Source organism: Strix aluco, chromosome 31 (assembly GCF_031877795.1).
Source record: "Strix aluco isolate bStrAlu1 chromosome 31, bStrAlu1.hap1, whole genome shotgun sequence".
In the NCBI taxonomy this organism is placed as follows: domain Eukaryota; kingdom Metazoa; phylum Chordata; class Aves; order Strigiformes; family Strigidae; genus Strix; species Strix aluco.
The window spans coordinates 382,036-670,393 of NC_133961.1; the positions used below are offsets into that span (position 1 = coordinate 382,036).

At 43.5% G+C, this 288,358-nt stretch overlaps 5 protein-coding genes across 9 annotated transcripts; 3 read left to right on the plus strand and 2 right to left on the minus strand.

Annotated features, from left to right (window-relative positions):
• Positions 1-3,739: 3,739 nt before the first annotated feature.
• On the plus strand, positions 3,740-60,069 carry CD44 (CD44 molecule (IN blood group)). Its single transcript, XM_074809785.1, has 9 exons — positions 3,740-3,907; positions 26,067-26,232; positions 29,903-30,039; positions 31,127-31,198; positions 31,885-32,124; positions 33,412-33,507; positions 54,063-54,185; positions 55,624-55,702; positions 59,145-60,069. The coding sequence occupies exons 1-9, from the start codon at positions 3,841-3,843 to the stop codon at positions 59,359-59,361; spliced, it is 1,197 nt and encodes a 398-aa protein (XP_074665886.1). The 5' UTR covers positions 3,740-3,840; the 3' UTR covers positions 59,362-60,069.
• Positions 40,085-46,356, plus strand: LOC141916912 (uncharacterized). The gene is made up of 4 exons (XM_074809822.1): positions 40,085-40,265; positions 42,327-42,506; positions 44,265-44,426; positions 45,745-46,356. The coding sequence occupies exons 1-4, from the start codon at positions 40,085-40,087 to the stop codon at positions 45,975-45,977; spliced, it is 756 nt and encodes a 251-aa protein (XP_074665923.1). The 3' UTR covers positions 45,978-46,356.
• Positions 60,070-68,446: 8,377 nt separating the features above from the next.
• On the minus strand, positions 68,447-175,340 carry SLC1A2 (solute carrier family 1 member 2). 4 transcript variants are annotated; one of them, XM_074809777.1, is made up of 11 exons: positions 175,206-175,340; positions 107,202-107,341; positions 104,458-104,610; positions 103,572-103,822; positions 100,174-100,342; positions 97,110-97,236; positions 94,062-94,295; positions 90,253-90,447; positions 87,400-87,534; positions 81,124-81,355; positions 68,447-77,635 (listed from the first exon to the last, which is right to left on the minus strand). In XM_074809777.1, exons 2-11 carry the CDS (start codon positions 107,329-107,331, stop codon positions 77,561-77,563), a joined length of 1,701 nt encoding a protein of 566 aa, XP_074665878.1. In that variant the 5' UTR covers positions 107,332-107,341; positions 175,206-175,340; the 3' UTR covers positions 68,447-77,560. The 4 variants fall into 4 exon arrangements, with proteins under 4 accessions (XP_074665878.1, XP_074665877.1, XP_074665876.1 ...); XM_074809776.1 differs by lacking the exon at positions 175,206-175,340 and adding an exon at positions 175,037-175,072; XM_074809775.1 differs by lacking the exon at positions 175,206-175,340 and adding an exon at positions 174,602-174,617.
• A 2,575-nt stretch (positions 175,341-177,915) lies between these two features.
• Positions 177,916-236,635, minus strand: PAMR1 (peptidase domain containing associated with muscle regeneration 1). 2 transcript variants are annotated; one of them, XM_074809811.1, is made up of 12 exons: positions 236,460-236,635; positions 224,760-224,936; positions 223,871-223,999; positions 217,566-217,680; positions 212,206-212,423; positions 208,046-208,153; positions 189,554-189,724; positions 186,697-186,909; positions 184,844-184,910; positions 182,461-182,693; positions 180,210-180,505; positions 177,916-178,962 (listed from the first exon to the last, which is right to left on the minus strand). In XM_074809811.1, the coding sequence occupies exons 1-12, from the start codon at positions 236,530-236,532 to the stop codon at positions 178,426-178,428; spliced, it is 2,337 nt and encodes a 778-aa protein (XP_074665912.1). In that variant the 5' UTR covers positions 236,533-236,635; the 3' UTR covers positions 177,916-178,425. The 2 variants fall into 2 exon arrangements, with proteins under 2 accessions (XP_074665912.1, XP_074665913.1); XM_074809812.1 differs by lacking the exon at positions 189,554-189,724.
• A 34,984-nt stretch (positions 236,636-271,619) lies between these two features.
• Positions 271,620-273,254, plus strand: FJX1 (four-jointed box kinase 1). Its single transcript, XM_074809791.1, has one exon. It carries the CDS (start codon positions 271,692-271,694, stop codon positions 272,967-272,969), a length of 1,278 nt encoding a protein of 425 aa, XP_074665892.1. The 5' UTR covers positions 271,620-271,691; the 3' UTR covers positions 272,970-273,254.
• The last annotated feature ends 15,104 nt before the right edge of the window (positions 273,255-288,358 follow it).

Consider the following 288,358-nt stretch of genomic DNA (forward strand, 5'->3'; position numbering starts at 1 on the left):
CAGTCTAGGGACACAGGAGGAAACCTTATTAAAAATACCTTATCTTACTGAGATTACAGTTAAATGGGTATAAAATCCTCCCTCCTCCCCCAACACTGACTTGCAGCCAGGCTCACAGACCGGCTGTAGTCTATGTAGAACGTACGCTGCCATGGCCAGAATTACCTAATGAGATTTGTGGGTTTTATGTTCACCAAAACTATGTTCTTCCACTCCCCATAACAAGCTTGAAATTACCACCAAAGTATATTCAGAAAAGGATTTTTTTAAATTAAAATAAAAAGGCATTTCTGCCGATAATAGAAAAAAAAGTTTTTCAAATTAGAAGCTTCCTTTTTTGAAGTTCCTGTTTTTTAGAATACAAACGCCAGCTATTTTGACAGAAACAAAATTCCATTCTTCCCCCTTTCAATTGTTCCCATTTAAGAGTGAAACTGATCTCCACTGGTGTCATTTTTTTCATCGTAACTTCAGGTACATTCACTTTTTGGTCTGTCCATATAATAAAACCCAAATAAATATACGTTATAGGAAGAGGCTTCCCCACTGAATTCAGTGAAATTTTGGCCGTTGACTGCAGCTAGGCCAGAATTTCATCCTCTACAGGGATTCCCACAAAGACATCTCTTTATATCGCTGTAAGTCCTGTGTGTTCCTTTTCTAGGGCTCCAATACATGTATTCCCTAATAGGATTTTTATCAAAATTAATTGCTGCTGGCAACAGTTCATGTATGTGATAAAATAATTAATTAATCATTTTGGTGTTCTTGTACTAAATTATACCATCATAGATTCAGTGTCTGCTGTGTCAAAGGCTTCACAGAAAATGCTAGGCTTTAACCTTTCCAGTTGTATAGTTTCATTGCCTTTTGAAAACTTAATTCATTTGGTACTATTTACTATTTTACACATTTTAAGTGTCAGCAAATTAGCTGCTTGTTGCCAAGGGAGTAAGCAAATTCCAAAAGCTCAAAGTTTAGCTGTATGTGATTTATTATCAATAATGTCACAGGAACAGATCCATGATGGGAATAAACTCAATTTACAATGATGCTCTGCTGCATTTCCTCAGCTGAAGGTTTGATTTAGGATTTTTTTGTTCCTGTATACTAAGATTACCCCAAGCTAAAGGAGAAGTTATGTATTTCTCACAAAGAAAACCCTATAAACCAAAAAAACTTTTCCCAGATCTATACATCTCCTTTGACTAAATTTTCTGGGTAACATCAGGCCCTGCACCCAGGCTAAATCTGGACTGCTATCTACCTCAGGCCAAAATATTTTAGGGAAAAAATTCCATGTTTGGGTAGGAAAGAAGGACATATTTTTGTGTCAGCTTTGCTATTTATTTGTTAATGGCATCTCTTTGAAGCACTCAGTGCATTGGAATGCAAGTGTGTGTCCTAGGCTGGCATCTGAGCAGGCGGATGGCATATGAACTGGACAAACTTATGTGTTGTATGCATATAGTTCATTAACTATTTCTGTGGTTTATCACATGAAATGACGTACTGTGATTCATTATTTTTCTTATATACAACTATCTTTTCCTTCTGCAACTGGGTACTAGCACATCCATGCACCTGGTCTAATCACACCTAATCTTAGCCCAATTTTATAGGGCAACAAGCAGGAGACTTCCCGAAGTGCAATACCATCTACCCCCACCAAACACACGCAGAAGTGCTGAGAAGTCTAAGATGCATATCAAATAATATTCAGTATTGAGAAAACCACCTGTTCATAACCTGCTGTTAGAAGGGCTAGAATTAGAAACTTCAGGCCATGAAGAGACTAGGAAATTCCACTCCTGGTAAAATAAGACTTTTGTGCCTGTAACAGTTGCCCACATCACTGAAATGAACATTAGTCTCCATTTACCTGTGCCAAAGAAAACTTACTTTCATTTTTTCATTCCATATAATTGTGAATACAGGAATTTAACAGAGAGATATTTATGTTCATCAGAAAAATAAGACTCAAAGATACTTAAATTTTAATGAAATATTCCATTATTTTGTTTCATCCATAGGGGTGAATTTTAAAAGTCATTTAGCAATTGAAGAAAAAGATATGCATTAACTGTGCACCAGCATTTTAAATCCCACTAAACTTCATTCATATATTTCAGTGCCAAAATATCTATAGCTATAAACATACAGGAATTCACAGAATTATTCCTTTTCCACTACTATAAACAGGAAGGTGTATAGGAGATTGTTTTTTCCTTGCTTTTAAAGCCATTTGTTTAAAAAGAAAAAGTAGTGTATTCACTAAATAAAAGGTGTTTTATCTGTAACTTCAAAGTTGTTAGCTTGTTAATAAAAAGATCCCCTGTGTTTAAAGAAAGATTTTCACTTTAACCTCGTCCCATCAGATATTCTAGACCTGTAGGAAAAGCCTGTTGGAACCTGTTGCTAAAAATTTGTCTGATTAAGGAAAGGATAGCCAGCCATCTCTAAGTCAAAAGTCAAAGAGAAGGCAAAGTCCTGAAAACCTCTTTGTGTAACGTTCTTGTGCTTGTGGCTGGAAAGACCTGTCTGTATTTTTCCACTGTTTGTGTTAACAGAGATTAAAAATTAATGAGAAAATTCTTTCAAGTGGGAGGATCGACAAAACGGTAATCTGATATAGAACTATTCATTTCAAATTTGCTGAGTGAAACTGAAATTGGGGCATTACTGGCTGTCAGTCATTGCCACATGTTGGTTGGTAAAGGTGAGATGTCCTGGCTTTGGTGATCCCTGACCAACCCCTCATTCCGCTGCACACAAACCACTGTCGCAATTCTGCAGCTCTGAAGAGCTGCCAGTGCACGGGGGCATCCTGAGAAATTGCTAAGGCACACGACAGACATGCCTTTCACTTACCTACAGAGGCTTTGAGCTTTTGACCAGGGATTTCATGTGGCATTTAGAGTCACCCCAAACCCCACGCTGCAATGAACATATGTCCCTCAGGAACTGAGACCTCGTGTGAATGTCAAAGACCGTCATACGTTCTCATCACGTTTTTCTGCTTTGTGAATTGGGAATAGGAGGAATAATTCATTCCATACCTCATACCATCCATGCAATAAAATATCAGCCTTAGTCCTCAGTATCACTGCTGGCGCTGGCATCAGTGACCACTTTTGTTGGAGCAGCCTGTACAGGGAAGCCGAGGGTGGAATGGGCTGTGGGAGACTGAACTGCCTCGACTTACCTTCTGCATGAGGTTATTCTCCAGGGACGAACAGAAACGTTTTAGAAAGGTTCATGGCAAAGCAGGCATTGTGCTTACTCTAAATTGAACTGCAAAAAGAGAAATTGGTGAGATGGGGCAAAATAAGCAAAATATTTTTGGGAAACATGCAGGAAGTTGTAGATGCTTTGCTGGGGTTCAGAAATTTTAGTGCTTTATGTTCACCTGGTTTGCAATAATGAGGAGATTTTAAAAAGCAGGAGGGGAAGCTTATAACAAACAGTGCCTTTCTGAGCTAACTCAAGAGAGATTACACAAATTTTCCTGCAAGCGCAATAAGTATAACTTTTGACTGTACTTGTGTAAGAGGAGCTTTAGTGCCTCTTTAAAACTCAAGGGTGGCTGCTTAGTCAGTACTAACTCCCCTCCCACTCCCATTTCTTCCACTGCTGGGTAACTTTTGTTGCAATATGGGTGTGACTTCTGATGGAGCTCCCCCTCCCAGTTATGTCATTACTTCAGTTCCTTTGAATCAGAATATAAAGTGCAGCAAACTTCAGACTCATTGACTGCAGGCTTAACAAGCGTCTGGGCTTTTCTTCTTTCCGTAGCTTGCAAGGATCTCTGTTTTTTTGCAAAACAGTTCCAAGAAAACAATGGCCAACTTCTCCTTATGGGCAACTTTTGGATTATGTTTGCTGAAGCTTTGTCTAACAGAAACACGTAAGTTTTTTATGAATGAAAACACCGTTGCTAATAAGTTTATGCTTTAGACAGGAAGAGCTCTTCTGTTAGATAGCTAACAGCTTTCTTGTGTCTATTTTTATACAAAGTTTTATCATTTTTAAGAGTTATCAGAGATGCTTTAGAACTGTAACCTCAGCTGTGCTGATCTGTACAATCACGGGAAGCTGTGTATTGCTTGTAAAGGACAACTCCAGATGTATAAAAAGTGAACTGTAGAACATTAAAGTGAAGTTTAAACTCAGAACAGAAGTGTGTTAGGGAAAGCAGAATAGCTCTGGTAAAGCTCAGTTCGACAATGTGACTGCTGTTACATACTTCGTTGCTCTCCCAGTTCCGTTTCAGACAGTAAAGAAAAGAGGGGGGTTGGGGGGATGGGGTTGGACACCCCCCACCCCTCTCCACCCCCCCAGCATACAACAACTGCATTCTTGAGTTTACATGGTCTGAACTAACAGCTAATACATACTGTGTTTGGACACAGCCTTGCTGAACAAAAGCAAAACTGCAGTGATGTGACTGAAATTTGGAGAGCTTTTATGCCAAGCGTGCTTGTTTCTGACTTCCTGAGGTTTCTTTGGGGTTGACTCATGAAATTTAGAACAAAGGGGGTTTGAAGTGACCACAAAATTCAGTTATCAATTAACTTTCTGTAGCTTGGTTATGTGCTTCCAATATTTGTATTTAAAAATTAAATGTTAATATAGAAGAAAAAATAAAAATTGTCTGTCCAAAATGACAAAATGCTTTTGAAATGTCACATGGTGAAGGCTCAACCGTGTTTAAGGGAAATGGCCATGCTTTTAACAGACTCTCACTGTGACAGCAGCTGCCTCCAGGCATTTTGTGATTAGGGACAGCAATTATGTTTCTACATTATTCTTCTCCTCATCGGTTCCAGGAGTGTAACAAAATACATTTTTCATGGCCATTGTCACCCAAGGGCTCTGTGTGAGCGTATAGTAAATATATATCTCGTTTGTGTGAGCAGCAGTGGATACTTCTGTAATGGTTGCAGCGCTGCCAGTCTGTGAATGGGTGTGTCGGAGTGAACAGTTCCCAGTGCATCTGTGATCGATGAAGCGCCCTCATTACTTTTCCTTCTAAAATTGTCCGTTGTGTCAAAATGCTCTTGCTAAAATCAGGTATATGGATAAAGCCCTTAGAGAAAGGGCAGGGGTACTGTAGGTAAACATATGCCTGAGATGTGTTTAAAACCTTGGCTTGGTCCAAGTCTGTGTGCTATAGAAGTATTATAATTATTTGGTTACCGCCTGCTCAACTGATTTCTCCTTTTATGAGCTGCCAGGAACATTCTAAAGAAGCAGGGTCTGCACTGACTCTGGGAGTAATGCATTTTTACAGTGAGACATAGCAGAAAGCCCCATCATCTAGTCTTCAGCATAGTTACAAAAAAAGTATGTCAAACTTCATATATGCCCCACAGGGAAGTTTCTTTAATGGTTTAGCAAGGCATTAGACTACAGCTACAATATATTTTAGTTGGTATGGGGTACATTCCAGCATGACTTGGTAGTCGACAATGACTTCAAAACACTAGTTGGTGGTGGTTTTATTTTCTTCTTTAAAACCAGTGACATTGCTGTGTATCATAGAGTAGTGGCCATTGTTTTTGGGAAGCATCTTGCTTGAAGACAAAATTCAGATCTGCTTCCAAACTGGAATTTTGATTCTTTTAGTACAGAATTTTGCAGAATTAGAAAGGACCTGGGGTTATTGTTAACGTGGTTGCTAAAGATGAGGTAGAGAGAGCAGTTGAAAGACTTATGCATCCTGAGTTCTGTGCTGTTGTGACCACATTGTCACTGACATGTGACCAAGGTGTACGCATGGTGTTCATGTTGGTTTTCTTGTCTAAGAAGTCTGGATCCAGGAGGACGTAGATGCTGACATCTTGGTTAACAATGATTCTGGGGGAGATTTTCCCCTGTGAGCATTATGTATTTGTAAAAATATTTCTCTCAAAGTTTTCCTTGATTAACACAATGCGAATCCTACAATTTTGACCCCCAAACTAGAAGAAGCTGGAATAGAAGTAGTAGTAAAGATGAAATGAGGGAGCTTAGCTATTAGCCCTGGAGAGGTTGCCAGAGTCTCAGTACAAGGTAAGGCTCCGAGACAGGGCTACTATAGCTATCAGTCAGTGAGAAAGGAAGGGACCTGCCTGCCTCTTGGCTTGTATATCCATCATGTAAATTTGTAAATAAAGCAGTTTGAAGAAGGTCTTTGTGCTAGTTTATTTTCACTTAGTCCTTACACTGTGTGTCTTGGCTATTTTCCCAAAGCTGCAAAGTAACTAGACTTTATTAAAGTTCACTTGAACTTCCATCATCGTTTAATGGAAAGGTTATATACCTGCCCTTGAAATACTCTTACACACAGAGCCAACAAACCATGGCAGAGGATTGTCTTGCAATCTTTGGAGAAATGTTTGTTGATTCTTTAGTTACTGGTGTTCACCACAATGCAGAACCTTAAAAACAGGAAGTCAGAGAAAGGTTTAATGAGGAAAGATAGCATCATACAACTGAGGAAGAATTTTTTTAACTAAATGCTTTTAAAACCACTGGTAGCTCTAGCCAAGGTTAAATGAAATGTTCCCCCCCATACCTGGTGTGTCTTTCTTTCCAGAACAGTTCCCATGACTTTTATAGGCCAGGACTTGAAGACAGTATTAATATCGCAGTTATTCATATAGCAACTAAACGTGCATGAGGTTCTACTGTAGCAAGGATATGCCAGCAGGATGAGAAGTCCTGAGATGCTGATAGATGGGTATAAACAGCAGAGAGAACCACGAGCTCATTACTGCTAAAATACTTGTAGAAAAGATGGGTTCTCCAGAATTTCATGAACGGGTACAAAAAATGCTTTCATTGAAGGACAACTGCCATTTCAAATGAAAGAACTTATGGAAGAGAGCAGGAAAATATAGTGAGGGAAAATGTAGATCTCAAAGGGATGTTTGGTTGTATGGCAAGGAGCATGGTGGATTACAGGAAGCAACTAAAATTAGTTACATAGACTGCATGAAGTCTTGAAGAGTTAGAGAAGAAATCTGAAATGTATCCAAGCAAGAACCTAGTGTAAACCTCTGCAGACATTTCCGCTAATTTGGACAGCAACTGTCAGAAACAGGAGAAAATAAATGAGGAATAAAGAAGATAGCAGCAGCAATCAAGTTAATGTATAATAGGAGTGGAGCTTATAGATACTTGAAAAGTTAGAAAAAGTAAAAATGGTGTTGCTGACATGGCGGAGGAAGAAGCTCTGCTGAGCTCTGTGGGATATGGGTTAATTAAAAAGCAAAGGGTAAACAATGCAAGATGGCAATATTCTTGCCAGAGAAGAGATGGTATTCAGAGGGAGTGGCTAGACTGAGCAGTAATTGCATTTGAAAATAGGTTGCTAAGAGACATCATTTTTAAAGGCAGATTAGGTAAGGACAGACCAGATAAACATCTTTAAAGGACAGTTTGGGTATTAGTGATTGTACTACTGAGTAAGAAGATGGAGTAGAAGACCTCTGGTAACTCTTTTTCTTCTTTGATAAAAGGACAATTTTAGTTCTGAATGTAGTTGACCGGTAGTGGAATACACTGCAGGGAAAAAAATTATGTTGAGCTTCTTATATAAGGAGAGGATAAGTCATCCCAAGGATTTAAAAGTTTTTTGGAATTCCAGAGATGCTGTAAGAAAGCTTCCCCATTTGCTTTCTGGTCTTCTTGACTTGCATTTCTGTTCCAGCACTAACGGATAAGTGTTTGAAAATACCGTCAAGATAGAAGATGGTAATTCTCAACTTCATATGACATGTATTCCATTATTTACAAAACATAGATTTTTTAAAAAAAATATATATAATTCTATGAGAGAGAGCAAGTGAAGGTGTTCTGCCAAACTCCTTTAAAATTGCTTTTTCCAGGACCAAGGCTAAATGTACAGTTACCTGTGAACTGTAACTTCATAGAGACGGTAACCATGAAGCAGACATGACCCACCACAGTAATCTCGCCTGCTTTCAAAACTATACAACATTGTAGTTGAACAATTCATGGTGTTCAAAACACATGATATTTTAGCATCAGCTAGTAACTGAGAGCATGCCTTATCAAATTTAAGCTTTCAGCACTAAATTGAAGTCTTAGACTAGAGAAGTTCAACCTTCGAATTGAAGGCCAGCAAAGTCAGAGGAGCAAGACAGAGGTTGGGTTTGTCCCCAACACATCTCAGATACATACATGATGGTTGCTACCAAGTAAAATCCACATCCACAAGCTATTTCACTCTTTGCCTTTACCTGTAAGTGTTTCTTTGTGATATATCTGGTGGTTTGGACCGTTTTCTGTGGGTTATTGACAACTGTAGGCGTGAAGCCAGTGTAGCTGATAGTCACTTTCTAGACTAGCCCAGAAGTTCATCAGCTGTTAACACCTAGCTGTCTCTCACTCCCAGGGAGGTGGTAATCAATTCAAAGCCATCAGACACTGTAATTACCAGTAGCCATTATGGCTGCTGCTAATACTGGTGGCAGAGAGGATTGTGTCATTCCTGAACGTTTATCAGTTTCCTCCCCGCCAAATCACAGGCCTCCCTACAGTGGCATCAGCAGTAATATCAGTAGCAGCTGGCTGTGATTTTCCTCCCTTGCCGCTGCTGCCGGAGCCGATCCCACCCAAAGGATGACAGAGCAGCTCATCACGTGGATGAGTTTGCAGGCAGTAATGTGAAATGGCAACGGAGAGACAGAGGGGTTTTCCTTGGAGAATCTTTTCAGTCAGACTGAGAGTTCAGCTAATTGCGATTTAAAGTTCAAACCTCCGTGACTGTTTCCTGCCTAACGAAACCTGCAGTCATTTTTGGAGTCTGTGCCTACAATTAAGAACATAATTGAACTCTCTTTTGTACGTACTGGCTTTGGGACTTTCCAGTTCCTCTACATGGCAACACTGGCTGCTTTATATAATGCAGCAATCTTATTTCAGTACAATAACCTTCAACCCCCACATTGTGAAACAGAAAAAAAAAAAACCAAAACAACAAAAAAACGACAGAAAGGAGTTGAAGAATAATCTACAGTTTTAGCAACTACTAACATGGAAGCTCACACAACCATGCCAATTCAAAGTAAAAATCACGGAGAAGGTCTGAATTTTACTTACATTTGCAGTTTGAAAAATACATTGCTTCACTTTTTTCTTTCCTTCTATCAACGACTGAGCTAGGCTCAGTAGCTGGAAGCTCTAAGAGACTGAGTTGTGCCTTTGTGGGGAAAAAAAAAAAAAAAAAGAAAAGAAAAAAATCAGACATGCAGCAGCTGTGGTAAAACTTCTGTCTCTGTTTCTGCTAATGATACTGTTCCAAAAGCAATGTGAGATGGTTATAAAAGAGGTTGCTGGGTACAGGCTGACAGCTGCCTAGAGAAGGGCATTAGCCAGCAATCATCAACTACACAGTTAATGTCTGTTTTACTAAATACCTGCTTTCATAAATAAGAAGCTGCCTTTGACAGAACGTATAATAGTAAAAAAATCTGCTGTGACATAGCTTTTGTTGATTATATATGTCTCACAGAGGCAGCATGTTAGCAAAACAGGTTCTCAGAAGTATATTTCCCTAGGGGGCTTTTTTGTTGTTATTTTTGTTAATGGATAGGTGTCTGTAAAGAAGCAGGGTGTGGTATGTGTGGGTAGATGTAATACATAGTTTCTTACAGCGTTCCCATACAGAAGTGAAAGGTGAAATGGAGCTCAGCACATGGTCCGTGGCCACCCAGCACCCTGTGGGCAGACGTGAGTGGGCTCTGTCCAGACAGCAAGCAAGCTGCTATCCAAAATGAGCTCTAAAAGTCAAGCACCAACCTTAACTTGGCAGCGTCTTTGAGAGAGTGTATCTTGCCACCAGGGAGGCTTATCAGCAAGGGATTGGTCTCATGCTTGTCAGAGCAGCACGAGTGCAGCCGTTTTCAGAGAGTAGGTAGAGTCTACGTGCCCACTCAAAACAGACTAAGCAAGTCTGGCAGCTGATCTTTCTACAGCTTGTCAATGCACTAGTTCTACATTTCCGTAGGGGTGATTGCGATGGTAGTGATTAGCTGTTTACCTACTCTTTGACATCTGCCACTGCACATCTGGTAGATAAGATGAAGTATCCCTGTTGCAGAATGAGGAGACTAAGGCCAGGGGCAGCCAGGCCTTCCCAACTCCATCACGGTTCTCTGGGTGAGGCTTCTGCACAAAGAATATGGAATAGTTAACCGGGCAGGTTTAGGGAAAGTAGTATTTGCCAATTGTAAAGAAACATGATTCATTAATAATGAAGACACTGAGGGTGAGGCTTGAACTCATCTTAATGTTTTGCTTTCACTCAATTCCCTTTTCTTCTTCCTCCTGCTTGATTAGGTGTCCTCCATTAATTTACATGTCCTTTCCCTTTTCTATCATTCACGCAGGCATGCAAGTGCAGAAAAGACTCTTTTGCTAATGAGTCTTCATATTTATAAATGTAGGTTTCTGTCCTCTGTGCCTATATATTGCTTATGCATAAATTTGATATATAGGAACATTTACAACGTGGAAGTGAAATAATGTGTATTCTGCTCAAATCAATTTCTCCAGTAGCAGTGCTATAAAAACCAGATAAAACTCTTCTTTGTTGCTCTGTTTAATTGTGTGTGTGCTACCTATACACACACTGAAGACTGGCAGCTATTTTCAACTCAGTAACACTTGCTTCCTGTTAGACAAGAGCGAATACGAAGTATAGTTTTCTTAAAAAGTTCTTATTCAAGACTTATCTTTCTATGATCAGGGATGTTTGAAGCTGTTTGGCAAATGAGAACTGACATATCTTTTGTCCTACTGTCAAACTTAACACTTCTTTAGGTTTGAGAACTTTAAAACTGATTTAATAATTAATGGAAGAGTGATGTCTTAAATTGAGTCAAGTTTCTCTCCTGTTTCAAGCAATAATTCCTAGTGATAACTATCAGCTATCTTCTGAGGTCTTGCAAGTGATTGTACATAAAGGCTTGATGCTCTGGGAAAGCTGAGTGCCAAGAGACTTAAAATGACCCAGCAAGTCAGAGGAGGAGCCAAGAATAGACCCACTGTCTCTAATTTAACATGAAGATGTGCCACCTGGTCACTATGCCAGAAGGCCACGTGGCCAGAATGTTACAAGTCCAGAGAAGTTTGAGTGTCACTGTGCAGCAACTGTGTGTATCCAGGTGGTACCGATCTATATCTTTTAAATGCCACATCTTCTTTTGAACAACTTTTTCTGTTTCTTTCACCTATTTACTGTTTTCCCCACTAATCCATCTCCGTCTCTCTGGGACATCTGGCTGAAACAGTCCAATACATCTGAAAGTCAGCCTGTGTCTGTGATAGAAGGTTATAGGCTTTTGATCAAGTTAAACTTCTGCTCAGCAACTTAGTCATTCTCAGGCAAAATGAAATGTAGAGACCAAGTCCGTTTTCCAAGAGACAGGCCTCAGAGAAGACTCAAATGACAAGAAAATTCTTTTATTCATTCTTCTGACATTTCCATTAGTTCAGTCCTATTCATTCTTTTTCTTACAGCTGTATTTCCTGGCTGCTTGTTGGGTGGGAAAAGATCTCAGTAGTTTTGCTTTATTATCTCAACATCTCCTTGACCTGTCAAGCTTCACATATTACCTAGCAGTAATATAGTTTGTGTTCACACTGAACAGAGAACAGCATTAGCTGGCTTTTAAAACAATGAAACAGAGGCAATCTTAGAGCATCATGGAAGGGTAAGACCAGCACAGTTATTGATTTTTTTCAAAGCATTGATTTTTTTCTTAGGCAAAAGTGCTAGACAGCATCTTCTGTCTCTGTGGGTTCATGTGTATTAGAGAAAAGCCCGATCATCCAGCTTTCCAGGAGGAGGCATAACCTGTGACTTGGAGATTGTTCAGACAAATGACTGAATCCAAATTTGTTTTCTGTTAATGCTTTGCTGAGAGTGTATTTTTATCCAGGTGGTTCATACAACAAGCAATTTGTGTTTCTTTCTGGAGCTGGAGATCTTTTTTCTTCTTTTATATTTCCTAGCAACTCCTATTATTTATATACATGCCAGTGGGGCCCAGTCCTATCGCAAATTAGTGTAGAGTACACCATATATTACATACGTAGAACAATGCAAGATTGGTAAAATGTTGCAACTGTGCCCTTAAAGATGAGTGGAATTTCTATCCAAAATTTTGCATTTGCAAATGAATGAATTCTTTAATTAATTTCCTTTCCTGATCAAAGAAGACAAAGTTCAAGAACTCTCTCTACCTGACTAGATTACCCTTCAAAATAACAAATAGACAACTTTATTTTCTTCAATTGCTTCTGTGTTGTCACAATCCCATTTAAAAAATATAGCATAGACACAGCATTGAAAGTCTTGGGCCCAGCAAGGGGTGTATCCATTAATAACCTGCAAGAGTGTTTGGGGATAACTTCTACTTGATGATACACATCCACATCTTCAAAGCTCAGGCTGGACATTAGTAACAAAATGTCTCTCCTGAATATATTTTACAGCACTTTAAACATTTACATTTGAACATTCTGACATCAACATGTGTCTGAGATGTTTTCCTTCCACTTGTCATCTGCTGGATTCTTCCAAGTACCATAGAAGAACTTGAATTCTTCTTAAAAGAGATTTGACGCCTTAAGCTTTCTCAATATATGACTTCAGAAACAGGTGGTGTCTCTGATGAAATTCTACTCTGTGTAGTGTTTCTTTTTTCTTGCGTTACACGGAGTTCACACAAATGTTACAACATTTGGTCTAGAGGGGGTTCCTGTCTTATCTCGTGTGTTTCATCAACACATTCAGCACAGTTGAAATCAAGCTGAATGTGTTTAAATTACCGTAAAACTTAAAATTTCAAGTCTAGATATATATTATATATATATAATATATATATAATATATATATATATTCAAATCTAGATATATATTATTTAACAGAATAAAGATGATCCCAGACAGTGAGAAAGAAGTGAACTAACAAATATGCTTATAGCAGACAATAATAACTAGGGGGCTTTGTAGCCCTTTGGAAGTCAGTGATTTTATCCCCAGCTCACAGGTAGGGAAACAGAGAGAAAGCAAAATAAGTCACTCAGCAACACAGCTGTAAATAGAACATTTTCTCCTAAGTCTCAACCGGGTGTTCCATCAACAAGGTTAGTGCCTCTTTCACCTGAATTTCAGAAAGCAGCTATGGTTTCACGTACAGGGCTATTTCAGCTGAAATAAGCATTATTATTATTTGTAAGAAAAAAGTCCTTGTACAAACATTCTTCTACTGGTGCAGAAGTGAACAAGAGTGCAGAGGACCAGTTTTCTCTGGAAAGCTGTTATCTTAAAAACAGGAAACTCTCTTCGGTTACTAACTGTTTGGTAATCCATCATTGAGCCTGGCTATGCAATCCTTACTTCAGCTGGACAAGTCATGTGAGAAAATACTTTTTGTGAGTAAGAGCTAAGTATTTTCCTAATTTTTGAAACACCCTTACAACCCATTGTTTGCAGACCTGCACTGAGTTTATTAACAGTGTCAGTCAAATACTTTATCTGACTTTATTACTCATACTCAGAGTGCTCAGGTCATGCCATTTTATCAACACCAGTCACAATCATATTGCTGTTGACTCACAGCAATAGCAAGGCAACATATTAACACCTTTTTTCCACCTCTGACATGATAGAAATATATCCACAATGATAGTCATAGCAACATGTTCAGGTTCTAATGTAATAGCAACATGTTCAGGTTCTAATGTAAGTGGTTTTTGCTTTTTAACTGACTGGTTTGGTATCTTGAACTGATTGTTATATTGGGAGATATCCCAATATCTCCCATCCTTTCAGAGAAAATAGTTTTAAGAGTCAGCTGAATTAGCAGTGTTTCAGGAGTTGATTTAGTAAGGTGTGTCCAGGACCTGCTTTCAGACTGTTCAAGACAGACAAATGGGATCCATACAGAATGGCTGGTAGCAGATTATCTGGAAAAGTGGTTCCCTGCCGTGTCAGCTACTTCTGCTGTTCCTAAGGAAGATCTCTGCTTTGTTTAAAGAACTTCCCGCTTTTATTTTTTGCAAGTACGTGATGAGATCTTCTTATAATTTCAGAGTCCTTTGCTGGCTTGCTTTCCTTTTCAGCTCTAACACAAGCTTACTGGTCCCAATCCATCTTTGGTAGTGTATGTTCTGTTCTGTAGTGTATCTTGCTGTTAATACTCATTGTCATGTGGTAATAGTGGGTCACACAAGATCAGTTTTTTGCTTTGTGTAGTGGACTTGACAGACAACTCAATGAATTTTGCTTCAAGGATGTAAGTAATTTCCTTGATGGAAAAAAAATAACCTTGTGGTGTTTTATTAATAATAAATTACTATCTACCTAAGATTTTCTATTAAGATGGCTTATCCCTGATTTGCTGCTTGAATTGACTCTTGCTCAGCATGAATCTGACTTCATGATGCTTTCCAGTGTCATGAAACTCACAGGACCCGAACTGAGGTCTGTCACTGTATCATTTGCCATTCAAACATTGATTTAATTCTGGATGTTTTCATAAAATCTAGCTATGTCTTATTAAAACACAAGATTACTAGAATCAGCAGCATCAGAGCAAAATCACTGGCTTCACAATGATTCCAGCACTTTTGGGAGACCGTGATGCTTCACTATTTGAGGATGATTACATGCAAACAGTAGTGCATTGCCCTTACATATCTCCGCTTCCTAAACATATGCAGGATTTAACGTAGTATTTGAATCCACAGAATATCAAGACCACACTGCCAATGCCTCTTTCCCATTCTTCCCTCATGCAAGTGAATCTTCACTGCCTCTCATGAATTGTTAAGTTTAAATAAACATTTTTAAAAAAGAAGAAAAAATATATTAAACCCAAGGCATTCTCACCACATTTGTGATAGCAACAGCATTGTGTACATGCTAATATTAATTGCAAACTCCAGTTATTCGACGTACATTTTTACTAAATCAATTACAAAAGATTCAAAACTAAGACTGTAAGAATTATTAAAGAAATGTAACTGAACATCTAGCTTGGGATACAAATAATCTACATGCCTCGTAGGAAACTTTCTTGCTAGTCAGTATTTTCAGTATAAATCTCAAGATTCTTGAAACTGTAACATATGGATGGATAGAGTGACCCAGAGACCAAAAAATAGAAATATTTTGCCACCTAAAATTCCAGTAGAAGTTGCCTGCTAGCCTAGGCATCTCGGTTATAGGCTAGGGGGTGCCTGCCCTTCTGGTATTAGGGAGAAAACAGAGGTAGTAGTGAATGTGACAGTGTTCTCTTCCATCGTCAGAAGCTTGCACTGTTTTAAGGTAGCATAAGACCTTTCCCATTAACTTCCATAGATTCTAAATGAGATTTGATAAAGTAGATTGTGTTACTCATTACATGTTTTTTACAAGGTGATCATTTCCAAAGGTAGCTTTTTGTTTGAACCATACTTACTTCAGATCCCAAGCCAAGTCTTTCTGCCAATGAAAATCTGAAATTTGGGGTTTTTTCACTCTTAGCCTGTCCTAATATTTCCAGAGTAAAATTTCAAGGTCTTCAGCAAGTAAAAATGAAATGTGCGTTGCACGAGGGGTTTTTTTTCAGTAGTGTGTCGTATGCTTCCCAATGCTCCTAGGAGCACCATGGTTACCACCCCTCTATTGAAAATGTACTTATGGCTGGGTGCTTTTTGGGTTCTTATGGAGAGGAACACATTGAGATCAACCCACTCCCCATCTCTGAAACTGCAGTAGCTTGTACACACAACTGGATATGCAACTTCCATCTTTCATTATGGCCTGTGAATTAAGCTCTTCAGACTTCTTCCATGATCTGTTCTTCAGAGAATGCTTTCTTCCAAGATTGTTTCATTACTTTCTCTTTCCTATCCAGCATTTCTGATCTCTTCAAATCACACCGTTTGTAAGGTCTTGTGGATAACAATGGTCAGACAGCACTGCTAGCAGAAGTTACTCAAAATCACACTATGGAAAGAAAGCAGGGTTTCAGTGTAACATCACAAAGCAATCAGCTGCTTTTCACTAACCATTGATTCCAATAAGTAACTTTCTTCCGTTTTTTGTTTTGATTTGATTATTGCTCATCCAGTAATTTGTAAGGACTTAGAATTCTTCCATATTCTGGAGACCTTCAGAATGCAGAAGATATTATTCTGCTTTTTGGTGAAAACCACAAATATTCAAAAGTAGTGTTTTATGCATGTTTAAAACTGCAAAGTTACACATGAAGGTTACAGATACATTCTTAATCTGAGAAATCTGAATTTAGTATGAGTCATTGAATCATGCATTGCATTGGAAGTTTCGGTTCTCCGGTTTGATTTCTAGCGGGCCAAATTCAATGGATTATTGGACAATATTTTAATCAATATGCAATTAACAACTATGATCCCTGATTTAAGTGTTCAATATTGTACTACTTTGTTCTGTTCTGTAAGGTACCTCCTTGGAAATTCATACAAGCAACTTCTACAAAAAGGTTGGGTTTCATCCTAGTTTTCCCAGATCTTTGAAAAGAAATGGAGAGGAATTGTGAAAGAAACTGGGAATAAGCTCATCTGCATTGTGGGAAAGCTGAGTTCGGAATAAGTACTGATATGTCTCCTGTTTGGGCAGTCTTCTCCTGCCATGATTTGTTACTAGGAAGTCTACTCGGGTCATTTGTCCTTTGACATGTCTTACATTGTGAGGCATATTCTAAGCACACTTCTATTGAGTATGTTTGCCAGACTAATGTTATTTTTGTTTGGCTGGCTTTCAGCCTTTAAAAAGATTCTCGAGGTTCCTTTCTCTGTTTTTTTTCTTGCGAAGTGGCCTTGTTAAAGTCAATAGATGTTCTACTTCCCATTCAACATCTTTTTTTCTCTTTTCCAGTTTTGATCATTGCTTGCTTTTCCGTAATGAATTTATTGTACAAATGACTTTAAAATGTTCAGAATACTTACTAGACGTTTTCCTGTAAAACTCAGAGAAGCAGAGGCAACATAAAAGGTGTTTTTCAGTTTAGAAATTGTTTACCAAAAGTAAAAAAATATTTCCATGTCATGTGAAAAACAGTTTCAAATCACACCTGGTATTATTGAGTAGCATACCACAAATAATTAAAATCCAAAATCTGTCATTTAATTAGACTTGTTAATCATAGGTCTGATTTTGTGTTAATTTCTTATCTAAATAACCACAGAACTTAAATCAGACTTCTCGTGACTTGTCAAAGCTTAGATGGAGGCTGAATGTAAAAGCTGTAAGAACACAATAAAATAACAATGTCATAGGCCTTTGCTTTTACAGGATTCTTTATCAGTAAATCTAAAATTGCTTTTGCAAACTGAGGTAGAGAGATGAATTGGCTTATCCAGGTTATATCAGCAGGTAAACAACAGAGCAGGCATAAGGCCCTTTGAGCTCCAGGCTGGGGATCTGTTTGCTGAGCAACACTGTGTCTCACCTGCTTTTATCCCAAATGACTAAATGATTTGATTTCAGTTAAACAATGAAAATCAGACTCCAACTATTATTCACCAGCTTTGTTTCACATATGTTTCTTCACCTGGATTGCATGGAACTGATCCCAACTGATTGGCTTCACAGGCCCTGTTACTCAGCCTTTGGGGTTAGACTACTCATTGTACAGCCTGAAGCTTTCCTGGTATTGACAATTATGACTATGCTTTCATCATCTCGAGGGGGACATATCTGATAACTTCTAATTCCAGGACTATGATTTCACTGCCTGCAATTTTTCCACCGAGGTGGTGCACAGCTGTACCATGTTCTGGTGGAGTCTGAAAACTTTCAACTCATTATTGGGTGAAACTATTGCAAAAAGAATAATATTAATGTCAGCAGCAAGGAAGTTTATCGTAAGTGATGACACTGTATAGGCTCACTCAGGATGTTTACCAGAGCAACAGTTGCCAAGCAGATAAAGTATGTTTGGAAGATGCATTAGCAAACTTCTTTCTTCCTGCATCAACTGCTGAGGAATTAAACATATTTCTGTTACTTACTTGAATTTTGAGTGACCCTATGAATGCTTGATTCAGTAGTTGGGCCACCCCCACCCCACTTTTTAAAATTGGTAGCCAGGAAAGATATCAGATTAAGAGACTGAAGATTTTTGCCCATTGGTAAACAGATATAGACAATGACTTTGGTGGCCAGTAGGCAAATTAGTTAAGAACAATTTAGAAGGACGTCAACAGCTTGAGCTTTGTCCCACATGCTGTTTTCAGTGTGCACTTACTGAAGTAACACAGAAATGTAAGGAATACTTATTAACATCTGGTGAAGAAAGGAGATCCTCCTACTGCAGTGTATCCATCTCTGGAAACCGTCTACATCCCCAGCCACATCTCTCCTTTTCATTCAGAGATCCACTTGAGCCCACTTGGATGACAGGGCTAGCATGGCTCTGTCATGACTTTTTATGTGGTTAGCAGCATACAGGAGGGTGAGGAAGCTACTGTCTTACTTGCCTTTTCAGCCCAAATTACTAGGTACCCAAATATAACTGCGTAGTAGGAACAGCTTTGGCACAACTTCAAAGAAAGGTCTGATTTTATACGTTTGGATCTATGGAGAGACGTCTTCGCTTTCTTGTCACCACACCCAACTACTAAGAATATGTTGTCTCTATTTATAGTAGGCACTTCTTGCAACATGCAGGTAAATTCCTTTTAAAATATTTTCCTGGACTTCACTATGTTTAAAAAGCCAGGTGTGCACAGAAAATTTTACCTCTGAATATCAGCGATCTATTAAGGATATTTTTTTTTTCTCTCCCATGAAAATTTTCAAGACTTAGAACATTTGCCAGCTGAAATAAAAATATGAAAATTTAAAAAATTCTACAGGGAAATTTTGGACTGGGTTCCTTAAACCATCTACTTGTTTGCAACCATGTAAACATTTAAAATGAACTTTCTTAAGTTGTTTTATTTTATTTTGTGCAAACGAATTAATTAAGTTTCAAAATGAAGGCAGTTTCAAACTCAAAAACAAAATCCTTGTTTTGCTTTATTTAAGTATCCACCACGGATACTTTGAAAACCAAAAATATGGTTTATTCCCACCAAATCCGGAAATTTATTTCCTATAAATCATTTTAGGTTTCATAACTTGGCAATACCCCAAGGAAAGTATTTCATCTGAGAACTCCCAAGAATCTAAAGATTTACTTTCACTGTCACGATTAGGAGAAGACTCGCTTATGGTGTAGGCTTATTTCCAGGTTTGTTTCTTTATGTTCTGTAGGGAATGGTGGATAGCAGAGTGAAAATATCGTAACTGGGAGAACAGAAAAACATCACCCACCCACACTAAATGACTATACATGTTGCTCGATCCTTGGTGCTTTTCTGTTGTGACGGTAAAGGACTGAAGCCTCATGAACACACGCTTGCTTAACGCATGTGGATCCTGCAGAATTTCACTTCTAAATTTTGATCAGTGTGTAGTCATCCCAGTTTAGAGTCCAATTCTCCCAGCACAATTTTCCTTTCCCCATCAGTCCCTGAGGGATTCAGGTATAGGTGTGTTTTAATGATGTTGACACGTGTCTATTAGTGACTGCGGCTGGGATTAATGAATCATTTTACATAACCCAGCAAACAGCTATCCAGTGGTTTTCATCATGACTGACCTGGGCTTTAGTCCAACTTCTGACACAAAGGTGGAAGCCTCTGTATCCTATTACAGTTGTCTGGGCTGCAAAATGATTTGGTGAATGGTTTTACTAATAATCTCTAAAGAAATGGTGGAATATTCAGCAAATAATAATGCCATCCAGGCCTGTGTGTATCGTAGTGTGTTAGGGAATCACTGAATGATATTTTTGTACGTTCAAGTTCTCCTAGATGTCAAAATAGTGGTAATTGGACTATCTTAGTATATCTGTTGACAGAATGTCTTGGATCCTGAAATAAATCCATCCCATGTGAAATTTTGTATTCAGGGGGCATTTCCTCTAGTCAGCAGTAAAATATGCATTCTTGTTTAACTGTGAAGTAGTTTTCCTGAGAAACATTTGAAAAAACAAAACATCAACTGGAGATAGGTCTGAGCTGAGAGCCGAGATCTGAACTGCCCAGACCTCCTCAATTTTAGGACTCATATGGCCTATTTTCTAGATTTGTCTGGAGAGGAACTGTAGTTACCAGGAGTCTCTTTTAAACAGATGTCAATCTGTTTCAAATATGCCACTTCACTTCGTTACTAGCATGCATTAAAGCAGGTGCTAATATTAAAAATGTAGATATCAGTGCTAAGCTAATGGTTGTTCCTGTTCAAAGTGTCAGTATAAGATTAAATAATCTGTGATTATAAGGAAACGTTTACCCATGTATATCCGCCTAGAGCTTGAAATAAATTTTAAATAAAGTTTATTATAAAATTTAAATAAAGTTTAATAAATTTAGAACAAAGTTTTTACAATAGATGTAAAAACTATATTCTATTAAAGCAAACAGAGAATGGAAACTATCTGCATTGTCAAACCCCTAGTTCTGTCCCTGTTTTCAGCCCCGATTTATTACATCCTAGAGACCCATCAGTCATCTTGAACCACAAACCGAAAAGGAAAATCCCCATGAGAACAGCACACTAACATTTCCTGGTTGCCACGCAATGCAGACTGTGGTTTTACCAAGAAATCTGTTAACAACCTTGTGTCTAAGTATTCTTCTACAAGTTTTCACTTAAGGGGGGCAGGGTTTTTGCAAATCTTCCACTTCATCTGCTTTGTTGTATCTCTGCAGTTGTTAAAATAACATCTACACTGAGAATAAAACCTCTAGGTATTGTCTTGAAAACAATGAAAAGCGGGGAGCAGTGCATGAAACATCCATACACTGGATCAAAAATCTTTATGGAAAATTGATTTCAATGGGAAAAATTTGCATGAGTCAGTGTTACTCTTTATGCATAAGGGTTGCAGAACCAGGGTGGAAATGGAGATTGCACCTGGCTTCTTACTGTGACAGCTTCTAACAAGCCTCTAGTATTAATAATCAGGGTGTAACTCATACCTTCATAGGAGGACAATGCTCTTTAGTCTGTCTCAGCCAATTCTATCACACCAGTGGACTCCAACTAGCAAATTGTCCATGGAACTGGAGTTAGTGATTTTGGCTGAAAAGTGTTAATTGAGTCTGGTTGAGATACGTGAATGGCAATGGCAGAGAAGAGCTTGCACACAACTGCTTGAGGCAGTGCACCAGAAATCCCAGGAAAGACAGGGAGAAATGGCCTGTGTGGAACTTAATGTTCTCCATGCTCATGAAACTCAGCACAAGCTTAGGGGCATTCCATGACTTTGGGTTGAGTCACCCAAGTCTCATGGTCTGGATGAGATTAATGATGATGACAATTCAGGCATGTCTAGTACTTTTTGCCTTTTTTAAGAGCTATTATTAAACAATTTTGTCTTTCAGTTATAGCAAATCATGTGGATATCAGGGAAAGATCACAGCCTGTCTGTCAGCCCACAAAGCCTGCCAGCTATAAGAGAGGGCAGAAGGGAAGATTTGGGTGCTGCTTGTGATTCCGCTCTGAATCAGTTCCTTTGAAACTTCAAAAGGGTTGAAGGGATCAGTAATAGTTTGGCACATGGTGTAAGTTTTGCATTGCCTTGTCTCTTGAATCAAAGAAAAAATCCATCTTTTTCATAACTGTGTTAAAGCCAGCCAAGTAGCATCAACATAAAATTAATGGATTTGACCTTCCTGTACTATGGGAAAAGGTGTAATATGTGTTCAGAGCTGGATTTGGCAATCATGTTTCTTTCTTAACTCAAAATTAGTCTATGAGCCTCAGCCTGGAAAAAAGAGAATTTAAGGTGTTAATTTAGTTTAGACCCCATCTTTTATTTTTTATAAGTTTTGTATAGATATGACCAGAAATATTTTCATTAATTCAGAGTCCCCATTGTCTGGACGTTAAAATATGAGACCATGAAATAAAAACTGTGGATTCCCTGACAGCTCTGGGCAGTATGCTCTGCATTTGTATTTTGACATTTTTAAAATGTGGTAATTACTGTCTTCACAGAGGAGATGCTGGGTTTATGCAATTTTCTTAGACTGTGAAATGTCATGCGGGTTTGATGTGCTGCTGCAGTCCTTTTTCCACACTCACTGCTTCGTGAACAGATTGTCTATACTACAGCAGTGTTACAAACATTTTTAATAGTAGGTGTAGAAGATGTCATCAAAATAAAAACACAGCATGCTGTCTCAACATTACTTTAGGTCAAAGTGACAAATAATTGGATCACCTCAAAACCAGTTTTGAGAATTGGGATTGCCACATTTTTACCTGGGTTTTCCTGGACACCCTCATGATCTCCCACACTGCATGAGCGAGGCTTCCTGGGAGCTTTGGCCCTTCTGTGTGTGCGTGCACTGCAGTTGCTCAGCACATGTGCAGTGAACCTGATACTTCCCAGATGTGTCCTGGTGTACAGCACATACTCTGGAAAATGTACATGTGCAACTGTACCCCACAAGTAGTTCCATTAAGCTTTCTTGCGTAAATAAGCCTATTTTATTTTCAGCAGTGGGAGTTTAAGGAATTGGCTGCCTAATAAGTGGGATTCTGGCTACGGTTGGACCTCTGAGTAGCGATGGAGCTATACTGTAGTGTTTTAAAACCATGAACGGGCTGAGGTTTGAAGACAGCTGAATGAGATTCACTTTAAATGAAGTGTAATTCGCTTAATATTTCAGTGAATCTGGGATAAGCTGCAGGCTTCAAATGCAAGCCAAAGCAAGAGGATGTGGTATCTGCTTTTATAGCGAAAGTTCTTCAGACATTATCCTAAAGTTATTGGAAGAGATGTTGATGTTTCAAACAAACCTAGTTCCAAAATCACAGCTTGTTACTTTCAAGTAATCAAATAGATCTTTGTGATTTGATCCCCAAATTTAATATTAAGTTTTGGACTTCATAGAGTATATTTAACTGTTAACAAATTTAGGCCTGCCTTGTTCTACAGGGAAGGGAGAATCAGGAAGGGAAAACTAAAGAGAAGCCTTTTTCCTGTCTAGGTCATTTACGTTTAATACACCTACTGACTGGACAACTTCCAAAATAACGTCAGGCTTTGAATATGGAACATTTGGAGCCAAAGTAGAAGTCCCTCACATGGCAGCTGTGAGAGCGGTTCCATCCCATAGCAGTAGTCATGGGCTATGTCATTACACACAGAGTAGCTGTTCGTTGTGTTCTGGTAAGAAAACACCTATTGGGATCTGCAACCTGAACATCTGTTGACTATATTTGCGACACTGTGTGTACGTGGCGATGGCTTTTGGGCAGGCAGTGCTGTTTGGTGAGGGGTGTGGCCACAGAAGGTCTCTAGTCCCTCAGCTCTCCCCAGGACCAGTGTTGTGCATGGCTGCGTCTGGCACTGGTGGAACCACTGCGACTATTCCAGAATCACGTGTGGGAACTTGCTGAGGCTATCATTTTATGTTAAACCACTAGCTTCTCTTCAGCCTGTGAAACTCAGCCCTGTTGCAAGACATTAACTCCTCCAGGAAAGAAAAATTAATTCATTAGTGTCGTCTTCCACACAGGTTCCTATTTCTTGCCTTCAAAAGCTCTCATGACATGGCTGTCATCAGAGAAATTTTAGTAGAACTACTTTTCCCTGGAAGAAAACAGCGGTGTCATTTTGAGAAAACACGTTAGTCTTGCATAAATTTCACAAAACTAAAAATTATGTCCTCTTTGTATTTTTTATACCACATGATAATAAAAATATTAAGAACTGTACTCAAGACTGTTAAACAGCTATGCAACATATATCAATTTTGTCTACATTAAATGTTTTTGTCAGCCTAAATAACTGGTGGGGCAGGTGGGAGAAGAGATATTTTTTAGATCCTTTTTGTGGAAAGGCAATCCAAGCAACCATAATGATTAATTCTGTTGCCTATGGGAAAAATAAGAGTGGATGTACAGCTTTTGAGTTCCTTTGGATAAGCAGTCATCAATACTACTGAACTCCTACCTACGTTGTGAATAATGGCTGTCTTCTTATACAGTCTGGATATAATTTGGTATTTTACCTCCTTGATTGTTTCCTGTTACCTGTGGAAAGGAGCATTCCTTGCAGTTCACACTGAGTAGATACACTGTAGACAGAATGACCTCAGTTTACCAATGAGCAAAACCAACTGAAGATAGTGTGCATGCCTTGATTACTATCATTTGCTTTCACATTTATGCTATAGAAGAGAATAGACTGTCAAGCAAAAATGATATTAGAAAAGTTGCTTGTTATTCACATAGAATGTGTCAATGAAAATGTACATGGATTGCATTTTGGCTCTTTCTGGAAACCAGTTATTACATAGCATCTTGTATTTGAAATAGATGGTACAGACACCCCCTTTTAATATTTGGAGAAGACTGGTCTATTTTCCCTTTCTTGCACATGGAACTCCCAATAAAATTAAGATAAAAATGAGTCATGCTCCTGCCTTCACTGGGAATAATAGGCTACTCCAATTAAGTGTGCTTTGCAGTTGTCATTCTAGTCTGGAGTTGCAACCACTTTTTTCTCTTGAGGGAAGGTGGGGCATGAGCAAAGTTAATTCACATTGCTTTGAAGCATCCTGATCTTTCCCCGTTTTCTCCACACACATTATTCTTATTCATATTATTATTATTAATTCTTTCTTAGATGTTCCTCTTAAAAAAAGGTGATAAACAAATGTTATTTTTCCTCTCATTTTACTCAGTCACAGACTTTCCTTGGATGACACTGTTTTCCCACTGTACCTGTTGCATTGTGTAGGCAGTATCTTTCCAATATAAAGATGAAGAGAGTATGATCTCCTCAGAGCCTCTAGCCCTTATGCCTTTTGTTCAATGTTTGTAGTGAATTGTCTGAGGCGCTCCCTTCCCGTAGGCTTTGCATGTACTGCTTGTTCAGAGTTCCCAGGCTGAAGGCCAGAAAACAAATTGCACAACCTAACTATGGCACCTAATTTTTTTTTTTATTTTATTCATTGTTTTTATCCCTACGTTGCTTGCTATAGAAAGTTACTTCCATGTGCAAACTTTTACAGCATTATTCAATTAAAATCCATCTAAGTCATCTTTTAACATTACATAAGCTTACTGCAGTACATATCAAAGCTCTGCCATGGGTTGGCAGTAAGATGTTTGTGTGTGAGTGTGAACCCAGCAAGAGGAAGCCTTTCAAAGTGGAGGGAAATACTGTCAAGATGAATGAACAGGGAGCAAGAAGTTCATTCATGTGAACTCTTATATAACGTGTATTTGATGCTTCTCTGTCTGCCCCAGCAGGCTGAATAAGAAGAGCTTAAAGACTATCTTTCAGGGAGTATTTAACAGCATAATGTTTTTCTAGTTCAGAATATCTGTGCAGCTTATCTATTTTTTGTCTCAGGTAGACCATGCAACATCAAACCAATGCATGCTGCCTGCTTTTGACTAGCTAATGAGAGGAACATGTTGCCTGAACTAGTTCTGAAACTCGGGATTGATGTATATATTAATTTAAAAGGATTCACCGTGAAGGGATCACAATGAGATAATTAAGGAACATTATGACCATAATGGCTGATTATACACAATTTTTAATCTTTAAAAGATTCTGTTATGAACTAAATATTTTATTTACAAATACATGTGAATATTCAGTTAGTTTTGCAGTAATGTGCCTTCCAAGACTTTCACAGTGTATTTACATTTTCTGCATGTTACTGTTAATGGTATGTTAGAAGTGATACCTCACAAAAACATGTTGCATTGTTGTTTTTGGAAAGGCTGAAGTTTTGGTTTGTGTCTCAGCCCAAAGAAGGGAAGTATGAAGAAGGTGATTGAAAGTGCCAGCACTCTTTCTGAACAAATGGATACCTGCTACTTGTTGCTGGTTTGCATTGAAAACACTGTACTTGAAAATAAGTAATTTCCAGGTCTTTAGTGAAGCACTAAGTCCAACCATTTGTGATTCCTTTTTTTCTTTTCTTTTCTTTCGATAACAGAATTCAATGTAAGTTGCAGATATGGAGGAGTTTTTCATGTTGAGAAAAATGGTCGCTACAGTCTCACACGACCTGAAGCAGTTGAACTCTGCAGAGCTCTCAACAGTACCTTGTCAACACTAGAGCAGTTGAAGAAAGCTCATGAACTTGGATTTGAAACTTGCAGGTAAAGAAATTATTGAAAAAATAATACATTATGACAAGTCCATCCATCCATGCTATAGTGTGATAATTACAATTGACTTCATGTAGCTGTTAATTAGATGGCCATATCAGTCCTCAAGCAAGTTATGTTCTGTAATGAACATTCTGTGCATGTGTATGTTTGCTCTGGGTCTGATGATAAATAAGTCCTTGACTGCATATACTTTTTACTAATTATCTTTAAAAAATCATAACCTCTTACAGATAAAATCTAAAGATGACAAAAGATTGACAGTATAATAAACTAATTAGGAAGATGTTCAGTTCATACAGTATCACTTGGTAAGATAAGTATGTGAAAAGATAAGTATGAAAAGTATTTATGATTTTCAATGACCTGATGTAAGGTCAAAACTGAAGATGGTATATACTGTATAGGGAACTCTGTCTTGTCAAGAAACAGCAAAAAACAGCAAGTGGTCCTGTGAGGGATGAACTTGACATCCCAGTGAAAAAACGACCACAGTATTAGTGCATTCTTATGATCTGTGACTGGAGCAGTTTCAGAAGAACACAGCCATAAAAATGCTTAAAAACCCTCAAACCATGTTGTTAAGTGACTTGATTACCCTCTGTAATCAATAATGTATAGGGCAACAAATGTGGATAATACAGACTCTTTGGTTTAACAAAAAATAACTAGACCAAGAGACTGGAAGGTAATCACAGAAAATTTTGGATTAAAAACATAAGTGAGTACTAATACAACATGATATGTGAGGATAATAATTATTGGCTGGAACAACTTACAAGGATTGAAGTAGATTCTTTGTCACACCAAAATTACATCAAGATGAAATATTTTCCCCAGTGATGCCCTCTGTTCAAACAGTAATCAAGTTGGGACAGTCCTATGGTCTGTAAATACATCAGACTAGATGATTATGTGATCTTGCTTTACAAAATACATAATGCACTTATTATACAAGTCATCCTAAACATTCATATGCAGAAAGAGATTGAAGGCAGGAGCTGTACATTTGTTTTTTGGTTTTGTTTTTGGTTTTTTGTAAATCAAATAACATAGATTCGTGTTGGCAAACCATTATAGAGTTGAAATAAATTTCAGTAGATTTTCAACTTTATTACAACCTAAAATAAACAGCAAAGATAGAGAAATGGAATTTATTTCCTAACTGACAGGAGTAGAAAATTTCAGTGGACATTTCTCCAAAACTTTAAGATTTCCATTCTGGTACCATGAGAAATAGTACTAGCATCAATACTGCCTGCAACTATTTCCTGTGAATTATTTCATTTCAGTTTAGTCAGTGGTGCTTTACTTTTTTAATGCCTACTGCATGAATGTTCTGTCCTACTGGCTTACAAGCCCATAAGAACTGAATAAACCTCCTTTCAAATCAATAGTACCCATACAAAGTAATTTGTAATCATGGGAAGTTACATGTGCAGTGCCTTGAAAATGTTCTTAAATTTATAAACGTCATGCACTGCTGTTGATGACAACATATGGCACAGTCATTTTCACAAGCATTATGACCTGCACAATGGTGAAAGAGGTGGACAACAGGATCAGGGAACAACGGACAGACAATTCTTAGAAGAATCTTCTGTGAGAAGTGGGAAAGTTGTTTAAAATAGTACCACATAAGGACTGGAGACAATTCTTTACTCTGAGGGAAAAGAGCTGCACAACATAGTATGCACATTCTTTCTCTAACATGAGCGTATGAACATAACATTCTGAATTGTCCAGCACTACACAATGTGTAGAGACTAAGGATCAAATCCTAACTAAATGCCTAGGGGTAGGGCTTTCTAGCACTAGCCATTATGAGTATTCTGCAATGTGGAAAGTCTTTTCTGAAGTTAACATATAAAGATAATTGAAAGAAGTAGTAGAGGAAAAGTCTTTTTGCAGTGGGGAGCTGTAGTTTTTCATTAATGTTACAATTCTCCCCACTTCACAGTTTAGCAGAGGACAGATGTGGACATGTAAGGAATGTAGATAGGATTCCTTCCCCCCGTCCTTCTGGCCAGCCCTCCCACCCTCTTACTTTCATTTGTTGATCCTGTGCTAGAAGTCCTTGTCAGTAAGGCTAGGCTCTGATCAAGCTTGAGTAGGAGAGAAAAAATATTCTGCATATAATCATCAAAATACATCTGGAATGGTGACTGAATAAGATGAATCGACCATTACACAAGTAGGTGATTAATGGATTATAAAGTGTCAGCATTGTAGGCTCAGTTGGAAGTGTGAGTAAAGTGGTTTATAATTTCACCTACAAAAGAGATTCAGAATTGCAAGTATCTGCACATTAGGCATGTAACTGGAATGGGGCTCACAGATGAAAAACTACAAAGCTATGAGATTTACTCCTCCCTGATAACTTGTACCTCTCAAGAAATAAAACAAAACCCAAACCAAACCCCAGTTCTCATTACCATCCTATCACATGACCCAGCTAAATACAGAATCACAGAATCACAGAATCATCTAGGTTGGAAAGGACCTTGAAGATCATCTAGTCCAACTGTTAACCTAACATTGACAGTTTCCAGCTACACCAGATCTCTCAGCTCTATGTCGACCCGATTCTTAAACACCTCCAGGGATGGGGACTCCACCACCTCCCTGGGCAGCCCATTCCAACGCCCAACAACCTGTTCTGGAAAGAAATACTTCCTAATATCCAGTCTGAACCTTCCCTGGCACAATTTGAGGCCATTCCCTCTTGTCTTATCACTTATTACTTGGTTAAAGAGACTCATCCCCCCTCTCTGCACCCTCCTTTCAGGGAGTTGTAAAGAGCCAGGAGGTCTCCCCTCAGCCTCCTCTTCTCCAGACTAAACCCCCCCAGTTCCCGCAGCCGCTCCCCATCAGACCTGTGCTCCAGACCCTGCACCAGCTCCGTTGCCCTTCTCTGGACACGCTCGAGTCATTCAATGGCCTTTTTGGAGTGAGGGGCCCAAAACTGAACATTGGATTTAATCAGGTGTCACAGGATTGCAAAATAGCAATAATGTATTGTGCATTATGTAGCTCTGCTAACCACAGTCGTCACTGAAATATGTGAACTCTGTACACAGTAACCACACCGTTTGACTGAAAGATACAGTAAGAATCTGTGTTGTATCTGAATGTTTTATTAAGCTGTCAGCTTTTACAGAAAGTGATGTGTCTTACTATCATTCTCTAAATTTGCTTAGGTACTATAAATTGAGCCCCCAACATTTCTGTATGAAGTGTCACTGAGCAGCATGTTATGCTCAAAGCAATGAAAATGTGACTCCCTGAAGAAAAAATGTCAGTCTTTAGTGTCAAGTAATACACCTTACACTGAATAAAAAGTACACTTGTCTCTAGTCCCTCACTTTCACTGTCTTGCTCTGGAACTAATTGTCCTAGCTAATAAGATGCTGACTTCATTAAAATGGGTTTAGCTCTAGAAATTACACGCAAAATGGTGTTGAGTGGCTGGATGCAGCTACATGTGAGAAAGGAACACCCTTCATATACAAAAAGTATGTATAAACACATGCACTTCTGAAAAATAGTGTCAGATGAAAATAATGGCTTCTTCAGAGCTTCTTCATGTTTGAGATACCTAGAACATTCATGCCATCTGCTATAATATGCAATGTGCTGTATTTTCCACTGTTCTTCACAGGTATGGTTTTGTAGTGGGGAATATTGTTATCCCCCGAATCAATCCCTATCATCTTTGTGCAGCAAACCATACTGGCATTTACAAACTTTCAACAAACACAACTGGTCGGTATGATGCATACTGTTACAATGCCACAGGTATGTATGTGCCTTTATGATGTATTTTAGATATAGATTAACTAACAATAACATATGTAATCTCTTATTTAAGGTACTGGAATGAGAGTTTCTATATTAAATATCATCTGTAAGTGTATCTATAATGCCAGCAATGAATTTGACCCATTTTGTCATTCGTGTGTTTTGAACTAAACCATGTTCTGCCCTTGGGACTAACTTCGTAGCTTCAGAATGGTTCATTATAATGGTTTAGTGCAGTGACCCACTGCAGCAGTGAATCTAAAAGACAACTGTTGTAGGTGCTGTCTCTCAGTTCTTCTGTTCATGCACACATGAGCTTCTATAGCGAACAGCACTTACTTCTGTCAAGGGATGCTGGGCCTGGCTGCCACCTGCAGCAGCTCCAGGGCCCAGGGGGGCCATCCCAGGCCCATGGATGTGGCTGCTGCTCTGCTGTTTGCAGGTTCATCCAGCATTTGCTCTCAGGCAACTCTCCATTAAGACATTAGGGAGCATAGCATCAGGTGAGCTGCCATCCTCTGTCACCCAGAGATGACTCTTCTGCTGCTGCAGCGATGTCCGTCCCCACCAGAGCTTTCTAACTCCTCCTCTTAATCCCTTCTGGCACAATGAGCAGGAGGCTCACCCTCTGGTGCCGAGTGTGGCACTGCAGCCCGCTGAGTAAGCAGTGCTCACCAGGCCAGGGCACACTCTGTCTGTGCAGAGCCTTCCATGGAGCGGATGGGGCCCCTCCGGCTAAAAAGGATTAGAGCTGTCGCTGCCATCATGACTGTGGGGTTGTCTGCATCGAAAGTGGGCCATAAGGCTATTATAACTGATGTTGATTGCAACTATTTTCTGGAATGGTTATGGAAATGGAGAATCTCATCATTAGCTGGCAGAACAATCTTGAAGTGCCCCATCTGGGAAGGACCAAAAAGGGAGTGTAGGTAGATCAGTGAATAACATTTGATTTGGAAATTTGTTTTCAATTGTTCACATATGAAGCTGACGTTTTGTGATTATGTATAATCAATATGGGTACGTACGTGACTTTTTTCTCAATTTTCTCAAGTTCATATTTTCTATTTTCCTTCTTTTACAGAAACAAGGGACAAAGCGTGTGAGCCAATTGAAAGACTAGATACTTCTTTGCTCAATAATCAGGATGAAATAGGTACTGTATTGATTAGAGACACCTGCCACTTGTTTTATTTTTAGGATCTGGGGGTTTTTTTTACACAAACAATTGTTAATATTAAAAATCAAGACAAACATAAGAAGTCAAGACATGTTCAACAGCAATTAAAACAATTAGTCACTTCTCTTCCCCTAAATCCTATGGAGTTTGGTTTGTCTCAGTGTGCTGCTAAACATTTTTTACATAGGTATTTACATTTTTTACCACCTCAGAGCTGCTAATGATTCTTTGACATATAGGGCTTAGCTTAAGACAGCAACCTTTCCACATCTCATTTGAGCTGCTGGTTAGAGAAGCAGCTGGAAGTGGAAATAAAATACCATAATAAATTATTTGTCCCAGTTCTAAAATTCTGATTGACTTTACAGAGGCCAAAATTTTATGTTCAAAATCAAACAGATCAAAATATCAAAATATCTGATGGCAAACAGGCCCTATATGTTTGTCAAATATATACATTAGCATATATACATTAGACATGGTTTAGTGATGTATGATCTAGACAGATTAGATAGGATGGCAAAAATGGATGAACTGATATTAATCCACAACTATTTCTCTTTATCTTTCTTTGTTATAGGCCTCAAACTGTCTAGCATTACTGAAATACAGATATGCAGTTCCTTGATACTATCAGCTGCTTAATTTTCTTTTTCCAACAGTCATTGACAATGCCGATGGCTCGCGTTATAATGCAGATGGCACACGTCATAGCGGGGAGTCCTCAACTTCAGGTGTGGATGATGAAAATGTAGGCAGTGGATCAACACATGACACAACTCCCATGGACACCTCCATCAGGAGATCCAGCCCCTCATATTATGGAAGTGCTACTCCAGTCTCACAGCTGCCAGATCATTCTTCTGGAGCGGGTGAAAAAGAAATTCCTAGAAAAGATTCTGGTAAGGACAGGAGGTTGCCACTATATCCCCTTTAAAATAACGGAGTGAAGGACTACATTGCTAGTTAAAGGATGTCATGAGGGAATGAGAAGCACCATCTCTAATTTGTATCCTGGAGAAGTAAAAGGAGAATGTGTGTCTTTGAAAGAAAACAGAAGCATTCTGAATTTCTAAGGATTTTTTTGATTGCACAGGAGTAAAAAGCAGCCACACGTCAGTATGGTTTCCCACATAAACCTTCCCAGGATATTGAGAAAAGATGGTTCTAAGAATCTGCTCTTGTTCTTATTAAAATATTTATTTAATTAAAGGCTCAAAACATATCTAGCAGTGAACATGGAGAGGTTAGTGAGGCTGAGGGCATGGCTATATAGAGATAAAGACAATATTCTTATCTGTTCTCCAAAAGGGTGAATTGACATTAAGTAATAAGAACAAGGAGGAGTTTACAGTACAAGAGATTTCTCTTTGTACAAACACAAGGGGTTTTTAGGACATTTTCTTACTACAGCATATTACAGAATCCACTGAGAGACAAAAATGTCAAATTAAAATGTTATTAATATCTCTTTCCTTTAGGTGGTAAAGCCAAATCCTATTTTCGTGAAGCCCTACCAAACACAATGCCATACTCTTTTCTAGGGCATTCTGCAGGGTGGCAAAGTAGTGAATCAGAGTACCTTGCCTGTATCTTGCTTTCTTGTGAAAGTGGCACGTACTTTATTTCATCTTTTATGTTGCTAAAATTATCAGAGGTCTGAAAGACTGGCTCCATTGAACCTAAGGGCTACAAAAATAATTAATTCTCTAAGTACAGTAAAGTTTATTGTGTGACCTCTAACTACAGGCTCAAATCACCAGTAACTTATCAGTAAAGGATACCAGTAGTTTGCATCATTATCCTCAATAAATACGGAAATTTAAAAAAAAAAAATTAGAGCGGAAGCATTATAAAATGGATTTATATAATCCTAATGGATTAGGATTATAAAATTACTTTTCACTGGTGGTATATTCATGACACGTTATGCTTGTCTTTCCATGTAGTTAGCATCTTGAAAGGTAAATCCTAACATTCTCTTCATATCTCTTTGATATCCTTATGATGTTAGTAAAGTAAGGCTATTTGGGATAGAATTCTGTGAAGAATCTAGTCTGTATCTTTCTTCTCTCTTGGACCAATAAATGAAGGAATGAAGCTTGCAGTCTAGAATAATTGAAGTAGGTGTGAGTACCGAGTTGCTACTCAGTTAATGAAATAGTAATGATTTATCCATCACCATACAGATGATGAAGTTTCTCCTGTATCACCTGACATCTCTTTGGTGACGACAGCTGATGATTCCCCTGGAAAAGATGGTGGACAGTATCCTGCGAGTACTAGTAAGATTTATGTATTATAATAACTACATCAAATATAAATTGCATTAAAACTGCTTTCTTCTTCCAACAGGGCATTCTGGTAAGTGGTGAAGTATACATCATCTCCTGTTTTGGAAAGACATTGAAAGACAGTACTTTCCAGACTGGTTAGGTCAGAAATAAACTTCACTCTCTGGGGCAAGGGGAGTGAAAACATTTACTGTATGTTTACTTCAGTGAGTTCAGATTGTTGTTTTGTGTTTCCCACTGCTTTTTTATCACACCTACTTACTCTGTGAGGCACCACAAGTTAGTGCAACCAATTATCACTTGAAGTCAAGTTCTGAGGTAGAAAAGGACATTTTTGTCAATTTGTGATGAAAGTGTCTGTGATTCTAATATATATATGGTTGTGGATGTGGATGATCCATGTCAAAACCACGGCCTCGCTCACTAAAGCACTGCTTTAAGTGGCAGTTCCAACTGCCAAGCCACTTGTGCGCTGCTAAAACTAATTTCATCCTTGTTGTTGGCAATATGCATGAGAAAAAAACGGGGCCTGTGGTGGCTCCACAGGCTTTGAGGGTGCAAAAGAACAGTAGCCATTTTCTCTGCTTTGTCTTTAAATAGCTGTACTGAGTGGGAAAAACTACTTGTGACTTTTTATCAAATATGTAGTGCACAGCACCTACAGCAAACGAAAACCTTTTCAAGTCATCTTACACGTTTTGAAGTGGAAATGTACATACGTTAACTCTAGTTCTTAAGTTCAGAGTGATTAAGATCTTTGCCCAGAAAATAAAGTGAATGTAAAGGGAGAACATTTTAATTATACAGAGGAGATCTACAGAGGCATGTTGTAGTAAAGATTGAACTGACAGAAATGGAAGTTTCTTGCTGCTGACTTTTTTCCCTACCGTGGAAGCCCATGATAGTAAGGAATTTGCTTAATTGTTTATTGGTTGCTGATAGATGGTCAAATGGTCTATGTGACTTGGAGGGACTGTCCTGTATTTAGAAATCACATGACAGAGTAAGAATGATTGTGTGTCTTATACAGTTAGCAAAAGCTTGACTAAAAAACAGAAATCATTCAACCAAGCACCTTCTCTCAGAGGATGTGAAGGTTAGTAACACCTTATAAATATGTAAATGGAAAAAAATAATATCAGGTTGATTTTCCCCCAGACCTTGAAAGCAAGTAGAGAATTTTCTGGTGCTTGTTTCAAGTGAAAGGTTTTGCTACAAAATATTGCCTGTAAGGTGGGGGGAGTGGGGGCGAACTCCCACCTGGTAACTGTGGGGAGTTTGTCTGGTTGACTGGTGGTGATTTTTCCTTCATATATATTTGCTTTTATATGTGTGTGTGACTTAGAGCTTCCTTGTACAGATGTTTCTGTACCCATTGCAAAACCTGTGCATTGTTTCTAGGTGGGAAAGCTTTCGGTTTGCCTTTTGCTACTTGATTATCAAATGTCTTGATCCTAAATACATATGTCCCTTCCTGTTGCTAACAATTCTCTCTCACGGGCATGACTATTTTACAAAGGGAAAGCTAGAGGCATTTAAAATTGTAAAAGATTAAAATAACTATGGAGATAGGTAATAAAAGATGTCAGTACTGATATATGTGTATCACAGAAGTGATAGCATTGACATGATTGCTTATTGGTTTAGGGTTGATAGGTTGGTTCTCTGGAAGAAAAGATTATGAAGGTACCACATCTGGGCTTCTCTGATAGCTTTAGCTATTACTCAGCAACATCACTTTAAAGCCAAACAGACCCATTTCATTTAATTTTACTGCATTACAAATGAATGAGTAATATAACACTGCTTTCAGAAATTAAGTATAAGCTATGCACCTCCATGAGAAGTCATCAAGTATTTAGTAGCATAGGAGAAAGCTACATGGAGAACAAACAGAAAAGATAAAGCCATGCCCCAATGTCTGCTATTTACGTTGTGCAACAGTGCAGGCTGATTGGAATATCCCAGACACAATTTAATTTCCCAGTGTAAAATCCCACAGACAGAAAAGTAGAAAATTGAGAAATAAGTAAAGAAAACTATTCAGCATATACCTTCAGATAGATGGCTAAAAATATATCTAATTCTATAGTGCATGAAAGTGAGAAACAAAACCAGTGGCTCTCTATCTGTACTAGACACCATTTGTAAACTTAAAGTTTGGTGAAAAAGTGTCTAGCTTGATCAAAACACTTCTTTGCTGTGGGTTTGAAGTGAGCAGTTGCCACAGATCCTTGTTCTTCAGATGATCCCCTGTTATTATTGCTCTGGCTTTGGACGTTATTCGTGATGTTCTCCGTCAAGTTCACAGTCCAGCACTTTGCCATTGACTTTCCCTCTTGGCTGAAACAAGTTTTTCTCTTTGTTATTAACAAGTTATGATTCATCTGTAGATGTGCCATGGATCAGATGGCATAAAATTCTGTTGCTGATCAATGAGGTACTTCCCTAAGTTATCAGAGCTACTTACTCAAACAGTAACTGCAACTGATTTTGGTCATTCATGTATTTTTATGCTCTGGTGGTTTTTCCTTTTATTCGTTTTGGAACATTCCCTGAAAAAAATCTCATCAATGAAAAGTCTTCTGTCCATACTTTGGCTGATCTGACAGGAAAGCCTCTGCATTGGTATTTTGTATGTGAAAGGAAGCCATGAGTACATATTCATCACTTAAGAAAATGAGCTTCTAAGGCTTGTTGTGGAAAACAGGTAGAGGTGAGAATTTTGCTGTGATTACAGCAAGTCGGATGGCAATTACTGAACTAATCATTCAGTTATTTTCTTGTTAACCAACTTTGTGGCATTATAATTTTGTTCACAGTTCCATCCCAAAGCTCCAAATCTGAGACCACCTGGGTTTTGATGATCTGTCGCTCAGAGATCAGAGTTTGAATGTCCAGGTTTCCCATTTTCTGACACTAGTGTCAGAATAGTACTAGTAGTACTAAATTTAGGGAGCAATTAGTGACCGTGAGAAAAGATGTTATTTATTCAGTCAAGGACAGCTTCTCAGAAAGGCAAAATTTTGAGGTGTTGTTGCCAAAATAGCTACACCTTGACAAGTGCAGTTCTGAGTTTAAGTCCATACACTTTGTACACTTTGCAGTTTACAGATAAGCAAAACATAACTACTGCAGACTGAAGAACATCAGTGTATCCTGTTTGATCATTAGAACTTTGATTCCTAGGTATTGCATTTTCCAATGCTTTCATATATTGCACAAAAACTGAGCAAAGCTAGTGTCTCTGATGTTAGTCTTCAAGGTATTTCTCTAAATTAATTATTGAAAGATTTTTTTCTGAATGAAAAAGAGTACATGATACATTTTCTTCATCTTCAAGATATAGAAGATGGTCTAAATGCTGATAAAAATACTGCTTGTGAGCAATTTCCAAAATAAAAATATTTCCAGATAAACATTTTGAAGTAGCTTTTGCTTTCTTTTGGTGAATATGTGTATGACTTCAAGTGCAGCTCTTTTTGCAAACTGCTTCTCAGTTCATTGATGAGTAACTTCACAGACAGGAAGGTTAAACTATCAGCTGGCTTGCTTGAGGGATTTCAGTTCTATGGTGCGCATGCTTCTATTAACTTCGAATGCTTTTTGTCAAAATATTGGGACATGTTTCACCTGTACATAATTTAATCTGTTGCACCTAAAAATGCTATGAAGAATTCATTGACCTTACTGGACTTTCAGAGCTGGTAACACAATCTTATACTTTAGTAGAACATTTCAAACTTCACTTACACTAAAAGCATTGGTTATTTTTGCTGTTGAAGGAATGTAATGATACCACGGGTTCATACATTCGCCTTGCACTCACATCTCTCAGTGGCATGAGCATGCTCAGGGAGCCGGTCCTAGCAGACTTGACTTTTCTGGAGAAAAGAACTTCTCAAGAAATAATAACAAGATCTTGGTTGCATGAACCATGTCCTAACAGCTCCAGGGCCTCATCATGACAACCTGAAGGAATCCACCACCCAAGCTTGGTGGAATCCGTTCTCAAAGCACTGGTGGTGGTCAAATCCTGGAGAGATGACGCAAGAACCTACACAAGCAACCGAGGGTAAAGAATTTCATGCTAAGAGGGCGCTTTGATTAGGGGCCAAATAACCAGAGCACCAGGGCAGCAAGCTTCAGAAGCATTAAGTGGAGGGGGGTTGAATGTGTGGTATATGTCACTGCTTTTTGTTACCATGTGTTTGAGGTGGGAAAAGCAAAGTACTGGGCTATCTCTTACCAACTGTACATCTGGCAGTGATAGAGCAGTTGACCACATTGTTCATGTACTGTGGAGGTATTCTGTGTCTGAAAAGATGAGTATGCGAGTCATTTTATAAAGGGTGTATTTGGGGTTTTCTTTTTTTCCTGTTTGGAGGCAATTTAGAAGTACTCTATTCCAATGAGAAGGATGTGTGGGAGAAAGGAGGAACAAGTTTTCAAGCCAGTACACTATGCTCACTCTGCTAGAAGAGGACAGAGTATGATTAGTGGTGTGAGCATGCACAGGGCACTGAAATGTAGCCAAGAGCCACGTTGGGGCACCTTCAGCAGGGCCATGGCAGAGTGATGAATCCCTTGTGGGTGGAACAACCAGGAGGGGATATGGATCGTGGGAAGCACGGTGCTGTGTGCGCTCCTCTGTGATTGTAAGGCTGCATGAGGGGAGACAAGAAAGCATAACTGCTGTCAGCAGAAGACCTTGTGGTTTAGGGCTTCATGGCAGATTTAACATCATCACAGCAGATGTGACCTCAAGTGGCAATGGTTCAGATGACGAAGATTCTTCAGAGGAGACATTTTACCCAACAGTGTTTCCAGGCTGGGACAGGAGTGTGGCCAAGGACGAGTATGCTCCAAGTACTAGTAAGGAACTTCCTCTCTCTTTGGATGGTCTCTTTCTTCTTTTTCCTGTCTTCCTCCTTCGCCACACATATATTGTGTGAAAATTGGATGCTCTCCTCATCAACTATTCCTTCAGTAATGTCTCTTTTGTGACTGGAAAGATTATATGAGGTCCATACCGATAAGAATGAATATATCGTCTTTCACTACTTAAAATTAACTTCTTGGTTTCATGTCTATTTGAATGCATGCATTCACCCATTATTTTCCAAGAAAAAAATTCTTATCTTTTTTTCTATTTTTTTTCTTTTTTTGGAAAACAGTGTTAAAATATTCTAATTCATGTTATTCATAATCTACATCTATACAATACTAGACTTCCTGTCTGTGGAACATGTTCAGGCACAATTTGGGGAGGCCAAACCCCAAGTGTCCTCTTCATTGGGAAGTGTCAACCAAACAATCTCATATTTGCTACCTTCCACGCTCTTCCCATGCACTTTTCTAACATCATCTCATTTGTTTTGTTACCTCAGAAGTTTAGGCATGATCCAATACCACAACTCAGGTATTTTAATACATAGCCTTGTTTTCCTGATATGAATAGTCTCGCAGTGATCATCTGATAGCTCTTTTTTAACTAAAGAGCTGTCCATAACTAAAATAATTCTGTCTCAAAACCAGAAAACCACCACATATGAGGATCAACGCTGTGTGTCACTGAAGCACAATCTGCTACTTGGTCTTATGACCAGGGGATGGCCCCAGCCCTGTTTTTTTTTTTCAGTATAGATTTTGCCATTAGTGACTATATTCTAACACTCTTAATTGTGTTTAATAATCATTGCTGGTTTGTAATTTAATTCAATTTAATTCAGTTTGAGCACATCTTAATGTGACTTTGTCTGTACACTTATTTACTCAGTAATGTTTATAAATCACTGTTTATAAGCTTGCTTTTTTTCAGAAGATAGTGAAGTATTTGTTTTTTCTTCAGCAGTGGTCTTCATTTTTAGAAGAAAATACAAATGAGCAAGTCATCTTGCTTTGGGATTATTTTTTTTTTTTTTTTGCATGAATTTTGGGTATTTCTGGTGTTAATTTATTTATCTTTGAGACTGCATTGGTGACTTATTCCACATGGTGTATTGCATTCCAACTACTTTCTATTGCCTAGTGATGTCTGCATGCTCCATGGGTGAAAATGGTTACAGTCTCTGATCGTAGACTCTTGTGGGAGTTTTATGTTATCTGGTCAATTGTATTATAACTTTCTTGACTAATATTGGCTTCCTGGTGGCTGTCAGGGTGCTTTCATTTTTTTGCTGACTGTAGCTTTTGAGCTCAGTGGTGGATATTCTAACATGAATCTGAGTACTTCTTGAACACTTAGCAAGCATGTTTTACATGTATTCGGACATCTACCTTATTCTCTAGTTCCAGCATTATTCTTCAAACTTGAGTTTAAATGTCTATAACTGCTGTAATGGTTTTGCACTACTTCTGCTATACATTATTCTTCTGTTTCTTGTCTTCCCCATTCTTCTTGGGAAAATTTGCATCTGTCTGATGCAAAGAAAAGAACGACTGGCTTCATGTAAAGGGATTTAATAAGAAAAGTAGAGAGACTACAGTTAAGCTATGCATTAATTTCCATTTTCCATTACATTTATGGCACATACTAACAGTAGAGTAATAGTGGTAGATGTAGAGCATGGTCAGCGTTGAATCCTCCATTGTCCTGGCAGCTGTAGAGTCGCAACATGAAACACTTCTGGAAATCTCCACACAAGAGCATTGGAACCCCACACAAGAGCATTGGAACCCCACACAAGAGCAATGGAACCCTGCCTATACAGATGAAGAGGAGCAGTATCCTAGCTCTGCTAGCAGGGGTAAAGCTATTAGCATTTCAGATAATATTCAGATTTGTGACATAATTCAGTGAAGTATAACACTGTTATGGTGCAGCTGGTTGTAATTCCCATACCATTAGCCTCAGTTCAGTATAATACCTTTATATTATTTGTACTAGAGCCCTCAGAGGTGGCATCTATAACATTTATCGGTCATTCCAAGTCCATCTCTTGCATCTAATCTTCATTACGTGCCCCTTTTCCTCACGTCTCTGGGATTTTTAAACTTGCACTCTCAGTAGTGTAATAAAACTAAGCAGATTGTAACATTTGGTGACCCGCCTTGGTGAGGAAAAAAAATCCCTTTTTTCCACTTCAAAATTTCTATCGTAAAATCTGAAGACAAAAGACAAAAAAGGGAGCCAGTGATTCAAATGCATGAAACTGTACTACAAAGGATAATATGCTACCTCCAGATGAATATGAATATTTTGCTGCCAGTGTTAGTGCCGACCGCCAACCGAGATACTGAAAGTGTGCTCATGCTCTTCAAGCCTAAAAACCTCTGTAGGTAAAGGCTTACTGAGTGCATTCTCCAGCTCTTTTTGCTGTGTACCTAAATAGTTTCCAGTTAACATTTTTTGAAAAGCATAGCTGGATATGAGCTTCTATTTTAGAATGTTTTGGCTATAATGCACAGCTTTACCCTGTTAAGGAGAGGTGCAAAACTGAATAGCTGGAGGCGCAGCTATGTACAGCTGGTTTGGGAGCCAGCCTTGTAACTGCATAAAATTAGCTTGTACTGAAAAGAAATACATTTCATTGGGACTTGTGGAAAACCTTCTTATCCCGCTGTAAAAACAAGCATTCTCTACATCCTGTGGTACTTCTTTGGATTCATATGATCTGGCTCCAATAGCTAGATACTTGTCTTTCTGGTTCTGAGATTGTTTTGAACAGTGAAAATTTATACAGTGGGCATCAGAACAGGTGCTATAATGATCCAGAAATAATTTTTGTGATAACTTTCTTTTAGTACTGAAGTATTGTTAGATCGATTGCTTGTATTCATACATTAGTTAATTCTAACTTTTTTTTTACAAGATAATCTATATGTATTTGGTTTAATTACAAAAATAATGAATTAAATTTGCATGAGTACCCTCTTTATGAACATTTCATTGCCTGAATGTGAAGATAAATATTCCTCCAGTTTTGATCTTTTTGGGAAATAGGTTTCTCTAGCTGGTGACTTATGGCCTATGTAACAGGTCCGCCTCATTCTTTGCATGTTCTGATTAGGGACCTTTGGTTTACCTTCGATACATCACTTATGCAAATGTTTGATACCTAAGGCATATATATTTCAATCTGAGTACTAATGCTCGTCTTAGTACTATAGGTATTCTTTTTTTTCCCTGCTGTATCTTTTCTAAGCCTTTTAATGTTCATTAGAAAACTTCTTATGGTGGTGGTACTTCAGGTGATTTCTGACTGCATCTTCTGCTATGTAAGCAACAGCAAATTAAAGAGGGAGCAATGAATTTATTTTATCAGTAAGAGCTTTAATTATTACTGAGTTCAAAACAAGTATGCTTTTCAACTTTGAATATATAAACCTACTTATTTCATTTATCCAGCCCCAGAAGAAATGGCAATTTCCTTAGAGCCAGACTTTTAGTTCTGTAATTCAGATATTAACTCAAAAGAGAAAATTCATCATCTTTTTCACTTTTAAAAACCCAGAATACACAGACTCAACAATTAAGTTAGTATTAATAAATATGAACTAGAGGTGCAAGCTGTTGTTTCTACATGTTCTTCCACTGCTTCTCCTATAGCTTTTCTCTGCCATTGGTCATTGGGATACTTTCTAGCACACTTAAATCTTCTTCTGACCCTGGTGAGGCTTTTGTGTGATGGGGTTTGCAAAGGACTTTTGTTTTCTTTCAAATTTCATTTCACATCAAATGCAACAATGAAAAGAAAAAGCCAAAACACAAAAGCCAAGCACCCTTGCTCTGTAGACCATGAAGATGAGAATAATATGACTGATGTTAGGTATTTTGATTGTTATTGATTCAATCATCATCTTATCAGCACTAGTTACAAGTGAAAGTGAAAAACGTCAAGGAGCAACCCAACATCCACTGTTACACAGTGTTCATTCTGGGTGGATCAGTCAAGAACAAAATCCTGCAAATACCACTGGGACTATTGAACAACATGAATTTACTGTTGCAGGTGAAAATTATATTGAAAAGGAATCTTCTCAAACAGGTAATATTACAGGTCACATTTTAGTAAATTATCAGGGTTTACTAAAGATTTAGTTTTAGGACTTTTTTACTAACAATTTTTCATTCTGAGGCCATAACAGAGGTTCTGCGAATAAACCTGAGCAATTCTGATGCTTTGGTTTGGGGTTTTTTTATTCTTCAGACCTGTTCCTGAGGATTTTTTTTCTCTCCTACTTCAATTGCATGTGAAGACCTATAGCAGATTAATTTCGTAACTGTCTCCTACGTTTTGTGTTCTATGTCATGGCAGTCACAAGGTTTTAACAGGCTATCTACTAGGGTAGGATCTGTAGGAAACAGTGAATGTTTAAATGGAAAAATAATAATGTCTGTTGTATTTTTCACATATTTGAGAGCTGTGTTCACTCCCTTGTTGCAAGTCATTATTGGACCTGGTTTATTTCTTCAGTTTTTCTTAATATGGCAATTATATCTAAAAATTTTAATCTAAAATATCTAGTCAGCACACTTTTGAACTCTAACAAGGTGATACTGATGATGAAGGGAAGAAAACAAAGCATACTGTAGAATAAAAGGGAGTCTTCTCCCATCGGTTGAAGCAATTGAAATGTAAAAGATCACATTATACTATAAAGCTAGTAACTGAAGATTGACATATATTAATTTCTGTTCCTGTGAGTGTGCTAAGTTTACTAGTTAATGTCTGATGTGCTGTACTAAGCACTGCCAACATTGAATTTAACACAGTCATCATCTGCTCTTGCAGATTATCAAATACGGGCCACTGAAGACAAGCATATTATAGACATTACTTGAGATGCTGTGCATCCATTCTTTCGATTCAATGGAATCCTACTGGCAAAAGTTTTGAGTAGCTCACTGCTTCAGCAGTCCCTAAGCCAACAGTCCTCTAAGATATCAACCCCAGGTGTTTCATCAACATCCTTTAAAAATCTGGTGATGCAGTATGATGTATTACTGATATATATAAATACTATACTACTATAGCAATATAATTTGGCCTAGTTACACTTAAAATTTTAACATGCTGTGGCAATTTTCTCAGGTTTTTTTGATTGGGTCGGGATGGTTAATGAGGGTTATGCTACTTATAAGATTTGGATACTCTTTTGCTGTGACTGTCTAATAAAAGCTATAGATTGGTTGATAGCAACAATATCATATTTTTCTAAATAACTGCAATATCAAATATTCTCCAGCTGAATGCTCTCTTATTTACTGTGTGTACCACTCACAAATCTGCAGCATGTGCTAGCCTTCCCCTCTGTCAGACTTCCTTGTCTATTTTCCTGGAGATGCTACAACTAATAAAATAGTGAAATTTTGAGGGGAAGAACTTGGATATAGTCAATACACTGAAATGCTGTGATTAAAATCTTACTGATGGGTCATATTCTTGCAGTTATTTCTGCCTTTGCTGTTCTTAATTCTGCATCAATGGAAATTGGTTTAATATTCAACCAATACAAAGTCAACAGTATAATTCAGGGAAATAATCTTGAAAAACAATAAGGTATCTTGATTCTGAAAAGCATATGCTCAGTTTAAGGAAGGAGTTGGTCCTATTGGGACAGTAGGCAGCTTTTCTAAACATAAGCCAGAATGAGAAGCAAATCTGCTTTACTTCTCTTTGCCATTAAATGTAGTAGACTTGTGAGCAAGGCCTGTCATAGAGACAAGAACCGAAGAGGAGAATAATATGAGAAATGGATCTTTATATACTGAGTTCATAATTGCTTCACCATCACCATAACAGCTATGGCCTCCAACCATGGGGCCAAACAGAATGACTCAGCGCAAGACCCATTGGTGTATCCAGGTTGGGACAAGGGAGAGGATTATGCTACACAACCTGCTATAATGGATAGAATTATCCCTTCCAGAGAGAATAATCATGAAAAAGAGTCTTCCACTACAGGTATTAGTAATAATGTCAATTATGTATATTTTACCATTTCTGTCTCTCAGATGGCCAGGCTTGGAAAGACATTGCGTGAACTTGTAGAGAGGAGTAACTTACTGATCTCTTAAACATAATGATATAAATTACAGAGTGATTAATTTTGTCTGTACTCTGCCTGCATAGTGGTGAGATAGAAGTTTTAAATAGCTCTGTATAAAACATCTATTTTTTACTTACCAGCACCACTTTTAGTGCTTTCTGTTCCTTAGTGAAGCATGACTGTGGAATTGCATCCAGGTTATTACATAAGTCATATAATTTGGTGCTGCCAAACTGTCTTTACAATAAAGTTGAATTCATCCTTATGCATATTTGTACATCAACAGGTTAATGCTTTTAATTTGTGAATTTTCATCTGGGGAAAGAGTGTTCCTTTAATAGATTTTATCCAAATGTTTATTCTGGCTCACAGAATGATGAGAGAAAGGAATTTACAAAACTGGCATGACACAACATCATAATGCAGTCTCATACAACACATGCCATTTATATCATCAAAATAATGTTCTAAAAACACGATATGAGAAACACATGACTTATTAGTGAAGTGAGAGGAAAGGTAACTTTAGTCATTTCTTAAACAGACAATGATCAGAACCTATTTTTGAGTTTGTGACAAGTATTTAGATTTCTTATATAGTCGCTGTGTGTTCCTCTGATGATATCTCTTCTGTCTTATTGCTCCTGCCATTGTACACCATTAGCCAGCTATTCTGAAAAAGCAGAACAGCCTAGGTTACGAAGCTGGAAAGCTGATAACAATGAAAATAAATAGCAAAGCCTGTTTCCTTTTATTCTTTATGATCCAATTAGAAGAAAAAGCCATAAAGTGTATTCTGCATATAAGGAAGAGTAGAACAGTGTGAATGGTGGGTTCAGTAAACCGCCTGTCACAGAGTAATTCTAAAAGGTAAAATCCTTCAGTAATGCCAAACTTTAAAGCTGATTCTGGCAGGAAACCTAGTCTTACAATGACTATGAACAGAACAATTAATTATACAGCTATGTCCTTTCCATGTGTCCACTGTCGCTGGGAAAATTTTGGATTAAGTGAAAAAAGTGGATGAGGATAGCACATGAAAATATCTGATCAATACTTGAGAGAGCCGTGATGATGTATGGAAGGACAGAGGGTCTCCCTCTCTTCTCCCTTTGTGGCGAGAACAGGGTATCAGGGGTTAAAATGAACAGGAGACTTGAAGGTGGTGGGGATGGGAGGGGCATGGCAGCACACATATGCAATTCACAGCTGATTAAATCGTCATGGTAACAGCTGTTGCTTCTCCTGATGGTGCCCACCACGAAGACCCAACCCAGCCACCTCTGCCTTCAGATAATGAACCAGGACAGGGCACTGAAGGCATCACGCATCCCACAGACGCCCCTGGCAGTGAGGTCCTCCACAGGGCCACAGCCAGTACGAACAAAGCTGGTGATGACTCTCCTCTGACGGGTACCAGTAAGAACGATGGATCATGCTCATTTCTCACACCCGGGGTGAAATGAGGCATTACTTCTTCTGAAATCGAGTCCTTTCCCTATCTTTCTCATCCTGGGGTTCTACATTCTCGGTGTGGACTTGCAGCGCAATAATCTGTGGTGGATCTGTGCTGTTGATAGAATTGCCTTCTGGACAAGGCATAAGGGACTCCTTGCTGGTACACTTGGCGGTTTCTGTCCTTTGCTGACGCATGTTTCTTGGTGGCCTCCTCACTGTTCTGCAAGACACACACTTTGGTGATCCTGAATCCCCAGCCCCATCTTCCTTTCTTGCGCATCAGTGGGGCTTAGGCTTGATATGCTTTGGCACCACGGTGGGAGCAGTGGAGGTGCTCTGGTGGGTTAATCAGATGGCTTGCTTCTGCGACTCAGCAGCAGCACCAGCACTGGGGAGAGCTGTCACAGCGGTGAGGGCAGGGCAGTCGTAGAAGACTTACGTCCCATAAATTCTGCCTTCAACTCATTACTCCTCTTCACCGGTGAATTGCCAGGCAAGACCGCCACAGATCTGGCTGCAGTCTGGCCGCTCACTCCTGAGTTACAGGGTCAGGTTGTTGCTGCTGTGGTCTCTTCTCCTGAAGGTCTTCCCTCTCCATCTGTCACTGGGATCTGTGTATGTAGCCAAGGTCTCCCTCCAACACGGTGGGCATGTATGTGGCGCTTAATGGTCTCGGAAGCCAGTGACAGTGTGGGAGAAGAAGGGGAGGCCTTCATGTCTTCTCTCCTTCTGTGCTTTCAATGAGGAAGAAGGACGTGCTTTCTGGCTTGCTGTGGTGCAGGAAAAAGGGAAATAATGTGGGTGGTGGTTTTGTGACCGCTCACTTTTAAAGCTGATCGTACCATCGTCATGGCAGTCACAGAGTCCTTGGATGATGTTAAGCGAGAGAAAGCAACCGAGGAGCCACTGGCAGCTGGCACCCCACCTGGAAGTGAAAGTGAAAAAACAGCCACCACAGAAGGTTCCCATGTGAATTGGATACCTCGAGTTTTTCCAGATATTGAAGACCACCTTAACCAATTGCAGACCCCTCTTCCTACTAGTAAGAACTGCGAATTGCAAGCATTTTCTGTAACCTTTCACCATTTGTAGAGTCTTGTGCAACAAAGGAGAATCAATGCCCATAGAAAGAGTTCTTTACTGTCAGTACTAATATCTGTAACGTAAAACCCAATGTAGCAGCATTTGACAGTGTCCCTGAAGCTGGTGATCTGTAGTCAGCCTGGGATGCAGGTCTGGAAATCCTCCTGACTACTGTCTCTATGTCCTTTCCCTGTGTCCACTGTCCCTGGGAAAATTTTGGATTAAGTGAAAAAAGTGGATGAGGATAACACATGAAAATATCTGATCAATACTTGAGAGAGCAGTGATGATGTATGGAAGGACAGAGGGTCTCCCTCTCTTCTCCCTTTGTGGCGAGAACAGGGTATCAGGGGTTAAAATGAACAGGAGACTTGAAGGTGGTGGGGATGGGAGGGGCATGGCAGCACACATATGCAATTCACAGCTGATTAAATCGTCATGGTAACAGCTGTTGCTTCTCCTGATGGTGCCCACCACGAAGACCCAACCCAGCCACCTCTGCCTTCAGATAATGAACCAGGACAGGGCACTGAAGGCATCACGCATCCCACAGACGCTCCTGGCGATGACGTCCTCCACAGGGCCACAGCCAGTACGAACAAAGCTGGTGATGACTCTCCTCTGACGGGTACCAGTAAGAACAATGGATCATGCTCATTTCTCACACCCGGGGTGAAATGAGGCATTACTTCTTCTGAAATCGAGTCCTTTCCCTATCTTTCTCATCCTGGGGTTCTACATCCTTGATGTGGACTTGCAGTGCAAATGTTTTTATGACTTCCTTGCACATGAACATCCCAACAAATTACTATGTGTTAAGGATATTTTTTCCCTGGGTCCCCTGTTTCTTATGTCTCCCAGCTTTTCTCAGGTTTAATTTTAGTAGAAGGTGATACTGAGAAAGCAATTGCTTTGGGGGGGTGGCAGGTGGTATAAATGAATCATAGACTTAAAAACAGTTTTTGATGTCTAATCAGTCCTGGTCTTGATGTTGCCACTGAGTTTCCTAATACTGTAAACTGAAATAACTTACTGCAGTTTGTTCATGTAGTTCTGCAAAGCTCTAGCTTCGATTCCTAAACTCTGGTTGTTATCCAATTAGAATAATCCCCAATCAAAATATTGCTTTTCTATTCTAATATTTTTATTGTTTAATAATGCATTTTTATAAGATCATAGTGCTTTGGAACTTTTGCATCTTTCTTGCATTTTCTAAAAAAAAAAAGGATCCTAAGAAAAAATTCTCATTTATGCTTTCCCTTTTCTTCTTCAAAATCCATTCTCATCAGGATTATTTAATCTGCAACATTTAGGATTTTCCAAAGGGCTATGAAAACTAAAGATTGTGTGGATTAAACTAGTTATTTTCTCTACTCCTTACTCCTGTTTTCTAAATATGGAGGAGATCCTATAAAGCTTCACAGTTCATTGTCATCAGCCTGTAAAGCTTTATGTGGTTTGACAGATCAATTGCAAATATGAAAACCCAAGTGCAATTTCACAATTTATTCAAATGTTTTCAGTCAAGTCATTCTAATCTTACTCCTATGTAACAACAGGAATTCTTACATTCATTTTATTTTGAAAATAATATATTTTTCTCCTTTCTAAATACTGATTACGAGGTATTTTCAAAACTAACACTTCAGGCTACAGTTGTTTAGAAATGCATTTTTTGGTTTCTCATTTTGCTTAGCGATGTTAACTTTCAGTGGTGTAATTTTGAATGGTATTAACATTTATTGCTCATTTAATATTTTGGAGTACTTGGAAATTCTGAAAGTGCATTTAGTTAAGCTATGCCTAATTCTTAGCATGCTTTTCTAAAATTCTTACTCTTTTGCATCAGCAGCAGTCTTAGCAGTGCCAGAGTGATGTGTGAAGGATGTTCATTAAATATTTCATTCCTTAATTTTCTATTTTAATTTGAATTAATTTGAAATTCTTCTAGTGAGAGACCAGCCCACATTCTTATGATTACCTCATGGGAAAAGAGAAATGCCTAAATAAACTTAAAAAGACATTTCTTAATCTGATGGTACTGTCAATCTCAAATAGTTCTAAGTGGCTGCTACCTAGTCTTTGGAAAGTCTTTACGTGCTTTAATAGTTGCTTATTCATTTCCTAAATTTCAGTGTGGATTAAAGTAATCAATAGTGTATTACAAAAAGACAGACCAGAAATGATTTCACATATGCGCAAGATCTTGTTTTCTTGTTTTTTTTTTTTTCACCTTATATCGTATATTGGCTAATAAAGAAAAAGGTAGAGCATGTTAAATAAAATAGAGGAAAAAATATATAAGGTGAGGCTTTGTAAACGTCTTTGAAGTTAACTTAGCCATTATCACAACAGTCACAGCCTCCACTGTTGTTCCGAAACAAGAAGATATAACGCAGGAAGTGTGGGCACCTCGCGTCATGGTAACAGCTGTTGCTTCTCCTGATGGTGCCCACCACGAAGACCCAACCCAGCCACCTCTGCCTTCAGATAATGAACCAGGACAGGGCACTGAAGGCATCACGCATCCCACAGACGCCCCTGGCAGTGAGGTCCTCCACAGGGCCACAGCCAGTACGAACAAAGCTGGTGATGACTCTCCTCTGACGGGTACCAGTAAGAACGATGGATCATGCTCATTTCTCACACCCGGGGTGAAATGAGGCATTACTTCTTCTGAAATCGAGTCCTTTCCCTATCTTTCTCATCCTGGGGTTCTACATTCTCGGTGTGGACTTGCAGCGCAATAATCTGTGGTGGATCTGTGCTGTTGATAGAATTGCCTTCTGGACAAGGCATAAGGGACTCCTTGCTGGTACACTTGGCGGTTTCTGTCCTTTGCTGACGCATGTTTCTTGGTGGCCTCCTCACTGTTCTGCAAGACACACACTTTGGTGATCCTGAATCCCCAGCCCCATCTTCCTTTCTTGCGCATCAGTGGGGCTTAGGCTTGATATGCTTTGGCACCACGGTGGGAGCAGTGGAGGTGCTCTGGTGGGTTAATCAGATGGCTTGCTTCTGCGACTCAGCAGCAGCACCAGCACTGGGGAGAGCTGTCACAGCAGTGAGGGCAGGGCAGCTGTAGAAGACTTACGTCTTCTACATAAATTCTGCCTTCAATTCATTACTCCTCTTCACCGGTGAATTGCCAGGCAAGACCGCCACAGATCTGGCTGCAGTCTGGCCGCTCACTCCTGAGTTACAGGGTCAGGTTGTTGCTGCTGTGGTCTCTTCTCCTGAAGGTCTTCCCTCTCCATCTGTCACTGGGATCTGTGTATGTAGCCAAGGTCTCCCTCCAACACGGTGGGCATGTATGTGGCGCTTAATGGTCTCGGAAGCCAGTGACAGTGTGGGAGAAGAAGGGGAGGCCTTCATGTCTTCTCTCCTTCTGTGCTTTCAATGAGGAAGAAGGACGTGCTTTCTGGCTTGCTGTGGTGCAGGAAAAAGGGAAATAATGTGGGTGGTGGTTTTGTGACCGCTCACTTTTAAAGCTGATCGTGCCATCGTCATGGCAGTCACAGAGTCCTTGGATGATGTTAAGCGAGAGAAAGCAACCGAGGAGCCACTGGCAGCTGGCACCCCACCTGGAAGTGAAAGTGAAAAAACAGCCACCACAGAAGGTTCCCATGTGAATTGGATACCTCGAGTTTTTCCAGATACTGAAGACCACCTTAACCAATTGCAGACCCCTCTTCCTACTAGTAAGAACTACAAATTCGAAGCATTTTCATTTATCCATCAGTCAGTTATTACTCAAGACAATGGCAACTGTCCAGAAATACAACTACTAACCATAATAGTAAATTATTGTCAGATTATGATTTCCTGTTTGGGTTTTGTTATAGTTTATAACCCGCTTATAAGATGTCATTAAGGGAAATCTCTGTGCAAAGCAGAAGACATTTGCTAAAGGTTGAAAATAGTGGTTTTCAAATAATCTTTTCTTGTGTTCTGTTACCTGTATGTGTTAACACAACTATTATAGTGAACAAGTGTAAACTTTCTCATCAACCCCTTACATACCTGATAGCGTTTTGCCTTTCTTTTTTGCTGAGCCCAAATGATAGCTCTGTAACTCTTAACCATCTGTCACTTTTTTCTGCCATCCATATTCCCTACATTATTTGAATATGTATCAAAAGAAAGGTAATTCTCTGTGAAACCTTTTTTCCTAGGTCTATTTGCTGTTAGTGTCTTGCCCGTTGATTAATTATAGGTATGTTACTGGGCTGTAACTGACATTTCATTTGCGAACGACTTTTGTTTTAAAGGGTTATTCTTCTGATAGACTTAGTGCAGGTAACAGTAACAGTGTTTACTTATTACACTACACATAGCCTTTTGGTTTTTGTGTGTGTGGTCGCATGCTAATAGTACGGGAAATGAAGGGACTTTTCCTTATTCCCAAATGCAATTTCCGTACAGATAATCATCCTAACAGTAAGTTTTTTTCCAAACGCTACTTCTCACACACACTAATTCAAATACTGTTTTCATGCAATTTCTTGAAAGTTAGTGGAACCATCCCAGCGTAGATTTTGGCCAATGCTCTGTGGACGTTCTTTGCACATAAGCAAGATTTTGTACCTATATTTTTATACAGCATTATACAGCAAACGCTTTAAAAATAATTATTTTACTAATTAAGTAATTAATGTTATTTCATACATTGTCAGGTAGAATGTGGTCTACTTATTGTTTTTTCAGAATTTTATATAAACCCACTAAAATCAACCACATCAAAATTGCCTGAGTTATAGTATTTTGACACAGACACAGCAATGTAAATGCAAAATATCTATTTGATATAATTTTGTTGGAAAGATAAATGTCTTTTTAATAATGGTTTCCTACTACAACAAAAAAAATTCTTGACTTCTGTTGCCCTATTCACTTAATTAATCCAAGCTGCCTCCTTAATTTTCTGTGCAAGCATTACACACCATGAAAACATGTTTGATACCTTTTTGTTCTGAGCATGTAAAACCTGTAAGGACTGGCTTGAAGATCATTTTCGAGGTGAATGTCTGTGTTGAATCTTTGCGTTGTCAGTGCCCTCACAAAGGTTCATAAGGCCATATTCCCAAAACTCTTTCTTATTTCATTTATGTTCTCTTGGTGCTTTTAAAAAACACAATAGAAGGCAATTACTAGGGTAACCATCATCATTAAAAAGTTTATTTATTGAAGGGTTCATTCATTTCTGACGTTGCCCATATAGCTGTAATGGAATGGAAAAGATTCATTTATGTATTGGCAGACTATAGTTAAAGGCTTTCTCCAAACAAATGAATGGCTTGATGTACTATACTACCTTCCTTCATTTGGTTTTTCTCTACAGCAATGTTTAAGCTGTGATCTGACATAATACTGTTGTCCAAGTGTCCATGGAAAAACAAATGAGTCCTCTGAAGGAACCCAAAGAATAACTGCCAAAAAGAAAAAAATCTAGTATGTCATCAAAATGAAATGTAGAGCACTTTTGACTTGCAAGCACCTCCCAGAGCCAGAACAGCAGGGGACATGACTGAGTCCGTTGCTTCTCGTCAGTGCTCAGGGGAGGGGAAGGGTGAATGTAGCAGTTCTCTAAGCGCACAAATTTTAATAAATATCTGAGTGCCTTTCTAAGGGGCTTTGTGGTGGAAAATCTCTGGCATTTCTCAAGGATGATAAAAAGCACCTAAAAAAAAAAAATCTGCTGAGATGTGGGGCAGACAAGTGAGCATGTTCCTCTCGGTCAGCTTTCTTGGAGGCTAGATCAGGACCCTTAGTTGCTGAATTAGTGCTCTGTCCTTTGTGTGAGGTAGCACAAAACAACTCACTGGTCAGAAAGTTTCTTGTTAATAAAAATAATGAAAACATCTGGCAGATTCGTGACCTACTTGCTGGCGAAGCTTAACAGAGGGAAAAAATGTGCTTCTCAGTTTTGTATTTGCCAGCTGCTATTTGGAAATGAGATCAGAAATGCTGGCTAGAAATAAGTTGCAATGGGTGTTAAAGAAAAAGGAAAATAACTTTACAGCTGATTAGAGTAAGTGCTTAATTTGCTCTGTTAGAGTCTGGAAGAACTCAGAGAGGTGAAGATCTGTAATATCTCTTTTATAGCGATAATGAAGTAGTGGTCCCAAATGAAATCACTGTATCTATGGTCTGCTGATAATTTTAGACTTGGAATACCCATATGGTAACAGCACGGGACAGAAATGTAATTGCATAAAAGTTCAAGTGGTATGGCCAGCATAGCAAATAACTGAGACTGGAAGAATGCATTTTGATTTAAGATCTAATACCATTTTAGAATCCAATTACAGAACTTATTAAAAAAGACAAGGTGTTCCACCTCTAAGTTTACAGAGAGAATTTGTTCTATCAGGAAAAATAGATTGGATTTTTAAAGTCCTACTCTATACATAGCTATCAAATTTAGAACCATCTAGAGAACTATCCTTCTATTTTATGAAAGCATTAGGGGTTTAGAAATTCAGTTTTTTCCTGTGTAGAAATAGAATTAAAAACTTCAAAATTTCTCCATGTTGGTCACTTCAGGTTTAAACAAAAAAAAGTAAAATTATTTTTCGCTCTCTCATCTTTTCTCATTCTCCTTTCCCCATGGAACAGACAAAGCGTTTGACTTGTATAACAAAGACCTGTTCAAAAATTGCCAACATTCACATGTCTTTACATTTTCTCCAGAAAATTTCTAGGCAATTAACAGTTGCATCTTGGTTCATGAAAGTACAGCATAATACATAATATATAGCTGAAACATATGAGAGAGACAAGAGGGCAAAACCATGAATTTTGTTATTCAAAAGACTAAAACTAGCCATAGTTCAGATGAGTATGATGATTATAGTCTATGTGATATTTTTAAGTATAAATACTTCTTGATGACCTCAGCATGCACTTTCCAGAATATGTTTTTTTAATTGTGGAAGTCATAGACTTTGTACCTCGATGTTAAATATTCACTAAGAATATTTGGCCTAACAGATAGTTTTGTCCTTTAGGATCTTCCTCCAGTGTATATGGTAATCAAGGACCACACGAGGGACATTATGAATCCACTACTTTCCCTGGAGAGACCACAACAACAAAAATAGTTTCACAACCAAGGTCGGCCCAGGTACCAGGTAGGTTTTTGAAGTCATATGTTTTAACAATTTAAGCACAGAGTTGTATTTATATGAACTGAAGTAAAGAATGAAAATGTAGGTCAAGTACAGTTGTTCAGGCTTTGTTCTGAATCAGGTAACATTCAGCATTTTCACTAGTAGTCTAAAAAATGGAGCATATTATAACTCATACAATTTTCCAGCAATTTTCAAGACGAGAGAAAACATGCATTTGGAGAATGAGGTTAAGATCCAAATAACCTTTATACATTGGTATGAAATCAGACAAAATTCAGTAAAGATATATATATGCAAGTTATCATATTCATCGGAACATTCAGTGAAAATAATAGCTGAGACAAGTGTTACAGAACAGGGTTTGCAGATTAAAACAGAATAGAAAGAAGCCAACATGGTAGAATTGCAAAAGAATGCAAATATGTACATATTAACAATAAAGTAATTTTTAAAAGAGAGAAAGTAATTATCTCACTCTACTTAGGCCTATCAAGTCCAGAGCTGAATCTCTGTGTTCAGTTCAAGGCATTGTATTAATTACATAGAAAAAAAACCAGAGAAGAGCACAATGAAAATTTTGGAAACGTAACTTTGAAGCACCTTTTGAAGAACGCATCATTTTCAGAGAAAACTGAAGGGAGATATGAGAAGAGTATGCTACAAAACAGAATATTTATCAGTTTTTCACCATGGTGTGAACTCCCATTAAACATTCACTAACTAGAAGAAGTAATTTGTTTCAAATGAAACATAGGAGACTAGTTAAACAAGGGAGAGTTGTTTCAAACAAACGAAATAAAGGAGTTAGCTCTTAGGAGAGGATGTGTCTATAATGTACAGCATAAAGAACAGGCTACTGGGAAGGTTGTTAAATCTCCTTTACTAAAAATGTTAAGAGCAAATGGAATATTCCTGAGACATCTTCTTATTGACCCTGTTACACTGGAGTGAAATGTAGCTCATAGAGACCTCTTCGGGTCCCTTCCAGTTTTGCAGTTCCTTTTTTTTTTTTTTTAGAGTTTGACCCAAAAGTACCCCTTAAAGTAGAAAAAAATAAACATTTCACTCTACCGGAAAGTCATCCTGCTTTTGTGCCTGGGATTGCAGGTGTATCATTGCTAAGCCCTTTCTTTTGCTCTTGGAGTAAATCAGTGATACAACTCCTCTTCACGTGTGCTCACCGAAGTACGGTGCTTCTCAGTGCTACCAGCGATGGAGTATTTCATCTGAGCTGGCCTGTGTACAGCTGAATGATGAAAATGTGTTCGATTTGGACAGAAGCACTTTGTAAAGCAAACAAACATTCATGCAAACTAGGAAAAAAGTCTGACAGTTTAAAGAATGTAGAAGAGCTTGTGTTCTTGTAGTTCTGCAAACCAGCAAAACTACATGAGATCCGTTAACACGTTCTCCTCCCCTCCCTCAACTCTCCCCACAGAATGGCTGATCATAGTGGCTGCTCTTGTGGCACTTGCGTTGATACTTGCAGTGTGCATTGCTGTTAACAGTCGGAGAAGGTAAGGTGGCCCCTTTTTCAAAAGACACTGCCTTGCTGTTTTCTTCATCGAGAGCCTTCAAAACTTTGTGATAGAGCGGGGTAGCATAACACAGGAAAGAGCTTCCTCTGAGGAGCTCTGTGATTTGGGATGTGAGGGTCTACATCACTGTGTCCTGCACAGGTCACACATCAACGTCCACATTCATGTGGAAGCACGTGAAGCCAGTAGCTGTATAAACCGTTTGGCCTTTACTTGTAGATGGAAACTAACTGTATATAGATCACAGAGAATTAATTATTCTCTACCTATTACTTATTAAAAGGAAAATCCTGTCCACTGAGAGTAAAACCTATGTGAGATGGACATAGCAGCAATCACAAGATGAGCTCAGCATAATCCTCCACCATTAACAGCGTTGTCTCTGTATGGTGTGAAGGGCTCTATTAGACAATCACTGTCACAGGGTTAATTTGTTCCTTCCAAACAAAAGGCAGTATCCCAGCTGGCAGTCACAGGGATATATTCTAACATTGCTATCAGAGCACTCAATAGATTTATTTACTCCACTTTACAGATGAAGAAGCTGACGAATAGAAAGTTGCAGTGATCTGTACAAAGTTAGCCAGGAAATTTGAACTCTAGCCTAAAGGATAGGCTGTAATGTTCTTAACTCTTTCTTTTCTCTGAGGACTTTTCTGAGGTTACTTCTCAATTGTCTTAAACAGCTTTTTGCTACTAAAACGTTAATGTTGAACCTTTTAACAGAGTAACTATTTTCTACTTGAATGCTGAATTTGAACTTTTTTATCAGAGTAACCATATAATATGTGGAAATTTTTATTCAGGAAGCAGTGAGCAAATTTATTCCTAGTCTGCTGGTGGCAGGAAAGCACATGTTAATGCTTCTGTGAGATAGAGTCAAGGTCCTGCGAAGTATGGCATGGGTGCTAGGACAAAGCACTGCCACTGTGGTGAGGGAGCCACCCAGGCAGTCCCTGCCCATAATGCAGAAGGCTGCTATGAGACAAAACAGTGCAAACTAAATGCAGAATTGTCAGACAGAGTAAACTGATCCAGTTTTGCTGAAGTCAGTAGTGAGATGCCACCTGGTATGTTTGCCCTATGACTGTATCCACAATACCAGTGCTTCTCTGACAGTATTATTGGAGAACCGATGAAATAAGAAAGATATCAAGCATATGGTGAGAGAAAACTCTACAACTTTCTGTGAAGTGATTCTGGAGTTGCACAGGCTGAATGTCATGGCTTATTGATTTATATGTTATTCTGTTAGACCTTTAAAAGTAGAGAATGCCATTGTTTCCTCCTTCTTAACCCACAGTCACCATAGGAACAGACAAACAGGGCCACTGCGGCTAATTATAGACAAGAAATGAAACCATCTCGGAGCTGTAAATTATGCCTTAGATACCATTAATGGAAAACATCTCTTAGCGCTTCCATGCAGCTGGGAGTGAGTCACAAGAGAGAAAGTGCATGTGGGTACATGTATGTGTACGGACGGATGGATTAGACCCTAGTAATATGTGTTAATCACTCTGAGGAAAACTTTTTGAAGTAAGGACGTACTCTGGCATGCTTGAAACAAGTGGAATTCTTTCTTTCACTTTAGCAAGATCCAAATGATAACATAAGTCAAGAATCCTTTCTTCAACTATTCTGATAAGTGCTAATACACTGAAAATTCAAAGAAAGGTAGTTGCTGTGCAGTCAGCATACTACACATGAATGACAACTAATCCGAAACTAACACTTGCAGCAGTGTGATGAGAAAACCGGACAGCTGAGAAAGGAGGGTTGAGCCTTGCAGTGTTAGCTGAGCAGGAAGCTCAGAACATTTCAAACATGAGTTTATTTAAAAAGTGAGAATGGTCTATGTTTTTATTTGCGTAATGCTGTCAGTTACACCATTTTTTAAGTGAATGCTAACGGCAGCATCTCCAGTTTCATTCTCATTTGGGTTGTCTGAAAAAGCCTCATGAAGAGTAGGCCTTAGCTTCAAGGTAGTTGACTTCCTGATTCCAAAATCAATTTATCCTTTCTTGTTAGGAGGTCAATATGGCAGAGTTCAAACATTGCAAACAAGCAATTGGGGCTTCTCAGTAAATAGCAAATTGCTTGGCTATAGTATTTCCTTTTTTTTTTTTTTTAAATTGGTGTTGTCTTAAGTTATCTTAACCAAAAAAGTCACAGTTCAGTGTGGTCCTATTTAGTTAGTTAGTTATTCCTCTTGTTGCAAAGAAGACTGCCTCTGTCTGGCGCCTGTTGTAAAAAGCGTGAGGATCTCCTTCTAGGGTCCAGCAGAAGATGCTGCTCAGCCTGGCCATCATGTCAGGAAAGACTCTGAGCTGCTTTTTTGAGAGGCTGTGGAGCTCCACAGCTCCTCACTGGCCTCTTTTGACATTTCATGGCTGCAGACCAGGAATCATTCCCAAGGGTGTGTGTAACATTAGCACAGTGAACGGAGCTATTTCAGATAAAATAACCCTCATCTATCGGTCAGTAAGCATAAAACCAGTAATATTTCAGAAGGATAATAGTTTAATTAAACTGCCAGACTAGTCATTCAGGCAAAATAGGCTTCATTTAAGAAGAAAGCACTTTAAAGTACAACGTCACAGAGACACTGTCCCTCTTAAGAGAGCTGAGCTTTGTATATTCAATTTACGCAAGGCTGCTCGAGGACAAGTAGGATGTTCAACACTGTGCAGCCAGATAACCAGTCTGGGGCAAATCTGACAGCTGTGTAACTAGTACTTTTTTATTACCTTGAATACCCAGCCCCTGTTGACCAGCATGCATCAGTTTTGGCCTGGTGAATTTTTAAAAGAGTGTATGTGTGTGTGTGCTCATTCAGAGCTGCGTATGGAGTTTACTGGCAGCACTGCAGTGAGTGTAACTTTCAAAGCACAGGAGTTATTTCCTACGTTAATATCATAAGGAGTTATGCTGTTGATAATAGTAAGAGTAGTTCTCCGTATTTCCTTGCTGTTGGCGGGCTTCTAGGCCTGACAAGCTAACACAAAGAAGGAAGAAGTTATCTCGTATAGTGAGGTGAGAGCTTGATTCAAATTTTCTGCTTTCTCAAGAAGTCTGGATTTAGAATGGCTCTGTCCCCCGGGATATATACAAAGTTCATAAATGTGGATATATCCAAATGTTTCTAGCTTTCAGAAATGATTGTTATTCCTATCTGTAGTGATGATAGATACAAATCAAATAAGCGAGCTTCTGCCAAATTTTATGCATATAATGGTGGAAGCTTTCAAAAATAAAATATGCAATATGGAGGAACTTTACACTTTGCATTGTATAAATCTGCACTGGCAGACACAAGTTTCATTTCCAAACACCTTTTCCTAAATATTGACTTTCAATTTTTTTCTTATCTTTGATAGTCTCCATTTATAGTGCTTATTTTCTTTGTATTTATTTCTAGATGTGGGCAGAAGAAAAAGCTAGTGATTAACAATGGCAAAGGGGCAGTGGAGGACAGGAAGACAAGTGGATTAAATGGAGATGCCAGCAAATCACAAGAAATGGTGCACTTGGTTCATAAAGAACAGTCAAATGACCGAACAGGAGCATGTGACGAATTCCTGACCATTAATGAAACACAAAATCATCAGGAGCTTGACATGAAGAGTGGAGTGTAATGGTACTAAGTTGTCAAGTAGACCAGAGCTGGGGAAATCAAAATCACATGGAACTTGGACGGGAATTCACAGATGCACTGTGCTACTGATGTCTTTTGAACATAACTAAACATAAGTTTTATTCATTTTTAATCACTTTAAAATGATGTCTGAGTTACAAAATTGACATTTGCTTTCTGAAATACGCCCCCAAGACTTGCATAATGTTTTCAGTTCCCAGTTCCTACACAGAAGACGCTCACTGTGTCCTGGGTGTTAGGAGGGATCCAAGTTTACATCATTGCTCCCCAGATGGAGGGTCTTCACTGTGCAGAGCTACAGAAGTATCCAGTTACTCCATCTTACAGGCATTTAAGGTACTAAACTTGCCATGGTACAAGAGTAAGTGAGGAACAAATGTCAAGAGCAAAAATCAAGTTTAAACCAAAAAGGCCTCCTATACAATGTCTAAAGCATCAGAATCCTTCAGAAATGCCTTCCAGCCAGAAAAAAAGCAGTAGGTGCATTCAGAGTTTGTCAGTGTAAACAAAAAATGATGTTTTATAATGATTTATGGCTTGGTCTGCAATGAGGGAAACCCAGAAGGACAAGATTTATTTATCTCTATTTTTAAATGTCTATGGGTGTACAGCAAGTCTTCTTGCGAGGGGGAATAAAGAGATGAAAACATGAGCTATACATAATAAACTTCAATACTTTATTATCCTAACAATCTGTACAGTTATCCTTGAGTTTTGAGGTGTTCATTGCTCTTCCCCCTCCCTCCTTCATTGGTCACAGTTTGTGCATGTTTTTAATGAGCCTGTTAGTTAGGATAATGAATAAAACAGAATGACCCCAGCTCTATCACACATGCACAAATCAAGCAATTGGAGATCATTAGAGAAGATGACAGTATTTTATTGCTGAAGAATAGGTCTCTATCTTCTGCTCCATTTTACTTAGGAGATGCTTCCTAGTAAAACTCGTTTCCACTGTAAGTATTATGTTACACCAGTTTGCTGATATTTTAAAAGTTGCCTTTCTGTGATCCCGCTCACTTCCTCCGAATTCTATTTCACCCATGTTTTTTCCTCTGCTTTTTAAAAATACTAAAAGAAACATTGCTTGCTAATTGGTACCAGAAGTTCAAATTCTACAGAAAAGATGAAAGAAAATGAAAGGAAACTCTCCCAGCCATGTAATATAGTAAAGTAGCTGCAGCTGCATTGTTACATTATTTTGTTTTGTCCTTGTGTGTCTGTTATGTAAAGTATTTGTATTAAGCTATGATGCTGTGCATTATATTGACATGAATTCTCAGAAAGAAAATTATTTACTACCAGTGGTCTGTGCCATTTTTAAGAAAATGTATTGGAATGGAGGGAGAATGATAACTTCTAACTGGGCTGCCTCAAGAACATGCAAGTAAAAACAGTCTAAGGTAACTGCAGGCAGTGGTCTGGGTCAGCTGTGGGATGGGGAACGTCCTGTAGCAGCTTATTCGAGTGTTCCTGTTCCCTGACCGTAGCACCTTTGTTCTGCTAAAGCATGTGATGGCACGTTCTCCATCTGCAGCGGTTTGGAGGATGGGTATTCGGCTGGCTAAATACTAACATCAGCTAGCACTGATCCTTACTGGAACATAAAGCACAAGACTGCTGATTACATTTCTCAGTCACAGCCCTCCAGCTGTTTCATCGAGTTTGCTCAGTGCCCTGGTATCTGCAGGCAGATCTCCTCAGGGTCAGCTTACGCCTGGGCAAAAGGTCCCAAGACAAGGTGTGGTTTTAAAGTACACACGGGAGGTTTTCTGACTTTACGTAGGTCAGCATGTTTCGTCTATGAACAGTCACACAGCTCGTGGTCTGAAGGTCTTCAAACAAGCTGAAGCTAATGGGGTCGAGGTGATTTACACTATCAGTACCTGTGGTTCACTGTCAAACTTCCCAGTCTTTTCATGTATTTTGATACTGAACTGTGTAGTGGGAAGTCTGTTGACTGTGCGCATTGATTTTTGTTTAATTCCGGTAATGTTTTTAAGCAAGCTTTTCTATTTGCCATTATAAATCAACATGATCTGTTGAAGGCTGTGTTTAAACTGGTGTTATGTACTCATTTCACTAAGTATGGCGATCCAGAGTAAGAATTACTCCTCTCTTTAAATCCTAATTGAATATAGGTCTCAATCAAAAAGAGATATTTCATTGTCTTGAAGGCTAAATTTTTCTTTAAAAAAAAAAAAAAAGGGCTGTGGCATGTTATTCATCTCCCTATTCAAACGTTTAATGGAGAAATCCACAAACTCCTTCCTAATTTATCTAATGTTCAGTATCTATAAATGCATGGACAACACTGGTTGGCTTCTTTTTATATTTTTAAATAAGGAGATGCTCAAGTTCTACAGAGGCAATGCCATTTTTTTATATATGCTGATCCTTTTTAGATTATGTCATGTGATTCACGTGTAATTAAATTTCATTATAGTTTCAAAACTAGATGGTCATTTCATATGTGTAATATAGTACATATTTTTATTAATCTTGGTTTTATTATTGAGGGGATGTTTGTTGTGTGTATGTGTTTTTTATATAGAGCACTTGATATATTTGCATATTTATTTAACAGATTAATCAGAATGAAAGAAATATCATCTCTAAATTGTAACTAGAAATAGTATTGCTAAAGCCACACTGAACTGTAAAATAAACTTCCAAAAATAAACTTGATTCCACATTCAGGAGAAAAAGTAAGCCCAGCATTATCGGTGGAAGAGAAGTACTGAGCAGGATGGTGAACCAGGGCTCATTTTTTCTGCTTGCAAACTCTAAGCCAGGCTCAGCTGAATGCTGTGTGACCTTGCCTGCTCTGCCAGCCTCCCATAGGCACCCCGGATGCTCTGGAAGTTAGCGATTAGCTCAGCATCCCCCTCAAAGCAGACAGCTTGGGTCCAAATTAAGATTAACTCAGTAAAATCTTGACGACTATTCCTGGCTCACTTAACCAACGGCATTGGGGAGAGTGCGGCACCCAGCAAGATCCAGCCCTTCCTTCAGGGCGCTGACAGACAAGTTGGGTCTTAGCCTACCCTTGGTGCCTGGGAAGAATGAGGATCTCTCCTAAACATGCTGAGGAGACCAGGCTGGACCTAGAACAGACCCCGTGATCAGCTTGTGTTATTCCTTTGTCTTGAACAGTTTTAAATAAATGTAATCCAGACCACCCCGTTCATGGAAATACTGTCTAAAGCAGTAAGCATATTTGAGAGAGGGATTGTGTGTTTTATGAGAATGTAATATTTTCATCAAACAGTCCAGAGTGATTGTTTCACCTGTATTTTCTTGAAGATCTTAGAAGGAATGTTTGATTAAAGCAGAGAAAGGATATATGGCCATCATGTCTGCCTGCATGGATGTTAAACCCTTCCCACAACGTCAGGTTTAAAATTATATTTCTGCACAGTGTTTTTTCACATGGTAGGGATGTTTTGTGTGTGTCCTTTGTCAACAACAACAGCCTCTGTACTAAGTAGGTTGAAGCATGTTCCCTGGAATATTATTAGGAGACAATTACCAAGTGTCTCTTTAGCACATGGTGGGCAGAGACAGAGGTCAGTATGTCACCCTGGTTAGGGCTGGTCCTAATTACTCTTTCTGTAGGGGAAGGAAAGAAGTTAAAGCCTCTGACAACTGTGTTCTGCCTCAACATACGCGGACACCAGGATATTTTGTAAACCAACAGTTAATGGCTTTATTTTATGCTATATTAGGTCATTAGCTACTAATTATTTCTTACCCTTATTAGACAATTCAAGGTTCTGACTTCTCTGGCTGAAAGAGATTTGATTAGTCAAATACGAACACTTTGGGGTTTTCTTCTGCGGAGGGAAAAAGGACAAAACAGTGGCAGGAGAAGCACTGTGCTGGACTGTTCCTCGGGGTGCAGTTCCAGCTGTGTGGGAGTGGACGAAAAAACTCTGTTCCTTACAGGGGGCAGGAATTGTGCGAAGACGTTTTAGGGGGTGGGAGCTCCAGGGGATTACGGACGGAGGGAGGACACAGTTGCTGGGAAAGGAAGTAAAGGGAGAGTGAAATTTCTGTGCCACTGCTCGGAAAGTCCCTTCAACACCCCCAGGACTTTGGCAATTGAATGTTTCGAAGCTCTGAGAAGGAAAAAAGAAATGGCCTTTTCCTGTGAAACCCCCACCTCCAAGTCACCCTCTACATTCACCACCTCATTTGCAAACTCATTTTGAATAATTTTCCCCTGGTAGCTTATTTCTCTTTATTACTATGGCAGGCGGGCACCCACCAACAGCACGCCGAGAGCAAGCATCCGTAGCAATGAGAAATGAGAGGCAAAGTGCAAATTTAGCAAAGATGAGTGACAGTGTCTTTTGTACAGCACAGAGACTGTACTTTTTGCGTTCCCTGTCTCACCCTTTTGGAGTAAGGTTAGCAACAGCAAGATTTCGAGAACGTTTCTCTTCTTGCTCATCTTCCTGTTTTTAAAGTACCAGGCTTACACAGATCTTCACCCAGGTCAAATGTGCGGCTGCACAGTTTTTTGAAAAGTTGAAATTGAAGAAATGAATCCATCACCAAAGAAGCCCTCCTGACCTCAGGGGAGCTGATTATTGTTAAGTGCAAGTAAAGCAGAGGCAGTGAAAGCTTTACATACGCTTTAAACACAGACTTCTTTCAATTTTGTCTGGATGTTTCCAACAAGCATTAGAAAGGTTTTGCCTGAGCAACAGCTTCAAGGAGTCTTAAATTTTTTATTGAAACTTCTTACTCTACAGGCAAAAAGGTTTTGGATGAACAAGTGGATGGTTGAACGCCATTTTCATGCATTCTCTGCCACACAAATCTGTGCATTGAACACTGATGTGAAAGTCATTAGTTTTGTAGTTTCTTTCAGAAAAAAAAAAAAAAAGAAAAAAAATCAAAATTATGAAGTTTTGGATCAAAACAAGTCCATAAAGACTGTCAAATGAGAGATTACTATTTTCTGTTTTCAGAAATAAACGTTGTTTTAGCTAGTTTTAATATCCCAGATAGAAGATCTAGCTATGCAAAATTGCCTTTCTTTTTTTTGAAGATTCACCATGCCTAACACATAATATATCTTTCCCTTTGTACAAAATGAAATCCTTACAAGTAACTTAGTTCCCATTGGAAAAAAAAGTCTGTGTAAATTTACAGTAAAAGAGGATTTGTCAAGTCAAATACGATCTGACATAAATTTAAGTGCATCTATCGGGAAACCCTCAATCATTTTTTAGAATATCAGGGTAAGGTCTCACTCTGAAACACCCACCTAACTCAGACTTGAGCTCAACAGCAGCTTTTTTCTGGCGCTGAAGGTGAGGCAAGAGGCTGCCTTGCAAGCAATGCCAATAGGAGTGAGGGGTGTGTAGGCTGGCGGTGGGAAATCGCCATACGGCTCATTGGCAGCGGAGGCTCCGTACCTGAAACAGGTCCCAGCTCTGCTGAGTTAGTCCTGAAGTCTTTCAAACTCCTAGAGCAATCCAGGACAGAGGAAGATGTGAGGATAAGGCATTTTCCACCTCTTCTCCAGAGGCTGTAAGTTTTGTACTCGGCATCTGAAAGCCTTGCCTCAGGCAATCGTGTTAGGGTGGGGTCAGCCTTAACGCCCATATGCCATGTTGCAGTGTGTAAATGGTTTAGTAACAGCAGTTTTAGCTTTAACTCTAAATTCATTTGCAGTCATTGGTGTACATCTGTCTTCTGGCACCACATACTCAAAAGGCGCTTTTTTTTTTTTTCCCCCAGCAAATACTGAAAAAAAACCCTTTTAGATCATTTTCAGTGACCGCATTTTCCTCGCATGAATTGAGACTCCATGCTTTTATTTCAGTCCGAACAAGCAGTAATAAGCTGGGTATGTTTTGCCTCCTGATCAGAGGTTAAGTCTGAGTTTATGTTCACCACTTTTTATCAGCCTACTCTTTTTAATAACAAGCACCTGGTTCAAGGCTGCTGCTGCAGATTGGTAGCAGCACCCTTACCGTAGCTAGCTCGGAGAGACAGTTTTCAGCAGTTTCAGCCTGAGTCTGTAGGATGAGTTTTTCCAAGATGAGCCTGTCATAGATGAGCCCTATATCCAAGACACAGTGCTCTCAGCTGACAAGAGCACAACAAGGGAAAGAAAAGTCTTCCTGTGAGTGCTCTGGACTACAACTGTCAATGACACAAACCTCACAGCAAGCTTCTAGAAAAATTACGTTGGGCTCACTTTACTTTTCAGATCTACAAATGATTCACTCTTTTGGCTTTATTCAAGCACTGGTAATGTATTTCCAAATGCTGCCTGTCTATCTGTTCCCTGGTGTGCAACTACATGGGGTTTGTTTTATTGTAAAACTGTTTTACAATCATCCACTCAATTAAGCATGTTTTGTTTTGCAGCAGTAGGTCATCAGGTTCACCTGTGGAGACAAGTTTATAGTTATCGGGTACTTCCCTGAAGTTCATTTTCTAGTTAATGTTTCTTTCATTCAAGAGAAAGTCTGAAATGAATTCTAGGTAAGGGTGTTTGTTTGTTCAGCTAGTGACTTTGAAACTAAACTTACCCTTTGTTCAAGAAGGGTGGCTTCCCTGCCCTGCGCAGAGGATGGATATAAAGCCTACCCGATGGTTACATGCCGGTCAAAAATGGGAGAAACTGGGTTCAGAGACAGCTCAGAGGGTCAGCCTCCTGCAGATTAACTTTAAAGGTGCGGGTCTTCCTCAGGGACCCTTTTTTAGAGCAATCTTCATTCATATGCAGTAGTGCCTTCAAAAAATCCTTGCTAAAAAGTAAGCTAACAAAGCTTATTTGATCCTGGCAATTTAGGCAATACTGGTAACCTAGGTGAAACAGTGGACTGAATTTTGAGTGCCTTTCCTAGCCTGTTTGCTCTTCTTTCCCCTTCACAGCTATCTTTTCTCGCATGCGTATCTTCACAGCAGCATTTCTCAAGTGGAGTCGGTGGACCACGGGAGAGCGATCCATGGGGCGCCTTCAGGCAGAAAACAGCCAAATGGAGGTAGATCAGTCTTACAAAGGACTACGAGAAAGGCAAATATATTTTCAGTTCAGTCACAAGTGAGAATGAATAGCCCAACGCTGTGAAAGACAGACCCTAGGTTGCTTTTCTAAATACTCGTCCTTGTACTGCAGAAGCACCATGAACAGTGTGAGGCCTCATTCCTCCGGATCCCATCCCTGCGCGTTTCTGTGGGCAGCAGTCAGCTTTGAAATTTATCTGTTTACACAGACACGTTTTGCTTATCGCTGCAGAACCCGTCTGCTTTGCTCACGCCGCCACGGCCGCCAGCCCTGATCTTGCATGCAATCTGGCTTCCTTCCTGCGCAGGCCGCAGCAGGCGGGTGCTTTCATTGCCCTCTGGCCACGCAAGATGGCAGCCGGCCTCCCGCAGAGGCCACCACAGCTTCCGGCGCCTCTGTGGGGCTCTGAGCGCTTCGGGGGGGGCGACGACAAACCCTGCCAGGGTTTGTACATTCTTGCAGTAGAAGTGCTGGCTGCAAATGACTCTTGCTAGCCCAGCTGAGTGTCATTTTTAACACTGTTTTCCTCCTTAAAGCACTGTAAGTTGGGGCCACCTGTTTCTTTCATATCCTTGTCCTGTTTACATGTACTACCTAATACAAAGGAGAATACTAAGGTTTAGCAGCCCTGAAGCATTCTCTGGGTTTTTCTTTCATGCCTGAGAGAGGATACAGAAATATCTCTTAATATGGGGCAGTGATTCACCACCCACTGTCTTTTATAGCCCCTTACAGCACAGGCTTTCCTGTAGAGAGGGACACATTCCAGATACAAAGCCACTCCTGAAATAATCTTTTTATCTAAGGCTGAGGACATGGAAAAAGAGGGGCACGCAAGGGGTTTGCAAGGGCTTAGAGAATCAGCCCTTGGGTCCCTTTCATTTCCAAAGGGACACCACCATATAATTGCAGAATTGGCTCCTGCATGGGTTGGGGTTTTTTTAGGTCATTCTCGCAGTAACGTTGCTTTGAAAAAAAGCAACAAACACAGGTCACAGTGTCGAGCCTTGCCTTTCAAACTTTTTGACATGCTGTGTAAAAAAAAAGAATGACCACCTTTTATGGAAGGAATTTGAATGTACACAGTGCACATAAAATATGTGAGTGATGGCAGCAGGGAATTTTATGTCAGCAGCATGCATTTATTAACGACACTGTTGATGAGGCTGGCTCAGGGTGCTTCTGCCTCTGGCAGGAAGCAGCAAGGTGGTACAGAAATGGCAGCAGATAGCCGGGGCCTCAGATTTATCTTTTGCACAAAGATCTCCCGAGTGCCACATTAGGATGTAGTCCGTTACTGACTCCGGGGCAGACCGCCAGCTGAAGCCCTGCCAAAGCCACTTCCTGCCATGCCTGGATTTTCTTTGGAAACTTCTCAAGTGGAGGCTGGCCTCGGTTAGATTAGTAAGAAGTAAGCCTAGGGTTGTGCAGACTGTTAAACCTCACAACCTGGGTTTCGGTCACGTGTCTTGATCACACAGTAGTGCTACTCCGAGCGTACATGTCAGAGGTTTCTCTCCATACTTAGCAGCTGCCAGTCCTCTGGGCCATGGTTCACTGCATGAGCAACTTTTAATTCACGTATTAAATAGATTTCTTTACAGAGTGCTTCAGGGGTTCAGCTACAGGCTTTATTTACTATTTCTTGCGAAAGGCTATGAGGAAGAAATTTATTTTTTAGCAGCCAGGGGAGGGAAGTAGGTTTCTAAAGCAACTGCAACCATTACATTGTATCCTCCTACTCTTCTAACACTTCCTCCCACTTCTCTAGACTTCATTGCCAAGAACCATAGTTAGTGCATCCCGGCCTTTGTGGCAAATGAGCTCAGCTGCAGCCGGCACCCTGGAATATTTGGAGGACACAGTGAGGGGTGAGATTTCTAACACTTTGGCAAAGTCAGGTCCATCTTCTACCCTGCCTGCAGTTTTCAGAACAAGCAGCCTCTCACATCAGCCTGCTTTACCTAAACTCCTAACCAAAGCATTCCCATATTGAGCTCAGGCTAACATTAAAACTCATAAGCCATGAAAATTATGAATCAACATTTATTGATGATATGTACATAAGAGGTACAACACTTAGTGAAATATTATATTCACTACTATTTCCAATATAGAAAGAATGTCTAGTTTGTTTTATACATGAAAGTTACAGAAATCAGTGCACACCATAAGAAAGCATTAAAAGCAAATGACTACCAATCATTGTAAGGAGGAAAGGATCTGAACTACAAAAATAGACTCAGCCAATGAGGCATTCCAACTACCATATACAAGAACAGAGCCCAGAGTTGGGAGAAATTTTATCATCTGCATTCATTAGTTTTTAAACAAACTGTGCTATAGATACTGTACAGTATGTCATTTCAAAATCTGGGGAACTTTTTGAGTGCAAGGAAAAGATCAACCTTATCTCTCTTACTTTTTATCCTTTTTCCATGAAACATCTCAAAACATTCCACCTCATGCCTGGTCACTTTTAAGAGGGGCGTAGAGATGATGAATAGGCAGTGCACAGTCCTGGAGTGTGCAGTCCATCCTGAAGCCTCGTAACGGGACTCACCAAGCAGGACACTGCCTGTGTCTTAGGGCCTGAGTTTGATCTCTTTCCGCTTACAGGGGATGACTCTACTTACGACATGCAGGCCCAGGGTATCTAGGAACAAACTAGTTTCTTCTTGCTGTCCCAAGCTCTTTCAGAAGCAGGTTTTGCCCCAGAAAGGTCTTATTTTCTCACAGATCTGAACTGTAGCCCTGATTTCAGAAGATTTTTGCCACTGACTACATAGTTGACATATCTGTTTCATGATCAGACATACTTTTTTAAACAACAGGCCTGTACAACAACCACAGTAGCTTGAGAAGCATTTAGCTTTGCATTTAATTTCCAGTAACTATTAATATCCTTTTTTAACACCGAAAGAAACAGTGCACCTTTACCCATGAGTGTATTCACTCAGAGACCGTTCCTGCCAAGGGGACAAGGCAGAGGTTCCTGCTTTGACTTCTCGGGTGCTCTGGAGAGAAGTGGCAGCCGCACCCAGCTGCAACCTTGCCCTGTCGCAGCCGGGGGACTGCGCTTGCTCTGCTGGCGTCTGTGCTCGAGGAGGAACTGGAAAGGACTCAGAGCGATCCTGCGGTGCCGTGATGTGACTAAGGGCTGAACGATGCGCAGTGCACTAAGAGTCAGCCAGGGCAGCCGGAAGGAATGCAGTTAGATGGATTTCCCCTTATTCACTGTGCCAATTCAAAGAGTGGCTTACTAATTTCTGGTGATAGAGAGTCCCAACATTTCAAGCAAACGAGAAGAAAATAAAACAGGAACTAATCATTCTAGGTGAACGTTAATTCTTAAGGTCATAACAACCGTATTCACAAGGCAGCAAATCTATGCTGGAATCACTTTCACTCACTGCCAGGGAACTACACACGTGCAGGTACTAACACATACCACACTGGTTAGATAGCTGAAAACTAAAAATAACGTATTTACAATAAGTTGGCTGCATACATGATGCTGACTGTTATCAGAGCAGGATACTCCATAATAGACAGATAAAGAAGTTACTAAGCTGTGGAACATAATGGGCTGAATGGTCAAAAGGAAACAAACCCAGATACAAATGAAAAACAGAAAGTAGAACAAAATTTTAAAAGACAGTCTCATTTTCTACTATGGCTCAATACACAGAAACCAATTAAATTAAATTAAAGCACTGCTACACATACTGTATACACCATTTCACTGAAATTACATGTTGATAGCTACATTATCTACACTAAGTGCAGAGAGGCACTGGACATCATGCTTCAACAAAACATCAAAACTGGTATCAGTAAGGTTTTACAGCTATTAGTAATTCAGCACTATTCTACCTGCAGTTCCTATTAAGATAATACCCGGTACATCTGATTTAAAATAGAAGATTAAAATACAAGGGTGCATCAACACACTTCCTACGTGTATATCTACTAGAAATTTAGTTTCCAAAATGTCAGCAGAATAACATGGCCCCACGGATTTCTGAATAGTTGAAGAGAAGTATCAGTCACACTGGGACAGCAGTACTTGCTAGTCAATGTTTTCTTCGTTTTGAATCACAGTCAAAGAGCCATAAAATATTTTTTTGTGATATAATTGTTATGAATATTTATATTAATTTATTTTTATTCCTCTTAAAACAGTTCCTTGTTAATTAAATAGAAATTATTACAGCCACGGCCTTAATGCCAACAGGTATTTGCCTAATGGGAACAGATGACCATAATAAAGAAGCAACTCTCACTTTTCCTGGTCAAAAAATATAGTGGTTGCTCTCTTTAAAATACATAAGAAAGCAGGAGGTATTTTGTACGATGCTACCCAATTACATTGGTCCCGTGGTGGTTCTGTTGGTCCCTTTTCAAGAAGGCAAAGGTAGGTGCCCACCCAAATCACGAACTCTTTCCACAGGCTGAACTCACATACACTGTATCGTAGAAAGATGGACTGGGTACCTCATAGCACATTTTTTTTGCCTACCCAGATCTCCACTTTTCTATAAACTGTATTCTGAGTCAGTCAATTATACATGGTCAGACCCTAAGAAAGAATTGCCGGATTTGGCAAAGGTAACACCAGGAAAAATCACAAAAATGAGGGACGATTGCCCAAGGCAGTCAATCTAGAAGATTGTTCAGATTATTACAACATTGTTCCTTAATGAACTGCAGCATTTAAGGACATCTTGAAATTCCTATTTGCTTCTTGCATTTTGTGCTTTGTTTATAAATCATCACTAAACATAACACAAAAATATTTCATTGATCCTAAATGTTATAAGAAACTGGTTTTGTTCTAAGGTGCATATCACCTTTAAAGGACTATTCCCCTACCTTTTACGGTCATATAGAAAACATTATAAGAAAATATTAGTGTGTCTGTAAATTACAGATACTAGGTAATTTAGTTCAGTCTACACTGTAGTTTCCAGAGAACATGTACAAACCCCTAAAACCTGTATTAATAACTACATCGGTATTCAGCATATAATATTTAACAATATAAATACATATGCAGCTTTTTCTCATGCATTCTACAAACTAGAGTTCACACCAGATCATAGGAAATGGGATATATTTAAGAAAGGATCAGGATCTGCTGGATGGAAGTGTATGCAATTGACTTTAAGAAGGAAGGACAACCTGTAGTATACAAGAACTCACAAGCCCATACAAAACACCAAAATGGAAATGCTATAGTCTACAATGCTGACTGCAAAATCAATTTGTAAACACAGTTTGCACACAGTCTTTGAAAAACTGTAGAAAAAAATAGAAAAGAATGATACAAAAATCCCTGCGAACTATACTATTTATTTTACAAAGCAATATACAGGTACCATGCAATCCGGGTCGCGTGATGCTGCCTATGACAGTTTCCCTTCATGTAATGGTGTGCGCCATAGAGCATCATTAAAAACAATTGCAGGACTCCTGAATTTTGAAAAATCAGACTAGAAGGATTGGACACTCTGGCATCGATCGGCTTTGGCTCTGCAGCAGAATGTAGCTAGAAGTGAAAGGGAATCAAAGGTTGGGTGATGTGAGAAATCTCACAAGTCTTTTTGCCTCCCCAAATTCCTCAATTAGCCTGTTGGTTATTTCCATCCTGGACTAGTAGAGACCCACTCAGTGGCTCGGTCATATGCTTTAGGTTATTTCAATGTTTGGAGCCTGGGTTTTCCGTAAGACTCATAGCTGCAACTGCACAAACACCTTATCCACTAGGATTTGTATCAACACAGTAGCGGGAAGTCACCAGGCTTCCCCCGAGCAGAGGAAGATGTCTCTGGGATGGTGGGCACATGCGAGGGATGGTTCCTCAGAGCCTTGTGCCAGGGAGCCCACTCAGACAAGAAGGAAAAGAATTACCAACGCCTGGGCATCAGCAGCAGTTTGACTCATTCATAACAGCAGATTTCAATTTAACATCAAACATGACCAGGAGGAAAGAATGAAGGAGGCACCCACTGTCCAGTCTGTCCCCAGACACCACTGCTGGGGACTTTATCAGAGTCCTGCCTTAGGTGTGCAGAATGGCAGAGTCTGTGCTTTGAGGGCCACAGAGAGACCCAGCCTTGCTGGCTATGTGGGGAGAAAGATCAATGACTTGGAAGGAATTTATACTATGTACATTGTTTCAGGTAAATTGTGAGCAAGAACATAATGCTTCCAAAAATGGCAAAGCTGAACAATCTGTTTACAGCTGGACTGCCTTCTTTGACACTTCAGTATTGTAATTCCTTTTTTTTTTTTTTTCTTTCATTACTTGAAGCTACACTCTATATATCATTACTCAGACAAAGGAAATTGGGTACATATTTTCCCTTCAAAGTCATCAATATGATAGGAGAGAAGAAAATAATTCATCCTCCCAAGAGTGCTTTCTGCTGGGAATAGGAGCTTTTACGTAGTCTTATATTGTGAGTTATAGCTGAGGTGGATTGTCCCAAGGGACTACACACCTACCATAGTAACTATTACGAAAAATATCTTAATCGTGGCCTTAGAAGTCACAGTAATAAAATCAAGGATAGTCTTCTGGCTCATAACAGAATAATATTACAGTACATTTTTATAAAGTGCCCTTATTTATCCTTCTGTAAATTAATTCAAATGCAGCAATAAAAATAGATGAATGGAACTTAACGAAATGAGAAAGAAACAATTATATCTTTACATCTTCACAAAAGTATTCTTCTGAGCCCGGTACTAAAGCTCAGAGACTTTTTAAAGATAATTACAGAACCGAATGTCAGAGGTGAGGTTTAATACTGCCTATGGTTTGGGGGATTTGTGCGATGGCTGCTGTGTTGCCACAACAAGGCTGCAACAACACAAGTGAAGGCGAGGAAGCAAAGAAAATCCAGGCAGTTGCCAGAATAAATTTGTTCAAACACTGCTGCTGCAGCTCCTCAGATGAACAGTCTGCTCTTCTGAGTATCTACTGCTGGAAAACTAATGACCCTGGGAGTGATGGAAAACAAATCAGAAGTCTGTATTACTTGTACGTTTTACAGTGGCATAAAGTTTGGAATTCCATGTGCTTTGAGAAAGAAATGGAGATCTGCTGTATCTGAAGGAAGCAATGGAAAAAAATGTAATGCTAGCAATCCTTATTTTCGTGCTGAGTTTTAAATTCATTGCTGGACTTGGAGCATAGAATCAATTAGGCAAAAAAAGCATCATCTTAGCGGAAACCTTTTGGATGTGAGAATCAATGTCATTATACATAGCAGACAAAGACTATTCCCTAGGATGGGATTGTGAAATGTCTTATAACTTAATGGAGACAGGAAAGGACTTGACCTTTCCTGGAAGCCCGTGACTCCCATAGATTTCAGCGGGGCTTTCATGTAGTCAGAGCATTGCAGGCACAGGTTTTACTACAGCAAACACAGTTTTTCAAAGACATACTGAGTTTCTCACCGATTCAAATGGAAGGACCACATCCCATAATATGGTTCAAATGGCTTATCCCCCACCTATCTGAAGCACCTTTGTGTGTAAGACCCATGCATGTTTCTTCCAGCGCTGATGCAGCCTTTGTGTTCTAAGGGAAGCGATGAAGAAACCACTTCAGCAGCAAAGTGCTCCACCTCTTCTGCAGTTTTAACGTACAGTGGGCTTTAGTTTCAGTGAACAGATATTTAGAGAATGCTGACCTAGCTTCAGCAGTAAATGCATAAAGCAGATGCAGAAGCATGTACTTAATTAAGCATGCAATTAACTGAGTCTTTGCCTGGTCTAGACTTTTCCATGTGCCAGTGTGCTGTCAGCAATCCAAAGGGCAAAGGATAGCACAGTTGCACAGCCAAGGGCGGGGGGAACCAACAGAGCAGCAGATGAGATGAATGTAGAAAGAAATGTTAATTTGCTTAGGAACGACACAGAAAACATATCACTTTCCACTGCGCTTTTCCTTTAACTTTGCCACCCCAGCACTGCGAACAAATACAAAAAATTTGCCAGATGAAAATTAATGCAGCAACACTCCTAGTGAAACTAAAAAGAGACTGGTCAGTAACCAACACTGCCTGCTGAAACGTGAACCCTGTATTAGCTGAAGTGGCCGGTCCCTGGGTTATTTTTTGTTTATTTAGTTAAGTAGCAACACAGCCTCATGTGGAATGAGCAAATCGAGAAATGCAAGCCAAGAGTGTGTTACATTTTCCCAGAGAAACTGAAAGCTTTTTGATGGTTAAATACAGTGCTGCGCTGAAGTAACACTACATTAAATATTCAGTCAGGCTAAAAGCAGAGGAGTTTACCAAAAACATTTCTCCTTTTCTCACATCCACATTTAAATATAGAAATACCATCGTAATTATCTTTTGAAACGTCCCTGAGTTACTGTATCTACAGAATTACTATTTTAAAATCACAGTCTGCTATTCTAGTCCTATCAAAAGACCCAAATTTATTCTCCCTTGTGTGGGTGGGGTTTCTCTAGCATCTTATTCCTTCCTCCCCTAGTCTCCATCCAAAGAAGCGCTCTTCAAAGGACAATACATCCCAAGTGGGTAAGTGAAAGCATATTCTAAGTGTTTCTCAATATGTAATTTTGTGGAGCTGCCTAGTCACATTGTTGCTGGCATTCCTATTTGTTTCCAACTGCTAAACAGTTTCAAATGACAGCTAAAAGTGTATGACCAGTTTTCTAAAGCTACTTTCAAGGCAAGCAATCAGCGTGGCTGCTCCCAAGAAACTGCTACAGTGAAGAGGATGGAAAGTCTATTAATGAGCGAGCTGTGCCATGAAACAGCTAGAGAATGCTGGATATAAACCGGGGTAAACACTGCATGTTATTCTTGGATACATCTACCACCCAAGTCACAGCAAATCTCACTTGATGTGAGCCAGCACACTCAGACTAGGGAACATTTTAGAGTACCCACACACCATCCCAGGCAAATTTCTGGCACATAACCCAGTGGTAAAAATGTCTTCGAATGCAAATTCAGAGAAGCAGCAGCTAGCTATAGGTTAACTCTGGATGTGCCAGATGAACTAAGGAATGAAGAAAAGAGAAGATAACCTGCCTACCACTTCTCTGAATATCCTGTAATTCCATTCCTCACAAAAAAATTCCTTAAGATGCTTCAGGAGGCCTCTGGAAAAGGTCTCCACCTCTAATACATGTTAGAGGCCTACAGAATTCACAGTGGTTCAATATTTGTTAAATTATCTAGGCCATTTTGCTTAGGACTGTAGCCATGGCGTGCAAGTGAGGACAAAAAAACAATGGCAAGAAAATTCCATGACAACAAATGCTTAAATGAGGGATACTCTGACAATGGACTTGATCTTGCACATCATTAATCATGCAAGTAGCCTTGGCTGGCTCGGGTCCATATGCATGTTTGGAGATATTTATATGAATGCAGATGAGCAAAAGCAGATTATATTTATATTTTAATAGCTTCTACAGAGCCAGACACCACTCTACAGTTAAACACATTATTCCTGTTCAAACCCACAACAGGTCTGAGCACAGACACATGATGTTTCAGCTCTGTTTTCTGCCACTTTTTAAGTTCACCTTATGCTCATATTCTGATTCATTCTGAGAACCTCTGAGAGCTCCCCCCAAAACTGCACAAAGCTTGTTCTGTGGGTAGAGCCTCCAAGGCCACGCGGCTCAGCTTTGCTATAGAACATTGCTAATAGTGTAATGGCATTCACCAGTGTCTTAAAATTGCTGAGTATTAACAAGCACCTTTAGAAACACTTCACAGGGTGATTATTGTGACTGTAATGTCTTCTGACAGGGTGGGTCAGTTGTACTATATTGACAAAACACCATCTCGTTAATTCAGTGCTCTAAGAAACATTTCTCTCACGTTAGAGAGTCACATGAATTGTTACTCCGCAAAAGAAAGAGAGATTGTGTATTCAATGTACTGGTCTAAATCCTGAAATTCTGGTTTATTCTTCATTCAGTCCTAACCCTGGCCAAATTCTATTAACCTTATATGGAATTTGGCTTAGCAACGAATTCAGGATTTAGCCATTCTCTGAAATACGACATATAATTGGAAGATGGCTTTCACTTCATACCAAATGCTATCGATGATCACGTTCAAAACCTCTCAATTTCTTAGAGTAATGGATTCAGAATTTGTTTATAGCTCATTATTAAGTACTCAATCACAACATCGATGATCAATCTTAGTAGTACCTTACTTGAGCAGTCCTGTCCACATATGGAATCCCTCCAACATCAGTGGAGCAGGGTGAGTAGTAAGGTGCTACCTACTTTGATTAAGAATGGCATAACTGAGCCCGTGGCATTCTGTATTTTGTACATCAGCCATAGATTTAGTGAAGGAACTACCACCCCTGCAATAACACTGTCTTGTATTATATGATGCATTGTGGTCACAAAGCAGCACAGCCCCATCACAAAAAAAAGGCTGCACCTGCCCTGGGACAGCTGATGAAAACGTATCACATGCACATACAAATCTAAGGTCTTGATGCTAAGTATTAGTTGTACTGGTCTAACAAACAGTCTGGGATAATTTATTGACTTCTATACATTAATCTTGCCCCTGGACCTAAGTTCGGTTTAAAGTACAACTAGGCACAAAAATACAGTGCTTGATCTTATTAAAACAAATAGAAATTTTTATGGACATTTTCAAAAGATATTTTAGCCATACAGTGCTAAATAGATCAGGTATGCCACAAGAGTCACCAAAACACTTGAAGGTTTACGTGGTTTTATGTTTCTCTTGTATTTGTGACCCTGAGTCCCTGTAGTGAACCGTACTGGCACTTTGATCTTCCCATTTTGCAGCATTTACATTCTCTGTGTCTTGAATGAAAGGGGAGGCGGGTGAGAGCACACTGCGCTGCATGGAGTATTCTCCAGCTGCATCATCCAAACAGTAACACAAGGGAGACAGATGGTTATGGATCATTGCTTGGCAAAGACACTACAATGACGTGAGGAGATCTTTGCTAAGTTTCACTTAAGAAATTAAGTAAGCAGAAACTGTAGATGTTAAATAGAAAAAAGAAAAATCTTCTTTAATTGTGATATCTTTTGCCAGAAGATAGCTTCAGGGCTTATTAAAGATGGTGCTAGGAATCTCTTCCCTCAGTTTTCACGTTTCCAAGGCTCTTCTTCAACAACACTGAAGTCTGCAGATTTGCCATTAGTTGCCAGTGTTACCTGCAAGCAATTATCATCAACAACCAACTTAAAGACCAAGGCACTTCGACAAGAAAAGTCTTGAGTTTTATAGGGAAGGTCATGATACTTACAGGAACTACATACACCATGTCTTACTATATATGTAAAATGTATTTATTCAGAATTCACAACACTCCCAAATAGTGAGACTCCTGTTTATTTATTATACTGACTAGAAAATATTAGCAATAGGAAAGAAGTTCCATATTTTCTTAGCCTTTGCTGTAGGTTGGGGGTTTTTTTAATAAATATTTCAGATTCTACTTTTTTCTATCTCCCATAGATTTCTCTGGATTCTTTTTAAAAAAAGATTACTTTTTTTTTAATGTAAAAAGTCATATTTTTTCAGTTGAATTCCTTAGCAAAGCAGGATAGCTGATGCAAGGACATGAAAAATATGCAAGGCCAGAATAATCATAGATGTGTATTTATACAAACTCACCTACAATTACACCACCTTTAAAGAAATGGAGGGAAAGATATGTTTTGAAAGTATTGTTCATCACCACTATTTCTATGTACTGAAAGATTTTGACTTTAGTCAGACCAAAAATTCAGAGTAATGCTATGTTTTGTCTCACACAAAGTACAACAAAACATCACCCTTGCCTGTAAAGATAGGTGCTAAAATATTTAGGTTTTAAGTACGGTAGAAGACCTACAGTGATCTACCAGCTCACAGTAAACACTGGCCAGCACATTGCATCCCAGAGATCACTAGAAATAAACTCACGCTTTAAGAAAGATAGTTCCAGCCAAATGACTTTAAAAATTTTAAAAAGGTAACACGTCAATTTAACTTTACAAAAGTAATCGGGATCTTTATAACCGTGAGAGAACCTTTCATTTAATTCTAAATGGATGGCTCACTCTTTCCTAACTTACCTTGTAAGTTAACATCCTCAGCTTCAAATGAAAACTTAAAGACAGAGCTGAAAGTCCCCATGCTGGATAAACTGGATGCATGGAAGCATTGGGACATGGAAACATGACAAAATGCACTGATATTTGAAACAAAGTCAAGCTTTTTCTTAGATAATTGAAAGAGGGAAACATGCAAATACAGGAATGAACAGCTTATTCAGAAATGAAAATCACACAGAGTCATGTGAAATATGATAATAAAAAAATACAAAAATATCGTGCAATAACAACCACTCTACCCCCATATAAAGGTAAACTACTTAGTAAAAATATACATTGACCATGCAAAATCATAAACTACTAGTGTTATACATGGAATATATTACAGAAAGGAAATAGAAAAGACATGCTAGTAGATTAGCTTTTCCAAATTCTGACCAGAGTTGCAGTAAGCTTTTCAACCCACCAGTGCATTTGACAGGATGAAGAGATGTCTCTTCAGATTTCACAGCTGCCTGTTTTGAAGCCCCACATCCTACACTCCGTTGCTTTTGCTACTCTGACACTTGGGAGCTGTAGACCACTTCAACATGATCCAAATGCTTTGTAAATGTCAGCAGATGTTCTGAGCTTATAAAGCAGACCGTAACATCACATCCTTTTGGCAGCTTGCAGACAGACACACGGACAAGTGACCTGCTCAAAGTCAGTCTTGTGCTCAATCCAGTAAACCCTGGCTCTTTTCATGAGTTTAAAAGTGCAAAAAGAGATTGCAAGCAGACCAAACCTAAAATAATGGAAAAGGACAAACACTTCCAGCTCATAAAGCACTGGTCCCAAATTTTAATTAAAGGGTGTGCTCAGGATGAGATACCCCATCATTTATCCATGTTTTTGAGGTACGTTAATGCCTCAACTGAGGGAAATTATAAGACAAACTGAAGGAGAAAAGAAAGTGCAGCAAGTATTGCATCAGCGGGCTACTAATTTCTGGCACGACTTGCATCTCTGTGCAAATCTGAGAGACTGTAAGGAGATAAAATTATCAGTATTCAGTTCCATGATCCTGATATGTGGTAGCTGAATTTGTCTTAAACCCACTGAAATTAGCATGGTCTATTTAACTGGAAAACAGTTTTCCAAAAGTTCCAAAAGAAGTTAACCAAAAAGTGTCTGTGTGTATCTGTGTCCATGCATGTTTATTTTTAATGAAAAAAAATCTTTTATCAAATGAGGTCTTCCTTTTCAGGGAGTTTCCTTTTTCCTTCAAATTTTTATCTCTTCTGCGTCCTTTCCTTTTTTGAGAAATATAAATTAATGATAATTTTTAATTTTGGGTAAACATGTATTGTCTTTCCATTACAGATTATTTTTTACTTTTATTTTTCTCATGGAAAAAGATTGGGTCAGAAAAGGAAGGGGAGAACCATATCAGAACAAAATATTTGTTTTCATTTTAAAAAATCATTTTATTAAAAATTGGAAGATTCAGGAAAAAAAATGAGGATAAGATGAAAGTTTTTACTTTCCTGAATTCATTCAGTAGTACTTTTTCCCCTGGAAATTCAGGTTCGGCCTGACATTATGTAGAAGTAAGCATCAGAAAACAATATATTCTAAAGAACATTTCCAGCCAGGCTGGAGACAGGTGAAAGTGATAGAATAGAACTTATATTCCCAATATACATGGTGGTCTGCTAATGGACTTAGTGTAGCATTCACAGTTAGCTACTGCCTCAGTTGTGGCAACTGGAAGATGCAAGAGAATCTGTTTGAATAAATGGCTAAGGTAGGTTCACTGGATCAGATCAGAGTATTAATAAATTTTAAAAACCGCCTATGAAATGAAAAGTTCCAGCTTGTTTCAGCCTCTTTCTACTCCTTTTCAAAAACTCTCTCCTGATTTTAGACTGCCCCATCGCAGTGGTGGCTGCTTAGGCAACTTAACCGCTAACCTCCCCAACTGGGTTCTCAGTCAACTGGTGGGTTTCTCAAGCTCACTTTGCTCTGATCAAGACGTTATTATTACTATTAATAATCATGTTAGTTACAGCAAGGATTAGAGAGAGCATATGATGATTGTGTCTTAAAGACTCGGGACCGGTGACGGAAGCAAAGCGTAAGCATGCTGTATGAGTGCAGGAGCATTCTGATGCTAAAGTGCATTCAACATGTCCATCTCGGAACAGCATATCATGGAAGGCAGTCAGCAAATGACAACACCTGTGTCTGAATTGCAGCTATCCTTTATTTGGGTTGGCAATTAAGTTCTCTGTTGCCATAGAAAATTAAGTAAATGTCCATTGAAGGTGATGCCATATTCTCTGTGTCTTGGCATATTCCATAATACGCTGCATCTTGCCTTTTGAGATGTAAACAATGTACATGATTTTTCCCCCTCAAATGACAACTTTTAAGAAGAGTGCAAAAAAAAAATCTTTTGAACTGCTCAAACTCATTCAAAATGTCTGGGGTTCATGAACCTTGTTGTCACATTGTTATTTGCAGAACGATTTGAAAAATACATGCAGGTTAAAAAATAAGATAAAATAAAGCATGCAGTGCTATATACATGTCTCAATATCCATAAATGTGAAAGGTACCTTGCACTCATCTACTATGACTGAGTTGTGAGCTGCAAAAACACATTGGTTTGAGTTGTTTTCCCTATGATTTTTCATGTCGTCATAGATTGACTGAGTCTTGGTCATTTCAATGTCTTCGTGCCCTTTATGATGGGAATCAATGGTGTCGAGTTCTGCCTTGGAAAGGTGGTAGACAATGCCAGCACCAAAAGAATCCCCCACTACATTGACTGACGTTCTCATCCGGTCCCTACAAAAGAAGCAAAAAGCACAGGCTGAATGGCATGAGAGGAAGAAAAGTAGGGCATGGCAGCCCTGATAATGCTACAGTTACTGCATTTATTTCAGAAAGTTTAAGGCATCTTTAGAACAGCAAGATGGGAGCTTTCAAGTGAAATTGAAAAAACTTGCTTTCCCAGAGGACTTGTTCAGACAGGGAGGATGTGCAAACTCCCATGTCCCAGCTGCTCATACTCATGGATTTTGGCAAAGAACTTGTGCTAGAGACACAGCCAAACTGCAGAGCTGTGCTTGACTGAGATCTCCTCAGCACCTGCTTCTGGAGCTGGAGGTTTCAATGTCAGTGTGCCAGGCTCACATCATTGCCCTTTGTTTAATCGCAATTTATCACTGCCCTGAACTTAATGCAGCCAGAGAAAAGGATTTTGGATCTGATGAAGTGTTCTCATTTCTGGGACAGATTAACAAATGGCCTCTCCCTTTATTCTCAGAGAGCAAACTATGGGGAAAAAAAATTCCTGAAGTATCTCCACAAGGCTCAGGCCATCAAAGCTCCTCTCCTGGCACCATCTTTACAGATGATCATCTGTTAGGGTGGCAACATGCCCACTCACACTACTGTATGCCAGAGCTTGGCATATAAGCCAACCAAATATAGGTCATGGCCTACAAAATGATGAGCCCATGACAGCATTTCAGTAACGAGTGTCCCTCGTTGTAGGAGGGTGCCAACAGAGACTCACGTGCTTCATTACAAAGAAATGTGTCTGTGGGCGCCTCCTGGATGGAACATCATTGGGCAGACATGACACCTTTCTCCTGTCTTTAGAGTGTAGCTCTATCTGTCAGCAGTGAACTCATGGTTGTGGATTTTCCCTGATTTCAGAAGTCTGCCCCAAACCTGCCCAAAATTCTGCTAAAACGGGAGATGGTCTTACAGAGCACTGCAGGACTAAGGGCTCCTGCTATCCTTCCTACTGCAGGCAGGCTGTATTACAGATGTTAAAATAATTTACAATCTAATTTGCCTCTTCATATCTGAACTAAATATAAGACTCGTAAAAACCTTCTGACTGAGGGCTGCAAGTTAAAGCTACTGCAGCAACTAAGTCTAGCTTTGTCAAATAGGTTAGAGACGTGATTACACTGATTAATTCTCAGAGGTATATCCATGAAGACTCATTTACACAAAATGGGCAAGTAAAACAGTGTGGCCATTTGCCAAGTGACAGGAAAGCCAGCACCTAAAACTTCCTTTTGCATGACAGTGATTCATTTGAAAACAGCCTTTCTAATATTTCTGGTACTAGATTTGTGTGACATCTCCTCTTCCTGATTTTTTTGAGGAAAAACCCCCCAAACTAAATATATAAACCCCAAACTGATAAACATTCATTACACATGCCATACAAACTTTTCTGAGCCCTTCCTAAACATCTTTGCTCTAATTATCTGTAAATCTGCCTTTCCCAGCTGTGGAACTACATTCCCTTTCAAGTTTCTCCTCTCCATCTCCACATTATCACGCTTACATATTTGGAGTTAGTGCTGTAATAGCTTCGTTGAAAGAGTTCATTTTTATTTTTTTGTCATCAAAAGAACACCCAGAAGGAAAAAACCCCTCCAATAATCCCCCCCAAAATAAACCAACCAACAATCCATAGGAGGAAAACATCCTTCCAGTTTTGCTTCACACAAATTAAATGCTTTATAAAGTTCTCATCCCATACCTGTGAAGAGTGTTTTAAACCTGGTCAGAGTGTCAGAATAGGAAAATATGACTTTCCGAGTGTAATTTTTAGTTACGACCATCAAATATACTGAACCTGGCAATATAGAGCCACAAACAGAATACCTGCTTAATTTTTTTTGTATGAGTGGTATTAAATTTTGAAAGGATTCGCTGATGCAGACGATGAAGGCATAGTATAGGATGTCAAAAAGACAAGGTGGAGAGAATACATAAATATAATTGAGGCACAATTCAAATTCTGAAAGGGTCATTTGAGGAGATACTCCAGGTACTGCAGGGACTACTAGCCAAGAGATTCAGCAATACAAACTGCACGCTGCTGCAGGACATGCTCTACTGCGTGAACCAAAGTAAACAAGTTCCTTACAACAGAAAGGACAAAGTCTCGGCTGTCAGGAATCAACAGCAAAGTGCCACCGACCTCTTTTGGGCCAAAGAACAGCCTAAGAAGAACAAAGAAGATTGTACTTTCCCTTTTGTTAAAAACAGCCAACCAATTAATTCCAGCTACTCTGGAACGATGTAAACAAAATCAGTATAGGAAAGCTGCAGTCTGGTAAATTACTTGCCCCAACACATCTACTTCCTCACTGTCCATAACAACTTCTGCGAAAAATAATGGGACTGGAAGTCAAAGTTGTCTCTCAAAAGCCAACGCAACATCTGGTAAGAATGTGCTTTGGAATAATTGGGAAGTAATTCTTTAAATCCTGATAAAGGTTAATGCCTAATTTCCTCAAACTGGCACAAATCAGAAGAACTAGAAGTTTAACAATGTAGAAAGGAATAGAAATTTGAAGAACTGAATCAAAACCCCTTGTTAATAATGTGATAGCACCTATACAGCACTCTAGCATACAAAAAAGTGACTCCTGTTCTCTGAAAGCTTGAAAACCTGGTATATCAACCCTACTAGATTTTAGAAAGGAGATTAAAATCTTAGCACACCTGCTAAGTCAAAGACCAGCTGACATGTTTAACTTGACTTACCTCTTTGTCATTATGGGAAAGAGCTCCTGTTTTCTACAGTTTAATTAGATTTGTATAAGGCCCTGTTCATAACATCCAGACGTCCACTGGGTCTGAATATTCTGAATTTAGGTCTAAACCAAGGAACAGAGTCAGAACTCAAGCAATCTTTTTCTGAGTTACTGAATGAAGGTTTAAATACTGGATCAGCCATCCAAGCCCATTTTCTCTTAAGTTCTCTTCACTGCAAAATACCACCGTATTTGAGGTTGTGCTATAATATTTGCTAAGCTTGTCAGTCTCACATCTGGAAAGTAGCCAGCTTCTGGCTAGAGCAAAAGAAGCTGGTTTTATTCCAGCTGTTGGCATATAATGACTGTCCTATTAAATGTCACTGCTGTGTTGTGCTTAGTTTTAAACTGAAAAACTAGGAGAGTTGTGAAATCTTGGGAAACCTGCCTGGTGAAAAGCTCACACTGTGTATGTATGCGTGGGAGGGGGAAAGGTTGAGCAACCTCATCTCTAGATATTGGAGAGGCTTGAGAACAAGATCGATACAGAAACCTTTTGGCTCCAATTTCAAAGACAGAGTGCCAAGTTTAAGAACAATCAGAAGTCAGCTTTGTGTTACACCATGACCAAATCATGCAGAGCTGGTTTTGGTAAGACCACAGTTTCAGATGATGGTAGTATTGTAAAATCAATTCATGATCTGATATTTTCTTTCATCAGAAATATTGAAAAACTCATAAAGTAGGTCATTTTCAAAAAGCTTTCATTATCCGGAATTGAGATTTATAAAAGAGCTATTCCAAATATTTCTACATGGCTGGTTGCATTTACACACTGGTTCCAGAAAAGTGGCTGGAATTGGGTCTTCAATATCTTATTATTTTCTCTTTTACATTCTGTTAGAAATACCGCTGTAACATTATTTGATGATCTAAAGAAATGAAAGAAGATAAAGTTTGTAAGTAAAGGAAATATCTTTTTATGACCTTTCATTTCATATATTCTTTAGGTCTGGTTTGTGTGCCCAAAAGCTTGCTCAAAAGCTGTCTTGCATGCCTTTTCTTAACATCGGCAATGTCAGCAGCATCGTTTTCCATATCTCACTAGAGCATCATGGCTACCACAACACAACCACTGGAAGATGGAAAATAAAGCTATTGGCTGTTGAACACATGTTAATTAGCACAACACTTCCACCAGCAAACTTTATCTTCACTTCGCAGCACTAGTGGCATGACACAGAGCTTTTCATCTCCTTTTTTATCTCTTTTCTCTTTTCCCTCTACCTTCCAATTCTGAATCATGCTGCAGTTGCACTGCTGATTGTTAGGCCAGAAGGATCCCAACCCAACCGTTTGTGCTGAAAGGTTCTTTTTGCCTGGCATTTATTTTGGAAAGATACCTTGAAATATTTCTTTCAGAAGTGCTATCCCTCCTACACTTACGTTCATCACCGCTACAGCTCCACAGTACAGGCATGTTTATTTCCCAAGCAGGGTTGGATGAGCCAGTGGGAACAATGCTGCTGAGGCTGAGCCCGAAACGCAACACCTATTGTGGATCAGAACTGCTGGTAAACTTACAGCTCTGAGGTTTGCTAGTGTGGGCAGAGTTTCTCAGTCCACAAGAATATTTTTAAATGACATTTCCCTAAAATACCAAACAAACCACAGGCTCCTTTTGCACATCCTCCTACCAGCTGCAGAAACCTACCTATTTGCCTTACTTTGAGAGCCAGAAAAAACATATATTTAAAATGAGTATGCACCTCCCTTTTGCTCTCCTCCTCCCAGCTGCAGATTCCTATGCCACTTTCCTGTTTTCAACCATGACCTCATAAATATAATAAACCCACAGAATATCACATTTTTCCCTACACCAGCTGTACTCTGACTGCTGAACCCTGCCTCATTTCACCATTCTGAGTCATAATATTCAGTTATATATAAAATATGTAAGTCATCTCTTCCCTTTGCCTTCCCAAGCTGTAAATTCTTCTCTCGTTTTTCCCTGAAACAGAAATTGGAGCTGTGTGCTATTCTTCACAACTCTTAGTGACAAGATAGGTAATAACAGATAGAGTATAGCAGTAGATCCAAAATACATGTCTGAGGACTGACCAAGTTCTTGAATTCTTCTCAATAAGCCAAAAGATGACAGAAAATTAATTTTCTATTTTATCTTCACATTCTCAACTCTGTTACTTCTTCTTGCACAATTTTAGTGGTGTATCTGGAGGTGAGAGCTACCACAAGCGGGCAGCTGAGGCTGCTAGTGTAGGAGGAAATGCACAAATAGTACAGAGTGGTACTTACATCTCCCCTTCTGGGCACCACGGCTGGCACAACAGGAACATACGTAAAAGAATATTAAGGGAAAGACAGCTGTTGGCCAGAATATACTGTGCTGCAGCAGTACAGGACAATATAAAAGCCTCTAGAGGCCAGTACAACTTAGAGGACTACAGAGTCCCTGTCAGCATTGCGTAGGTGACAGAGATATCCACATTGTCAAATGACAACATGAGAAAGGATGTGGCTCGGCATATGCTCCGTCTGTATTTCCAGCTTCTCTGTTCAAATGTTGAAGAACAAAAGCCTTGGAAAACTACCCGTGGGTTAGCTGTTTCTCATCAGAGGACCTGCAATGGCACTGAAGGACTTCGATCGCAAGTCCTTGAAAATGAAAGTCAGTCTTTCCAGTTTGAGAGATCTGTCAGTAAAATCAAACTAGGGAATGACCTTCTCTCTTTCAGTTTGCTTTCTTATTTGTCTTTGGTTTATATCCTGCTCTAGAACAGTTGCTTCCTTAAAAGTATTTTACTTTCTTATATACAAAAAGAAATAGACTTTCCCCACTATGAGCATAAAACATTTGATGCTACAAATGCCCAAACCACCTTGAAATTTGCTGACAACATCCTGATGGAACCTGCATTTTCAGCATTTGTCTTTAATTTTGGACCAGAACTATAAGAAACAGAAATATGAAAGCAAAGATCAGAAAACAGTTCTTGAGCTATGTCTGTAATGGAGAGGCATCATTAAGAAGAAGAAAATACATGAGCATGAGCCCAAGGGTCTTACAAGAAGATCCTTGGCTCACAGAAACTGTCTTCAGTAGCTCTGTGAAAATGTGTACCAGTGGAGAAACGGATTTCAGTGTCTCCTACTTCATCAAATAGCCTATTTATTTCCTCCTTTGCTTCATCTGTAGAGGAGAGTCTTAGAGTTCTTTAAGATCATTGGCTGAAACGCACTACAGACAAGTATTACTTCACTACTTTTTCTGCACCAAGCAATGGAGTCAGCACAACTTACAAAAGCCAGTCAACAGCAACAAGCAAACTGATGTCCTGGGTAGGGAGACCCACTGCAGTGAGGATCAGAAGCATAGTGACGAGTCCCGCGCTGGGAATACTGGCAGCTCCAACACTTGCAAGGGTGGCGGTCAAACTGCAAAAACAAAAATCAAATGGGGGTAGCAGGAAAAGGAACATGCACTTCCATTGCATACTTTCCATGAGTTCTTCCCAGAAAACTAACAACTATATGATAAATCACGGTAAGCTCACCATAGTTTTCACGCTTGTTTTTCTCAAAAAATATTCATCAGGGAAGGCTAGATCAATGCGGTTTGTTCTGAGAGTTGTAAGAGAGCTGTCTGAGAGTTTTAAGTTTTGTAAGTTGGTTGTGACATTCAAATCTTTGTCCTGGTGTTTTCTGAGCTCTACCAACACATCCAGGGTGTTGAATCCTGAGTTTTGATTATCTGGACTTGCTGAAGTTTGGTGGCTACAGGTTGAATTTTCAGAGTATTTAATTTCTGTTTATTTATGGTACTTGAAGACTGAATTGTGAGGTAATGGCTGAGAGAAAGTGGTTATTATGAAGTACAGAAGATTAAAAGTTTTGGCATCCAAAACTCCCACAGTACAAGCCAGTGGTGTACCAAGCCTAGATACAAATCACCCTTCATTCATCTGAATGTTTCATAAAACCAAACCTGTCCTTCTTTTTGCCTCTCTTATTTTTTTAAGAAGACCAGCAGAGTGAATGTCTGTGCTCCAAATGTTTGTAAAAATACAATACAGACCATAACAAATACCAACATCATTGGACAATCCCATGAAGAATGGAAAATAAATTTGTCAGAGAACAAGCCAAGGGGAGAAAAACAGGGAAGAGAAGGAGAAGAAGAGGGAGAGGGAGGGAAGGGAAAAAGGAAAAAGGGACAAGGAAAAAGAAACAAGGAAAGAGGAAAGAAAAAGTTATCTCTGTATTTTTGAACAACAGAAATGAGTAACATGGTTGTACTACCCTACAAATCTGGAAGTGCTTCCAACACAGAAGTAGTGGAAAAAGGTCTCTGCGGGGGGAAATCCTCTACAGCTAGCCACAGAACCACTCTATGAGGATGTTAGCCTGATTTAGAGCTGGCAGACGGCTGGGTGTGACCCAGACAATCCAAGCTGCAGTGTGTTTGTCAGGTGTCTGGGTTATAGTGCAACCTGGTCTACTAAACGCCCATATAGGTCCAGCAGGCGTACAGGTAGGATGCTCTGCTCTGCCGTCAGGCTCTGCACCTGGTGCCAGCTCCTTGGGCACTTCCAGTCTGAACTGCTACGGGATTGCTTCCAAGCTCTGTGAGGAAATACTCCTGCCAACTTTCCCACAGCAGCACTTACAGGTCTGGAGGAGAATGAAGCTAGCACTGCTCAAGTCTAAACGCAGTCTGGCTTAGCTACCATTTCCAAGACCACCCTCTCCCAAAGAAGACAGGATCTACATGACCAATTGAAGCAACTAGGGCTGATCAAAGGCTAATTAAGTCTTGGTGAGTTTATGTCTGGGTCATATTGCTGTAGCAAAAATGCTATAGTGCATACATGAGGAGAACCAGTGGTTTTCTTACAAAGAGCCCAAAGTTGCCACCTGCTTAGTAAGTGTGAGTCACAAAGCTGGCTACACCAGCCTTGAAATGGTGAGGTCAGGAAGAGCTAATGGGTCAGTTCCTCAGAGGAGTAGAAGAGGAGCAACTCAGGTTCAGGCCTATCAAATCTCTTGGACAACAGCTAACCCCTGGTCTCAATTTAGTTTAATATGTGGCATCTCTGAAATTACTGTTTTCAGTCTTAGGAACAAATATGCATCATGCAGGTCTAGCAACTGCCTTCATTAGAAGCAGCCCTGAACCTTTTACAAACCTTGACTTTTACTATTTCAGGGGTTGGGGCAGGAAGTAAAGAAATGGAAAACGTGGAACTACTATAGCTGGGCAAGAAACATAGAATTAGACATCCCTTCGCAGGAGTTTCCTTAGTGCTAAAAGGGTTTAATAGAAGAGAGGTGGGTGAATGAAAACTACAGGAAGGCGGCAAACTTGGCAGCCTTCACTTGTGGTTTCCATTTTAACTATTCAAAAGGTTAGGCCTGGTGTCCTCATCAAGTTTTCCATTGTAAATTAACTTTAGCTGCAGCGGTCATAACTTTGCCATTGTTTTTTATTAGTTACCCTACCTAATAGGTCTTAAAACTTCGTTACAGTAAACAGTATTCAATCACTCTTATCCACTTTTAATGGGCACTTTTCTTTGTCCTCCCAGATATTCACCTTAGTCCAAGATGGGACAATTTGATATGAAAAGACTAAAGCTAGTAATTGCTGGGTTAGAGACAAAAAGGCTGGGAGTATTCAGACCATGCTGCGGGCAATCTCACCCTCAGGCTGTCCTATTCTCAGTCCATTTTGTGTGCCGTTCACCAAAGTCACCGAAAAAGTACAGGCAAATGTAAATACACGGATACATTTTTTAGGTACCCTTTTCTCTTCCAATATATAAAAAGGACACATTCTAGAAAGTTAATGCCCCATATATCACTTGTAGTGTGCCTCTATACTAAAAAAAGGCATTGCATTGCACAGGGAATGCTGTATTTCACATCATATTGTCAACTGCAAAATTCTGTAAAACACCACTAGCAAGAATTAAGGCTGCAAATGATAGAAAATTCATGTCACCAGAGAACCATGTATATGCCATTCCTTTGCATATCATTATTAGAGATCCATGGATTTCACAGCGAAACCCACAGCTACTGAGAAGACATCCAACCCAAAGCTTCACATTTTACAGTCTGTAGAAACAATGCCTACAAGTATTTTGAACTGACCTCACAGTAACTATCTGGCCTCCATCCAGCTCAATTCCATTCATCTGTGCAATGAAGATGGCAGCCACAGCTTCATAAAGGGCAGTTCCATCCATGTTAATAGTTGCTCCAACAGGAAGAACGAACCTTGTTACGCGCTTATCAATGCCTAGATTTTCTTCAAGACACCGGAATGTGACAGGTAATGTTCCAGCACTGAAGGAGAGAAAGCAAGAAAGTAGAGAAAACCTAATTACCATATAATATATACACATAAGGGAGTAAAGTCAGAAATTCTGCTATGATTATTTACATTTTCTACTTCCACTGTCTGCTGTGATTCAAGCTTTTTTCACCCAATTTTTAAATTAAACCTACATTTAGCTGGAAGTGGGACTGAAGCCAAGACACGAACACGACTTGAAGTAGGAATGAGAGCTTGAGACAGTGTATATGAATTTTTCAGACTCATTTATTAATTACTTCTTGCATTTTGTTCAAAAAGACAAGTTCCAAATGTTTTCTGATGGACAGAACTATGAGCGTAGGGACAAATCCTATGATTCTATGATTTCTTTGATTGTGAATTTGATCTGAATGGAGAAATCAGTGTTGCATTAAGGAGTGAAAAAGCCAGGCAAAAAGATATAACCCACGGAGTTCCCAGACACTGGAGGACAGGAAAGGATATGAAACACAGCTGGAGGATAGGAAAAGACCCAAAAGATGGCTGGAAGAGGGGAACAGCTCCTTGCACAGATCCACAGTGCCTCGCCTTTGTGGGAATAGTGCAGGCTGTTACATTCACTTGCTCAAAACCAAACACCTTCATCAAAAAATACTGCTGAAACCAGAACATATTCTTGTTCCCTATAGATGCAAATATCTTGTTCCCTATAGACGCAAATATCTTCTACTTCTTCCCTTCCCTGGCAGGTCTGCCTGCTTCAGGCAAAGGAAGGCAAATTGCTGTAACATGCATGAAACCCAACACAGGAACATGTTTTGGTTCCTTACTTTTCTGTGTTATCTCTGAGGTCAAGTCCACCACTAAATGAAGTTGGTTGTTGCCTGAGAAGCTGTTCTGAAAAGAAAGCTGACCTGGGGAAATTCCTTTTAATTGATGTTTCATACAGAAGCAGCTGGAGCACATCTGCTGCGGTTTATTTGCTTTTCTTCAGCTGAGTCAGGAGAATGTCTCAAAGGTCTTCACCACTGTATCCTACTAATTCTGGTGTCATTGCCCCTACAAAAATACTGATTTGCTCACAGAAGAATAAAGGACTAGACTCACCAAATTTTCTCAGATAAATACTTGCAGCATATTGGTGCTAGTACCTTGCAACTTCAGGGTCTTTCCAACTCATTCATTCATCCACTACCATAGAGATGCTATTGGGTACAAAAAATGTAATCTTTCCATTTTACAGAAAATTAAACCATGACAAAGGCAGCTTAAGGAATGACTGAGATACCTAACTATAAAAATGTAGTGTCATAATAAACGTTGTAGGTTTTCTGGAACAGGCACATGCGGCTGACTTATCTCGCATGGGATCTACGGAAAACCCAAACCCTTCTGAATTGGCAGACGCCTGAGTCACTTCCTAAATGAGCGCTCTTGTCCCACACCTATGGAAACATGAGTTAGAAGATACAAGCTTCTAGATCCCCACCTTGTGCTCAAATGACTGGACCATTCTTTGTTCAGAGGTGATTTTTTTAACAGATATCAGTAAGCCAGCTACACAGTACCAATCACTTGCATTCTAGCATCTTTACAAATATATTTGTAATTATGATTTATTTTACTGTGTTTTTAATCAAAGGTAATCAAATGTTTAATATTCTGTGGGTTTAGCCAATAACTACTAGTCAGTTATCAAGTAAGTTCCAGGATCACTTTGACTCCTACAGCAAAGATATTCCTATATCTTATTAAAAGAAAAATAGAATATAAAACGTAGTTCACTGACACACATTGAAACTCAGCCAGATAAGGTCCTTTTTCTTCAGAAATACAAGTCCCACCTTACCCTTACTGCTACACAAGGTGTGTACCAGCCATGGCCTACCATTGTTGCCATGAACCCCGACGAGCTCAGCAGCCAGAGACTATGCAAATATCTTGCCCCTTCAGTTCTGCCACCATGAGCAAGGACAGGCAGGCAGACCAAGGACAGGCAGACAGATCATTTCTTTATTAGAAGAGCACAACACGTAGATGCCTTCCATGGTTCCTCAGCCTGGCCAAAGAGCTTTAATAGGTCCCTGAATAGGAAGCACTTGAAACTTCCAGAGGTACTGGGTTAGACCATATGATGGTGATTGTCGTCATGTGGTGACTTGTCTGTGGTGCTATGAACTAGTCCACTTCCATTTAGCCAGTAATTCAGATCTGGATAGCAGTCAGGTGGTAAAGATAGTATCCAAGTAAATCCATATGCTGGAATCACTTTGAATCTCCTACATTTTGCCACTTCGGTACTCCAGAAGAAAAACATTATTTCATGCTAAAAAAACCCCATGCTGTGTATGGACACTGTAAATTTTGTATTGAAATCTAAGTGGAAACTCAAATACTTCAATGAATTTAGGGAAACTGTGGTTTAATCCTGGCCAGTTATACCTCCTATAATCCTACATTGTTTATCACAGAGCCACAGAATTGATGAGTTTGGAAGGCACCTCTGGAGGTCACCTATTCCAACCACCTTGCTCAGGGTAGGGCAGCTAGGGCAGATTGCCCAGGACCATGCCCAGACAGGTTCTGTGTACCTCCGTGGGTGGAGACTCCACGTCCCGTCTGGGCAACCTGTGTCAGCATTCAACCACCGTCACAGTAAATCACAGTGAAAAGAGTTTTTTGTGTTCAAGATAGAATTTCTTGTGTTCCAGTCTGTGCCCACTCCCTCTCATCCTGGGCACTGCTGAGAAGAGTCTTGCTTCATCTTGTCTGCACTGTCTCAGCAGATATTTATGCACATCAGTAAGGTCCCCCCCGAGCCTCTTGTTCATCAGGGGAGAAGCTGTTCAGCATAGTCGTTTGGGTTGATCCAAAGAGGCAGATGAATTACAGTTCTTTCAAGGCATTCCCTGAAATGAAGACTGCTCAGTTTTCTCACGGTCAGTTTTGAACTTGGCTTTTTTGTTTTCACCTTTTTAATTGAAATGGAAGATTAAATTTTCTTCAGAAATAAGACATTTATTGAAGAAAAACACTTTAAAATATGGTATTTAACTGAAAAATATTTTCAACACAAGATCTACTAACTGCCCCAATGCAAAGCATCAATTTATTACTGAGCTGAGTTGCCTACATACTGTGTTGAGTCTGTTCTGTGCATTAGGAATGAGTCTAAAGTGCTCAGCTCGTCAATGAAGTCCCCTTACTCTGCCAAAATGGATGAAAGAATAAAATAAGAGGTTTTTTTCATTTCTTTCTTGAAACTTAGCACTGTTTATTTTTTTTCTCCACCACAATGAGACTGGTCTTAACATGCTTTCAAAACAAATAGAATTATCACTGTTTCCTAGTTGAGGAAACAAGTACAGAGGTAACACAATTTGCACAAGTCATTCAGCCAGTGACAGAAACAAAACCAAAAAGTGGATCTCCCAACTCTGCAGTTGGCTGCACGACCTTGCTAAAAAGTCCCAAAGGTGTGTGGTTATTTTTATTTATTTCAACCTGGCTGGATCAAAAGTAGTTTTTATTCAATGGCATAAAATGATTTTGCAGTGAAGGTCAGAACAGCAGATGTATTATCGCTAAACAGCAGCTAATAATCTGCTAAAAAATAAAGCAAGCTGTTATTTCTCAAGTGTACCTGGAAGCTGTGCCTAGTGCTGTGATCCATGCCTGGAAAATCCCAGCAAGGAATGAAAATGGGCTTTTCCTTGTTATCACAAAGTAGAGCAGAGGCAGGAAGATCCCTCCATGGATGACAAGACCCACAATCACAGTGACCATGTACATGCCAAGTTGTCTAGCAACTACTTCTAAGTCCTTGATTGCAATGATTTTTCCACAGATGAGGCAAGCAATGCCCAAAGGGGAATACCTGGAGAAAGAGAACAAGCATAGACAGAACTAGTTTTTGCAGCATAGTCATAAAAATTGTGCTCAACAGAGTATAGACTGGAGAAAGAGTAGGGGCCTCTCAGGCTCAACACGGAGATGCAGATCAGGAATTGATGGAAATTCAATGGGTAGTTTTCACATCTTTTTAAAAAATAATGGCCATCTCCAGCAAAATCCCCATCTACTTCATTTCATTCCATCCCATCGAGCAGAATATACATTTCCTGAATACTCTTTGATCCTGGAAAAACATCGTACAAGAATACTACAGGCTTGGATGATTATGAAGGGTGGTCTAGTATTTGTTCTTAATACGTGAATTTTACAGTCCATTGCTCCTCTGGTTTCAGGGAGTTGCATTATTTGCTTCAGTTAAACTATTTGTTGAAGTTAAATGCTTTTACCTTGAAGGCTGCAAATGTTTCCATTATGCGCTTTCAACAATTTGGAGAAATGCTTTTTGTTTACGGATTTAATGAAGAATTAAGTGCTTTCTTACTTAGGGGAGGGTTTTTGTCACCTCAGTCATGTGGTTTCTTGATGGCATAAATGGAACTTTTAAATACGGTGATGATGGTAGCACAGTTCGGTAATAAAAAAAATGGAAATGAATGGATATTATTTTAAAAATGTAATAATCAGCTATAGTGAAAACTGCCTGGAAGACAACATTTATACCTGCACTGGTAAAGGTTACTTTATTATATCATGTTAAGTGACATTCACTTTCTCTATCTGCTTTATAAAACTTAAAGGGAGAAAGTAATGTGTGTAATGTGGAGAAACAGTAAACAAAATGCCTCTCTGAAAATAAATGGTAATGTGTATTTTCAAAAGTGATTAGTGATTTGGGTGCTTAATTAAAGCCAATACAAAGGAAACTGACTTTCAGAATAAAAAAGTGCTTCATGTTTTCTGTAAGAAACATCTCATGGTCTCTCAAGCAATGTGCCCAAAACCTGGAAAGCCCTCAGTCACTTGAAATGCAAGGCCAGCTGTGTATCATAAGAAGCCATGTTTCAATGAACTTGAAGAAACATATTTCTTATAAAGAATTACATGGCGTCAGAGCCAGGTGTCTGATTTGTTTCATGTTTGTGTAGCAATGCCATGTTCCTGAGAGTCTGGAGGTGCCACGGGAGTTACAGCTCTCTGTGCAGAGAAATCAGAAACCAAACAAAATGTAACTCTGCATAAAGAAGTGCATTTGTCTTTGTGAACACATTAAAACACCTGCTTGTGGCCACAACAATTCTTTAAAAATTCTAGACAGAAATGAATAAGTGGAATTCCCAACATCAATCTCCTTTGTCATGAAAAGAGAAATAAAAAGCACATCAGTGAAAAATAAATATTTACAGTGAATTTGTTGAAACTTGAATGATTTCCTGCCATTGCAACACTTGACTACTACAGAAAATTTATACTGTAGGCAAGGTATTATGTCTTGGGTGTACCAGCTGGTGCTAAGTGAAATAAGAGTAAATTCTAGCTCTTGGAGTGTTATGAGAATATAGTCACCGTCTCACTGTAGAGTCAAGAGCAGCAGGTTATAGTAACTATTGAAAGTAGTAGGGCTTGGGAACAACAACTGAGTTTTTATGCAGGAAGATCATCTACAGGAAAGCTGAAGCACAACAGGAATGCAAAGTCATTGCTTCAAGTTCTTTCCTTTGTTCTACACCTTTCCACATCGCTGTTGCTATCTGCATCACTCTTGCATAACAGTCTCCCTTTGAAACGCTGATGATGCTGAAGACTTGCACTTCAGGCACCCTGCTCCCTTTTCTATACGCTGTGTCCATCTAGAGCCTCGGAAGAGGCCCACTGCAGCCTTGTAACTCAGGAAATCACCTCCAGGGACACCAGGGAATCACAGGGAGCAATGAGCCACGACACATGTGTTGTATTGGAGTGGCTAGTTCTGCTTTCAAAGACCCAGGAGATACGAAACAATGCCGAAGTAGTGCAACGCCAAACGTAGCAATGCGTTTTTATGTTCTGAAAAACTGGTTTTGTGTGATATGGCCACGCTCGGCACTGCATACCAATAGCTTTGGGGAAGCCCTCAGAGGAAACATCTCCAAAAAAGAGAGAGAATCCCCTTCCAGAAATGTAAACTAGGGCTCAGTCTTAAATGGGTAAAGTCACTCCCTTGAAGGCAAGACAGGCCCCATTGTTACAAAGGGGTACACTTCAAAACCAGGATGGGTACCTCTCAGTGACCCCGCTGTGGAGAGGTTGTAAGACAACTGCTGCAGAAACTATGGGTGGAGGGACTACACATCACTGAAAACCACTGGAATTTTATTTGGTGGTCAAGTATTTTTACTACAGAAGACAGTGAATAACGTGTGTTTCCAGGCATCTTTGTAATTATACCTCCTAACTAATACCCTGGGAATATCCCAGGAGCTACGTCCCAGGAAGAATTGGATGTTTCGATGTTCTTATGTGGGGCATTCTTGCTTGCTTAGGTGTCCTTCTACGTAATGAACTTCCATAACCAATGTGGCATTTGAAGGCCTTTGCTGGTACCTGCATGTCTTGGATTTCAATAAACAAAGAACAGAATACCTTCAGAAGTATTTCAGATTGGGGCCTGAATAATCCTCAGCGAACAGAAAAAAGAAGTAATGCTGTTGTGGTTCCAACATACCTCTCGAGGCTTTAAAAAATGAACTACTTAATGACATTGTTTACTAACAAACTGTGGTCACTATATACTATATGAGGGTTTTATGAGGTTTTTTTAAATCTTGTTTTGTTCTAGAAATTAGAACTTCAAACTTACCACATGATCATAGTTACTAACTTCATTACAATCTCATTCAGGATGTTGAAGAAATCCACCATCATCTTGGCCTGTTCTCCCATTTTCCCCATAGCAATGCCAAAAGCAATAAAGAATCCTATCAGACCTATTGGGAAAAAATTGCAAGACAGAAAAAAAAAGCAAATAAACCCATGGTTTTTAGGAAGTTTTCACACCTAGTCAATGTCTTGATACTACCTGCTAATCCAGTTTTCAGAACCATCGTATATTACACATCTTTTGGGACTTTTTAACTCACTCTCAACTTTCATGATCATATTCGTAACACCTTTTATTCTTCAATATTTTAATAAATTCCAATTTCACAGCCCAACTATGTTGTTTTGTTTTTTCCCCAAATTGATCCGATCATCAAAAAAATATCTATGCCATAATCTTCTCAGTGCCATGCAACTGTTAGAAACCTCATAGCCCCTGGCAAATGGGAGAGGCAACACAGCACCATATCATGGCTCTTCTTTGTTGCTAAAACAGTCACTAGAGACCAAAAGCATTCTTCTCGATCTTTACAAAAGTCCCTTGACAGATTCAACCTACAGACTAGTCAGTCCTGGAGTACAGGGAAAGGCAAAACCAGCCCCAGAACAAAACTTTTGCAGGCCGGGAGTATTCCAGTTGAAGAAGGTTGAGGTGGGAGGAGAATGTGGGTATTACACTTTAAGCTAAACCAGGGAACTCCCATTAAACAGATTAACCTCACTGAAACCAGTTATCAGTGGATACATAATCATAGAATTCAATATGAGTAACATTTGGCTCCTAAATTTAAATGCTAAGGTGTAAAAATCTGGAGTACTGGACTATCAGGGTGAAAAACCGAGTGCCTCTGTCATGTATTACTTTGGAGCTGTGTCTCCAATGCTCACCTTTACCATCCAGCAATTTTCAGCGTCCAGAGTGGGATTATAACTGATACTGATCGATGGTTTGAATCTTCAGTCACCCTTTGAGGCTGAACTTTCAGTCATGCTATGAGTTCAGTATTTAACAAATATGTAAACTCATCTGGGAAATTCCTAAGGAAAAACCCACCAGGACACATTCAAGAGAAGGGAATTTCAGCTACCAGTACTCTGGGAAAAGACAGGCTGTCCCATATCCCCACACTGGCTTTAGCAATCAGACTTTTCTCTGTTTTTTTTTTTTTAAATCCAGTCTCCTGGATATAAAGCCATTCTTTAGCACCAAGCTATCTTTGTTGAGTCACTTGAATAGGGAAGTGAAGTGTATGTCTGTGTGCTGCAGAGCATAGAGAAATGATGAAAAGCTTTTCAGTCAAAGACCAAGTAACTTCCTGGAACTCAGGCTCTGCATCAGAAAATGCTAGTAGGTGGTTTTGTTTGTTAATTCCAAAAGAGCTGCTACATTAGTCATAAGAGTCAAGTTCGTTCATATCTGCGGGAATTTGCCTGGCTTGTACAGTTTATGCAAGCTGGATGGCAATGCCCCAGCATTTTTACTTCATTCAAAACCAAACCACACCACACCAAAAAACTCTGCAACATTTGAGAGTCATTGGTCAAAATACTACAGCAAATCCCCCATCTAAACTGTGTATTTCCTTTCTGTAGGAATTGTATTCAACCTTCTAGCTCTTCTCTTATCCATGACAGAGCTTGCACAAACCAAGTCCAGCACTAGATGTAATGCATCTCTCACATCAGAAATACTGCTTCATTTTCATGCATAAGCAGGGCTCCGGGAGAGAAAAAGGCAGTTGAGGGTAACAGCATGAGCAATGAGCTGCTGCCTCACACAGGGTGCAAAATGCCAATTTGCAGCTTTGAAAGAAAGTGGCTCCTCTGCCCACAGACATTGAATGGAAGGAGGAGGCATGGAGGCAGGCAGAATGCAGATCATCTCTGATCAGCTTGCTGATGCTATCTCCCCCACATCTAAGCAAAGCAGCCCCTGCCAACCAACTCAGCAGCACCTGGAGAAGCTCTGCAGGCACAGCAGCCACAGCAGCTGTACGCACCCCGTAAGGGGCCATTTCCCCCTAAAAAGTGATGGCTTAGTGGTGAGATAAAGCAGTAGTTTAGGTACTGCCACATACTGTCCCGCTTTGAGGAGGACGCCTACAAACACAGGTGTCAGCCTCAGCCCTGTGGACATGCTGCCACTGAGCATGTGTATCTTCAAGTGTAGGCGTGCCAATGAGGCTACAAATTGAGGGCTAATTTGTGACTGACTTCACCCACCACCAGAAAGTAAGAAGGTGAAGGAGGAGCACTCCTCTCTGGGCTGACAAAATGGTGAGTCTAAGCACAGAGGAGAAAATAGAAGAGGTCTGGCAGCTCTTTGCTCCCCCACGCCCCCGCCCCAGTCTAAACAGGTGCTTCAGGAAGGGGTGGGAGATCGTCAAAGCCTTTGTACCACCCCCACTTGCTGGCTTGTCCAGACAAGATGGCACAACGACAGTTGTTCCTAATTTGCAGCTGGTAAAGGTCAGCAGCCAAGATGAAAGAAGGAGGCAGCTGTGACTCAGAGATGTGTCAAACCTCTCTGGGATTTTTCTTGGGTGGTGCGGTTCACACCTCACCTCTCACTTCAGACTCTGCCTCAAGCCAAATCCTAGTTCAGCGTGCCTGAGACACCTTTGGGAAACAACTGAGCTCAGATTCATCAGGGGGTGGGTAAAGCACTGGCTCTTGAAGCTCTTCCCCATACTGTTTTGCCAATATGCATTAGTATTAGTCTAGGTAGGCTGCTTCTAGGATGAAAGGATATTTTGGGTACCTCCTCCATGCTCCCCCACGGTACTCCAGTCAATACCTGCAAAGCTGCCAATCCAGAATAATTCACTTGTTTGTTTCTGTGATACAGTCATATTTCTAGTCAGACCATCAGATTTTCAGCTCAGAGACCAATGGGCAGCCAGTAGGTTATAACATTGGATGATTATTTGGGGAGACCAAACCTGCACTGAAGAGCAGATCAGACAACACTGACTACCCAGTCACAGCCAAAAGCTGTGTCATACATATGACGTACATATTTGACAGGCAAAAAGTTCTCCTACCCAGGACATTCATGCCATCCTTAAATTCAAGTCCCTTCTTAATGATCAGCTGGGCTTCTGGTGGTGCTTCGCGCGCCGTCTCATTCATCATAGCAAAAGCAGAGTCGGTGACGTTAGGTGGTTCTTCAATGGGTGGTGGCACCAGCACCTTCTTGGTGACAGTTTGGATCTGAAGGCATTAAAAAGGGAGGATGAGAATGGAAACAGACGGAATGTAATCCATATGGGAGATCAGGAAATAATAATAAAAAGAGTCTTCACTTTAAATTCCAAGGAACTATATTTTTAAACAATTAGACATGCATTCCACAACCTCTTACCCCCTCTTCCAAAAATAAGTTGTTTTTTTTTTTTTTTAATAGTTCCAAGTGTCACAAAGTCCTGGGAGTCTTCCTCATGACTCTAGTGTGAAAAGTATGGCAAATACTTGTTCCTTACACTGCAATGTAACATTTTAGCCCCTTTGTCCAGATGGTTCACAAATGGTGCTTCACAGACTGTGTTACATGCTGATACCATTTATTTAGCACCAAAAGGCAGGCACCATCACAGCAGCAACTCTGCAGTAAGGATTGTTATGCAGGATAGTCTGCCCAGCTCAAGTTATTATAGTCTCATGGTTAACTTGAATCAAAAACTTAGAACATTTCCCACACTTCACTTTGTGATTGTGAGAGCTCAAAACGGAATACACACAGTCCCCTGAGCTCTCTAATTAAAATACTGTGAGTGACAGATAACAGAAAAATTATCAAAGTTGCCAGATACCTATTAAATCAAATCTGACCACCTCAAAAAAGAAGACATCAGCATCTGAATGGATCTGGACCCCTCCTGGCAGGGTCAAGGGAAAACTGGGAAGGAATGGTAGGGGGCGAAATGTGCTTGAGTTTACAGCTAGGAAAAAAGGGAGGAGGGAGTGGAAAAAGAGATCTCTGACTTGCAGCTTTTAGAAGGGACGTTTTCCTCCCACTTCACACTTTGAGCTTTTCCTGCCTCTTCATGGCTCTGGGACAGGCAAAATCATTAGGAAGCTATGACCAGTTTGCCACCTGCTCCCTACTTTCCTTGCTCCTAAAAACATGTTTGAGCAAGGCATCAGAAACGGTGCGTTAGGCTTTCAAAGAACATTTGCACATCCTTCCTGTTGAGATGGACATTGTAGTACCTGCTGTCCAAATCTAGAGAGGGAGATGCAGACAGAAAACCTACATAGATTTGTATGAGAAGCTCTTCAGTTGTTGTGAAACAACCCAACATTCCTGCACGTTTACATTTTTTTCGGAGATAAAATTTATCTGAGGGATGTTGTCAACACAACAGTTTTGATGTGAGGTATCCAGAATGTAAGAACAGAGTCACAGAAATTAAGCTTAAAACATTAGACTACACGCTCACCAAGTCCACTAGTCACTTAAGTCAAAGGCCTCAGTCCTTCTTTGCACAAGGCTACAGCCACTAAAAATGCTGAGCCTAACATCAAGTTCAGTTTCTGCCAACAACGTCTGAGGCCAGAAAACCATTTAAATGTCACAGTCATATTTATAGATGATAGTCCCATTCTCTTTCATGGCACATAGGTTTTTAAGTCACTTCTGGAATATCAGTTTTCACTATAAATTCAGACTTTCTTGTGGACTATACAAAAATTCAAGAGACACTGAAATCCCATGATGGTTCAGAGTTCAGTTTGCAAATGAACTGTCTAAAAATCACAAGCGAATCCCTTCCTTGCTTTCTGCCTGGTTGCAAGGGAAACACTGAATGGTCATGGAGAGGGTCCACATAAATGTAGGAAGAGAAAATATATGCTAACACCACTAAAAACAAGTAGTTTTCCTCCTAAATAAAGAAAAAGACAAGTAAAGCCTGACTCCTTACTGAGAAGCTAAGGGCTGAGAGAAGGCACAAGTTCCGTTTGGAAGGGAGCGTGACTTTGCAAATGAAAGGTGACTTTATGGCAGGGGCTTTCACTGGCAGTTAGTTTGGAATCTGATAAAATTAAACACTGGAAAGCCAAAGAGCTCAGTAGCTTTTCTGACTAATTTTAAAAAACAATCAATGGAATTGGTGACCTAAGCACTGATATTACTCACACTGAAAAAGCAATACTGAGGTCCCAAGAAAACTGACACGGGTAGCTTAATTCTTCTTTCTCCCACTTTTTGTCCCTTCGTTGAGATATTTGACCATTTTCAACTGACCTGAAATTTAATTCTCCTCTTTTCCACAGTTCAAATGAGGGAAAGGAAGAAAAATCCATAAGCACCTTACTCTCTCCTCACTCAATTTTGCAAAAATACATTTCACATGACATGTGACGTTAAGCCACCCACTGTTTGACCACATGACTGACATTCCCATGATGACTTGGAAATACTGAGAATGTTCTCTCTTTAAATCCCCAAGGACTATGTGTTTTTATGTGGAAGTCCATGGAAGAAGTTCAGTAATTCAAGCCCTTTTGACAGCTTAGGTTGCCCTCCATTCTTCCACCCGCTATGGCCGCTTCTCCCCTCCCCCTCTTCTCTTCACTTTATTCTTTAGCCATAACCACAGCTCCAGCTATCATGCCATTTCACATGGGAACACTTAAGAACAGGTTTGGCAACAAACCTTGTTCCATCCAAAAAAAAAAATATCTGCATGACAGCCAAATAATTTAGTTGTAGGAAAAAGCAGCTTACACACAAGTAATGTGCTTAAGCAGAAATTAGGAAGCATGCATTTTTCATTTTTTTTCCCCTTGAAGTGAAGCTGGTTTGATGAAGCATTGGTGAAAAGCTTTTACACAAAATTATCTACCTACAGAGCAAGTGACACATGATGCAAGCATCCTTCATTCCCAGCATGCTCTAAACCTGGCCTGATGGAGCCACCTGTAGGTGGGTCAGCTGCTTGACGGTACTATCTCCACCTAGTCTGAACTCTAATACAGCAACAGAAGTTATGAGAGGTTGGGTTTTGTGGTACATTTCCACTGGCAACCAGCCGGAGTGAAGACTATCCATATACTACAAACAGGGCATTGCAGAACCATCAGCTCTGTAACTAACAACCAAGATCAAATTCAACCTGGGTGAAAGGTCCCATAACTCATCAGCTGTTCAGCCCCAAGCCACCATTCGTGACTGTATATATTGTACAAAAAGTGAGGAAAAAAATATAGGTTTACTAAAAATCATCTCCTTTTGAAAAATCTATTAATTTAAATAACTACAACATAAACCAAAGCAGCTATAAATAATGTTCTTTCATTTACCTGCTCAAGACTTAAGACCTGTATTTCACTTCGCATCATCATTTCTGTCATTTGCCTAAACAATGACATTAACTCTACAGACATCCCTGGCAAGTAAAAGATGTAAAAAATATTACCAAGGAGTAGAAGGATTTACCTGCTGAAAGCATGCTTGGACTAGATTTTCAGGGAACAGGTTTCGGATCAGATCCAAGAAAGCATCCAGACTAGATACTTCATCGTTCTTCTTCCCTTGACCAAGCTGTTTCCTGAGTTTCGGATTCCCTGGATGGATGGCTAAAACCAAAATCACGCCCAGCACAGCAGCAATAATAGTGGTGGACATGTAGTAGACCATGGCTCTTGTACCCAATCGGCCACTTGCTTTAGCGTCTAAACCAGACAGTCCTGCAGGTGTTTTATTTTAAGAAACAAACAAATACATTGAGACTCAATATCCAATTCAATAATAATCAAATAAAATCCTTTATAACTTGCAAAGTTTAATGACTGCCTACAAGTGTCTACTTTTGTCCCTGTGAAATTCTCACCACTACATAGATTACTGAAGCTTCTCCCTCCAGTTCTTACGTGAACAGTGTCTGCTGCTACTAATTTAAAGAGAAGCATTTCAGAGTCCATCTAATCGCAGAGGAGGCATTGAAAAATAGAGGAAGATATCACACCACCCTTTTGCCCGTGATTGCTGCAAACTGGTCATGACACGTGGCTGACACCACAGGCTAGGCTACGCTCACTAGTGTCATGCCATCTTATTTGCAAGGTCCAACCCAGGAATCAGGTGAAACAGCGTATTAAGAAATTTTTGATGTTCAGGAAGGCAGTATGCGTGCATGGGCTTGAAAATAAATCCACTGGAGCACCTACGTATTAAAGCCAATTAAGTTAATCAGAAATTAACTCTGAAATACACAACTGCAAAATCCCTGAAAGGATCACACTATTCTTCCTACATCACAAAAAGCAAACCAGGTGATACCTGTAGCAAGCATCTTCAAGTATTTATGGCTAATAGAACTTACCTGTGATTAAACTGGAGATAATTAAAGGGAGGATCAGCATTTTTAGCATCCTCATAAGTATATCTCCTGGGAAGGCTATTAACATGACGATGTCAGGGTCAATAGGTGTTGCTAGACGAAGAAGACCCCCACACAGTGCACCCAGGATGACACCTGGAAGAAGAATAAAGGAGAGCAGGTAGTAACAAATATACCTGAATGCGCATTGATTACCCAGAACAGCCTAGAAGAAAAATGCAGCTAATTTTTAGTACACAAGGCAGCCAGTTTTTGATAGAGGCAGATTTTGGAATCAGCCTTCTGATTAATATGAGGATGTAACACACTTACCATGTATCTCATGATTAAAGAGAAGTGGTCCTGATGTAGAGTCTTCTGCCAGCTGAGCTTACACCTAATGTACTATTCTGCTGCTCCAAATACATATTTGCTGCAAACCATAATGTTATTGAGGTCTACTAATACTGTGTAGGCCTTGCAGTACAAGGAGGGATAGTCAAATATAATCAATAGAATCACAGAATCATAGAATGGTTTGGGTTGGAAGGGACCTTAAAGATCATCCAGTCCCACCCCCCTGCCATGGGCAGGGACACCTTCCACTAGCCCAGGTTGCCCAAAGCCCCGTCCAACCTGGCCTTGAACCCTTCCAGGGAGGGGGCAGCCACAGCTTCTCTGGGCAACCTGTGCCAGGGCCTCACCACCCTCACAGGGGAGAATTTCTTCCTAATATCTTATCTAAATCTATCCTCTGTCAGTTTAAAACTGTTACCCCTTGTCCTAGCCCTACATTCCCTGATAAAAAGTCCCTCCCTGGCTGCCCTAAGGTCTCCCTGGAGCCTTCTCTTCTCCAGCTGAACCCCCCCAACTCTCTCAGCCTGTCCTCACAGGGGGGTGCTCCAGCCCCCCGAGCATCTTCGTGGCCTCCTCTGGCCCCGCTCGAGCAGGTCCGTGTCCTTCTGATGTTGGTGCCCCCAGAGCTGGACCCAGCACTGCAGGGGGGTCTCACAGAGCGGAGCAGAGGGGGAGAATCCCCCCCTCACCCTGCTGCCCACACTGCTCTGGATGCAGCCCAGCACACGGGTGGCTTTCTGGGCTGCGAGCGCACATTGCTGGCTCACAGTCACTTTTCCATCCCCTAATGCCCCCAAGTCCTTCTCCTTGGGGCTGCTCTCCATCCACTCCTCACCCAGCCTGTGTTTGTGCCCGGGATTGCCCTGACCCATGGGCAGGACCTTGCACTTGGCCTTGTTGAACTCCATGAGGTTCACATAGTCCCATCTCTCCAGCCTGTCCAGGTCCCTCTGGATGGCACATCCCTTCCCTCCAGTGTGTCGACTGCACGACTCACCTTGGTGTCATATAATCATAAAATCATGTTCACATAATCATTCTACAGCTGGCAAAATTGAGGCACTGAGATGTGAAGTGATATATATATATATATATATATAAGGCCATACAGAACTGACAGAAGAGCCAGGGTTCAGACCCAGCATAAGAATGGTACCACTTGAAAACAAGGTCAGCAAGAGCAGCTCTTTTACAGCCTAAGACAACCCCTGCAGGAAAGCTAGAATAGTCTTGTGAAGAAAACAGATTCAAGTTTCATTCGGGGGGTTTTGGAAGGGAGTGTCTGGTCTGGAACACTGCACATACCATTGAAGAAAACTTGGTTCGTCATACTCGTTTATTACTCCCTCCCGTTGATGTTCTGCATCCTTCTCTTCTCTTTGTGCTAACGTTCACGAATCACAAACAATCCCTTCATCACTTAGATTTGTACATTGATAACACCTAAACCCCTCTCTCCAGATTGAGGCTGTTAAAGCATAGTCTAACAAAAAAAAGATCATGTTTACTTTCATAACATGGTCTTTGTGAATGGATATTTTATGTTTACATCCAGGATGCCTTTGTTTTCCTGAGCCCAAGCCCAAGCCTCCAGTGTAGTAAAACTTGACAGCAAAGCCTGATTTGCAGCAACTATGACTCTCTGAAGTATCAGTTTGATACAATGGAAAATATATGTGTATCTAAAATTTTTTCTGGAACCGCATCAAGAAACTTCTAAAGATGATTCAAAGCAAATACTGTCTAAACACTATAGAAGTATGGGGTTTGAAGGCTGAAAAATATGGATGTAAAATGTGCAGCTCAAGACCAGCTGCAGCTGGTCTTTCAAACAATAACAAAATAGAGTATGTCTGTGAATTTGCTGCATTTGTCTGTTAGGCTTGCAGTGAAAAAGAAACAGGCAAAGAGCCAGTGAACCACAATAAAATGTCAAACTGTTCCATATTTGGAAGCTGCTAAAGCCAGAGGCAATGTTCAGGATGAGATCACGGAGCACTGGCTTACAGCTACAGAGAGGGGGACAAACCTTAAAAGCAGTGGAGAATGAACTGAGAGATAAAAGACGAAGGCAAGGAAAGTTTTAAGAGTTTTTGCATTTTTTCAAATAGCTGGCAGAAAAAAGGAGTAGTGCATTTAGATCTACGGAATGGCATGGGTCTGACAGGCCTTGGGACTGAGATTACACTCCGTTCAAAACCAGATACAGAATGTCACCTGGCTGGTGGGGATTTGTCCCCTGTTGCATCAGTAATACCCTGCCCACCTGACCTAAAGCGACAATGCCTATGGGCGTCCCATCACCCTCTGGCTGGCCCAGCTGATGACCACAGACAGGACCGACCTGAGCAAAGACACAGAGAAGGTCCAGAGTAGCAGATGCAGCTTACCGAGCACAGTCAGAGTCAGCAGCAGGTTCCTGTGGAGCGACTGGCAGAACTGCACACATACGTTCCTGGATCTGTGCTCCACTGGACTTAAGTGACTTTCATGCATCCGCACTTCTACTTGCTTAGGCATATTGTTGGCACTAGAATAAAAAATGAAAATCAAGTAAAAGTTATAGCACAAGGTGCCAAAGTGAGAGGAAAGTCTGGATTACTTCCATCATATATATAAATGGGGAATCTGATGCATATTCCATCGCTTCCCACATTTCACACACACCGTATATATGCTGCTCTGAAGAAGTCTCTGAAATGGCAATGGTTTGTCCTTCTAAAGGTGCAGCCTTTAAGCTAATTTTTACAGTCACCTCTCAAATGGTGGAGTTGTAAACAGAATTAATTCACTGGACACATCATCCCAATGGTTTCACAGACTAAACTATTGGTCTTGGTCTGGAAAATTCAGTTTCCCCAAAGATCATCCCTGTCTACTTCAGTAGGAGAGATGGCTGAAGAACAAAGCTTCTATTAGCAGGAAAATGGAGATTTCAATACCTTATTTAATTCCAATTCAGGAAAAGAGTTTAAAAATGAGGATTTATTTGCAAAATAAAGCATTCCAGAATATTTTTGCTTAATCTTCCCAAAACGTCTCATTTCAACATTAATATTTTATTGTAATGTAATAAGAATGTTGGGGTCAGAAGAATCTTTTTCAACTTGGTTCTAATGAGACTTGAACAACTGCCTCTGAAAATTAGGCAGAAAACTACGCATTCCCCAAGAAAACCTTTGGTTTCACTGAATTGGCAGCGCTTAGAGGAAAAAGTTTTTTGACTAACTCTGGTTTATATTTGAGTAAGTGATATGCACATGAGTGCAGGACTTCGAAAGCCATGCCTCTAACTTTCTCAACTCCTGAGAAGTCATTAGCAATAGAATCTCTTTTTATATACACAATACTAAAATGTACTTGAAAAAAATACTAAAAATACTACTACAAATAAAACATAGCTTCCCTAAAAGTTAAGGCTGTCTACTTAAATATGAGGAATGGGTAAAGAGCAAATTTTTTATTATCAAGAAAAGATATATTTTGAGATCTGGTCTTATGCCAGATTAGGACAAGATTTTAGAACAAGGAAACCAAATCTTCCTCTACAACAGCAGACTGAGCTCTACAGACCTGAAACAGATCTGAAAAGATATATAAAGTTTCAATGTTCTCAGTATTAAACTACTTCCAGGGAATCAAAACATTTTTTTGTTATATATAATATAGTTTCTTGTCTTCATAAAGTTTCTCACAGAAAGTTACAGTTAGACCTGCAATAAGAATTCAGTCATTTTGATGCAAACAGTTCCATGATTTTCCCTTTCAAAGTGAAACAGCATTTCTTTCCAATATAGTTGGTTGTTAAAAAAGTAGCACCAGCAGAAAATGCATTAGAGAACAATCTTTTTTTTTCAAGTGGAAAAAACCCCCCAAGTCTTGTAAATTTTATTCCGTACCTTTTTAAATATTTTACAATGATGGTTGCAAGGAAATGTACTGCTGGTGGTGGAATAACAAACAAGAATATCAGTGCACATTCTGAGAGCTTAAATGTGAAGCATGCCTACTTCTTGAAGACTTATGAATGCAAGTATGAGAGATACGTAAGGATTAACCAGGGGATAATGTGCATAGCAGTTATTTGAGGAATTATGAGAAAGATGAGACAGTGACTGCAGTTCTCATGCACATGGGTCACAGAGCCATGAAATCACTGGTGGAAGTGTGCCACAAAGTCAAGGAACTTGGGATCCAAACTTTGCAGCTGGAGATTACATCTAATTTTACTTGCACTCTGAACACGAATGTATAACTTGTTTAGACCTATTATTCACTACAGGTTGATTATATATTCCTCTGAAAATCTGAAATATGGACAGCTGAAAGTAATTCAGAAGAAGACCTTGGAGGCTCTTCCATTAGCAAATAATTAGGTGAACTGGAATCACAGAATCATCCAGGTTGGAAAAGACCTTGAAGATCCTCCGGTCCAATCATGAACCTCACACTGACCGTTCTCAACTCCACCAGATCCCTCAGCGCTGGGTCAACCCGACTCTTCAACCCCTCCAGGGATGGGGACTCCCCCCCTGCCCTGGACAGCCCATTCCAACGCCCAACAACCCCTTCTGCAAAGAAATCCTTCCTAAGAGCCAGTCTGACCCTGCCCTGGTGCAGCTTGAGGCCATTCCCTCTTGTCCTGGCGCTGGTTCCTTGGCTCAAGAGACTCATCCCCCCTCTCTGCACCCTCCTTTCAGGCAGTTGTAGAGGGCCATGAGGTCTCCCCTCAGCCTCCTCTTCTCCAGACTAAACCCCCCCAGTTCCCTCAGCCGCTCCCCATCAGACCTGTGCTCCAGACCCTGCACCAGCTCCGTTGCCCTTCTCTGGACACGCTTGAGTCATTCAATGGCCTTTTTGGAGTGAGGGGCCCAAAACTGAGCCCACTCATCGAGGGGCGGCCTCACCAGTGCCAACTACAGGGGTCAGATCCCTTCCCTGTCTCTGCTGGACAGTAAACAGAAGCACTTGGTGATGTTATATGTCTTTCTAGGGTTTTGCTTTGGGCTAGGTTTAGTCTAGCTTCCTGGACTCTTTCCCACCTGATGCCATGCCTATTATCTTCATACCGTCCAATGGAAGGCCACCTCACAAATATCTGCTTCCTCAGCTGTGGGCCTTTTCTCTAATTCACAGACAACGGAAGCATGTCATTCCCCTGACACCACTGCTGAAATAAGTCCTCCCACGCAGAAGCACGCCTCTTGTCCTGTTCTTGTATTCAAGCCTTATTTCTATTCCCATCCATTTCTAAGTGACAGCATGTTGTTTGCTGGCCAGATCCCCCTTCCACTCCCAGTCTGGTAAGCATACGAAGGTTCATAAAGGGAGGGGATGGTGGATCTACTCCCACAGCTGCAGTGACTACTTCAGGGTTATACCCCCAGTGAACCGAAGCCAGCCCTGCTTGAGGTGGTCAAACAACACAGAGTTTTTACATGATAGCAACCATCTTCTTCAAAAGTTCAGCCATGTAAAATGTAGATATCCAAATACCCTCTCAGAGAAGGAAATGAGGACACAAAGCTCGTTAAGGACATTCCTAAATTTCCAGGAACTTAATACCATATTGCGTGCTTCCCTCGAGTGCAAAATATGGGTTTTACACTCTCCAGCTCCTGAAGATTGTAAGTGAACCCTCAGCATGGACTGAAATTCTGATTGGCATGGGTTTTTTAAATAAAAAGAACCAGTACTAAAATACGATAACCATGCAGATCAGTAACAAAAAGTGTTGAAGGATGAATATCATCACATGAAAAATAGTACCACAAAGGATAATAATCGAAGCATTTGCACTGTTAGCACTGCTCTTAGCAATGAGATTTTTACCACCAGACCAAAGACAAAGTATTGTTCCAGGCTTTTGAATACGTTGTGGGGGAGAGAGAAGGGGAAACAATAATGAAATAAAAAACTGTGAAGGATAAGAGAAGCTTCTTGTGTAGCACATGACAAAATTTTGCACCAGAAATTTTCTATCCAGTTACTAGATGATGAAAAATCTCTTTGACCTCTGACTCAAGAAAATGAACTTATGGACTGAGTCAGAAAAATCATAGAATGGTTTAGGTTGGAAGGGACCTTAAAAATCATTCAGTTCCAAACCCCCTGCCATGGGCAGGGACACCTTCCGCTAGCCCAGGTTGCCCAAAGCCCCGTCCAACCTGGCCTTGAACCCTTCCAGGGAGGGGGCAGCCACAGCTTCTCTGGGCAACCTGTGCCAGGGCCTCACCACCCTCACACGGAAGAATTTCTTCCTGATAGCTAATGTCAATCTGCCCTCTGTCAGTTTAAAACCGTTACCCCTCTTCCTGTCCCTACACACCCTGATCAAGAGTCCCTCCCCCCTTTCCTGTAGCCCCTTTAAGCCCTGGGAGGCCGCTCTAAGGTCTCCCCGGAGCCTTCTCTTCTCCAGCTGAACCCCCCCAACTCTCTCAGCCTGTCCTCACAGGGGGGTGCTCCAGCCCCCCGAGCATCTTCGTGGCCTCCTCTGGCCCCGCTCAAGCAGGTCCATGTCCTTCTGATGTTGGTGCCCCCAGAGCTGGACACAGCACTGCAGGGGGGTCTCACGAGAGCGGAGCAGAGGGGGAGAATCCCCCCCCTCGCCTTGCTGGCCACACTGCTCTGGGTGCAGCCCAGCACACAGGTGGCTTTGTGGGCTGCGAGTGCACATTGCTGGCTCACAGTCACTTTTCCACCCACTGCTACCCTCAAGTCCTCCTCCTTGGGGCTGCTCTCCATCCACTCCTCACCCAGCCTGTGTTTGTGTTTGGGTTTGCCCTGACCTATGTGCAGGACTTTGCCCTTGGCCTTGTTGAACTCCATGAGGTTTGCGCAGGCCCATCTCTCCAGCCTGTCCAGGTCCCTCTGGATGGCACATCCCATCCCTCAGGTGTGTCAACCACACCACACAGTTTGGGGTCGTCAGCAAACTTGCTGAGGGTGCCTCGATCCCACTGTCCATGTCACCAAGAAAGATACTAAATAGCACTGGTCCCAGCCTCGACCCCTGATGAATGCTACTTGTCACTGATCTCAAGTTGAACATCGAGCTGTTGACCAGAAGTCTTTGAGTGTGACCAAGCCAATTTCTTATCCAGCAAGCGGTCCATCCATCAAATCCATGTCTCTCCAATTTAGAGACAAGGATGTTATGTGGGACAGTGACAAATGCTTTGCACAAATCCAGGTAGATGATGTCAGTTGCTCTTCCCTTATCAAACACCGTCGTAGAAGGTCACCAAATTCACCAGGCACGATTTGCACTTAGTGAAGCCATGTTGGCTGTTAACAATCACCTGCCTGTTTTCCATGTGCTCTAGCATAGTTTCCAGGAGGATCCGCTCTGTGATATCGCTGGGCACAGAGATGAGACTGAATGGCCTGTAGCTCCCTGGGTCCTCTTTATTTCCCTTTTTAAAAATAGGGGTTATGTTACCCCTTTTCCAGTCAGCAGAAACTTCACTGGACTGCCACAGCTTCTCAAATACAATGGACAGTGGCTTAGTCACTTCATCCACCAGCTCCCTCAGGAGCCACAGATGTATCTCATTAGGTCCACTGGACTTGTGCACCTTCTGGTTCCTTAGATGGTCTTGAACCTGATCTTCTCCTACAGCAGGCAGTTCTTCATTCTCCCAGCCCCTGCCTTTGCCTTCTGCATCTTGGGCAGTGTGGCTGGAGCCCTTGCCAGTGAAGACTGAGGCAAAAAAGTCATTAAGTACCTTGGCCTTTTTCATATCCCAGGTGGCCAAGTTTCCCTTTTCCTTCCAGAGAGGGCCGACATTTTCCCTAGTCTTCCTTTTATCACTGATGTACCTCTAAAAGTTTTTTTTGTTGCCCTTGATGTCCCTGGCCAGATATAATTCTATCAGGGCTTTGGCCTTCCTAACCTGATCCCTGGTTGCTCCAACAGTTTCTCTCTACTCCTCCCAGGCTACCTCTCCTTGCTTCCATCCTCTGTAGGCTTCTTTCTTGTGTTTGAGCTCATCCAGGATCTCCCTGTTCATCCATGCAGGCCCCCTGGCACTCCTACCTGACTTTGTTGGGATGCATCACTCCTGAGCTTGGAGGAGGTGATTCTTGAATATCAACCAGCTTTCTTGGACCCCTCTTCCCTCCAGGGCTTTACCCCATGCTACTTGGCCAAGCAGATCCCTGAAGAGGCCAGAGTCTGCTCTCCTGAAGTCCAGGCTAGTGAGCTTGCTGCACCCCCTCCTCACTGCCCTAAAGATCTTGAACTCCACCATTTCATGGTCACTGCAGCCAAGGCTGTCATTGAGCTTCACACTCCCCCCCAGTCCTTCCTTGTTGGCGAGAACAAGGTCCAGCACAGCACCTCTCTTCATTGGCTCCTCTATCACTTGGAGAAGAAAGCTATCATCAATGCACTCCAGGAACCTTCTGGATTGCTTATGCCCTGCTGTGTTGTCCCTCCAACAGATATCACGGTGGTTGAAGTCCCCCATGAGGACCAGGGCTTGTGAATGTGAGGCTGCTCCTGCCTGTCTATAGAGGGCCTCATCTGCTCAATCCTCCTGGTTGGGTGGCCTGCAGCAGACCCCCACTATAATGTCACCCGTCCCTGCCCTCTTTAATCCCAACCCATAAGCTCTCTTTTGGCGCCTCACCCATTCCCAAGCAGAGCTCCACGCACTCCAGCTGGTCGTTGACATAGAGGGTGACCCCCACTCCTCATCTTCCCTGCCTGTCCTCCCTAAAGAACCTGTATTCATCCATTCCTTGTGCTGGTTTTGTGCCTCTACTTGCATCCTGTAAATGATGTTTAGCTCCAGAAGAATGCAGAACTTTTTGCACCTGAAACCTGCAGTCACATAATGACATAATTGCAAGAAGTTCCTATTAAAATCAATGGAAGATGCACAGATGTAAGTTAGGGCAGAATCTGGGCCCTTATGGACCAAATCCCCCTGGATCTGTCCTACTCCTCTGCTGTCTGTCACTGACATCAGTGCATGCTCACAGGCACAGCTTTCTCCATACCATGAGGCCATAGTGCCATGTTAAATCATGCAGGGAAGGGGCTTAAATATGTATAAGGCTTTCTTGTGCTTCAGATTTTCTTACTGAAGGAACAAATTAATGCATGAGAGTGGAGCCTGACTGTGCCCCAACTCATGGGCAGTGCTGGGACTCATACAAAGCCAGAAGTGTACCAACAACATGAGTCCCTCCCATGCAGCTGAACACCACTAAGATAATCTCTATGTTAATGGCACCTCTGTACATAGGTATCACAAAACAGTGCAGAATGCATTTTAGCAGCTGTGATCTTTCAAACATGCAAATGCTTACCTTGGTTAAATAAACCATTGTTCCACTGCACTGAGCTTCTACAGCTATTCAAACAAACGAAGCGTTCTGAATGCTCGTCTGAAACCCATCAGGCCAAAATCTCTTTTAGGCTAACTTCACTGAAGCCAGAACATGATAACATAAATTAATTCTGCTCATTATTTTCATATGTCAGAGTGACAAGCAGCCAAACAGCTAAGTTCCAAAATAGGCCCCCAGGGAACTGCAAGAACTGAGACCTTCAAAGAAGGTGATATTTTCTGCCAACTACAGGCGCTTGAAAACATTAACAGGATTTATAAAAAAACGAACCAAATACTGGAAAATATGTAGTCACATGAAACAGCACATCACATGAAACTGCACATACCAAGAGCCAGACATACGTAGTGGCTTTTGAACGATTATGATCTGCTGCCTAACTCAGTGTCACCTATTCTTCTCCCTTTTGAGGCAGCGCTTATCCCCAGAGAAGGAGAGGAACTCCTTTGAGCCCTGGAGATTTGATTTTTATCCACCTTAGGAGAATACACAAGTGTCTCAAAGTGAACACAATCTGTATTTTCACTGACTTCAAACACACTCTACTATGCCAAGGCAACATGTAAGTGTATTAATAGAAATGAGTATCAGAATTAAACTGCAATTTTACTGCTTTTGAAGCAAAGAAACAATCTCTTCCCTGAATAGTCAGGAAATTAGCTGCTTACTCTTTCCACTGTCCCTCATCCCCACAAGTATGTACAAGGTACAAGAAAAAAAATCTGTCCATAAGCATTTGATTTTAGATTATCTGAATATTTACAGTTAGTTTAGCATATGAGATATACAGTGCTATATGAGATAATCACTTTATCTGCAGTTTCTAAACTGTAGTCTGTTTCTCTTGCTGGGTGCTACGCATAATGGGGTCAAAATGCAGGAAAACGATTTATTAAAACAGCAGGGTCCCTGGGATTTTTTGTTCCTATTTCCTCTAAGCATTTTTCTTAGGTTTTATTTTACCTCCCTCTGGGAAAGTCTGCTGTTCTATTTCTTTACAACTGTTTCTTTCTTGTATTCCCCCTGAAGCTTCTAGGCCTAAAAGGCTGGAAAAAGTGTTTTCTTCTTTTCCTTGGTTACCAAATAGAACTCCTTTCCTCATAAAAGTTAAGGGTTAACAATTTACACAGTGCTTGAGTGACAGTGCCCTTTTATTTTCAGTCAGTTATAGGGAAAGAATTCTGCATCTCCCAAACACCCAGCTTAGCATAAACCTAGAGTAGAGACTAGAGGGAAAAAATAATCTTTCATCTAAATGAAAAATATAGGCAAAGATCATAACCGGGCTAGTGAAAACAGATGCTGTGGATGGGGTAAATTAGCAGAGACTGTGTTTAATCTGTGTAAGGTATTTCAGCTGTGTCAATTAATCAAGCAGGTAATTCTCAGTATAAAAGTCTGCTTTGGTTAGCACTGCCTTAGAGATTAATTTGGGGTTTTTTGGGGGGGGGGGGGGGGGTGGTAATAATAAGCTGTTTAGCGGAGAGGTTCTTGTTAATATAGTAAAGGGCTATTTTAGAGTAGGATGACAGAATGAAGTTGTCCTCATATTTTGGGGGACCTGACAAAATAGCTCTTGGAGGTTTATTAAGGGTTATTTAGTAGAGAGTCATCAGGTTTTCAGCAAACTGTTTAGGAAGGACTTAGGGAAATAACATTTTCTTGCTGGAATACCATGAATAAAGCACCAGTTTATGTTTTGTAGCAATTACTTCAATCTAGGTTGCAAGAGTTGTTATTCTTGAGAAAACCTTAGATGGACTAGCTTAAGTTTTAGTTCAGGGTCTAAGAGCATCTCTTGAGCTAGATGTGTGCTGTCAAACCAAGCACTGCTCTCTTCTGAAGCAATGAGGAAACAGCAGGCATAAATCTCAGTACTTGTTCAGTTGTTCCTAAGAGCCTGCTTGGGGGGTGGGGGGGGTGTAGAAACTTGAACTAGCTTTCTTGACCTCGGAATAAAAAGTGAACAAGCTGCAAATGTTTTCTTGCCAACCACCTAATATTGAGACAGGTGGTTCAAATGTAGTCACAGCTGAAAAGTCATGGCAAAAATGGTATAGTGAAGTTTGGGGCATAGGTATCTTGGTGAATTCTCACCAACAGAGCTTGTCCTAGCAATCAGTGGAACTGCATGGCAGTGAATGAGAGCTCAATCTGCCCTGAAGGGCATCTGTCAGTTGGGTCAGCCTCGTATCTCTTCCACTTTCCCTGCAGAGACAGCGTTACACCCATGATGGAGCATCACCTGTTGTGTTCACCACCAGGAGAGGGAAGGTGGATCTGCTCCAGCCCTCACGATCGGCTTACTCCTATCCTGTACGTAGGAAAAGGTCTACTCTGGTTGCTGGATGAAAGACGAGTGACTAAAAAAACTTACAGAACATCACCAGGACAAGAGGGATTTCACTAGTGGGTGTGAGGAGTCCAGACAGTCTGCACCAGCTCTTGTGAAATTAGGGCTCAAGCATCAGCCTGCCAAGGAACTTCTGGTCTGAGCTGAAATAGAGTTGTCTGCTGCTTAAATTAATATCAAAAAAACACCTGTTGAGCTGCTTTTGGGAGACAGTCTGGCAATACACTGTGCCATGGTATGTGCTGTAGTGTGGGGCTTTATTTTCTTAGATTATTTTTCAAACCACAGCAGAGCTGGTAAAGCTCCTCATATACAGCCACAGTGTGATAATATGAAAACAGCCGGAATACTTTTATTGTGCAAAGTATACATTAACTTTGGCATCACTCCTGCTATGTGATGTCCAGTTGCTAAACGTTGTATTTTACATCAATAAAATATTCTGGTCAGCTCTCAGCCTCCTCACAAAAATAAAAAAAAATGCCAAAACACACACACAAAACCACTAAAACCAAGAGTAACATAAGCTTTAGTCTGCATTAACAAGGGGTTTATTTTAACCCTCTTGCTGCCACTAAGCCCTTCTATTGAATTTTAACTGCATTATGTAGGTTTTTCTTGTTATTTGTAAGACATTAATGAATTCTGAGTGGAGATTTACCATGGAGCCTGATTTGGCTTAGGGACTGGTATTACAAGCAACACCCTGAAGCATGACTTGCCTTTTTGCAGTGGGAGAACTTTTCTCCCTGGATCATTTTACAACGATGTTGTTTCCTCTGAGATAGCATTGAGTATACATTCTGTGAGTTTAACATAATCATATGAGTGAGTTTAATCATAATCATATCAGGACAACCAGGTGATCAGTCAGCCTGGGTTTATGAAAGGCAGGTCCTGTTTGACTAACCCGATCTCCTTCTATGACAAGGTGACCCGCTTACTGGATGAGAGAAAGGCTGTGGATGTTGTTTACATAGGCTTTTGTAAACCCTTTGGCATCGTTTCCCACAGCATTCTCCTGGCCAAACTGGCTGCTCATGGCTTGGACAGGTGTACTCTTTGCTGGGTGAAAACTGGCTGGATGGCCGGGCCCAAAGAGTTGTGGTTGTCCAGTGTGACCAGTTGGCAGCCGGTCACGAGTGGTGATCCCCAGGGCTTGGTTTTGGGGCCAGTTCTGTTTAATATCTTTATCAGTGATCTGGATGGGGGGATTGAGTGCACCCTCAGTAAGTTTGCAAGCGACACCAAGTTGGGCAGGAGAGTTGATCTGCTTGAGGGTAGGGTGGCTCTGCAGAGGGATCTGGACAGGCTGGAGCGATGGGCCAAGGCCAATTGTATGAGACTCAACAAGGCTCAGTGCTGGGTCCTGCACTTGGGTCACAACAACCCCATGCAACAGCACAGGCTTGGGGACGAGTGGCTGGAAATCTGCCTGGTGGGAAAGGACCTGGGGGTGTTTGTTGACAGCCGCCTGAACAAGAGCCAGCAGTGTGCCCAGGTGGCCAAGAAGGCCAATGGCATCCTGGCTTGTATCAGCAATAGCGTGGCCAGCAGGGACAGGGAAGGGATCTGACCCCTGGACTCGGCACTGGTGAGGCCGCACCTCGATTACTGGGTTCTGTTTTGGGCCCCTCACTCCAAAAAGGCCATTGAATGACTCGAGCGTGTCCAGAGAAGGGCAACGGAGCTGGTGAAGGGTCTAGAGAACAAGTCCTGTGAGGAGCGGCTGAGGGAACTGGGGGTGTTGAGTCTGAAAAAAGGGAGGCTGAGGGGAGACCTTATCTCTCGCTGCAACTGCCTGAAAGGAGGCTGTAGCGAGGTGGGGGTCAGTCTCTTCTCCCAAGTAACAAGCGATAGGACAAGAGGAAATAGCCTCAGGTTGCACAAGGGGAGGTTTAGATTAGATATTAGGAAAAAATGTCTTCACAGAAAGGGTTGTCAAGCATTGGAACAGGCTGCCCAGGGAAGGGGTTGAGTCCCCATCCCTGGAGGTATTTAAAAGACGTGTGGACATGGTGCTTAGGGACATGGCTTAGTGGTGGACTTGGCAGTGCTAGGTTAACGGTCAGACTTGATGATCTTAAGGGTCTTTTCCAACCTAAATGATTCTATGATGCTATGATTCTGTATCTAAATAGCTGACCAGCAGCATCCTTACTGAACCTGCAGGGAAGAGTAGTCTACATGAACCCACTCCTATCTTCACATTGGTTAGCAGTTACATTATCTTTTTAAAAATATTGTCATATGAGGTCATTTAGGAAAACAACTCTTCATGATCTGAGTTAGCAATCTTTGAACTTAGGCTCCATTTGTTTGTGTTTTTAAAACCCCATTAGAATTGGCAGGAGGTTTCTACTCACTAGATGCTTCCTTTAGCAGTTCCTCCAGCTTCTGAATCTGGCTCAGGAAGCTTAATTGGAGAAAGGGTAGTCTGGAGACCATGTCAAAGCAGGAGCAAAGGAGAATGAAGTATAATGTGACATGATTTTTTTACAAGTACATGGTCCTTTTGTACATATCTGTCCAGGTCTTTCCACAAATACTTATCACCATGGAGCAGACACGACTTCCCCCCCCCCCCCCCCCCCCCGGGTTTCTTTATATCTGATTGACGAATGTATTGATTTATGTATTAACTGGGCTGCAGCAACACATCTGAACAATAAGAGAATCTGATGGATCTGCTGGGCAGGAATGAATTGTTTTCTACTCAGAATCACGCATCCTCTGTATGTCCACATACATGGCTTTGAATAGTCTCTTTAGACAGACTGCAGAGTGTGGATAAGGCCTCTTCCTGTGCAAAATTTTTCCTATTAACTTGAAACTTAGAATTTATATAGCATTTTATGGCACATTACATGGAAAAGAAAATGAGTTCCTATGGCAGAGGTTGTCAACTAAAGTTCACTTTTCAGGAATCCTGCACCATAAACCATGTGAAGCCAACAGATCACATTGAACCACAATGGTTCTGTTAGAATAAAATAATCGTATTTTACAAACAGGTATGTAACTGCATACTTAGAAATGCTTTGGGAGTGTCGGGTAGGCAGGGGAGAAAGCAGTCAGGATAACACCTACATGTCTGAAAGGAAGAGAGATGGCAATTGCTGCAGTGGTGGGTCTGACGGTAGGCAGCCACGGGAAGCTTTACAGGTATCCTTCCACCAGGCAGCCACGAACCTGCTGGCTGCAGGACCCCCCAGAGCAGTGCCTCTGGGTGTCTCTCACCTAGTCATACGAAAACCTGATTTGAACACCTCACAGAGAGCATGTGTCAGAGTGTCTGTGTGTGGGCATGTTAGCGAGTTAACTAACTTTCTAATTTAGTGGCATTACAAAGCCTGACAGAGGAGATTAAGTTACAGTTCCTACGAACAAAGCCAAGGTAGTTATCCAGACCTCACGCAAGACAGGTGGCCCGTGGACTCGCATGGTTCTTGGCAAGGAAGGTCTCCAGCACTTTACTAGAACGAAAGTTCTAGGGATCAGAAATTCACTCCTTGCAGAAACATCCGAAAGACCCAAAACCGCTTCTTGCTGCATGTCCTGACCAGTCTACAATGCAGAGTGAGCGACCAAAGACTCATGTTACGCTCCCCTTCTTGTGAGCATCTCCAGGGTGAAATGACACTGCCTTGGTAAAGTAGCTGCTGTTTGCAGGAAGGCAGAACATGTAACATAGCTCACATTTTAGCAGACAAAGAAAAAGCTTCCATAATTCTTCCTATTTGCCAGTGGAGGATCTGGACTTGAACTTTTTTTTTAACAAGTCTTTAAATTTGGCTCTGACATATTTATGTGAAGCTCCAGCTCTGTCCGTTTACTATCTCTGCTTAATCTCAAGTCTAATCAACCTAAAAAAGCAAATACTACTATGACATGGTGAAGATTCAGATTTACTCTGCACTTCAGACCGTAAAGGGATAACAGTTCTTTGTGGAAGGAGGGTTGCCAGTTTGTTTCTTGTTTGGAATAAACAAGGTGCATTTATATCTACAGGGAATTCTATCCACCATTCAGAGTCTAAAGCAAGAAAGTGTGTTTTAAACCATACAGTATAATACCTGCTATAAAGATTATAATTTATTTATGTAATGATGCACACGTGGAATATCTTTTTTTAACTGTCAAATTTCTGATAGGGCTTTATAGTGGTGTAACAACCTGGGAACTTGCATGCTTCATTACCCCAGGATTATGCACTGAGGCAGAGATGAAAAGTAATAGAATTAAGGATGAATCATATTATTATTAGCAAAGGATATAATAACAATGTGCTTTGTGCAAAAAATTATCTACTTAGATGCTCAGAAACTCAGAGGCAAGTAAAATCATGATCTTGCATTTGCTTCTACCTCGGGTGTGCCAGATAGCACAGAGGAAAAGGCTATGAAATGATGGGGGAATTAATGTAGTTTTCAAGTGCACTGAGCAAAGATTAAGCCAGTGAGAATGTGTGAAGATCAGAAACATTGCAGCTCCTAGACATACTGGCTAGGGACAAAAAGGAGTAGAAGTGTGTGGGGTTTTTATATAATTCAGAGTAGTTCACAGAAATGCAGACTGAACGAGGAGCTCTGATTGAGACAGTAAGAATTAATTTTGTCATGATGATGGGAAACAAAATGCAAGTTCTCCTATGAGTTTATCGCTTGAGTGATGGCTCTTGAATCACTTTTTTCCTGCGGTAAATTCTCACAGGTTTGTCACTGAAAGCAGCTACACTCGTGATTTTGGACCACATCACTTGCACAGAACAAGTTTCTAGTGGCCACATAAACCCTGATGGCTGAATCAGAGCTCTACAATAAAGTAATTCTTAACCAAATCTAAACACAGTTAGCATTCCTCTAGACACTGTTAGGGATAAAAAGACCTATCTTAATTGCTTATTTTTTTTCTCACCAATCTATATATCAACGATTTATTAAAAAAATATATGTGTCAATGAGCAGAACAAAATACAAAAAAAGAGGAAAACCCTCCTTGCTTGGCCCGTAGTGACTACTGTTCTTAGGATCCACTTGGAAAGTTCCCTACAGCTTTGATAGCAGCATGGAACTACCCATCAGGTGCATTAGGAGTCTTACTACTGATATGCTGTAATGAAGTGCTGTAAACTTCCAGGTGATTTCAAGAAATACAGCTCCAAAGCATCCTTCAACTGCAAACAGCGATCACGGATGGCACTGCTTTAACCTGCAAACAGAAGTTCCCTCTCACACCAAAGCTTCATCTTGCTTTTCAAATATGCTCTAGAAGCTATATATCCAACTAGTTGCTTCTCAAAGTACTAAAAAACCTTTAATTTGTAAATGTTTTCTGAGAAGTGACTGGATAGTGCTAGGTTTGCTATACACATTCAACCAGAAAAACTAGAAAAATCAAGATGGAAAAAAAAAAAAAAAAATCAGAGCTCCCCTCCAACTTCTGGTGGCTAAAGTCTGACCCTTCACATTTTCAGTATTTTTCTCTAAACCCTGCAAAGGGCACAAATAGATCCAAGTTTGACTAGACTTCAGATAACCTTAATAAAAAGCAACCAATTCACTAAAAAATGCCTTCATTTCCATGGGATGTTGTCCATGAGCCAGCACATAACATTGAATCCAGCACTAATTCTGTTCTAAAACATTTCTCAGTGCTTCCCGTGGGGGAAATCTCTCTTTCAGAAAGTATTGTGGATAGAGTCAGAAACTGTTTGCACAAAGAGCAGCTACTAAAGAGACTACAAGAAAACAGTTGAACTTCTATGCAGAAAATGTCAGAATTTGGGTTAGTGTACAGAAACTCAAAGTCCCAGCTTGCCCCTACGTATCCTAACAGATGTTCATTCTGCTCCAACTACGGATAATGGTGTTTCTCAGCTGTTCTCCAAAATCTGACTTACAAGGAAATTTTAAATAGCTCTAAAGCTAATTCAACACTGCAATCTCTGAGTGCCAGAAGCCTCTATGAAAGTGCAGAGGTCTTGTAGCACAACGTTATAAACAGACTATATTTGTTCACCACTACAACGTTATCTCACAAGGTGAAAAACAAAAAAGACATTTTAAGCTTTTTCTCTGACCATATGGCACATTCTATCTTAAAACACATCCTGTTCAAGCAACTTCTACTCATCCTTTTCTCTTATTCATTTTGTTGTTTTTTTCCAGAGTCCCTGCTTCTCTTTTTATGCCAATATGCTATTATTATAGCCAGACATTCAGATTGCTTTAATCACAACTATTACGCTGACAAAATTGCTTTGGCTTATGTTCCGTGAAAACAGTCTCAACAAAAATTATTTGGGCTGGGCCCTGAAAAAGCAAAGGAACTTAAGTTTTTAAGACATATAACTTCCTGTAGTATGTTAAAGAGATTATAGAAATCAAGTGTAGCATAAGAGAGTCTCCTGTGACACGTTATTTTAGCTGTACAGCTCAGCATGCTCCCTGGAGCAGCACTTATCATCCCACACAGCAAGCTTTGATGAGTGCGTGCCATCTGCTGGAACCAAAAAGGCTTCTTACAGAGGAAATCCTAGAAGGCAGCAATAGTTTTCACCCAGTGTACTGCATGTTCTTCATTGTCTCATGTGCCTTCATAATTAGGGTGTGGAGCCTTTTTTTCATACTGTATCTTTAAAACAAATGAAAAACAGTAGTAAACACACTGCAACCACATTCTTGGGAAAAGAGGGAAAAGTTTCCCCTTGACATGGACTAGGAATTTATTCTAGGAGCTGTATGAAATGGAATGGACGTTCAGATAAATAGGTTGCTCAGGTGATCTGTTTATATTGTTCCCTCCTTATCAACATATCAGAGATCTCTGCTAGGAAACTACACCAAGAAAAGCAACAGTATTAAGATGGGAGCTCATAAATACAAAATAGCTTTCACATAGAAGTGTATTTTTAGGATTATGGGCCTGAAGATGGGTGATTGAGTTGTTTTCTACCTTATATATTATACATATGATGTCCTCGGGGCACACGCCACTCCATCAAAGGATCTGCCTTTGTCTGCCCCAGGTCTGCTTACACTCATTTTACAGTGCAGAAGGGTTGAGAGAATTTCGGAGCTGGCAGGAAGAAGATTATTTTTGGCAGGAAGATTTATTTTATTTCATAAATCTCTATCCTAGCAAGACATTTTCTTGAATATTTTATTTTTGCTGCTTATTTAGTGTTGTCCACTTGACTGTAGTATAACACTTTGAGTAGCCTTGGCTGGACTACTTCAGTTCAGCCTGGTGGTGCCTTCTTAGGGAGCTGCTCCACTTCAAGACAGAGTAACAGTTACTATATATGTGTTGAGGACAAATCTTTATATCCAAAAGTTGTGAGGCTCAACAGCAGGATTCATTACTCCGAGCTGCAACATTTGGGTTTCTGCATGATACAACTACTGCCACTGCATGAGGACGCAACAGCTTCTGTGAAAACTAGGATGGATTTTCTAACCTTGGACAAATTCAACCATGGAAACTTGAATTTTTCAAAGTTAGTGGAAATCTAAAAAGGTTAATTTTCCAAATTATTCTGTGCTCCTTACCCTAATGGCTTTTAACATGAAGACTGAAGCAGGTCAAACTAGAGGGCTCATGCAACCCAGTTTGAAATCTCTGACAGTGAGCAGCCCTAGATACGCAGGACATGACTGTAAGATGAGCATGTAGTACGGTGTTTTCCAAAAGGCATTCATCAGCCTGTGGGTTGTGGATTTCAAGTGTTATCCAGATATAAACTGTAAGACTCCTTCAGTACAAAGATAGAAAGAAAGAACAAGCACACATCACAGGCAATTTTTCCCAGTCTTCCTTGTGAGACTTCTAATCCAGATTGCTTAAGGAGAGACCGAGCCTGAGATGGCATTGGGAACCCTTGTAGAACGTGCTCTACAAGTAGAAAGCTTGCAGAGTTTTAGCTTGAATTATGCTCAGTTACATCTCAAATCACAAATTACAGAACGATCTTAACCCCAACCACATTTACTACATCTATGTTTTCCATAGTGAATTCCAAAGCATATTATGTCAATAGTATCTCCAGCAAAATGGTGATGTAGTGCTTTAGTCCAAGGGATAAAAAGTCTAAGCCCAATAATGAACTCCCATGAGGTAAATCCTAAGGGCTTTTATTGAGTTTTTACTGGGATTTCTATTAAGTCACTTGAATGTTTACCTAAAGTTGGAGCTGTGGAAAATCTCAATCACTTTTAGAGGAAATTATTGCCAAGAAGTAAAAAAGCCCACACCACTAAACATCTAAGCAATGGATGTCTTCAAGTGAGTTTGTAAAGGGCTAGTAAAACTGTGTGAAGCATGACACCCCTCAGTGTCCCCTGGCCTGTCCCTGGGCCAGTGTCAGAGTAAATGCACAGAACAGGACACGTCACACCCAAATACAATCTTTTGGTCTTTTAATCTAATGAATAGCGATCTCCTGGGACACAGCTCTGTGTTAACTCAGCAGCTCTTACACATGTCCTTAAAGTTATGTTTATCTGGTTGACTGATCTGGTCCCTAACCAGTGAACTGCAGGAAGATATAGCCCCAGAATTTATTAGGCTATTTCTTGTAAAAAGTTAACAATGAGTCTGTTCAATCTCTGGTACTTTCCTGCCTGATTAATTAAGAGGTGACACCAATCAAGGACGAAGTTTGAACCACTGAAATACTTGAAAAGCTCTAGGAATGAAAAATCTGTGATGGTGCATTTGTGTATCTTTCCTCAGGCATCCTGGAGTCACTCAAACTTACCACATATTTTTGCTCAGTTCTCTTCCTCACTCTCTCTCTGCCCAGCCCAAGTCTCATACACTAACCTCACTATGTTCTGATTACTTAAAACTATAGTTTGTCATGGTTGTATTTATTGTAACACAGTTAAACAGGCTGGTCTTGCCATTCTTGAAACACTTAACTCAGTTTCTTCTGCTGTTAATCCTCTTTAGGTTGTTGGCGCAGCCCAAGTATCCCCCCATTTCTCTGTGAGTGGCCAGAGGTCATTACCCAAGGAAATGTCTCCCGTGGCCCTTCAGTCACTGCACCCTTCATATGGCACTGGTCACATTGTGTTTCACAACACACAAGTGTCCTCGAGGACATTTACACAAGCCCTGTGGCCACCCCCAAACGTGATCAGCAAAACTTCTCCAGCTGGTGGAAAGCAGCAGATTCATGAAAATCAAATGTTTGCCCCAGAGAAAACACCAAAGGATTAACTTCTTGCAAAGGCACCCTCAGCATTTTCTCTGACCAATTTGTGTCTCTTGTCCCCTCTTCATCTGTCCCCACTCCTCTCCTCTGCAGTAGCAGGTGGCCATTCCCCACTCCTCGTTGCCCCCCGCCGCCTGCCCGCGGAGAACCTCCAGCTGCGCCGTGCTGCACGCACACGCAGGCTTCCCAGCACTCAGGTGAAAGGCACTTTCTTAGGACTGTCTGAGAGCATCATTTGGCAAATTTTAAGCCAGAACCAATGCATTGCTCCTTTACAGTAGTTATTACACTTATTATATTTCTTGACAGGTTCACTTGACCTTTCAAGGGGGAAAAGTACAGTTCGTTTCAACTGGCTGCAAGGAGCTCCCCTGCCAGCTGCAGGGGGATAAAGTCCACTGGAAGCAACACTGGCTTCAGCTTCCCTGGCATGCTCTGAAGCTTTACTTCTAGCACTCTTCAGAAGGGTTTTGCCTGGTAATCACGGCACCACCTACAAAGAGAAAGATCTCGCTCTTGCTACGCAGTACAAATCTGTTGGAGATGAATGGGCGCACCTCTTGGGGTAAAAAATGATGTGTTTCTTCTAAAATGAGTATCTTATGCATTGATATGTGGTGCCAAAAGGCAAACAGCTAAACCAAAATCCAATTTCCTAAGGACTGCACAGAGCTCAAATTTTGTCACAGATTAATATAAATTTGGGGACACTCAGAACTTCCTCTATTTTTCTTCAGTTCTGGGCTTTAATTGTCAGGTGACAAGTCATTTTATAATACTATTCACTTTAAGTTTGGATTTATTCTTATTCTGGCTCCTTCTTCCTTATTCTGCTTTAAACTCTCCAGCAACCGGAGCTTCAAAAAAGCACCTTCAACTGAGCAGGAGGACGTGACTCCTACTAGTAAGCTGAAGAGCACGAGGGCTCCGTTTCAGAAGACAGACGCCTGCTCTGAAATGGCCCTGGTAATACGACGTGTCCACTTTGAGAGTGGCAGGAGCTCATGGCTCATGGCTTATGGTGACGGTGTACTACTCACGGCTTTCTTGATGTACTTCCACACTTGATTCCCCACAGTGGTTTGAGAGCCGGCGGCAGGCTTGCAGAAGCCAGCAGAGGCTTGGGCAGAGTGGCACTGAACAGCAACTCAAACCACCGCCCTTACTGGTGTCATACGAGTCCGAGTTACCCGACAGACCTTGCCTTCACAAACCAGGCGGCTAGTGAGAACGGTAATTAATGACCTCTGCATTTTTGCCTCTGGCTCTCGGTTTTAGTAATTTGATCACTTTCACGGCAAAGACTAACGCAAAAGATTTTTATACCCTTCACATTTTCCATGCATTTCAATACTGCCTTGCTTGCAAATCTGTTAGTAGCACAAATAATGAATCACAGGTGTTTTGCAGGTGATTATTTATAACAGGAAGCATAGGTGTTAGACCAGAAAATATACAAACATTCTTCACCTATGCTTAAAAATAAAGACGAAATGTGAACAGTAAGGGTGAACACACGTGCTATAGGCATGTGGGAAAGTATACAACAGAGCAGTTACAAAACAGGGCCTTACTCTGTTGTATCCATGTACGAAATCCCACCTTTGAATGACAATATAGGATCTTTGCATTTTAACTGTATATTTTTATCAAATAAAATGCTTCTCCTTCTTCTCCTTCTTTTAGCTATTCATCTCTAGAAACATGGAGCTTGACTATCCACTATACTAGAATCGCTTAGTGCTAATGATGGAAAAGTCAAAGGCCACAGGATGAGTGCCAACAACCTGCTCCGTTAAACAAGACTACCAGAGTACCTTGGGCTCCTCCTTAACACTGACATCACCCTAGCGATTCCCCAGGTCCTCCCTGATCTCTCTTTGGGTTGCAGAGCGAGAGCCACTAAGGTTTCTCCAGGGCGCAAAGCGATATGTTGGGGGCACAGGGCAGCCCTACGCCAGATGAGGATAGCCTGTGCTCAGTTCTGCCAGGAGACTGCTCAGAGGTTTCTTTAAGGAGGCTTAACCTCCTCTTGTTGAAGGTCTGGCCATGCTACGCCCATTCAGGTACACACAACTCATTGTGAATAAGTTATAAGCCAAAAACTACTCAGAGAAATAGAATAAATATTCCTGAATTAGAAATGCATTAAGCAAAAAACCTTACTCCATCCATGACTAATCCTCTCTATGTAGGTAGTCAAACATTTGCATCTTGCTTACCATGTAATACAAAAAGCTCCCCAGCTAATCCATTCATTTGGATTCACTGGGACATGTTCTACTAAGACGTGACAACACTGTCCAACCCAAACCTGGCCTTGAACTTATCTGAGAAAACAAAGCTTTAGCCTTGTTCCGAGAATGACCTTCCCACTCTGCCATTCTTCTTTGCTTTTGAACACTTTCACATTTTCAGGTTCCAGAAGACAGACTTTAGAGCCCCAGGAATCTCTTGGCAGTGCATGAAGGAGCTGGTTCAGACTAAGCAGCTTCATCAAACACTGCCCCAGTTTCCTTCTACCTAAACCCCTGAACAATCTGTGCTCATGCATCCCCCGTTAGCTCATGCATGCCAAGCCAGACAGAACGAAGATACAAATTTTCCTGCCCTTACTTATTTTGGCCCTTATCTGTATCAAGCAGAAGTTGGAGCCTGAGTTCTGCTCCAGCTACATCACCTCCTGCAAGCCTCTGCCAGAGCCTGTTACACAGTTTCCTGTACTGTCTATATGAAGAAGAAGAAACATTATTCTGATTGCTCTTCCTCCTCTTACACATCACTTGGGTTGAAAACTACTCAGCTTGTTATCGTGCTTGCAGGGAGTGTGTTACAGATTGCCTGGGATGATGAAATGCACACCTGCACTAGCAGCCAATCTACTTTTAAACTCATTAAAAGGTACGTTGGTTTGCTTTGTTAACACAGTATTTTTCTAGCACAGACACATTTTTGTCAAACATGTTAAGTCCAGGTTTGGACTTATTTAGGGTTTATCTGCATGTAGTCTAAAAGAAGGGGAGGGTTAAGATAATTCAACAGAATGTTACTACAGTTTTTAAGGTTAAAACAACACAGATGATATCCATCACTCACCCATTAGACACGTGAAATATTGCAAACTCTTTAGAGCTCTTAGAGCTGCAAAGACACTCATATCTGACTTGCCTGTTGCTAAAATTGTTCTCAAAGTGGACACAGTCTGCTCAGCCCATCTTCTGGTAGATGATAATGTGCCATCATTACTCCTGGGAACTTTATACCCTTCACTCTGGTTACACCTGGCAGGATACAAACTGATAAAGGACAAGGCTACATCCTAAAGGCACAGAGGCCAATTCCTCTGTACCAGGAGCAAGGATGAAACAATGCCCTTGGAGTACTTCACAGGTGCTTGACAGAGAAGGTTTCTTGCACCTTTCTCAGGACCACCCCTACAGGCTGACATCAAGCATTGATTTAAGCAGGTACAGCAGTAAATAGGCTTCCTGAAATTAAAGGGGTTGTTGGCTATAAAATTTTCCTTCTATTATTTTCTCAGAACTAAGAGCAAAGGGAGTAGTTTACAGTTTACCTTCGTACTCTGGGATTAGGAAAGCCTGCATGAAGCTATCCAACAGTAACTCGGGCTTCTTTTCCATGGGTACATTTGAGACCTATGCTGGATTTTCTATCTTTGAGGAAATAATCTTTCTCTGACTTCTTTGCCCCTGCCCTCCTCTCTGCTCTCACATCCTGTTGGCAATTCTGGCTTTTGCACAATTAAAGCGCTTAAGCAGTTGAAAGAACTTCAGTGCAGGTTGTGCATGCATACATGTATAATGCCACTTTCTCACTCTGCTTTCAGTAGAGGATGCAGTAAAAGTGAAAACGCATCTAATTTAGCACACAATCTGTATAGGAAGATTTTGCTGTGTCTCCCCGTACTTAAGCCACCAACATTGCCAATGTGTATTGCCATTTGTATTAGTGTGAGGTAGGTGCAAACCATTCCTGGGTTCACAGTTCTCCATAGCTGTAAGCTGGCGATACCATTTTGTTTCCATTGTGCGTTCCCTGAAGCCTTACTGTGGACTACAGCAACCAGCAACTCTCAGAGCATCCCCATCACACCAGATCTGACACATTAGAGCTTTTCCTAATGTGAACAAAACTTCCTCAGAAGTACTTCACACTGCCACCTATCAGGAAACTATGGAGAGGAGAGGGAATATGCTAACCTAAGCCCCCACAGCTGTCCTTGCTGCCAACAGGTTCTGCCCTGATTTTACACTAGTTACCATTAAAATCTTTGCAGAAGTTTGGGCAAGAAGTAGAAGCGCAGAATCTGCTTTGGTACCTACTTTATCAAGATCTGCTAAATGCCAGAAGAACCAGAATAGCATTAGAGAGACACCTTATAAAAGTGCAAATTTTAATGGCAGTTCTTACACTTGATCGTTGCTGGGTCTTGCACCTCTGACCTTCCTAACAAGCAAAATTTTCTAATGCTGTTTCCCCCTCTCTCCCCTGTCCTAGACCATTTTTGTCATGATAACAAGGGTCCAGATTTCAGTACTGGGTTTGCTAACAGCAGAGATCAGCAAGACTCAGTCTCCTTTAAGCAGGTCCTGTTCTTTAGAACAAGTAGGCATGGACAGGCCACACAGTATTTATTTTGTGAAGACTATCTGGATTTCATCCCTGATGTGCATTTGTACAATACAGGGTCCATTAGGCACTAAAAGAGTTTAGCTAAATTCCAGTATTTGGTGGGATCAGACTGTACCCTGAATGCAATTTTAAGTACACTAGCCTCAGAGAATCTCCTTAGTCTTAAATACAATTGAACCTGTCTTTGGTCATTTCCTAAATCCTTTCTTTCCCCTTGTTATGGGTGATACGGCTACATGTAATCTTGTAATGAGCCACAAGGCTCTCCACTGAAAGCACAAAGGATTCTTGAACGGTAACAGAGATGGGGGATTTCTTATACAAAAGGAAGCATCTGTCCTAGATGGAAAAGAAAAGGTGACTACAAAGAGCCCCCTTTCGTTTAATTTGTAAACAGCCGTTGTGTCTAATTCAATTACCTGTGGTACACTGATGTGGTAAGAGACTAACAGTGAACTGAGTTTATCAACAGTAAAAATAAGAAAAAGCAACTGTTAAATAGCAGAAGCTGATGTTTCTGTAGAAAGACTTTAAGTCCAGCATACACTTGTCTTCAGCAGTAACCCAACACATTTCATTGTTTTCCAAAGGCCAACTCCTATGTGCCCTGTGGCCTGAGCACTTGTTCCCTAGGCAGTTTCCCTAGATGACTGATAAATCTTATTACAAGTTATTTAAGCTGCGTTTTATGTCATTCGAAGAGGAAAGGCACTGGAAATCAAAGTTCTTCATCTAGGCACAAGATAAATGTGTAACCAAAAAGCCATTGCATCTCATCTTAAACAAAGTGCTTCAAATGTCTTCCGGACTAAAAGCCTCTTCTTTAGACTGCATACAGACAATAGAAACTAGTTCACAATCACTCATTCTTCTACACATCAGCTATCCCACCAACACTTGCTATTAGCCCTCTTTGATGGTACAACATTTGGGTCACTGCCCCAAAACCTGAAAATTACTCTACAGCAGCAAATTGATCACAATGAGAACCTTGTGGCATAACCTCACCCTCACCATATAAACCAGTCTTCTGCTGCTCATTTCAATATCCCTGGTAACATCCACTTGGTTTTTATCTCTTCTTCTTTCCAGTTCTATATTTAACAGAAAGAAGTGTTATTGCCATTAAGACTGTATAAGACAGACACTGTCTAATTAAAAGGGGAAGTCCCTCACTTCATTCATGTGTATGTCAAAGATCACATTTCAACTCCCTCTGCTCTTATCTTGGAATATAAAAGGTTGATCCTCCACACTTTCCAAAAAGATGTTTTTCTGCTTAGAAGAGAGTCTAAGAACAAAATTATTCACAAGTCACTGGACTAGCACGTTACAGTCTAGACCCACTTACTTCTACTAGAAATAATAGCTCTGTGGACTAATATTCTGTATAGTAATGCCCCAGACTGTTAATAAGCATCACCTAAAAGAAAGCCCACCTTCATGCTGAATCCTGAACCATGCTTTTCCTCTTTATTAATTAGCTTTTCAAATTTAACCAGGGCCAGTACATCTCTCACTCGCCTGCCCCTTTAATATCTTTATTTTTCAATTCTCTTCTGGGCTGCCACCTCTCACTGACATATGATTTAAACGATTATTTTTAAGCCCTCAGCCCACTAATGTCTTGGGTTTTTTCTTTGTCTGTTGTGGTTTTTTACCTGTCACTTCTACAAGATTATTTCCTTCTCTTGGATGCATAGATGTGGATGGGAAGGAAAGACCTGGCTCTATGAGTGACCAAAATTAGTAGTACATAAAACTCGGCAATACTCTCTTTCCCCAAATGCAAAGGAATTTATTAGATGGGACTTTACCATGACTCTCAACTGAGTGCCTATTCACTCCTAAGTCAGGGCTTAGTCAAAATTCAGGGCTTGAGAAAAATCCAGCAAGGGAAAGTTCACATTCCCAGAACAAAATATTTCAGTTCAGATACGCTAAAATGAAGGTCTCTGATTACCTCAGGTCCATATATTTTTATCTGCTTAAGGGACATTAACATGATTCACTCTTCCCATCACAAGATATAGTATGACCTTTAACCTGGCCTATTCAGAAGAATGAGAAACCATCTGGGTACCCAAATTACAGCTATTGTTGCAAGACAACAGCATAGCACATTTGAGACAGTTTGATGATTCAGCCAATGCAGTTCTGACCCAAGTTTAGTTTGAAGTGATGAGGTTTCCACAGGAGGAAAATAAAGCATGCCTCAAGATCTCTGTCTACACATTCTTTCCTCACACAGACTTTCCAGGAAGTTTAAACATCTGCTATAAAATCAGATGCACAAAATTACCCTGATTTTCTTAAACACCCTTCATCCCTGGGCCATATCTCTATGACAAAAGAAATGAAACAGCCGAGAATTCTGGAAACCCTATGTTTTAGTTTAGTTGTGACTTACAACATTATTGATGCAATGTTATGCTTTTCTCTTTGAATCATAACCACATCAGTTGTCCAACAGAAATAAAGCAACATATATGTGCCCTTCATGTGCTCTTCGCATAAAATATAAGCAAGAAAAATCCCGGAAGGTCTACCAAATGCAAATATGCAAAACCAAAACAAACACGTCATCATTACTTGCCAGAGGACATGCTCATAACACCACTCCTCAGTGTGTATCCTCAGTGAGAAGTTAAATTAGCAGCAGATTTACAATTTCTACTCTTTCAGATTCCTGACTAAGGGTCACATGAATTATGATGAAGGTCATAGTGTAGTGGATCTTCATACTGACACAAAAAAAATTACAGCAGATATGGTTGCACAAAAAAATCTAGGGAATTTTTTCCCCTCAAAAGCAAAATCTATAAGCAATTAAAAATAAAGTTATAGTGGAAAAGTTTTAGCAGCCTTAAGAGTTACTGTCACTATTGGTCAGGATTAATATTAGCATTCCTAAACCCAAAAATGGTTATGTTAAAAAATATGTTAGAAGTTATTAAACCAGCAGAAATGGTTCTCAAAGAGCTTTTGAAACTCTGCACACGCAAAGTGTCACAGAAATCTTTTCACAGAAGCATGAGGTGGAAAGCAGCACGTAATATTCCAGTTGTATTTGACTGTGAACAGGAAAGTTGGAAACTCATTTGCAAGAAAATTAGACAACACAAAACTACAGTCTTACCTTCAAACTTCCTCACTTCTCCTACAATTGGCACTTGACCCTGACTTTTTGCAGGCAGTTCCTTTCACACATATCTCTTACAGAGGGATGAAGCAAAATAAAGAATCCACACACAACTGAAGGAGAAGGCACTGAAAACATGCCACCAAGTTGCATAATGGTAACCTGAGTCCTTCAAGTCTATCTCCATGCAGCAGTTGTGGAGAAAAAAGCAAATGGCATGGAACAAAAACCAAAACTTTTGTTTCTCCTGTCCCACCACTACGTGCCAGAAAGACAACAGAAGAACCTAAGTTACCCCTTCTGTTTCATGGTCACTATGCTGGATTTTATGTTTCCTTGTATAAAACGCCGCATCCATTCCATGTTATTTAGTAGATTTAACCCATAGACTAGTTATGAACTTAAAAAGAAAACAAAAATCCCAACAGCAATTAGGATTTAAACATGAAATATATACTGATAAATTGACTGTGCTTTATCTGGTGTGAAAGTCCAGCAACTTGAAATTCATGTGGAATATTGTGTTGAACGTAAACAATCAGAGTTTTAAAAAAAACAGAGCTCAATGTTTCTAGTCACTGTTGGCTTTTGTCCACCTCCTTATGTCCAGCAGCCCAACCTACAGGCCATGGGTTTGAAATGCTTCTCTTACATCACTTCAATGCAGAAGGGGAAAAAACTGCCAAAGAGGAACCTTTACAATAGAAACTTTCACACTTTCAATGCTTTTTTTTCAATGCCGTGTGAATGGTGCTGTGAAAATGGATCCTCAATTAAAGCTGGAAGTGGAGTTTGGCCAGAACATGACTGCCTCTGGGTCTCTCATGTGCCCGTCACCTGTGGCTTCAGCGTGTGCTCCACAGTAATGCACAGGATTAATGCCCAGTGGCGTAAGTGCCCAGTGCCATGAAGAAAATGTCTATCATCACAGATATGTGAAGGAAAGAGAATTAATAACCAGACATTTCCTGTGTGTTGCCATCTTCACAAGCAAATATTCAGCCTTTTCACATCACCCCTGTGTGAGGTGCTGCTGAGACAGGAGAGCTTACCCCTAAAAGCCTTTGCTAGAAGAGGACGTAGGGCACTGCAGTGGTGAGAAAGGTCTTACAGAAGCACTGCAACTGTATGGCTCTGCAGGGATACAAAGCCTCTTTTCCTCTGCAGCCAGTTGTCTTCCCTTTTGTCTCTTCTGGCTCTGCTGGGAGACACCACTACGCTGCACAAGGGAGCAGCAGCAGCTCACCTGTGCTCCCTCTTCCCTTCCCATTCACCTAGAAGCAGGCACAATGGGGTTTTTACAATTAACCATCTTACTAGGGCATGATCCCAAAACCATAACTAATGCCTGGTGAGACTCATTCACCTGAGTAGTTTTAGTGACAAGGTGGTATTTGAAGCAGGAAAAGTAGCATGTCTGTCTAGCAAGGGCTGCAGCATTCATATAGGTCTGGTGGAACAGGGGAGTCTGGTTTGGTCCTAAACATCCAGAAGCTTTAGAAGAAGGGCTCTCTCACAGTGCACGTGTATTTAATTCTTCCTGCTCCTTGCTAGAAATTTTCAACCTTAATCTCACTTCAGCTTGAATTAACATTTTTATTTCACTGCAACCAGTCATGAGGGGAAGAATATTTATTTTTTTTAACAGCTGAATTTGCTATACCTGTGCCAAGCAACCTGTAACCAAAAAGAAGTACGAAATGTAGGTTAAAGACTCAAAATGAGAGATTAATAAAGAAGTAAGAAAGTATGAAAGCAAACAATGCCAACAACTTGAATGAATGATGCCTTTGTTCTTTGTGAATGCATGTGAATGTCCTAACTCCAGTTTCACAACTTCACATTCTGACATAAAAGGTGTGTACACAAGGAAAACAGAAAGAGGGAAATTTTAATGGGAGCTATTAACTTCTAAAGATAAGGACAGGACCTCAGGAAGAAGGACAGTTTCTCTTACTTGACTATAATACAAGTTAAAAAACTCCCCAAAAGCAAACTTTGCCACAGGTACACGCAAACCTCAAACCTTCAAGGGGCACAAAGCTTGTACTATTGAGCAATTAAAAGTGCTGGAGTGAACAAAACATTATTTATGACGGAGTAGCTTTGGCTTAGATCCTGTTTTAATAAAGTTTCAGGAGGTGTATCTGTAGCCACATTCACAGACAGCAAACAACGTGCCCTCACTGTGGTCACTCTCTGCTTAGTTGCTGTTTTTTGCAGATTTCTCCCTTGATTGGTTACTGATGGAGAAATAGGTACGATCTTGATTCACACTTTAAAACAAACAACAGGAAAAATAAACATGGGGGGAAAACCAGATGCTGTTTCAAAAGAATTTGCTAGGGCCTGTGAAACCTCTGAACTGATGCAAAGTATCCCAAGTGTGAGTCTGTCGTAGTCCTGGTGAGCGCTAAGGCTGTCACATGGATTCATGCCGTGCATGAAGAGAGGACATGATGGATGGTTTTTGCAAGGATGCTTTTGCTCTGTGATCTACTTCATACACTTCTGCTCATGCTCATAACACAGTTTCACCTCTGATTTCAAAGGAGCAAGACACTCCCTTGGAAGATCTTCCTTATGCCCAACCATTAGAGCCTGAGCTCAGCAGGTGGAAGCTCAAGAGCTGAAGTGCTTGAGCTGTGTGATCTGTGCACACTGAGTGCTGGCTCATGGACATGTGAGACGGTGTCATGATCTCATGGGCTTGCCTGAGATGACAAGGCTAAAGGTTTTAAAGAAAGAGCTTGTCTGGTTACTCAGCTTGACCCAAACTGCCTTAAAGCTCACTCAGCTACCACTGGATGCATCCCCCTTGAGCAGATGCCTCAGGAGACCTTTTCCATGGCCAATAAAAAGGCTACAGACAGGAAAAGTAACTGGATATCACAACAAGCAGAACTGATGACTGTCATGAAAACTGCTTGGGACTTGTGGCAGTTGGTATCATTTAAAATATTATAGCATTCAAATTATGCCATCCTGGGCTAGTAGTATTATGGTGCTGCTCTAAGGCACATCATGATGCTGCATGACCCAGCCAGTGGTTGATTTCCCTTCTGAGTCAGCTGCATGACAATCATCATGTTTTAATTCCCTGGCCTGTATCAGCACTAGCGTGGCCAGCAGGGACAGGGAAGGGATCTTGCCCCTGTACTCGGCACTGGTGAGGCCGCCCCTCGATGAGTGGGTTCAGTTTGGGCCCCTCACTACAAAAAGGCCATTGAATGACTCGAGCGTGTCCAGAGAAGGGCAACGGAGCTGGTGCAGGGTCTGGAGCACAGGTCTGATGGGGAGCGGCTGAGGGAACTGGGGGGGTTTAGTCTGGAGAAGAGGAGGCTGAGGGGAGACCTCATGGCCCTCTACAACTGCCTGAAAGGAGGGTGCAGAGAGGGGGGATGAGTCTCTTGAGCCAAGGAACCAGCGCCAGGACAAGAGGGAATGGCCTCAAGTTGCGCCAGGGAAGGTTTAGACTGGATATTAGGAAGTATTTCTTTGCAGAAGGGGTTGTTGGGCGTTGGAATGGGCTGCCCAGGGAGGTGGTGGAGTCCCCATCCCTGGAGGTGTTTAAGAGTCGGGTCGACATAGCGCTGAGGGATCTGGTGTAGCTGGAAACTGCCAATGCTAGGTTAACGGTTGGACTAGATGATCTTCAAGGTCCTTTCCAACCTACGTGATTCTAAAAATTCTAAAAAAAAATTCTAATGAAAAATCCAAAGCTCAAGTTACACAAGGAGCAGCTTCTCCAAAGGAAGCTGAAAGGGACTTGAACGAAGGCCCTGCTTATTCCATGCCAACTAACTGAGATGACCCCGTGCAGAAGGCAGCACACCATGCAGCCTCCTGCTTGCGTGAGCAGGGCGTGTTTCCCTTGGGTACCGTCCTTCAGACTGCACCATCACCTACAGCCGCAGGGCTCTAACTTGAGTGACTTGCTAAAGGTTAGACGAGTTGAAACAGAATCCAGATCTCCTCTCTTCTTCTAAGGCTCCACGCTTTTGAACCTGAACCAAACCATCCTAAAGTTAATGGTGGATCCCTGTTTCTTTTAGTGATTTTCAGAGAAAGTACTCAAACCTCAGGGCTGCCTGATAGGAGGATGTGGGCTCCTTCCTCTCTGAAAATCTTGAGCTGCATGCCAGCTGCATGCTACTTCCCGGAGTAGGAAGAAGGACCTATCCCATTTTTTTTGTATATACAAATCTCATCCACTCATTGCTGGTTTTATGCATAATCTCTCCTCGGTTGCTCAAGCAGAACAATGCAGCTGGCAATAGATTTTGGTTTATATCTTGCTTGGGAAAAACCCCCAAACAAACAGATGCAAGCACATCTGGAGAGCATGCCATCCTCCCTCTGGACACAAAAGAATGACAGTGATGGTGGGAAGACTGCTCAGAGGTTTGGCCGTGCCCCACAGTACAGTTTGTCACACTCAGCAACTGGGTTCTTTCTGAGTAAGCTGCATAGGCTGGCAACTCCAACATCCTGGCTTTGTAATGAAAAACACAACACTGAAAGCTGAGGGTGCACAGAACAGAGAAGCCTCTACCTCATTTCTTGCCCTCATCTTTACACAGTATTAACAACTGCATGCAGTGTACACCTGTGCCTTAGCACTCCCTTACACACAACAAAGAATAAGAATGTGGAAAAAAATCCAAGTCCTTCACCCACTTTGCATGTTATTGGCTTCATCACATAAAGCTCTGTCCCAAACGGCAGAATAACTAAATTGTTAAGACCAGTGATTCTGTTTCTGTCTAGTATGGAAGTTGTTCCCTACAATCTCACAGATACTAATCCATTCTTTCCCTGCCTGTAACACCAAAGACTTACACTGTACTCCCCAGCTCAGTTTTCTTTAGCTCAGTTATGAAGTTTTCAAGGAATAAAAAAAAATCCTTCAGTATTGATATATCTTCAAACCTGTTTTTTCACCAGTGGGGGTCTGCAATGACATCAAAGAATACTCCCATCTCTTCTGTTACTGAAGCATGGAAATAACTGGCTATGAAAGTCCCCTTTGGGGATACTGAGCGTAGATGTGCAGTGTCTTGGGGGAAGAAAGGTTCCACACAATACTGTCAAACAAACACCTAATTACTGCCTTAAGCAGAACACCCTGTGACTTTTTTGGAGTGTACAGCTTAGCTCCAAACGAAGGAACAGATTTATTTTTAAAGCATGCAATATTAGCACGAGCTGAAATAAACTCAGAAGAACAACCAGTCCCCTTGTTTCAGGGAGTGCTCTTGTGACCAGAACAAGAGGAGGTGCCTGCATGATTTACTACCAGCCCACATACACTGAAAGTTTCCTATTTAGTTTTACACACGCAGTGTGCAGGTTATTCAAAACATTTGCCTTTAGAAATGTTTTTCATCACAGCGTTTCGCTGATGTGTTCTTTCTTTCTAGCCTACCCAGTCTGGGTTTGAAAAACAAACAGGATCTCTGCATTTGTTTCTTTCTTTTTCATTGAAAAAATAAAAAGTTCATGAGAATCTGAAAAAAATTATTATTAAGAATATACATAGTTGTCAGTTTGAAAGAGACATAAAAACAATCAGTCCAAGAAAATGTTAAGTTCTGTGTCCTACACAGACATATTTTAAAGGCAAAACTACAATGGCTATAGGAAAACCCAGAGGAGTTACATTCCTGATCATAACCTTTTTCCTTAAAGGTGAGTGGAAGCTTTGCCCATAAGCCCAGCCTTTGTAAATCTAGCCAAGAAAAAAAAAAAAACCACACACACAAAAAAAAAACCTAACCCACAACTGATGAACCCTGGGAAAAAGTGTCAACCTGCCAGAAAGAAGTTGTGTGGCAGACTTGATAGAAAGACTGATCTGGGACCAGAAACATAGGCAGGAATTTTATGATACCTGGCAACTATTTCAAAGGCCAAACTGAAGACAGTTCTTTCTAGGCATCACCAACTGCTCTGTAGGAGAAAAGACAGCTGCTGAAAGACGAAGATATACACGCCAGTTCTTTTTATCAGTGTTTTTCTTCAGATGTGAATTTGAATCAGGATATGAATTACAATGGCAACTATTAGGACAATTTGGCACTTGTAAAGGAAAACTTATAGGTGTAAGCCATCTCAGGTTTACTGACACTAGTGGAGATAAACTAGTTACTGATTAATTAGTTCACTAGCACTTTTTAGAGTTATAACTCCTTGCGAGTTGTCCTTGACTCTGTCATGGGTTCAGTGTTACTCTGGTGATCTGCTGAACTTCTCTGTACCTCCGTCCTCCTCCCAGCGCAGGAAGCGTAATGCTGCCCACAACAGCCTTGCTAAGATGCAGAAGCGTGTTTGAAGGCCACTACAGAAATACAGCGGGTTTACTGCTGGTTTATTTCTGCTTCAGTAAGGAAACTTAGGTGTGTAGGGAAAGTGGCTCCCTGGCAGAGGAGGCCACCAGCGCACGCGCCAGGGGACAACGCCAGAGACCCATCGCCGCAATGACTCCAGCTGGTGATGCAGCACCCGGCACGGCGACACTCATGGCACAGCCTCGAGGCTTCTGCCGCTCTGGGCTCGCAGACCATCTCCTGAGCCTGGAAATCACACCGATAACTGCCTCAGAACAGAAACCGAGGAGAAAGTCTCACAGCTGAGCAGTACAGTCTTTACCTTGGGCTGGTGACAGTAGACAAGGTACCTGTTCTGGTGGTCCTTACGTAGCCCAGAGCTCTCCACAGACTGTTTGCCAATGAAAGCAAACACTGACCATTACTGCATTCAAGGTCCTTGCATCCATCCCTTAACAGTTCTCGCTATATAAACTAAAAGCCAGTGTGTTTTTTTTTTACCTGCCCCTTCCTCCCAGCAGTCTTCCAGAGAGCAAACCAGTCTGTAGTGTAACTTCCTCATTTCAAGCACAGATATGATCCCCTCACACATGTATTCAAATCCTTCTATGCTGTCTCCCTTTTGCCTTGAGAGGCAAAACAGACTTTAAAGACCTGTATGGAAAATGCTAAGGCATCATTATATGGTGTTGAGAATTTCTGATGTTTCTTAAGAACAATTTTTCCCTGTTTTATGACCTTCTTCTGTCTCAACCTACTCCCCTGGATTTGACATTGACAACACTTCTAGGTAAGATTTATTGTACAAAGTTAATATTAGGACTCAAAGATCATCAACATGGGAAGGTCACACAAGGTCAGCGAGTGTGCGACTGTCAATACACCCTAACTTTGCATAATTGCCCAGGTGACGTAAGCTACTCTAGGTGCTGTCTTCCAAAGCAGAGTCCTAGACACACTACAGACAAGCCAGCACAAACCTCAATGTACTTCTTAATAACGTTATTTCATAACAACCCATCCTGTGTTCCCTAATTCAGAATGCTAGATCCCAGTCACCCCAATAAAAATCAGAAATGATTCGCAGGAACTGTGTTACAATGATAATAATACATAGGCCTTTTCCATAGAACAGATGTTTAAATGTCATTCACACAGTGACATATAAAAATATTGTCCTTAGAAAAAGTATATAAATGACCTGACCCTCAGGTTTATTACACCAGGCTTAGAGAAATCTGATTTTGCCGAGTCAATTCTCCTTACGCTGGCATCAGATGATTTGTACTGGAGTCAGTGAGAACTGTGGTGAGAACACGGAGCGTTGGAGTCACTCTCAGCATTGCAGCAATGCACATGAAATGAAAATTAAGCCAAAGTTCTAGAGCACTCTTAGGCCAGAGTCAGTACAGGCTTTACTCCTTTTTAATTTTGTTATACCACTCACCTTAGGAGATTTGCAACAGCATAAAACTAAACTGACCAACAGCGTAGCATTTTGCTGTCTGCTCCATCAGTTTACTTAGCTGCCAATGGATAATCATCTAAATATTTTTCAGTCATGCTTTACCACTCTCTTAATAAACCATTTTGATTTTATTGTCAGATTCTAGGACAAATTTCATCAAAAAGCAGGGTGCTTTAATCCAGACAATGTACTAAGCTCTTACTGTGTTCGAATTACACTTCCCAAACGGTGTCTTTACAGAGGGAAAACAAAGGGAAGCTAGGATAGCCTAGCAAATTAAATCCCATTTATGGCTAAGAAGAATAACAAAAATGAAACATGTTGTTAGAAAAGCAGAATACGCCACCTAGATTTGCAACAAGCTTATACCGAGCTAGTGTTGCATTTAGGGTGAGAATAAATTTGGTAAGAGATGAATCCCCTTGCGTTCTAGCCGGTCCTCAGAGATTAGAGGGGCTGGGGGGGGGCTGGCCTTATCCCTTAATAGGTATGTCAGTTGGGACTGGGACTATAGGTCTGACCCGGACACCCGAACAGCCCCTGTGCTGTAGGTCTGGCTGGGTTCAAAAGAAGCCATCAGACTCACAAATAGTGCAGATTAGTGGCCGTCACTATAGGTCTGACCCAGCCCGAACAGCCCATACACTGGCAGTCTGGTTGCATTCAAGAGCAGCAGTCAGATTCACGAATAGCACGGTTTATTTTCATGCAACATCTCCAGATTCTTTAAGATCGCCTGCGATAAATGCACACGCTGCAGGTTGGCCCTAGAGCACCACACAAAAGGAAAACGATTGCACTCACACACACACAGAGTTCCCGGGCATACACTCGGCGTAGCCGAGGGAAATCTGACCAAAAGGTGTCCCTTCTGGGGGGGCGGTGAGAGCACAAACCTATCAATCTGTCCCTCCGATTTGGTGTCGGATTATCGTCCCTCCAAGTTAGGTACAAACTCGGGGTAGTATTTACCTTAGTTTGTATGTGTGAGTGGGTGGGACTGCAGCCAAGCCATTATCTTTTGAGTAACGGCACAGCACATTCTTTGGTGCCAGGGGTACAGCTGGTTTTTGGGGGAAAAAAGGGAGGATGAGAAACAAGGTCGGCTCGATGCGAGGGGTGCAGCTGGGTTTTGTGAGAAAACAAAGGGAGGATGGGGAACAAGGCCAGCAGGCTACTGCAAAGAGCAGGAGATAAATCTGTCCTTGAAATGAAAGAATGGGACCACGCGGCCTATGCCCCACATCGCATTCCTCCTTGGTGCCACGACAAACACAAATCACTGGACCTCCATCCCGTCCCGTACTTGCTCTGGGCACCCTGTGTCAAGGAAATGTGTGTTTTACAGATTTCTCACTGGTTTTGCTTTTCTCCTGTTTCCAACACCTAACAGCTAGACACTGTCACCCTTATTCACAATGAGCATCATCAGGTTTCAACTCAAGACTCTTCTCAAAATACAGCCAGTATTATATAATCACAGAATCACAGAATGGTTTTGGTTGGAAGGGACCTTAAAGATCACCTCGTTCTATCCCCCTGCCACGGGCAGGGACACCTTCCACTAGCCCAGGTTGCCCAAAGGCCCGTCCAACCTGGCCTTGAACCCTTCCAGGGAGGGGGCAGCCACAGCTTCTCTGGGCAACCTGTGCCAGGGCCTCACCACCCTCACAGGGGAGAATTTCTTCCCTATATCTTATCTAAATCTACCCTCTGTCAGTTTAAAACTGTTACCCCTTGTCCTAGCCCTACACTCCCTGATAAAAAGTCCCTCCCTGGACGCTCTAAGGTCTCCCCGGAGCCTTCTCTTCTCCAGCTGAACCCCCCCAACTCTCTCAGCCTGTCCTCACAGGGGGGTGCTCCAGCCCCCCGAGCATCTTCATGGCCTCCTCTGGCCCCACTCGAGCAGGTCCGTGTCCTTCTGATGTTGGTGCCCCCAGAGCTGGACCCAGCACTGCAGGGGGGTCTCACAGAGCGGAGCAGAGGGGGAGAATCCCCCCCTCACCCTGCTGCCCACACTGCTCTGGGTGCAGCCCAGCACACGGGTGGCTTTCTGGGCTGTGAGCGCACATTGCTGGCTCACAGTCACTTTTCCATCCCCTAATGCCCCCAAGTCCTCCTCCTTGGGGCTGCTCTCCATCCACTCCTCACCCAGCCTGTGTCTGTGCCCGGGATTGCCCCGACCCATGGGCAGGACCTTGCCCTTGGCCTTGTTGAATTCCATGAGGTTTGCACGGTCCCACCTCTCCAGCCTGTCCAGGTCCCTCTGGATGGCACATCCCTTCCCTCCAGCATGTCAACCACACCACACATCTTGGTGTGATCAGTGAACTTGCTGAAGGTGCCTCGATCCCACTGTCCATGTCACCCACAAAGATGTTAAATAGCACCAGTCCCAACACCAACCCCTGAGGATGCCACTCGTCACTGCTCTCCACTTGGACATTGAGCTGTTGACTGCAACTCTTTGAGTTCTTCTACATTACAGTGTAGAAGAACAAATAAAGTAAGATTTCTAGAAAGAAAACAAATATTGAAAAATCAGACAGACATCACTGGCCTTACCGTCCTAATGACAACACTCCCTTATGTGAGTGTGAAGAACGCTTCATGGCCACTGAACAGTGTGATCGACTCTATCTTGCAAAGTTCTTCACTTTTCATTTTTCTATATCCAAAGGCCAGTCTGTGATTTTGAGAGCATACACTGAGGTGCAGAGTGCAGACTATCACTGCATTTGGCCCAAAGTGCCAGACACATTAACACCGTAATACTGCAAAATGAGGCTAGTCCCCAAAGGCATCTTCCTACCATTCTTCGGTAAGAAGCAAAATAAATTCCATTTATGATCTGGGAGTTAAAGTCGGTTCTCTGAACAGATGTAAAAAGGTAGAGTTTTCACAAAACAAGGGTTCTTTTTGCAAAGTATATAAAAGAGAGGCCCTGAATATTCCCTGCGGGTGAAATGGAAACAGGTTATGCTGAATACAGCAAACCATCACTAAAATACCACATTATAAACCCCAGTGACTGATAGCTTTATTATGGTCAGAACAAAAGGAGAATGTTATTCTGTGGTTGTACAGTGGGAACTGAGTACTGGACTGCATCTCTTGTAAGCTTTAATATAACAAATGTAGTGCTTCCCATAAAAAGTTAGGTATTTAAATTAAGATATAACACCAAGTGGGGATCAGAAAAGCATTCCATTGTGAAATAGGCTGCTCTGTGGGACAAAAACTATTTTCTATCTGTGGCTGTAGTGTAGATAGAAGGAAAAGAACTTAATATTTAGCAAGGAGGCTAAGGTTAGGTGTTATGAAAACTCCTCTGCTCTGCAGAAGTAGCCTGCAGAGGCTGGGGATGTCCTTCACCGACCCTCTAGTTTAAACAGAAAACAGTCAGAGATGAGACCAGAATGACTGATCCTGTCTCAGATGAAAGATGGAAAACCTCCTTAGGTCCCTTGCAGCATTATTTCCTGACACTGTAGTGGTTGGATTAGTGTATTGTTTTGGTCTCCACTAAGGTACAATGCGCATTAATACAAACAAAACAGCAAAGGGCTTTGGTTGCTCGATTGCGTTTAATCTCTTGCTAATTACCGGTCTGCCTCTGACAGTGAATGTGTTTTACAGTTTGTGCTGGGCAGAGGAGTCACGGGGCTCTCTGTGAGCCAGGTTTGACGTGCTAAATCCCGAACAGTGGTGTCAGGGCTGTTGGGATGTAAAGCACCCTGCCACTTTCCAAATATCAAGGCATTTTTGGCACCAAAGATTTCAGTGGTGTTCAGAGGTGGGAAGATTCCCACCGATGTGTATATATATATATGCCTGTTTAATAACATGATGCCATTCAACCATTAATAACGCAGAATTTCTGTTTCCTTCAGAAATCCGGGGTACCACCATTCCTCATCTCGTGCAGAGGTATTACCATTCATACTTTACACATCTCAAAACAAGACAGGTGTTTATTCATTCTTGCGTTGTGATTCCATGTTGTTTTAAGCATTGGTGTCTTATTTGTTGTCCTTGTACCTATTCATGGATAAAAGCATGACAGTTTATTTTTGTTGAACTTTTTTTCCAAAAATGTTTGATTTTAAAGCCTGACTAATCTTTGCTGCATCACAGACTAGGCTGCTCTCTTGATAAATCTTAGCTTAGATTGGTGGTGAGCTGCAAGAAGAAAACAAATGCTTTTTCAAATAATCCTCTTTTATATCTACTCTTACCCTACTAAGAGGGTAAGGAAGGCACAAGCATGCAGCACTTCCCTGGGATCCTAGTGCAGCCTGGAAAACGTGGGAGAGCCACATGCATTTAGTTGTCTTCTGTTTCAACGCTCTGCCTGCAATTATTCACTGCATCTCAAAGAGACAGGAAAACATTTATCAGCTTGCTTGCTCAGATTTTCTTACTTTTATCTTAGCCCCTCTAACTAGGATCTTAGAAAAAAAGAAGGGCTGAGGGAGAAACGCATTTCAATGTACAGCATGGTGTATTTTTAGATATATATTATTGTTAAATTTTAATACATAATAAAAACAGTGCCACAGCCATCAATAGTCTTTGAAGCCTTTCTACCAGAGCCTGTGATTGGCAATTCCACAGCCTGAACCTGGGAGACAGAGAAAGAAGAAAACAGAGAGACAGACACACCTCTTCCCTGGTCACAGCCTTGCAGCTGCTAATTGAGTGCCACCTTCCCTTGTACGGGGAAACACGGTGGTATGATTATTGCAGGTGGCATAAAGGTAAGGGTCACTTGGCCATCATGCAATAATTAGGAGGGATTTCTGCAGTGTGAGGAAGGTGCCAGAGGCAGAAATCCACACACACGTGCACAGAGGCCATATGGGTACAGGAAAGGCCATTTCACACGCAAAAGAGTTGTGAGGAAGACAAAATAGCCAACTCCATCTGTCCCAAAGTGACAGCCTAGACCTTGGATTACTCCCAGCTGGGTAGAGGTAGAGAACTAAACACGTTTTCCGAATTTGTCTTGAGTAATGGCCACGTGGAAAATGGGGGAGCTCTGGCAGGCACCTCCCCATTTCACCATGTCTCAGGCACAGGCCTTAGTCTGATTTTCTTCAGTAAGAAAGAACCCCTTGGCTTTAGCTTCCTGATGTGCTCTGCAGACAGGAAGAATACAGCCTTTATTCTTCCAAGTAACCTCAGAGGCTCTGCTTATGAAAGCAGGCATTGCAAAACCAGGCTTGAACTCTTCTGCTCCATGCTTAAGTAATCTTCCTTTCCTTTCCATTTCAGGGAGGGAACTAAGAAGATACAGGAAAACACTGGATAATTCACATTTTTTGGTGAAATGACACCTAGTTGTACTATTCAGCTTGAGATGTTTATTGAACTCCGGGCAGTGGAATGCCTCGTATTTGCAAGTAGATGTCTCTCAAAATATTTGACTAAATCTTATAAACAAGACTCTACCTGTAGTATTTTGCCCTTCTTGGGACATGAATTTCAGCTCTTAAAGCCCCTGGCCGATCCCCCTAACACCTCTGCAGGGAAATGAGCTGAGTGGGGTGGGGTTTAACGCATGCCAACCTGCAGAAAGGCCACGGCCAGGGGCTGTCTGCGAGGGATGGCTAGGCTGGCTGCAGGAAGGAGGAAAAGACACAGATGTCAGGGATGGGTGGGGAATAGCAAAAAGCAGCACTGCTCTTGTTACAGTCGGAACGTCTGGGGGTTTTGGTAACTCTCTATTTTGATCTGGGTTGTGAAGCAGTGACTGTGCCCGAAGCACTATGTTAAGCACATCGGTGGCCCAGGCCTTCCCCGCTCACCCGCACGCTGCTGCACCCCAGGCTGCCTTTGGGAGGGCTGTTACAGCCTGATCCACACAGATCAGGCAAAACATACATGTTATCCCCAGGGCTTGTGGATTTTCATGAAGGTTTACTGATTTTTGGTTTTTCTTCTGCTTTATCTTTTTCTTTTTATTTCCCTTTTTCTCTTCTTTTTTTCTTTGCTTTCTGCCATCTGATTTGTAATATTTCCTCTTTCAGTCACAAGCAAGAGGGAGTTGCCTTGAATATTCCCAAATCATGATTCTATCTGGGTTTACTGAATAGCTAAAAAATCTGCTAAGGACAACCCCACTGCTAATGTTTTGGCCCTGCACATTCTCCACAGGCCACCTCTTTCCCTCCTGGCTGTCTAGTTTTCAGTGGGTTACATTTCAGGGTAACTCCTTGCCCTTAGGAAAGAAATCATTTCCTACCACAGACTGCACCCTGAATGGGAAAGGAGTATTTTCTTTCCTGATAAAAGGTGGCTTTTGGGCAGTGGTGCAGATGCTGAAATGATGAAGAAACAGGAGACAAACAAGTGCTCTCCTTCCTATTTCGCATGTTGAGTGTTCCAGAAAGAATCTGGTGGAAGGTCTCAAATCCCCAGAGGACAACGGGATCCCACTGTAGAAAAAGGAGGGCTGGATTTTTCTTAATTTCCATTAGTGCTTTTGGACCTTTCTCCTCTCATTTAAAGCTCTAAACCAGGTATCTAGTAGGTCATCTGGGCACTTCCTAGGCAAATCAGGTGGTGTGCCTTGTGATATATCAGAGTGAGTCGTCCAGCCTGTCATTAAAGTTTTAAGGAATTTATCTTCCACTACTTCCCCTGAGGATCTCCAAAACTGTCTCATGAATCTTGTCATTAATACATAAATGCATGCATACATTTGGATTTTTTCCAGTAAATTCCAGCTCATTTTGCCCTCTTTTTTTTTCCATCTGATTACTCCTAATTATATCTCACAGGGACCAAGCCAACTCATTTCCTTCCCTTCCGGATGGTACAAATACTTGTCTCAACCTGCAGCACTACCTCTCAGCTCAGAGCCCAGCAGAAGAATGTCCTCAGATAAGCACAGGCAACTTACACAAAAATTCCACTAAAATCACTGTTTCTCCTTCCCATGGCAATAACGGTTCTGCCTCTAATTTGAGCGGCCTTGTACAGAAAACTTATTTCTAACAAAAACCTGACAAAACCCAAAAGTCTGTGCTTTGACTGTCTGGTTTCCCCAGGAGACCTGCTGTGCTGCCACTCGTTCGAGGTCGGCTGTTTGGCCCTGTTTGCTCCCAGCTTTGCTGAACAGCTGAGGTCTCCCATCCCCTCTGAAATGGGATCCCACGGCTACCTCTATAAATTTGCAGTGAAGCATGATCTGGCTTGAAGAGCTGGCAAAAAAGCTGCCGACTCTTCAGTTTATTGCTTTTCCTAGAAACAATCAATGCCACCTGCCAGGTGTGTCAGCAAAGCGAGGCATCCTACAGCTCTGATTTCCTCGTTTTATCTTTTTTCCAAAGGACTTGTTAAGGGCCTGTGACGGACAGCCAGGCAGATACAGCTCTTCTCTCTTTGGCTGATGAGCTTACAATATCTGTCATAGACCATCAGCTTTGTATTTCAAACCCTGCATGTAAAACCTGTCTTTGGTCACACTCCTGCATACCAAAGCCTAGCTAGAGTGTGAAGAGAGGAAGAGAAGAGCTGCGGAAAAATCTGCACTAATAAAGATAATGACATTAATTATCAGCATATAGCGACATCAGAGCATACCAGCCATCTCAACGGGAGAAGTTGGGGTTGGAAGGAGAAGACATCCATGGACTTCGATTAAGCTGCAAAGCCCTACAGTAAGCTCTGAATTTGGCCCAAAGACGCAAGCCCCTGCTCACAAGGCATGAGGTGGAGCTACGCACAGCACCCGACCTCAGCTCCCCGTCTGGGAAAGGAAGATCTCTCTCCAGCCAGAAGCAGCAGCCTTGCAAAAGACCCACGTACAACCCTTCCAGATCTAACATGAAAACTCACCTACCTGGTACAGACTGTTGGGGGGCATATTAGTCCTAGGTGGAAAAAATTGTAGTGTGATTGATTATTCAGTTATCTAGTTGTTTCAACAAACAAATTTAGGATCATATCCCCAGTATTTTTGAGCATAACTACATCTACCAAATTTCCTCCTTGGCATATCTGTTAAACATCTGTATTTTCCTAGAACGCGTTCATAGACCATGAATATTGGAGGTTAACACCTCTATGTTTCTTAAATTACATTTTAAAGACTTTCTGCCATTTTTTGTAACAAATATTCAACACTACCAAAAATGTAAGTCTTGCCTGGAGTCATCAATCAAATCCCTTAGTGAGAAAAGACTAAGAATAAAGGCAATCTGAATAACCAAAGAAAACTGATGGTACAAACATGAGAAAAATCTAGAAGCAGAATCACATCTTTAAGTAGTTTTAAAGCAGTAAAGTCCTACAACAGCAGTTATTCAGAGCCTTTTGAAAAAGTAAGCATTGTGTCAACCAGTTTTGTAAGCTGCAAGGAGTTGTCTGACCCTTTGAAGAATAGCTGCTGTCTTTGCCAATACCAGAACACAGAAGTGTATGTTGATCTGGATATTAAAGATGGAAAATATTCAGCCCTCAAATCACGCCACTGGCAGGTTTCATTTCCAAGTGAATTGTCCTCTTATCCTCATGATGCTTTTTGTACTAAACACTAAAAAGAATTTCCAGGAAATTTTATAAAAGAAAATGTTTGAAATATGTTGGGGGGGGGGGGGGGGGGGCAGATGTGAGCAAGGAAAATCCATTACAAAAATTCTTAATAAATAGTGCAAAACCAGAAATTCAGAGCTCATCAATTTAGCGTCCATTTTCGTAGAAAATTAGAACGCTACAGTCTGTCCCTACATATGTATTGTTTGGAAAGAAGTTTGTGGATTACTGAATGTATAAAAAAACCCTTAAAATCTTCTGCAATACTTTTACAACCCTGGTATTTCTGCATAGAAAAGCTGTAACAAAAACTAGCAGGCATCAGACACATTTCTTTCCCTAAATTTTGATTTTTATAGTTACCACCCAGATTCTAATTTAAAATAGTAATTTATTAAATGTCAGGAGGCATTTTCTAGACAAAATTTTTAAAAAGTGAGTTTTGCTTTGGAATTTTGAAGCTCAGAGGAAGAAATTCCCTTTTAAACATAACTCATTCTGCCTCTGTTAATGGTTAGAGCTGTTTAAAGCTTAAGAGTAGATGACAAAGCTTCAGGAAAAAATATATAAAGGAAAGAAAAAGGATCTTATAGCTTACGTAATGCACTATGAAATCCCAGTGATACAAAAGTCTTGCACTATTTCCTCAATAAAGCACGACACCACAGTGCACAGCCATCAGGAACAAGATTTTGCATTTTCTGCTGCTGAAAATCATTAACAGTTACTCCTGACTGACAGTATTAGGTTGCCATAGTAACGCCTGAGATCTCTATTCATAAAAACACATTTGGGCTGCTTTGAACACGAACAGTGCATGTCTTGACAAAGGGTAAATGTTTATACACTAAAGTTGAGGTTGCCCCATAACACGCACGGTCTGCAGCTGACTGAATGATGGATTGTCTCTATAAATTTGAGGCAAGCACAAGGTCACATCTCTGCTGATGTGAAGTGACAGAAGTGCACTGAGGTCAGTAGAGTGATGACCAGTGAACACAAACAGAGAATACATCCCACTGTCTGCACGGACTCCTCGCTAAGGGAAAGTAACAATAAATACTCTTCGTTTCCATTTTCTTCCTTACTGGAAAATAGTTGCTGGGTTTCATGTTCACATTGCGATAGGATCTGTCTCTCCTAATGGAGCACCAGTTGCATGTGGGCACACACGCTCACACACAACCACCCTTGGTGTGCAGTTAGAACGGCCCCACTCTGTGTCCTTTGGCCATAAAACTCTGTGTCACATTTTTGCACAGCTCCTTCAGTTCCCCGGAGCGTGAAAATAAGTCAGGAGGAGTGGTGACGGGATGCATGGGATGCTTTGTGGTGCTGCCCATGATTTCAGGAGGGTCTTGGAGCTTAGGCCATTTCTACCAGCTTGAAGCAATTATTATTAACATCATATAATTCACTATGCATGAGTTGCACACACGTAGTCAGCCTTGCTTCTCTAACGGAGCCACGCCTCTATGATGGATGTAGCAACAGCATGGTGTAACATCATTAAGACTTTTATTCTGGGAGAGGCAGAGTGAATTTTACATAGTGGAGGGTGTCAGTGTTGCAAGCAAGTGGAACTGGATGCCTAATGGAGCTGGGCTCATCCCTGGACCCAGTCCAGCCTGTCTTGGCTGTGACCAAAACGCGCAACCACTAATGGCAGTTTTGTGATGTATGTGAAACGAGTGATTTCAGTTCCTAGGGAGCAGTCCCACAAACCACGAAAACATTACTTGTGGTAGACACAGCAGGGAGAAGCCAAAGGATAAATTGCCTGTTGGGCCTGGATTCACGCCCTGCAAGAGACAGGACGAGGTTTTTCAAACATGCACAAATCAGATGCTTGAGTATTTGGAGGCATCTCTGGAAGACCGTACGGAAGCAGCACTGAGACCTTCCTACCCATGGACGAATGCTGACTGAAATCTATTCTGGGTTTCTTGTTTAGCATTATTCATGAGCAGTGAATTCACTCTGACCTAGCCAACAAGCATGCTAAAGCCATCAGGTAACTATGGTTCAGATTAAAAACTAAGGCTAGGAAAGAAAAAAAATCAGAGAAACTGAGTATGACTAAGCTCTGAAAGGCAAATGGAGAGGAAGGAGAAGCTCTGCATACATGTATTTGGGATAAGCTGTGAATAAGGTAGTAGTGAGCAGAGGGTAACAGGTGAGAGAAAGTTAATTCATACTCTCATAGAATATGACTATCCACATTAAAAGAATCATATTAAATGCACTAAGCATGGTATCTAATTGTCTAGACAGAATTTTAGTTTCCTAGGGAATGTGCTGTTGGCAGGTTGGCCTTTGGGTTCAGGTTCTTGTCTGGAGACCTGGTGGAGATCACATCTCAGCTCTGTGACAACCACATCCCTCCGGCCGCAGCAGGGAAGGCGCCGAGGTCAGCCCGCAGGCAGGTTGCTGCACCACGGCCCTGACCCCCGCGGCTCGAGCAGCAAAGGGCAGGCAGAAAGAGACGCCCCTGCTCAGGCTGACCAAAAGGGTTTAGCATGATACCAGGCACAGGCTAATAACCCCTCATCGCCCTCTACAACTACCCGAAAGGAGGGTGCAGAGAGCTGGGGATGAGCCTCTTTAACCAAGTAATGAGTGATAAGACAAGAGGGAATGGCCTCAAGTTGCGCCAGGGAAGGTTTAGACTGGATATTAGGAAGTATTTCTTTACAGAAGGGGTTGTTGGGCGTTGGAATGGGCTGCCCAGGGCAGGGGGGGAGTCCCCATCCCTGGAGGTGTTTAAGAGTCGGGTCGACATAGCGCTGAGGGATCTGGTGTAGTTGGAAACTGCCAATGCTAGGTTAATGGTTGGACTAAATGATCTTCAAGGTCCTTTCCAACCTACGTGATTCTGTGATTCTGTGATTCTGTGTAACCCCAGCTGACAGACGAGGCACAGCAGCACTGGGCACATGCAGCCACACAACCCTCCTCGACTGGAGCTGTCTCGCATCCCTCCAGCCCAGAGCACAGGCTGAGCGACCTCAGCACAGCGAGGGTTCAGAAGATCTGCACCTTGAGGCTAACAGTTCGAAGAGGCAATAACAACGTTTCCGCTCTGGTTTTGACCAAGCCTAACTCTTTCTGTACCTCAAGCATCCACCTGCATGTCCCAAACTGAGTTCTGCCAGCATGTTACTCTAAATCCAGATACAGCAGCATTAAGCAAACAGGGAGCAGCAGAGACTGATCTTCCTCCGCTTCTTAAAAAAAATGTGATTAGCTGGGTTTTATGATATGAACCACCCCTTCCTTTCCTTTCTGCTTTGGGGAGCACCTGAAGAAAATTACAGATGTAATTTTCAAAATACGTGATATTGTGTATTATAAAGCAGATCTGAGCATTATGAATTCTATTTTTTTAATACGGTGAGTCTCCTCTGTCCATGTGTCGGCAGAATTGAATTCCAGGTTTGTATTTTTCTAAGGCAGGAAAAGGTGTCACTCCACAACTGCAACTTGGAAGTGGTATTGTCAGAGTATTCCTAAATGGAGTTTCATTAGTCTATTTATGGCACTTTCCTCACAGCCTCATTAGGGCAGCATCCACTTGGCTTGCTTTGGTTTTCTCAAGTCATCTTTTTTTAGTGCTAATTACACCCTGCCATATAGCCTTGTTGTGTCCTTGCGGTTATATATTACTGTATGGCAGCATCTGCTGTTAACAAAATGCCCTGTGAAGGGAGAACTGGCAATGTTAGCTTTTTAGCCCCCATTTCTGCACATCACATGAACGTTTCTGAGCTCTACCTATTTTTTGCTCCAAAAGAGCCACAAGCAATTGCACGCTACTTGTTTTCACAAGTGTCCTGCTCCTTTTACACCCACAGCACGAGGGAACTGCTCCACAGAGGGAACAAGGCAAGGTTTGCAACAAGTAAAGGCCTGTCGCTCCGACACAGCTGCATTATATTTCTAAGACAAGTACGTATGAGTCAAATCCCTTTTGTGCATAAAATCCAGCGGTTTTATTAGCTGCCAGGCTCAAACTTGCAGAGTGTCTCATGTACTGCTAGCTGGTAGTCAGAAGCGAACAGAGTCAAAATCAATTCTTTAACCCCATCTCCTGGCCTCATCTGGGCAGTCACATTCAGGACTCAGCCCAAGAAAACGAAGCTGCTGAAACTCACAGTGAATTGAAAGAAGATGTGATTTTTTTAGGACAGCAGAGCCTTTACAACTCCAAGGCTCGCCTGCACTGGGAATCTATAGCAGTGCAGGCAAAGGTACAATGCTGGCTATCCTACACTTTCAGGGTCAGCTACTTCACCTTTGCTTTGGGGTAAGTGTGTCTGCGTGACGAATTAATGCAGAGTAGTGAGTACACAGCCAGCTAGCCAGATAGCCTGCTTCACAGCAGGCAAGCCCAGACAGAGTGCTAGCGTGTCTGTGAGTAGCTGTGAAGGACTTTCCTAAAGAAAGACTTTCAGATCAATGGGTAATCCAGCAAAGCATCAGAATTTATGCCTGACACGTACCACATATTCTATGGAAGTCTGGACTTGAGCAAAAAGACCAGCATATTCCACTGACACTGCTTTCTTCCTGCCAGCCACACAGGCAATAGTCCCACTGAAGGAAGAGTAAACCTTAAATGAAATTTTCCTCTATTATAACTGACGAGAAGTGATTGCCAGAACATGGGCAAATAGTCAGAGCAGTCTGTACTGGCAAACCCAAATAAACTATGCAAAGTTGGCCAGGAGAGCTGCAATTAAATGTGTACCACCTTCCTCACATTCCTTTGTAATTAATTTTTATTTGTTCTTGCAATGAGTAAAGACTGAAAAAGGAACAAATGGGCAGAATACCTACCTTTCACCTATTAAAAGAAGTATCTGGATAGCACTGTGAAAATCCTGCAATGCCCTTTTTTCCTCACTTCCTTTTCAATAAAAACCTGACACTGGTATTATGAATTAGTTCTAGCATCTATCAATTTGATTCTAGTTCAAGTGACCAACTATTGCCAATAGTCTGAAGAAAAAATAGGATATAGAGGCTTACAGTGTAAGCAGAACAGAGCTTGTCGCCAGAACTGTTAAATCCTCCTTCAGTGTTTGTCAGGGGGTCACTATTCGATCTGTTCAAAAAATAGAGAGTGAGGAATGTTCAGGTCCACTGCGTGTGAACACTGATGTCCACATGAACGTGGGTGTTTGCACTCACGGTCACTGACAATACCCACGGGCACAAGAGAGCCCGCTCACTGAGCCTGCCAGGCCCGTCAAGGCTCCTCGGGACAAGCTCTATCCATACAGGCACTCAACAAGCTGTAGGAAACTCCCACTTTGTATGTGGATGAGTGAGAAAGAAAAAAAAAGAAACTAAACGTAATAAAAGTGTTATGGGCAAATAATAACTAGATGGTGAAATATAACTCTTCATTTTTCATTTTTGCACAGGTAAACTCATAATGCATGATCTCACTGAGCTGGAAGGATGCATTTTAAACAAAACTTAGAAACTCTGAGATCTTCTTACAGAATGTAGACCTGTGCATTGATTTGAAACCCACTGAAACATATTTGAGGGGTGTCACTGATATGGGGTCCATCGATAAAGGTGGACACTGCTGACAACAGTAAGTCAAAGGAGGTCTCTCCCCTGCTGAGGGAGTCACTGATCCTTTGTTGAGTTGTGAGTGGATTTTTTTATATGCAATCAGATTCAGTACTGTCTACAAAACAGATAAGCTAACTCACCATATTTTCTCTTACAGTGGATATTTACTGTAGCATTTCTAGCTACACACTGTAGACCTCGTGGGATCCGATGTGCCTTTTTGTCTGCCTGTTTTCTGACTTTGTTTCTGCTAATCTACCTAATCTTTGCAGGACCTCATGGCACTTGAAAAAAACAAACATGAATCACTACAGCAAGTTAATGCTGATGGTTTCAAAACACTAACAGTGGAACAACTTGTCAGGGACGACCGTTAGCTATGCTCAAGGATTTTAGAAGAGGACTAGATTTAAGGCTAAAATCTGGAATCTTTTCTGTTCCACATACTTCATTTGAGTATTTCAAAAGGAATCAAGAGTGTAATTCTTGGACAGAGGGATGCTCATCTGAGAAGACACTGAAAGGTATTGATACAGCTTCGCCAACTCCTATACCTTCTCCAGAAATTCTGGACAAAGGATTTGTAAGGATGAAATACAAGATGAGGATGTCTAGTACACTCACTAACCATCATAAATGATCCCAAAGGCTGAATGTTAAAGCACCTGCTAGAATATTCTAATTTATACAGGGATGGGATGGTGAAGATCACTTCCACAGAGCCCAAATACTTCTTTTACACTGAACTCAGGACATGGTGAAACAGTGGAGAGAATCTGTTAACAAATCTTTAAGAAATGTGTTTTGAGGCCAGTAATACCCAGACAGACAAACCAAACAACAGCTATGCCATCTCCACTTTAATGTGAATATTGCAGTATAGCAAACGGGGCAATTTAAAACTATGCCATGTTCATCAGTTATGTCCTAGAGACACCTGGCAGCTTGGTGGCAGATCACCACTTGGGCATAACAGTGACTGCATGTTTGCACGTGTTTCTTTTAGTATGTGTCTGCATGTAAAAATGTCTTCCATGGCTCAGCAGATGTGCGAGCATCTTCTTTAAACAAGAATGACCCTTGACAATAACTGTTTATGGCCAGTTTCAAGAAAACACACTATTCCATTCTTCTTTTACACTTTGCCATGTAAAAAATGCCCTACTGGGGTGTTATCTTGCTTACCTAATTGCTTATTCAACTGATAGACTAACTTTTTTCTGTCTCCTGCTAGGCAGAATCTAAAGTTATATCAAGAGCATAAGCCATGAGAAAGAATCTACCTGTTGAAACATGACACATTATGCCAGGAAATGTTAAAGAAACCACAGGCTTCAGATAGGTTTTGACTTTCCTTTTCCTGAGTACTGTTTTGTAATAGTCCACAAAACAGTGATGGAAGGTTTGTGAAATGTGATAAGCTGGTCATCCGCCAATAAGGATCCTTCCATGCTGGCTTTTGATGTACATCTGGCACCAGTGTATTTCCTGGCACTGGGAGATGTCCTAGCTATTCTTCAGGTATGTGCTCTTGATGTCTAAAAGCCTAGTTTTACAAATCAGCCGCTGTTAATAAACACATCAGTTTCACAACAGCCCTTAGAAACAGCAGTTCTGAGAAATTCAGTCTGCCTCTAAAAATAAATAGTCGTCACCAGGTTTTCGGATATTTTAAGCTTCGGGGAAAAAAAAATTGAGAGAAAGCAAAAGGAGAACCTAAGCATTCCCAAACAATTCAACAAATCTGAAGATTTTCACAAGAAGAGGGAAGCCACTGCAGGTCCACACAAAGAAGCAGGTTCAGCCCCTCATCCAGCCTCCCTCTGCTCTAGTCAGGCAGGAAAGGGGCAACCAACATCACCTGGGATGGAAAGTGTGGGGAACAGATAGTTTTGCATTACCTGACCGGCCACGGCGACAGGACAACTGTCCTGTCCCCAGTCACAGGTTCCTGCGTGACAGGAAGCAAACCTCACACCTTAGCTCTCCATCTATAAAGATGAGAATACATTGCTTCTCCTAAGCTGTCTCTGATTTCTCTTTCGACAGGAAGATAAATTAGGAGACATTAATCTTTCTGTACCTGTCATTTTAGTCCCAAAGAGGCACATCTTAGGCATTCTGGTATCACAGCATTACTAATAAATAGATTGGAAAAACAACACCTCGATGAGGCCACTCTTGATATGCCATAGATGAGAAGGGAGGCTGCCAAAACTACCGTCTTTCTTGATGGCAGAAGAAGTATAAATAGCAGGGAAAGTGGCTGGAAGTTAAAACCCTCCTTCTCTTGCCTTTCTCTCCCCCTTGGAAATAATGAAGAAACGGTATATGAGAGCTACTGTGATTTCCTTATGGTGTCTAAAATTATGGAAATACTTCACTTAGAGGATGATGTATGGGCACTGCGTAACCCAGGGTAATTACCAGGCATTAACACAGGGACAAGACGGTAATTGCTTTGTCCCCCACAGCTCCCATTCCATGTGCCTGTCCAGCCCACGCCCTGTTCTGGCAGGTTCCTCTCATCAGCTCTGACCAGCTTCCAAGTGACGACTTTCAGTGCTCCCCCTGCAGATGTGGAGACGGTGAGTTTAAGGTGAGAGCTCTAGGTCTTTCCTCCCATTGCCTCCAGCACTCAGCAGGCAACGGCTGTGCGGAGCAGCCAGAGATCTCGGACATGTGCTGACTGCTGAAATCCTCCTGTGTTTGCCTGAGGAGGAGGGATACGATGGCTGCTACACTGATCCAGGTATCACGGTTTTGTACCTTCAATGCAGAGCCTGAATAGAAAATATTCTGAACTGTTACCAGCCAGTAGAATTAAACTGTCACTTGACACTTTTTCAAGTCAATTATATCAATCCTACACTGTTGTTACATCCATTTGTCAAGGAGTCCAAGCAGCGAACCAGGTTCACATGCAGGTTGAATAGCATGACATACAGCAGCAAATCACTTGTACTTATCAAAGCAAATGGCAAATCCAGATTGGGTGATTCAGACACAGGGGAACTCTTCACTGATTAAATATTATTGTTCTTCACGTTTTTATTGTTAAGGGCTACATATGCAGGATGTTTTGGGGGCAAAATGGACAGGAATAAAGATACCGACATTCGAGCCTTTCTATGACCACATCTTTACTATTCCCTCAAGCCAGGAAAATGCATTCTTTTCTCCTGATTTGGACAATACATCCAGATTAACTAACACCACTGTTATCTGAATTAGAAACACTTCTCTGCGGGTTAGTGAATAAATAAAACCTGCACATTGAGTTGGCTTTGGACTCCACCTTACTCCTGCTCTCACCGGGGCGCCTACGTCGAAGGGCCGTAACAACTGACGGTGTCTTTTTTTTTAGGTAGAAAAATGCAGTGCACAAAGAAGTTCTGTAATAAACACTGCCACGCTCCCACTGCAGCAGCTTGCTGGATCTCTGTAAGAGAGTGCAAGTTGTCCAAAGCAGACAACTCTGTCATTCTACTGTAAATCTATGTAACAGTTAACATACGGCTGGGCTCTGAACCCCAGCCCAGGCTTTTGCACACTGCCAGCACAATAACGAACGGCAGGATCTCAAGTGGATTGATCTCCTAAAACACAGAGGCTTCCAAAGCACGCACCATTCCGAAACTGAGGTACCTAAACTCAACAGCCTACCTCATTTGTGGAAAGGCAGAATAACATAACTGCTTGGGAGCACTTGGTAACGCAATCCCACTGTAAGGCAGGGAGCTGGCAAGAATCCAGGTGGCCAGAATGGGATTCCTTCGGTCTGAATTTAGCTATGTATATTCTTGCTTTATGGTTCACAAAATCCTTAACTGCTACTGATAGTAACGTCTCATTGCTAAATATTACAAAGGAAAAAAAAAAAAGTATCTTGGCAAAAATAGCCAGGTATGACAAATACCAACCAACATATTGCGATTGTACTCTCTGCACTATTATTTGGCGTTTACTGCTTACAATACCACATCATCCCCGTGGATTTTATCTGTTTCCCACTGCCCAGTAAGTCTTTCCACCTATTCACTGGTTTCAAGACAGACATAATCAGGGGCTCAACATCTGACAGACAATCAAGCTTTGGTTACAGAGTGAGGGTGAAGCCCCCTTAGACCTCCCTGAGAGAGGCTGCAGCGGGAGTTCAAGCTTTATTCGGTTTGCAAGGGTGCCACCATGTGACACAAACTTGTTCCCAGAGAAGGGAGACAGGAATGTCCTCCTCAAGGCACTCCAGAAACTGGCCTGAAGGGACAGTGACTGCTATAGGCCCTTCTACCCTTAACTTTGAGCCCAGTAGGGTGCCCTTCAGAGGGTCCTCCAGCTCCCCTTCAGGGCAGCTGGGAATCCCCTTCAGCAGGCCACCACACACGCCTGCAAATGGGACAGCAAAGAAAGCAAGAAGGAAGGCAACAGCTAATCCTGGCAGCAGTGGAAGGCTTGCTACTGAGGTGCTGTGGTATTACAGTGAGACAGGTTTTGTAACGCTTTTGGCCTAATAGCTGTGAAGGTTCCTCTGGCACTTTTTATACCAACAGGAATAGTGTTTCCTGGCAGTTTCCAGCATGGGACATTGCCATCTGCTTGTTCTAAGTCCCCCTAAAATGTCGGGTGAGGGAGTCGGATCTGATTTTCACTTCCTGTCCCAGATTGCTGTGCTATAAATAGCAGCCAGGTGTTAATTAATTCCCATATGCGTGCGTGTGTGGGGATGCCATGTGTTTATACATACATGTGCGCTTTTAAGGACAGGTCTTTTCTCAGTTACTATAGCAAGAGTAGTTCTTACACAGATAAGGACCAGATGCTTAATTAATGAGACAGCTTTCTGTCTCAGTGTACTACAACCCTACATACTCAGCATGCTGCTTCTGCCATTGCATGGGGCCAAGAGCCCTCGGCACCCTCGACATGAAGCTTCCACATTCCGTATGCCTGGACACTACAGTTTACCTCCAGCCGTGCTCTGCCCCAGTCTGTGCTCCTCAGGACGAGCAGGCTGAGTGCTGTTCAGCAGCAGCTTACGTATGCAAATACCTCAGTAGGCCAGGACAGCATCTCAGCTTGTGGCTGCAGGAGCAGCCGTGCTGCCGGCATGCACACGAGTATCCAGGAGATTAAAAGAACCTGCCAGGAACCAGCCCACTGGGGAGCACTTACCTGAGGAGTATCAAGAACCAGCTGACGATAAACTTACATTAGCAATTTAGTCCAAATCGGGAGCGAGCTTCTGGAATGAACTTCCTGACTGCTGCGCTCCAGTTTGCATTGCAGAGCTGTGTTGGGGCTGATGCACTGAATTACTTTTGGATTAAGCTACACCAGGAGATGCATTCTGGGAGCACACCTAAGGCTCTCCACAGACTAACCAGTGTGGTGTGGACTTATCAGGACCAACTATTCCTGTTGGGCTGGACTGTTATTCATATATACATAGCCTGAAGCCAATCTCATGAAAACTCAGTGACATGGAGGTAGTCTAGTACAGTATGGTGTGCCAGCAGTGTGTGGCATCACAGCCGTATCCAACAACTGAGCTACGAGGATACTACATGGAGACAGCTGCGTACGGTGTATCTGTGGTGTCCGAATCTCCAAACAGTTAAGGTTGGAAGGGACCTCTGGAGAGCCTCTACTCCACGCTCATATCCCCAGTTACATGTCACATGTGTTGGCATTTTTTTAGATTAAGGGAGCCACGGTCCTAGACACTTGTTGTTTAGTAGAGCTCACAAATGCTGGCCATAATTTTCATCCTCTGGAAGAAATAACATTGATCTTTTTTTCCTTGGACTGAGAAACCTGTTGAGAAACAGGCTTTCAGGCTCTGTATGGGCCTGACCTGGGACATAAAGGGTACCCATGTCTGCCTCTGTGCTAGCCCAGGACATCCATACTAGTGCTCTCCCGTGCTCCAGCTAATTAGCCTGGCTAAGAGGCAGTCATTAGCCTGGCTACAATGCTGGGCTAATACAGTTACACCACCTTCAGGATCTAAACTGGTCCCTGATCGTGTTGCTCCTCCAGATTGGAAAGGTGTACCAGAGGTGTCTGTCAACCCCTCTAAGAGGGTGCTACATCAGACACACTTGCCCAGAGGAGTAGGAACGGAGAGGTTTGCACACAGGACCTGCCAGCCAGCCTTTGGGAACGATGTGCAGTGTGTCAGGAGCTCAGCCATGCACGTGATTTGTTTATCGGTGATCTCTGTCATTGTCCCTGGGAGAGAGCAAATCTCTAAGATCCAAACTTAACTCAGCTGCTGGGTTTAGCACAGCAAATGGCAGGAGGAAAGTACAAAGAATGGTTGGAAAGGCAAACACCAGGGTTCCTACCTCGAGGGAGATGAAGTCCACCAGCTGGGAACCACATACAAAACAACCTGAGGAGGCCGCAAGTAAACCAGAGGGACAGTCGCTCTCAGATCTGAAGCACAAATTTGGCAGTGGGGCTAAGCGAGACTAACTCAATTCACACAGAAATGTGAACTAGAAGGTGATAGAGCTCCCCTTAGACCTGATTTTACACTTGGATACATCATTCTGGATATGACAAAGGGATGACTGATTAAATTCAAACGCCCCAAAATATTTGCTTCAGAGGTGCTGTCCATTATCTCTCATTGGGGATGCAGTTGATAATGAGCTATGACAGAATAAGAAAAAGCCCAAATCCTGGCTGGAGCTCAAGGACCTTGACTTTGGTAATGGCAGTTGCATCCTGCCCACCCAGCAGACCGGCAGGCAGCCCCTATGCCTGCATTCAGTTAATGAGTGCTGCAAACGAGCCGTTGTGAAAATCAACACTGAAAAATACACTAACAGATTTTGAGACTGACAGAGAAAGTGCTCAAAACTTTCTGGCAATTTTGGAAGTAACACCAGTAAACCAGCTGAAGACAGAATTAGATATGCCTTTGTACGCAGCCAGAGAACAAGAAGCATTTTAATCCAAACTAAACAAAATCGTACTGAAGCATAAAGACTTGGCGAAACCTCTTCTCAACTGGCTGTCTTCACAGAAAGCCTTGGTGAATCGTCACTGTCTAGTGACCAGGAAAGAGAATTATTATTAAAAAAACACAAAACAGAAGCCATGAAGGACTAAAAATAAAAGAATGACAACAGAGGTGGATGAAAGTGTAGGAAGTAGATTAATATCTGATGGTAAAAAAGACAAATGTTACTGTGGAAATATATGACGGAGGTGGAATTAAAATGCACCGATATGACAGAAGCAGCAGCAAAGTCTACTACATAAAACGGGTAAAGAGACACTATCTGGAATGGAGGAGTGAAGCATACATATATATGCATACACACACACGTGTATACATATACGTAATGTATGTTATAGTTGTAGGTGACCCCCTTCTGAGGGGAACAGAGGGTCTAATATGCCAGACAGACCCTCCTCTCAGGGAAGTCTGCTGCCTCCCTGGGGCCCAGGTTAAGGACATCACCGGGAAACTTCCTAGGCTGGAACGGCCTTTGGACTAGTACCCATTATTGCTCTTCCGTGTGGGTGGTGATGAAGCCACAACACATAATCCAAGGACGATCAAAAGAGACTTCAGGGCCTTGGGACGGTTGGTAAGGGAATCTGGAGCAATCTTCCAGTTGTGGGCAGTGACACTGGAAGAAACGGACGCACCCAGTCTATTAATACATGGCTCCGTGTCTGGTGTCACTGCCACAGTTCAGGGTTTTTCAATAATGGGATGGCCTACACGGCACCAGGCTTGCTGGCATCAGATGGGATTCCCCTTTCTGAAAGGGAGAAGGTGGTATTTACTCACGAGCTATTGGGGCTCACTGGCAGAGCTTTAAACTAGACTTGAAGGGGGAAGGGGATAATACCAGGCTTGCCTGTGACCAGTTGTGGGATGGCACGCCAAGGTTAGAGGGACGGGGTGCTAGCAAGGGCCCTCAGCCTGTTGCTCCAAGACCTGATGGCTCAGGAGCACTCTTGAAGTGTTACAGAGATGAGTCAGGGGCTCCTGAGGTAATAGGAGCCGACAGGAAAACAGCAGTGAAATACCTCAAAGGAATTAAGGGATGTTCCTCTGAGGAGGTGACACGGCCGACAGCCCAGCTGAAGTGTCTCTACACCATTGCACGCAGCGTGGGCAACAAACGGGAGCAGTTGGAAGCCACCGCGCTGCTAGAAAGTTATGACCTAGTGGCCATTACTGAAAGTTGATGGAATGAATCCCATGACGGGAGTGCAGCTGTCGATGGCTACAGCCTGTTCAGAAGGGACAGGTGATCTACATCAAGAAATGGATGGAGTGTGAAGAGCTCTCTCTGAAGAATGTCCATGGGCAGGTTGAAAGCTTATGGGTAAGAATGAGAGACTGAGGCAACAAAGGGAACCTTGTGGTTGGTGCCTATCACAGGCCGCCCGATCAAGGGGAGCCAACTGACGAAGCCTTTGTGCTCCAGCTGCAGGAGGCATCACGCTCGCAGGCTCTTGTCCTGCTGGGGGGCACTTCAACCACCCCAGCATCTGCTGGAAAAGTAGCACAGCGAGCTGTAGGCAATCCAGGAGACTCCTGGAGTGCATCGAGGATGACATCTTAGGCCAGGTAACAGACAGCCCTCCCAGAGGGGATGTGATACTGGACCTGATGGTCACCATGGCAAGTGAGCTGATCGGTGACATCAAGAGTGGAGGTAGCCTGGGCTGCAGTGATCGTGCACTGGTGGAGTTCACAGTCCTGAGGGGTATGGGTCAGGCAAAGAGTAAAGTCAGGACCCTGAATTTTAGGGAAGCAAACTGCCAGCTGTTTGAAATCAGGAAAGGAAGGCAAGAGACCCACATGGCTGAGTTGAGACCTGCTGGTGAAACAAAAGGGCAAGAAGGAAATGCCCAGGCAGTGGAAGCAGGGACAGGCATCCTGGGAAGAGTACAGGAACACTGCCCGGTTGTGCAGGGATGGGGTCAGGAAGGACAAGGCGTGGCTGGAGCTGAACTTGGCAAAGGACGCGGAGAATAAGAAGAAGGGCTTCTGCAGGGATGTCAGCCAGAAAGGAAAGTCAAAGAAAGCGTAACCCCACCCTGATGAGCAAGACTGGCAAACTGGTAACAACGGATGATGAGAAGGCTGAGGTACTCAACAACATTTCTGCCTCAGTCTTCACAGGCAGCCTCTCTTCCCACACCTCTGGAGTGGATGGACTGCAAGATGGGGTGTGGGGGAGAAAAATCCCTCCCACTGCAAGAGAAGATCAGGTTTGTGACCTCCTGAGGAACCTGAACATACATAAGCCTATGGGACCCGACAAGGTGCATCCCAGAGTCCTGGGGAAACTGGCTGATGTAGTTGCCAAACCACTCTCCACGATATTTGAAGAGTCATGGCAGTCAGGTGAACGCCCTGCTGACTGGAAAAATGGAAACGCTGCACCCATTTTTAAAAAGGGTAGAAAGGAGGACCCTGGGAACTAGCGACCTGTCAGCCTCACCTCTGTGCCTGAGAAGATCATGGGTCAGATCCTCCTAGAAGCTGTGCTGAGGCACACGGAGCACAGGGAGGTGATTCGAGACAGCCAGCACGGCTTCACCAAGGGCAAGTCCTGCCTGACCAACCCAGTGGCCTATGATGGAGTGACTACATCAGTGGACAAGGGAAAAGCGACAGATGTCGTCTATCTGGACTTTTGAAAGGCCTTTGACATGGTCCCCCTCAACATCCTTCTCTCCAAATGGGAGAGAGATGGGTCTGATGGGTGGAGTATTTGTGAATAAGGAATCGGCTGGATGGTCACATCCAGGGAGTAGTGGTCAACGGCTCAATCTCCAGATGGAGGTTGGTGATGAGTGGTGTCCCTCAGGGGTCTGTACTGGGACCAGGACTGTTTAATACCTTCAGCAGTGACACAGACAGTGGGATCGAGGCACCCTCAGCAAGTTTGCAGATGACCCCAAGCTGAGTGGTGTGGTTGACACACCTGAGGGATGGGATGTGCCATCCAGAGGGACCTGGACAGGCTGGAGAGGTGGGCCCATGCAAACCTCATGGAGTTCAACAAGGCCAAGTGCAAGGTCCTGCACATGGGTCAGGGCAACCCATGGTATCGACACAGGCTGGGGGATGAAGGGATTGAGAGCAGCCCTGCGGAGAAGGACTTGGGGGTATTAGTGGACGAAAAGCTGGGCATGAGCCAGCAATGTGCACTCGCAGCTCAGATGATAGCGAACCGTGCCCTGGGCTGCACCCAGAGCAGTGTGGGCAGCAAGTCAAGGGAGGTGACTCTCCCCCTCCACTCTGCTCTCGTGAGACCCCCCTGCAGTGCTGTGTCCAGCTCTGGGGGCACCAACATCAGAAGGACACGGACCTGCTTGAGCGGGGCCAGAGGAGGCCACGAAGATGCTCGGGGGGCTGGAGCACCCCCCTGTGAGGACAGGCTGAGAGAGTTGGGGGGGTTCAGCTGGAGAAGAGAAGGCTCCGGGGAGACCTTAGAGCGGCCTCCCAGGGCTTAAAGGTGCTACAGGAAAGATGGAGAAAAACTTTTTAGCAGGACCTGTTGAGACAGGACAAGGGCTAATGGTTTTAAACTGCAAAAGGGTAGACTGAGATTAGATATAAGGAAGAAATTTTTCACAATGAGGGTGGTGGAACACTGGCAGAGGTTGCCCAGAGAGGTGGTAGATGTCCCATCCCTGGAACAGTCAAGGCCAGGTTGGACAGGGCTCTGGGCAACCTGATGTAGTTGTAGATGTCCCTGCTCGTTGCAGGAGGGGTTGGACTAGAAGAGCCTTAAAGGTCCTTTCCAACCCAAACTATTCTATGATTCTGTATAAATTTAAATGCCTACAGGGATAGCCCGGAGTTTAACTCACGTTAATTAAATAGTAAAAAAGCTACAGAACAGAAAGCAGCCTGGAAAAATTACTGATTTTTGACTTGCTGTTTATATTTTTAAAATGTCAAGAAATAGATCGGTCGCACTCACACTAGAAAAGATATGCTTTGAGTTTGTCAGCAAAACTTAAAAGAAAACCACAAAAAAAGACAAATACTGTTTTAGTCAACCCAAAATGCTTCCTTAATACACAGTGAAGTGTTTTCCTTTGTATTGGAGCCCCTGCCATTTCATTTTAGTCTTCCTTTCTTCATTGACCTTTTTTTCAATTGAAAAATAGGTTTGAAATTAAAATGTTTAGGCTGAAATTAAGCATTTTTTTTAAAAGAAGTAGAAATCAAATGGTTTTCATTTTTAAATTCTCCTTCCACCCTCTTTTCTTTAAAACACTACAATGAATTTGATTTCTCAGACATGTCAGTGAACCTGAAATATTGCATTTTTGTGAATTTCATGCTGTTCTCCTGAAGACGCCTTTAATTAGCAGGAGTGTTCCTTAGTTCTTTTATGCCTTGGTTCTGTTTTGTTCTTCCTTGTAAGGAAGCAATTTGGAATTGCTTACACAGGATCAAATACGTTCTAGATAAAAGGTAGAAAATATGATGATCTTTGAACCTCGTTTGTTATCTTTCCCAAGCACTGAGACATGTATTGTAGCTAATTGTCTCGAAGCTTTAATTACACTGAGAGGCTTTGAAATTAATATAGGAGTAGGATTAAATATATAAAAGCACACTTATTTTCATTGTTTGTATGCCCCTGGAAATAACATTTTAAACTAACGAGCTGGAGGCTAAAGTGTGAAATATTGTACTGACTTGGCAAGAGAGGAGTTTTCATTAACAAATGGACAATAACAGAGATGATGGATTTGACAGCTCCTGCCAGTGTGTCCAAGAACTCATACAATTAATTGTTCTAAATAGCAGGTATTGCAACACACTGGGCTGGGGAAGGGAATTAAATCCTACAGAAAATGAAAAGGTATTAAATGATAAGATACCGAAGATGAAGGCCCACTCGTTAGCACTGCACCTTCCCTCCCCACCCCTCCCAAGCAGAGAGCTGGCTCCTGTGCAGAGATAGCCTGGCCCTGCAGGCTAGGCTGAGCTTAGGGCTCCGCACACCCGGCATACACAGCCCTGGTGCTCCCGCTGTCACCTGCACCGAGCAGGAACCACGTGCAACCGCACCGCTGGGCGGGTGGAACGGGACGGAGCTCTAATGGCAGCCTTTTGTAGCTGAAAACCTGGGACCCTTTAAAACCTGCTCACAAATTTACAGTTATTAGCGATCCATGTTGGGACAGACTGTAGATCAAGGGGAAACAGGAAGACGAAGAAGGAAAATTAAATGCAGTAATTTGCTAGTACAGAAATGCAGTCCTGCTGGGAATGCTGCGTTCTCAGTCCACTTGTACATATACACCTGCGTGTATGTTCATGGAGGAGGGTCTACGCACACGTGTTTACCTCACGGAAAGCTATGGTAAGGCAAGACTTTTGAAAACTTTAGCCATTTTTAAGAAAGCACTATCTCCCTTTAGCCTTTGTACATCTAATCCAATACTATAACACGCTTTTTCCAAAAATTTCAGAATAAATACGCCCCTGTAGACTTTATAAGAAGTATTTTAATCCTTGTGCATCCGGGTATGTAGAAAAACTGAGTTAATGTCTAGGTGACAACTTCTTTTTGAAAGTGTAGCTCAAGGCCAAACTGAAGGTTGAGGCCATGAGCACTATTGTGTCATCACATCAGTTTTAAAGAATATGAGTTATCTTCTGTAGAGCCTAATTCTATTTTACTGAAATCAATGAGAGATTTGCAATCGACAACAGTGCAATGAGGTCAGAGCCACAGCTGATATGTCTAATTAATAGGCTACACCCACTCCATCTGTCCCACAAAATGTCTGAGAAAGAGCATAGGGTAAAACATCTGCATCCTGAGTCAACGCTGTTCAAATCCCACATAAAAGTGAGAGCACTTGGAGGATTTCATCCTCTGAAGTATCTAAACATTTGTGCCAGCACATTTCATCAAGTTTCCATTTAGAGGAATTTTGTGGGTAAATTACAGAGCAAAAACTCAAATGACAAGAAATCTGTGGGTGCGCTTGTTGTACATATTGTGGCAGATCCTGAAAACCCACTCTCCTGTGTAGGTGCCTGAACCCTACCATGAAAGGCAAAGCTAATTTTTCTGACTCACCTAGGTGTGTCCCGTTGTCTCTGGGCTAGGCCTGAAACGTGTTGGCAATCTGCCTTCCAGGCTTTGTCTTGACAATGCAGCAAATGGCTTTAGGACTCCTACTCCAAGATCCTAAACCAGCACAGCTGCATGACTAAAAGACCAATCCTGTATAATAACTTAATCTTTAAGGTTCAAATTTGTTCAAAAAAATGTTGACAGGTTAACTTGCATCCACAGGGCTTGATGCCAGGTAAGGTATTTATTATTTGTGCCTCCTGTGTGAACTTTATGTTGAATTGACTAATAATCATCTTTCTACAGCTAGTATAAAACCCGTGTAAGTTCCATACTATATGCTGTGGCTAATTTTAGAGAAATCAAATTATACGCTCCCTGATCTGGACCAAACTCCTATTGTTTGGTGCTCAGGCAGTACAGACAAACTGTATTCATGACCGTGGAACTGTAGCTTCAGAGACAGTGAAACTTGGGATGAAGATAGAGATTATCTATAGAAGGAGAATGTAGGAACAATCGAGTTGGAAGGGGAGGAATGGACCACAGCTGGGGTGTTTTGTGGGGTTTTTTTCCTCTTAGGTGAGATATTGATAAAGTCAAATATCAAGACAGGGATCTCTGTAGCTTGCATGCAGTATATCTGCTACTGGGAACAGAACGGGAGCTCTGCATCCATGCCACTTCATATTACCTAAACACTATTTATATTAAGTGTACATGAAACCGGGGAGCACTTAAAACCATTGCACTAATCAAATCACGACGCTAAGCAATTACCCAGACTTCTGTATTTTCAAACATAATAACGTTTCAGTGTACTATTCCACTTCACTACATTTATTTTGCAGCAGGGTGCATACACACACACACACACACACACACACACACACACTTGCCTGTTAACTGTGTAGCCTATATCCGTCAGGGCAACATCTCTGTTCTTTTCATAAACCTGCCCTGGGACCGTTCTCTAGCATTGAGACCAACAGAAATGAAAGAGTCCACATCAGTATTACTAAACTCTCCAAAATGTGGTGATCACATCCGACCTGCCCGCTGGGAAGGGCCGCTGGTCCACGCTGACTCCCTAACCATGCCTGGCAGCTGGGAGAGGGCTGCCTGGCCAAAGCCATGGCGGGACTGCTCGGAGGCTGACCTGCACGCAGAGGGCTCAGCTCCCAGCTCAGACACCTGCTCTGCCTCTCTTTAATTTACTACTATAGACGCAGTGATAGTGTCTCCTAGTGGCTATATTCTTGAAGGAACAGACCCAAACCCAAACTTCACACCTGAAACTCCCACTCTTCAAAGGCAGACAAAATACAAATGCATCTCTAGATTTTTAGAGTATCTAAAGTGGCATCATTCCAAGAGAGAAAATAAAATGAATCATTTAAACACTCACAGTTTAATATCTGAGTTATAAAGTTGCATGCTGATTTAACATCTAAAACCTATCTCTAGGTTATACAAATGTGGGTTTAAAAAAAAAAAAAAAAAAAAAAACACAACAACACAGTAGCAAGGTATTGTGTTCTTTCCCTTTTGAAACAGTAACACTAAAGCCAGAGATGAGAGCCATAACCATGTGAATCAAGGTGTTCAGGATGTTGCTTAAAGGTCTGGAGGCAAGCATGGGCATCAGTTGCATCAGAGTCTATCTCATTTAACCTTTAGGTCCTCTCAGACCCCGTGAAAGCAAAGGAAATGCTTAAATGTCCTGCCTAAGGTTCAACCTACCACACAGCGAGCCCTACGCCAGACACCACAATCTGAGTAGGAACTGATGTCGCTGGATCTTTGAACCACGCGAAGGACTCAGGACGGGTGATGCCAGCACAGCTCAGAAGGCCACCTCCCCAGCAGCACCCTGTCTGCAGTCACGGCCAGCAGAGGACATTTAAACAGAGAACATAAAACCAAGCAACCCTCAACAGTACCAATACTTGGTCCTAGCCCTTCCTCCTTGAACTAGCTGTTTTCCATTTTCAGCACCAGCTACACACTAAAAATCAATCTTAGTGATGAGATCTTCATCAGGGCATTTTGTGAAAGGAAGACCTAACAGTCAAGATACAGAGAGTGTACTCAACAGCAAGCCAAAGCCCCGCTAGCTGGAGCTACAGCAGGGGAGACCCAGAGCACACCTGGGTCTGATTTTGCCATGTTGGGGGTCATTTCCATTCTCATCTTCAACTGATTGAAGTTTCCCATTGTCCGTCATCCTCTTGGAACAGAAAGATTTGGGCAGCAGATTTGCATACATGGATAAGCTTAACCAAATAAGACACTGAAAGAAAAAAACCAAATGACTGGAAAGGCGCAGACAAGGAAATCTTTCCTAGCAAATCCTGGCTCTAAGTGACCACTACTTCTTAACAATGGCATACAGATTTGCCTTCCTCTGTGTATATATTGGGGCCTTTCGTTGTTCGGCGAGTATCCTGTCACACCCTTGACATCCCCACTTTGGAGATTTTACGTAAGGTCCCCTGTTAGAGGAGAAATAACACACTGCAGAAATGACTGTGGCTGGAGTAGTTCCATCACAACAAAATAAAGCCTTTATATACTTCAGAACTCGACAAAGGTATCTAGCCACCAGACATAAACCTGGAGTGCGTTGTACAGTTTGTCCCCAACTCCAGCAGCTCTTTCTCCGTGTACCTGTGTGTGCCTGAGATAGATACACGGTTCTGCTTGCAGCAACGGGCGCTTTATGCTACCTTTTTCCCGCTGGGCCGGTGCCGGCGGAAAGCTGTTCTTGAGCAAGGTCTGGTCAGTATTCACTTTCCCTGATGATCCTTATGGTGCCTGAGTTTGCTGACCTTAGAGTGTAAAGCTTATGTCCACCCTCAGGTTTTTACCTGAGGGGAGGGAAAGATGACAATTCAGTTTTGTAAGAAGTTCTCACTGGTAAAAAGGCCCTGACAAGTGAAACGCTTCCCACTCAGCTTGTTTTCCACACCTCCTTCAGCTATCGCCGAGCACTAGTTGAATCATACCAAATAAACAGCTTCAGCTTGTCTTCATCTAGGTAAGTTTCCTAAAAAGTTTGAAAGCCAAGCCTAAACTTTTCGTTTCTTTTCTCACCCTCACCATTTAGCTCTGTCCAGTAAGGAAAGCAAAAGCATGCACCCATGGAAGCCTTTCTGCTTCTGGCGCTCCAATCTTTTTTAGCCCACCTGTTCAGCCAACTTCTTATAAAAGCACCTCTCTTTCCACGCACATTTAAAACCTCCTCTCATCCAAAGTTGACAAATGCCTCTAACACAACCCCCTCTCAGCATCTCTTCTCTTATTAAACCCCTGCACAACAGCCCCCGCGTTCCCCCACTGGTCCAAAACAACCTCTACAGCCGCCTGATGTGGGAAGGAAAACAGCAGGTGACCAGAGCGCCCAGAGGGGAGTGAAACTTGGGGCAGTCCAAGGATACGGGAGGGACAGAGAAGACAGAGCTGCAACCCTACAGACGTAGCCTGCTTCCTCCATCTCCAAGCTTCTTCCTTGTGGCTCCAATAATTATTTGTTGACAGTATTTAGCTAAGTGATTTTATTGTCAGAGCAAATGCTACAGGGCAGATTAAATTGCTGGGCCGCTAGCAAAACAGGATTGTACAAATTTGGAGCAGAAATTCCCCGCGAAGCCAAGGCAGTAGCAAACAGTAAGTTAGTTACCTCTGTCACAGTCCTGTAAAGAGCCAGAAAAGCCCCACAGATTTGCCCTCTGTCAGACCCGGGGGATTGTCCTTTTTCTAAAGCAACCAAAGCTAATACTTTCTAACCTTCCACTCCTCCCAGGCCAACTGCTCGGGGGCCACTCCGCAGCCAGCCAGTCCCTTCCTCTGTCCAGGTAACAGGACACTTGCGTGCACACCCTCCCAGACATGTGTCAGGTTATTTAAATCAGCTCAGTGAGTCTTTCAGCCTGGGAGACACAAAAGCAATATAAACAGAGCTTCCTTTTGCACTCTGTCCTCAGAGAGTCCTATCCAGAGCAGATCATGCTGATACAACCTGACAACATCCAGGGATAAAGGGGAGGCTCACACCAGACACAGTCTAATACTAGCCAGTATTATAAGAGGGCAACCAGAGATCAAAGGAAGGTTTTGTCTTCTTTCCTACTACCAGTTACTCCACAAATCAGCCAAGCCCCCAGCCCCATCAGAGCGACGAAGCGGCTGATCCTCGCAGTCCTGTCATGGGTAGGGACAAAGCTTTCCTTCCAAGGGACGCTACCAGGGCTGAACTGTGATTGCTTTAAAGCCTCTTGTATAACCCTTTGCCCTTCCCAGCGTTTCTCTCGCTAGCACTGTAATGCATTTGGCACAAAACTGCAAAATTGCAAAACTCCTCGAGAAGTTGGATTTGTTTGTTGCCTTTTTAAGGGGTGGGTGGGGGAACAGCTCCTCAATTCTTTTGGAAATATTATTATTATTATTATTGTTATATTTAGGAGGCTGCTCCCCCCTCCACCTCTGAGTTAACCATTCACTTGGGACTTCTTTCAGGCAGGTGATTTAAGCTTGATCTGCTCTCCAGGGGTTAAATAAAGAAGTGATGGGAGGAAAACCAAAACCTTTCCAGTGGCTCATATCTGAAATTCTTTTTTCCCCTCTCTCTCCCTCTCCTAAATGTCCGCTTCTCTTTACCTCTCACTGCCTAATTATTCCGTTCGGGAATGGTGAGGGGCGAGGATTAGCAATGAAGCAGATGACAGGAAACTGTTACCAAAAGCACAATGCCGGACCCCCGCCTCATCCTCCCGTTCCTCCCTCCCCAGAGACGGTCCCCCTCACCCTTCTGTCGATGCCATGGTCCCGAAAGCCCCCCTGTCTTCTCAACAGTCCAAGGGATTATTTTGGACAGCAGGGCGCGAAGGAGGTTGGCTCTTTGGGATAACCCTCGCTCGCCTCTGGGAACAAGCACGCAATTCCTTGTAATCCTGGGGGCTCCGTCGGGCGAGCGGCCGGCAGCTCCGCTCCTCGGCTCTCCGCCGCCCCAGCGAGGGCTCTCGGCGCCCCGGCACCGGCCGCTGCCCCGCGGCCGCCCAGCAGTGGCCGGGGGGCGAGGAGCCGCTGGCACCTGGGCTGCGATCGGCGGCGCCCTCCCCTCGCCGTGGGGTGCGGGTGTGTGTGTGTGTGTGTGTGTGTGCGCGAGAGGTGGGGGTGACTTCACATCGGCGCGGTGTTGGCTGAGGCTGGATTGGAAGGTTTTAGCCTCGAGCCGTGGATTTGCAGTCTATCCCTCTCTATTTTAGGCACGGGCTGACATCACGAGCCGTTGTTACTCCTATAAATCCCCCCAACCGCTCCTTGACAGAAGGGGGGGGGGGGGGGGCGGAGGGCGGCGAGCCCCTCGCAGGGGGAGGGCCGGGCGCTGCCGGCCGCCACCGCCACCGCCTCCCCGGGGCAGGGCAGGCCCGGCCCTCCGCACCGACAGCACCCGCCGGGACTGCGGGAGCCGGCCGGCAGCCACGGGACGGAGCGGGACCCCCCCACACACCCCCCGCCACCCGCCGTGGGTGTCCCCTCACGCCCCTCCCGTCCCTGCCCGGCGGAGCCGGCACTCCGCCAGGAGAGCGACCCCCCCCGCGGCCGAGGCACCTGCCCCGCCACCGCCGCGGCGGCGGCCTCCCGAGGCCACCCGGCCCGCTCAGCCCCTCGCCGGGGCGGCCCGGGGCTGGGCTGCGCGGCCGCGGCGGGCGGCGAGCGCGGGGCCTCCCCCCGGCCGCCCTGAGGGAGCGGCGGGGCGCGGCCGCAGGCAGCGCGCGGGGCCCCGGCCGGGCCGGCGGCGCGGGGCGGTGCTGCCCCCTGCCGGGCAGGCGGGGCGGCGCCCCGGGGAGGGAGCCCCCACCTGCCGCGGCCCGGCCCGGCCCGGCCCGGCGGGCTCCGCGCGGCTGCGGGGCGCAGCGGGGCCGCGGGGAGAAGCCGCCGTCCCGCCGGCGGCCGCCGCGCCTCTCCGCGCCTCGCCGCGCCCTCGCGCCGCCCCCGCGCCCGGGCCCGCCCCGCGCCGCAGTCCCGCGCCCCGGCCCTACCTGCACCGCCCGCCGCCGCCGCCGCCGCCTCAGCCCCGCCCCGCCGGGGGCGCCGCGCGTGGCCGCGGGCTGGCGGGCCGGGGGAGGGGGCGGCGGGGCCCGCTGCCGGCGGGGCCGGGCCGGGGCGAGGCGGGGCCCTCTCCGGAGCCGAGCGGCCCCGGCGGGAGAGCGCGGCGGCGGCCGGGGGCGACCCCTCCTCCTCCTCCCCTGACGCCCCCGGGAGCCTCAGCGCGGGGCCCGCCGGAGCTCCCGGGGCCCGCCGCGGCCCCGCTGCCTGCTCCGCACGTCGCGGTTCGCAGCCCGCCCGCGGCCCGCGCCCCCGTGCCGGGACACCGGGGCCGTGCCAGCCGCTGCCAGGCCCCTCCGCGCCGTTTCCCCCCGCGGGGGCTCTGCCCGCCCGCCCCGGCGCTGCCGTCGCACCCAGGTCTGACCAACCTGATGTCCCGTCTCACCGGGAACGGGCGTTTCTGCCAAGGCGGCAGCCGGGCGGGGAGCTCCCGGCCGCGGGAAGGGGCTGCGGGGGCTGAACGGCCGCGCCACGGCCACCGACCCAGCCCACCGCCCCCCGGGACGCCCCCCCCCGCAACCCCGCCGGTTCCCCTACCTGGCCTGAACAACGGCAGGATGCAGCTCAGCACTCTGGCGTTTGGAAGGGATTTAATGCACCCCCAGCCCCAAAAACATGCAGAGGGAGAAGCATAAATCCATCGGGGTGGGTAAGAATGCAGAGACCGTTTTGCTCTTTTTTTCACAGCAATATCTTTACGGCCTTTCCAGAATGCACAGCTCTTTTCCTCGGAGGGAAGATGTGCTGCTATCCATGCTGTGCTATTTCACACCCTTCCTCCAACAGATGGCACAGATCCTCACCTGTTTAGAAAGAGATGTTTGAAATAGTCTTGCATCTTAAAAATAGATCCTAGCTATCGAAGGGATTAGTGATTCCAGACCGCAGGTTGGTTTTTTTCAAACATTCATCTCCAGGTTTTCCTCATTATTGGCGATAGATGTTAACCCCTGTTCTGCTCAGGGTGCAAGTGTGGAACTCCTGTGGGTCAGCCTGCCAGACAGGATGGACAAGCTGAGCTGTAACGCCTAGGAATGCCAGGCACGGTGCCGGGGCTGGGGTATGTTGATATGACTGCCCACCTGTACGTAGAAATAAAACATTATGTTTGCATTTAGAGATCAGCCAGCATTGAATCTAGGATTCAAACATCATTGAGGTCCAGAAGCACAAATGCCACAGCTAATTCCTCTTCCTGTAAAGGACTGTGCTAAAATCTGGGGGTTGAGAGAAGCCTGGCCCTTTTCTTGCTTCTCTTTGAAGAGCATCGTGACTGTAAAAAGAAGGGGGGTTGAATTCTGCTGTGCATGCCCAGCTGTAGCAACTTCCTCCTGTGATTTTCATTCCATGAATTCCTTCAAGTTTCTCTTCAAGAACATTCTTTTGTGTGATATACAGCCAGGGAACAGCTATATTGTTGCTGCCCAAGCCCAGAAACTTTGAGCTATTCGTTGCCAGATCTGTGAGTAGTTTGAAGCCAAATGGGGATGGGGTTCAGCACTGAGGAGTTAGAGGGTAAGTAAATACTCAGCATTGCTGATCTTTAGTAAAAGGGGAAGAGTGAGGGATAAAGCTGGAATTAACACCGGCTTTTGCAGATCTGTGTGGACTGCCTAGTTCTCTAGTGCAGAAGTCCTAGAGGGGGGGAAAAAAACCCTTTAGGGCCTCCTCTTCTCTCTCAGTTGTAGCAGTGGAGAACAATAATGCTATGGAGAACAATGCAGTCACAGTGTCGTAACTGAGAAAAGAACCAGCTCACCGACCTTTATGAATCCAGGCTTAGAAGAGAATTTCTCTCACCATTAGAGTGTAGAGACTCATTTAATGTGATCATGGAAGAGCTCTGACTGGACAAACCAGGCTCCAATTCTATTCCTTCCTCATTTCATTCTTCGTTGATAGTGTTAGGAAGAAACACATGTTGACTTTCTGCAAGTTTGCCCTTCTCCAAAACTGTCGCCTAATTTCCTCTAACCCCTTCTGTCAGTGGGGGAGTACCACACGTTCACTGGCACACGTTCCTCCCAGCAGAGGAATGAAACACATCTTATTTTTCACATTTAATTCAGAATTTTTGTTGCTGTTGTTGCCATGCAGTTTGTCAGCCAAGCATAATCTCCTGGCAGGAGGGGACAGACAAACCACATAAAGACAAACCAATATGCTTTGGTCGTAGCCCTTAAACTTTCCGATTCAAGCAACATCACCTGGTCCTATTGCCAGTGAAAATAAGAAAAGTGCAAAAGCGTAACACATTAAATCTTTCTGCCCAGGAAAGCAAAAAACAAATAACATGGAATGACCTTCAATACTAATTGCCCTTTTAGCAGCAATTTTCAGATTCAGAAGTAGGTAGAAACTACTGAATGCTAAGAAGCTCTTAACAAGATTTCACAGCATCAGAGAATCAGAGCTGAAATCAGACTTGCTCTCTTACAATTGCCGTAGCCGTGCAATAGGCTAGGCAGAGCACCACTTCAGGATCTGAGTCCTTCTTGGTGAGAGTACTAAATCCTTTCAGCAGATCCCCAGCCTTCACATCCAACTGCTGCTGTGAGCTGGTTTGGGCACTGTGATAATTTGGAGGTCCTACAAATTCCAGGGTGTGGAAGATGACTTATCCAGGAGTCATTACTGATGGGAGAAGTCCCCCTGCCCCTCCTCCCAGACTTTTTCTAGGGCTCATCTCTGATGAGAGAGAACGATTTAGTGAAAGAGCGGTGATTAAGGACCATGAGGGGACCAAAGTTTCTCCACTGGACAACATGATCAATGGGACAATCTTACACTTTGATGTCAAGAAAAGCCTCTGCTGAGTGTGAGACTTGGACATTATTCTTCACCCTGAAGAGCTACAGAGGAATTGTTTTGCCACAAAATTATGTGAACTGATGGAAACAGAAGTTTTCCTGAGGTTTTCATAGGCCTTTGAAATAATCCACATGGAAAAATGTTTTTAAAAGTATGTTTCAGGTTTTCATCTGTTCAGAATACAAGGTGGGAGAGAAGTGCCCTGTACGTTTCATTGCAATGGTTCACGTACGACAATAGCAGCATTGGATGTATTAAGAAAAAAAAAATCTTTTTATTTATGTAGTAATTGAATTTTGTGCTAATTCTGCCTTTCAGTGTGCCCAAAGAGTCCCAAGCGAGAGTCACATGCAAACAGACAAGGGCAGTAGAGAGTCCCTAGAGTGTGACACAGATAAAGCAACAAGGAATCTAAATAATGTCAGACATGGGTATGTAGGTTAAAAAAACAAACCATGGTTTATTTAAATGTGTAAAGTACTTGGGAGGGAAAAAGATTACACTGTACTATGGCAATACAGACAGCACATACTGTAACAAGCTCATCCATCGCAATGAATTCAGGCTACGCTTTCCAGCCTCCTCATCCGCTCAGTCACACCGATCCTCGGGAGAGGCTCGCCGTTGATTTCTCTAGGGGACTCCACACTACGGATTAATTTCAGTCAGAATTTGCTGTCCTGTAGGTCAGACTCAGGAGCAAAGCACCTTCCTCCCACCAGGGGAGACAGGTGAAATATGGCAAAACTTCCCATGCACTAAGACCCTCTGTCATGGGTTAAGTAAAAGTAGCCTGATGGAACATCTGATTGTAGGACAAATTACCAGGCTGCCTGCCTTAACCTTATCCCAGACGTGGCTCATCACTGGGATGAGAAGCCTAAAGCAGCAGAGACTGAGAGAGATATTATGATAGTTATAAAATGCCATTTCCAGACACAGCTTTTTATTTCAGGTTCTTCTCAATCCAGTCTTTGAAGGGAAGAGCTTTGGTGTAGCCACTGTAGAGTTCTAGGCTGCAAGTTTTATCATAACCCCAGCTGACTAATCCCATCAGGTGCCACCTTAGCTCAGGAGATGCTTTTCCTGGCAGAGTTATGGCTGCAATCCCGCCAGTCTCAGCAGGGCAGATATTAGAAAAGGCTGTGTGGTCTTGTTTGGCACAGAACATGCTGTCAGTGATGCTGACTTGTATCCCGTTATCCTCATACTGTTGCTCACACAACAGTGAATCCACCATCTGAACGGCTCCCATGCGGATTGTGTCATTCTTGTATCCGGGATCTTTTATGTCAGCCAATACCTTCCAGCCAGTAACCATTATTTTTAAATCCTCTGTGGATGAAGTCAAGTCATGAGAAGATGACAAGCAAATGGGTTGAACACGACTGCTGATTCTGGCTTTGTCCAAGAGTTTTATGATAGCTATGTCAGAATCAAGTAATATAGGGTCATAATTGGGATGCACTATGATGGCAGAAATCTGGGGAGGAAACAGAGTAGGAAGAATTGTAGAGTTAACAGCAACGGCAAGTCAGCAGCGCTCTTTCCATACTACTATAATACATGTTAGTTTATTTTGCATACTTCTCCTCGACCCTCCACTCCCGAACTGTTCTTTCACCATAGTGCTCACTCAAATGAGAAACATGCAAAGACATCAAGCATCTTCTGACTTTTTTATTGGCTTAGGTTTCAGGACAGTTTTTATTGCACGAAATTCTTCCTAATGAAAAGCAGTCCAGGACATTTTCAGCAAAATGGGGAATTAATGTGCAGTTTAAGTTTTTCCACTGTGTACTGAAAAGATTTTACCTGCCATGTCATCTTCAGCCTGTAGAATTCCAAGGGGGGGAGTGGGCTTTGAATTAAAGTCTTATTTAAATTCAACCATCTTCCCACCAAAAAAAAAAAAATACTAGCAACCCATTAATTAATGTTGGGGCCAAACCTTTACTGCTAGTTACCTTGATGAAACACTACAAGAGTGGGTAAGATTCCTGTGAGGAAATTTTGTAAAACCTAATACATTTCCTCACAGGAAAAGTCTGAAAAAGCTGAAATTAGAGAAAGAAACTAAAAAGGGAGGGGGTGGGGTGGTGGTGTGTGGAAATAATCAAATTAATTATGATTACTTGGATAAAACCCATTAATTAACTCACACACACACCCACTCCAGAAAGAGACACACAGAGCCAGAATTGCTGTATTTCTTCTCATTTTGACTCCAACCTTTCTAGTTCTACTTGAAAAAACCAAACCACTCTGGTGAGCCTCAGGTGCTATTTTTGGAGCTGGAGTCAGACCTAAACTTCTTTTGAGTTTAGAGCCGTACAGCCTTGGGGCTGAGATGTGAAATGCGCTCGTGGCGTCAAACCAGGAGCACAAGTGTTTCCCTCATAAATTATGCTAATCACTTTTGACAGTAGCTGGCATCTCTTCTACTTTTTTTCTGGCAATACCATTCAAGACATTATGGCCCATGGAACATGAGTTTTCTCAGTGATCTGTTAGGAGGTGAACATACAAGTTGGACAGTGTCAGGGGAATTTAATGAATCACAGCATATGCCCTCCTTGTGCCATGACAGTTCTGCCAGTTGAGTCTCTAGATAGCCATTTCCAAGAACAGTGTGTAAAACAATATATTGCTCAATTCTCCCCATACAAGACAGATGTGATCAGCATCTGTCTGTGCTCGTAATTTTCCACTCCCAGCAGCCTTACTCACCCGCAGGTTCTGGATGGTCTTTTCATCCCTGTCATCGTCTCTGTAGAACTTCCCCAGAACCACCTTGAGCTCTGCTGTCTTGAGCACGATGGTCTTGCCCAGGTCAGTGACGCAGTGAGCTGCCACCACCACAGTGCGCTCGTTCACCAGGGCCCCGCTGCAGATAAGGATCCAGGCCCCTTTCCGGAGACTGTTCTCCTTCACCCCGTTGGCCGTTCGGTAGATTGCTGCTTGCCAGGGCCACCTGGTAGAGGTCACCGTCTTCTGAAGGGTGATGTTTTCTGCTTTTCCACAGACTGGGGAAACATGAACCAAGAATGAGGTAACGCCTTTTCCCCACCAGACAATCCGAATGTAACTCTTGATTTCTGCTTAGGATGTGCCAAAAGAAACCAAACTGCAACGGAGTGCTGGTTTCAGCTAGGGTAGAGTTAATTCTCTTCCCCGCAGCTCGTATGGGGCTGTGTTTTGGGTTTGTGCTGGAAACAGCGCTGATACCAGAGGGCTGGTTTCGTTACTGCGGAGCCGTGCTTACACAGAGCCAAGGCCTGTCCTGCTCCTCACCCCACCCCACCAGGAGCTGGGAGGGGACACAGCCGGGACAGCTGACCCCGACTGACCCCAGGGGGGTCCCAGCCCATATGGCGTCATGCTCAGCACATAGAGCTGGGGGAGAAGGAGGAAGAGGGGGATGTTGGGAGCGATGGCGTTTGTCTTCCCAAGTCACCGTTAGGTGTGATGGAGCCCGGCTGTGCTGGGGATGGCTGAGCACCTGCCTGCCCCTGGCAAGGGCTGAATGGATTCCTTGGGTTGCTTTGCCTGCCTGCACAGCTTTAGCTTTACCTATTAAACTGTCTTTATCTCAACCCACGAGCTTTCTCACTTTCACCCTTCCGACTCACTCCCCCATTACACTGGGGGGTGGTGGACAAGCAGCTGTGTGGGGCTTAGTTGCTGGCTGGGGTTAAACCATGACAAATAGTTAACATGAAGAACAGCTTTCTAATTAACCTCTTTCTCCAACCTGCAAAATTACAATATACAAGTATTTTATATAGCTTTTTAAAAAAATCTTTCGATTTTTCCATTATTATCTGAAATCCTGGCTGAAGTAGGAATGTGGATTTAGCACCTGAGCAGGTGAATTTTCATGACAACCTTATCAAGCTGCACTATAATGAAATGACTGCATAAAGCAATGGAAAGAATACCCCTGATTCCTGCTTATAGTAAAACACCATAAAACCAGCATTGCACTAAAACTCACCCTAGGCTGTCACAGAGTAATTGTGAGGTCCTCTCCTAGAACTGACCTTAGCACAGATGAGTTCATGCCGATGCGAACAGACTTGTCTTGCAACAACAACCTTGAAATCAACAGCCATCCCGGGGAAAAGCAGCAGCTCTGCCCTGTTCTAGGAATATCTCACCCGAGCTCAGACCTGGGGTAGAATCTCCTGTACTAGGAAAGGTTTACTTCAGTTGAAAGAGTTACATCATGTGGTCACATTTTTTAGTCTCCCTTGGGGCATTTTTTTGTCCTGGGATGTAGCTTCTGCACACCCACAGTGAAGAGGACTGAATGCAATACTTTTCAACACCCGAGATGATCGCAAAGCAAAACCACAAACAAGAACTCTAAAAATTTGCTTGATGTTAGGATCTACTTTTCACAGCTTGCCTGATGTCAGTAGTGGGTTGTACCAAATCTTGTGATGTTCCTACCCTGACTTACTCTGTGCACTAGCTCTGGATAAGATTTTATCTGGACCTACAGTTTGCAATATGAACGCTTCCTTAGCAGGGTATGTTAAAGGAAGAGGCTTTTTAAAATGCAGACTCTCCATTCTGTTGTTTGAACTTCGATGTTTTTGTCAGCTGTGTGCCAAAATACAGTTGAAAGAAAAATCGCATTTGCAGTAAATACTACAGGAAAGCATGAAGTGATAGTAGGAAAACAGTTTCAAATCAGGAGAGAAACTCACTGCACCTTTTGCTCAATAAAAGAGTAAATAATAAAATTGATGGCAAATTACAGTGCTGAAAGCTTGATCCCTCTACCATCAGCTGCACAGTTTCTACTGGTGGATAAAAAGAGTCATGTATCCTCCAAGCTTTATTGCTCCTGTCTCCCAGCTGGAAGCACAGGCAGCCTACACCGCTGGGACTCCCTAATTATCTAAGATGAATACACATCCTGTTCCCCCATCCACGCAGAGATGTGTGCATTTTTTTTCTCTTGGAGACTCACTTGGAATACACACAGGGGCTCTCCCACTCCATTTTCCTGTCTTGAGACAAGTCCTCCTGCTGCTCCCCAGGCGGTGGTAGAAAGGAGAAATGCACTCGTACTGAAGCTGAGTGTGCAGATGCTGGTACCCTGGGGGCAGGTCTCCAAATGGCAGTGCCGGCTTCTTGGTTGGATAGATTTCAAGCTTTTGCTTGCTGAATGCAGATGAGTAAAGCTGATGCAAAGGTGTTTCCCTGTTTCAAGGCACAAAGAACAAGAGGTAATACTAATAACAATAATATTATAAAAGCAATCGTTATCATAGCTTTATCACCAGCTGTGTTAAGTATCATTTAAAAGCATCTGAAGCTTGCTTGTGAAAGAATAAGGCAAAAATATCATTCCAACATAGTTTAGCAGTACTCCCGTTTACATCCCAGCTATTTTATTTACATATATATACACGTACACATATATACATACACACATGTTTATAAATTTTCTATTTGTGTCTCTTTTTTTTTTCATTTTACAGTTTCTGGATTGCAACCAGTTGCCTCTGACTGCGGAACAGTTTTGCCATTCACAAAAGGACTGAGATACCATGTTTTTAAGTAAAGAAATTACACTGGAAGTTGGTATTGCCGTAATTTATTCTCACTAGAGAGGCACATCTTTTCTCTAGTGAACATTTTAATAGGCAGTATTAGGAATCGATTCAGATTAAACCATGTTGATAAAGTTGCTTGATTTAGCAATTAACAGAGATAATTGCCTCACCACAGAGATTTCATAATTGCAATAATCACTAAGCTTCCATTTAGAAATTGTACTGATTAGCTGAAACACGGCACATAATTAAAAAAATAAATATATGCACCAGCCTAGATATGGACCATAAGCTTGACTACAGTCATACTTAAATCTTCATCACTTAGAACGTGTCCCTTGCTCTAATGCTTAAAAGCACATATCTGCAGAAAAAACTGTTTACGTCTGGAAAACTCAGCAGGAAATTAATTTCCCTTGAGATTTCTGGTACTGCCTGCATCCAGAAAAGCCATAAGAATGTTTTTTCCTGTGGTAATTCCATTTTTGGTCACAGAGAGACACAGACTGTCTCCATCATATAGAATCTGTGAGGCGATACATAACAGCACTCAAGGAAAGTAAAGTTATTAAGAACAAGAGCAATGGCAAGTTTCTCGTATTTTGGAAGAAGGATGAGAGCTGCTGTGGTCATGCTTAGACTTCCAGGGTCCCATTCCCTACTGACATGTGACCATGCAATATTGTGTAATCCACACTTTGCCTCACTATTAATCTGTGAAATGGAGATCCTACTTCAAGGGATAAAAACAGTCCATGAACACGAGATGCCACCATGATGCTATGGAGGTGGGGGCATGTATGCGCTTTCAGACAGCTGGTGTTAATATCGGAAACGTTTAGCATAAAAGAACCTGTGTTCAAAACTGAATTGAGAAATTTAAGCAAGAAAAATCTCCTGATGGCTACTAAAGCCTCCTGATGGCTTCTCAGAGCCATCTCTACAATCATACATCACACAGGTGGAGAGTGGGAGAGCATTTGGGAAGTACATGCTTGCCTTGTTCCTAAAGTCTTCTCTAGGCATCTGCTACTGGCCATTGCCAGAGACAGGATATGGCTTGAGCTGGACCTTTATTCTGACCTGGTATGGCTGTTCTCAAGACCAAAGATGAGGACAGTTCTTGCACTGCATCTAAAAATAAATGAATCATGCACTGCAAAAAAAAAAGCCTGAAATGAGAAATTACTACTTGGGACAAAAATGAATCTGAACATTGCAACATAACTAATTCAGATTGGGCTTATTTCAAGAAATCAGCAGAAGGGTAAGCCCAGACAGGGTCCAATCTTTCACTGCTTCCTCCCCTCCTACTCTACTTCCTCCTCTCTCCCATGCCCACCCCAAACCCAACTTTATGTCAGTTGTGCTACATTGCTTTGGATGGTGAAACTTAATGGGAGCAGATTACATTACCCCTTTCTCTCCTTGCACTCTCCCCTCTCATTTCTTTACTAAGACAGCACATGTTCATATTTTCAGACACATCATTAGCCCCAAGGAACTGTTCTCAGACTGTTCTCAAGGCCAGTCACAAGCTTGCAAGCCTAATTCTGGCATCGTCTAGTAGTTTGCACATTTCTAAGTGTGCATTTCTTCCTGGCTGCCTCCAGCAGCTTGTAAACCTGTGCTTAATCAGACCTCCCCTCCCAGCAGCTCTCATTGCTCAGTTACCATCAGTGGAGTTGTAGGAATGGCTGCTCAGGCAGGCTAAACACACAGGGTGGAAAGGAGAGGAGGGGAAAAACAATCACATTTTTTCTTTAAACTGTAGTTGAGATATTGCATTCTCACCTTGACTGAACCTGCATTGGAAGCACTTTCTGTCTCACCAGGTCAGAGATCTTTGGCTCTCTGCAGGCTAGAAAAAATATAATGTTGCACAGTACTTTTCCACATTCACAGCTCAAGTGTTATGGTTCAAACACATTCCCACTCTTTCCTCTCACTAGCTATAGTGGACTGGATTAAGAAAAGAGGCAGTAAGTTACGTGCATGAAAATAAAGATAGGCCCTAAAACCTAAAGCCTTGGAAAAATACTTCCCCACAGATCACCAGTTCTATCCCATTTACAATGATGGAAGCAACTGAGTGTCTTCTGCAGTGGCACTTCCAGCCATGGAGGAAGATTTGTTCATCAGTGTGTCTGAATGCCAGATTTACGCCACTACAGCTGATGGAATTATATAAAAATTACTTAATTTCCATCTGTGTAGCCACACACAGCTAATGCCAGTGACTTGGCATACAGAGAAAGGCTGCAGGATGTTACAGAATTCTAAGAGTCTGTTTGCTTATGCACCCATTGGAAGGAGCTGGAGACTCTGATTCAGAGGGATACCTCAGAGTTACCTGAATATGCACAAAATAACAGAAGGGAGATCCAGGACTTCTAATTTTGCGTATCCCATTTATTTACTTTAAGAGCAGGATAAAATATTCAGGTTTATCAGTTCAAATAACTCTGCCAGGATCTCCTTCCCGTTGCACACAGTAGAAGAAAAGGAATCTTGCGGGATGGATTTTATCTGTATGCCTGAGCACTTGTGTTCTGTGGGATTTGACAATATCTAGCTCTTTGTGATTGCTGTGTATGTGAACCTTTACGTCACTATCAAAGTTAACATCAATAAAGATGCTTTCCACAAATTATTATCATCAATAAAGATGCTTTCCACAGATTATTATATGCTTCAGGGAGAAAGTATTTCCATCTAAAAGAACAGAATAAAGAAAATTTTTCACAATGAGAACAATCAGCCACTGGAATAAACTCCCCAGGGAAGTGGTGGATTCCCCAACATTGGACACTTCTGAGATTCGGGTGGACAGGGTGCTGGGCCACCTTGTCTAGGCCGTGCTTTTGCCAAGAAAGGTTGGACCAGATGATCCTGGAGGTCCCTTCCAACCTGGTGTTCTATGAGTCTATGAAATTCCCCAGGGGACAGACATATTTCCTTATATTATCATTACTTCGGTTTAAAAAAAAAACCAAACACACATTACAATATGTGTCAAACAAATGCTTTGGGAAAATGAATTTGGCAGTTTCCCAGCCCAAACTCATTCATCCATTCAGGGTTTCAGACACGCTTAGAGTAGCTCCAGGTCAACGGCATAATTCCCTTCCTAGCAAAGTATTTAAAGATGTGTTTTGACGAATACAGATAGTTTAAGCATGTCCTCAAGTGGTTTTCTAAACCAAACCTTCAAGGCTGCAATCTACAGGCTTGGCCTTTTACACTCATAACTGGTCCCATTGACTTAAAAGGATTGTGAGAGGAGAGCTGGGCCCTATGACAGCAACTCTGATGAGTCAATTATTTCCTTCTATTCCAATTCCCTCCTGATCTTCTTTGATTTTGATCATACGCAGGTTTGATCCTAGAGTTAGGGTAATAATGGTCTCAGGGAACATTCTTTTCCATGTTTAAAGATGGAAACATCTTCTGGAATCGCTGGCATCTTCTCTGGCTGAGTTTAGCAACCAGTAGAGCTGGCAAACTACTAATGTCAGCATCAGGTCTCAGTCAGACAATTGATTCTTAGCAAAAATGATTGTTTGGCAAATGTAACTTATATAAAACAAACTCCAGTAAAACCATAGCAACTTTTGTGAGTTGTGGTAAAAAAGATTGTAAACTACCTTTTATGCAGATTGGCTGTTTCCCTGACCATTCTCCATCGTCTTGGCAGGTCCTCTGTTCATTCCCACTAAGAACATACGAGTTGTTACAAAAGAAAGCAATGACTGTGCCAATTTTTGCATAGCGTCCATTCAAGAGCCCAGTGTCTTCTACTACTCTTCTGTAGCCATTGAGTGGGCCACCAGGATCTGAGCAGTTTTTTTCATCTAGAACTAATGATAGGGGAAAAAAATAGTAACCATTTTATCAGGTTCATAGCATTATTTTCACCCATCACATTGCTTGGCATTTCATTCAAATGTTGCTACACAATCTACACTTTATTAAAGATGCCTCTTCAAGACCCAGCTGGGATTTCTGTCTTCAAAAAGATCAAATATTAAAGAAGAAATTCTAATATGCAGATGTCTGTTTACAATACACACTTTAGTCTTCACTGAAACAGTAAGATTCTCAAATTGTTAAAAAGATCTTAAAATGTAGCTGATAACCCTGCAAGAGAACCTTGACTTTACATGACGTTAATGTCCCATTGACATTAACAGGGCTACTTCAAGAGCAGAAAAGGATGCACTTAAACTATTTGCAGGAAACAGGCAATGGGCATTCTTTTCCCTGTTCTCTACTTTCTATACTTCACTGGACTTGGACAATAAAACTAGACGACTTAATTTTACTTTTATGTTTGGCTGCATACTTGTTTTTTAGTACTGAAGGAGAGATCTCAATAATCCAGGGAAATATGAGAACTGAAAGAGAACATATATATATACATTTACTGATACTAAAACTTTAATATGGAAAGCTTACTCATGCTAGGTTTTGCCTATAAAACCTCTTTTACTTCCTCCTTCCCAATATTTTCGCCTTCTTTTTATTTGTTATTGTGTTTTTTTCTCTCCATAAACTTAAATTTTTGGCCTAAATCTGAATGACAGTATTCTCTATGTGATGCTAATAAATGCTTTTCCCTGTATTTTTCACTCCTCTGCTCTATTTAGCAGCTGAAAAGGTACTTTTCTTTTTCTTTTGGATTTCATCTCAGATTTCTTGTCAGGGTGACAGTATCATGCAATTCTGTTTAATTTGTCTGTCTGATGTCTCGTTGCATGATAACCATGAACATCTAGTGTAGACAGCTAGTGTTGGTGCTGCTCTGCTTAAGGAGGGCTGAGAAGACTGAGACAGATCAATAGACCAGAAGTGACCTCTTCATGCCATTGCTTCAGACTCAGCTGCCTGCTGACACTCACTTCACAAAAGCACCAACATATAACAAAGCACCTCAACGTTTACTTCAATCCCTGTGAAATCAGCACAGTAACAGTGCACAGGTATGGCCCTGTCCTGTTCCCTGTGTCCTGATGTCACCAGACAGAGCCCAGCTCAGCAAAGCATGTAAGCACATAGCTTTGTCCTAACAGTACAGATTCAATGAAGAGCTCTTAACAGTGAGTATATAATTGAAGCTGAGCATGTATTTCAGCGCTTTCTTTAACAACGTTGAATTTTAGCATATGCTGAAGGTTCTATATGTACTTAGATATTTTTCCACGAGTCATATTCAGTAAACAAAGAGGATGTCTGAACTTCCTCTCAACCAGGACAAAGGGAGAAGCAGAGCTCTGTCTCCTTTTAATTTGGCTCCATTTTTCTTCTCTGTACCTCACAGGCTCTCTCACTTGTGAAGGGCAAGTGACCGATAACTTGACAGCAGCTAAAGACTACAGGGGATCACCCACAGTATAATGCAAGTTGCTTTCTGCACTGAGATCTAGCCTAGAGGCATCATCTGATGAGCAAAGTACATGTTTCCGAATGTACCTAAACTTGACCACGTAAGTCAATGAAGGCCTTCTTGTGTTTCATCCTACGCCTATCAGTAACTTGAACAGTAAATCTCTTCTTCCCTAAACTCAGAGTTATGACTTTTTTGATGGATTAAAAACAAAGAGAAAACATCTGGGAAGGAGAGATCCAAGTTACATCACCTAGCACCTCAGTACAGTCAAGTCTAGAGACAGGTATTTCAATAGATCTTTAGCCAGGGACATCGTGCAGCAGGGAGCTGAGCACCATCCTGACATCACCTTTACTGCAACTGGAGATGTTCTCTCTAGAATGCCTACTGCTTGCTCTTTCAGACAAACTTATATACAGCTGTTTCACAACACTCCCCCCCAACTTTGCCACAACACACGTGTAAAAGCGCTTTTCCAATTGATACAAATTATTCTGAAATATGGAAATAAAATTGTGCAATACAAAACAACTAAAGAAAAATTAAAAGTCTCTTTGGATGAGAACAAGGGCCTTGGAATTTCACAGCTGAATCAATGTGAATGGTAAGCAGGCCAGCTTGCACAGCCAGAATGAATGGAAGTTTCTCTTTCATCAGTTTTTTGCTAGGATGGGAATTCTGTTGAAATGAGTTTAGTCTTCACGCAGTAAACCCCTAATCAACCCCACAGAGTGCACCAGGCTTCTGCACAGAAGGTATCAGAGGTACATAGTAATGGAAGTAGCTACTCATTGTCGCACAATGTCCCTCACTTGGTTTTGGTCCTAGACATTTTCAGTCTGTGTGTAAGAAGGGTATGTGCCTAAAGTCTTTAAGGAAATTATTTTTCAGTCGTTTGATGTTTCAGTCAGACCTTTGCATGAGCAAGTCTTGCAGGCTTGGGCTCCAGCAGAGTAAAATAAGAATCCCTACTGCTTCTTAAAGACAGGAAGACAGAACAACACCACGTTAAGCCACGGATCTACCAAATTTCAAGTGACACCTGGATATTCTAGTTTCACATGAATACAACGGCTGAAACATTTGATAAAAATCAAAACTTAAAGTGACCTTACCACATTCAGGATGATGTCTTGACCAAATCCCATCAAGCTGACAGTAGGCAACACGGCTGCCTTTTAAGCTGTAACCTGCGTTGCACTTGAAGTAAACCTGGGCCCCGTATTTAAAGTCATCTCCTTCCACAATACCATGAGCGGGAGCACCTGGAGTCCTACACATCACCACTGACAGTTCAGATATTTCAAAAAAATCCACTTTATTACAAAAACAGGACTGTGTTAGGTTGATTCTTTATTCAGAACATTGAAAAACCAATTAAAATGGGCACAGGAGTCAAAATTACAAGACAGGTATATGCCAACCTTTAGGAAGTTCTTTAGACATCAGTTCTACACACACTTACATATACGCCACTTTTCAAAACATATCTTGATCCATTCAGGTCAATGGGATTACTCACAAGTGTGAAGTGATCATTTGTATCATCAGGGATCATTTGCTCAAAACATTAGTACTCGAAGCACTTTTCACATTAACAGGGGTTTTGACTGAACTACCATGGTTGGTCAAGAAAAAAATTAGATCCTTAAAAGCCTTATATTGAAATTCTTTCAAATTCTTCTTTCCATTTTTATATAGTTTTTCAGATAACCTCACTGAAATATTAAAGCATCATTATTTGTGTAGATCAAACATTCTCACAGTGACATTAAAAAAGAATCTTGACATTTACCAAACTGTGATATCTACCCTTTCCACAGGGTTTGCTCTGTTGGGAAAATCCTTACAGACAATGGTCTATTTAACTACTGCAAGCAGTAAATATTAGATTAAACATCATAAGCAAGATTTCTTTCTCCAAGACCATCAAACCAGCCATGCTAAATCAGAACAAAGGTCCATCCAGCACAGAAACGTGTCTTCAAGGGCAGTAAACAGTAGGTTTGATGGAAGGAATATAAAAACAGAGCAAGCATATAGAATACTTTCCTGGCATATTCTGGCAGCATTCAGCAATCTGAGGCTTGAGGACTACCTGAACTACGATGGTATTTTTGGTATAACATACCCTGGTGATTTTTTTTAAACATTAATTTGTCTGAGATTTTCCAAACTCAACTACGTACTTGGTGTCCACAATATCCTGTGGCAACGAGTTCTACAGACTAAGTGTTATGTGAAAAATACACTGCCTTCTTTGGTTTGGTTTCTAGCCTGCCACCTGATAATTTCATTTGATGCTCTACTTTCTCCATTATGAGAGACAGAGAATGTCCATGCCCTATTCAACTTCTCCAAGTCACTTTTTAAGACCAATTTTCTGTATGTAGAAATTATATGTATGTATTTCTGTATGTAGAAATTACAACAAAGTGGGAAACACAGGTTTTAGTATCTAGACAGTTACCCATCTCTCTGTGTGTCTCTGGCCGTGCCTGGCCATTCAGTGTGGAAAACTGCATCATAGGAAAGGATTCAGTGCAAAATTTAGATACGCATATCATTTTTTTAAATGGGACCTGCGGTGCTCCACTGAAGATAGATGAATGCTAAAGAGATCATCCCTACTTTATGTGTTTAGAATTTGACTTTTTCTGTTTTACCTCATAGCTAGTTGCTTACTAACCTACAGCCAAATTTTGATCCTTACATTTCCAGAGAAAAAGCTTTTCTAAGGACTCAGCCGTTTAGTCCTTACACAGAACACACACGAATGCATCTATTTATATGGATTGTGGACCATCCAATTATTCACATAAGGAAAAGATACTTGAGTAACAGTCCTAAAGCAGCAGCATTTGCGAGAACAAGGCTCCACAGAAATTCCCCTCAATTTACAGATTGCTACATCAAACGATTTGCAGACTACTACAATGAGTTGGCAGAATCATTTGTGCACTAGTAAGCACAAATCTTGGAAAGAAAAACTGTCTACCATTTAAGCATTAGAGAAGGGCCCAGACTCACTGCTCCAAATCAAAGCACATCCAGTTAGGGGAGCTCAACATTTCCTCTTGGCTGCAAGTGTTCTGCATCAGTGTCATTGTTAGCAAAAGAATAATGATAAAAATTCAACAAAATTCATTCCTAGCCCTTGACGTTTCTCATGTGACATATAGGCACACATACATATACATGCATATATAGGTGCATATGTGTATACACAAGCACATACATAAATGAAAGGGAAATAATGGGAGCACAGGCTTTCTAGGTGCTTTAAATTCTCAGAACACTTGTCTTCCCAGTCATGAACTTTGTATTCCCAGTCACTCCCTCCGTATCTTTCTCTGAACAGCAATTAATTTCACTACATTTATATTTCTCTCTTTCAATGTAAAGTCACACTCAGCTTGTCAAATGAGAAAAGATGATGATTAGAAACATCTGTGCACCACTCGGAGTTCTCCTTTTTATCATAAATACAGGTTTTCTGTTTCTCTTGTGGTCCAGTTCAGCTCTGCAGAACAAATGTTTTGGTGCTTTTGTGTTCTAGGTCCACCCTGGAAAAAATGTCACCAAACTACACTTACTTTTTTTTCCATGAACTGTAAGTATCTGTTCTTGTTCAGTCTCCTAAGTGATTACAATAGCCTGTTTCTAGTCCTTTTGATTTGCTCTGGTTGCCAGACTTCCTTTAGATTCCCTGTGCCAGTGTGACCCAGCTGGAACAGCTCTGGCTTTATTTATGATGTAAACTCAGTGTTTCATGCATAGATTAATTTAGTGACGGAACTATGGCCCAGAGTAGAGGATATGGAGGCAGAAGGTCATGAGATCTAATCATAGCTACAAAACTGTGGCCATGGGTAAGTTGCTTCATCTGCTGTTTCTAATAGATGGGAGCACCCCTTTCCTCACAGGGATGTTATAAGCATTAGCTCATACCCACTTGTGTCACAGAGCCACCGTGGGGGTTCTCTGATGGCAAAACAGCTCAGTATTATTGATAGACGTGCCCCTTTTGCTACCCATGTCTTTATCTACTGGTTGTCTGTTCTCTTGTAACACAGGATCTTCCCTCGTGGTCTGTCTTGTTCTTCCAACTTTGCCACTGGAGGCACAGCCATGCGTTTTATTTTTTCTTTGGATCATTTTCTAAGTTCATTCTTTCTCTCTACAAACTAAATGTGGTTTTGAATCTTGAGATGTTCCCTGCACCTCAGTACCACAGCTGAGCTCTCTGTTTTCAGCTATATTATCTAGCCTGAAAGTCACATACAGATACTCCAGTACCTGCCTCTGCTGCTTTGGTTTGAGCTCTGTGGCTTTTTTCCCTCTTCAGATCGACTTGCTTTTTATCCCTTTCACCAAATATGTTTCAGGCAGCTCTTCTGCATCTTTTCCCTTCACTTGTGAACACTTCAGGCAAGGGAGCTTTGAACAGTTATTGTGAAGGGAATCCTAGCCCCTGTGTGCTTCACCCAATTCTCTCTGATGTTTTTGTGGAGAGCTTCCCATCAAGAGTGTGAATTTGACTGGTTCTTACATCTTTCAGAATGTGCAATATATTCCACTGAATTTTAGGACAGCTTCCTTTGAGATATTTTATTGAAGTCTTTCAACATTATCTCCTGGTGTAAGACTATATCCAACTCTCCAACAGACATTTATTAGAAGTCAAAAAGAAAGGAAAAGAACATTCTGTAATTGTCATTCATACCTAGCTCTGCCCTTACCCTCTGGATACACACAGAACCCATAAAATCCAACCACCTGAGCTCTTCAGTTTCTAAGCTCTCTGAGATATTTGATATGATTCCAGATTCCCTTGCCTAGGCAGGATGGGCCTGATCCTACCATCTACTGAGTGTTTCTGAAAATCAGTCCTCCTTCTCTGTGTGGTCCAGCTTCCACAGTCATGCAGGCTGGATCCGCCCCACAGCTCTCGCCCACCCACAGCCCTCCTCATCCCACCTTGTACCCACCCCCAGCTCTACCTGAGCCTGGTCTAGCCTGACTACTACGGCAGAGGCAGGGCTCTGAGCCATTTGGACAGCACCTCCTTGGGAAGCAGGTGGTGGGCTGGCCATGGCACTCCATGGGCTGGAACTGTTCCTAGGCCACTAGTTAGACTGCTCTGCTCCACATGAAATAAATGATTCCTACTGCCTTGTGACTCTAGCTTCCTACCTTCAAGGTGTCTTAGACATATGTCATTGGTGCTGTGTTTGGCTATAGCATTACTCGTCTATAGCAAAATGTGAGAGGAAAGGAGTAGGAAAATCTTATCACCATGTTCCAGTATTTAAAGGGTGGCTACAGAGAAGATGGACACTGCCTTTTTACAAGGAGTCATATGGAAAAATGAGGGGTAATGGGTACAAGTTACTCCTGGGGAGATTCCAGTTGTACACAAGAGGAAAATTATTCACAGTGAGAACAATCAGCCACTGGAATAATCTCCCCAGGGAAGTGGTGGATTCCCCAACATTGGACACTTCTGAGATTCGGGTGGACAGGGTGCTGGGCCACCTTGTCTAGACTGTGCTTTTGCCAAGAAAGGTTGGACCAGATGATCCTTGAGGTCCCTTCCAACATGGTATTCTATGTTTCTATGATCTCTCTTGATAACCCATGGAAGGACCTTCTCATTGACACAGCAATGGTTAAAGAAAGAACTGGCATCCATAGGTCTTATCCGACTGAAAGGCCTTATCAACAATTCCCTATCATTAGTGCAATGCCCTCTGAATAGCAGTCACTGCCCAGCCTTTCACAAGATTAATACCTTACCTTTTCTCTCAGTGCACTTTGCAAGGCAGACCGAGGAAGAAGCAAAGACAAGGTAGAGAGCTTCAGACAGAATTATCTACGAAATGTTCCATGAAGTCATCAATACTCACCCCAAATAGGTTTGAGACAACCCTGCCAAAATGGAACTAAGAGCATCAGGATTTCAGGTTGCAGGACTTGGTCTCTGCACCTTTCTCTCCACAAACAGAAGACCAAAGCCCCAGGAACCCAGAAAATGGACTAGGTGGCTGCAAAAGTCTACTGTGAGATGGTAATGGACAGACAAATATGAAAGACATTCATTCAAGGTCTGCCAAAAGCAGTCTGTGCAACCCATGAGGGTCAGGCTGATCCCACTCTTCATGCCATGGTGTCATGACACCTATAAAGATTCTGGTGAATTTACATCTAGAAAACAATCAGAAACCTGGAGAGATTTCAGGGAAAGGTGAAACTAACATTCAGGAAATATAATCTTGAGACTGACTAAGAGCTAAGAATGGTCCTGGTGATGCAAAAGCTAAAAACTACAATAATCTAAAACCTAAAACCAGAAAGGATACTGTAAAATGTTTAAAGGAGAACAGAGGTATATACAGGCAGGATAAAATTAAGCACAGGAGAATTATTACTCAAGAAAAACTCTATAAAAGTCTCCTTGACAAATGTTTGAAAGGCGTAGCAGGTTGTAAGTGGAAATGATATGTGTCTCATCATTTGAAAGCTGAAACTCCAGCTAAGAAAAAAAACTGGAACAGACTTTGGAGAGAACAGGGCGGCACTCGCAGGCCCATTATGAGCTGAGAGAATTTTTTGGTTTTAATTTCTCCATATTTTGCTACACATTGTTATTCCTGGGAAGTTTCACAATTAATCTATACAGGCATATAGGTAATCCTTGTAACTTTAGGGTTTGAGACAAGTGTTGGCCTGATACAGCTCTGTACAGTTTATAAGCAGGAGGAAGGTAGAAGACAAGGTGGCTACAGGCATCTCTGGCAGAAATGTTCAGTTGTGACAGCCCAGCCCAGTTGTCAGAGAGAGAATAAAAACCAGACCTGCCTCAAATATCTACAGAACAAACTCACAGATCCTGATAAAACTTACTCCCCTTGCCTCTTTCTTTGGTGTCTTGGAAAAAACAAAACAGTATTTCTGTCCCATATGAAACATTAAAATGGCTCCACATTTCAGACAACTTTCCACAATCTGAGAAAAACTAGACTAGAGGAACAGTAAGTTCCTGAATTTTTAAGTAAAATTCTCCATTATTAATAATAACGGTGCAAATTGATCTCCTTTTTAAATTATATGTAAGAGACATTCCTCAGATCTGAATTATCTGCCATTTAGAAATAGTTCTCACGCTCATTTTATCACCAGTGAGATAAATTAGATGATCTCTTGAGCTACGCTTTTCTCTCTTCAATGTCCTTCAAATCCTGCCTGATGGAATTATCATTTGCTTTTGTCCCAGGGTCCCTTCATTAAATGAACACCATTTTTTTCTGCTGCCTTCTCTCGCCCACTTCCTCATTAAATAATATATACCCCCTCACACAGATCATACATTATCTCTAAATTCTGCACAACCTTTCAATAATATATTGCATGCCTGAAATAAATCTCATTTCTCATTGCTGGTGCTAATAAAAGGTTTACGTTTCCATTTTTGTCCCCCCTGAAATATTAGGTGCAAGAGCTTGTTGGAGTTGTATGGAGTTTTGTTCTTAATTTGCTTATGGGATTTTTTAATACTGCTAAAGAAATTTATCTTGTTGCATATTCCGAAGTCAGAGTTTGGCTTTCAGGCTGACTCATGCTAATGTATATAGCACATTTTGACTATCTAGTAGTGGCTCTGGAGAACATTTCTTGATATACCTGTAATATTGCTTTCGCATAAGGTGTGCTGGCACGCTCAGGGGAGGCCAAACACTGAAAATGGCCACAGAAACTGCACTTGGTAACAAGTAGGGGAGTAGAGCAGCTCCTGCTGTTATGAATCCTAGCATATGTCTTCTGCTGTGAAAGAGAGAGCTATGGACTTGCTTTGGGACCCCTGGTGCCACTATCCTAGCCAAACCAATCTAATGACTGTCAGAGAAAGCCTGATAGAGACTGAAACTGAAGAAATTTAAATAATTAACCTCAGAAAGAGGACATTTTGCCATGACAAAGTCTAAATGCCATTCTTTCCTCCAGTGAATGCTATCATGACCCAGCACGCTGCTAAAGGCCACAGCAGACCCCGAGCCAGAGAAACACTGTGCAGGGAACCTCAGCATCAGGATTTTGGATCCTGAGCTTTGGGGTTTCCTGGCTCCGTGGCAGTGGCTGGCAAGTGCTCTGGAGCCAGAGAACCTGGAAGCCCCAGCAATCACAGCTCCAAGGTGCTATTGCTGGAGGGAGCATAACATGCAGCGTATGTGGAAGTGATTTTTGGTTTCTCTCTGATTAAGAAAATAATAATTTTAAAAAATCCAGCAGAAATAAATGTCTTTGAAAATTCACTGTTATGAAACCACTCTAACAGAAAACTCCAAGCCAGCTCTTCACGCACTTCACGCAGCTCACTGATATTTGCAGTGCAGTCGCTGCCTATGGCCAAGCCTGCTAAAGTAAATGGTGGTAAATACCACCAGGTTTGACTTTTGGCTTGCCAAGTCTCTGATTTGATCAAATGCTTTTTCTTGGTTTAACTTTCGTCTCGAGGGCAAGTCTGATTACATGACTACCTGAGTTATCTTTACGTAACAGTTCTTAAAGCTTATAATCTCTGTATTTCCAAAGTTTTTTACAAAATGAGTGTCTGTCTGCATTTTACTGCTGGGGAAGCTATAGATAGCACAAAGATATTAAGTGATTTACCTGAAGGCAAACAGTGAGTGAGTAGCAGAGCTAGGAACAGTCCTGTCATCTCCTGCTATTTTTACTACTTTTACATTTAACCTGAGACAACTTTCTGCAGAAATCAGCATTAAATAATTACACCATTATGTAATCCACACATTATTCTCAGCAGCAGTGTTTTGTACCAAGGTGACGGAGCCATATGGGAGCAGATAGTTCAGTGTGCCTGAACGCAAAGCACATGAGTTAAGGAGGGAACCAGACGTGAAGAGCTCAGCAGTTACTGCTGCGTATTGTGATGCCCTTTGCAAAGCCCCATGAGTAAAGAGCTTTTCTGAATTCAGACTTACGGAATTTGTGGTCTTCACTCACAACAGTTTATTTGCTAATCTTGGCCCATGAGCTCTGTCAGTCCATGTAAATTTCTGATACCATTTATTCCTACACTTACCCCTTCTCTCCCCAGCGTGCACCCACAAGGTGAGGATGCCCCAGGTTCCCACAGGGTTTGCTGGCAGAAAAGAACTGATGTGGGGGAGGAGTCAGATGGTTCTCCTGAGACATCATCCCTCTGCAGCTTGGCATAGCAGCCCAGAGACAGTTAATGCCTAACACATAAACCCACGGAGACTAACTTTAGCCAAAGGCATAAGGACATTGGCTGTCAAAATGTTTTTGGAATGGCTGTGTCCTCAAGGAGGGAATGAGGTGAGGGATTTCTGGAGGCCGTGGCTCAGAGTGCTCAGGAGAACTGCTTTTTTATTCCTTCTCGTAAGCAGGGAGCAGGGCTTCCAGGCAAGCATATGAGTTTGGTGATGGATTTGATGAACCAGCCCACCAGCATCGGGAGGCATCAGGCCACCCTGCCATCCTGAGGCCGCGTGGCTCTGCGCTCTCCTCTGTGCAGAGCCCTGACTCCAGACGTACGGAGTCCCAGCGTTCTCGCCTGGATCCTGTCTGCTTCAAGGCTCTCTGCATGCTGGGATCACGGGCACAGTGTAAGTCTGCTGATAGCAACACTGGATTCCTGAGACCTGCAGCGCCTCACAGAGCAAGCTGTGTAAGTTGTGGTGGGGCTGTCCCCTCTGTGACGCTGCTGACACTCTCCCTGAGCCTGCAATCGTTTCAGCACAGGCTTTGTTCCTACAAGGATGATGCTTACACTCAGGGAAGAACCTGGCATCTTCTGAAGCTGCTCTCAAGAGCAACTCTCAGCTCCAGCTCTCCTGAATAATGGTCACAAACACTGCGGGATCCACCATAAGACATTAACCTGTGTTACTGTCCAACATGAGACATTAACCTTCTTACCACCACCTCCCTGAACTTCCCACCCCTCCTACGCTGGAAGCCGCACTCTGACAAGCAGCCCAGTGTTCTCCTCCAGACCCTGGCAAGAGCTGGATGTGAATGAGAGCAGGAGAGGCTCAATGGCATCAGCTTTCCTATATGGTCATCATTCTTCCCCACAGCAGGACCAGACTGCTGGGAGGTGAACCGCTTTAGAGAGGGAGTGGTCTTGGTCAGGACTCTCTGAAGGAAACGCTTTCCAGAGCTGGTGTGTGTTTGCATGGGCCATGTCTGAGGGGGCTGGTGATGTCTAGCATGCTTGCTTGTCTTCTTTGTTGCTCCACAGAACGTTTACTTTTTGGAGCTGGCAAGCTCTGCATTTTAGGTGAAAAAAGAGTCTGGTTCCAACTTTTACAACCAGAAATTACAAGGGGGTGAACAAGAAAAGCCAAGAGTGCTAAGGTTTGGGTTGAAATTTATTTTTGTAAAGCAAGACTCTCAAAGCAGAGAACAAATACATGCAAACGCTGCAGTAGATCCTGTACAGGAAAGGACAAGAAAACCACTGTGATAAAAAGGTGTTCACAGTGATGGCAGTGTTCTGGAATAAGGAGACCCTTAGACCTTGAAGAACAAGGATGCTCTGAACAGCTACAGCCACACACCCAAGCAGCACTGCTCTGCTTGGTCATGCCTGTCACCACAGGCTCAGCAATGGGGGAGGCTTTAGGTGAGGGTCTCAGAGGTATCTCCAGCCTCTGTTATCAGAGGCATTTTAGCTCCATAAAGGTTCCCATGCCATGGTGATTTCAATAGCTAAAAGAGCAAATAGGTGCCTAAATGTCACTTAGGAACTGGCCTTCGGTATCAAATACAAGTCCTGGAGAGGTAACAGGGATTATTCCCCAAAAGTGCCCCCCTGCATTGCAGTAGCTTCCATTCAGGTTGCTAGCAAGGGAGAATTTTGGATAAACTATCTCTGCCCTCACTCACTTGTGTTTCAAAAGAGAGGAAACTCTCCACCTGGCTTCATGCCTCTTGTGATGCCCCAGGTCACACTGTCCCAGCTCCATGCCCAGGTCCAGCCACAGCTCATGCAGAAATGCTGGGACTGACAATTCACCACAAAGATTTTTGGCCTTAATTTATCCCCCATGAAAGAGTCCTGAAAGTTTAAATCTCCTCTCATTGTTGCATTTTGCCAGTCCTCACATTAATCTTGGAAATGTCAAAGGAAATCATAACAAGAGCAGCTGATCAGCCAACCCCAAGTACCAGAGATAGTAGATTTCCAGTCCTGCTCTCTGGGCCTCTTCGCTTTTGCAGTGGTTCCACCAGCTAGGAATAATTACACAAAACTATGACATAATCCCTACTGAAATCGAAATCTTTTCATTCCCTTCCAGCCAATTGGAACTTACCCCTGATGTTTTCCAGCTCCCTGCTACTGTGAATGAGACCGTATCCATGTGAAAATATGCTTGGATCACCCACTGTGATTTATTCATCCGGAGGCAATTTGGAGGTTGTTGCTTACAATTAGCCACTTGATCTTTATCAGCATTGTTCTTAGCCCTTAGAAAGCTGTGTCTCTGGATACAACCTTTCCGGTACTTGGATGGCCTATTTAATTATACAACTGGACCTGTTTGTGCATGGGATACTGGAGTGAGTGAAATCCTAACGATCCTCAACATTCTTTTTCTCTATCAGTGGCAAGAACTAATGTTTAGAATAAGTTCCGCAATGTGTCCCTTGGAAAACATCACAGTATCACACTGCAGAGGAGAGCACTACCAGCTCAGGGGGGAAGATTTTAGAGCAATGGGAGAAGCTGATATCCTCATTATTATACCAAATTACAAAGGAAAATAAATCATTTTGAGGTGTTTCACTTTGGAGATGTCAGCTTTCCAGCTAAACAGGGACAAGCCCAGGAAATGCTGGATCAGAAAGACACTCCAAAGAAATGCATATTGCTTTGAAACAATGCTTGGGAATGTGCATTAACTGTAACAGGAGAACACCATCCAATGATAGAGATTCATCCTAGCATAGCTGACAGAACAGTTTTGTCAGCCTTTTGCAGGGATCTGAGCTGGATTTCAGACAGAAAGGAAGATCTGGCATTGCCTGTTTAAGAAAAAAGAGATGGAAATTACCAAGTGTTGAGATGAGAGTGTAGGGAAAAAGAAAATGAAGGGAACTAAAAAGCAGGAGACTACTAAGGAAGTAGCAGGGCAATTTGGTTAGCTATGAAATGCAGTTCCTGAGCTCTTGAAGAAAGAAAAGAGGAGTATGGGAGCCATAAGAAAGAGCAAGTGGGGTACTGCCTGGTCGTTTGTGTCATCATTCCTACCGCCTGGGGCCACTCTGCCTTGGCAGTGTTTTGTATCAGCTGCAAACAGCGTGCAAGACAGTGAAATCATGCCCATGAGCCAACAAAGGGAAGTGTGTAAGGTAGCTTGCCTCAGGGATGTCTGAGTGTAAAATCCTCAGTGAGGAAGGAAGCCTTTGAATGAACTTGGGGGTGGAAAGAATGAAACTCTCAGCATTTAAGCATGCTGGTTGTTCCAGCAAACTTTCAGAGTAGTTTTAAGGTTATCCCAAAACACTGCAAGAAGGTGCAGTCTGTGTGCTTGCACCCCAGAAGCTGCAGAGTATCAGTCTTCAGAGAGGACAAGGAGTGGTCAGAGGCAGAGACCCCAAATCTATAAACTACTCTGGGCCCTTCACTCATTTCTTCTAGCTCCAAAGAAACCAAAAGAGACATCTCCTCCTCCTCCTCAGCTAGGAGGCAGAAAACATGTCCATCGGCAACTTGTAACTCCATACCAGCCCCCCACTGTCGTGACCTTTGCAAAAGGTGGGGGTGAGCCTGAAGTGTGCCAGTGATGCAGACTTTTTTCCTGGCCTGCATGCAGTTATTCTGTAGAGCTGATTTATGCCATACATTAGAGCAGACCTGTCAGGAAGACTCAGTCTCCTAAGTGATTCAGTGATGAAATGACAGGGGAAAGTATCTTTGTCCCATCCAGCATGGCAAGAATACCTGGAATGCAGCTTGGTACAACCTGTCCTCCTGCAACACTGATTCATCCTCCCACATGGCAATTCACACCAGGGAGAATCCTGGGGACGGTTTATATCCAAGCCATGTTAGCAGACTGAGCAAAACACTCAGGATTGTTTTGGGGTGGGGCAAGTGGAGATTCTCTATGAATCCATTTAATGTGGTTTAGAAATACAATTCTCTTGCTACAGCAGGCCTATCCTTGGATGGATCACGTTAACAGAGAGAGAATTTCTGATTTATTTAGATGATGGCAATGCTTGTGGCTATGCTCTGGGCAGAATACCATGGTTTTTTACCAGGCATGTTTCACTTTCTGAAAAACTAAAAAACTGTCTAGTTAATAGACACTGAGCAAATAACAAAGGGACAAGAGAAGTTGTCAATAAAACAGATGTCCTGTCTCTTTCAGCCTTGCTGTCAGCTACGCTTACTCACTGGAGTTTCAAAACACTGTAAAAATATTATGAGATCAAACACTGCTAAATGGTATGAGCAACTTCCTCCCAGAAACTGCATGACTTGCCCAGTCCAACAGTCATATTGACAAAGCTGAAGGAAAGAGCAGTCCTAGGGAACAGTTTTCGGCAGGCTGATTCACAAGCAGCAGTTGTTTAGTGATTGCTTCAGATGTCTGTAGCAATTTCCATCCTCAGCCATTAACCTCATTTTTTTTCTTAGGTGTTTCTGTCCTCCTATAGGGCAGCTTGGCTGTTTGTGTAACAGGAGCCGAACAGCTTTAGTTTATTGCTCAGTGGATTAAGACAACCCAAAATTGATGTTAGGTTACCTTAAAGCACCAGACATAATGTTTGGTGGTTTGGCAGTTGCTGTGTTAACAGTTCCAGCAACCTTCTAACCAAGGGAGAAACCTCCAGGAAATATACTGAAGTGAAAACTGGGAGAAGAAATCTCTACCTCCACCTCAAGCCACACACTAGGCACTAAACAATACAGATCTTGCCTCGTAAACACATGATCCTCCTGGAAAGGAGTATCCTGTGGGGCAGTATGGGGCAGCAAGGATAACATCCTAGCAAACATCCAGCCAGTACCACAACGTTCTTCTGATCAGCTCAGGAGAACAAAAGAGGGCATTATCCCACCAGAACTGAATTCTGAAGGTGACTTACTAAAAACCTCTCTGAGGACTGCAGTGCTATTACCTTACCTGGCTTTGCAGAGACGAGTGGGTCAATGAAGCTTCCTGTATGACTGCACTGGCCATGTCTTCACTGCAGGATTACCTCCCCCTGTCTGAACTAACTGTCCTTCTGAAGAGTCTTGCCCATAAAGAGCAGTTTAACTAAGTAATAGTGCTCAAGGCACACGTAGCAATACTACGTTGCTTCTCAGAGGGAGTTCCAGGAAGGTTCTGGAGAACAAGGCACCTCTGAGAGCATCCTGCCTGTGTTCACACTACAGGGTTGCTGTATGACAGGCCAAAGGGTGGTGCTGGTTTAAGCTTTAGCCTATAACCCCTAATGGGTCTGCAAAACCTGAGAACTGCCACATTCCAGTTAAAGGTTTTTGGTAGTGTGTGAGTCTTGAGGCAGGTGAACCCTCGGATCGTGATAGTGAAAAAAGGCCACTAGCCTTTACTCCTCAGCAGCTCCAGGTATAGATATGCTTTGGCAGCAGAAGGAGTTGGGTTCTCATTTCCCACCCTATACCCGCAAGCCTACAGGGAGAATGTTAGGAATGTGATGGAGCAAGAGTGGCATTAATCTCATCTCTTTGACATAGCCACCAAAAAAGTCACCTTGACACAAGTGGGGAAGAACTCTGTCCCTTTAAAAAAGCTGTAATATGTTATTTCCCACTGGAAAAAAAATACGCAAAGCCCAACAAACAACCAAAAAAACCAATGGCAGGGTTAGGAGTAGGGAAATTAAAGAGTCATATTTCTTTTTGGAACATTTTCCTTAACTGGAATAGGACTGATTTCCAGGCCAGAGTGGCAAGAAAGGGCTTAGGGGCATTTGGTTATACCTGAAGTTCTCCACTGTAATCATGCAGCGTAGGCAGGGTCTAACACACGTGGGCTGCAAATGGCCCAGTATATACCAGTGATTATAGACAGTGGTTAGGGCACTCCTTGAAAAAACTGAGAACCTTTCTGACAAAAAATTTTAATAAACTCCAAATGTTCCCTTAGAAGACTGCATTACATATCCATGGTTAGGTAAGAAAATTAGGTTTAATGTCCAGAACCTTTCCCCAGTGCCTCATCCTGGACTGCTGCGATTAAAACTCCATCTAGCCTGTGCCAAGCACTGACAGTGGGCTCATTTCTCCCACAGCAGAACAAGGCAGGGGGTGGGGCAGTGTTAGTGCTTTCTCCCTATCTTAAATATCAGTCAGTCAGTCTGTTAAGGTGAGGGCATCCCTAAGAACAGGTCCAAATCACAGTTGTATGGGGCCAAGAAGGATGGAAGGGGATTATATCAGCAGTGGGGAAGGGCCCGAAAGCTATATTCAGAGGCCTTGTTGGAACATAGGGAGGCTAGCCCTAGCAACATCAAAAGCTACAGCAAGGAGTTAGTTTATACAGCTTAGTCAGTTGGATTGGACCCTTCATTAGGATGCAGAACAAACCTCTTCTTGGCAGACAGGAGCGAGAAACAGAATAAAAATGGAAATCGGATCTGAGCCCTGAATTCTCCATTCAATACAAGTTCCTCTTATTTGCGTAGGAACTCTAGTTCGCCTAGCTTTGTTTGAAATAAAGGTAACAGGAAATTTCAGGGCAGGAGGAGGTCAAGGTCCTTTGCTTTGGGGCCAGCAAGTCCTGGGAGGACTCTTGAGTCAGAACACCCTGTCCTAAGAGAAGGACAAGCAGAGAGGGAGAGCATTTGCCATGGGGTACCAGCAGTACCATCGCTCTACAGCTGCATCTTCAGCAGACAAACTCAACACTGAGACTCTGGAAAAGACCTTTCTTAATTTGAGCTGAACAAGTAGCTGTCACGCTTGTACAGAGTCACTGCCAGTCTGATACTTGAGTGGATGCCTTTTAGCATGCAGAGCACCAGGATGAGGCCACTAGTCAGTTTGCTACTTTTTTCCTAATGTGCATTTTTCGAGGAAGTTGTTGCTCTGTTTCAGGATATTGCAGGCTAAGAGAACAAGCTGATCTGGTTTGGGGTTTTTTTAATGCCTCTGATTGCAGGATTCTTTGCATTAAAATCCACACAGGTCAGACAGAAAAGCCTGAGTTTGACCTCAATCATGTCAGCACGGCTAAGGGGTCACTGGGAGGGGTATGCAGCTATACTGCAAATTCAGCTTAAGACCAGAAAGCAGCCCAAGTATTTAAAATAGGAATTAGTTTTCTCTACTTACTGTATCATCATAAGAAAGCATGCTTATGGGTAAGATGGTATTTGCTGATGGTCTCTAGGACTTGTCTTTATTGTGTTTTAGGGCAAAAGCAAGACGGAAAAATCTCACTCTCTTGGTTAGCATTTGTTTTACAATTTCCCGTAGTTTTTTTTTTTTTTAAAACAGTCTCTGGAGTGAAATGAGACATCAGATGTATTTAGATAAAGTATTTCTTGTCCTGAAGCAGGACTGATTGAAATATTAATAGCTGTTAGAAAGATACACGCCCCTCAAATTGTAAACAAAAAGACAATTTCCTGGCTGCCATGGCAGAAGAGAAAAGAGACTGCTAGTTATAAGCAACCTGGGCCTTTAATTATTTTACTGATATTGCAAATTGTAACTGACAGAGCGATTAGGGTTGAATATTACCCCAGGAAAGCAGCTTGACCAATGTTGATCATCCTGTTAAACAGATGGAATTTAGTTTAACAGAGGAACAAACAGGTTCCTATGGTTTATCTCACTAAGGTGATCACCGTAACTCCAATAGTGATTTCCAGATCTTTAAAACTGAACTTGGTAACAGAGAAAAACACACAGCTGCATTGGGATGGTGGGGGACTTAGAAGAATTCTGATTCTGTCATGAAATGTCCATTGCTGAATTTGTTTAATTTGGCCTTTATTCCTCAATGAGGTAATCCCACAGTGTCTCTTCCTCTGAGGTATGTCCCTTGGATTTCTTTAAAACCCTCGTATCTCTCTGGGTACCTTCTGTTGCACCACTCAAATCTTCTACATGCACTTAACATTAAGGGGCTCTAATTTTCTTCTCTCTTATACCTATTTTTCATCAACTTAAATCCACTGACTTTAATGGGATTGTACCTGACTTGCTCCAAGAAAACCAGACTGAAAGGATCAGCCTCATAGTGTCCAAAGTCATATTCAATAATCCAAAAGTGACCATTTTATGACTGTTTTCTGCAGAAATAAATTTATTTTCCTTGGCTCCATCTCACAAGACAGCACTATTGCTGCAAGACCTAACAGACAGAAAGATTCTGAGCATGACACAATCTCCCTTTAACATTTAAACTGCAATGCTATTCAGGAAACTACATGACTAATTTTTAAAGAATTACCCCACAGATATTTTTTCCAGTTCTTCCTTTTGCTCTTAAAAAAACAAATCAAACTTTAATTTTCTGCCTTTTTCCCCCCATACACTGGAAAATACTTAGGGTACGTTTTGGCAAAACTGAAGGAAACATCTTAAGAAAGAACTTCTTTGAAGCCACAGAGAACAAAGATTTGCCATGATGTTTTCCCACTATGAGGTTGCTATTCACATACAAGAGAGAAAAAGCCAACCTTTATCTATGTTATGGAAGGCAGCAATATAGGTGCTGGAAAAAATATTTCCTAGCATAAGCAAAAGGCAAGCTTATGGCCACAAACATCATAAAGTAACAGCATTTTATCCACCTAAACTGTTCTTCCACAAATCAAACTACAGGATTCCTGTCAAGTTAAAAATCTTACTGTATATATTTTTAAGTGTCTCCCTCTTTTAATTCTGTTACTACCTATACCTTTCATTGTTTACAGTAAGACAGAAGTCTCATCCTATTATTTTTCAACTACCTCCTCTGTTGTTTGCTCTGTGTGTTGCATGGGTGAGGTTTCTAACTGGAATTACAAAAGAAAACTAGTAAAAGAATGCGAGCTTCATTTCTTGCCTTGACTCTAGTGTAGAGCCTGCCAAAACTAGGGTTGAGGTTTGCTGGAAATTTAATTAATTTGAAATTTAGGTTGGTTCTGAACCAGACAGGAATCTTTTCTTTTTTTTAAACTCTCTCCTAAAGACAGGAACGGAACTAATCTCACTGAGCAGTTGCAAAGAGCTCATGAGTTTCCAGTCCCTAAATGACCTGCTAAACAACTATTCACAGCAAAGAGGCTGTTAGCAGAAGAACCAGCCACATTAGTGCTGAGGTCAGGAACCCTCGATTTTCAGCAACCCCTTCCCTACTGAAAACATACCAGGACTCTGTGCAGTCTGGTGGAATGTGGCATGCTGTTGAGAACCAAAACTCTTCCAGGTTTATAGAAAATGTACAACTACCTCTCTTCTGGTCTGCTGGGAGAAAAGTCAAGTCTTACAAGCTACTTCTGGATCTGTAGAAATTGAAAGGTCTTTTACCTCAGTACCATGTCACTATGAGGATGTACCATGTCACTATGATTTAACTCCCCTGATGAAGTAAAAGCAATTCCAGGAGAGAAAGCTACTCCTGACAATGACATGCGTGGGGAAAAGATTTTGAAGTGGTGAGTTCTGGTGTATATTGGCTGCTCTGACATAGAATTAAAAACTCTGAAAGCAAGCAAGTCATTGTGTGCCTTACAGCCAGAGAAATGCCACAGCAGGGCACAGTAAGCCATGCTTTCTGTGTTGGGCCAAATATGATCTAGTAGCACCAAAATCCTCCAGGGTCAGCTGGAGCTCTAGCTCAGTGACTTTAAATATTGCACAATGCTCTTTTCAACCAGTAGAGATGATACAACCTTTATCATAGCATATGCTGCACAATTCTTACTCCTTCTTGCTCTTTCAAGCCCTGTTAGATGAAGACATTTGCTCAAGCATGAAGAATTAAATCTCTAGAACAGCCAGTTGATTCGAACTCATTTGAACACGCCTATTTTATAATTTGCTTGGCAAGACAAAAACAGATGTATGACTACACGTACAGTGAGAACCACCAACAGTGATAGGGACAGAATCTACTCTTTTTCATTTGTTTTGATCCCAAATCTCTGCCATTCATGGTGCCAGAACTCTACCTTTCAGCTGGCTGTGAGGGAAGACAAACTTCCTAGGACTGACTCTGGCTAGAGCATCAAGCGCAGGGCTCGGCTGGGGTATGTGCTTTGAGAAGAGAACAGCTGATCCACACAGGGGAAAACAGCAGGCAGACACATCTCTCTCTGATAAGGCTAGGCCATTACAAGATTTCTTGTGTGCTGTTTCCCAGCTCCAGTTCTGTTTTACCTTTTTACAAGTAGATATTAAGCTCCAGAACTATTTAGTGGATATCTTTATAAACTGCAAGCAACGTGTCTTAAAAAAATGCCACAAGAAGCTCAGTGCATTCTCTGGCACTGTGACTGACCTAACCTACGTATCAATGACACTCCTAACAATGGCCGCATCAGTGACAATCCCAGAGGCTGGTCACACACACAGTGCCTGTACTCACAGTTTTCACAGCGATTCCCTGTATAGCCAGCCAGACAGGCACATTTGTAGGTACCGCTTTTGTCTAGAATGCACGTTCCATCATGAAGACATGGAAATGAAGAACAAGCTGCAAAAGAAAAGCAAAAACGTTCATGGTCTCTCATAGGATGGGGTTCCTATCTATTTGTCCTCATGATGGTTGTGTCTTGGGATAAATTACATATTCTGGTTAAAAGTTAGGAAGACACAACCTAATGAATGTCAAAAAGCCTTCTGCTCTTCTTTCTTACTTACTGGAGAGGTGATCTTACAGGGATGGGCAGGTCTTTTCCCAGCATTCATCACTTACTCTTACCATTTTCCTTTAACTGTAGTCAAGTGGTTAGAAAGGTTTGTGGAAGAAAAATAATTTACAGCAAGCTCCAACTGTGTTTAGAGCTTATCCTAAATTAAAGAAGTTTAATATCAACATACATTTCTCCTGCCATTCACCCCAGAGTTTAGGGATAAGTTCTGGGATCTGTGGTTCTGGTGGGTTTTTTGGGCTTCAGGTCTTGTCATCCCAGACTCTGGGAGTTGCTTTGCCCCTAAGGAGCATTTCTTTGGGTTCAGGAAGCTCTGAATGGTCATTTAACCTAAGTCTAATGGGGAAGGTCTTGCACTCCACAAATCTGGCAGTGATACACATCAAACTGTACATATTAGCATAAATTAATATCAGAATGTGTAATTGCACCATTTAATATCAGCAAATTCTACTGTGCAGTAACACACACACTTTTTTTGTGTGCCTGCTCTAAAGGGCGATGAGTAGAACATAACTTACTTTCAAAAATACAAATAAATCATTTCCACTTGGATTATTTTCCAAACTGAGTGTGGGTTTTAGCAGACAGAATGCAGAGCCAAAATCTCTAGATTTAGATCCAGTTTAAGATTCAAGTAACTCCAACACCTGAGTTCAGGATCTGATGCCCTGCTTCAAGTCCATCTTAACAAAACAAGACTCTGCAGCAAAGTTCACAGCTGGATCCATAATAGAAGTTGAGTCCAGTTTCAGCTCATGTTGACCACAAAACGTATTTCTTGCCATCTTAAAGAATTATCCAAGCATGCTTGATAATTTACGGATTAAACTTTGAAATCATAATTGCTAGAAAGGTCTGCATTCTAATTCATTTACAGATCATGATTGTCCTCCCACGCTAAATACACTGATTACTTTGGTTATAACAGAAATATGAATCTTTATACCAACTGTTGAGTGTTGCAACCATGAGCAACCCGCCCTGAGGGACCTATGGTGAGGTTGTGCACTATTATATTTAAAACATTCTGCAGCAATCCAGAATGACAGATATCAGAATCAGCATTTTTCCTTGCAAAGACTTCACTTGAAGCATAATCTTTGAGTCTCTTATTATCCAGATGGCAAGAGACAAGAAATATGTAGATGCCACATACGGATTTCTCTGGAGGTTTCACACGGTGATGTAACAGCAATTCATACACGGCTAGGCAATGCATATCTTCCTGGTCTCACTGAAGACTAAGGTCTGACTAAGGACAGTAATTCATTTGTTAAAAGGAATATATATGTGGCAATTGTACTGTATCCAACTAACACAAAATATCACTGAGAGAGGGAAGGACAAGCAGAAGAGCCTGTACAGACTGATATTTTGAGGTCACTGGTTTGAAGCCAGTGAACTTTCAGCTTTGTCCTTGCCTCAGCTTTGTCTCATGATTCTGTAAAAGTAAGTGTGTCAAGTGAACAAGGGTAAGTGCCAGATACTGTCCTTAAAAATGCCTGATACTCAAGAGCACTAAATATTTTTCATTGTAAAGGAGTCTTGATTTCCTGGCTTCAGCCAAACAACATGGGACAGCACTACAAAAGGTTAAAGCCCATATGTTGTGACAAAGATCCGTAGCTTGGGGGTACAGAAAGCGAAGCGTTATTGAAATTCAATAACAGGCTTTCATCTAACTAGATCCAGCATATGTCTAATCCCTAAGAGACCCTGATGCCTCCCCAGCTGGCCCCCCATCCTTCTCATCTGAAGTCTGTTGAGTGACTTCTAGTCACTCATGCCAATTACTGGTTCCCATTTGACACTTGGCATGGGATGGGACCCAACGCCTGCTTTCAGACCAGGCAGCGCAGCAGGTTGTGTGGTTTCGTTCTTTAATAACTACACATGCAGTGACCTTTCCTAAAGGGGATATAGGCTTTGCAGCTATCAATCAAAACCCTTCTGGCAGTTGAACCAGTGACCTTTGTGCACCCAGTGCCACTGCTTCAGCAAGCTGTGACTTATAAGCCAGCACAGAGCTCGGAGGAAGGGAAGACACAAAGGGAAGGAATTCAGTTCTGATGGTACAAGATGCTTCTTCAGTCCTCTCCGTTACACCACTAAAGAGCTGGGGACATCAGATCACCTCCGTGGCCTGGTCCACATCCTGTGAGCACAAGTGCTGCTGTTCCTCTCACCTGCAGCACAGGGAATTGCTCTAGCAAGCCCTGTGCAATCTACTCCAAGGACCTCAGCTTTTCCACAGTGCTGTTCACAGAGGGAAATTTCAGGGAAATGCTTCAGTTTGCAATGTGCTGCCGGAGCTTTCGATCCTGTGCTGTCCCCACTTGCAATTCTACACTGCCCCATGCATGCCATATTCTTCCCCTGAACTGTCCTGCTGGCCAGGTTAATGCTTCCCATAAAAAGACACTGGGAGCATTTTAAAAGCCTTTCACTGCAGCTACACATTATGCCAGAACAGCCTCATAATAAAGTGCACAATAAGACATCCTCACAAACTCTAAGAAGCCCTTTGGAACATGCTCTGTGTGGATTGCCACACTTGCAGCCACCCAGCCTCAGAATAATTACCACTAAAAATGGGGCGGAAATAAAGTGCTCAACAGTATTCGAATACCAAGTGTTCCCTGCTGGGCAGAGAAAACAAAATCAGTTCAGCTTGCACCATATGGAAAATGTTAGTTCCCTGAGTGTAGGCAGCCCTTACGCAACATAGCCCACACCACATTCATTTGTTCTCTATCATCTCTCCTGCTGTAAGCCCGGGCGAACTATCAATAGCTAACTGCTCCTGCTACGTTGCTAACAGGTACTAGAGGAAGCATCTGAAGAACAGGGCAGGCAGAGCACTGCATCCAGCGGTATGCACGCTTCGGATTGCTAGTTACACCCCCATCATTGTTAACAGCTGATCCACTGTAGGTTTGTGTATTTATACAAGGATCATATAAACTAACTAAACTTCCTGAGCCAGATATACCCTGGATGACCTTGTGAAATGTAGGTCACCAGGATGTGCAGAAGGCAAGTTATGGTGAGTTGTAGATCCTGCAGGGTTTATCTATGGCAAACACTCTGATCAGCCTTCTGTGCCAGGAGTGCCAGGACAGATTTGACCAAAATCACCTACATAGCTAAACAAGGAAGAACCAGCAAGAGCGTAGAGGCTGCTTCAAATGCAATGGCAAAATGAGGAGCCAGCTACACTTTCAATGTTATTTTGCAGCCAGAAAGAAACAATGGAAAGCAGTGTGGGGAACTCAAGCACTGAGTACTAACAAAAACACCTGGAGCCCTGCTTCTGTCATTCATAACACTGAGTTCACCACGGAATGGGAAATGCCTCTTTTTTTTCCTAAAGATCATAATCTGTCCTTTGTACGTGCTTCTTTTTTTAGAGCCCTAATGGTATGATACATAAGCCAACACAAGAGCCAGGTCAGGGCATTTTCACTGAGCGAATTATGAGGCTTTGCATCAGGTTTTTGGTAATTGAGACAGTGACTCTGCTCCTGCACACAGGATTGTGCAATTCTGCAACTGCAGATACACATGCCCCTTCCTCTATTTCCTTCTGTGCTCTTAGTTCTCATATTCAAACAGGAAAGTCTCACAAAACTGCAGCTTTTGTGTGCTGGCTGATGTGCTTGTTCTTCACATAGGTGGAAGGAATTCAAGTCTTTGTTAGAAGAGCCTCACATTCACACGCCATCTGACGGCTTTTGAATCTTCCCTGCACTGACTTTGTGTAAGTTGCTGTTGGCAACACAGCATGAAAGTTTTTAATGAAGCAAAACAGGGAGAGAGATTAGTGAAATTGAATTAATGAGTGGCAAGTTCCACTTTAAGATTATTTTACCTGTAATTTCTTCAAAGACAGCATGAAATCCATCAAAGTTCTTGGATCCATCAGACTGGAAGAGGACATGGAGTGAAGACCCAGTGCTTCGGATGGGAGCTGGCCTCTCATTTCCACAGAATTTCTTAATTATTCGGCTGTCCAAATTGTCCCCATCACGGACCTCCACATAGTCATACTGGCACATGTAGTCAAACTCCAGGCTCAGCATGGAAAATCTTGGGGAACAAGGACACGGAGTCAGACTGCATACTCTCACCTGTATGCCCTGACTCTGATTTATTTGGACGTTTAGTTATGTTGTGCCTCCTCTGCCTCAATGAATCAACAAGTCCCTCATCACATGGAGTCCCCCTCAGTTTTTGCATCATGATTCTTGGAAGCCAGCTCAACTCTACCCAGTCGCTCCATGAGAATATTTAACAGGCAGAACAATGAAGTCTACATCGAACTTATACAGCCTGTTCACATGCATGAGGTCCCTAACCACACTGCAGTGTTAGAACTGTCATCTAAGGGCAGACGCTGTAGGGGGCATATTTCTATAATGGCTGTTTGCTAAAAATTGTTCTCTCTCCCCTAAATTTATTCTAGGTACTGAAAGTAACAGTATCAAGGCTCAAAAGCTATTTACGTTTTGATGTTCAGAAGTCAGCAATCAGGGTACAAGGAGAGCTTGAGGATGTAACAGAAGCAGAAACAGGCAGAGAAAGGGAATTCGAAACGCTATGGCACATTTTGCATTAGAAAGCATAATGGTGGTAAATTCCCAATGTCTGGCACTTGCCCTTCTTTTGAGGGCAGAAATAAGGGACAGGAGTTAGTGCAGAAGGGAAATATTTAAAGCTTTTTCCCACAATGTCTGTCTCTCCTAGCTTTGATCCAGCCATTGCAGGAGGCTCCTGTTCGTTAACAGCAATGTCACATGCTGCGGTTTGAATTCAGTGGGGCACAGAGACAAAGCATCCCACCAGAATATGAATGAGAAACAGAGTGAGAAACACCAAGTGTCTCTGGAGCATGAGCGATGGCCAGGGGTGCTGGGCCCAGCCTTGGTACAGCAGATAAGAATGAGATCTGGGCCCGGGAGAGGCCATGATACTAACTGTTCAGCAGAATATTTTATAAATGAAACGTGTACTCAGTCTTCCTGAGAACTCCTAATGCTGCAGACATGTATTTAGATTAGGCTAAATCTCTCACATTGCCTATTCCAGTGTGGGCCTAGTGTGGGCCTAGTCATTTGCAAAGACTGCATTTTCACACCAAAGAGGTGAGACAAATTTTGGATCTGCTGCTGGATCTCACAGTCTAAAGAGGCAAGAGAGTACTGGCGCCTATTTCCTGCTCTTCTCTTCTTGAGACTCGGGCCCCCGTGTTACGGAGGCCCCCATGTTATGTGAAATGACCTTTCTTTGATGACTCATGAGCTGACTTAAGAGGCCTCTTCACTCAGTCCCCTTTGTCTAGGTCATAGGGTTGATTTTAGAGCGTCAGGAGTACACTACATACAGAGAAATGAATGAGCAGTTGTAGGAAGCTGCACCAATGGAGCAGAGCCCCTCATTTTTTAAATCATCTGGTGAAATGTAGAATAAGAAAAAAATGACATCTGCTTTAAATATGCATTAGAGAGATTAATTCAATTTAGCTTTGCATAAAATGCATGAGTTGAATTCTAGTTCTGTCAGGTTTGCCAGAGATTTCCTCCCAGACATCAGGTTATACACCACATCTTCAAAACATTCTTTCACTGCTGAATCATACCCCAGGGATCTACCCTTATGGAAGTTATAGAGCAATACAAATTAACCCATTCATCCTTGTCACACTTATCAGACTGCAGTTCATCCAGACTCAGTATTTACCAGTTCTCCGATTAAAATTAAGTATGTGTATAAGTACAGAAGGAAAGTTTCCGGGATGCCCACCATGTAATGGGAGTAGTATTATTTATAGATGTAAAGGTAAACTCTGTCTAGCAGTGTGTTCCTGAATGAAGAATATCAAGAGATACTCACACAGAGTGAAGGCACAGAATGAAAGAGCCCTACACAGAATACTGGTTTTAATTGTTTGCTTTCTCCGCTTTAAAAAAATGATGAAAAGAGAGTGAAAGATGTGAAAGGCATAGGGGGTTCTGATTTGCATTTTATTTAACGTAACACAGAAGCGGATACACTGTACTGGTGACATGGGGTCCCATGATTAAGACTCAGAACTGGCAGGTCAGGAAACCTGCCACAGCTTTTCAAAACCTCTTGGCTATGGCCAGGGGTTGACGGGACCCTTTACAGACCCCGAAGTCTATTGCTGTTTAAATCACAGGTACAGGCAGTGTAATGAACCTCCATTCCCTCACCTGGGAAATTGTGACTATATCATAATTCTCTTGGATATTACAAAGCTAAGCCTGCTAATTTAGTGCTACAGGTCATCAGACACAAAATAGAATTCAAAGTATTGTCTTGATTTCATTGGTGTCTGCAGTGTGAATACATCCACCAACCCCTCTGAGGAAAGCTTCTAGGCAAAGGAAAATATTTAAAACCGCATCTCTGCTGAGGCATTAAAGAAAATGATTGAAAGTTGCGAGCTACTCCTACTCTGGTATGGCATCCCTGACATGGCTGGGGCTGAGGGAGCCTATACATCACAGCCCAAATTAAAACAAGGCTGGAAAAAAGCAGAGAAAACAAACTACCACCACAATCTGGGCACCATTTATCAAAACAGCTCTGCTTAGCCAACCCCAGAGGACTGCGCGGCACAGCCTGGAGCAAGGGAAGATTTATCTGTGCTCCTGAGAGTTTTACTCTTCCTGCCCTATGTAAGCAGAGACAAACCACTTTGTTCCCCTTCTGTATCACACTGTCCCCATCTCTGCCCTCACAAGCCATCAGAGTGGCAGCAAACAGGATTTGTGCACAGAGAGATTGAAGAAAGGAGTTCTTTTGTCAGCAGTTGTGCTGATTCAGCACAACGTTGGCTGCGCATTACAGCTCTAAGCAGAGTTAGCACCCACGGAGGGGATCAGCACGTTGATATGAAAATGCACTGAAGGCAGCAATTCAGCATGGATGGCAGACCCAGGAGGAAGACTCTGGGGGCCTTAGTTGTACCTGCCCTTCTGTGTAGGAATGGCCTAAAAGAGAAGCTTTAGGATAAATGTACCAGTTTTCCACAGTATCTAACTGCTGAAGTACCTCAATGGCCAGCTTTGAGGTGGTCCACCTTGGAAACCTCAGCTGATTCAGAACACGCTCCAAGGTTACCTTACATGAGGTAGACATAGGTCCTCGTGTGGTGTGTTTGCCCCGGAGGCTTCCTCCTATGCCTCCTGACTTGCAGGGTGGCAGGATTAAATGTGGACATTCAGGACAGTTCCTGATCTTCCCCTAGAAGTGCTGTGACATCTGCTGGGATCCTAGGCACCCTGACATCAAGCTCAGCTCAGGCTGGGCACAGGGCTTTAAGCTTCTCCAACGCTGCCCAGCTCAGATAAATATCGCTGCTCACAACAGACAGTTGGTAGCTCAGGTCCCCTCCCGGAGACTTACACGGTTGGAATGTAACGTTATGTCACATCAAGGAGATGCCTAGTGTTGCATTTGTTTGACTGTAGGACACAGGGAAAAAGAGAAAGGCACTCTCTGCAGGATGCTCCTCATGTTAAAGTTTTGCATCGTCTGGTGACAGCAAAGGTAAACGGAGTGAACTGTACAGATCTCACGTGACACTAGCAACTTCCCAGCACGCATGTGGGTGGCCCTCAGGGTCTAGAATGGAGGTCTGATTTCTCCAAGGAGTTAGTACCTCTGTTAGCTTACTTTACAGCATTCGCCATTCCTCTGCCTTGAAAAAGGACGAGAATCCCCTTAGCGCAGCCACAGCAAGTACTGCTGTTCGATCTAGCGCCCGTTGCTACAACAGCCTTTCCTCCCTTTCTTGGAGCATGTGCCTGGTGCCAGCTGGCTGCCAGCTCCTCACCCAGAGATGGGGGCATTCACTAGTGACCTGCGTGCATTGCACTACTGATGGGCAGCCATTTCCACTCTCACACGCACCACCATAACAGTGAAGGCAAGGTGACACCTGTAGCTCCTGAAGCACTTTTTAAGCCTTACAATTGGCAAAGCCTTGTTCAGAAATGCAAAAAATACCAGGTTACCACCTCCCTGAGCTTGTGCTGTGCAAATCATACACATAACCAATAACATCTCTTAAAAACAAGGTAGGTACAGCTCACACCTGCTGAGACTGATGCACAGTTGTGTCACAAGAACACAAAACTCCTCCTCACAGCACTGCTCCCCTGTGTCTCCTACACATTTCTCCAGAGGGAAGAGGCTCCAACGCTATCCAGGCAATAATTGCAGCTGCTCCTAACTACACAATAGGCTTGCATTTGCAAGTCTGAAAAAAAGGGTGTTAGTGTGGGAATGCCACGAGCTCTTCTTTTCTAGTCAATTGATTTCTCTTCCTCTTATTAAATATTAAGTCTCTCTTTAAACACAGAGGAAGAAATCTGTTTGTGTATCTAGCGTAGTTCTTTTGCCTTGGCTCCAAAGCTGGTGAAATATCGATGTGAAGGCTTTAGCTACTGTTTTTATTATATTAACAAGTGGGTTTTGAATACAATCCCCTGCCAAGCTTCCTGCTGCATGTGTGAGCTCCCTGCTGCACACACATGAAAACAGTATTAATTTCCCCAACTAGGGGCTCTCCTGCACTAGGCAGGGTACCCAATCAAGAACTGTGAGCTTGAGTCAGCAGGGGTGGGTTAACAGGTCTAAACATACACAGGACAGAGGAACAATGACTTGCAGGAGAACCAATTACATCCTCCAGACATAGGAATGGTAAGAGGAATAACTGAAGCTGGTAGAGGACAAGGCTGGTAAAATGAGTTAAAGAAAAATAAGAGAGGGAAAATGCAGGCTAAATGCAAGGCAGGTCCCATGGGCAACTCTCTCCTGGCATAAGACATCATATCAAAATGTTCCAACAGCTTTTGTTCAACGAATGTCTTAGTTCAGTCTGGTATGCTCTTCAGAAACTATTGGGTGCTTTGCTGTCAAGGTCTTGAAGAGACCTCTAGGGAGATACATTGTGCCCAATATCTGAGAAACTCTGCTTAGCATCCAGCTGTCCTAAATGGGAACTGAAGGCACAGCACCGATTATTTGTGCAGCGGCTGCCCATCACAAGCTAGACCAGGGGAAAGAGCTGAGCTACCAAATGCAAAGTGGTGGCAGTACCTTCACTGCCCCAGGGCTCCCTGCTGTTGACCCTCACTGACTCTTGGTTATCCCAGTGGCCACCTGAAACCAATGCTGGCTAACGTCACTATGACCTACCTTAATTCAATGTTAAATCCAGCTTGAACATGAATAGTCCATTCGCATCGTGCATTCAGTGGGTAACCCTCCAGCAAAATCTGACCCCTAGAAGCTCGAAGAACCTGCCCGCATCCTGGAGAGCAAAAGAAGAAGACAAATCTGTGTGAGGGACCTTCAAGAGGCATTTGAAGAAAATTCATGTAGAAACACCACTGGAATGAGAAGCCAGGGTGGCTTAGGAAGGTACACACTTTCATACAAGGCAGTATATGAAATAATGGGACAGCAACACAATGGCTATAAAGAGTTACAACTCTGTTGGAGTATTGTCTAGGCTAAGAGCACCCCCAGAAAAGTTTTAGCTGATTGCTTCTCCCTTGTTTGCCACACAGCCCCATGAAACCATTTCTTACAGCTTTTGCCCCCACTTTTGATTAGCCCACCCACCCACCTGGCTGACACTCCAGCTCAGAACAGTTTTGATGGATCTCATGTTGACCTGCGTAACCACTGAAGCTGAGGAAGCTGGTGGGAAAGTGCCAAAGGTACAATGAACACTTGAATTAGCTCAAGTGAGAGAAACAATGAGAGGAGGAGCTGTCGCACCCAACATCATCGTTTCAAGTCTCTCACAAGGAGATTCTTGGAGGAAAAACAGCTGATGTATTCCTAGAGGAGACATCTGTTTGTCCTCAGGATTCACCACACCCACACGTTAATGCCACCATGCCGATGGAGACATATAACCATCACAGCTCCTCCACCACCGACTCAGTGTAACACATATATAAAACACAGTCCTCATCCCTTCTCTCAGGTTCATTCCTATCCTTACTCTCCTCCTGTCCCACTCTGCCTGCGTCACTCTCAGCTTTTCACCATATTATGAAATGTACTTCAGTGCCCATCATCAGAAGAAGAGGAAGTACTCCGGCCATTTGGGCCCAGTCTGAGAAAACCATCGGAGAACAATGACCTGAACAAACAGCAGACAAGGTCACACACTGAGGAAGCAGTATCTTTTCATGGCTATCCTGCAGCTGTCCCTAGGCATCTGTCCAGGGATAGCTGTCCTAATTCCCCATCTTGGGTGTTAAAAATTTTTAGCCCAGAGAGTTCTCTCAACTTTCTGTAACTTCTCCCTTTCTCCCAGCTATAAAATACGGCTAATGGTGTTTTCCTCTGTGGAAGAAGGAAAGTTGTTTAGTGATTTTGTAAAGCCTTCTGTGATCTGTAAATGCAAGTGCTAGCAAAATGCACAGTTAAATCATTACGCACCAAACTGAGCTAATTTCTCAGTTTCTACTTTCCTGACTACATTTTTTCCGAATGGAGTCTTGCGCATGGCTACATTCCCTGGTAAGTCTTCTGCTGCTTTGCTGGGGGATGAGGCTGTACCCAGAAGTCAGAAATTGCAATTCAGTCTAACAGCATCACCGAACCAGGGGACTCTGATAAACTGCACACCACAGATAATAAGCATAAGTAAAAAGACAAATGACCCAAAAGACCTGCACAGCAACTCTCTCACTTTTTACCTCTTTAGTCCGACAGAAAGCCCTGCTCCTTCCATCTGTTTCCAGAGGGGAACACTAAAATTTTAACCAGTAACAGAGGCTGAATGTTTCCTACTGAAACAGTGGGTTTTAACACTCGCCTCAGGGCCTTCCTTCCTTTGGGAAAAGAGGGTGACAGTGACCTGATTTGGTGAAGTACCAAGCATCTGCGGTTCCCATTGATCTTAGTGTCTGGATATCAGTCCTGCTGCATCTGGTCTATGGGGAAATGTGAAAACTGCAGGTCAATTACTCCTCTTTCTTCTTAAGAAAGTGTTGCTCAAATGAAATACCCTTTGTTCATTCACCCTTGGTTACCCTTAATTAAGCAGGACCCAAGGAAACAGAAATCCTGCTCAGAAGAGTTCCTCAAAAGTGTTTCATCCTCCTCTGTGGCTTGCTTAGTTCCCTCTGTAAAAGGCAAGGATTAATGACTGTGCCCAGCAACCACATTAGGATTCAGCGAGTACAGCAGGATCTGTTGTGGTGCACATGATAATGCTCCTTCCCACAGCAAGAAACAGGACCTTGTCCTGCCATTGGCTCGTGCCTCAAAAACAACCTGAGACAAAGCTGCTAGAAATCTTCAGATGGTTTGACAGGGGGCTTGGACCACCTCAAAGAAAGTTTCCCTTTCATCCAGAAAGGCTTCTGAGTTTCCAATGCCTTTAACAAAGGAAAGCCAAAGAAATGGTGCAAAGAGATACTTGTATGCACAGCATACTAAACGCACTTTTCTGTTTGCAGTGGTACAGCCCGAACTCTCTGAACACTGGTGCCAAGGAAGTAGGTTTGGCCAGCAAAGCAGGTGGTCCAGAGTCTAAAGAGGAGCCATTCAATGACCGCCTCCAAAAGAACGTTCTCAGATTTGCTACCGCCCTTCTCTGCATGAAGCACCTTCGCTTCATCACATCAGATCTGTGCTCTTGTATCTCCAGCCCTTCTAGCAGAAGTTAGGCTGACTCCCCAGACCAACAGTTCAATCATCTGTTGATCAAAAGGAGTCTTTTCTCTTCCCATTCTGAATCTGTGGGAGATCTGGAAGGCTCTCAAAAATAATTTACATCCTAAACACAAATGCTGGCAAATTCTGCCTCATTAACAAAAAAATAATCCACTTTGGCGGAGTGTCAACATCCTTGTTCCGTTCCTGTTCCCAAAAAAAAGGCAGCTTTCAGGGCCACAGTAAGATTTCCTCCAAGGCTTGTTACTAACAGAAAGGAAAACAATTCAGGAGACCTCTGAGTTGTAGCCCACGGAGACCCGTGGGTCGGTGGAGGGAGAGGTCCTGAGGAGACCTCTGGTAAGAACTCATTATCTCCTGTTTGAGTGCTACAGCACTGATGTTGGGCTCCTTCAAAGGTCAAGAAGACTGAACAAAGGAGAATGATAGTAGAAACATTACTGGTATTCAGAAACAGGCTGATACAGGAAGGCAGCTGTCACTCGTCCTGCCTTCTTGCTACCTGTTGCCTGTTGGTCACCAGCATTATGTGAACCACTGATGTTTGCAAACTCTCTAAAACGCCAAGTACTGCTGTTCATCACAGGGCCCACGCCCAGACAGCAGCGCTGAGGTCAGCTGTTAGATACCACCACTTTGGCTTTGATGGAGTATGTGTTCTCAAGCAACGTGACAACTGGAGGTTGATGAGGGCTGTTGGAGTGCAGGGTACAGAGGAAAGGGTCCTGTAGGGTTGTTTTCTTCTGGTTTTAGAATCTGATGTGCCTTTTAGGGCATGATAGTCCAATCCAATAAACAGTCCCATTAGGAAATGTCCCAGTACCCAATTAACTCTATTCAGTATGTTTTTTTCCTAATAACATTCCTTTGGGCTACCCTACACCATCTATCTTTTTACCAAACGATCTGGTGTCCTTTGGCTGCTTTTCAGCCGTGTCTGTGTGTCCGGCTCTGCCAGCACAAACACGACCCGGCTGGCCCCACAGGCCGGCCCATGCTACTCCTTCCTTGCCTCGTCACATCCCCGCTCTCACTCGCAGTTCCCGGAGATGGCGCCCAGGGCTCATCCCGCCCTCACCACGGCGGCGGGAGCTGGACGGGGTGCCCCGGGGTGCGGGGCTGCCCCGCGGACAGGCCTCCCAGCTCCCCGTGGGGGAACCAGAGCCTGCCCCACAGCCGCCCCGCCTGCAGCGGCGCCGTATTGAACAGGCATGAACCCTGCCCGTAGCCACCGGAGAGCCGCGCGCTCCCCGCCGCTCGCCCCCTCGGCCCCCCCGCGCCGCCATTTCCCCACCTGCCTCCCAGGCGCGGGCCGGGGCCGGGCCGGGCGGCGCGCGCTCCTCCGGGGCCCCCGGGCGCCACCTGGCGGCGGCGCCGCGCCTGAGGGAAATGGCGCGGCCGGAGGGCGGAGCGGCGGAGGCGCCCAGGCGGGCCGGGCCGGGCCGGGCCTGGGGCGGCTTCTTAGAGCCGTCCGGGAGTGTCGGGATGGGGCGGCGGGGTGCCCGCTCGCCCGCTTACGGCGGAGCCCGCCCGAGCCGCTCGTCGTCTTGGCCCCGGGAGCGGGAGCCCGGGGCCGCGGCCGGTGCTCCGCGGCAACGCCGCCCGCGCCCCGCGAGAGGGAGACAAAGGCCGGCGCTCCCCGGGCGGCAGCGGCGGGTCCGGCCGGAGCCCCGCGGGTGCCCGGGGCTGCCTCTCCGCACCTCCGCGCTCTCCGCCGCACCGGCCCGTGCTCTGGGCAGCAGCCCGAAGGCGCTCAGGCGTGGGCCGGGGCTGTGGAGGCTGCGGGCGGGTCGCCCTGGCGCAGGGGCGAGGGGGAGGCCGGCCTGGCCGGGCAGGTAAAATCTGGGGAAGGGGCTTCTCCTGGGGACGCCTGGCAAGGGCATTTCTGGCAGGAGGAGCCCTCCGTTCTGTGGGTGAAGCTCTGGGGGCGGCTTGCCTACACGCCCGTTTCGGTCAGGGCCGGTCCCACGGGCCGTCCGTGCTAGCAGAGGGCATCAGCGTTTGCAATAGATCATGAATTAGACAGGTTACACCCTCCAGTCACCGGGGTCGTGCTCCCTCGTGTCTCCAGGATTTATCGGCACTCCGCTGCTGGCGAGGTGCCCGGGGCAGGCTTCGAAGTTTCAGGTGTGATCCTGCACGCAGGTACTAAAGAGACGCCTCCTCCTTCGCTCTCCAAAACGTGCTGTGTTAGCGCAGCCACTGGGCCAGCAGCCAGTGCGCACTGTGGCCCAAAGGGCTACTGGCTGGCCCCCCTCCAGGCCCAACGCCACGCACCTGGCGTGGTTATAGGCTGCCTGCGGGACGTGCAGTCTCTGGCCTACAGGCTAAAAGTGAGATAGCCATGAGAGCCCGAGCAGGGGAGCTCAGGAGTGTGCTGCGATCACAACTGGCCCCTGAGACAATAGCACTGTCTGCCCATCGTACTGCACAAGAGACCGCATCCCCAGTGTCACGCTGCTTCCCTCAGAAGAGCAAACGGGAGGAAAAATATGACAAAGCTCTGCAAAATTTCAGTATTGCAAAAATGTCCAAATAGGCTGCAGTGTGAGGGTGTATTTGCTTTAGAACACAAATAGGCAGAGCAGTCTGAAATATACTGTAGGCAGCCGATCTACTGAGGCAGAGGGAGGGAGCGTTAGATGAGCTAATGATTCTTTCTTGGCTCTGCTCTTATAAAATGTGCCAGGGGAGCTCTAGCATCGACCCAGAGCAAATGGGACTTTAAAGTGCTATCAGAAATCACACCATAAACTGCAAGGGACTCCGTTTATCAACTTCCAAAGCACCAAGGTTGAGTTAGCCCTGTTGCTGAAACATGTTGATTCCCCATATTCTGCTGTTTGAAGCAATGATTTTATTTTGTTTGCTTTCACTTCCTGAATGGTCATGGGCTGTGTTGGGAAAGCAGGTTCAATTGTTACTTTAAAATCAGGGCCTAATAGGTGACAAGACTAAGATATGTAGAATAACAGACAACACGGTAGGAAACGCAGACTGCTTTCATCCGTTTCAGTGAACTGTGAACAAAGAGACAGTCAATAAAAATTGAAAGAGGGTTGGTGAGAGGCTGTACCTTCACCAGTGGGAAATTGGTAAAGGAAATACTAATCTTAAACTGTATCCAATTAGCTTATTGAATTCATTATTGAGAGGTAGCACTGGGACCAGCATCTTAGCAAAACCCAAGAAGCAGGAACTTTTGTACGCTCTCGAGAACAAAGCCTTCAGATATCACTACAGAGCCTGAAACACGCCTGGTCTGTAACAGCACTGTTAGCTGCTCCAAGACACTTTTCCAGAGCCACCTTGGAGTGTGTTGGAGCTGTGCAAAGGAGGGAGGGAGCACTGGGACTTCCTCGGGGCTGGTTCTGCAGCCCAGGGGTTGAAGGAGGACAAGAGGAGAAGCTCTTTGATATAGCTGTTGCCCTTGTAAATGTTTATGCTTTGCTGAAGGCCTCTGGGGAATCAGTTATGCTGAAGTATGTCCAAGAAATGCGGAGAAGATATCCAGAGCCACAGTAGTTAAAGTTTTAAAATAAACCAAACCGAAATAGAAGTTTAGTAGGGTTGTAACCTCCCATGACTTGGGGCCTGGGCCAATCCCAAGCAGATGAGCACTGGGAGAAGTTTTCCCCACTGTAGCTCTGCTTACTGCCTGGTTGGTTTTGCCCTCTCCTGCCTGTGTCCTTTGCAAGAGTCACCGTAAAGAGTAGCTGGAAAGGCACAGCATGGCTCTGGCTCTGTCCTACCCTCCCTGTCCCTGACATGCCTCCCTCGCTGTTTAAGTGCAGGACACTTACTCATGCAGTCCCCTCCATACCAGCCAGCTCTGCACTCTGCACAGTAGATCCCCTTGATGTAGAAGTCATCAAGTGTCCCTCCCCACGAGCCGTTGCGGCAGGACTTGCAGTTCTCAAAAATGGTGCAGCCTGAAAGGAGAGCCACTGCGTTAGAGGAAAGCCATGGTGGATCATCCTGCAGAGAGAGGAGCAGTGTCTCTCTCTTTTCCACAAAAAATGCCACAAATGATCTTAGTGTCTGCTGCAGTGCTGACAGCTTCCCCACTGTGAACTGTACCCAACCTCCACCCTCAAACTCTGGCAGCTCAGACTCTGACATTTGGAGCCAAACTCCCAGTCTGACTTGCCCAAACCTCTAAATCTCATTGCTCTGACTGTAAATGCCTTTCTCAGGAGCCTGAATGTGGATGCTGGTGCTGCTTGGGCCCAGCCCAAGGGACTCTGGTGTCTTTGAACCTGGTCCTGTCTCCTGCTCTCACCTTTCACTTTGCCCTTTCCTCCTTGCTCACTGGACTGCCAAGTCATCTATCCCTTCTTGCTTTGGGGATGCAAATCATCCCAGAGCACCTACAACACACTCCTGGTGTGAAGCCAGCTGCAACATCACCCTTTGGCAGCTCCCAAGCCTGCCCAAGATGCCCCGAGGACAACACTGTGGTAGAAAGCGTGTTCTTTTTCTGGCAGCGGTGCTACCTGCTGCGGGGGCACCTTGCCAAGTGTCTTGCTGCTGCCAGCAGAGTGGCAGAGGGAGTTCCTGAGGAGATGCGGGGCAATGCCATGCCCCGGTGAGATGCGCCTGCTCTTGCCGCTCCCCTGCGCAGCAGCTGCCATTACATGCTGATGCCTTGGCCAAAGATCCGGTGTCAACGCAGTGGGGCCCTAAGCATACCTGGATGGATTAAGCAGGAGTCACACTCATTCTCCTCGTTCCTGCAGCAGGGAATGGTGTAGCCCACTCTTTCTTTCCGTCCTGGGCAGATGCACTCAATTTGGTCATATTCACAGCACTCCCGACACATGATATTCCACTCGGCGCCCGGACAGTTTTCATTGATCACTGTGTACTCTGCAAGTGGGGAACAGAGAGGGACATACACAGAAATAATCCGTTATATGCCGAGGATTGACAGGATCTATTATTCTGTGATTTGTCAGATCACGTGTGTCATGAGGCTGGCCAAGGTCCTCCGCCCAGGAAATCCCAAACTACGTGGTAACACATGGTCAAAATGTCAGCTCGGTTTGGGTGTCTAAAGAACACAGGGGCAGTTTTGCAGTGCCAGCCAGAGGAGGTAAATAGACAGAGGGAAGGAATATATTCACTTCAGTCTTTTCTCTGCAAGGCCTTCCCAATTCTGTGATGAGAAAAATAGTTTAAAAAAACCACAGAGGATGATGTCACATGAGAGAGACTTCTTCAGATCACAGGACTGATTTACGCCCTTGTACATAGTATAGATTATTTAAATTATAATAGCGTGTTTTAGTCCTATTTCTGTTCATGAATTTCCTACTCTTGAATACCAGGGTGTCCACCAGGAAAGGCCAATTTTGAGGCTGGGTTTTAGCCGGGTTCACTCCCTATTTTTACTCAGAAGCACACGGTGTTACACTTGGCTTCACTGCCAAAGGAAACAAGATTTTTCAATACTTTTAAAGGTTCATTTTGTCCGGTATTTCTAATATGGTAACATTATTAATATATTTTTATTATTTAACATAACCTCATATGATGATATTTAAACTATGCTGGAAGTGCCCTTTTAGGAAACGACCTCAGACTGGGACTCTGGACGGCTGCAGTAAGTGCTGATCCCCTCTTTCTCCACCAGCACGCTGTCTAAATTCTACAAAGTGAAATGTAATGAGCGCACGGTGCTGTCAGCGTGTGTCCTAACCAGCTGACAGACCTGATGACTGCTTTCATGGAGTTTGATGGTAAAAAGAGAGAGAGCAGACTAGAAAGATGAGACATGATGGAAACATAAATGAGACTATCTCTTCTTCCCTCTCTCTTCCCCTTTTTCCTTTTTTTTTCCTCATTGTGGTTAGGTAACATTCTTTTTCCTTTTGTTTTAAACTCTGAGTACAGGGCTGCCTTGTCATTTGCAACAAGTCATACGTCTCTTAAGGCGCAGCACTCCCTTCCGTGCCTGTACCTGGCTCCCTTCTCACACTGCTGGTTTTTGTTTCATTGCGCCTCATAACCTAATTACCATGCCTGCTGGAGCTCCCTACCACTGAACCTTGCTGCTCTGTCTCACTTGATTCTTCACAGCCTCATGAAGCCTGGTTCCTGGAAGCTTATCTTTTCCCCTAATGATATTTACTGACTCCATAAAAAACGGACCACCAAACTGTTTCTTCATTTTTCTCCCTTTGGCTGGGAAATGAAATTCAGCCCTTCGTGCTCCTCAGAACTCAGCCTTTCCCTTGTGCCTGGTGTACCGACTGCGAAGAGTCCACCACTGCTCTGACTCTGGAAACCTGGCTGCTGTTTGTGCTGAAACCTTTCTATCCCCCTTCCCTGCCCCCATAATCATTCCAAACAGAAAAAGAAAGCCACTTCTGTCATTCAGTAAGGTTCTGTAATTTTTTATTCCAATAATAAATTCTTGCATCGAAATAACCTTAGTGTTCAGCAGTTATATAGCCTTTTCCCTGTAGATCTCGACATGCTCTACAAAGTCCTTTTTCCAGATGGGAAACTGAAGCACAAGGGAGGTGAAGTGACTTTGCTCAAGGTCCCAGAAAAAAACAATAGCAGAGCCAGGAATTAAACTCATGCTTTCTAATTCCCAGAACAGCAGTCAATCAACTTGGCCAAGTTGGGACTTCTTAACCTATGGCTATTATTCTCTTTTAATGAAGCCATTTATCTATGAACTGTATTTGATTCAGATTCCAGAGCAAATTGATTACATGTGTCTAATTATCTTATTAGAACTGACGCTCCGTTTGATACACCTCACCATACATGACTGAAAATAGCTGTTTCGGTGGCATGTGGGGGTGGGGGTCTCAATCCTTGTTGAAGGAGAACTCCCCAAAGTCTGAGTAATAAATTACTACCCAACACACAGGAGCTTTTGAAGAGCTTCCTTCAAATTGTCATGTGTCCCAACTCAAGCTAGAAATCTATTTTCTCTCAAGATTCTAAAGCTTATTAATAAAATGGCTACATCCATGTGAGTTGTAGCTGTAAGTTGCCCAAGAGAAATTGCTATCTGTAAAATGATCCAAATGCTCCCAGGAAAAGTTGCACCAGGGTGACTAAGGATGTCTCCATCCTTGCAGGAATTCAAAACCTGGCAAGATAAATCTGCGAGCAACACAATGTACCTTCCAAGTTAGCACTTCTCTGAGAGAGGGGCTGGACCAGATGACCTCCAGAGGTCCCTTTTAATCTAAATTACTCTATGCTTCCATAAAATATTACACATATATTTGTATACGTGTAGAGAGTGTGTCTGTGTGCACGTGCATATTTATTTTTATATGTAGGGCTTGTGTACACAACAGGGCCAAAAGGCAGATGTCACACTTGCTCTTGGTGAATCGAATATGTGTATTTGTAGTGTAAGTTGAGTTTAAGGTAATATTTAATGTTCAGACGGGAGCAGCAGATCTTGGCCCTTAAAGAATTGTAAAGATAAATTTACTGCTACCTAGAAATGCTGTTTGCTCACTTCTTGCCCCTGTCTCAACTGAGACAATGAAAATAGACTGTCTTTTGATTTACTGACAATTTAATTCCCTTTCAGGTTCTCAGGTACTTCAGTTTGGTCAACATATATAGCCTTGACAAGGAAATATGTGGATTTGAGATTTTTTTTGAAGTGATCCTCTGTAGGATCGTCCTCACAGAAATCTTCAAATCTATTATTCTGACGTTTTGTAGAAGCTTTTCTTTAAAGAAATTTGTGTGAAGACTTTATGCATCTCTTTAGTAACGGCAGGATTCCTTTTGTTTTGCATAAGTATCTCCAGGCTACTGAACAAAAGGCAAAGGAAACCTTTCTCAAAAATTTAAGAGGGAAGTGCACAGAGCCTCTAGCTCTGTGTTTGTGTTGCTGAGCTCAGCCTGGGCTCCAGGGAGGAAGAGGCATAACCCCACTCCCCCTTGTGTGTTTGGGGAATGGTAACCACTGGTGGCTCCTCACACCCACACTTGGCCATTATGACCCCAAAACAGAAGAGAATGAGGCAGGGAAGACTGGGGGGAGATTTATTGACTGAGTAAAATACTGGAAGCCAGGCCTTGGCCAGCTGTGGCAGAGATAATTGTGGGGTGCTTTGTAGGCTTGACTTTGATAATCCTCCAAAGCAGACAGTCTGGCTTGCAGGCAGTGGCTGTGCCTCTCAGCATCAAACACAGTCCAGAAAGTGGCTTGACCTGATTTTGGGAGAAGCAGGAAGAAGCTGCTTGACAACCCGTGTAAAATGTTTAGCAGAAAAGAACAAACAAGTCTCTGGACAGGCAAACAAACAGTGGCTTAATTGATGGGATTTTAATGATGGAAGAAAAGCCCGTTAAATGCGGGCATAAACAGTACACATGGAAGCAGCTCAAGACCATGGAAACCAAGCAAGAAATGGCTGCACTGGGAAAACACACGAACCTCTGGGGAAGGTGCCGGAGGGAAGACCTGCTCGGCTCTGAAGCCTGGCAAAGCACAATGCAGCGTTTGACCCAATGCTTTGAGTCCAGCCTGAAGGACAAGCGAGGTGGGAGATGAGCACTGAGGCATATGCAGGGTGGCTGGTAATGCTCATGCGTTTCCAGGTCCAGATGGCAACACGTTCATGTTTTTCACTGACATCTGCACCTAGCGAGACCGCCTAGTCCCTAGAGCACATTTCAGGTCCTAAAGGCTGTCAGATCCTGTCAGCCTTTGTAAAATGTCATTAGGAGGGGATGTTCCCACTCAGTGTCCTCCCTGCTAGCAGCATCAGTCCCAGGGCTGAGTTACAGCGGCAGCAGTTCATCACAGTGATGCTGCCACCTCCCCAGTGCTGAGCCAGGGCCTTGGAGGAGCAAAAGGTTCCTCACTTTGGGGAGCCCTCCCCTCTGACAGGTGGGCCCTGAGCTTCCTCTGTGAAAACCCGCGTGTGGGTGATGAGCCGCAGCAAGGAGAAGATGCAGCAGGACCATGTGGAGGGGGGGGAGCTGACTGATCCTGCTCTGGCCTCCGCTGAGCCAGTGCTGGGAGCTGAGCTGCTGAAAAGCAGATGAAGAACATCTGCAAAGGAGCTGGCACCGAATGAAATGCACAGCCAGTTTGCTGAGTAGTTTAATGCTTACTGACTTCTCCTGCTGGTAGCAGGACCTCAGTTTCTCCACAGATCCTGAAGACTCCAAAGGCAAAACTTTCAGCCTTTGCTCTTGATTTTAACTCAGCTCAGTGTTTGTCTTTTTAAAAGTGGTGCTTGCCTGCCTGCCTCTGTACCATGGACCCACAGGAGCCAGTGAAGGGAAGGAGTGGAATTGGGTTATTCCTGGTGCTGCAATAGCTTGATGGTAGTTTTAATCTTCTGGACTATCAAGCTTCTACTGTCACTCACTTCCTTTATGAAGTTGCAGCAAATCCAGCTTTGCTTTGACTTGCCAGGCTCTCCCACATCCCTCACTTTCTCTGGCCCAGAATTCCCTTTTTTGCTTCTCATTTTTGCATCACCTTTTCAAAACGTGCTGACTTCCTTGGCCTAGATGTGCTTGGGCAGTCTGGGGTGCAGCAGAGGAGCTTGAACAGTTAGCGATGCAGTCATCATCTCCCTGACACACACAAAGTGGGTCTGTTTTTCCTATCACCCTCATGGTCTGGGCACACATATGACTCAGCCATCTCTGTCCTCACTAAACCTCAAATACTATCCTGTTCCAAACTGCAGGACTTTGGAAAATGAGGTGATAAAAACCACACAAGAAATTCTTTTATTAGTACTTGGGAAGGGTTGTGATGGAGGTTTGACAGAAATATTGTGGAAATGCAACCTTCCAAAAGGGTAGCTTTTACTGCACCATTCTGCAGAGCCAGAAGTCTCCTCGGAAGGTAAGTGAACGCTCCATGAGCACTCACCCTGAAGACTGGAGATATGTTACTTATTCTTATGCAAGTGAGTTCAAAGAGGATGCCCAAGTAATAAAAAAAAAATAGCTGCAAGGATAAGACCATCTTAAAGCACTAGTTCTATTCAATACAAGGTCTGCTGGAAAAGATAGTGATGAATCCTGTGGGATATACAATGAGCCCAGTCAAATTTCTCATTCAGTGGAAAAGCAGAGACCTATCAGGGATGGAAAAAAGTCTGATCATCAAAGCAAGCTATGTCTTAGAGCTCAGGGACAAAGGAAGAACTGCCAAAAGCCAAGCTGAATTTGACCTTGCAAAGGAAATTAAAATAATAGCGAAAGGTTCTTCAGCCATATAAAGAAAAAAGAAATAAAGAAAGAGGAAGAGGGACTCCTGTGGGATGGGGGTGCGGATGAAATATAAGACTGTGGTAGAGAATGTAGTGAATTACTAGCTTTCATCTTCAGGGGAATTGTTTATGTGAGCAAGGGTTTGAGGGTGTGGAAAGAAATAAAGTGTGGTCCACATATTACTGAGGTTCTAACCAATTACAGTTTGCACCTTGGAATATTCAAGAAAACCAGCTTCAGTTTTAGTTTATCTTACTAGGGCAGGCTTAAAGCTTTGGCGATTCGGGAACAGATTCACAAGCACATTCCCATTGCTGGCCAGGGATGGGTCAGGCAGCTCATTATGGTAAAACCAGCTGCAGCACACTTGTCTTTTGCCATGGTGAATTTGTCAGTCATAGATACCTTGCTAGATAGAAAGAGGATTTCTGTTCCAGAGGTCTGAGAGCTGCGAAAATTATATGGCTAAGAACTGTGGTGAATTGAAGCAAGCCCGATTACACCAATTGACTCTTGTGTCTTCCACTCCTTCGAAAGCATTACTTTTTTAGGTTGCAGTCACTTTAAGCTGATATAAACCCATGCTGCTGCTGAGATGGGACACTTTTCTCTCTTCTCTCCCTGACTTCCCATTCCCACTCCCTGTCTTTGTGCTGGCATTAGCTGCTATGTGGAGGGATCAGAGAACTGATCCAGCAGAAAACCAGTTTGCCATCTCCATCCATCCTTAGGAGAAAAAAAAAAAAAAAGGTTACAACCTAAATGTGCTATAGTGTCCTCCAAAAGAGAGATCACCTTAGGACCCTGCTGGTTATATGTATTTATCAGAATTCCTGAAAGATGGAAGAAAGTGATTCATAAGTACGTCCATATATTTGGTCTGAACTGATGGAACTTCCCATCCTGCAAGTCCATTCTGTTACCCTGAAAAGATGAGTTCTCCTTCCATGCCTCAATTTATCCATCAGCACATTGGTAAAACATGGTTTAGGCTCAAAGAAGTATTATTTCAAATTACTTTGAAAAGTGCTGTATGAATTAACAGTGCGTTGTAAATAAGAGCAGATACAAACAGATATAGCTCTAAAATTAGAGGCCATAGAGAACGACTTTTTCAAAGTGATTATTCAACCACTTCATGTTCCACAGATGGGAACATGCCCCTTTTTATTTGATTCCATTTTAATTTTTCAGCATGATGCTCAAAAACAATTACTGCCTTCTGCAGAAGAAGAGAGCATTTGAGTTTGAAGGAGCAATTTCTTAAGGCTCTCTTCTTAGGGAATGTTTGGCCATGTAATAATTCTGAAATGAAGCTTTCTCATTTAAAGAAAAAATAGCTCCAACAGAGGTGAGACCTGGTAACATCTGACATTTTCTTTAGGTCTGTCTCTTTTTTATTACTGTTTTGTCCTGCTCCTTTGCTACTCAGCTCTACTGTCATTGCATGGATGAGCAAGCTGGGCCCCACCCCATAGGTATCATGTGTGTGGACGTTAACAGGAAGAGCTCTGAGCACACAGGAGATCTTGAATTGGTCAGCTGGAAATGAGAAACATGTTGGGTGAAACTGTGACTCCACTGTGATGAACAGTAAAACTCTCCATTTGATTCCAGTCAGGCCAAGAGGAACAGACCTCGGAAGGGAAGAGAGATGTTCCCTTTAAGAGGCTTTTACTGGGGCTCTTGGAAAACAGCGTAGCCCAAACCATTAATAATGAAGGAAAGTGCAGGTCTTTTTTCTTAACCTCGTTTTGCTTCAGATAACCTGTTGTGCAAATGATGCCTGTTTTCCTAATAGGTGTGTTAAGAAGATGAAAGGGATAATGCTGTCTCTAAAAACACTTGCTTCTCTTTAGAAATTATGTACCTATTATTCTTTTTAGCAGCTGGGCTAATTAAAAGAGGAGCTAAAATACATCCCTGGTTTAGTTTTACTCAGTGTGCTTACTTTATGGGTCGCAGGCCTTTGCTAAATAATTAGACTGCTTCTCCTACCGAGGCAGTTAGCATCCTTTCCTGGCCATTAGTGCATGCTTTCACACAGTGGTAAGAGTGGGGAAAAAAAAGAAAGTATTTCTATCAAAAAAATCAAAGCCAGTTTGTGAACAGAGGGGGAAATCTGCTATACCAAGATGAATCTGTCCACTTAATAAATGCGCATTAATTCAACTGTCTTTTTTATGTCCCAAATGCAGGATTGTGCTGAAAGCAGACTAAACTATTACAGAAAGTACATTCTGTTAAAAAACTCACTGAAAACCTGTCTGGTGTAAGTACATCTGTGTTCTGCTGGATGAGACCACCGTTGTCTTAAGCTCTACCTTTTTAACAATTCAGATCATGTTTCACATAGAAAAAAATACTGATGCACTTTCTCCTTTGATTCAGGAACTGGGGTCTGCCTCATGTTGTCAGATAGGAGGGTCTCTATTCCAGGTTTCCTGTTGTCATGCAGTGTTTAGTAGCTATAAATTCAGAACTAAATAGTCCTGATGTTGTTCCTGATAGACCGTAGATTTGCTTCATCATGTTTCTACAGTAGTGCCTTTTTTACATTTGTAAGCTTCTATTCTTAACTAGGCTGTGACAAACATATAAACTCCCAACACTTCTGCTCCAAGGACAGAATAATTGTTCAATAAAAAAATTATTTTTGTGGTCTCCATCGGGTCCTTGACAGGATTTCTCTTGTGACTTCCAAAGCTGGTACCTCTCTCCACAGTGCTTTGTTTTGCTTTGTCCGTGATAAAAATCAAGTATCTTGGTGTAACTAAAAGGAAAGCCAAATAAAAATTGTGCTTTTTATTTGTGAGGTCTAGACGTCACCCATCTAAGTGCTATAATGATGGGATAATGCAAAAACAGCATTAACACAAATAGCTCTAGGGTTTTCTGTTTCCAGTCTTAACTGAAAACAGGACTGTCAGTTCAGTCTTTCTTCATGTTAAAGCCTCGGTAATCCCACTGCCCCTCAGCCAACATGGCCTCAACTGTGCTGCCCAACCAGCTGGGTTGTGTCACTCCCACCGTTTTCCTCTTTCCATAAACCTGCATGCCCTGCAGCCCTCCTCTTGCCTTCTCTACCCTCTGCTGCGGAGAGGACTGACAGGTAGCTCTAGGGTAGGATGCTATTGGAAACTTCCCATTCCCTTTCTTCCTACATTTCAGCAGCCCTTGTTCCCTGGTGGTAAGCTGTAACATGCAACATAAAGCCATACTCCACACCTCCCAAGTCGAAACTCTGCTCCTTTTCCCATTTTCTTTGTAGCAAACCCTTATATCCCCTCCTTTCACTTTAGGGACAGGCTAGAAAAATTATACTAGTGCGATCAGGAAGAGATTTTCTTTTCTTTGTGCTGCAAAACAAGGAACAGGAACAGGTACTGAATGTAGCACTTCTGAGTTAGTGACAGCATGGATGAGGTTAGAGAGCCCAGCCTTTGCTAATGGGGTCTGGGGGGCAAAGCCGGACTTCTGCAATAGGGGAGAATATCTGGGAATCTGTGGAGAAGAAGCAGCTGCAGTATTGAGATTCATGACCACATAACATGAGAATGTGCTTGTGTTATGAGCATGGAGGAGTGGTGCTAGACCTGTCGTGAGCGCTTGCTTGCTGTAACGGCGCGAGGCCTGGGTCACGTTGGCAGTTTAACTGCCGTTAATGTTGCCCAGATAGAAATAGTCCACACAGACAGCAGCGAAACCCTGGAGCCTCCATCTCCAATTTTACTTCCTACAGCTCCCCCAGGGTGTGTAGGCCAGCCCTAACCAAGGACTGCAGATGCCCTCAGGCTGGCAGCCCCTGTCCCTGCTGACAGCTTGTCTCCCTGCCCTGTGGGCTCCCTCCCTGTCTGCCCCTGGTCCTGCAGGAGGGAGAGGGGCACCCACGTCCCCATGGGAGGTCATGCTGCCCGCAGCACCCACACGGCTCTGCAGTGGTGAGGGCTCCCTCTAGGCTGAGGGAGAGCCCAATCTTAGGCACTGGCAGGCTTGCAGGGGCTACTGGGAGCCCCTTGAGGTGGCCAAGGGGTCGAGAGTGAGTAACCCCAGCTTTTCTCCAAAATAAAAAGCAAATTTCTTTCTCTTTGTCCATGCTAGGAACTTAAACATGTGAACTAAAGTAACCCATTTGCTAAGATTGAATGCATCTGGATACGTCTGAGTGCATCTGGTCTCCACTTCTCTAGACAGAGGCTGGAGGGGGAGGGGAAGAGAGGTTGGGAAAGGTTTAGATAGGCAGAAACACACACAAACACACATATATTTTTAAGGAAATATGAGTCACTTGCACTTCAAGTTTATTCCAAAAATCAATTCCCAGACCTCCCCGACTCCTGCCCCCAAGTCTTGAGGCAGGCCCTGTGCAACTGGGTGTGATAAATATGGATAAAAATTGGATACATCTGTGGGGAGGAGGCAAAATGCTATTTTCCAACCTGCCCTGACATGCTAAGGCCACTGCACTTCTGAATCACTCCCCGTCTCTGAGTGCCCCTCCTTTCACTGCCAGAGGGGAGCTCCTGCCCACTCCCCACTGCCAGCTGTGTTCTGGGCACCCCCCCAGCAGCAGGGCAGGGGAGGTATGGTGAGGGAGGAGAGGGGGCGAGGGGGATGGAGCCCCTCCATGTGTCCCCCAGGCCCTTCTCGCACTGCTCCTGGCACACGAGGAGCTGTTGTCGGGGGGGAACCAGCGTCCTCCCTCCCAACCTCGCAGCCTCACAGCCCCCATGTCCCATTGCCCGTCGTTGTCCTTCCTCCTGCCTCCCCTCATCGCTGCTTCTGGGGGGGCCCCCAGCAGCCCAGTGTCTGCCCACTTCTCGCCATGGGAGACACATGCCACCCCCACAGCAGGAAGGATTTGTTGCCCGCATAGCCGCTGGACAGCCGCAGCCGTGGCTGCTCTGCCACTGGCAGGACTATTTCTGTGCCACTCTGGCACGTGCCACGGAGCCACCTCGCCCGGCCAGTGTGCAGGGTGGCCCGTGGCTGCGGGACAGGCCACCGCAGGGACAAGTCAGTCCATGTGGGAGGGAGGTGTGGGGAAGCTCTCTGTGCTTGTGCCCCACGGGGAAGCTTTGGCAGGAGGTCAGCCTCCCAGGATGGCTGCTGGGCTGGTGGCCAGCCTGGTGGGCAGATGGCCCTGGCCACCACCCATCACCCGCACCCTGGGACCCCAGGGGCTGGCAGGGAAGGGCATCGCAGAGGCAGACCATGGTGAGATGGGCTCTGAAGCGCCGTCCTCGACCCCAATTATCTACAGCCATGGCAATTGGGGTGCCTGCGTACCTGACAGCTCCCCTGGTAAGAGGCGCTTACCTTGCCGGGAGTGACGCAGGCTGCAGCAGCGTGAAGGGTGGGTGATTTGAGGGCACCTCACCTCTCAGTCCTCCGGGCTGCAGCTCCTGAGAAAGCAGCCTGCGATGCTGACAGCTAGGCTGCAAGCAGCTCCAGCCACCTCCAGGTGTAAACAGCCCACGTTCGTGGCCATAACAACAGCAAATTTTCAATCAACAGTAAATGCTTTTTGCTTGATCTTATCAAGAAGAAATCATACATGCTGGTTCAGCAGAAACTGGACCAAGGCTTGAGCATAAAAAAGATCATTCTGCTTTAACAAGGCTTCCCCTTCGAAAGAATAATATTGGCAGAATTAAAGCCCAGATCGGAAACAATGTGTGGCTTTTGTTTTCTTTTTTTCCTTCACTTCTTTCCTCCTTTGCCTTCATTCTTGGTGTTGGGGCTGGAGAGGAAAGTCTCTGTCTTGCCAAACTAAACAAATTATGCTTTACAATTCAGAGACTTAAATGCCTCTTTTTATCATCATTTCCTTAGCACTGACTGTTGAGAAAATAAAGCAGTAGTAAGCGAAGTGATTGCATACCCTTTCTTGATGGCCATTGGCAAAAAAAAAAAATCCAGCCAGTTGTTTCTCTTTAAAGCTATTAAGTTTGCCTGGAAATCATCCCTGGGCAAGCCTCCCCCACACCCACTCCATGCCAACAAGAAAAAAAAAATAAAGCAGAGCCCCTTCTTTCTATTATTACCATCCCTGCAGATCTCTCTACTTCCCATGACAGCACATGAGATCAAACCCCTCTGACCACACTGAAGGAAAGGGACTCATTCGGCCGTGCCGGGGACGCACACGCTCGCTTACGGTACCTCTTGGCAAGCAGGAGATGAGCAGGAGCTGGAGGAGAGTGAGTCCTACATGTGTCCAGGGGGCTCGCTCCATACCGCCCAGGCCAGTGCAGCGGTGTGACTGCTCAGGAAAGGAAAGCAGGCAAACAGCTTTTACTGGGACCTCACCAGCTCCAGGCTGCGAGGGATCTCGGATTTCAGACCTCAGCTCGCTCCCATCCTCACCAGAGGGGAACTACCTTCAAGAGACTTCTCAGGCGTCCAGAAGCACGACGTCACCCCAAACCTCTCCAACTGCTGCCTTAACCCTTTCTGGACTCTGGCAGCCGATCCCTTTTGTGATGGGTCTATTGGCTCGGTGAGATAGATAGAGATTTTCATCTCGGAAAGAAAGATATTGTAAAGGGGGAAGAAACAGAAATGCGAATATCTCTTTATATGAGTCATCCCAGTTGCTGTGGGTGAGCTGAAGTTACAGACCTCTCCAGGAGGAGGCACTTTGTACATGCTCCATTTGGGCATGCAGGGGTTGATGCACCCCCAGGATGCTGCTGCCCCAAACAGCAGGGCTGGGCGCAGGGTGGGTACAGAGGGGGATTCTGGCCCACGCTCCCATCACTGGGCAGCCTGGCCAAGTGGCATGTTCCACTTCATGACATGCCTAAAATAGCCGTGCATTCTTATGGTGGGGCAGATGAATGAATGAGGCTCACTAAAAGTTCACTCCACAGTGGATGAAACCACAAAACACAAAAGGAATCACTTGGCATACACGCGCTCGAGCTAGTCAAAACCTTTTTACAGAGTCCATTTCTGCCAGGAAATGTGATTTTGGCAAAAGGGAAATGTTTTGTCGGAACATGTTGATATTGAGGAAATGTTCAATCCAAACAAAGGAGACCATTTAATTTGGATTTTATCTTTGTGTCATATTTTGTTTTGCCTTTTTTATTAACACATGCTACTGATTTTATCTGGTCTTCAGCTCATATTTCATAGCAGTCTACTTCATTTCTTCTAATATTTTTCTTGCACAATTTTTCAGTTCAATTTCAAGGAAATATTTCATAGTTCTAAATTAGACTTTCTCAATTTCATTTCTGTAGCTAAAATTCACATATATTGTGAGGGGGGGGAAATTGAAATATTGGCATTTGCTTTGGAGTAGAAACTCAAGTATCTCAAAAAGCTTTAACAAATACCTACAGCTGTTTGTAAAGCTCTTAGGCATGTTGAGCAACCTCAAAAATTTGAGAGCAGTAGCCAATGGAAACCTTGAGTAGTTTACTGCAGTGGAAAATCCATTACAACTTCAGGTGGTCTTTCATGGGGTGAATTCCTTTATCCAGACATCTCTCTAGGTTATGCTTGTCTGTCTACCAACCTATTGACTTTTAACTGTGAACAGTCTTCGAAGTGTTTGTGCTCCTTCCATATAAAACAATACCAAAGTATTCATGATCATCTTTTTTCTCTAAATCTCTTAACATTGAAGCAAACCCACCATTGAGAATACTAATATAAAAATGAGACAGATGCCAAGATTTTAACCATTATGGCACATAATGCTACTCAGAACATGTCAACATAACATGGTACTTGAAGGACACTCAGCTGCCGTTTGACCTTCTGCATGGCTCCCAACAGTGGAACCAATGCTGACTGCAAATACAGTAACAATCAGTCAATAAGTATATAGTTTCCACTTCTCAAACACCATCTTTTTAACTATTTCAGTCTGATTAATAGATACTAACTGTGGTGGGCAGACCTGGCCTCTCCTCACAGAGGCCCCTGCAGCCCCCGCTGCCAGCCCTCAACAGGGAAACCCGTACAGTAATTTATTTTTCACACACCCCCGTATTTCATAGTAACTCCTGTTCTCCACCTCTGACATCACAGGCAAAATGTTCACAGCTTTTGTAAAAGGTGAAGAAACCAAGGCTGTTGAGTGAAAAGCTCTCTCAGGGCACAGGAATCATTGCAACCACAGTCTGTATAAATCTGAAACCAAAGTCCTAACAAGTGGACTAAAGCTCTTTGTCTGATCCTAGTGCATGTGCCGTCCTTGCTGTCCCAGCCCAGCTGGTGCTCTGGGTGTTTGGCACCTCAGGAGGCGGCCACCAAAGCTCTCCAAGTGCCACTGGGCCCTGTGATGGTTCAGCTACCCCGTTCCCCCGGAGTCCTTGATGGGCACCTTGTGCCCCAGAGCCCTGAAACCCGGCCTTGGTGGCCCCCTGCTCCTTTCTCATTGCTCACACACATGCTCAGAACTCTTCGCTAATTCCAGCTTTGGGTTCCTCTAACAAGCTGTTGCTGGTGAGGGTCAGGAGGGAAAAAACTAAGGAAAAAAACTGAAGCCCCCCTAAACCAGATGAAAACAGTGAAAACAGGGAGCCCTTACCTCTTCACAAAGAAACACAAAACTCTTTTAATGTCTGTAGAATCATGATTAGTCTATTTCCTAACCCTTATTTCTAGTAAACTATTTAACCTAGGAAGTCCTTTTAGGACTGAAAGTTGGTTTACAGATATCTGAGGCTTCGATATCTCTGAGGGGAAGTCTGATGAGGATGTAAGCCAAAATCTGCCTTTGGTGTGTGAAGTGAAGGGAAATCCCAGAGCACTGAATGAGGCTGGACACAGGGAAACAGAGTGTTAAGGCCAGATATAGAGGACCTAACCTTGGGTTTCTCATAAAGGCCAGAACCATCGGGGAAAACGCACCCACAAGGGCCACAACTATTTGTTTATTTGAGCCAGTTCCTGTGGCGACACGCTCAACACGGTAGAAAAGGAGTAGCTGACGTCTTTGTTCTGTGCACGGAGCATCCCTGCAGGGACACCTTCTGTTTTAGGGTTAGCTCAACTTAGCTTGGCACCTTGCAAAATTGGTGTAGTTGGTGGATCTGCTGCCTCCTTAGAGAACGGCTTAGCAGCCAAAGAAGTGAATTCAGCCATGATCCCACAGATTTGCACATGGCCTGTTTACACGGCTTGTCTGGTGGGGTGTAGCTTTAGCCCCAGGAATGACTCTGGGCAACTTACTTACACAGTGCTCCTAAATGCACTTCTTGCATTCCTATTAAGAGGCAGGGACCAAACCAGGCAGATTGCACTGGCCAAATATTTCAGGCGGTATGTAATCCTCCATGAAAGAAAGCTAAAAGCTCTTAACCATGTGTTTGTGCTGCTGAGGAATCTCACTGTAGCTTTTGGCTGCGATGTTTGTATCTGCCCTATTGCTGAACATACATAGAGTATAGGTTTGAAAAATCACATTCCACTGAAACTGAATTGTAAAACAGAGTGCTGCAAAAATTGATAGTTATCATCTTTTAATAGTCATTTTAAAGTACCTAGCAACCCATTTCAACCTAGAGTATAACAGGCCCTTTGATAATTAATAATTGACCACTGAATGAATAATTAATGTGTAATTAATACCACTAACTTGTGCTTCTGATAATCCGACATCAAATCTGAGACAACACTGTGGCTTGAATCTCCAAGAACAGAAAGAACGCCACCGTTTTATAGTGGGGAAAAACTGACGTGCAGGGAGATGAGCTGAGGTTCATATCCTGAAGCAGTGGCAGGTCAAGAAGGGAACACAGTAACTTCACCCCCGTTTGGTGTTCTGGACTGTCCTGCTTGAGAGGACTCAGTGAAGAATAATTAGGGATGAATGTATAGTTCTGAATAAAATCAGTTTGGACTTGAAATAAAATCACTGTCTAGGAGCCAGAAGGGCTTTGTTTCAGTCTTTGAAATTTTAGTGAACCTTTTATTTCCCCCCATTTTCACAAACTACTGAAATTTCTTGTTTCTGTTACTGGAACATTACCAGAAAACTTTCTTCTTTTGTGACTTCTGCTCAGATGATTCCATCCCAAATGGTCCTGATGATCTTCCAAAGCTCCAGAGGTTCTGCTGGAAGGAAATCTGTGATTTTCTATGTTATTCAGTGACACTACTACAGATTGGATGCCTTCGCAGGACAACCTTCTTACAAGAACATTTGGATCCCATTTCTCTCTCTCTTCTCACAGGCAAGATTCCCACTGAAACTAGTGGAGTCTTCTGCCAAAGAAAGAGTTTGAATCATCTGAGCTCAAACGTGCTTCCAGCAGGGTTGGTGGAGTTAGGTCTTGAACTTTAGTGACTGTCCAATAATGCCCATCCCACTCAAACAAAATCTGAAGAAGCCATTTAAAAGGCTGTAATTTACCATTGTAAAAGAAAATGGACTCATTGAGAGGCTGGAAAGGGCTTGTATCTCAGAGGGAAAATAAAGTTCAAATGAAACTCAGACCTGGAGCTTTAAGAGTAGCAGCAAGAGCAGTTAATGAAAGATTAGCACTAATGTTTTATTCCTCCCGTCAAAGCATAATTGTCAAGTAAGGGAGTCCTTTTAGAGGAGAGATTACAAAGTGTTTGCCTTTAAAATACAGCTTTTAAAAGAAATCCCAGACCTTACTGTAACATCTGAGGAACATTTTATAACTTTCTAGGAGTATTAAGAGTATACTTTGCCCTTTGGGCTTCAAGCTCTGCCAAATGTGCGCAATGCAATATCCAGCATTTATGAACCACGGTAGAATTGCAGCAGCCTACAGGCACCTACAGGCGAGGGCTTTTTCTGGCCTGAGCTCCACAAACTATTCCCATCTCTGTGTGGGATGTTAATCCTCAGTGACTGAGGCATCACAGTCCAGAAAAGCTAAACAGGTGAGAACGGGAGAAGCCAAAGAGCTAGGAGCTGTAGTGCCAGCACACATTACAGCCCCTGACCTGATGGGACTTGTAACGACAATGGTAATGTTTGTATTTGTTAAAGAGATTTTGTCAGAAAAATCGAGATAGTTTAAAGTTTATGATTCCAAATACATTCCTACGCAGGTGATCAGCAAAATAAGGCCAGCGAAATATGACTGCTTAATGGCACCTAACAAGAAATATGCTTTTTTCAGTTCTTATTTCATGTCTTAATATGTCTGGATGTTTTTTTCAGTGATCCTTCTGTGTTTCGCTTTTGTATACAGTCTCTGATGATCTTCACCATAGCAACATGTAAGAAAAGAAACAGGTGGAAGGTTTGGTTTGAGATTAAAACTAGCCAGTAGTCAAGCCTAGTTAACAATCAGTCAGACACTGATAGTACAGTCTAAGGGGGTAACAAAAAAGGGCTGCAATTACATATTTCCCTACATGGACATGAACAACCTGTAGATTCATTTCTGTGATACACGTTTTTGCTTCACAGGTTAATAAATAAGGCTTTCTAGGTTAATGAATAAAACTTTTGGTCTGTATAGCAGATTCAATCAGATCACCAACAGAGACACAGAACATTAACAACTGTTTTGGTTTTATTTAAATTTGGCTTATATTTTATGGCCTTGTGTACATGGGAGTCAGCACAGAAGCCAAGAAGATAATATGATTTTGAGATAAAAATCTAACCATGCTCCACCTAGGAGGTAAGCCTAGCACTGCAGCATGAAGTCCAGCCAGATGAATGTGTGCATGAAGTAAAGGTCAGAAAAATGTATGTTGGAAGTAATTGGTGGAAGGTCAGCTTTTCAGAGGTGCTGAATATCTGATTTTCCACACTGGAAATGTAAAAGTAGAGCACTTCTGGAAATATGATTCACACGAGCTGTAACACATTGCAGTTAAATAATGGAGTGATGTAAGACTTGAGCAGTGGTGTCTAACAAATTAAGAGGTTAGTTTGAAGTGCAGGGGTTTTGTGATCTCCTTTTCTCCTTTCATTGATCCCCATAAAAACTGAAATTAAGGCTCTGTCCCTGTAGGTCAAATTTGCCAAAACGTCCTTATGAATGTTCTGTGAGAAAGTCTAGTTAGGAACAATTGTGCCATTCTAATTACAAGGAGTAATGAAGTAATTCACCTTTTATACAGTTGTCTTACATGTCATGTAAGTAAATAACCAGGAAATGTACAGTAACATGCCACGTATCTTCCCAATGCACCTTTCGGGAGTTCTGCCGCCCATCATTTAACACCCTCTTATGCTAAACATTTCCCAGTTTTTCTGTCCTTCTCCCTTGAATGACTTGACTGACCTTGACAAAAAGTGGGGGGGAACCTGAATAAGATGACAAAGACAATAAAAATATAATGATTCAGAAAGAGAGAGCAGGTGAAGTGGCTGAGACCTTCCAAAGCAGTAGTCCATTCTGAGACCACTTGGACAAGGTCAGCAGGGCATTGCAAAATTTGATCTCATGGTATAAAAATATATACTGATCAAAATCTCAGGCCAATATGCAGTCATGTCTTTAGTTTTATTTAAAAAAAAGTCATCAGCATCTTCAACTAGTGCAAAACCAGGTGCTGAAAAGCAAGTTGCTGAAAAGTAGCATGTGGTCCACCTCTTCTGTCCCTATCAGACATCAGGTGACAGTTGACAGTCCCAGTGATCCTGCTTCCACATATTTATTCTCCATGTCATCCTTGACATTTTCAAACTCTGGCATGCCAGATTGATGTTTCATGTAAAAACTTAAAAAAAAAAAAAAAAAGTTTCCTAATAATTTTTCTTTCATTATCTTTTAGGCAGTGATATCGGGATATGAATCAGAAAGATCGTATGTTGTAATATACTGTCCCTCAGTATTTGAACTGTGGGTAGTTCTGAAGCACAGGTCCCACCCACAGCCCTTACATTAATTTATATGGGAAAGTTTGTTTTGCTGTCTGTCAGATCACCAACTGTTGCACTTTTCAGGAATGCATGCTCAGTGAGTAGTAGCATATGTTTTTTATCAGGAAATCCCCCTCTGTGTATCTAACACCACCAAAAAAAATGATTCTTAGTATAATTCTGTTACTTATAGCTGTATAAACTGGGGAGATTCAGGAGATTTATAAGCTGTTAATCAAGGGAAAACACTATACAGAAAAAACATGAGCTAAAAAGTTCATTCAGGTTAATGGAAGACTTTGTATAGCTCATAAGACTTCTGTTTAAAATATCCATGTCGATACTGCACAGTACTGATCACAATGGCATTTTAAACTGACCTAGCAAAGATTTAAGCATGTGCTTAACTTTGGTTAAACCAGTAATCCCACTGAATTCAGTGGGGCCAGATGACAGCCTTTGAAGTTTTTGAAGCCTAAAGGTCTTAGCGGATAACCATAAATGAAAGTGGGAGAAGTGACAGTTTCGGGGGTCACACAGAAAGCTTTCTGCCCCGGTGCCGGGGCTGGCTGGCCTTCCCGCCCCCCCAAAGGTGGGGAGCACTGCTGTCATTGCTGCCGCAGACAGGAATGAGGCTCCCATTTTGCTGTGTGCTGCCTGCTTTGCACCAGAAATAACAAGAAATGGATTCCATCCGACCAGATTTCCCACTGGGATTACCAACAGACTAGCACCAGACCGCTGCTTCAGAGATACTGGAAGACTGACAGGAGTTTCAAAATAAGACAGCCTTCAACATTTGTTGTTAATAGGTGTATCAGAGTTTTTAGTAAATATTTATGTAGCAGCCTCCAGGATTAGAAATCAACACTGCTGCTTCTCTTTAAAGATTGAAAAAACTCAGTGGAAGCAAAGTAAAAGATTTTACCACACCATTGTTGCTCCCCTTGACTGTTAGCATTCAGTGGCATGCAAGCTGACAGAGAGGGTATTGATTTTTATTACTTTGAACATTTCTTCATATAAAAGAAGCGACAAAAAGGAGTAGAAAAGAAATAATAGCAATTCTTGTTTTCTCCAGCAGGACTCCAATATTACAAGTTTAAGCAGTAAAAGAAAGGAATAGTCTATTCCATTACCCTCTGTCCTGCTAGGAAATCCACATTTCTCCATCCTTGTTATTATTTCTCTATCTCGAAACCACAATGAGAGCATGTGCCTCATAACAGCATAGCTTTAAACTTCTAACATGTATTCATGGCTCCCTGAGACCTTCCCAATCTCCCACTGCACTATAACACAAAAAATCATGAAAGGAAAGAAAAGTCTGCAGAGAAAAGTCTGCTTTGAGTAGTCTAAACTGCTTCAGGAAGAACCTCAGAAGAGCCAGTCTGGGATCCAGTAGTGAATTTTTAGCTTTGTATTATCTTTAGTATTGACTCTTGTGGGGATTTTTCCTATATATTTGGTTCTGTCCATCATTCCACTGTTTGTATCCAGTCACTGCCTTCTGCGTGAAGAATCTCTTGGTCACTGACATTTGCTTTGGATTTCTCTTCGTGTATTTTTAATCCAAAACATCTTGATCCAAAGCCACTGAATGGAAAGACTATCACTGAGTTCAGTGGCCTTCAGAGCAGGCCCATAAGGACCCTGATGATTAGCTGATACAAATTTAACTGAAATTGAAGGCCATGTCCATGCTATGCTGAAGCAGAAATGTCTGGAGCATTTGTGAGGCTGGTTTGTTTCCTTTCCTGCCTGTTTTGACTTACCTCTTGGCTGGCCTGGACATACATGGTCCTATAGATGATCCAGTTATACCTCAGGCCATGGATGGAAGCTCACCCTGCGGCAGATAGGCAGTTCATCTTCTGGGGCAGTCATGGGACCATCCTTTGCAGACAATATAGGCATAGTTAATATGAGTGCACCACTTCAAATAACTTTATTTTCTAGAACCATGTGACTACAGGCAAAATTGTAAATTAAATATAATATTTCTTTCTGTATTAAATGTGCTCATGAACAAGGACTTTCGCAAACTCTATCAAAATAAACATTAAGAAGAAATTTCCTGTATGGACTGTTTGTGTCGTAACTATCAAAAGCTGGCTTTTCTACACCTTCAAAAGTAGCCACTGTCAAAGACAGGAGAACAACTGAGTACATCCAGCTGTTTGATCTCAGAGGGAAATTCTTCTCTTGTTGATGTCCTCAGCTATGTTTCCCAAATGTTTTGGCATGTTAAAACTATGCGTATTTCCTGAGCCACCTAGCAAACACTGGCTTTTAGACAATTAGCTTGTAACAGTAGTATCTCAAGGCTGAAGCCAATACCAACACCTTGAAATGCTTACCTAGTTTTCATGTGCAGCTTTTATCTCTCCGCTGTAAACACACGTCACACACGTCATTATGAGTAAGAGATCTTAGGGAGAAGCCTACAATAGCAACTCAGTGACCCACTTAATGGAATTGTTGCACATGGTGGAATATTACAATGCATAACTAAGGTAGACAGCAATCACTTTCCTTTTCATAATACATGGCACTTCTGCTCTTTCAAGGGGAGTCAATCAGTGAAAATTGGTTCTCCTGCCTCGTCTGTTCCTGATCTAAGGTGCAATTCAACTGACGTGTCTCAGTCCTGGCCTCTCTCATTTTGTACTCTTTCATGGGTTTTCCATTTCAGACATGAGGGTAGGATCCATCTCACCAAAGGTTGGATGATTGTATGTAGATACCCAAGTTAGTGCTCTTCACTATAAATGGAGAGAACTAGGAACTTCTGGTATGTGATTTATTAGCACTCTTTTAAAAATCAGCATAAGGATGAGTTTTCCGTTCTTCTCCACGCACAAGAAAGCATTCTTACATTACTACCTTTGATGTAAACACTGATGTTTAGGATGTCTGATGTTAGATAAGGTGAACCCAAACCACATCTGGTGAACTCATGTAAGGACTGCATGCCGTATAAAAAAGTAAAACGCAATATTGACTTAATCTGCAAGGCTGCATTTCATGGGACACGTTGCACTGGTTTGGGTTGCCGTTCATCATGAAGCAAAGTATTGTCTGCCTCTACAGAGTACAGATGCCAGAAGGGCGGCAGATAAGTTCCATGTGAGGATCTGGCCTTCAGTGCCAGCCCTTGTCAGCTGTTTTAGCAGGGTAAAGCCTTACTGACCAGCACAGATGAGCTGCTTTACATGTTCTATGATTTTCTCAACCAAAAGAAGCCACAAGGGCCACTGTGTAAACAAATAAGTGGGAACAATAAGATGCAAATGACAGAGATCTGCATATGCCCAGCTCTCTGGAGTGTATTTAGTATTGTATCATCCCCTTCCTCCATGTGATCCCAACTGAGGTGGAACCACTGTGTTCGTTTACAGCCTCTCCCTTTGAGGTATGACATATCGACTCCAAAAAGAGGAAGCAAACATAAATCAGGATGCTTTAATAAATAGTACTCCAAAATAAGTTGGTGAGACTTTTTTTTTTTTTTTTCCCCTCTGTCTGTAAGCACAGGGTAAACAGGTTAATCAGTTTAAGATTCTTTTATAAGGTCACAGTGCTCGGTTTGATTAACTGGAGATGAAATTTGGCAGGCGATACGTTCATAATATGATCTAATCGTGTTTGGTAGTGCGGGGAGGGAAATAAAGAAATTGGCTGAGAGAGGATTGCTTAAAAATTGGCAACCTTGCAAATACTGTAACTTCTCTATGGAAATCTCATCAGAATGATGAGCCAGTCAGCTTTTCTGAGCCTGTCCAGATTTTTTACTTTCAAAATATTTGTGCCTGAGTGATAATGGATGCCTTCTATTACTGGATGGCTCTTGCAGTGCACTTCAGGACTGACCTGAAGTATCCCCTGCTGTTTCGTTATTGGACTACAAACTGCTCTGCCAAAAAGCCTCACTCCTCAGTCCCTCCTTTTCTAGGGTTCATAGGTCTGTTGGAATATTGTCACATAAACTAAGTCAGGCCAGACAAGATTGAGTATCCCCTTTGTATAGTGTTCTGCCTCTGGAAATGACCAGGACCATATATTTCGACAGATATAGACAGTAAACTCATTGGGATAACCTGTTCCAGCTCACAGTTCTATCCTTTTCTCCACTTTTAGTAAGGACTAATTCAACTCCTAAAGTGTCTATGGTTTAGCAATTATACTCCTTACCTCTTGCTATCTACATTTATGTCTAATAACCCCTTTAAACTTGATAAGATTTTGTTCCCAGAGGTATGCAGTGGAAATAATCAATTATCTAACTACGTGTTGCACCAAGAATCATTTCTCTGGTCAGATTTGAACTGACCACCTTCTATTTCATTAAATTACACTTTGGTTCCTAAAAACCAAGGCAAACACTTAAACCAGACATCTCTAACATTTTCTTGATTCTGCAGGTTACTATTTTTTGGTAAGACAATTCTCATGAGTTTTTTAATTGTTACTAAGAGACCAGTTTAATGTTTTTTCCCTACCTCTCCCCTTTTCCTCTCCATCCTCTAGTCCCACAACATTCATTTGAAATGCAGAGATTGGGATGAGCTGAGCATCCCACAGCACCCATCACGCTGATTAGATCAAAGCATGGCATCATTCTCTGTCCATACTTGCTGGCTTGCTGGCATGCAGCTGCCACTGGACCCACCACCTCCTTGACCTGCCCAGAGCAAGACCCACCTCACTTGCCTGAGCTGAGCTAACTAACCTGTAACTGAGAAGTGCAGGGGTGACTTACTCTTCTGAGCCTTGTATTGGACTCTGCTTGTCATGTTGTCTGCTTCCCAAGACCCTTGCTTAGACTGTGCTTGGACCCTTTGCCAGATCCTCACAGACATTTCTTGGTCTGGACTGATCAGCTTAACCTTATGCTACCTGCCAAATCACTAGGTCTCAGCTCACCCCTCTTTAATATGTGTATTAAACTACATACGGCTTCACATCCATGTTAGACACCTCACTACACCTGTTAGGTATGAGCATAAAACGTTCATTCCTGCTCATTCTTCCTATCTCTCAGACAGTTTACTTTGTTTTTAAGCCATGATGGTTTAAATTTATTTCTGTCCTTCTATAAGGCACCTCAGAAGGGGCTGCAGGGAAGTCTAACTGAGCCATGGCAACCAGCTACCCTCTACCTGCTGCCTTACTGTCGTGTAAAGTGACTGGATTTCTGCCTTGCAATGCCCACTGCTATTCAGAGCCCAGAGCTCCTCCCAGCGCTGGCACCGCTGTCCTCACCCGCTGCAGACTCAGATGGTTCCTGCTGAACTTTTGTCTTCACCTGTGCAATTCCCCATTATTTACGGTGTGGATCTCACTGTCAAGTATACACGCAGTCCTATTGGTATGAGTGATCGGTGTGAGCATTGCCTAATTTTACCAAAGGAATCATGATTTTTTTATATAGTTTCATGAACTTTTTTCCCATACGCTCAGATATGCAGGCATTAGGTCCCATTGCAACATCACTAATAAGGTGACTGAAATTTTTGCACCAAAAAACCTGCTTACATTACAAATGAGAAATAATACCACTACTGTCACTAGAGTGATTCATTGTTCTATAAAGCTTTGGCAACGTGACAAAGGGCGAATGTTTAGGAAAAGAGACAATTTCCCCAGTGTTAGTAAAATGTTCAACAAAATAAACATGAACTCCCCAGAGATCACAGGCAATGAACACCTAATTTCAGCCTCCACAGAAATTCATCATTGTTTCCTTTATTCTTTGTAGTTCCCCAGAATAAGGAATGTATTTAGGGGAGATTAATCTCTAGATAGTAGGTTTGCCATGAAAGGCATTTACCTTTTCTGTACTTTCTTTTGACTCTTCAGAAACTAACACATGGGTGTTCTGAATATTAATTGCCAGACAATTATTTGGTCTAGGGTGCAGCCTTGGGCACACGCTAGTGGAGAGATCCTTTTAGCTTCGCAGATTGCCTTTGATTTACCCATCTTACCTGTCGTGTAAAATAACTTTTAATTTATGAAACACAGAACTAAATAGCTGCTGGGCCAGTGTGACAGCAAACTCTGTAGCACATTCTGCAAGTACCTTTACTCGAGGCAGAAACCCAGCTTTGGAGCAGGTGCCTCAGTCCCAAGCGTGAACCCTGGTTTCCAGAACTGCTCTGCCATGGAAAGTGGGCATGGTGGTGACTCAACAAGTGCCTGCCAGCAAGGGAAGGTGACAGTCACTAAACCTCCCTGATAGCCTGACTAAGGGAAACACTTTGGGAGGATGGGCTGGCTACAAGTGTTCATTAGCTCCTCCAACGTCTCTGCAAGAGAGAAAGGGGAAGGGGAAAGTGGAAGATGTCTAACATCAAAGCAAAAGGACCAGATGTTGGTGTTGGGCTGTATAAAACTGAGGAATTCACAAAGGACAGAAAACGTTAGCAGGTGAGAGGATCAAAGAAATGTTTTCACAGCAGAAGGTCTTCTCCTAATGTGTGGGAATAGGCAGTCAAAGCAAGCTGTTCTGTAGCAAGGAAGAAAAGTGACAGAGAAACACCATGACTGAAAAACAAAGTCATTTTCATTTGTTGTTCAAGTCAAATGCCTGTCAGAGAAAACTAAGATACAGGCGTTTTTCACTACTTTGTCCACTAGTTTTTTGTACTTTTGCTTTATTTAAGTAAATCATTGTATTCTTCAAGATTTTACATCCAGAATGCTTACTTCCCCTGCCATGGCCATTACAATATCATCCCAAACACCCTCCAGGCAGAAATGGCAGGAAGAGACGCTCCTCTTCCTGTACCCTACAGGATGGCAGGAGCAAAGATGCCCCAGTGACACTTCCATAAGGGCACTTCGGGCACAGCAGCGGCTTGCTGAATAGGATAACCCAGCATCTCTACAGACAGTGCCCTTGCACAACCAGTAAGAGAGAGCACCTTATGGGGAGGCCCAGTCATGACCTGGTGGCTGGCTGGTACGGGGAACCTACAGCAAGAGGCAACCCCCTCCCATGGTGGAGCATACACAGTCAAAAAAGCTCTCCAATAAATGCTTATCTTCATAAGGATAATGCTTACAATTGAATGGGTCCTTAAATGCTTTCTTGAATGGGGATGGACTGAAACACGTTCACCAGCCACATTGGTTGCACCATCCTGAAGGGAAAGAACTGTCATATCAAGATCCCAGTCTAGTTTAAATTGACCTATGAAATGTGAGGCTTACAAAGTTTTCAGATGTCTCCAGAAGAGTAATTAATTTATATTACTGGCATAAGGGATTAGCTGCTGTTTTTTCTTATCCTTTGCTTTTCTGTCCTAACTCAGCCTATTTAAACATATTATCCTCGTGTAATAGAGGGAAAAAACATGATTAAAATCACATGGCTAATAATATGGCACGGTTCACAGGAGGAGGAAAATTATTGATTGGGCCAAGTGATATAGCTGGAAAAACCAGGCAAGCTTTCAAGCACACAAGCATGAGTGAGCCCAGAGCTTGTCAGTTTTTCCCAGCCATATCATTTGGTATAACAAGAGCTATTTTCTCTCTCTGTGAACTGGCTTGTATGGATTCTCTGAGGGCACAGCATGGAGAAAACACTGGAAGCAAGGGAGCCCATCAAAGTGTCCCTGTCATCCCACTTCATAAATTGGCATAGCCTTGGGTGAAAAGTGCCTTGTTATTATCCAGTTGCCTTGCAATCACTCTTAATTCAAGCCAGGATAAGATCAGTTACAAATAAAAGTATTTATTCATGAAATCCAAAATAGATAATGCTGTCATGAAATTTATAAAACGTAAAGGTGAAGCAATGGAAATTAAAAACCATTTGAGACTCAATAGGGAGGGACTCCTTCCCTTTCTTTCCACCTTTCTCCCAACCGTTCTTTAGTGCCTTTCCCCATGCTCACCTGGCAGGGGTGGTCTCTGTCCGCCTTTCACCTCAGCCTTAACTCGCAGAAGGACTCAGCTGGGCAGATCACGACAGCTCTCAAGCCTGGCCTCCCCTTGAAGCCTTCAGGGGATGCAGGCAGGTGTGATCCCTCTCTCGGACACTACTTTATTTCTTTTCTATACAGGAAGGACCCTGATCATTCTTCATTAAAATATGGGTTGCCTGACTTTCTTGGGGACTTAAACATCTCTGCAATGGACCAGGTGTTATTTTCTATTCCTTTTTGACCACTTGCCCATGCATTAGGCTTTCTTCCATGTCCTCCCGCTGCCATACACGTGTGACTCTGCATTTGTGATCTTACACCGAACCCCATATGTCGTAGTAATCGGTACCTTAACAAGTGTGCTTGGTATCAGCATCTCTGTGGGGTAACTGTATACATCTCCCGACTGGATTTTGACTGAAAGCAGACACGAAGGTAATCAACCTCTTTAGGGCAAGAGTGGATTTAAGGTTGTTGACTGTGAATATCTTTCTTCTAAACATACACGAATCTTACCCTCAGGCCTCATAACAATTACTGAATGGTTTGTCACAGCTCTAAGCAAGGAGGCGATGACTGTGTCTCATTTTTTAGTTGAGAGACTGAGACAGATTGGCTGACAGATTAAGCTCAGGAGTGTATTTGTTTCTGTGGTCCAAGATGAGATGCTTAGACTGTTTTTTTGTTTATTTGTTTGCTGCTTTTAAATTCTGTTGTTTCTTCTAACAGTACCAGAGCAGACTCCTCTTGGCTTCTGTTACTACTGTCAGTGCCCACCCTCCTGCTGGTCAAATCTTGGGTTGGCAAGTAAGGAACCTGGAAAAATCAAATGCAAATACCCGAAAAGCTTGGCTTAAGGGACCCAGATGAGGTGTTCAGGTCTTCTGTGCCACTTTGTAACAGAACTGTGAATAAAATCCACAGGATTATGCTTCTTTGAGCAAAAGACACCCTCCTTTTCTTCTATTTCCTGATTTAATTCTTCACAATACTGCTAATTTCTGCAAGATGTAAGGCAGAAGTCTGACTAATTCCCACCCTTGGTGAAACACCATAAGGCAACATCTGGCAAAGCTTTCCCTTTGTGTCATTTTGTACAAGGTATGCAAAGCAATTGGTAGAAATGGTTGTTTGGATGATGTGAGAAAGGTTGAAAGTCCTTTGTTGAGGACTTTCAGTGCTCCCAGAATACCCTGCTGTCTGAGCAATCGCTGCTTTGGTTTTATTTCATTACTTTAAACACTCTGGGGTGTTTCAAGCCCAGAATCAGTTGCAAGGTCGGCTTCTCAAGGCTGAGGGGCGATGCACAACTGGGCTGCTTGCCGCTTGGTGACTCTCCAGTCAGAAACTTCTGCCTTGACTACGGCTCATTTCTGACATTTTCTGAGCTCTAAGGAGAAGCAAAAAGGTGAAATGGTGAAGGAAGTGCAAGATGAGTCTGTGCTCTTCTTGTTCCTTTTTGAGACAGAAAAAAAATGCCTGAAAAGAGGGACTTTTTCTCCTCTCAAAAAGTCTTCATTCTCTTCTTTTGTTTAACCTTTGAAGCATCAGAAAGATCAAGGCTCATCTTCACTGCTTTTTCTTGTGCAACTGCATGGATATCTGTGATATTGTCTGTATAGAGCAGACTGAGCTTGAATCTTTAGCGAATTGATGTTTTTTTCCCCAGCTGTCTACAGAGGGGGTTGCATTAAACATGTACTAACAAAATCCAGCATTTTAAACAGCCTAGATAAAATTTAGTTCCTCTCTCAGCTATTCATGCTATTACCTTTATCATAGATATCATAATCCTCTTAGTTCTCAAGCTGTCCAGAGTCTATCAGGAAAAACAGTAGAGACAAGATCTGAATTTTTTATGTACAAAGGATCTGCTGAAAAGTTCTCTCAAAATATCTGTAAAATAAAAACTCTTTCAGGCTTTCTTTATAGCTAGAAAAGTAAAGAAAAGACATGGACCCATTTGTTCCTCTCTTGAGATCATCTCCAAAAGCTGGGAAAAGAGCTGAATTTAACTCAAATAAGCTCAACTCAAGTTGAGCCATGGCCCAGGCTGGCCTGACAGTTCATGGCCACCAGTTTTGAGCTCCAACACCGATGACAACCCACTCACTGCAGCACAAGAGCTAGCAAGGCTCAGTGTTGGGTCCTGCACTTGCGTCACAACAATCCCCCACAAAAATCCTAGCTACGGGCTTGGGGAGGAGTGGGTGGAAAGATGCCCATCGGGAAAGGACCTGGGGGTGTTTGTCGACAGCCGGCTGAACAGGAGCCAGCAGTGTGCCCAGGTGGCCAAGAAGGCCAATGGCATCCTGGCTTGTATCAGCACTAGCGTGGTCAGCAGGGACAGGGAAGGGATCTTGCCCCTGTGCTCGGCACTGGTGAGGCCGCCCCTCGATGAGTGGGTTCAGTTTTGGGCCCCTCACTCCAAAAAGGCCATTGAATGACTCGAGCGTGTCCAGAGAAGGGCAACGGAGCTGGTGCAGGGTCTGGAGCACAGGTCTGATGGGGAGCGGCTGAGGGAACTGGGGGGGTTTAGTCTGGAGAAGAGGAGGCTGAGGGGAGACCTCATGGCCCTCTACAACTCCCTGAAAGGAGGCTGTAGTGAGATGAGTGTCGGTCTCTTTTCCCAACTAACAAGTGATAAGACAAGAGGAAATGGCCTCAAGTTGCACCAGGGGAGGTTTAGACTGGATATTAGGAAAAAATGTCTTCACAGAAAGGGTTGTCAAGCATTGGAACAGGCTGCCCAGGGAAGTGGAAGTCCCCATCCCTGGAGGTATTTAAAAGACGTGTGGACATGGTGCTTAGGGACATGGCTTAGTGGTGGACTTGGAGGTGTTAGGTTTATGGTTGGACTCGATGATCTTAAGGGTCTTTTCCAATCTAAATGATTCTGTGATTCTAAGAGTTTGCCGATTTATCCTGCTCTGGGTCTGTAGGCTGCTTTTCAGATACAAGAGTCACACAGCTGATGTAGAGAAAAGCAAAAGCCTTTCAGTCTTCAAAAGAAGTTCATCTGAACAACAAAACCTCTGATCTCACTATTATTTAAAACATGTTGGGTTCTACCTCCATGCAAAATTTATCAGGGTTGCATCAGGAAACAGTGTCACAGAGATCTCCATTGTGCCTTGAGCAGTGCTCTACCAGTGCTTAATACAGAGAGAAGCTGTTCACACGTGTACGAAATAGGCAGGCAAGTGAGGCTGGAGGCACTGGCACTATGTTGTCCTCTAGGAGCTGGCATAAGACGAGAGCCCTAGTCCTGAACAGAGCTGTGTGAAATGTGCTCAGATGAAACATAAAATCGCATGGAATGAATGTTACACACTTGAAAGTGAACAGTTTGGTCAAAAAGGATCTCTTCGTCTGGAATGTACCTGGCCCCAGTTCTGAGGAAACTTGGATGAAATCGTGAAAACCATAAACTGCTTGCTTTTTTTTTTTTCTTCTTACTTGGAAATTGCTGAAACTCAGGGAACACAAATCTGCTGAGACAGAAGCCAAAGAAAAAGGTCGTCATTATTCTCATTTACCCTTGTACCCACTTCTTCATGATGCCTTGCCAGGACACACATCAAGAAGTTTAACAAGTCCTTGAATGAAGGAACACAACTGTCTTTCTTTCTGTACAATTAAAGCAGATATATTTTGGTGTGACACCAGAGAGAGTTATTCAGCAATAATGTTCTTTGTACAAACGAGAGGCTTTGTCCAAGAGGAAGATGGCTGTGACACTGATAAAGCTAATAATCTGTAACTTCTATATGATGTTTTTCCTCCTCAGATATCAAAGGACTTCACAAAGGAGGGTATTCTTATGCTGTCATTATAGAAAAAGGGAACACATACATCAAGAAATGAAGGAACTAGTCCAAGATCAAATGATACATCAGTAAGAGAGAAATAACCACTGTCCTGTTCCTGTCCCCCATGATTAGCCTGCCCTGTGAAACACACTGAAGGTGAGAGTTGCTTCCTCAGTCTGCTCTTCAGAGGGAGGAATCCACGCTGATGAAATCTCATCTTCTCCCTCTACTGCTGCTGCTGCTCTTCCTACGCTCTTGCCAGCCTGGCACAGGTTTTCTCCAAACCCTGAGCAGCCTGGACACAGAAACAAGATCACTGAGAGAGGGCAGGTTTGCTGTGACTTTCCTTGCTTTGCTGCACTTCTGTCAGTGCTCGAGTCATGTGCTACACAAACATCGTGGACCTCACATGCAGGAACAGTTCACATCACAGACCTGTGACCCACAGCGGTCTCGGGGTGTTGCAGTAGCCTGTCCTGACCCCAGAGCAGCAGGCATTCAGGCCATGTATCTCCTCCTTATGACTCCTCACAGCCTGGGACAGGCTCATATCAAGGGCCTTGGGGTAAGGGCAAGGACAGTGGGGAAATGCAATATCGCCTTGCAGGAGGGGAAAATTGGCCAGTCTGGGGCAGAGGTGCTCAGAGCAGCTGGATAAGAAAAAGAGATGGAGTCACTTGCCTGGGATTCAGATGTCATTGCCATTGGATGCTGAGAAGCAGAGTCTTGTGATGTCTTTTTTTTTTTTTTTAATTAAAAAAACAGTTAAACACATAGTGGAGAGTTGCTCCACTTTTTACAAGGAAACACGCCTGTTTCACAAAGATGACTTCCATTCATACTTCATCCATACTTCATTAGGAAGTAGCAGCTCCAGGAGCCCAGAAATCCAGGTGCTGAGCTTTGCAACACAAAGTGCTGCAAGGAAGCAGCCTGCCAATACCTTGTGCAGCAAGTTCAGCTGGTGGTTACGTGGAAGTAGCTTCACTAGGTCTCAGCCCAGGTTGAACCCTCACGATGGCAGATGCTGTGCATGGACACAGGCGAGACTCCCTGCCCGGGTGGGTTATGGTCTCTCTAACACAGACACTCCAGAGCTTGAAGGCGTAGTGGAAGGACATGCCTTGCCAAGGGTCTCGGAGGAAGTTTGTGACAGAAGTGCAAATACATTAAATTCAGATCTTCTGAGCTGAAGCCCGGGTCCTGACTTCAAAAGCCCCTGACTTCCACTGGGCACTTTCAGACTCCTTTTTACCTGTCTCTCCTCTCCAGATGTTTACTGGAAACTCCTGTGCCACAGTGGTTAGAGATTCAGACCCACAAAGGAAATAAAAGAAACAAGAAAAACCTCCTTTGGGGTCCTCTGTGTAGAAGTCAGAAGGTTTACATATGGAAATTATCTCTTTGCCAGGGATTTAGTGGTTGAAGGGAGACCTGTGAAGTGCCGTCTCTAGGGCCAGGATAAACTGGGACAAAACCCAGCATATCCTGAACACATACATCATTTTCAACAGGGAGCTGTCAATTAGCACAGAGAGAGTAGATGTCACTGGAGAAAAATCTCTGCTCTTTGGGGAAGGGAGGAATCTCTCCGTGACTCAAGAGCGGATGGTTTGGCAGCAGCAGCTCAGCCTACTCCTATCACTGGATTAACAAATTACACAGATATGCTCCCTCCTTTGTATTTACAGCACATGACGGGAAAGAAGGCTCAGAAAAAAGGGATAATGTGAGAAGAGCTCAGTTTCCACATGTAATGTCAGCTGAGTGTCCAGAAGGGATTCGGAAGAAAGCCAGCAGCCTGCAGCAGGATGCTGCCTCTCTGTCTACCTCTGGCGCATACACCTTGCTGTTTAAGGGCATAGAATCCCATCTCCTCATCCTAGATAAAACACAGCATTATAAACTACTGATATTTCCCTCTCTCTAATTCTCAGCACTTAATGCTGAGCCTGTGTCTTTAAGCCCTGTTTGTTGCTCCTCTCGTTGCCATAGCATTTAGTGTTTCCATGTTGGAGATTTCCCTTTTTTTCCCAGACATTACCCCATCAGCACAGTTCCAGACCTGGGATTCCAGCCACTTTTGGCTAAAGGGAAACTCATTTTTGTTGCTATAAAAATATCAAACTGTGTAAATGCCTGTGGCTCAAATTTAGGTCCCTGTGTCTAGGAATAGCAGCACAGCTGAGAGTGAATGAGAGGAGAGGAAGGAGCAAACAGACCTCTCTGCATCTTGTCTCATTCCTCTGAGTCAACCTGTCCTCTCGAGGACAGGGAGAGGAACAGACCTTTGCCATCCTCCAGCAGAGTAGCAATCTCTATGGCTTTATTTTTGGTGTGAAGGATGTTTGCCTCCAGGTTGGCCAAGGCCAGCATGCTCCACCTGAAGTGCTGACCCATAGGTAAGGGTCTGGTCTGAGCCGTAGCTGAGAGAAGATGTTACCCACTCAAGAATACAATGACTCAAAGACACAAGAAATTGCTCAGTTTGTGTCTGATCCAAAGTCCAAGACTGTAGAAACTCAGCCCAGCCCTTTAAGAGGTGCTGGTCCACGGTGAGAGCCAGCTCGTCACTAAGGTCTTTGCTGGCACGCAGTGGACGTGGGAGGAAGTGTGACCCCAGAGGCCCCTTCTTTGCTACATCACACCTTTGCAGCCTGCGTGGAACTGGAGTCAAGCCTGCTCTCTGCACTCAGGGATGGGCGAGATTACGGGTCCCTCAAGAGACCAGAAGTGGCTGGTGTAAGAGGAGAGATAAACTGAGCCTTCTGAAGTGAACGATCTTCTCCTGAATACCAGAGAGTTCAGAGGGAAATTCTGGCTGGGTAGAATAGAAGTGCTGGGTGGCTTCTTGTGCTGGACTCCTGCAGCATCTGCAAACCCCTAGAAAACAACGGTGTGGAAAAGACACAGCAGTACCTGCAAAACACACATCCCAGATATTAACGCTGCCCCGAAATCACTGCGCTGTTCTGAGCCTCTGGCTGCCTGTCTGAGGACAGAAGTAATGAATGGATGTTTGATTGTCTTAGGAAAGTCTCTGCTGATATAGGGATGGAAAATATGAGCTAAGCACAAAGTACCACTGATATTAAGCTCTTTCTTACAGCATTGTTAACGCTGCTTTCTGCAAATCATTGCTGTTGACTCACTCTGGAACTCAAATGATTTGTGCTGCACAAAGTGTCAATCCGTTACATCGCAGCACAGATTGAAAGAATAAGATAAAATGCTCTAGGGAATATGGCATGAAGTTTTAACTAGCTCTAAGTAACAGCTACTGCTAATTATTAAGACTGTACATTTCACTAAATTACATTAAAATAATAAAGCATTTCAGCTACTGCATTATGTCATATTGTAATATATCAGAAGCAGCAGTGCATGCTAGTAATGTATCAGGAAATTGCATTAAAAATGCAAATAATTTTAAAAGTGAGGAAAATTAAATTAAATTTGAGGTAAAATTGTGATGCAAACCCAAATATTTTCCACAGTGCTTTTCTAATTTTGAACACTTTTTTCATTCAAGTTCTATTCATGAACCTCACAGATTTTGAGGAGAAGCAAATCCAAGATCATTCCTGGAACTTCTGATGAGACTAAAATGGGAAGTGTAGTGCCAAATTCAAACAATTTTCCTGGTTTCTACCCATTTGTGTTTTCTTGTGGTTTTGGATGAATACTTCCTGTCTAATACTCATGGGTTATGTTGCTATACAGGGAAAACCCCTGAAAGAAAGGAATTTCAATAAAGAGCTTGTTGGCCATACTACCATGATTTATTTTCATTACCACTAGAAGTATTATCTTTTTTCTTTTTTTCACTTTGCACATGAAAGGAAAAAAAATGTTTCTGGCGAAGGGGAAACTAGCAAAATCCTCAGGGTGAAAGTCTCTCGTTTGGTCTTTCTTGAAAGCCTAGGAGAAAAGAGAGCTAAAATGACAGCAGCCAGACTGACAGAGCTGGATAAATCATGGTTAGGGAAGTAGAAAATGCTGATCAGCCGCGCCGTTCCTCAGCAAGCCTCGCCACCAGAGCACTGTGTGACCATGCAGAAACTCGCTGCAGCAGCAGGGAAGAGCCAGTGCTCTGAAAAAGCACAGGCAAGAGTTCTGGCTCCCCTGGGGAGACTCTTCTGTAGGGGCTGATAAGCCCTGGCAGAGCACAAAGCAGGTCTGCGGCAGAGCAAGGGGCACAGGTACATGACTGGTGGACAACACCGGACCTTCCCAACAGACCCCCAGCTGGGAGTTCCTGCTATCTGAACCGCTCACATCTTCGCATCTCTCTAGCTTTGCCAGGATCCATAATTAAGTCTATTTAGCTGCCCAACAAGGAGCACAACAAGTAACTAGTAGAGACTGAGAGCTAAGTAAGGTGATCTGGACCTTCTCCTTCCCCAGGCTCCCTGGCTGTTAGTGAACCTGCCCGTTGCTGGGCAAGTCAAAGTAGAGGCTGTGCTAAATACCAAGTGGGATATAAAAACATCTGTAAAATCACGATGCACATTCAAGCAATGCTGTCTGATGCTGCACAGCAGAACTGCGGTTGTGACAAATCACGGCTTGAGAGGGGAAAAACTTAAGTTATATATAAAATCGTAAAAAGGATTTTAAAGGATCCTACAGAGGATCCTAAATAAAGACGCATGACAGACGGAGTTTCACAAAGATTAGACATACAGCCACGTACTGAAACTGCACATAGGATATCCTCAGCTCAGGTTTCTTGTTAGTGCACGGCTCCTGACTTGCCCTTGGTTAAGTCAGGGTCAGGGCAGCCCTGGATACACCTTCTCTTCCCTGAGCTTCCTCCTGTACATGCCAGGCTACAGATGATTTCTGTTCCTGCCTCCTCACCAGCCAACATAATTGCCCAGCTAATTGCCCCCTCCCCAGCCAAATTAATAGCCAATCTAAATTCAATGTTTGGATTTTCACCAATAGAAATATCTTGGAAACTTAACAGCACAACTCTTCTCCTACCAAGGATGCCTGAAGGGAACCCCTACAGGCAACCAGCTTCCCTGGAGCAAAGATTGATTCCATCTTCCGTTGTTTTATTTTAAAGATCCAGACCCCAGATGATGTCATCTTTTTGCCAATTACACTCCTGTCAGCACAGTCAACCTCATCCAAGAATACAGGGTGTCAAAGTCTCTGAGCTCCAAGAAATGTCTCAGCTGCCTCTTGGCTGCCCTTGGCTCCTGGACACAGTGCACATGTGCACAGAAGGCAGTCACTACCTCCTGTCAAAGCTGACATCCCAATCTGTAGAGCTCTCGTCACAAGGATTGATTTTGGTTGTGTGGTTTTGATTTTCCCACACACAGTGACAGCCCCATGTGCCGCAAACACAAATCCTGTGCAAGCCGCACGTGGTGGAGGTACAATCCAAATTCTTGTTCTGTTTGTTCACAAAAGAACCTGACCTCCCGTGTTTCTGTGTCTCCTTTTAGCTCAACACCTGATTGATTAAACACTTGGTTTTCCTGTGCCTTTTGCGTCCTTGACCTCATTTCATCCAAGGTGGAGAATAAGCCTCATATAGACAAGTCTTGAGAGTCCTGAGCTGTTTACTTCTATATTGGTATTCTGACTGCTGAGCCCTACTAAAAACAATAAATCACAGAATAACTTGCATTTAAGTAGAGACTCTTAGTGGTACACTGACAGCATTTTAACTACTTCGGACGTTTCGGAGCATTTGGCCATGAGGACATTCAACCTTGACATTTTAAGATAATAAAGCAATTAAGATGGGTGTTGCACATTAAATATTATTTTGTTTCCTGAGCAGAATTCATAACATGACCCCATCTGAGCATGTTGCAGCTGTAGTCTTAAGCACAGCCTGAGCACCATCCCCACGCTGCGTATTTAACCCAGTGAATATTGTGCTTTCTTTGGTTTTGGCAGCAGGAGCCAGGAAACTCTCAACGTCTTCATGTGGGCTCCTGAGTGCTGCAGCTCCCGGTGCGAGGATGTACAGAAGGAAGATCCAAGGCCTTCACACAGGCTTCCTCCTTGTCCTTGGCCCTAGCAGGCAGAGGGGGAGAGCACCAAAAGTCATTTTACATAATTGCTCCAGGTTGCCCGTCCGTGCAGCGGCATAACCCTGCGGGACGGAGCACTGAGAGGCTTTGTGGCGATTCAAGCCCTGCAAAGCTGAATTGCTCCGTGCTGGCGCTGAATTTGAGGAACTGTGTAAAAGGGCAGTTAGAAAAATGCAATGTGTTTCTTACACCTAGTTCTTTCCCAGAATAAAAAGCATCTGGTGTAGAGCTTGTGAAGGGACGTGTAATGCCTGTATCTGCCTCTGTGATTCCAAAATCCTAACGCAGACCTTAAAGACAATCTCTGGGACAAGGGACCCAGAGAGGGATGCAGGTGGGTCCTGGTGATCTGAATGGGGGGGCTGACGCAGCACACATGCTCACGCGGCTGCTTTTCCAGCCCAGAGACACCCAGGACCAGCTCAGCTCCCCCGCACCACTGCTGGCCATTTCTTGTGGGGCAAATTAAATTAAGATGCATCTCTAGTGCCACTTTGTATCTGAGGAAGTTTGGATGTCTGTTCAAATCCTTCTCAAAACTTAAAAAAATAAATGTATATTTTCTCCATGATGCCTTTGTTTGTTTGTGCTGTCTTCTGTTATCTCCCTGGTCTGTTTTTTTGTGACTCAGTGGAAAACCAGCTCCTGTGGTGGCTAAGGAAGAGCAGGAGGAAGAGAGACCTCACTTCAGTAACTCATGACTGTGTTTATCTTTCTCTTCTTTGGGGAATTTATTTTATGACTCTCACTAAACTGCTTACAGAAAGTTCGACAGCTAGGCAGAAAGTCATTTGCAAGGAAACTGAACTAAATTAAAACAAAAATGTTGGTCGGTTTCCCAAAGGAAAAAGAGCTCTGTGCTGTAATATCTGAGCTGCTCTTCCTCTCCATCCACATACTGGGGAAGTTCAAATGTGATAATGGGGAGCTGAGCGGGGATGAAGACTAAATGAACTGTAGCTGGCCTGGAAGATGGAGAAGGTCATTTATCCCCCAAAATTTTTGCTGTTTTCCAATCTTTAGTTTGAGATCAATGAGAAGGACAAAGTCCCACACAAATCAGGAGTTAGGTGAAATGCCAGTGTGTAGCAACAACAAAAATAATAAAAATCTACTGCATTGACTTTCTTGAGAGTCCACCAGCTCTTCCCAGCTCTCAAGGAGAACTCAAAGACCTTTTTAGGCATCACCATAACTTACCTTCACAGCATCCCATTCTGCAAGTGGAGAAACTGAGCTAAGTGGTTCCACCCACTGTCGCAGAGGACAAATGCTCCAGGGCCGGTTGCAGAAACCAGCACCTGCATTACCTGTTTTGCCAAACCATTGGAGGGACAGACTCAATCTCAGGCTTGTCATCATTCCTGATAAAAGACACACTTTGTGCAGCATGTGGAAAGCACAACATGGAGCCTCTTACACTGGTCTTAAATTGGCTGCCAAGAGTCCTAAACCTGTCTCAGGCTTTTGGAGGAAGATGAGCAGCGCTGCTTTCCCCCAGCGAGGTGGAGGAGGCGAATCCTACCAGAGCACATGGTAGAATGTACAACCCAGCTACAGTAGAACTATAAATCATATCTATATTTTGGGGTTTCACAGCCTAAAGCTCCAGCCACCTACCAACGTTAGTCCTTACTGCTGCACTGTTTAGTGGCCAGCCGTCGGCTCTGCAGGCTGGGGAGGCGAGTATTGCTTTGGGCCAGTAAGCCACGCAGTTACTGAAATGCCTTCCTGTTTGTAGATAAAGTGTTTGAATTTCATTTAGAGTCAGAATACATTCTGATTTAGCAAAAGCATTACGGTATTTTTAATAAAGCCTATTGAGTACAAAAATGTTTATGGTGCTTAGATATTGGGCAGATTCAGTTCCTGACTGCAGTCCTCAACCTCTGAAGGGTACTTTCCCAGTCCCTTTTAAATCACATGCAGTAACTATCACTGGCTTCTGGCTCTTTATTCATTCCTTAAGAGAATGCTAGTTAAATACTAGATAAGTAAATACGTAATCAATGAGACCTTTATTGAATGTTAATGCTGTGTTTAATAAGGCTTAGAAATTTAAATGAGTCACATTAAGATGTAGAGTGCGCAGCAGGGAAACTTCTCAATGTCACCAACCCCAATCACAGAAAAATCATGAGCTAGGACCTTCAGAACTGGGACAGCTTTGCGACTCAGATGTGGGGGCGCTCCTGGCAGGGACATCTCCTGCAGAAGGGACCATAGCGTAGGGATCACTGTGGTTGCAGACACCCAAACTGGTAAGTCCACTTGAGTCTTAACTTAGGCTGATCGTGCAAGTGTGGCAGTACTCCTGTGCTAATAACCTGAACCCAGGCTTCTGAGCTCGGACAGGGAGCCTGGCTAATGCAGCTAGATCCCACCCGGGCTCAGCTGGCTTACCTTCAGACAGTCTGGCTGTCCTTACACACATCAAGGTAGAGCCTATTCATTTTCTTCAGTGAAGACTGAGAGTGTCACTCAATAACTTGATCCCAACAGCTGGAATGTGTAGAAAAACTATTACAATAGGAATTGCAGCCACATTCAATGCTCCCAGCAGAGACATCTGCCGGATAGAGCTAGTAGGGGTGGAAATCTCATTATCTGAGTCGCCTAAAATTGGACAAAACAAAACCCTAGAGAATGTGGAGAAGGAAGGGTCCCCACAAGCGAGGAGAGAGCCTGAGTGTGGCCTGATGCAAAAGAGGACACTGTCACCTGAGGTGGGGCCACACCTGTCCTCAGTAGTAGCCTTGCTCCCCACGTGGCTGGAGGTCAGATCCTGGAGCTCAGGGAGTGCTGCAGGTGCTGCTGTGTAGGCTGCTGGTTCGGCGTGCTGTTGTACAGCACCAAGCGACCCAGCATTGGCCAGGGATGCCCCTGCGGGCAAGCTACAGGCTGCCTGGAGTGCCTGGTGTGGGTGAGAGACTGGCCAATCTGAGAAACCCTGCGCCCTGAAGGCACGGTGTGGAGAAGACCTCCTCTGGCAGGCCAAAGGAGAAGGACTGGGAGGGACACCCCACTTCTCACCACCTCACCTCACAGCTTCACGCAGGGCCAGAGGACACCTTCAAGGAGGGGAGAGGCTGGGGGAAGAAAAGCAAAGGTCCAGGGAATTGAGAAGTTTCTCTCTTCTGCGTCTTCCCCCTCCAGCACTCTTGGCAGCCAGAGGGGCTCCTCTGTCCTTGGAAAGAAGCCAGCTGCCTCTCCAGGCAACACAACAGAGTGAAGATATTAGAGGCCTGGAAACTGGGTTTGATAATTTAAGCTGGTCATTTTCTCTGCTTCGCTTCGAGAGAGCTGAACAGCTGGCTTTCTACAGGCTCAGCCGGGGTTTTTACCTTAAGACTAATTAGAACAGTTTCACTGGCAGTGCAAAAGCTGCACTTTTTTAGGACTTGCTGAAAAGTTTAAGATGTGTCTTGGGTGTATTTTTGCAGTAGAAGCTAAATTTTACGACCATTTTTTTTTTCCTTCCTGTAACAATAGTAACTCTACCTTTAGCATGGCCTCACTTTTCTAGTCAAGTCTGGTCCATCTCAGTTTTTAACTGGGCCCATCACAGGGATGTCTAAGTGCCTGGAGAACACATTAAAGTGAGGATATTTTTAATAGTGAGGGTATTTAACCCCTGGCCTGGCTTACCAGAAGGTGATGGAGAGTCTCCACCTAAAGGCAGTATCCCTCCAAACCATACATACTTCTTCAAGTACGATTTCATGGGTTTGCAGGGTGGGTCAGGAGGAAAGAAGGTCTATGGGCTGTTATCAAGGTGGTTTGACCTCCTGTCTTCTGGAAAGGCACTGAGTTTGGGTTTCCCCTCTCTCTTCTGTTATTCTACACCAGGGCAGGTGCCTGGAATTGCTGTGAACTGTATTGAACAATATTCTTCACTCACAAGTTCTGGCAGCCAGAAGAGGGAGAGGAGAAAAGTTATTGCTATATATGACATGAACATTGCAGGCTGTGGGATCTGAGCCTTCAGGAAACCCTACCTGAAAGCAGAGGCTAGTACCTGATGCATTATTTATCCTCTCATGTGGTAATTACCTTTTGTCTCCCTAAATCACCTCAGCAGTTTCATCTGAAGAGGTTTCTTGAACCTCTTTACTTCCTGGCCTAAAAAAACCCGTATTTTTTGTAAAGGACACAAATGGCTACTGGGTTTCCCTCCAGAATGGACTGTATTTCAGGATGAGCAGGGAGCAGTGACCTCCCAGAACTGTTCTTATGCGGATGCTGCGAGTTTCAGTGAGCCACTCACCGTCACGTAGCTTTGCCAGTTCAGATCAGCCAAGGTTCTCACCCCAAGCCATGAAAAGCAAGGCCATCGTGCCTGATGTTGCTTATACAGAAAATCCTCCCAGCAGAACCATCAGCTGTCTGGAGAGGCTGGATTGTATTTGCATAAAGGATGCTGCTGACCTCTCATTTCAATATTTTTTTTTCATGGCTGTTCTGCAGAGCCTGCTTGTTGGAGAACCTGAGAACGTCAGGCTGAGCATAACACAAATTTCTTTCTATCTTTACAGTTCACCTTTAACAGGGATGAGAACGAATCCCCTAACTGACTGAGCATCATCAGGCACCTGACAAGTCTTATGAACACTTTCAAGAGCCAGGCGCAAGAGCTCAAGCACTTACTCATTTATTGCTTTGATATTAAAAGCAGAGAGTCACAGATATTAAAAACAGAGAGTCCCAGAGTACAGGGGAGATAGGATCATTTCTGTGTACAGCAATTGCCTAGCTTCATGTCCTACATGGTGCTTCAGATTACAAAAAAAAAAAAAAAAATCCTTGTAGAGTCCGGGAGCTTTTCTGCAAAATCAACTATGGAGTCAAAGCAATAGAAAAGCTTCCAGATTTCTCTATTCCAGGCCAAAACAAGTTTGTAAATACTTCCAGAAATTGCCAACACATCTGCAGGTCAAGGTCTCTAACGTTCATCTCGCTGCTGTGAAATGCAGAGCACCTTAACTTCTTCAGCCCTCCCCCAGTCGCAACCAGCTATAAACCCTGCCCTTCGGGTGCTGGAATATCTCATCATGAGGTTGGGAAATACAAATCCACCCTGACAGAGCCATAGTCAGCCATATACATGGGCTGTGTTGCTGATATATTTGTACAAAGTGCTCCTAGCATGGAAACAACTTATAGTGACACTAAGCACGTAACATTTTGGCACACTAACTTTCTGCCAGTATAGCTTATTCTAAAATTCCCACCCCTTCCCAAGAGAGACAAGCTGTATTGGCAGTAGCATTGTTTTGATGGTAACCCTGCATCTATCTGTACCAGGCAGCTTTGCAGGCACAACTCTTCTCCCCTGGCCAGCTAGTCTAAGTCATTTCCTTGCAAAGGGAAGAATCGAAACACACAGGCCACAGGGACGAGGGGCTCTGTGTGGGAGGCTGCAGGTTCTGGCAGTGCAGATGGGCGGCGTAAGGTGCTGTCGCTACCAGGTAAGCTGGTACCGTGGAGGCTGCATCAGGAGGAACCTGTCATCAGCAGAAAAGGAGTGCTGTAAATCAGCCAGTATCGGTTACTGCGATGTGGAGAGCTGATACTGCCCAGATGGAAGGCTCCTGAGACCCACGTTTTCAATGATGCAGTGGCTCAAAACACAAAACGTGGAGGGACAGGAACATGCAGCACTGAGGAAGCAGGGGCATCATTTCACTACAGCCTGTCTGCAGCAGCATTCACATCCCCGGGGCAGACCCCAGTTGCAGAGGTGCAGGCACACTGCAGCCCGTGCTCGGTGCTCCTCTCCTGACAGCCATCTCAGTGGTCCCTGGTTTGGGAGCTCATTGGCACCAGCTCACTGCCAGGAGCCAAAGCTACTGAGCAGAGGTGGGAACAAGCTGCTCAGGGGCAGCTGAGGAAGTGCTGGATAGAAATAGAGGTGTTTGGTGACCTGCTGGATAGAGAAGAAAGTGCAGATAGAGCTGGAGAAGTGCTTAAGGTGGGAACAAGCTGTATAAAAAGTCTTAGCAGGGTGAAATCTAGAAAAATTATGCTGGACTGGAGTAAAAAAACCCCTATTCCCACTCCACCCAGGTTCCTGAACCACAATTCAGAGCAAATGAAGGGGTTCCTGTGCAGTGCTACTGAGAGAGCTCACCATGAAGCAATAGCTCAGGCTCACCCGCTGCAGTCTCCAGGGCAGGAGCTCACAGCCCCGCGGAGGTTAACGCGGCAGCCCCAGGCTCAGTAACTGGGCATTGCACCGAGTTAGATCTGGCATCGGGTGTGTACCAGCTGATGGAGAACAGAAAGTGTCTCAGTACTTAGTGAAGGGAGAGAAATTTCCATGAGCCTGGGAAGGACTGGGGGGGGACTAATGTTGGTAGTCCAAAAAGGCTGGTGCTGGGCAATACCTTCCACAGCAATGCCCCTGAAAGGCAGGGGTGGAGGGGTCACAGGGAAGCCTTGAGCTGTGGGAGGTGTCAGATGAAGGTACTCAATGCTACCACAGGCCAGAACTTGCCTGAGCCAGAGGGTGCCTACGCACGGCTTGGGTAGCCCCCCAAACTGTCCTCCCTGCCCCGGGCTGCAGCTGCATCCCCTCTTCCAGCCACAGCTCCAGGCACTGGAGGAGGCTCCCCCCTGCCCCAGGGAGCACCGGAGCTTTGGAGCTGTTGATAGATTCAGGCTCTGGTGCGATGCAGACTTTGCCAGCCTTCCTCGCCCAGCAGAGATTGTTAGCAGAGGCAGAGCCCCTCAAGGCAAGCTGCGTCCGGAAAAGTAAAGCCCCCATCTGCATTCCCCATGATCCTGATCCTATCAAAGCCCATTAGAGTTTGGCCTTTGACTCAAGTATGAAATAACTTTCCCTGCAGGGAAGAAATCTCCAAGTCCCTGTTCAGTCCCCCTCTCTTCTACCGTTGATGGAGGTATCGCTGCTGCCTGTAACGACAGCTACCCCACATCACCAGGAAGCTGGGTGCTGGGGGGCAAGAGGGAATGAGGAGAACAGAATCACAGAATCACAGAATCATCTAAGTTGGAAAGGACCTTGAAGCTCCTCCAGTCCAACCGTTAACCTAACACTGACAGTTCCCAACTCCACCAGATCCCTCAGCGCTGGGTCAACCCGACTCTTCAACCCCTCCAGGGATGGGGACTCCCCCCCTGCCCTGGGCAGCCCATTCCAACGCCCAACAGCCCCTTCTGCAAAGAAATCCTTCCTAAGAGCCAGTCTGACCCTGCCCTGGCGCAGCTTGAGGCCATTCCCTCTTGTCCTATCACTCATTACTTGGTTCAAGAGACTCATCCCCCCTCTCTGCACCCTCCTTTCAGGGAGCTGTAGAGGGCCATGAGGTCTCCCCTCAGCCTCCTCTTCTCCACACTAAACCCCCCCAGTTCCCTCAGCCGCTCCCCATCAGACCTGTGCTCCAGACCCTGCACCAGCTCCGTTGTCCTTCTCTGGACACGCTCGAGTCATTCAATGGCCTTTTTGGAGTGAGGGGCCCAAAACTTGAACCAGTCGTCGAGGGGCGGCCTCACCAGTGCCGAGTTCAGGGGCAAGATCCCTTCCCTGTCCCTGCTGGCCACGCTATTGCTGCTACAAGCCAGGATGCCATTGGCCTTCTTGGCCACCTGGGCACACTGCTGGCTCATGTTCAGCCGGCTGTCAATCAACACCCCCAGGTCCCTCTCTGACTGGCAAAAACCTTCAAAACCTTCACTAGGCTAAAATCAGTGTGAAACACTAGCAGCTAGATATTCTATGAGCCTAGCTTTGTCAGGCAACTAAAATCAAGTTAATATAAGAAACAATGTAGGCAAGCCAGGAGTTATTTTGTTATCTTTTGACTTGCTAGGATCCTGGGTCTGGACAGTGGCCAGCTCTCCCTTCCCCAGTACAGGGCTGAGAAGCCTCGAGACTGCTCTGCTTTATCTCCAAGCTGCTCATCGCAACGTCTGCAAAGCAGTAACAAGACACTTGATTGACCCAAATATATCAGCGATCACAGTTTCAGGAATGCTTAACATGCTGTAAATTGAACAGCACATCAGCCTGATGTTTAACCCTTTACCAATCATCCGGTGTTAAAAATATTCCAGTTTGTAAGCAGGACTATAAGCCAGCGGGATGGCTCAGCAAAACTCTGGCTTGTTCGCCTTCCACACGGTGTAGTTAGGAGGCTGAGTGTTTGGGGGAGATGCTGTTTTCCCAGCTATTTATTTAAGGCTGCAGTCCCAGTGTAGCTTGTTGATTAACTGCTTAGCTTACAAGAGGCAGGCTGTAATTGAAATTAATGTCATGCATAACTTGGGGCTTATATTCACCTTAAGAACGGTAAGTGTGGTGTCCTTATCCACGGCAGTGGTACTTCTCCAGGGGCACTTCCCAGTGCAGGCACTGGCAGCTGGATGCTCACTATAAGCATAATCCACCCTGAAAGAAATGCAAAGAATTCAGTTAAATCAAAATACGTGTCCAGCCTATGTATGGAGTAAAATTCATGTTCTGCTTTCAGTCCTTTTCCAACAAGCTGTGGGTTTTCTTAAAGTTATTTCAGGCCAGAAAGCGACAGAGAACAGAAGCAATTCTGTGCCATTTCTTTGGTAAAAATATTCAGCCTACCACTGGATAAAAGCCTCCTGCTCAGTGTACTGGCACTGTTCTTACAGGCCACTGAGAACTGTAGCAATCGCAGCTCCAAATCGCACCCCCGGAGCTCACCGGGCTGCCCCTGGGGCTTCAAGGGGTGGAAGTGTCACCCATCACCTGGCAGGGAGGCTCCAGGGTCGGGGCAGCGCGACAGCCGAGGTCGTGGGGAGCCAGAGAACGATTACAGCTTGCGGTGCGTTTGAGGGGAGCCAGGATGGGGGCTAGTTCTCATTATTTCAGCAAGTCCCTGCGTGCCCGAGGGACCCAACGGCACTGACAGTTACTAACAGTTACAACGGTCGCAATTAGATGCGAGGTCTTGTCACAAAAGGCATCGCCCACAACCTGTGATGCGCGCAGGCTGTGACCTCCGTGCCCTGCCGAGAGACCCCTCCACCCGGGACGGAGGGACGGGGGGAGCCCTTCACCTCCCAGGGGCGCCCTACAAGTCGGTCTCCTGGGCCTGGGCCCCGCGGAGGGGGCCGGGGGGAGGATCGGGGTGGCGGGGTCGGGCTGCCCGCCCCGTCCTGCGGGGCCGCCGGCTGCAGCGCGGCGCCGTGGCCGGCGGGAGGAGCCGGTGCGACGGGTCCGGCGGGTCCCGGAGGTGCCCGGGGGGGAGGCGCTGGCCCCACTCCCCTCCTCTCCCCTCCCCTCCCTCCCTCCCTCCCCGTTCGGGGGCAGCCGGGGCCGCCAGCTCTGAGGGAACGGGGCAGCGCAGGGCGCCCCGCAGCCGGAGCTTCCCCAGGAAGGCTGTGGAGTCCCCTGGAAAGGGAAATGTGAGGCAAAAGACAGGGAATTCAGCTTCTGCTTTGTTGGGGATATATTTTTTTTTAAGTTGTTAAGGTGGATTAGGTGAGTTTGAATGTTTTTAACCAAATCCTGGAAAAGAGAGAATTCCCTTTTTTCTTCTATTAAAAGCAAATAAATCGCATTTCATCCAACCTGGAAGACTGTGGTGTGGTTGGAAAACTAGGAGTTGTGATAGCTCAAGAGAGCAGGAAGAGCTGAGAAGGTGAGAAAGGGATTTTTCGGGTTTGCGATGTTTACGATTCTGTACGTCTGTGGTGGTTTTGCTTCGCTGATCCAACTCCACTGACTCCGGCGGAGGCCAGCCCCGGCACGGACCGGAGGAAGGAGAGGGGTTCCATCTATCTCGGCTCACAAACATGTTCTTCCCGAGAGGTTTTCAGTAAAACACAGAAAGAGCAGAGCTAAGCTTCCTCGCCGTGGGAAGAACTGGAAGCGGGGGGGACGGAGCAGCGTTTCTACCCTTCCAGCGTACCCCGTGAAGGGACGGGGCTGCCTGGCGGCCCCTCGGGCAGGAATCCCCGCGGGGCGGGCCCGTGCCCCGCCGCTGGGCTGGAACCTTCCCCTCGGGGCGGGGGAAATGCCAGGGAAAGCTGCGCCACGCCGGGACACCCCCCGTGTGCGAGCGGCGCAGAGCGGCCCCGCCCCGGCTGGCCCCCGCGGGGGCGAGGGGGGCGGTGATGCTCCGGGGGGGTCTTGCGACCGCGCCTCGCCCAGGGCCAGCGGCGGCCCTGCCCGGGGGGACCCTCGGCATCGCGCCGCAGCGTCCCGGCTCGCCTCCCGGGGCGGGCACTTGCGTGTGCCCGGGCGTGCGCCCCCGGGGGACAGAGCGGGGGGGCGCCGATCCGCCGTGCGCCGCTTCGGGGGGGGCCCCGCCGGCGTGCGCGCCGCCTTCCCCTTCATTCTCTCCCTCCCTCCCTCCCTCGGCGTGCGGGCTCCTTCGTGCCGCCCGCAGCGCGGGGGGGGGGCCGGCGGCGCCGAGAGAGCCTCCCCGCAGCCGCTCTCCCTTCCCGCGGGTGGGCCCCACCGCCGCCGCCGCGCATCGCCGCTTTAAGCGGCGGGCCGGGCCGGGGGCCGGGGCGGGCCGGGCGCGCCGCCCCGGCGGCCCCACGTGGTGCGGTGCCGGTGCTCGGCCGCCGGCGGGGCGGGGCGGGCGCACTCGGCGCGGGGCTGCGGCGGGTCTCGGCGGGACCGCCCGCTCCTGCTGCCGCTGCCCGGGCGGCCCGGCCCGGCCGGCGCCATGCGCCAGCGCCGCGCCCAGCGGCCGAGCGGCGGGGCTGCGCCGCCGCCGCCGCCTCCTCCTCCTCCTCCCGCGGCAGCGGCGTGAAGCGGCGGGAGGATGAAGCGGGCGAGGCGGGCCGCGCCGGGGCCGCTGCCCGTGCTGGGGCTGCTGCTGCTGGGCGCCCTGCCGGCGCTCTGGACGGTGCTGCCGCGGCGGGAGGCGGCGGCGCGGCGGGAGCCCGAGCCCGAGCCGCGCCCGGCCGCGGGGCCGCCCCCGGGGCGCTGGGGCTGGGGCCGCTCCCCGGCGGCGCGGGGCGAGCCCGGCGGCGGGCAGAAAACTTTCCGGGCGCTGCTGGCGGTGCCGGCGGCGGGCCGGGAGGAGCGGGGCGGCGGAGGGCGAAGCGCCGCCTCGGCGCCGCCGCCCGCCGGCGGCTCCCCGGTGGAGCGGGGCATCTTCTGGAGCCGGGAGCTGGAGGAGCAGGTGCCGCCGGGCTTCGCGGCGGAGGAGGCGGCGGCGTGGCTGGCGGCCGCCCGCGCCGCCCGGGTGTCCTCGCTGGAGCGGGGCGGCTGCGGGCGCAGCTCCAACCGGCTGGCGCGGCTGTCGGACGGGAGCCGCGCCTGCGTCCGCTACGGCATCAACCCGGAGCAGATCCAGGGCGAGGCGCTCTCGTACCACCTGGCCGGGGTGCTGGGTATGCAGGAGCGGCTGCCGCCCATGGCCCTCGCCCTGGTGGAGGCCCGCGGGCGGCAGTGGGAGCCGGTGCGGGACGAGCTGCGCGGCTCGCACTGGGCCGAGGGCGCCGTGGTCAGCCTGACGCGCTGGGTGGACAACCTGACCGCCGTGGTGGCCCCCGCGCCCTGGGGCGCCGAGCCGGGCGCCGGGCGGCGGCTGCAGGCGCTGTCGGCGGGGGAGCTGGGGGGGCTGCCGCCGGCGCAGCTGGTGGAGCTGGTGCAGTGGAGCGACCTGATCCTCTTCGACTACCTGACGGCCAACTTCGACCGCCTGGTCAGCAACCTCTTCAGCCTGCAGTGGGACCCGCGAGTGATGCGCCGCGCCACCAGCAACCTGCTGCGCGCCCCCGACGGCGGGCTCGTCTTCCTGGACAACGAGGCGGGGCTGGTGCACGGCTACCGCCTCCTCGCCATGTGGGACCCCTACAACGAGCCGCTGCTCCGCTCCGTCTGCGTGTTCCGGGAGGGAACGGCGCGGCGCGTCGCCGAGCTCCACCGCCGCCGCAGCGCCGCCGCCGAGCTGCGCCGCCGCTACCGGGCGCGGGAGCCGCTCTGGGCCCGCCTGGGCTTCCTCTCGGAGCGGCAGGCCGAGCTGCTGCAGGCCCGCGTCGACTTCGTGCACCGCCACATCGCCCACTGCCGCGCACAGGCCGCCGCGCTCTGACGGCCCGGCCCGGGGCGGCGGGGGGGGGGGGGGGGTGGGGGGCTGCCCGCCTCGCTCCGCCGCTTCTCCCCTCCCCACCCCGGGGAGCGGGACTCGCTCTCCCCGGCGGCCGCCCCCTCGGTGCTCGGGGATGGCGGCGGCCGCCGGGAGCGGGCCCTCGGGGGCGGGTAGTGAGGGGCTGCCCGCCCCGAGGAGCGCTGCCTGGCCCTTCCTCAGCATCCCTGGAGCCGCAGAGCGCCAGCGGTGGCCTCGCAGCCGAGCTCCGCGCCGGGGCTCCGCTCCCAGAGCCTGGAAAACCGAGAGCGTTCCGCCACCGGAGTGGTGCCGCGCTCCCGAGCCGCGCTCCCCTCCTCAGAGACCGCGTAGGAAAGCCGTCGGCTTTGTGCGGATTGCGGTCGGCTACCTTGTCCTTCCAAAGGAGGCAGGCGGAAACATTTTTTTACATATATTCTTCCTTTTGCAACAGCATATTTAAGTACGAATGTCGATCTTCATAGCCCAAGGACTGATTGCACAATAAGGGAGCCCCTAACTAGCGAAACTGCCCTATTTATGAAGCCTCTTTCTTACCGATTTTCCTTAACGAGAGTGAACCTTTCCACTGATTGTTAAATCCCGTCGATGAGAAGCGTGTAGGAAGCCCATATTCCCTTAGCTCTTAGTCTTTGTTGTGGATGCATCGGGTTAAACTGTTTTGATTCTTAAGCGTTTGTTTGTAACCGCCACCATCCCCATTTCAGATGAGCAGTAAAGTAACTAAGGGGTGACACCAGAGCATCTCCCAGGTTTTAAAACGTTGCTTTGTGCTCAGACTTGGACACAATAGTTAAAGTGGAGGAAAAACTGTTTCATGCACTTTACTTTGACTTTTTGATTTTTTTATAAAAGAGGACCTTTTTATTTTACAAAGTCTGCCTTTTATGTACATGATATATGTTCATAAGCTTTTCTGTAACATACTAAAGAAACTGATATTTCAGTAAAGTCTGTCAGTGTTTTGCCTTCTTTGTCCTGAATGTTTGCCTGAGCTTTGACAGGGAAGCACACACCTCCACGGTCTTCCCCGGTGAGTGATGGAGACCACCTCTTTCTTTCCAGCTTCTCGCTCCACCAAACCGAACGGACTTTTACTCGTCCCCTCCGAGGCAAGGAAGGGCAGAGTTAAGCTTTCACCCGCTGCCCTTCTCTCTCTTTTTTCCTAGCTGTGTGTGTGTGTCACTTGAAAGGGCAGAAGCTCTCAAATGATATGACTATTGCATACTTCAGCTGAATAGACTTTTGTCTGTTTTTTAAAGCCTGAAATGAACTGCCCTGACTAGCACTGAGATAACTGAAGCAGCGGGTTTCAGCAAACTGATGCAGATGGTGTGGGCTTAGCTGCTGTCAGCCTCTTCGGGTGCTGAGACTGGTCACCGCCTCTCGATACGGGTCCCGTCAAGCGTTACCGTGCCAGAAACATCTCCGGAGGTGGCGGTTGCTTTCAGTGGGTTCTCAGTCCTCAATTCCCACTTTGGTTGTCTTTGCAATGGGAGTTGAGGCAGAATTGAAGAACAGGAAAGCTGTTCAATCTTGCTAAAATAGTCATTGGGGTTTTTTTTTTCTGCAAAAGTTTTGTTCTAGGTAGGGCGAAGCAGTAGCAGTGGGTGCACAAAATAAAATATCTGCATTTCTTGTTTGCTTTTTCACATGTACCAGTATGCATAGAAGAGGCCATTGTGTGACTCAAAATACAGCCTGAATAAGGACAAAGGACAAACTAATCCTCTTTAAACCCCAAATGCCGGTATATATCCTGCTATAATCAAACAGCAGCATAATCTCTTCTGCATCTGGACAGGCACCTCTCTTGATGAAGGCAGCAGCGTGCTCAGTGGCTGCTACGTGTGTAGGTGCTGCCTTCAGTACACCGGGCACTAACCTTCCCCCGAACCCAGGGAGGGCTCTGCTCATGCCTGCACGAGGGCTTTGCTCTGTTAATATTCATTTTTTTAGATGAAACTTCACATAAAGACATTTGTCCTTGGCCATTGCAGTGTTTCCCTTTTTTTTTAAAGAGGATAAGACAACAGTTTTACGAACAACTTAACGGTTGATTAGAGAGCTGTATTAGATACTGCAACTGTGTGTATGAGCATTTATTTTAAAACGTACCAGCAGCCTCCGAGACTAGCTTTCATTCAACTGGTTAACTGACAGGGCTCTCTATTGAACTTGTATTTATAGTTCACTGCATTTATCTCTCCAAACAATGCACAGAATCCCATGTGACATTCCTTTTCCATTTACATGATAATACACAATTTAACTGTGTAATTCTTAATTCTTCTTCAGCGTTGCTTTGTAACTCGAATGCAGCAGCTCTGTCGCATTCACCTAATGAAAATACGTTTAAATAATAAACTGCTGGCTTAAATTCTACACCACTGTGAAGAGCAAACTGCGGTGCCACAAACGTCTACCATTTCACTTCTGGTTAAGTAGTTCTATAAGTATGGCACAACTGTGGTTTTGACAGCTAATGGGAAATAAATCTCCTTTGCAACGTCTTTAGAGCTAGAGCCTAGATAATTACACCTTTTGAGAAGAAACACGGTTTTCTATTTGGTGACTGGTAACTACCTCAAGTTATATATAGGTTATGTGTTCCAAAAACGGCGTAGTTGTAGGTTGGTGTGAAACTAGAGATGCTGTGCTAGAGAAGCTGTGCCCAACTGGGAAATGCGTTTCTTCAGAGAGGGTGGAGAAAACTAGCGTGGATGGATGATGATACTTCACTTCAGCACTGCATTTTATCCTGGTGCAGATCATCTGCTTCTATGTCAGTGAAAGCTTTGAATTACCATCACGTTAAGGAAAACTTAACCCTCTTCCACGTGATTTCTTTAAGGCAAACAGTGCTTTGTAAATGAGTGGTCTGGTTACACTCCTTGCGTGCCGTTTTAGCTGTTTATGCTGTCTGATGTTTGACCATCTATCTTCCTGCAGAACCAAGGGGTGAAACTCTGTAAAACTTTGTAGTGTAATTTCAATGGCGCTCATCTAACTCTTCTTTCTTCCAGTAGGAGTTTCCTTTGCGTTACGGTAATGGGACAGGCAAAGAAGACCATTGTTTGTTTGAGCACGAGAAGGCTTTAGGACCTGGAAATTGTGAGCAGAAGGTTGTTCTGATAGCGGGATCAGCCGCTTTGGCTGCATTGCCGGCAGCTTTACCCGAGGCTCGAGGAATCGGCTGTGCAAGGTGTATCAGCGTGGGGCTGCAGGGCTTGGGGCCTCGCTCAGCAGAGTGCTTTAAGGATGCCCTTAACTTCCCATCACTTTTCACAGGCTTTCAGTGAAGTATGTGCTTGCAGGCTGGCTGCATGGGTGCCTCGGTCAGACGAGGGCTGTTGCACAGATCTGGAAAAGAGTCTTGAAAGGGCTGGGTGGGGTGGGCAGCGTGCTGTCTGTCCCAGATGTGAGACAGGAGGTCTGGTTTGCAGCTCTGTGGAGACTCGTGTGCGTAACTGATAGCACTAGCTTCAGAAGAAAGCAGGAAAAAAAAATACCTAGAGGATGTTGTAATTTGAATGCACTTCATTCAGTCCCATGTTTCCGTATGTTTCCCTGGTTAAATTCAGAATGCCTCCTCCAGATTTTTTCTTTCGTTGGAATCTAAGGAGGCGTGTAGGGTAGGGGGTTGTTGCTACTCCCAGCTTGAGTTCATATTCACTGGGATGTTGCTTCCAAACCCTACTAGTATGAAGAGAGGACTGAGGTCACAGTTTCCGAGAACGGCCTAAGGGGTATCAAAATTGTGCTTGCAGTGGCTACTGCACCCCCAGGGAGCACCGAACAGCAGAGCCTGGGTGAATTCAGTGGGGCTCCCACTTAGTGAGGAAAGCAAGACTGGCATTCGCAGCACAAATCTCCTTTGCTTCTGTTTACTTGCATCTGAAGTAATTTCCAGTCTGGATTTATCTTCGCTGTTGGTTTCCTTTTGAGAATTTCCCTCGCTGCTTGGGAAGCTCCTCGCAGGTGCAGAGTCCCGTCGCCTCTCATGCAAAGGCTGGAGATGGAGCCAAGGCGACCGCTGGCACCACGCTTTGCTGCCCAACTGAGGTCGCGTCAGCCCATTCAAAGATTCAGGAAATACCTCAGGGCCTGTGGAAGACAGTGAAAATGTAGTTAGTACACTTTGACTTACTGGGCGTACAGCACGTCCTTAACATCACCAGCATAGTTTTTGTGGTTTGCTTTTCCTTTGAAGTTCGGTGCATTATTTTTAATGGTAATAAGACTTAGAATTTTCTCACTGACATTACTAGGTGGTCCAGGACTTGCTTGGATATGAGATCATATTAAGACTTAATCCCATTTTGCACATTATTCCTACTTTGCAACCACAGCATAAAATTTAATTGCTCCTTCAGAGCTGCACTGCTTGGGTTGAAGGCGGCAAATCTCCCAGGAGGATGGTCTGGGCCGCACAGTAAGCAGTGCCTGCCAGGCGTCTGCATGGCTCCTCTGACTCCATGACCTAGAAAACCCTGCCGTCTTGGGTGCTAACACACCTCTCCCCACCCAAGTAACACGCACTCATCTGAGCCGAGGTTATTTCCCAACACGGTGACTTGCATCCGCAAAAGACATGTGGTGTTTTCACAAACGGTATCAGTCCCACCCTCGGGGAATGTTTAATCTGACTCTGTGTGGGGCAGGAACAAGGTGTTACACCTGTAACGTCTCAACCCCCTCTCCTGCCGTGGCTTTCCATCGCCCGCTCTGGGTGATGCTGGGTGAGCTCACGGGAAAGGAGCCTGCACACAGTCCCTCGGGGATCTGCCCGCTGCTGCCTGGGGGTGGAAGGAGCCGTGCAGGCACAGGAAGGAGAATAATCCCACCTGAAAGCAAACCAGCGCTGCCCGCCGGGAAAAGAGCTGCAGCTGGGTTATCGGGGGATGAACGGTGGTAACAGGCCAACCGAGAGGGTCTGACGCTGCCATCAGACCGACTGGTTTTGAGTGGTCCTGCTATTAATCACTTCTTGGGGAGCGTGGGTGTCGGGTTTTGTGCGTGTGGCACTCAGACCGTTTCTGAAAGGAAACAAACCCAAGGGAAGGCTGACTGCAAAACACAGCTATAGCTGCCGCAGGCAGAATTGAGCAGGCATCCTGAAGCCCCAGACCCCTCCGGTTCCTGTCCCAGGGAGGGAAATGCAGGCAGGGGGTGTTCAGGTGGGGAAAAGTAAGTTATAGCATATTGCCATACAATTAATACAGACAGATTTAAACTGCCAGGATATCGTCATGCTTGTCTACCCTCTATCACCAGGGCTTTTTTAAGTGTCACGCAGTGTCAAGGCAGCCCTCGGTGTCAAGCCAGCAGAATGTGTTTTCAAAGAAGTAGTCAAAGGCATGAAAGTTCAAAAAAAGAAACAGATTTTGAGGTACTTCAAAGCAGGAGAATTCCACCCCAGCTATGTCTGCAGCAATGGGACACGTTCAGTGAATTCACGTTTGCCACCTTGCGAGATATAGAAAGACACAGGAACGGAGGGGAAAGCGCTCCAGAGAAGTACAGAGAGTTGAAGCCTTGCAGATGCTGGGGAGGGCAAGCGACAAACATCCTTTGAGGAAATTTGCACGGGGGCAGAGGCAGCGTGTCCCCCACAGCTCCTTTCTTGACTTTCTGTGACAGGTTTCCTGCAACAAGCTCTCAAACGGGTCTTTTCTAGGCAGCCTGTGTTACAGAACAAGGAGCAGAATGTGTGTACCAGGCAGCCTTCGGCATTCGGGTAGGGGGGACCTGCCCTTCCCCTCTGGAGACCACTGACAGTTTGTGATCTTGAAAGCACGGGCTCATTTTCAAAACCTGTCATTAAATGTTTTTGCTATGTGATGGATTTCAGCCTGCGTAACATTATGTACGCTCAATAATTTTTACTGCCCTCAATATTTAATTCAACCCATTCAGTATTATTTACCAAAACTCATGAAATGTTGAAAATGTTTTTACTTTCCCCATTCTGAGTTGTTAGCGGTTCATATAAAAGGTTTCCTTTTGGTGCCATAAAATGCACATATATAAGCTAATATCCAAATATGTAAGAGCCCAGGGTTTCCCAGACTATTTGGACTAGGGGATGCCGTCAGCTTCAAGGCATCCTCAGAGCTTACGCCGGCAGCTGTGCCATGGTGAGGATCGGCAGAGGTTTGGGGTTGGTGTGGCTTTGGGCAAGGAGCGAGGCTGGGAGGCCCCTCGCGCTCCTGCCACTCACTGCTCCTGATGTCCCCCAGAAGCACACGCGGGAGTTGGAGTTACTGGTGTCTGTATGGACTGAGCTGAAGTTGATTTTCCACTTTTATCCTAAATGCCTTGCAGTGAGGACAGGCAGGCATTTTCCTCAAGTGATGCCAACACAATAATGCAACCTGGGAAGGAGTGAATACATTTTATACCACTATCCCCAATCCCAGCACAAAAGAAGGGGGGTGGATATCTGCATATCACGTTTCAGTCAGAGGAGTCATCATTTTTTAATGCGCCTGTTTTGCCGGTTTCCTTTTTGTGTCCTGCTCTGGGGGAAAGGGCATTAATAAACTATGATTTAAAGCTGCCATTGTGAATTTTTTCATCCATACATGATTTCTCGTAGACGACCTAGGAGTCTGCTCACCGAATTTATTTGTTTAAGTGACTGCAGTTTGTCAATTTGCTTTAGTTCAGCTGGGTCACCTTCATCATCCCCAAAGTTTTCAATGCCCTTTAGCACGTTCAAGCTAAGGAAAAGGAATCGCTTCTCTTGTTTTGTTAAAAACATACAGGATTTGCTCATCTGACAAAGTGTTTTTAATTTTTAACAGTGCAGTGCAAAATCAGGTGGCATACATTATGGATGAACCTGGATGCAAGGATCTGGAGGATGTTAATGGTATTATTTCCTTTCACACCAGCTACCCAGCAAGGCAGCTCCTGGTTTGAGAGCCACCAGAGATCAAAACCAGGCCCTCTGTTTGCAACTTCTTAAATGCAAGTAACAGGCTAAAGTCTTTTCTGATTCACAGCCCTGCAGAGGTAAGAGCATGAATTCGCCTGCAATGTGGATGCAAAAGCTGGTAATGACTGTATCCGCAGTGGGTATTATTTAAGATACACCCCACTTCTGGAAAGCACGAGGGGGATTGACAGTGGTGCTTCTCACTCCTTTCTCCGTTGAGCAAGCCAGCAGACTGCCGGGAGCCCAGCTACCCAGAGCCTGCTGTGGGAGGCAGGATGACAGATTTTATGAGCTCCTCTATCAGGGAATATTTCAGGTTGTGCCAAAAATGAGGCAGTCATCTTCTGGCTCATAAAAACAGTTACCTGTGTAAAAATTTGTCAAAAGGAGCAGCAAAGAAGAAAAGAAAAACCACATTCAAACTGGGAATGGCACAGTGAGCCCAGCTATATTGCTTTCAGGGCTCATTAAGGCGGTTAGTAGATAGCATTGAGTGATTCCCTTCCCAACAACGTGGCACAGTGCAGAGGGGGATGGAAGCAGCCTGGGGACCAGCACAAGACGTTACGCGAGACGCTGCCCCATGAAGAGTCTGAGGCTTTTGGAGTGGCAGAGGGCAGAGCCCAGCGCAGTCACTTGTCCCTCCATTTGAGCCCATGCAGAGGAGCTGCTACGCAGGCTCTTCAGGGGTCTGCCAGCTGTAGAACGAAGAACCACGACCGATGACGGACAGTTTTCTTCCCAGTTTGTCATTTATTACGGAGCTGATGAAAGGTCTGACTTTCTGGAGGTGAGTGGTTGGAGCTGACACAGATCGGTTAAACGGGTTAAGTCTCCTGTTTTCTTTTAAGAGGAAAACCAAACCATTTCCCTTCCTCATGTTTCTAACGGTGCTTCAGATGATTAAAACTAAATTAGAAATGTAATTTACTTGTCTGTGAATAGTCTAAATAGTTATTTCACTTGTATTTTGCTCCTCCTAGTCAAGGCACATAAATGAGGCTCTTTTTGTCAATAATGAGTCTCCAGGCAGTTTCATTTTCTAGACCTCTCCTACACAGTCAGGACCCTGCAGTAACTGTGCTGTAGACTCTACAGTTGGTATTCCTTGAGATTAATCTATTCCCATAAAAATCATTGAAATTATTTCTTCATCTAAAAGAGAACATTTAGGATTTTTTCCCTCGGGAATCTTAACAAACCAGGCTACAATTTTTTCCTCTTTCAGACTGTCAGGTTTAGCTCCTTTACGCCGAAGGGAGAACAGACAACTGCTCCATGTGGCAACATCTATTTCTTACAAAACAGCACAGCAATCCCGTCAGTTTTAAGAGTGCTTTTGGTGAGATCAGGAAAGCTGTGTGTGATCAAAGAGGCACAGGACAGGTAGGTTACATACTGAAGCATGGAGTTAAGGCTTGGATGCTTCATGGGCTATGTACAGATTCTTTGTGAATGTATGGGCAGCCTGGGTTAGGGCATAGATCACAGATGCATACGCAGTGTCAGCAGTTGATATGAATTGTGACACCGGTGAGTGCAAGTGTTAGAGAGGCTTTGTTTGGCCCTGGGAAAAGAAAACCCTCAGGATCAGCCCCAGCACAACCATCTCCTTTCGTCCTCCTTCGCCTCCCACCCCCTTCGGTTGAAAATAGATGTTCAAGCCGTGGAACAACCCAAAGCGTGTTCAGACAGGATCAAAACAGGTGGCCCGGGAAGCCGCAAGATATAAGTGTAATCTGGCGCCAGCAGAACAGCAGCTGGCACAGGGGATGGAGCCGGGCTCCTCCAGGAGCCGTCACCCTGTCTGCCACGAGCACCGTGCCACGGCTCCGCGCTCCGGCCGGCGTGGCTGTGGGGCCACGTTCTGCCTGGGGCCAGGAGCCAGGACAGGCACAGCTCTCATCCGACACAAGTGGGAAACCCGACACGTGATTTCTAGCAGGTACCGAGTGGCAAAAAAATGGAGGTCTCTATATATTTGCCAAAGAAAGGTATTGCCTTGCTCCAGGCTTGGTGCTTCTCCCAGCCGGGATCATCCTCAGCACTTCAGCAGCTACGGCTGCTCTTGAGACACCAGGTTCAACCTTGGAGCTGGGGAGCAAAAGCAGAAGGACCCATCAGGAAGCAGGGAGAGGCGTCCTGCAAGCCAAGGCTGCAGCTGCTCTCCTCTCAGCCAGCGGAAAGGCTGAGACAAGAGTCCTGCTGAAACGTGGGGCGGGACGGCTGCTCCCGCAGGAGGCTCAGCAGAGCCTGGCCAGCAGCAAGGAGCGTGCTCCGGCAAACTCCTCTGTTCCCATGGCACTTAAAATGCTTCAATCCTTGCTTATGACACCCCAGCGCAGTTGAGTGCCTTGCCACGAGCTACGTGGTAACGAGCAAACGCCACATCTGGAAAGGGAACTGAAGCGTGTTGAGCCCTCACCCTGTTCAAACCACTCAACTCCTTTTCTTTACCATCGAGATAATTTTTGCTGCTGTCCACGATTTGCTGCAAGTTCTCAGCCACCACAGATACTCGCACGTGCTGCTGCTCGTTACACCATACACAGACAGGTCTGCCTGCCCCGCGGGGCATGCTGGCTCTTCTGGTTGTGCTGCGCTAGGAGGACCTACCCAGACTTACACATTGCACCCTGGAAACACCAGCTAGGGTGACCCTACATGATGCTATTTTACGATGAAATGCAAGTGTTTTCTTCATTGTTATTTTTCAATCTTCTCTCAATTTAATGATACCCATCCATTTCTTTCGATTCCAGCAACTATCGGTACGTTCACAGTCATCAAGAGAATTTTTTCTCAGAAAGAAAAGTGTACTCACTGAACAACTTTAAAAATTATCCTGCCTGACATGAATTACTCGCAAAGCTCACTAACATTTCAGTTCTCAACTTGCATAATAGCTGAAAAATATAGGTGTGCCAGATGGAGCCTTTTGTGGGTTAGAAATGACAGAATTTTGATTTCTAACATTTCAGATGTGTGCACATCTTCCTGAAATTGTTGGGAAAGGGCAAATAGAAGAAAAGCATTCACAGCATCTCTGTACAACTGCCAAGGAGCTGAGATACAGCATGGGCAGATAATAAATAATAATATTCCTGCTTAATGGTAATGACACTGACATTCAGAGATAGCAGTACAGTAAATATTGTCGTAATATTGACAGTGTTACACTAGTGCTTTGGACTTTTGCAGAGCACTTCACAAGGTTCGGAGCACTTTACAAAGATGAGTTAGGCATCACAGCGCTCTCGGAGCAAGTCTCTTACTGCCCTCGTGTTACAGGGCAGTAAGAGGCAAACAGGAATGGAGAAGCCAAGGGCACGTTGCATGGTGCTGGCAGAGCTGGAGCACCCAACTCAGCAGGAAAGCAAGGCCAGTGATGGGAGAGCTCTAGCAAAAACTTCATTGAAGGTGGAAGTAAGCTAAGGTGAACCTCGCACCGAAGCCACCAAGACTTGGGCCCAGGTTTTCTTCCGCCAGCCACGCTGGGCAGGCAGCAGTGTGCTTTCGCTTCAGAGGTGCTCCTGACGCTGCGGGCGGGCGGGAGCCTTCGCCATCTGCCGTGGGCAGGGGGAGCTCTCGTTTGTGGCCCCTCAGGGGACCCGCTTGCCCTGAGCTGGCAGCTGGCGGCTCGGGCCACCCATGGCAGAAAGCTCGCTCCCGCTGCTTGGCTCCCCCCGCGCCCCTGCCCCGTGCTGTCGTGCTGCTTCGAAGTAAAGGAAAGGTAATGCGGTCCTGGAATTATAGTTACAAGCCTCAGGGTCATATCTGCAAGGAAAAGAGAGCTGTGACATGGTTATAGCCTGTATTTAATACGACATCTTCGTTGGTCTCATATTTCTCCCAGAGTCCTTGTGTGACACGTGCCTCGAAGAGCAGCGATGTGGATTTAATGGAATAACCCCACTGCAGGCGCTCCTCACTCTCCAGATGAATGATTTCTCTTTTTCCACATATTTACACTAGATCTTTCTGTTCTTAACGAGCACACGTGTGGCATCAGTAGCTTACATGCCTACATATGTTTTCTTCTGGGATCCCCACCCTGGGGACACGGCTTAATCCACAACCGTAAAGTATGCTGAAAATCTGTCCAAATTTTCCGTTGAGACTACGGTCTTCGTGCCTTCCTGCCTTTGCTAGCAATCAGCTAGAGCATATCTGGATCTATTATTCACAGGAGATCAGGAAGAAGCTCTGCGGGGGTAAAGCCTTTCGGGCCAAGATCCTGCTCCTTAGGTACGGTTGAGTCGGGAGTGTCAGGCTTCCAACTTGAGTGCTGGTTTTTCATGGGGATAGACACACAACCAGGAGATGATCTTTGCACTGCCTTGCTGTGGGTGTAGGAAGTTGCACTTTTTAAAGTGTGCATCATAATGACTGTAAAATTAAACCATACAAGAAATGTAGAGTTTGATGCATTTTACTCGCTCTGTGATTGTGTAAATAAAACCCTAGGGGCACAGCAGAAGAAAATCAGGCTGGTTTATGCTCTTGACTACCTAATTTAATTACTGTTCAACCCAATTTCAGAATAAGTAGGTTTGAAAAAAAGAAAATAAAAATACCTTTATTAAGACTGGAAAGTAATGAACTTAAATCATTAGACGTAGGTGAGGCTTCTGTAGATCATCAGATATAAAACCCAGTGTAATCACAGACGTCACCTAGTACGAGCAACACTTCCAGGGTTCGGGAACACAGGGAAGACTTTCTTTTGATTTAAACCACTGCAGCTTGAAAACTGATTTTCTAACTTTCTGCCAGTAGAAGTCAGATCAGAATAATCTTTAGAATGTGATTAGTCCAAAATGTAAATATCTGATCTTTCTTGGTAGGGTTTTTCTTGGGGGGGGGTGTGTGTGTGTCTTTTTTCTATTATTACTTTTGGAGAATGACTTGTTTGCATGTTTGTCTGTTGAGGGTTGTTGATGACTGTTAGTTTGCATTAGACTGTGAGTAGTGTCAGCTGAAATAAGTCTGGCATTCATATGCTCCTCACAGAGCCTCAAGTTTTGCTCTATCAACACTTTTCTTAAGTGCATTGCATTAAGAATTCTGTATGACAGGTTTGCACCTGGAGGCAAAGCCTGTTCCCTTCCCCCCTCTTTCCCTGAAACCCCAAGTCTTTTCACATCAAGTATTTAATTTTCCTTTGTTCAGGATAAAATGATATGTAAAGTATGTGTTGCCATGGATGCAAAACTGGGAGCCTATTGATCCTCCCCTTACCCAGGTAGACTTCAGGCAGGGTATTTAACATCACAGGACACTACGGTGAGGATGGCAAGACACAGACAGATTGGGGCAGGGAGAAACAACTTTAAAATTGAAGTTCCCATAGCATGAACGTGTTTTGTTGAAATAAAGCAAATCTTGTGCCCCCGAGGGGGGTTGCTGGGCTTGTTCTCCACATGCTCAGCAGCATTCCTCTGCCAGCACTCGCCTGTCTCCCTCCCCTCCTCCCTGTGCCTCCCACCATGCAAACAGCACCCATCATTCCCATTTCCTGCCCAAACCCACTCAGGTTTGAGCTGTGGCCCAGATAAGCAATTTTTTTGTGTATGCTGCAGATTAAGGAGTAATGGCATTTTAAATACCATGGGAGAGAGGTGTGAAGGTGACCGGCTGAGAGTGCTGCAGGAGGATCCCCGACTGCTGAATGACCCAGCCGGGCCAAGCTGCTCACCCGTCGGGGGCAATTAGGTGGAGGGAGGGGGACACACAGGAGCTCATGGCTCAGGGACTTCTGGGGACAACCCCTCTGCCTCTGTGTTCTCCTCTTGCAGCAGATGAGGCCACACGCACAGTTTTCATGAACAGCACATGGGGTAGTGTCGAGCCTGGATGAGAGGCAATCGTCTCACAGGAGTGCTGTAGTGTCACAGAGGGACCCAGAGGGCGTGTGCTATAAATAAATACGTTTCAAAAGTGGTTTACAATGATCCCCTAACTTAATTTCAACTTTACTTATTATACCCATTGTATTTGCCATGGCTTCATAGCCTTTTCCTTTCAGCAGCAGCATACTTATATCGGAGCATCAACTGGCCGTTGTAAATACATTGGACTGTGGCTTCCACAGAATGCCACTAAAATGGTTTCATTTAATTTTGTCCAAAGAGTGTAGCATCGCACCAAAATTGGCTCATTTTGCTTCAGATCTTTTCCCCACAGGACTGGTTATTACAGCCTGCACTTGCTCCTCGCTGCCAAAAGCACACACTTTAATCCAGCCTGGGTCATAAGTTAAATGCCTTTTTAGGGTTGGGGGTTTTTTTTTGTTGTTTTTTTTTGGGTTGGTTTTTTTTTTTTTGGTGGGGTGAGCGCTGCATACTTGTGAGCAGGGCCCCACGAAGACCTGCCCAGTGGTACCTGCTGCGTGGCAGAGGGGCTGGAGGGGCCTGTAGCTGGGTGAGCACCGAGCTGCAGTTAGCTTCTCCTTCAGGCAGCTCCACGTCTCTGTCTCTGGGGCTGGGAAAGGTGAGGGCATCTGCAGAAGCAGCGGGGACCATCGCTTCCCTTGTTCCCAACAATCACCCTGTTGTAGGGCCCTTGCTCCTTTGTCATTCATAAGAGCTACCACAGCAGAAAGGCACTTTCTTTTTTCTAACTGAAATGGGCTTTAATAAAGCTATTGTATTTGATCACTGGCTAAGGAAACAATAATTTAGCATAATAGGAAAAGATCATTAATGTTCAATGAACCTAACACTCTGCTCCAGTTTTTGCTGCCCTAGAGAGGTGGAATAAACTCTTCTTCCTTAATTGAAGACTAAATAGAGTACATTTCATTTTTCATTTCCAGCACTTTTTCCAATAGGCTTGTGATGTTCGCTAATGCGTGCTGAAAGGGGTGGACTGCCTGGCAGCAGGGGAAAAATTGGGTGGGAGGGTTTAGAACACATAAAAACCCGCTTGCTCTTCATCAGATGGCTCTCCAGGGCCTTCAGCTTCTTTCTTGACAAGCCTTATTCCAAAAGCCCCCGAGGACGGTGCCAAGGAGATGTGGTGGTCTGTTATATTACAAATAGAGAGGAGCAGAGAACAATGCTCATGTCCCCTCTCCCTCCACGGGGTGCCTGTGGCAGGGAGCTGCACTGCTGGTTTCTCTACCAAGGGATTCCCAGGGGCAGAGAGGAGTTTTCTGAGCTGCCCGGTGAGTGAGTGGCTTTCCTCCTGCCATGCTCAGGTGGAGGGGTAAGGGCTAAAATCGCCGTCCAGATGGACTGCAACTGCAGCTTTGTATGAAAGCAAGCCGATAAATCTGACAGGTCTGCCCCGCTGTAGCTCTGGATTCTGATGCCACTGCCCGCTCCCATGAGAGCACAGCCGGTGTATGTGGCACCAGAGGAAGCTCAGGGCCCCATCCATCCCCGCCGATCGCTTCGGACGCGTGAGTGCCCGTCCCTTGCAGCCACCGGTGCTCACCTCCGCTCTAGAGACCTCATCGCCCTCTACAGCTCCCTGAAAGGAGGCTGCAGAGAGCTGGGGATGAGTCTCTTAACCAAGTAATGAGTGATAAGACAAGAGGTAATGGCCTCAAACTCCACCAGGGAAGGTTTAGACTGGATATCAGGAAGCATTTTTTTCCAGAACAGGTTGTTGGGCGTTGGAATGGGCTGCCCAGGGAGGTGGTGGAGTCCCCATCCCTGGAGGGGTTTAAGAGTAAAGTTGACTTAGTGCTGAGGGATTTGGTGTAGTTGGGAACTGTCAGTGTTAGGTCAATGGATGGACTGGATGATCTTCAAGGTCTTTTCCAACCTAGACGATTCTGTGTGATTCTGTGATTCTGTAGAGCCACAGTGCCGTACCCCTCCCCGAGCGCTCCCCTCGCACGGGTAGGAAGGTGCCTCTGCATCCTTGTCAGTATTTTTGGGTGTGAGATTGGCTCTGGCTGCCACGGCTGCTGTGGGAGTGAGCTCTGGCCACGTTCACCTGCGCAAGCCAAGGAGGTTGGGATGCACAGCAGCCCCAGGCGTTGCTGTTTCAGCTCTGCCCGAGGAGCCACCAGCTTGCTTGCTGCCTGCGAACAAACACATGGGGCTAAGTGCTGGGTCAGCTGGAGCTGATGGAATAAAATCACAGAATCACAGAATCGTTTAGGTTGGAAAAGACCTTGAAGATCATCCAGTCCAACCATTAACCTAACATTGACAGTTCCCAACTCCACCAGATCCCTCAGCGCTGGGTCAACCCAACTCTTCAACCCCTCCAGGGATGGGGACTCCCCCCCTGCCCTGGGCAGCCCATTCCAACACCCAACAACCCCTTCTGTAAAAAAATGCTTCCTAGTATCTAGTCTAACCCTGCCCTGGCGCAATTTGAGGCCATTCCCTCTTGTCCTATCACTTGTTCCTTGGCTCAAGAGACTCATCCCCCCTCTCTGCACCCTCCTGTCAGG

Coding starts and splice junctions, on each gene's coding strand:
- FJX1 (XM_074809791.1), top strand. CDS start 271,692: ATGAAGCGGGCGAGGCGGGCCGCGCCGGGGCCGCTGCCCGTGCTGGGG.
- PAMR1 (XM_074809811.1), bottom strand. CDS start 236,532: ATGGAGCGAGCCCCCTGGACACATGTAGGACTCACTCTCCTCCAGCTC. Junction 217,681..223,870: donor GTATGGAGGGGACTGCATGA/GTAAGTGTCCTG, acceptor TTTGCTCTCCAG/GATGCGGGCAGGTTCTTCGA. Junction 180,506..182,460: donor AGCCCCTGTGTGTATTCCAA/GTGAGTCTCCAA, acceptor ATGTTTCCCCAG/TCTGTGGAAAAGCAGAAAAC.
- SLC1A2 (XM_074809773.1), bottom strand. Junction 103,823..104,457: donor TATCTCCAGTTTAATCACAG/GTAAGTTCTATT, acceptor AAACACCTGCAG/GACTGTCTGGTTTAGACGCT. Junction 97,237..100,173: donor GGATGGCATGAATGTCCTGG/GTAGGAGAACTT, acceptor TTTTCCCAATAG/GTCTGATAGGATTCTTTATT.
- CD44 (XM_074809785.1), top strand. CDS start 3,841: ATGGCCAACTTCTCCTTATGGGCAACTTTTGGATTATGTTTGCTGAAG. Junction 31,199..31,884: donor CAATAATCAGGATGAAATAG/GTACTGTATTGA, acceptor TTTTTCCAACAG/TCATTGACAATGCCGATGGC. Junction 33,508..54,062: donor ACAGTATCCTGCGAGTACTA/GTAAGATTTATG, acceptor TTTGTCCTTTAG/GATCTTCCTCCAGTGTATAT.
- LOC141916912 (XM_074809822.1), top strand. CDS start 40,085: ATGGTCAGCGTTGAATCCTCCATTGTCCTGGCAGCTGTAGAGTCGCAA. Junction 40,266..42,326: donor TCCTAGCTCTGCTAGCAGGG/GTAAAGCTATTA, acceptor TCATCTTATCAG/CACTAGTTACAAGTGAAAGT. Junction 42,507..44,264: donor AAAGGAATCTTCTCAAACAG/GTAATATTACAG, acceptor TCACCATAACAG/CTATGGCCTCCAACCATGGG.